At 44.6% G+C, this 288358-nt stretch overlaps 4 protein-coding genes across 4 annotated transcripts in view; 2 read left to right on the forward strand and 2 right to left on the reverse strand.

Annotated features, from left to right (window-relative positions):
* Positions 1-361: 361 nt before the first annotated feature.
* Positions 362-180163, forward strand: LOC311108147 (laminin subunit alpha-2-like; the record flags this gene model as incomplete). Its single annotated transcript, XM_084150775.1, is given in 66 exon segments — positions 362-428; positions 36274-36438; positions 39845-39957; positions 47605-47619; positions 47624-47845; positions 48713-48773; positions 48776-48891; positions 49444-49533; positions 49677-49730; positions 49733-49795; positions 49799-49933; positions 50095-50194; positions 50294-50422; positions 50425-50453; positions 58852-58977; positions 71152-71253; positions 88720-88931; positions 90447-90480; positions 91157-91270; positions 97923-97978; positions 98675-98761; positions 102977-103188; positions 106515-106621; positions 106956-107219; positions 123610-123790; positions 124071-124207; positions 126445-126681; positions 136166-136309; positions 137875-138051; positions 138340-138525; positions 138776-138894; positions 139229-139346; positions 140012-140146; positions 145352-145476; positions 145555-145641; positions 145799-145992; positions 155772-155914; positions 158370-158468; positions 159677-159788; positions 161543-161705; positions 162607-162817; positions 162999-163115; positions 163480-163634; positions 163815-163953; positions 164694-164796; positions 164948-165064; positions 165499-165681; positions 166717-166871; positions 167656-167799; positions 168471-168604; positions 168789-168948; positions 169068-169192; positions 169635-169797; positions 169962-170106; positions 170294-170432; positions 172026-172146; positions 172805-172999; positions 174484-174635; positions 174794-174970; positions 175444-175729; positions 177269-177346; positions 178134-178292; positions 178521-178674; positions 178995-179134; positions 179404-179626; positions 180003-180163. Coding segments are annotated over 66 exon segments (9066 nt in total).
* Positions 180164-197400: 17237 nt separating this feature from the next.
* LOC311108606 (rho GTPase-activating protein 18-like) lies at positions 197401-227551 on the reverse strand. The gene is made up of 15 exons (XM_084151269.1): positions 227357-227551; positions 211412-211614; positions 208615-208838; positions 208200-208260; positions 205786-205952; positions 201982-202147; positions 201093-201184; positions 200813-200890; positions 200405-200564; positions 199961-200043; positions 199654-199860; positions 199400-199546; positions 198781-198908; positions 198399-198454; positions 197401-197623 (listed from the first exon to the last, which is right to left on the reverse strand). The coding sequence occupies exons 1-15, from the start codon at positions 227494-227496 to the stop codon at positions 197529-197531; spliced, it is 2007 nt and encodes a 668-aa protein (XP_084007395.1). The 5' UTR covers positions 227497-227551; the 3' UTR covers positions 197401-197528.
* A 3650-nt stretch (positions 227552-231201) lies between these two features.
* LOC311108533 (putative transmembrane protein 244) lies at positions 231202-233456 on the reverse strand (the record flags this gene model as incomplete). The annotated part of the gene is made up of 6 exons (XM_084151180.1): positions 231202-231299; positions 231498-231542; positions 232248-232373; positions 232512-232588; positions 232877-232962; positions 233352-233456. 6 exons carry the CDS (start codon positions 233454-233456, stop codon positions 231202-231204), a joined length of 537 nt encoding a protein of 178 aa, XP_084007306.1.
* A 4458-nt stretch (positions 233457-237914) lies between these two features.
* Positions 237915-288358, forward strand: part of LOC311108708 (lethal(3)malignant brain tumor-like protein 3) — a gene marked incomplete at its 5' end in the record, with an annotated part of 56244 nt that continues 5800 nt past the window's right edge. The window contains 20 exons of the mRNA XM_084151427.1: positions 237915-238022; positions 238312-238423; positions 240830-240995; positions 242118-242265; positions 242843-242927; positions 243196-243290; positions 243598-243702; positions 244024-244159; positions 244854-244945; positions 245923-246074; positions 251544-251620; positions 251914-251999; positions 252145-252255; positions 258509-258623; positions 259386-259488; positions 260899-261051; positions 261347-261448; positions 271034-271125; positions 279301-279461; positions 279565-279627. Of these exons, the coding sequence (XP_084007553.1) occupies positions 237915-238022; positions 238312-238423; positions 240830-240995; positions 242118-242265; positions 242843-242927; positions 243196-243290; positions 243598-243702; positions 244024-244159; positions 244854-244945; positions 245923-246074; positions 251544-251620; positions 251914-251999; positions 252145-252255; positions 258509-258623; positions 259386-259488; positions 260899-261051; positions 261347-261448; positions 271034-271125; positions 279301-279461; positions 279565-279627 (2262 nt within the window). The remainder of the gene's footprint in view (positions 238023-238311; positions 238424-240829; positions 240996-242117; positions 242266-242842; positions 242928-243195; positions 243291-243597; positions 243703-244023; positions 244160-244853; positions 244946-245922; positions 246075-251543; positions 251621-251913; positions 252000-252144; positions 252256-258508; positions 258624-259385; positions 259489-260898; positions 261052-261346; positions 261449-271033; positions 271126-279300; positions 279462-279564; positions 279628-288358) is intronic.

Below are 288358 nucleotides of genomic sequence, written 5' to 3' on the forward strand. Positions count from 1 at the left end.
ATAGAGGACCAAGAGCATTGGTGCCTAAACTTTTTGCACTGATCTTAGCATCCATGATAAACCTTGTAGCAATACAGAACAAAATGACTGGAAAGTTCCTTTTTGTTTTCAATACATACTTTAGTCTGTTTCTTGTTATTATAAGCCCATCATTATCCTCATAAAGTTTAGTAAAAGTATTCTATTTCCCATAATCCCATTCCAAATGATCCCTTCACTTCTGTTCTGTGACGCCCCCTCCCCATGCGCGCTGGGATCAGGCGAGTTTCTTGAACTGGCAAAAGTCACTCATTGACATTCCCTTCAATTTCAGGTGCTGAGTCTGTCGAACATAAAGCTACTCTGCACGCTGCATTTTAAAATGAAAGGTCTATCGTTTTTTCTACTCACAGCGTTGCTATGGCAATTCAGCCGAGCGCAACAATGGGGTGAGTGGATCATTTGCCAAGTAATCGCTTTACTCACAATCTAAAATATTTCTTTGTGACTTGTGAATTAGTTTTAGGCTGGTCCAAGACTTTTCTTCTCCGTCGTTAGTACACACATTTTCCTTGCCAAGATTGCCCGTTTATTTAAGAATTTATTCTAGTCTTTTCATAAAGCAGGCAAATGAAAATCGTTTTAATAAATTACCTGAATATAATGGATAATTAAGAGAATATAGTTATCTTTTCTTTTCCAATTAGTTTTCCCTGAACCATTTATTAGAATAACAGTGTAAAGAAGAATTCTAGAATCTCTCTAGAATCTTCATGTTTGGGCAGCTGTGAGCCCACAGAAATGGATGTCAAAATAGAAAGGGATTCTATCAGAGATATCAGTTGGTGTCATCTATGTTTAGAGATGGATTGTAAAGATCCGCTCTGAAGTTAGAGCTTTTCCCTAATTTCAAATGCTGATTTCTACTTACAAACCATTTTATTTTTTAGTCTGTCACTAAGGGTAATGTGAATGAAATGTGTTTAAATGTAATCATTCCCTGTCACTGTAGGTTTGTGCCTTGTGTCAGTGTATGAATGAGACTTGTCCCTCTTCTTTATCACATAGAGCTTTGTTCAATGGCTGTTTTCTAGGTCAGTGATAGGTAGGATCTGTGTTCTCTCCTGTCAAAGGCAAGGGACACGTGTCCATTAATAGGTGTCACTGTGTTTGTTAATGGAATCCAAAGCGGGGGGGACTCTAAAATTAGGCAGGTGTTAGGCAAAAATAGTGCTATCTCATCCTGTATTCTAAAGATAGGCACAGGAAGGAGAAGGGAGAAGACATTATATGGATGTGTGTCATCATCATGATAATCCCAGTTGTCAGGAGTATTTTATATACAGAGCTGAGCAGACTGAGGTCAGCGTGTCTCTCTTCCAATGCTGTGGTCATTCAAAGCATCACCAAATCAGCCCAACAGATGTTTAGTGGGTGCTACATGGCTGTCCAGATGATGATACTGGATGAATTTGGGATGGATGATGATATGCAAAAACAATAACATAAGCCCCTTCAACATGAGACAGAGAAGCTACTGTAACAGATATGTAAGGTTTCTCAGGCCTGTGTTACTCCTCTGTGAGACTGTAGCTTCTTAGAGCGGCAGGTAGCCTAGCGGTTAGAGCGTTGGGCCAATAACTGAAAGGTTGCTGGTTTGAATACCCAAGGTGACAACTCTGTTGATGTGCCTTCGAGCAAGGCACTTTACCCTCATTTGCTCTGGGGGTGCTGTATTACTATGGCTGACCCTGTAAAAACAACATATATCATTGCACCTATCTGGTGTATGTGACAATAAAACATATTTCCATGTAACATCCCTGTTTGCCAGGCCACCAGCAGTAGTATAATGTCACTGGGATTACTTTCCACTTTTTCTGTTTGTTTGTTTGTTTGTCTTCTTTCCCATTATGACAGAAAAATATCATGTTTACTGGTGAAAGAGAAATGTGTCTTTTTGTGGTCATTATGTACATGGTTCTGCAGAGCTGTGATTCCAAACTGTGTAGAATACTTTGAGTATAAAATCAATACTCAATTCTGCCACAATGACAATGAAAACTGGGGCCAACTCTAGTCTGGCTTAGTCTTAGTAAATACTGATGAAAGGATGCTAATAAAATTGCTGTGGGTGCTTTGGCATTCATTTGAAATTGCTGTGTCTATCAGAAACATGAATGGCTGTCCATTTGGTTTGAGGACAGAATGTTTGGAGTATAATAGCAAAATAAGAAATGCATAGAAAGAAGGGCCTTGTTCATGAAATGGCACTGTATATTTCTAGTCCTACAGCTATTGTTAAAGAGAAAATCATTGTGAGTGTAGATTGCCTGGTATTGAGACTATAAAACATGTTTATCATGTATTTACAATAGTCTGACTGTTTCAATGGCTGTTTTGTTTAACATATTTGCGTATGTGTATAGATCTTGATGTGTGCTGAAAATTCTGTGTCCCAGAGTTGCATCCAATAGATCTCTGTATGGTAATCAAGTCAGAGTATTTAACTTGCAGAAGGACACTACTAAACACATCACAGGGCCTGCAGCCAGGACTTGAACCTATAACATTTTGGCTATTGCTGCCTCACGCATGGGCCCCATATGAAGTCCTTCAGAGAGCTGAGGGATTTCTTCTCTGAACCTCATGGCATACTCCCCACTCAGCAGCTGCACTGAGACACTGCTCTCATGTGATGTTGGCCTGTCTGTCCTGACTAAGTGATGGAAGGCCGACCTCTCGCTGCACCCTTTGGTCTCTGCAGGAGGCCTACCAGCGCTCTCGCTCTCTTGCTCTATCACTCTATCACTCGTCTTCCTCCCTCCCTCTCACTCTCTCTTTCTCTCTCTTTCTCTCTCGCTCTCTCTCTGTTCTTCTTCTCCCTGTCACTCTGTCTCTCCATTTCTTTGTACCTCTACCTTTATCCCTTACTCTCTCTCTCTATTCCCCCCCCCCCCCAGACCCCATTAAATGAATTGTACCCTAAATTGAAAGTGCTGCAGAAATATGAGATTCAGTGAGGTGTTGGTAGAGCTAGGATGATAGAAAGAAAATGATCGATAACGACCGAACCGACCATTTATCAAGGACATTTTACTGATACCGATAATCACGATAAGTAGCCTTTACTGGAGGAATGTGAAGTTTGAAATGAATTAAGTCTGCTAATATGGGCTATTGCTAATTGGACAATTGATAGCTACAACATTCAAAGTAGTAGTTTCAAGGGTAATATTTAAAAAAAAGTAACTGGTGCACATTTATGTTATGAATTTATCATTCAATTAATTATTATCATGATGATTCAGTCAATTTATCATGATATGAATTTTGTTGTTGCCTTCAGTGTTCAGCTGCCCTCTCAGGGTCATGACCCCTGACCTCAATCCAGGGCCTATCCAGTGCATGCTGTGTGGCTTTACTTTGAGAAAACACCACAAAGCTCTGCACTGGCCTACACACAAAACCCCATTATGTCAAAGTGGAATTATGTTTTTAGAATTTTGTACAAATTAATTCAAAATTAAAAGCTGAAATGTATTGAGTCAATAAGTATTCAACCCCACTTAGGAGGCACGCACACCACCCACCGCTTCCAAGTATACTACTCGCTAATGTTCAGTCTCTGGTTAACAAGGTCGACGAGCTCTGGGCAAGGATTTCTTTCCAGAGAGACATCAAGGCCTGTAACATACTTTGTTTCACAGAAACATGGCTCTCTGGGGATATTCTGTCGAAATTGGTCCAGCCAGATGGGTTCTCAGTTCATTGCGCAGACAGTAATAAATCTCTCTCCGGGAAGCAGAAGGGTGGAGGTGTGTGTTTCATGATTAACGACTCATGGTGTAATTGTAGTAACATACAGGAACTCAAGTCCTTTTGTTCACCCGACCTAGAATACCTCACAATCAAATGCCGACTGTATTATCTCCCAAGATAATTTTCTTTGGTTATAGTCACGGCCGTGTATATCCCACCTCAAGCCGATACCACGACGGTACTCAAAGAACTTCACTGGACTTTATGCAAACTGGAAACCAAAAGCAAATTTGAGGACTAGGCTGCCAAAGTTCTATCAACATACTGACTGTTGTACTCGCGCTGCTAAAATCCTCAACGATTACTATTCGAACTTCCGGGATGGTTATAAGGCCCTCCCCCGCCCTCGTTTTGGCAAATCTGACCACGACTCCATTTTGCTCCTCCCTTCCTATAGGCAAAAACTTAAACAGGAAGTACCCGTGTTAAGGACTATTCAACGCTGGTCTGACCAATGGGAATCCACGCTTCAAGATTGTTTTGATCACGCGGACTGGGATATGTTCCGGGTAGCTTGCGAAAATAATTTAGACGAATACACTGAAATGGTGACTGAGTTTATCAGGAAGTGAATAGGTGATGTTGTGCCCACTGTGACTATTAAAACCTACCCTAACCAGAAACCGTGGATAGATGGCAGCATTCGCGCAAAACTGGAAGCGCGAAACACCGCATTGAACCATGGCAAGGTGACTGGGAATATGGCAGAATACAAACAGTGTAGCTACTCACTCCGCAAGGCAATTAAACTGGCAAAACATCAGTATAGAGACAAAGTGGAGTCGCAATTCAACGGCTCAGACACGAGACGTATGTGGCAGGGTCTACAGACAATCACGGACTACAAAAGGAAAACCAGCCACGTCGCCCACACCAACATCTCGCTTCCAGACAAGCTAAACACCTTCTTCGCCCGCTTTGAGGATAACACAGTGCCACCGACGAGGCCCACTACCAAGGACTGTGTCCTCTCCTTCTCCGTGGCCGACGTGAGTAAGACATTTAAGCATGTTAACCCCCGCAAGGCTGCTGGCCCAGACAACATCCCTAGCAGCATCCTCAGAGCATGCGCAGACCAGCTGGCTGGTGTGTTTACGGACATATTCAATGTCTCCCTTTCCCAGTCTGCTGTCCCCACATGCTTCAAGATGGCCACCATTGTTCCTGTACCCAAGAAAGCAAAGGTAACTGAACTAAATGACTATCGCCCCGTAGCACTTACCTCTGTCATTATGAAGTGCTTTGAGAGACTAGTCAAGGATCATATCAGCTCTACCTTACCTGTCACCCTAGACCCACTTCAATTTGCTTACCACCCCAATAGATCCACAGATGATGCAATCGCCATAACACTGCACACTACCCTATCCCATCTGGACAATAGGAATACCTATGTAAGAATGCTGTTCATTGACTATAGCTCAGCATTCAACACCATAGTACACTCCAAGCTCATCATTAAGCTCGGGGCCCTGGGTCTGAACCCCGTCTTGTGCAACTGGGTCCTGGACTTCCTGATGGGCGTACACATCACTGACGAATTGAAATGGTACACCCACGCAGACAGTGTGGTTAAGAATGTGCAACAGAGCCTCTTCAACCTTAGGAGGCTGAAGAAATGTTGCTTGGCACCTAAAACCCTCACAAACTTTTACAGATGAACAATTGAGATCATTCTGTGGGACTGTATCACTGCCTTGTATGGCAACTGCAACGCCCGTAACCGCAGGGCTCTCCAGAGGGTGGTGCGGTCTGCCGAACGCATTACCGGGGGCAAACTACCTGCCCTCCAAGACACCTACAGCACCCGATGTCACAGGAAGGCCAAAAAGATCATCAAGGACATCAACCACCCGAGCCACTGCCTGTTCACCCCGCTATCATCCAGAAGGCGAGGTCAGTACAGGTGCATCAAAGCTGGGACCAAGAGAATGAAAAACAGCTTCTAGATCAAGGCCATCAGACTGTTAAATAGCCATCACTAGCACATTAGAAGCTGCTGCTGCCTATTGAAAATAATCCCCAGCTACAATAAATGCAGCCTCAGGATATGTGGTTTCCAGTTTGCATAAAGTCCAGTGAAGTTCTTTGAGGGCTGTCGTGGTATTGGTATGAGGGGGAATATACATGTCTGTGACTATAACCGAAGAGAATTCTCTTGGTAGGTAATACGGGTGGCATTTGATTGTGAGGTATTCTAGGTTGGGTGAACAAAAGGAGTTGAGTTTCTGTATGTTATCACAATCACACCATGAGTAGTTCATCATGAAACATACACCCACGCCTTTCTTCTTCCCGGAGAGTTCTTTATTCCTGTCTGCACAATGTACTGAGAACCCAGATACAGGCGTCCTTCCTAACTCAGTTTCTGGAGAGGAAGGAAACCGCTCAGGGATTTCACCATGGGGCCAATGGTGACTTTAAAACAGTTAGATGGCTGTGATTAGTATTTCATTTTCAATACATTTGCCAAACTTTCTAAAAACATGTTTTCACTTTGTCATTATGGGGTATTGTGTGTAGATGGGTGAGACATCTTTTTTAATCAATTTTGAATTCAGTTTGTAACACAACAAAATGTGGAATAAGTCAAGGGGTATGAATACTTTCCGGAGCCACTGTAAATAGGAAGACGGTTAATCAAAAGGGAAGTGTGAGACTGAGACGTTCCACTCGACATCCCTTTGAATCCTGCATCAGTAGATGCTACTCGTCATATGACTTATCCATTATCTAATGCTTCATTAATGACAGCATCCTAGTCTTCTATTGGACTATTGGATTTAATGGCTACATTTCTGGTGTCAGAAGCCACAGAAGGGAGATGGGGGTTTGTTATTGGCAAGGCTACCAATTGAGCCTGCAATTCCTAATTTCCTCCACATCATGTAGCCTAATGAAGTTGCAAATGTGTTTCCTTTCTAAATGTGCATGATAGACAACGTCAATTCTCACAGTTCTAGGAAGCTTGAACAGGAGATTCCTTGGATGTTTTCTCAGCTTCCAATTACTTGACCATTTGTATTGCACTAAATGGATTATCTTGTCACATTTGAAACTGTGGGCTGCTTGTTTAGAGAGCAACTTCACAAAGTATTGCCAGCAGTCATCCACTAACTCTTAACTCCGCTCTTCAGAAGGGGCTTTGATTTTAGGGCTGTCTGTACTCATTTTCCTCAAATTACTATGTTCAATGTGACTTTAGTAAAGCCTATATTCTCAAATCAGTACACAGTCATCTGTAGTAGTAGTCTAAACCATGTTATACAGCGCATTCGGAAAGTATTCAGACCACTTGACTTTTTCTACATTTTGTTATGCTACAGCCTTATTCTAAAATTGATTAAATTGTTTTTTCTCCTCCTCAATCTTCACACAATACCACATAATGACAAAGCAAAAACAGTTTTTTATTTCTTTTAGAAAATGTATTAAAAATAAAAAACGGAAATATAACATTTACATAAGTATTCAGACCCTTTAATCAGTACTTTGTTGAAGCACCTTAGGCAGTGATTACAGCCTTGAGTCTTCTTAGGTATGACCCTACAAGCTTGGCACAGCTGTATTTGGGGAGTTTCTCCCATTCTTCTCTGCAGAGACCTGAAAATGGCTGTGAAGCGGCTTCCCATCTAACCTGACAGAGCTTGAGAGGATCTGCATCCTCTCAAGCTCTGTCAGGTTAGATGGGAAGCCGCTTCACAGCCATTTTCAGGTCTCTCCAGAGATGTTCGATCGGGTTCAAGTCCGAGCTCTGGCTGGGCCACTCAAGGACATTCAGAGACTTGTCCCGAAATCACTCCTGCGTTGTCTTGGCTGTGTGCTTAGGGTCGTTGTCCTGTTGGAGGTCATGAGCGCTTTGGAGCAGGTTTTCATCAAGGATCTCTCTGTACTTTGCTTCGTTTATCTTTCCCTCGATTCTGACTAGTCTCCCAGTCCCTGCCGCTGAAAAACATCCCCACAGTATGATGATGCCACCACCATGCTTCACCGTAGGGATGGTGCCAGGTTTCCTACAGACGTGACGCTTGGCATTCAGGCCAAAGAGTTCAATCTTGGTTTCATCAGACCAGAGAGTCCATAAGGTGCCTTTTGGCAAACTCCAAGCGGGCTGTCATGTGCCTTTTACTGAGGAGTGGTTTCCGTCCGGCCACTCTACCATAAAGGCCTGATTGGTGGAGTGCTGCAGAGATGGTTGTCCTTCTGAAAGGTTCTCCCATCTCCACAGAGGAATTCTAGAGCTCTGTCAGAGTGACCATCGGTGTCTTGGTCACCTCCCTGACCAAGGCCCTTCTTCTCTGAATGCTCAGTTTGGCCAGGCGGCCAGCTCTAGGAAGGGTCTTGTTTTTTCCACATTTCTTCCATTTAAGAATGATGGAGGCCATTGTGTTTTTGGGGACCTTCAATGCTGCAGAAATGTTTTGGTAGCCTTCCACAGATCTGTGCCTCGACACAATCCTGTCTCGGAGCTCTACGGACAATTCCTTCGACCTCATGGCTTGGTTTTTGCTCTGACATGCACTGTCAACTGTGGGACCTTATAAACTCAGCAAAAGTTGATCAAAGATCATTTGTAAAATCCAAATAACTTCACAGATCTTCATTGTAAAGGGTTTAAACACTGTTTCCTATGCTTGTTCAATGAACCATAAACAATTAATGAACATGCACCTGTGGAACGGTCGTTAAGACGGTAGGCAATTAAGGTCACAGTTATGAAAACTTAGGACACTAAAGAGGCTTTTCTACTGACTCTGAAAAACACCAAAAGAAATATGCCCAGGGTCCCTGCTCATCTGCATGAACATGCCTTAGGCATGCTGCAAGGAGGCATGAGGACTGCAGATGTGGCCAGGGCAATAAATTGCAATGTCCATACTGTGAGATGCCTAAGACAGCGCTACAGGGAGACAGGACGGACAGCTGATTGTCCTCGCAGTGGCAGACCACGTGTAACAACACCTGCACAGGTTTGGTATATCTGAACATCACACCTGCGGGACAGGTACAGATGGCAACAACAACTGCCCGAGTTACACCAGGAACGCACAATCCCTCCATCAGTGCTCAGACTGTCCGCAATAGGCTGAGAGAGGCTGGACTGAGGGCTTGTAGGACTGTTGTAAGGCAGGTCCTCACCAGACATCACCGGCAACAACGTCGCCTATGGGCACAAACCCACTGTCGCTGGACCAGACATGACTGGCAAAAAGTACTCTTCACTGATGAGTCGCGGTTTTCTCTCACCAGGGGTGATGGTCGGATTCGCGTTTATCGTCGAAAGGAATGAGCGTTACACCGAGGCCTGTACTCTGGAGCAGGATCGATTTGGAGGTGGAGGGTCTGTCATGGTCTGGGGCGGTGTGTCACAGCATCATTGGACTTAGCTTGTTGTCATTGCAGGCAATCTCAACGCTGTGCGTTACAGGGAAGACATCCTCCTCCCTCATGTGGTACCCTTCCTTCAGGCTCATCCTGACATGACCCTCCAGCATGACAATGCCACCAGCCATACTGCTCGTTCTGTGTGTGATTTCCTGCAAGACAGGAATGTCAGTGTTCTGTCATGGCCAGCGAAGAGCCTGGATCTCAATCCCATTGAGCACGTCTGTGACATGTTGGATCGGAGGGTGAGGGCTAAGGCCATTCCCCCCAGAAATGTCTGGGAACTTGCAGGTGCCTTGGTGGAAGAGTGGGGTAACATCTCACAGCAAGAACTGGCAAATCTGGTGCAGTCCATGAGGAGGAGATGCACTGCAGTATTTAATGTAGCTTGTGGCCACACCAGATACTGACTGTTGCTTTAGATTTTGACCCCCCCTTTGTTCAGGGACACATTATTCCATTTATGTTAGTCACATGTCTGTGGAACTTGTTCAGTTTATGTCTCAGTTGTTGAATCTTGTTATGTTCATACAAATATTTACACATGTTAAGTTTGCTGAAAATAAACGCAGTTGACAGTGAGAGGACGTTTCTTTTTTTGCTGAGTTTATAGACAGGTGTGTGTCATTCCAAATCATGTCCAATCAGTTGAATTTACCACAGATGGACTCCAAACAAGTTGTAGAAACATTTCAAGGATGATCAATGGAATCAGGATGCACCTGAGCTCAATTTCGAGTCCCATATCAAAGGGTCGGAATACTTATGTAAATAAGGTATTTCTGTTTTCATTTTTAATAAATTTGGAAACAATTTTAAAAACCTGTTTTCGCTTTGTTAATATGGGTTATTGTGTGTAGAAAAAAAGTTAATTGAATCCATTTTTGAATAAGGCTGTAATGTAACAAAATGTGGAAAAATGGATCTGAATACTTTCCGAATGCACTGTAGTCTGTATTTCAATTCACATTTCTCAACATATCTTACTTTACATTTACATTTACATTTACGTCATTTAGCAGACGCTCTTATCCAGAGCGACTTACAAATTGGTGCATTCACCCTATAGCCGGGGGGGGGGGGGGGGGGGGGGGGGGGGGGGGGGAGGATTCAGCAGGGAGGAGAATGTGGCAAAGAGCTTCCTAGGGTTAGAGGCAGATGCTTGGAATTTAGAGTGGTAGAAAGTGGCCTTAGCAGCAGAAACAGATGAAGAAAATGTAGAGAGGAGGGAGTGAAAAGATGCCAGGTCGGCAGGGAGTTTAGTTTTCTTCCATTTCCGCTCCGCTGCCCGGAGCTCTGTTCTGTGAGCTCGCAATGAGTCATCAAGCCACGGAGCTGGAGGGGAGGACCGAGCCGGCCGGGAGGATAGGGGACACAGAGAGTCAAAGGATGCAGAAAGGGAGGAGAGGAGGGTTGAGGAGGCAGAATCAGGAGATTGGAGGGAGAAGGATTGAGCAGAGGGAAGAGATGATAGGATGGAAGAGGAGAGAGTAGTGGGAGAGAGAGAGCGAAGGTTGCAGCGGCGCATTACCATCTGTGTAGGGGCAGAGTGAGTAGTGTTGGAGGAGAGCGAGAGAGAAAAGGATACAAAGTAGTGGTCGGAGACATGGAGGGGAGTTGCAGTGAGATTAGTAGAAGAGCAGCATCTAGTAAAGATGAGGTCAAGCGTATTGCCTGCCTTGTGAGTAGGGGGGGACGGTGAGAGGGTGAGGTCAAAAGAGGAGAGGAGTGGAAAGAAGGAGGCAGAGAGAAATGAGTCAAATGTAGACGTAGGGAGGTTGAAATCCCCCAAAACTGTGAGGGGTGAGCCATCCTCAGGAAAGGAACTTATCAAGGCGTCAAGCTCATTGATGAACTCTCCAAGGGAACCTGGAGGGCGATAGATGACAAGGATATTAAGCTTAAATGGGCTAGTGACTGTGACAGCATGGAATTCAAATGAGGAGATAGACAGATGGGTTAGGGGAAAAATTGAGAATGTCCATTTGGGAGAGATGAGGATTCCTGTACCACCACCCCTCTGACCAGATGCTCTCGGGGTATGCGAGAACACATGGTCAGACGAGGAGAGAGCAGTAGGAGTAGCAGTGTTTTCAGTGGTAATCCATGTTTCCGACAGCGCCAGGAAGTCGAGGGACTGGAGGGTAGCATAGGCTGGGATGAAGTCAGCCTTGTTGGCAGCAGAACGGCAGTTCCAGAGGCTGCCTGAGACCTGGAACTCCAGGTGTGTGGTGCGTGCAGGGACTCCTCCTTAAAAGTAGATGATTACACTTTTAGAAAAAAAGTTGCTGTCTAGAACCTAAAAGTGTTATTCGGCTGTCCCCATAGGAGAACCCTTTGAAGAACCCTTTTTGGTTCCAGGTAGAACCCTTTTGGTTCCATGTAGAACCCTTTCCACAGAGAGTTCTACCTGTAACCAAAAAGGGTTATCCTATGGGGACAGTCAAAGAACCCTTTTGGAACCTTTTTTTCTAACAGTGTACACAATCCCTGCGATATCAGGTGTTATCCTTTGTATGTCTCAAGGTGCATTATGCAGACATATCTGTATCATGTTTTGGTCATTTTCTTCTTTCTTGTGTACTGGCATAGTGCACCATGTACCGTACTCTATGATGTCAGACCCATAGTTCCCATGCGTCAGCCTACCCCCATAGCTAGCCGTGTCTCAGGGGACATATTACACATCAGGCTTGACTTATATAGCTAATGTGTGCATTCCATCCCGTTGTCCCAACTGCAACCAACATGGGTTCTCCTTCACGCCTCCTTTCAATGTGCTCTGTGTAGACTTCTGGTCCTTAGAAAAATGACTCCAGCTGAAAGTGGACTGTGATAAATGTGAGAGCAGAATCCACAACATATGGTACAGACAATGTCATGAGGAAGTATACTGAAGTATCAAAGAGATCCTTGATTTAGCCACAGGTCTGTATGTAGTCTCTTCCTCTCCTCCTTCTTTCTGTATTTGGATTAGTTCCCACACTGGCCTGCCTGTGTTAACTCTGTGCAGAGGAGATTAAAGGCGTCCGCATGCTTTCCAACCAAAATAGTTCGGTAGACTTTTTCTAAGTATGCGAGCACACTCGTTAAGCGCCAGCCGAACTGAAGCATGCTGACGCCTTAAGTCCCACGTCAGCCCCCCAAACTAATGGCTATTTGGCTTCCCTGTGCCTGTCGTCTGAGAGGTGTGACTATGAGCAAGGGCGAACCCTCTCCTCCAGGGCATGCTTGAATCCCATTTCCATTTGTTTCCCATTATACGTATTGCTGAACAAGCAAATAAGGTGTTATTGAGACGTCTGTTGGAGGTGCTTAGCTATGATTCATTGGAAACAAATAGCACCTCGACAAGTGGAATGGGCTTTTAACATATTTATAACATGCATTGCACCGTGGGGCCCCATTCTCATGCTGCCTTAATTTGTAATAGGAGGAATGGCTTCGGCAGGAATCTTTCCCTAGCAGCCATTTCAATATAAAAATGTCTTCCTATATTTTTAATGAGTGCTGCCATTAGGTAACACATGGCACTGAATCATAGCCATTATTTTTTGGCTTCACATTCCTGTGATTTAGAGTTTTAAAATATCGCTGGTCGTGTTTCTTTTGGGAAAGCTATAAATATCACAGTTAAACAATTACCAGGATTAAATAAGCATTTGAGAAACAAGGAAACTTACACATTTACCAATGGGATGCCTTTTTGTGACAGCATATGAAGCCTTATTGCCCTCTCTGCTGCCAACTCAACTGTTGACTATTTATACTATTTAGCCTGACTGCCATGCATTTAAACTGGTTAAATGTTTAATCATTCTAGAGTTGTGATATTCTAACCTTAATAACATCCATTACTGCTGTAATTAATAGATTAGTTGCTATTTGATATTCTGGAGCCGTGAGTCGGAAATGTAACTGTGTTGATCTGAAAGCAGTCTTTGATTATAGGCTGTTCACTTAGAACACTGTCCTTTCATGCTTATTTACCACTTTAGTCTGGTCTTAACTTAATCTATGTATGCGTCCCAAATGACACCCTATTTCCTATATAGTGGCCATCTGTTGACCAGAGCCCTATGGGTGCCATTTGTGAAGCAGACTAGGCTTAACAAGACAATGAAATAGCACCACCCACATGATAGCAGGCAGTCTGTCTTTTACTACACGTTCATGCTTTAACAGATTCTGTGGGCTCTTTGTGCTCTAAAACTAATTTAAGAAATGACTTTGTCTTGTTCGAGGTCCCTTTACTGGAAACAGTACTACAGTGGCTTGCGAAAGTATTCACCCCCCTTGGCATCTTTCCTATTTTGTTGCCTTACAACCTGGAATTAAAATTGATTTTTGGGGGGTTTGTATCATTTGATTTACACAACATGCCTATCACTTTGAAGATGCAAAATACTTTTTTTTGTGAAACAAACAAGAAATAAGACAAAAACCTGAAAACTTGAGCGTGCATAACTATTCACCCCCCAAAGTCAATACTTTGTAGAGCCACCTTTTGCAGCAATTACAGCTGCAAGTCTCTTGGGGTATGTCTCTATAAGCTTGGCACATCTAGCCACTGGGATTTTTGCCCATTCTTCAAGGCAAAACTGCTCCAGCTCCTTCAAGTTGGATGGGTTCCGCTGGTGTACAGCAATCTTTAAGTCATATCACAGATTCTCAATTGGATTGAGGTCTGGGCTTTGACTAGGCCATTCCAAGACATTTAAATGTTTCCCCTTAAACCACTCAAGTGTTGCTTTAGCAGTATGCTTATGGTCATTCTCCTGCTGGAAGGTGAACCTCCGTCCCAGTCTCAAATCTCTGGGAGACTGAAACAGGTTTCCCTCAAGAATTTCCCTGTATTTAGCGCCATCCATCATTCCTTAAATTCTGACCAGTTTCCCAGTCCCTGCCGATGAAAAACATCCCCACAGCATGATGCACCACCACCATGCTTCACTGTGGGGATGGTGTTCTCGGGGTGATGAGAGGTGTTGGGTTTGCACCAGACATAGCGTTTTCCTTGATGGCCAAAAAGCTCAATTTTAGTCTCATCTGGCCAGAGTACCTTCTTCCATATGTTTGGGGAGTCTCCCACATACATTTTGGCGAACACCAAACGTGTTTGCTTATTTTTTCCTTTAAGCAATGGCTTTTTTCTGGCCACTCTTCCGTAAAGCCCAGCTCTGTGGAGTGTTCGGCTTAAATTGGTCCTATGGACAGATACTCCAATCTCCGCTGTGGAGCTTTGCAGCTCCTTCAGGGTTATCTTTGGTCTCTTCGTTGCCTCTCTGATTAATGCCCTCCTTGCCTGGTCCATGAGTTTTGGTGGGTGGCCCTCTCTTGGCAGGTTTGTTGTTGTGCCATATTCTTTCCATTATTTAATAATGGATTTATTTAATAATGGATCCTTGGGATTTTCAAAGTTTCTGATATTTTTTCATAACCCAACCCTGATCTGTACTTCTCCACAACTTTGTCCCTGACCTGTTTGGAGAGGTCCTTGGTCATCATGGTGCCGCTTACTTGGTGGTGCCCCTTGCTTAGTGGTGTTATAGACTCTGGGGCCTTTCAGAACAGGTGTATATATACTGAGATCATGTGACAGATCATGTGACACTTAGATTAGACACAGGTGGACATTTTTTAACTAATTATGTGACTTCTGAGGGTAATTGGTTGCATCAGATCTTATTTAGGGGCTTCATAGCAAAGAGGGTGAATACATATGCACGCTCCACTTTTCCGTTATTTTTTTTTTTTACTTTTTTGAAACAAGTAATTTTTTTCATTTCACTTCACCAATTTGGACTATTTTGTGTATGACCATTACATGAAATCCAAATAAAAATCCATTTAAATTACAGGTTGCAATGCAACAAAATAGGAAAAACGGCAAGGGGGATTAATACTTTTGCAAGGCACTGTATTTCAGGTTAATATGCTTCTACCTATCGACAGCATACTACACACACTCTTATTGTACACAGAAAATGCCACCGACTTGTCAATTTGACACTAATGTTTAATTATAAAAAATATCCAATTAACTAGTAATGGTATAATATGACTCAATTACAAACAGGGCCTAAAATTACGTTTTTGGTCCACCATGCACTGTGGCAGGTACAGTGCCTTCAAAAAATATGAATACCCCTTGACTTATTCCACATTTTGTTGTGTTACAGCCTGAATTCAAAATTGATTAAATATATTTTTTTCTCTCACCCATCTACACACAATACCGCATAATGAAACATTTGTTGTCAAAATTAATTTACATAAGTATTCACACCCCTAAGTCAATACATGTTACACCAGCTGTGTGTTTCTGGGTAAGTCTCTAGAGTTATTATTCTTTTAAAAATTCTTCAAGCTCTGTCAAGTTGGTTGTTGATCATTGCTAGACAGCCATTTTCAAGTCTTGCCATGGATTTTCAAGCCGATTTAAGTCAAAACTGTAACTAGGACACTCAGGAACATTCAATGCCATCTTGGTATGCAACTCCAGTGTAGATTTGGCCTCGTGTCTTAGGCTATTGTCCTACTGAAATGTTAATTAATCTCCCAGTGTCTGGTGGAAAGCAGACTGAGACAGCTTTTCCTCTAGGATTTTGCCTGTGCTTGGCTCCATTCTGTTTCTTTTTTATCCTGAAAAACACACTAGTCCTTAACGATTACAAGCATACCCATAACATGATGCATCAACCACTATGCTTGAAAATAAGGAGAGTGGCACTCAGCAATGTGTGTATTGGATTTGCCCAAAACGTAACACTTTGTATTCAGGACAAAAGTGAATTACTTTGCCACATTTCTTTGCAGTATTTACTTTAGTGCCTTTTTGCAAACAGGATGCTTGTTTTTGAATACTTTTGTTATGTACAGGCATACTTCTTTTCACTCTGTCAATTAGGTAAGTATTGTGGATTAACTACAATGTGGTTGATCCATCCTCAGTTTTGTCCTATCACAGCCATTATTAAACTCTGTAAATTTGGTAAAGTCACCATTGGCCTCATGGTGAAATCCCTGAGTGGTTTCCTTCCTCTCCGGCATCTGAGTTAGGAATGACGCCTGTATCTTTGTATTGACTGGGTGTATTAATACACCATTCAAAGTGTAATTAATAACTTCAGCATGCTCAAAGGGATATTCAATGTCTGTTTTTGTTTTTTTACCCATCTACCAATAGGTGCCCTTCTTTGCAAGCATTTGAAAAACCTCCCTGGTCTTTGTGGTTGAATCTGTTTGAAATTCACTGCTCGACTGAGGGACCTTACAGGTAATTGTATGTGTTAAACACTATTATTGCATACAGAGTGAGTCCATGCAACTTATTATGTGACTTGTTAGCACATTTTTACTCCTGAACGTATTTAGGCTTGCCATAACAAAGGGGTTGAATACTTTTTGACATTTCCGCTTTTCATTTTGTATTAGTTTGTAAAAATGTCAAAAAACATAATTCCACTTTGACATTATGGGGTAATGTGTGACACAACAGTTAATGAGATGCAACAATTGAAGTTGTTTCTGTGACGCATGCTCTCAATGCGATTTGATAGGAGTGACGCCAAAATCCAAGCTGGCTTCCCTTGACACTTTCTCATTGGTGCGCCAGGACCATTCACAGTTGAGCTCACTCAGTTTAGCTCAACGCTGATTGGCAAATGTTTTATACTTCATTTTTATTAAGGGAGGCCAAATGCTTGTTGGCTTCCCTTGCATTCATTGCTACGGGCGGCAACAATGTCATACTCGTTTGGACCAGATAGCATCAGATAGATGGCCTACATGTAGAGAGACGGAGGGGCGCTGTTTCGCTCGCTCGGATGCTTTCTCCAGTGAGATACATTCAGCCTCTTGCGAATTGAAGGAAAATTATGAAACACAGAGAGACGAAAGATACATTCTTTTATCTTTTTTCTTAGCCAATTTTTTGAGGAAGCTTGGCTTCCCTTGGCATCCTGTCACGCCCTGGCTCTGGGGACTCTTTTATGCTGAGCCAGGGTGTGTAGGTTCTATGTTATAGTTTTCTATGTTTTGTTCAAGATCATTTATATCTATGTTGGCCAGGGTGGTTCCCAATCAGAGACAGCTGTAGCTCGTTGTCTCTGATTGGGGACCATACTTAGGCAGCCTGTTTGCACTAGTTCATTGTGGGATCTTGTTCCGTAAGGTTTGTTTTGGATTAACCTAGGACTTCACGTATCGTTTGGTTTATTGTTTTGTTCGTGTGTGTACTAAATAAAAGATGTACGCATATCACGCTGCGCCTTGGTCCGCTTCCTCTAACGATCGTGACAGAAGATCCCACCAAAGGAGGACCAAGCAGCGTGTCCAGGAACAGACAGCCTGGACTTGGGAGGAGATCCTGGACGGGAAGGGATCCTGGACTTGGGAAGAGATCCAGGCCGGAATGGATCGCCGTCCTTGGGAGGAGACTGTGGAGGCGCGCTACAGAGAGGAGCAGCGGCAACGCAGTGGGTACCGGCCGAGGAGGAAGCCTGAGTGGCGCAGTGGTCTAAGGCACTGCATCGCAGTGCTAGCTGTGCCACTAGATATCCTGGTTCGAATCCAGGCTCTGTCGTAGCCGGCCGCGACCGGGAGACCCATGGGGCGGCGCACAATTGGCCCAGCGCCGTCCAGGGTAGGGGAGGGAATGGCCGGCAGAGCATGGCGTTTGCAACGCCAGGGTTGTGGGTTCGATTCCCATGGGGGGAAATAAAAAATATAATGTATGCACTCACTAACTGTAAGTCGCTCTGGATAAGAGCGTCTGCTAAATGACTAAAATGTAAATGTAAATGAAGCCCGAGAGACAGCCCCAATATTTTTTTTGGGGGGGCTAAAAGGGCAGGCTCCGTGTTATGCGGAGCCACGTACTGTGCCGCGAGTGTTCCGGCACAGTCCTGTACGTCCTGTGCTAGCACCACGCATGTGTCGTGCTAAGGTGGGCATGCAGCCAGGACGGAGTGTGCCGGCTTAACGCTCGTGGCCTCCAGTACCCCTCCTCGGTCCCGTATATCCTGCGCCAGTGCCACGTGCTGTAGCGCCAGTACGAGTGCACAGCCCTGTACGTCCTGTGCTGATGCCTCACACATATTGTGTGGAAGTAGGCATTCAGCCAGGACAGGTTGTGTCAGCTCTCCGCTCCAGACCTCCAGTCCGCCTCCACAGTCCGGCCCGGCCCGTTCCGGCTCCCCGCACCAAGCCTATGTTGCGTGTTCCCAGTCCAGCCCGGCCCGTTCCGGCTCCCCGCACCAAGCCTATGGTGCGTGTTCCCAGTCCAGCCCGGCCTGTTCCTGCTCCCCGCACCAAGCCAATGGTGCGTGTTCCCAGCCCGGTCCGGCCTGTTCCTGCTCCCCGCACCAAGCCTGTGGTGCACGTTGCCAGCCCGGTCCGGCCTGTTCCTGTCCCTCGCACCAAGCCTGTGGTGCGCGTCGCCAGCCCGGTCCGGCCTGTTCCTGTCCCTCGCACCAAGCCTGTGGTGCGCGTCGCCAGCCCGGTCCGGCCTTTTCCTGTCCCCCGCACCAAGCCTGTGGTGCGCGTCGCCAGCCCGGTCCGGCCTGTTCCTGTTCCCCGCACCAAGCCTGTGGTGCGCGTCGCCAGCCCGGTCCGGCCTGTTTCTGCTCCCCGCACCAAGCCAGTGGTGCGCGTCGTCAGCCCGGTCCGGCCCGTTCCTGCTCCCCGCACCAAGCCAGTGGTGCGCGTCGCCAGCCCGGTCCGGCCTGTTCCTGCTCCCCGCACCAAGCCAGTGGTGCGCGTCGTCAGCCCGGTCCGGCCCGTTCCTGCTCCCCGCACCAAGCCAGTAGTGCGCGTCGTCAGCCCGGTCCGGCCCGTTCCTGCTCCCCGCACCAAGCCAGTGGTGCGCGTCGTCAGCCCGGTCCGGCCCGTTCCTGCTCCCCGCACCAAGCCAGTGGTGCGCGTCGCCAGCCCGGTCCGGCCTGTTCCTGCTCCCCGCACCAAGCCAGTGGTGCGCGTCGTCAGCCCGTTCCTGCCCGTTCCTGCTCCCCGCACCAAGCCAGTGGTGTGCGTCGTCAGCCCGGTCCGGCCCGTTCCTGCTCCCCGCACCAAGCCAGTGGTGCACGTCGTCAGTCCGGCACGGCCCGTGCCTGTTCCACTCCGGAGCCAGAGCAATCCACTCCACCGGTGTCCTGTCCAGCTCCGGCCAGCGGGGCCAGACCATACCAGGGGCGCTACGGGGGGGTAGAAAGAGAGTGGTGGTCACGCCCGGAGCCGGATCCGCCTTTGGGGGGGGGGGGGGGGGGGGGTGGTACTGTCACGCCCTGGCTCTGGGGACTCTTTTATGTTGAGCCAGGGTGTGTAGGTTCTATGTTATAGTTTTCTATGTTTTGTTCTAGATCATTTATATCTATGTTGGCCAGGGTGGTTCCCAATCAGAGACAGCTGTAGCTCGTTGTCTCTGATTGGGGACCATACTTAGGCAGCCTGTTTGCACTAGTTCATTGTGGGATCTTGTTCCGTAAGTTCTATATCGTGGAGCTCCGCCCCATAGGGGAGCTCTGCTCCTAGTGGTTTACCCTCTGCCCTACGGCAGCAGCAGCCTGAGACAAAATTATGCACACACCTACAGCCAATAGGAGTACAGGTGTCACTATAAGAGGGGATGCCTCCCCTCAATCAGCCTCCCTTTTTCTTCAGCGACTGGATGACTAGACTGAAGAGCCAAGAAGAGACGAAGCACGAAGACTCAGGACGAAAACGCCGTTGATATTCCAGTCATCAACGTCGTCTAAATGAGCACACCGGGAGATTTTCCACCCCCAAAAGCTCTTTTCAGAGCTCAGTGCAGATGCACTTCCATGGCGGCCGGTGACCACCACGACCTATGTTTCATGTGTTTGGGATCCCAGCATGCCAAGGAAGGTGTCTGCAGTCCCCCGAATTGCGCCTCCTGCGCCCTCCTTTCTTTAAAGGAGAGGAAGCAGCGTTGGGCGTTTTTCAGGGAGGACATCCCCCTTGAGGATGTGCTGTCGATACTAGCCTCTGCTTCAGAGGCGTCGTCCAACGGCGCAGACTCGGGGGAAGATAGGGACTTTGAGGAAGGGTCTGGCATTCCAATGGAACAGTCGGACCCCGTCCCTTATACTTTCAAGCCCCCCTTTCATTTGGAGAGCGAGAGGGCTTGTAGTCCCTATAGCGAAGGGGATACGAGCTCTGAGAGATCAGAAGCTCTCTCTTTCGCTGCAGCCTCTCTGAGATCGGACTTTCCGGGTCTCATTGAGAGAGCTGCTCAACGGCTGGTAATAAGGCTGCCCCCTCTTCCCTCCGCACCGGAGGTTGATATGATGGAGGGCGGTCCTTATTCCAGGCCAAGGAAGGCGGCAGAGCCAGTGGCTCCTGCCATGCCTTCTTTGGCTAGGTACGTTGAGGGCTCGTGGGAGGCACCTTTAGCGGCGCGTTCGCCTGTAAAAGCGTATCTCCCATTCACGAGAGTGGAAGGAAGGTTTCAGGGTCAGGGAATCCCCAGGTTAGAGAGCGCCATGGCGGCGTATCTCGTACCGGGTTCGAGCCCTTGGCCCTCTTCCAAGAAGGCCATGTTGCCATCCCAGAAGGACCGACTCACAGCACAGCTGTTAGAGAAGTCTTTTGGGTTGCGAGCCCAAGCTGTAGCAGCAGCTAACAACATTGCCCTCTTGGCGGCCTCTCTGTCCCGTTTAACCACGGGTAAGACAGAGATGGCACCGGAGGAGGTGGAGGAGGCGTCCAGAATTTCTGGCGCCATACTCCACCTGACACAGGCGTCCGCAGTCTGCGCGGGGAGATCCATGGCCACTTCGGTGGTCGGGGAACGACACCTCTGGTTGTCATTGACATCCATGAAAGAGGCAGACAGGACGTCTCTCTTGAACGCCCCCCTCTCTGACGACGGCCTCTTTGGGGTCGCAGTCAAAGAGGCGACGGAGCGTTTCTCTAAGTTAGAGGAGGAGAAGAAGCAGTTGGCCAAGCACCTGCCGTTGGCAGGATGACTCGGCTCCCCTCCTCCCCAAAGGCCATCTACCTCCGCCCCTCTAAGTAGACCGGGGTCTACGACGAGGCGGCGTAATCGGCGTCATCCGGCGGCCACGAGCAGCAAGGGAACGGGCCCGGCCCTCCCAGCAGCTACGGTAGCCCCACTACAGCCGGCGAGGGAGGTGACGAGGACGCCGACCTGGCCCTCCAAGGGAGGCAAGAGGAGGCGTATGTGACGGGACGCGGGGGAGAGGATGGAGGACGCATCGATGGTGTCGAACGTGCCCACTGTTCCCCCCCACCCTTCGGTTGAAGGGATGGGTGTTGATGTTAATGCCTTCGTTGATGTGTTTAATAAAGAGTTGGCTCCACCTGACTTTGTCAAAAAAGAGCCTCTTTTCCATAATACGTCCGAGAGCGTTCAAATCTCACCCTCTCTTCCTTACCACTCTAAGAGCCGTTCAGCCCACCGAGGGTGCGTTGCTGAACAGGCACTAAGAGTAGGTATCCAGAAGACCTCAATCAGGTCGTCACATCACACTTCACGTATAAGAAGTGCTTTACATAGAAGGCAGCAGTCCCGGTCAGATTCTGACATGAGGACGCAGCCGCTATTTGGGGATGGCGCACTAGCACAGACTAAGGTCTCCACTAGTACGAGCCAGACCCATGCTGCGTTCACGGAGGGCCCGATTACCGCGGTCACCAAGGTGCCCAGAGTATCGGCGCCCCCAGGCATTGTAACACAGCAGCTATCTGGGGACGGCGCATTATCGCAGACCAAGGTCTCGGTTAATGCGATTCAGACCCATGCTACGTTCACGGAGGGCAGGATTACTAGCGTTATGGGTATAACCAAAGTATCAGCTCCCCTGACAGAACGAGCCAGTACTCACCACACTGAGCGTGAATCAACCCACCAGGGGTGCAGTGTTGAACACACACAGAAGGTGAAAGTCAAGAAGGTATCAAGGCGCCGCCTTGTTTTACCTCATAGAGACCTCATACTACAGACTTCTAGGAGTACTGTAGTGAAGGGCTCTGATAGCGAATTGCAGTCACCTAAGATGACGCAATCGCTTGCTGGGGATGGTGCCCTGCCGCAGGCTGTAGCCTCGGTCAGCGCAATTCAGACCCGCGATGCGTTTAAGGAGGGCAGGAATATGACGGTTACGGGTTTAACCGACGTCCCTACTCCTCTTTCTTTCTCAGAACGCATCGATAGTTCCTCTCCCTTTCACGGGAGGCCCACCTTTGGCTGTTCAACCACTTCAATGTTGGGGAACAGTGGCGGTAAGGGCCATAGAGGAATACAGGTCCTTCCTACTGGATGCACCACAGCTTCGCGCCCAGCCGCTTTCTCTGCATTGCTGGCAGTGGCGAAGAAGCTGCACCCTCTCACGCTGGCTAGAACAGACGTTGCAGAAGGGTTATGCTCTCCAATTCTACCGGACCCCACCCCCGTTCAGGGGAGTGGTGGAGACGGTGATGAAAACGCCAGACAAAGTGGCCGCTCTGATGACAGAGATTACGGAACTTTTGGCGAAGGAGGCGGTGACAGTAGTTCCCCGGGAGCAAAGGAACAAAGGGCTATATTCGCCTTATTTCCTAGTGCCCAAAAAGACGGGGGGAGTGAGGCCGATTTTGGATTTACGCATTCTCAACGAGAGCATAACCAAACGGCCCTTCCGAATGCTAACGACAAAACGTCTGCTGGAATGTGTCCAGAGAGGGGACTTTTGTACGAGCATAGACCTAAAGGACGCGTACTTTCATGTGCCGGTTCAGCCGCGTCACAGGAAGTTTCTGCGGTTCGCCTTTCAAGGGGTGGCGTACGAATACACGAGGATGCCATTTGGGTACGCCCTGGCACCTCGCACATTTTCCAAGTGTGTGGAGGCGGCATTGGAACCGTTGCGTCGTCAGGGAATACGGCTACTAGCCTACCTGGACGACCTACTGGTTCTCGCCCCGTCAGCAGAGCTGGCGATCACTCACACAACACAGACAGTGATGCATCTCACAAGTCTGGGGTTTGCTGTGAATTGGAAAAAGAGCGCGCCCTGGCCCACTCATCAGATTGTCTACCTGGGGATACAGCTAGACACTGTGAGGATGAGGGCCCGAATCTCGGACCCCCGAAGGGTAGCCTTGTTGCTAGCCCTAAGGAAGTGTCGTCCGAATCACACGGTGACAGCGCTGTCGATCATGTCACTTTTGGGTCTCATGTCGTCAGCCCACTCTGTGGTTCCGCTGGGACTCCTGCATATGCGCAGGATGCAGCGATGGTTCGCCCAACTAAGACTAGACCCATTGCGGCAACGTCATCGGTTGGTGGTGGTTCCCCTCTCGCTCAGTGCAGACCTAAACTATTGGAGAAACTCGCGCGTTCTCACGCACGGAGTCCCGATAGGAAAGGTGTCCTCTCACATCCCAGTATTCACGGATGCGTCCCTGACGGGATGGGGAGGGACATGTCAGACACAAGCGATAGGAGGTGTGTGGCCTCAATCAGGTCGTCACATCAACCTCCTGGAGTTGGAAACGGTTCGACTGGTTCTGACCCACTTCGCGTCTACCCTTCGGACCACAGTAGCCCACATAAATCGCCAGGGAGGAGTCAGGTCTCCTGCTCTCCATCGGGCGGCAGAGGAATTGTGGCTGTGGGCTCACGAGCACCTTCGCTCATTGAGAGCAGCACACATTCCGGGCTACTTGAACGTAGGAGCAGACCTCATGTCAAGAGGGGGTCCTCGAGACGACGAGTGGTGTCTGCATCCAGACATTGTTCTCCAGATTTGGGAACAATTCGGGAGAGCCGAGGTGGACCTATTCGCGTCACGCGTGAACGCGCAATGTCCTCTGTGGTTCTCTCTGAGGGAACAGGACGAACCGCCACTGGGAAGGGACGCCTTTGCGCACCAACCATGGCCGAGAGTTCTCCTGTATGCATTCCCTCCGCTGTCCTGCATTCTCCCACTGCTAGCCAGGGTGAGGTCAGGGGGGCTGTCAGTGATACTGATAGCGCCCGATCGCCCGGGGGCTCCGTGGTTTGCGGAGATGAGTCAGATGTTGATTGCGCCACCTTGGCCAATTCCACATCGACGGGACGCGTTGTCTCAGGCGGCTGGCACGATAGGGAAATTGCCCATAATCGGCCAACCACTGAAGGCCTGGCTGCTGAGAGGGACAGGCTAGAGCGCCGTGGGTTATCTGATGCAGTGATCAGGACCATACAGGGTTCACGTGCCAGTTCCACTTCTAAGATGTATGCCAGTAGATGGAACGTGTTTTCACGATGGTGTGTCACACAAGGTGTAGACCCCATGAGCTGTCAGGTGGAGAGTATTCTCTCTTTTCTACAGCTCATGTTTGATAAGCAAAAATCGCCTGCCACGATTAGAGTGTTTGCAGCAGCGATTTCAGCTTGTCATGAGGGTTTTGGCAGAGACAATGTCTTTAGCCACCCTCTAGTGAAACGCTTCCTATTAGGAACGCGGCGACTTAGGCCAACACCTAGAGTCACGCTTCCTCAGTGGGATTTGGCTTTGGTACTCGAAGCGCTATGTAAGTCGCCGTTCGAGCCATTGAATCAAATACCCCTCAAGATGCTGTCTATAAAGACAGCACTGTTGCTCGCTTTGACTACAGCTAAGCGGGTCAGTGATTTGTGTGCTCTTTCGACGAGACCTGACTGCTTGGCCATCAATGGTGACCTGAGCAGAGCAGTGTTACGTCCTAACCCGGCATTTGTGCCGAAGGTTATTAAGAGTTCATATAGGTCACAGACCGTGGAGCTGTGGGATTTTTCTCCTCCTCCTCATAGAGAGAGGAGTGAGGAAAAGCTCCATCGCCTGTGCCCGGTACGCGCTTTGGCGTGTTACGTCGAGCGCACAGCAGCGATTAGGTCATCGCCTCAGTTGTTTGTGTGTCACGGTGCGGCTGCACTAGGTAGACCACTTTCAAAACAGAGGTTGTCTCATTGGCTTTGTGAAGGCATTGAGACAGCTTATGAGGCAGCGGGGCGGCAATTGCCTCAGGGTATCAGAGCTCACTCCACTCGTGGAGTAGCGGCTTCTACTGTCCTTTTCAGAGGAACAGGAGTAGAGGATATCTGTAGAGCAGCATCCTGGTCGACGCCGTCTCCATTTATCCGTTTCTATCTCTTAGATATGTCTTCTAATTCTCTGGCTCGATCTGTACTCAGCGTGGCTGAAGGGAGATCTTGAGCAAGAAAGAGAGGAGAAGCAGGACTGTGGACACAGGTTTCCATCAGGTCCGCTTTGGTTAGGAAGACGTGTTTTTTGACAGATGTGTTTTCTAACTCTTTGGCTCGGTCTGTACTCAGCATAGCTGAAGGGAGATCTTGAGCTAGGAAGAGAGGGAAAAGCAGGACTATGGACAGGGTTTCCATCAGGTCCGCTTTGGATAGGAAAACATATTTTGTGGCATGAATCCTGACTGACAGGGTCAGTACAGTAGAGGCATGCGTTGATTAACAGAATGTGAGGTCATCTATCTGCTTGTTCAGTTAGTATGACTCATGTTTTTGTTCCTGCCCACTAATCTCTGGGATTCCATTGAGTGAGTGAGGCGGTCTACCGCGTTTATAATAATAATAATAATAATATGCCATTTAGCAGACGCTTTTATCCAAAGCGACTTACAGTCATGCGTGCATACATTTTTGTGTATGGGTGGTCCCGGGGATCGAACCCACTACCTTGGCGTTACAAGCGCTGTGCTCTACCAGCTGAGCTCTACACCAAGTGTAGAGTGACACTTGGTGTCATTCCATTAGTGGTCGGTAGTGTTTTCACAGGATATTGAGGCACATCTATCTGCTAGTACAGATTAGTATGGCTTCTATTCTGGTGATCTGCCCACTAGTCATTGGCATTGCCATTGGACTAGGTGGGGCGGGTCTTTAACCGATGACGCGGTATATTGTGACGCCCGTAGGGGTTTTTAGTTGCAGTACTGCGGGACTCGGTTGCAGCCATTGCTAGGCCTGACTTTCTCGTTTCGATGGGAAGTGTTAGGCTCGGCAGGGAGTACATTTTGGAGCGCTACGCTCCGCCTTAAACCACTAGGAGCAGAGCTCCCCTATGGGGCGGAGCTCCACGATATAGAACGATTAGTTACCGGAGTGTAACTCCAGTTCTATGAGTGGAGCGGAGCCCCATAGGACTTAAGGCCCTGCCGACCCTCTCTAGTCTCGCTGAAGAAAAATATCTCGGGAGGCTGATTGAGGGGAGGCATCCCCTCTTATAGGGACACCTGTACTCCTATTGGCTGTAGGTGTGTGCATAATTTTGTCTCAGGCTGCTGCTGCCGTAGGGCAGAGGGTAAACCACTAGGAGCAGAGCTCCCCTATGGGGCTCCGCTCCACTCATAGAACTGGAGTTACACTCCGGTAACTAATCGGTTTGTTTTGGATTAACCTAGGACTTCACGTATCGTTTGGTTTATTGTTTTGTTTGTGTGTGTACTAAATAAAAGATGTACGCATATCACGCTGCGCCTTGGTCCGCTTCCTCTAACGATCGTGACACATCCACTGCCAGCCACTCAGATATTTTATCAGCCAGAATTTTTACCCAGACATAATTACATTTACAAAAAAAGGATGACCATGTTTTGTAATGTTTCTAAAACAAGAAATGTATTAGTAAGAAGTAATGTGGTATATTGCTAAATTTAACCAAAATATCAGATTACATCAAATGTTCAGCTGCCACTTTAAGGGTGGGAGGTTACTGTTGTAACGGGGCCACTCAAGTATTGTCACGTGTGTGTGTGTGTGTGTGTGCCTGCGTGCATGTGTCTGTGTGTGTGAGAGATTTTGGATCTGACTACTAGCAGTAGAAGGCATCTCTTCAATATTAGTTGAAGCAGCAGCTCAAACACAAATTGAAATACAACCGAGTTTGTGAACAAAACAATGTAAATAGCTAAGAAACACGAGACTCTTGAGTAAATTGACCAACTTTTATGGTCACTGCCAGGCAGTGTTGCTGCGCGAGGTTGGATATAGGATTCGTATTAGCAGCTATGAAACAAAATGGCAGAAATACTTGGAAAACAGCTACTGCTGTATTTTCCTGCTATAAATCACAACTCACACATGTGCTCATACTTGACTTTTGACTATATATTTTTTTTAGCAAATGCGAATGTAATGCTATCACTGTAGAGCCCTGCAAATTGACCACCAGCCTATGTGGCCAGTGAAATATACAGTTTTACCCGCCAATAGCCTACCTATTTCTACCCGCATTTAGTGGGTAGTGGGTGTTTTAGTTTTATGGCCTGATTACAGGGAGTTTTTGATTGGCAGACCTGGATCATATCAGAGCATATTTATGTAACTCACTCGAATTGAGTTTAATTAAGATGATTGAGATTGTTCAATGGCCACATAGGCTGGTGGTCAATTTGCAGGGCTCTACAGTGATAGCATTACATTCGCATTTGCTAAAAAAAATATATAGTCAAAAGTCAAGTATGAGCACATGTGTGAGTTGTGATGACCAGTACCTTTCTCCACTGTGGGCTACTAAGGGGAAGGTAGAGAGTGATTCATCTCTGAGATCCACTGTTCAAGCTATCTGGCCATAATTAAAGGAAATAACATTCTCCAGGCTGTGGACTCTACAGTGTAATTGAAAAATACAGGAGAGAGAGAGAGAGAGAGAGAGAGAGAGAGAGAGAGAGAGAGAGAGAGAGAGAGAATCACTTTCTCCAGTTAGAGAACTCGCCTAATGCTGGTTTAATGTAAGAAATTGATTTACCTTTTTATCATTTGTGTCCCGTGAATAGATGTGTTGTTTGATTGATGACTGGAACAGAATGTTTCGAATGGAAAACTGACAAATGAATGTGGCCTTTGGTCCAGACATGAAATGACCCAGGCAGAAATAGGAAGGGTGTGGGAGGTGGGCCCAGGAGAACCAGCGAGGCCCCTGCCAGGCCAGAGACGAGCCCAGACTGGAGTAGAGTAACAGGAGCAGAAACTCTGGAAGGCACACCGCCAGATGTTCTCTAATGAAGCTGGAGATGATGAGCCTCTCCTCCATTGTGGTACTGCTGTTCTGTTCCTACTGCCTGTTGTACATCCTATGTCAGGGAACACAATTATCCCACACACAAATTTTTTCTCCTGTTCTTGTCCTTTCAGACAGTCTGAGTTACCTTCTCCTTCCATGGCATTATTATCTATGGCCTATCCAGGGGCGAGGAGCGAGGGCACATTCTTACACATTCTGTTTCCCGTTTAGACATCTGGACTTTCACTGGGTAAGAGCTGTAGGTGGGGCGGGGATCCTCTTCACTTAAGGGCACTTTGGCAGGTGTTCCATCCAGGGGCCCGAACCCTCCACCTCAACGCATCGGAGCACCAGGCTGGTCCATCGAGCTCCTGCAGGCCCATGCACTGCCATTTAACTTCAGTGTTCAATGCTTGAAACTAAATCGTATTTAGAGAGATGACATGTTTTATTCTAATATTTTCCTTAATTTTCTTGTTTAATGAGAAGAACTTGCCATAAAGGCAGTCTGGTCACTTTTATGAACTAAACATTTTATGGGAGAAACCAATCAATATTTGCAAAGAAACTGTCAAATGGAATGTGTGAATTGAGACTTGCAGCATCTCAACTTGCAGTTAAACCAGCACTTTATTGCAGTTTACAGCATATTGTTAATCTCCATCAGGAAAATGCACTAAAGTGCAGTGGGAAACGAGCTCTCCAGAACAGAGCAGCAGAGACTGCAGGTTGTGTGACCTAGGAATTTACTGCACAATTTCTAGCAGAAGGATATCTTTCTCGTTTAGCATGTAGGGCTACTGTATTGTAGAAATCTGTTTGGGAATGAAAAGGTGTGCCTATTTGTTATTGCTCATGTATTATAGTATATGCCATTAGCATTTGTATGTAAGTACAATCCCTCTCATTTGAAATGAATAAAAAAAACAAAAAACTAACATCCGTTGGAATGAATTCAGATGTTTGGGTCATATCTATGTGGTTGTTACATTGTAAATCAGCAAAGGGAGAATTATCCCCTTTTATAAACATGTAAGGAGCATTGGTATGTGTTTGATTTGGCCTTGGCTGGGCTGGTCATGAGGAAGTGCTTCAGTCCAGTCCAAATGAAACTGGGATGGTTACCATGTTAAATCACCTTGGGGATCCTACTGCCGGACACATCAGGCTGCTTCCCGGGAGATTTACCGGTGACTGGGCCGCACCACGCTAAATCACAGTGACCACTTACTGTGGAGGGGACAGGGATGGAGAGGAGAGGAGCAGCTAGGGCAAGGTACCAAGAGGAGGGATGGAGGGAGGGAGGGAGGAGGGTGACCTACCTGGTTAGTATTGTCAATACTAGAGGGTGAGGGAGAGAAGGCATTCAGAGGATTTTAGGATTGTGGTGTTACTGACGAGGACTGTGGGTAGTGTTGTCTCAGAGCTGTGGGGAAAATACACATCTGTCATCAGAGGACATTCCAGTGGGCCCCAGTCTTGAGGGGCAGTGGGGAGTAGGGGTCCTCTGTAGCTCAATTGGTAGAGCATGGCGCTTATAACGCCAGGGTAGTGGGTTCGATCCCCGGGACCACCCATACGTAAAAATGTATGCACACATGACTGTAAGTCGCTTTGGATAAAAGCGTCTGCTAAATGGCATATTATTTTATATTATAGGGGGGACTGGGAAAATATCTGCATTGTTTGGATTGTCACCGGCCCTTGCTAATGACTTTCCCCACAGGATCAGTTTCAGACAAGATGTCTGAGAGAAGATCTATTGTCACAGATAGTATTTTGTGTTCTGATACATAAGAGGGATTTGATGTAGCATGGGAGTCTGGAGAGAGTTCTCTCTCAGTCAGTGATGTAGCTCCTGATGGCAGTTGCAATAGAATCACAGTTGGTGGAACGTCACATCGGCACCGTTATGAGCTCATATCAAATCATTTTGTTGCACTAATTTATCAGTTGTTGCCTTGAAATCTCTGTTTTTATCCAGTTCAAGAGGATTTGATTAGTAAAAAATGCCTGTCACTGTGTATAAAATAAGACCTCAGGATCCTGATCTTTTGTTTCAGATCCATAGGAAGGGGAGAGCATTTGAGAGCTGAGCGTATGATCTAGCTCTGTCTGAAGGTCCATATTAAAATCTTTGAAATGGCATGAATTTCATCTATATATATTCAGCTGTGTGGTATGCACTTGGGTCTGACACATCCTGTAATGTGTTGGTATGGGTTGACCTCTGAGTACACTGGATTTATCTGAATAACCTGAATGTTTTTTTCTCATGGCAGCAGAGCAGTGCCAATTTAACAGAAATTACTTTGTGCTTCCATCAATGTCAAGTGAAATGACTTTTCATATTGACAAATGATGGCAGTGTTACAGGTTGACTGCACCCCTTTATTTGATATCAAATGAAATATAATGACAGTGTGTAATTTAAGAGAATTGTGTTTCAGATAGTGAAAGAGCGCATTAAAGGTAATGACCATGAGAACCCACTGAAACCACTCATGTGGAGCTTCCCAGTTGTACCCTCTCCAGTACTGTACATTGGGATCATACTGAGATGTGTGTGTATGTGTGTTCATGTTTGTGTGTGCGTGCACGTGTTTACAAGTGCTATGGATGTGTGTGTGTTGTCCATTTGTCTGCCCTGAGGGTCTTTTGCAGTCTCATGAATAGTCTTGACCTGCTTGGACTGCATGTTTTCTCCTAGATTAAGGTCTAAACTGGTTGCTTTCCTGTTTTATAAGTCTGAGGTTGGCTTGTGAACCTCATCAGGAAAACATTTGGTCTGGGTCTATGTTTATCATGAATATAAACACTCACACTTCCACACAACATTTGTTAGATTTGAAATAAGTAGTAATGATCAATTTATTGGCTGATGTGAACTTGAAAATGTTTAAAGACAAAAAAATGGCCTGCATAAAGACAGGAAAATTTAACTTTTTATACATTAGTTAGTTCTATTGGAGGATGAGGACATAGTGTGAAAAAATGCTCTAACCAGTCCACCTACACAACACCTGTAAAGGAATATAGCTAATGAGTGGTTACAGATGCAGGATCTAAAATTTAGCCAGTTTGCTACAGCAGGAAAATAATCCTGCAGCAACAGCAAATGTGAATTATTATGTAGATTATAATTAATTTACATTTTTGTAGGGGTTGATATTTTTTTTGTGAGGATAAATAAAGTCTGAAATTTAAAAGTGCAAATAACAAACTTCAAAAGCCTTTTTAAACCTGAAATACACTACGCGTTTTGCATTTCCGGCATTGCACCAAAGTTCTCCTGCAACAGGGTGATCAAATTAAGATCCTACATCTGTAAACACAACAACATTCTGCTCTGCTCATGATTACAATGACTAGAGAGAAAAACATATCTAAAAGTCAAAAAACTGTTCAGTAAAGACAGTTAATTTCTAAACAGTTCTGTAGTAGCCTGAAATTGTGAGCTCTTGAGAGCTCTGTCCTTTCCTATTTGTATTCGAAGAATACAAGAGTGGGTTTATTTATGGTTTGTTTGACTGGCCGGTGATTGATGTTTATGTTGTGTTATGATGCAACCTTGACTGATGAATCTTAGATCTGGTGACAGTGCATTGTTCAAGGCAGTGAATCAAACATTGATTGAAAGCACCATGAGTGGATTTTCTTCTTGAAATGCTGCAGGCATTTGAAAGGCCCTCAGATGTCACTCATGGTTCAGGCAGCTCACCTTTATTGATACCATGTTGGATTCATGTAGTCTTTTTTTTTTAAATAATGTATTTTATTCATTTTTAGAATCAAACAGCATTTCAGATCATAGAATGTCTTGTGAACTGACATTTTTTTGGCTATTACAGCTACTCTATGCTAAAATGTCGATAATTTAGATAGTTATGATGATCATGATTTTGATGATGATGATGATGATGATGAAGAAGAAGAATACAATGACGATGACGTATAAGCCTACTACTACAGGGAAAATTTGGCTGCATTTTATGTTTTAAATCAATGATGTGGATGTGTTCCAACTTGATGCTAAAGGTCAGTTTCTTATTGATTCATCCATTGGTATATTTTTACTGGCAATTTGTGGGAGTGAGATAGCTGTTAAAGATAGTTCTGTTTTTGTAGCATGCAGAATGTTCTCCTGCTGCTCAAATACATCAGACTAGTCTTCGTTCTGCCTTCATCCCATCCATGGTACATATCCATGCATTTTTTCATTTCAGTGTTTTCTACTCGTTGAAAGTCTAGGAACAATCAGGATCTGTGTTTTCAGTGTAATCCTAGAACACTTCAGGACATGTGGAAGTGGCTTCTACAGCATAACATCTTACTCTGTCAGGCTTGCTGTCTGTCTGACTGTCCGCCTCATATTTTCTCTTGACGTCTCTGTCTGAACCAAGCTTTTTAAGACGCTAATGAATGGCTGATGGCTAAAACGAAAAATATATATAATAATCTTGTCCAATTGCAAATTACAAGTAACATTATCCTGTTAAGGAAGTCATTCATTTGTTAGTGCATGTCCACAGATGTAGTTACTAGGGAAACGGCATGTTGTTTCATTAAAGCCTGGTAGTCAGTGGTGGGGGCTCTAACCCCCTCTCCTGCCTCTCAAGATTGCATTGCAGAGGTCTTAACTGTTCCATAATTGTCTGGTGGCGCTCAATCCCTCATCACCCCGTGTGGGACGTGAACACACTTCCAGCCCTTGAGAAGAAGAAAGGGATAAACAATAGCTAATGGAATATTTTGTATCAATAGTTGCAACAAAAAAATAAGGTTACTTACCGGTAGCCACTTTGCTTTGCATTACCGGTAATCGATATGTCAGAGTGGGCTTTGCTAGCCATCATGCTAGCCATTCATGCCCAAATTTGTATTTCATGTTATGGATGGCTATTTAAGAATATGTATACATCTTTAGGGCTGTGGTGGTGATGCTGTCCTGGTGTCAGGCCTGTATCGATCCCCTGCAGTACGCGTGCAGTGTGAGACTGATGCGTGTTGGCGAGTACACACACACACACACGTCTGAGACTAGCTGTTGCAGGGCTGGACAGGACAGGTGACCCATCTAGAGGAGTGATTGAGTGCCACGCCACTGGGCTTTGGCATTGAGCAGATATTATGTAGCGTTTAAAGGTGCACCCTGCCATGATGATGAATACAGGCAAGATTAAAAATAAATGTTGCTGTATCAGTCAATGCACTTTGTCTCGTTTTTTACCAGACACATTAAGCATCAGGATTAAAGTCTCTAATGTGAACACGGATCTCAACGACAACTTAACTGTCTGCTCGCATATGTCAGAGCAGGGCCTTCATCACTGTTCCATGAGTTTCAACTACTCACTATCTCGGAGAGCAGGAGTCCAGAAGTAACCTATAGGCCTAAGCCTATATGTTGTTGTGTACTGTGTATTTTAATTGTATACTCGATGAAATGACTGGATGACATAAACTATGTTCATGAGGCATTATAAGCAAGTAATGCTGCATATATCAACTGAGTATTCTAAATGTGAAGCAAATGTTTCATAACAAACTGGAATCTTTCAAATACACCGGGCTGTCAGAGTTCTGAACATGTAGGCCAGACAGACATTCATTTTGAATGCAGGGAAAGGAACCACACTGGGAAAACTGTTAGCTGATAGGAGAGAAAGATCCATCTATTTCTAAGAATCTGGGACACGACTGCAGACAACCCTGGCTGAGGAGTCAGCAGGAATTTGTTTTATCAACTTGAATGAACAATCAGCAGAAGCATAATATGAATGGGAGCGGCATCCACAGTAGTATTGATCGGAGGCTGGAGAGAGCACGGAGAGAAAGAATGAGCCCAGCCTTGTCATCCATACTTCACATACCAAACACAGGCCCACTGTCAGAAACCCACCCCTCCGTGTTCAATAAAATACTTGTATACAATAGCAGCAGCAGATCTCCTAGTAGTACACACAGCCTGTTTGGCTTAGAAATGTTGGAAATAAATAGAGAAGCAGTACAGATGTAGGATCTTAATTTGAGCCAGTTTGCTACAGCAGGAAAATAATCCTGCAGCAACAGGAAATGTGAATTATTATGTGGATTATAATTAATGGACATTTTTGTAGGGGTTGATCCATTTTTCGTTAGGACAAATCCAGTCTGAAATTTCAAAGTGGAAATTACAATCTTTAGAAGCCCTTTTAAAACTCAAATATACTACAAGTTATCAGGAAAATTCTCAGCAACAAAAGAGTGATCAAATTAAGATCCTACATCTGTATTTGGGACACAACTGTCTGAACATCTATGCCTCAAATACACCTTGTGTCAGTTAAAAAGGCCAGTGTGATACCAGTATGAGGTACTTAGCCTTACATTGACATTTTTGTAACGGTCATTTTGGGGTTTCTATTTTTTGAGGTTGTAAATACTACCTCATAATCTGACCTATAACAGTTAGACCAGTGTTATTAGACCTAGACCTTCATCGGCTGGTGAATGTCAGCATTACTCGTGCCACAGAGTTCCTCATTGGCATCCGTAAAACTTTATTTTCTGCAGATTGACTTGGTTTTCAGATGTTCTTCACAGTTCATTTGGCCTGGACATCTGGAGGAACAGCTGGGAGCCATTTTGGAGCAATGGGCCCAGTCTTTGATATAGACTCAGTCAGTGTTCGCTTTCCATACAGAGGCATAACAAAACAGGGGACAACATGCATATCTCTCTCTCTCTCTCTCTCTCTCTCTCTCTCTCTCTCTCTCTCTCTCTCTCTCTCTCTCTCTCTCTCTCTCTCTCTCTCTCTCTCTCTCTCTCTCTCGCTCTCTCTCGCTCTCTCTCAATTCAATTTCAATTTAAGGGCTTTATTGGCATGGGAAACATGTGTTAACATTGCCAAAGCAAGTGAAGTAGATAGTAAACAAAAGTGAAATAAACTATAAATATTAACAGTAAACATTACACTCAGAAGTTTCAAAAGAATAAAGACATTTCAAATGTCATATTATGTATATATACAGTGTTGTAACAATGTGCAAATAGTTAAAGTACAAATGGGAAAATAAATAAACATAAATATGGGTTGTATTTACAATGGTGTTTGTTCTTCACTGGTTGCCCTTTTCTTGTGGCAACAGGTCACAAATCTTGCAGCTGTGATGGCACGCTGTGGTTTTTCACCCAGTAGATAAGGGAGTTTATCAAAATTGGGTTTCTCTCTCTCTCTCTCTCTCTCTCTCTCTCTCTCTCTCTCTCTCAGAACCAAGTACGGCTCCCCCTTGGATATTTTTCATCTACGCTCCCATTGAAACTCCTCTGAACTAACGGCCTCGTACTGTATTTAATTTTAAAGCAGAAACCGTTGTGGTGTTTTATGTCCGATTCTTTTAATGGAGTGGCAGAGATGCATCAAACACCGGCCTTGATTGTGACATGATGTCTCAGATATTCCTACCATTGCCAGATTGGAAATCTCTACCGTTGGGGTCATATTTCTGCCAATGCTTGACATCAACAGTTCTGTATGTATGAAGGATGCTGTCTCTCCCTCCCTCTACAGTACCATGAGATAGGGGAGACTGTGGGTATAAAGCTGATGGACCGTGGCTCTACTCTGTAATCTCATACCTGCTGAGTCTCACTCTCCTCTCTGTGAACTCTGTGTCAGACCTGTCACACTGGCCTGCGTCCTTGCTGTCCGGGATCCTTGGGATGTCCAACTCTGACGTCTCTCCATTGAAGTTGAAATTTAAATGGTTAAGGTTAGGTAAGGGTTAGGGTAAGGGTTAAGGTTAGGGTTGTTCCAAGGATCCCAGATAGCACTAACCCACTGGCCTGGGACACAACCCTCTCTCTCTCTCTAGGACTCCATTCATATTACAACAACGGCAGTGAAGGAAGTCACAACATTTTTATAAAACTGGTCAGACAGCATGGTACTGTCTATATAACAGCTAGATGTACAATATGGCTCTGATAGTATTGAATTGTCAATGTTACAGATAGATATAGCTACTGTATGTATGGTGTAATATTATTTAGTAGATTATGTTTCACAATCCTCTTCCCTCAGGTCTGTTCCCAGCTGTACTGAACCTGGCCTCCATGGCAGAGATCAGCACCAACGCCACCTGTGGAGAGACAGGACCAAAGATGCACTGCAAACTGGTGGAGCACGTCCTCGGACAGCAAGTCAGGAACACCCAGTGCCGCATCTGCAACAGCGAGAGGCAATTTGGTAACTATCAATTTGGTAACTGTCACTATTATACTGTACCTACTGCATATTACAGTACAGCTCCACTTTGTACTGTATCAGCATTGATCATAATGTACAGTAGGATTAGGAGTGTGGAATACTGTACACCACCACGTTCAGCAAAGATTTAGAGAATCAATTTGCACATTGCCCTCATCAAAGCGCATCACTGCCATCATCATGTATCCATTCCAAAATCAATGGGCTGAGCCTATGAAATATAAGTGGCCTGAGATTGCTGAGGAGGGACTTTTGAAGAGCTCTGACTTGTGGTTCTGTAAGCACAGCCTGCGTTGGTGAGCATATCTCACTATCTAACAGAGGACACATCTTCCTGTATAAATCACAACAGTGTGCTGTGTGTACACAGAGAGGAGCCATGCTTCATCTTCTGACAGCCACTTTTGCCTTAGTAATTAAAACTCACAGCCTATCTGACAGAGAAATTATGGTGGGGGTAAACTGTGCAAAGATATCCTAAAATATAATGTATTTTTTCAGGAAACAAATAACGCCAATTTTCTCTACTACCTCAACCTGTCCTCAATACATCCATAATTACAGTGAGGGAAAAAAAGTATTTGATGCTGATTTTGTACGTTTGCCCACTGACAAAGACATGATCAGTCTATAATTTTAATGGTAGGTTTATTTGACCAGTGAGAGACAGATTAACAACAAAAAAATCCAGAAAAATGCATGTCAAAAATGTTATACATTTATTTGCATTTTAATGAGGGAAATAAGTATTTGACCCCTCTGCAAAACATGACTTAGTACTTGGTGGCAAAACCCTTGTTGGCAATAACAGAGGTCAGACGTTTCTTGTAGTTGGCCATCAGGTTTACACACATCTCAGGAGGGATTTTGTCCCACTCCTCTTTGCAGATCTTCTCCAACTAATTTAGGTTTCGAGGCTGATGTTTGGCAACTCGAACCTTCAACTCCCTCCACAGATTTCTATGGGATTAAGGTATGGAGACTGGCTAGGCCACTCCAGGACCTTAATGTGCTTCTTCTTGAGCCACTCCTTTGTTGCCTTGGCCGCGTGTTTTGGGTCATTGTCATGCTGTAATACCCATCCACAACCCATTTTCAATGCCCTGGCTGAGGGAAGGAGGTTCTCACCCAAGATTTGACGGTACATGGCCCCGTCCATCGTCCCTTTGATGCGGTGAAACACCCCCAAAGCATAATGTTTCCACCTCCATGTTTGACGGTGGGGATGGTGTTCTTGGGGTCATAGGCAGCATTCCTCCTCCTCCAAACACGGCGAGTTGAGTTGATGCCAAAGAGATCGATTATGGTCTCATCTGACCACAACACTTTCACCCAGTTCTCCTCTGAATCATTCAGATGTTCATTGGCAAACTTCAGACGGCCCTGTATATGTGCTTTCTTGAGCAGGGGGACCTTGCGGGCGCTGCAGGATTTCAGTCCTTCACGGCGTAGTGTGTTACCAATTGTTTTCTTGGTGACTATGGTCCCAGCTGCCTTGAGATCATTGACAAGATCCTACCGTGTAGTTCTGGGCTGATACCTCACCGTTCTCATGATCATTGCAACTCCACGAGGTGAGATCTTGCATGGAGCCACAGGCCGAGGGAGATTGACAGGTCTTTTGTGTTTCTTCCATTTGTGAACAATCGCACCAACTGTTGTCACCTTCTCACCAAGCTGCTTGGCGATGGTCTTGTAGCCCATTCCAGCCTTGTGTAGGTCTACAATCTTGTCCCTGACATCCTTGGAGAGCTCTTTGGTCTTGGCCATGGTGGAGAGTTTGGAATCTGATTGATTGATTGCTTCTGTGGACAGGTGTCTTTTATACAGGTAACAAGATGAGATTAGGAGCACTCCCTTTAAGAGTGTGCTCCTAATCTCAGCTCGTTACATGTATAAAAGACACCTGAGAGCCAGAAATCTTTCTGATTGAGAGGGGGTCAAATACTTATTTCCCTCATTAAAATGCAAATCAATTTATAACATTTTTGACATTCGTTTTTCTGGATTTTTTTGTTGTTATTCTGTCTCTCACTGTTCAAATAAACTTACCGTTAAAATTATAGACTGATCATTTCTTTGTCAGTGGGAAAACGTACAAAATCAGCAGGGGATCAAATACTTTTTTCCCTCACTGTACCTTACTGGTTTGGAGCAGCAGATGGTAGAACTGGGCTGTGTCCTAAATAGCACCCTATTCCCTTTATAGTGCACTACTTTTGAACAGGAACCATAGGGCATAAGGTGCCATTTGGGACGCATTTCAGACCAGCAAAGCAGCGTGGGCTAGAGTCCAGGAAGTGGCGCAGTTGTCCCGAGTGGCGCAGTGATCTAAGGCACTGCATCGCAGTGCTTGAGGCGTCACTACAGATACCCTGGTTCAATTCCAGGCTGTATCACAACCGGCCGTGATTGGGAGACCCATAGGGCAGTGCACAATTGGCCCAGCGTCGTCCGGGTTTGGCTGTTGTAGGCTGTCATTGTAAATAAGAATTTGTTCTTAACTGACTTGCCTAGTTAAATAAAGGTAAAATAAAATAAAAGGGAGCAGGCAGCAGGCAGCACAGATATCAGAGAGACTGATGGGCCAGACAGACAGACCTTGTTCAGTAATTACACAAGTCTCTCGGAGAGGTCATTACTCTTCACTCCCGGTCATTTGAATCAAAGCAGGAGGGTACTGTAAATGCTTTTAGACAATAATTACCGGCGAATAGGACTTCCTGTCTGGAAGAAAAGAGAAGAAATGGACTCGTCATCATTTATCTTGTCTCATCATTCCATAATGAGACTTTCATTTTTCTGGTCATTTCAGGTCTGACTAAAATGATATTTTTGTTAATTTACATCTAGCTTGTCATTGTGGGCACTCCTGATATAAAATACTATACATTCCCACCATATGAGTACGCCATTAGTTTCTTGTTTTCATCAAGAGGGAGAGACAATGTTTGAGTCCATATTTTACTCATCCACATCTTACAACTGCATGCCTGGTGAGTAAGTAGCCATGTAGGAATAGGCCTGAACATGACCATTTTATAAGCAGATTCATACTCCATATTCTGAATCAATTGGAAATGCTTTAAATGAATGATTTCTCTCATAAATGGTAGGAAAACTATTAAACTGCGTAATCAAGAGGGCAACTTTAATCCTTTAATGCTCCATAAGCAACGTTTCTTCATTAGAAGGCTCCTTACTGTTGCCATGGTTTCTAACTAGCACTGAAATGTCAGAAATAAGTAGCCTATGATTGAGAGTGTTCAACCATCTGGTTTCCAGCAGCTCTTAAGTGACAAGTCACACGCTAACTCATAGCTCCTATCTTCAAACACTATCTCCTGAAGTATAATGCCTTGTTTCATCTCATTGTTATTCCTAGAGCGCCACCCGATTGAATATGCCATCAATGGGACTAACAGATGGTGGCAGAGCCCCAGCATTAAGAACGGCATGGACTACCATTACGTCACTATCACTCTGGACTTACAGCAGGTAGGAGACGAGGATGACTCTAAACTAGCCTGGGCCCAGATCTGTTAGTGCTGTATAGCTAACTCCTCTGGTCGTTGTCTGGCATGACAATAACCATAGGAGTTGACGAGACGGCACAAACAGATCTGGGATCAGGCTAACTGTAAACCCCATTGAAACTGTAAAGCCACTTGTCAGTCAAGTTCCTGGACCCGGTCCACAGTGTAGCCTAATGCACTTGGCAGCCTTATGAGACACATACTCACACATTTGTTTAGTCTGGTTTGGATAGAGTGTTTGTGATGATGCTGGCTGTAGACTTTGAAATGCTATGAGATATTACGTGTAACTCATTATGTGAGATGCACAAGTGGCTGGGAAGAGGGTTGTTGTAGTTGAACTCTGTGTAACCCCCATGGCTGTGTGACTCTATCTGAAAAAACTGTTATGGATTTCAGTCTCTCTCAGGAGAGGAAGAGTACCACTGATTCACACAAACATTACTTTTGTTTCCATATTCCCTCTGTCAATTACTTGACATGAAAAATAAATAAAAAGTTTCATACAAATATTTGACACTGACGCTACAGCTATCACTTTCTAAAATGTATGATTTTTTCATACCAGCAGCCAGCCCACTTATTGCACTCTTGCTCAATATAATATCTCAGTTGTTGTGAAAATGTGCTTTGCACTACGAGTGCAGCCATCCTTAGAACAGTTTGAGATTAACCCTAGCGGAACCATAGCATGAAGGTAGTTGCATTTATGCCCACAATCACTATTTAAATTGGCCCACTTGAGAGGGTGTCTCAACTGCTGATTTCTTCCTTGTGTACCCTTCAAGCATGTGTTTTCCATAGGAGACTGTACTTCCTCATATCAGCGTGGTATACCTGATATCTCTGACTATCAGAGCATCTGTAATGACTACCATACTATTCACCATCAACAGGAAATTATTCAAAACTAGTTTGGTAAGGGGTACAGTTACTCATACTTCCTCCCAAGGCCTCTGATATGATCAGGGGTGAGTGTGAAGACGTGTCCCCGCTCCCAGCGTCTCCACGGCTGGTGATTCATGGGAGTTTGTCCTTGGCTGAGTTATTATGCTTAGGGTCAGAGTGTGGCTCTCAGCAGACCCAGGCGAAGGGTCCCTGTCTGTGTCTCTTTCCCTTCCAGGAAATAGAGATGCAAGCATGTCTCCTTCATTAATATCAGCCTGTCATATTACACAGGAGACCAGAGCAGGGTCACTCTGGAATTAATGACCATGTCACTTACACTGTTGAATTAAATATACAATGAAACAAAGTTGGGACCCTGGAATAAAAAAAAAAACAGAGATGGATGAAGGGAATCAAATTATGTTGGAAAATCTCCTCACTGACTCTAGCACAGCCCAGTGAGCCTATCATTGGATATTCAACCAGGAGTAAGCAAGCAACCAAAGACTGAATGCGTTACATAGTAACTAGAATATGAACAGTAGAGAAAAGAGAGTAGTAATTTATTTAATGCACATAATAAACATGTGTAAGTGACCCAAATACTGTATTTGAGTGGTAAGTATGCAGACCGAGAGAGTCTCACTGAGGGCATCAAGCATCCATAAATCATACCTGCCTATGTTTAATTAGCGATTGAAATCTGACACAAGAAGAGCCGAAGTAGCCATTTTGCCATGCTAATTTTGCCATGCTCATATCTGTCCGGCCTGTCACCGTGGTGATGGAATCACTTTAACTATACCCATTGTCCCTGGTTAAACTACCAAAAAAATTACCAAAAATAATTATTGTAATGTCCCATATGACATGAAGAGTAAACAATTGCAGAGATAATAGGCCTACTTCTTGGAAATAGCTTTTTCCCCCTCAGCAAAACCACCTGTTAAACAATGTTTTATACAATGGCATATTTAAGCAATAAGGCCCGAGAAGATGTGGTATATGGCCAATATACCACGGCTAAGAGCTGTTCTTATGCACAATGCAACACGGAGTACCTGGAGACAGCCCTTAGCCATGGTATATTGACCATATACTTTATCACAAACTCTTGACGCGCCTTATTGCTATTATAAACTGGTTACCAACATAATTAGACCAGTAAATAGTATTTTATTTGTTATACCCATGGTATACTGTCTGATATACCACGGCTTTTAGCCAATCAGCATTCAGGGCTCGAACCACCCAGTTTATAATGAGGTTCGACTATTGCTATTTCACCATGAATACGTATTGATCAGTAGTTGCATGCAGTATAAATTGAATGAGGATAATTTAATTGATATCCACTGATGCCAACAGTAAACACCCAACATCCAATTTGTCTTTAGCCTTTATGGTCCTTTTTACAACAACATTTGTCACAGTGCTTTACAGTAACCTGGCCTAGATCCCAAAAGGCCAAGCAAGCAGAAGCACAGTGGCAAGGAACAACTCCCTATTAAGTTCTGTCACTCCCTCCCTTATGGTTGGGCTAGCTTTGTACATGGCCCTGTATGCAAAGTGTTTTCGCCATCAGTGTCCTGTAAAATGGAATCCTATTTGTGCTCCATTCAGGCACATTTCCCCGGCGGCCAGTCACTGTGCTTGCTGTCATCTCCTGCAGTAAATGAGCCTGTGCTGTTGGCGCTGTCGGTGATGTGTGTTAACGTATCGTTATCGCCTGTGACATCAGCGCTTTCATTTCCCCCTCGTTATCAAGGAGCCCCTGCTGGAGTGGAAATCTGAATAATGACTGACACTGTTGGAGGGGGGCTGTGAGTGTGTGTAGTGTGTAGTGTGTGTGTGTCTTGGCGTCTGGGCCACTTTTCGACGAGACTGGGAATTGTAGTCATTATGCCCTATATTTTTGCCCAGTTTGACTGACGTTGTCCAATCAGTTATTAGTTCATGTTCCAAAGGCTTTAGCGCAGACACTCCGGTGGAGATCTGATCAGGAGCATAAATACTATGGAAAATGTAGGCATTTTGGTATGTTTTTGTGTCTGATAATATGAAAAAAATACAAATAAAAAATACAAATCCACATAGACAGCCTTTGATCATGCTACATGTCTAAGTCAGAGAAAAAACTTGTTATTCATATACAGGACGTTAGCACAGAGATCATGTTTGAATTATATTATATAAGACAGCTAATGACTAATCACATACTGTACATGACAGATACTTAAGCTTGGTATGCTATTCGTAGACACGGAGGTGTTTTGTCAGTGAGTGGCGCTGGACTTAGTTTGATTATTCTCAGCACCTAAGGGAACACAAAACAAACCCACACCATGGAACTTTGGCACCTCAGCCTCCAGTTGAGAACGCCAGTGATGCGACCTGGCTTTATCTATAGCTGGAGCTAGCCTACGTCTTTGTGGATTTAAATAACAATGGACCTATAGATATTGCCTCAAGAATTCTCTGGCGTCATAGGCCTTATTTCAAAGTAATTAAAGAGAGGGTTTGACAGACATTCTTTATTACTTCCTGTGATACGTGGAAAATAGATAACTGAGTGTAGGTAGGCTAACATCGTTCTATTCTTTAACTCGGCAGAGCAATTTAAATGGTTGACGTTTGCAGGTTATATATCACTGACTTGACCTTTCTATTTTGCTGTTTTACTTCAACTTTACTTTACACACTACTGGTATTCCCTTGTCATGTACAGTTGAAGTCGGAAGTTTACATACACTTAGGTTGGAGTCATTAAAACTCGTTTTTTAACCACTCCACAAATTTCATGTTAACAAACTATAGTTTTGGCAAGTCGGTTAGGACATATACTTTGTGCATGACACAAGTCATTTTCCAACAATTGTTTACAGACAGATTATTTCACTTATAATTCACTGTATCACAATTCAAGTGGGTCAGAAGTTTACATACACTAAGTTGACTGTGCCTTTAAACAGCTTGGAAAATTCCAGAAAATGATGTCATGGCTTTAGAAGCTTCTGATAGGCTAATTGACATCATTTGAGTCAATTGGAGGTTTACCTGTGGATGTATTTCAAGGCCTACCTTCAAACTCAGTGCCTCTTTGCTTGACATCATGGGGAAATCAAAAGAAATCAGCCAAGACCTCAGAAAAACATTTGTAGACCTCAACAAGTCTGGTTCATCCTTGGGAGCAATTTCAAAATTCCTGAAGGTACCACATTCATCTGTACAAATAATAGTACGGAAGTATAAACACCATGGGACCACGCAGCCGTCATACCGCTCAGGAAGGAGATGCGTTCTGTCTCCTATAGATTAACGTACTTTGGTGCGAAAAGTGCAAATCAATCCCAGAACAACAGCAAAGGACCTTGTGAAGATGCTGGAGGAAACAGGTACAAAAGTATCTATATCCACAGTAAAACAAGTCCTATATCGACATAACCTGAAAGGCCGCTCGGCAAGGAAGAAGCCACTGCTCCAAAACCGCCATAAAAAAGCCAGACTACGGTTTGCAACTGCACATGGGGACAAAGATCGTACTTTTTGGAGAAATGTCCTCTGGTCTGATTAAACAAAAATAGAACTGTTTGGCCATAGTGACTATCATTATGTTTGGAGGAAAAAGGTGAGTCTTGCAAGCCGAAGAACACCATCCCAACCGTGAAGCACGGGGGTGGCAGCATCATGCTGTGGGGTGCTTTGCTGCAGGAGGGACTGGTGCACTTCACCAAATAGATGGCATCATGAGGAAGGAAAATTGTGTGGATATATTGAAGCAACATCTCAAGACATCAGTCAGGAAGTTAAAGCTTGGTCGCAAATGGGTCTTCCAAATGGACAATGACCCCAAGCATACTTCCAATGTTGTGGCAAAATGGCTTAAGGACAACAAAGTCAAGGTATTGGAGTGGCCATCACAAAGCCCTGACCTCAATCCTATAGAACATTTGTGGGCAGAACTGAAAAAGCGTGTTCGAGCAAGGAGGCCTACAAACCTGACTCAGTTACACCAGCTCTGTCAGGAGGAAAGGGCCAAAATTCACACAATTTATAGTGGGAAGCTTGTGGAAGGCTACACGAAACGTTTGACCCAAGTTAAACAATTTAAAGGCAATGCTACCAAATACTAATTGAGTGTGTGTAAACTTCTGACCCACTGGGAATGTGATGAAAGTAATAAAAGCTTAAATAAATCATTCTCTCTACTATTATTCTGACATTTCACATTCTTAAAATAAAGTGGTGATCCTAACTGACCTAAAACAGGGAATATTTACTAGGATTAAATGTCAGGAATTGTATTTGGCTAAGGTGTATGTAAACTTACAACTTCAACTGTATGCTCTACATTCAGATTCCTTATAGCGACTGCAGATTTTTAGGAACAGCAAACCTCCTCTGACTTAACTTTTGATCAAAACAAAGAATATGTGCAAACAAACAAATGTCTCCCAAATCGGGCGATTTTTGTTTGTTGTTGCAGTGTTTAAAATTACCCACAACTATTTCAAAGGCTGTCAATGTGACTAGTGCTTAGGTCTTAGCCAGTAGGGGCAAAATATTACAGCAAAGCAGGCGTTGACTCTATTGTCACTGATGTCACCGGAATGGTAGCTCGAAACTAGCCCTGGCCTGGAGTCCAAACGGTCAGATCGCGACTCCAACACTTGTGTTCTGACCGTGGTTACCAGGTCACGCTCTGCCTTCATTTCTCCTTACCCCCATACTCCACTGCTCCAATTTAATCATCACATTAAGGAAAACATCCCCCCTACCTACCCCTTATGCTGTGTGAGGACACCATCAACCAGCCTTCCTGCTTTCCTGCTTCATCTGAATCAAGGAAAGAAAGAGGCTTTGTGAGATTTCCCCTGCTACCTGGGCAGAATCCTATTGGGTTTCAGTGCAGGGGATGAGTGCTGGGTTGAGTGGCGCTCTCTCTATTGTAAACACCGAAACGCTACACCGTTATCTACTGTAGATGAGAGGCAAACCGTGAGTCATTTTTTATGTTGATTGTGCCATGGTCGTTTATTCGTCTGAGTCGTTCTCCCAGGATGGGAGCCATTATTAACTTGAAGAAGTCAGCGACAAAAGAGTTGTGTGTTTTGTCAAATAAGGTGGAATGTCGCCTTGCCCCTGTGCTCCCCGTCTTTCATTTACTGCTTGATGAAATTCACGAGTCCTTCGAGGGTATAGTACTGTAGATAAGGTAACTTTATCTCTGTCCTGGTACATACAGAGACAGCTAAAGCTGATCTGCCCTTAGGTACTCCACCACTGAATAGCTTAAAAGACTGGATCATGGGAATAAAAGACTGGATCATGGAAATAATACGTATTCCCATGATCCAGTCTTTTATTCCCATGATCCAGTCTTTTAAGCTATTCAGTGGTGGAGTACCTGAGGGCAGATCAGCTTTAGCTGTCTCTGTATGTACCAGGACAGAGATAAAGTATTTACATAAGCTGTTCCATTGGAAACCTCAAAGAAGGAATCCATATTGTAGAGAATCCTGTACAGGAGTGGAGACTTCATAACGATAATCTTGACCATGCTCCCTGACAGGATTCTTTATTTTAGTGTCTCGTGTTTTCCTATCAAACATCACCGAGCTGACTTACACTTGTCTATGAACGTGTTAAAGTGTCGTATTGAACAAGCAGATGTGTTTTCTTAACCTGAATATGAAACTTAAAATCAAATCAAATTTTATTGGTCACATACACATATTCTTATATGAATCTCAGGGTCAATCAATTCACAGGACACAAAGGAAGGACTTTCAAAAGAAAATAATAAAGAAGAAAAATATATTTAAAATAATATATACAGTACCTGTCAAAGGTTTGGACACACCTACTTATTCAAGAGCTTTTCTTTATTTTTAATATTTTCTACATTGTAAAATAATAGTGAAGACATCAAAACTATGAAATAACACATATGGAATCATGTTGTAACCAAAAAAGTGTTAAACAAATCTAAACATATTTTATATTTGAGATTCTTCAAAGTAGCCACCCTTTGCCTTGATGACACCTTTCCTGTGGCGGTCCTCATGAGAGCCAGTTTCATCATAGCGCTTGATGGTTTTTGCGACTGCACTTGAAGAAACTTTCAAAGTTCTTGAAATGTTCCGTATTGACTGACCTTCGTGCCTTAAAGTAATGATGGACTGTTGTTTCTCTTTGCTTATTTGAGCTGTTCTTGTCATAATATGGACTTGGTCTTTTACCAAATAGGGCTATCTTCTGTATACCACCCCTACCTTGTCACAACACAACTGATTGGCTCAAATGCATTAAGAAGGAAAGAAATTCCACAAATTAACTTTTAAAAAGGCACACCTGTTAATTGAAATGCATTCCAGGTGATTACCTCATGAAGCTGGTTGAGAGAATGCCAAGAGTGTGCAAAGCTGTCATCAAGGCAAGGGATGGCTACTTCGAAGATTCTAAAATATAAAATATATTTTGATTTGTTTAACACTTTTTTGGTTACTAGATGATTCCATATGTGTTATTTCATTGTTTGGATGTCTTCACTATTATTCTAAAATGTAGAAAATAGTAAAAATAAAGAAAACCCTTGAATGAGTAGGTATGTCCAAACTTTTGACTGGTACTGTATATATATTTACAAAAATAAAATAAACAAATAAAATAAAAGTTATGTAAGCTTCTGAGTTATATCTGAATTCTACTTCCCTCCCAGGTGTTCCAGATAGCCTATGATCCTGAAGGCTGCCAACTCTCCCAGGCCAGGTAACTGGGCGCTGGAGCGTTCTCTGGACAGGGTGATCTTTACCCCCTGGCAGTACTACGCCATCACAGACACAGAATGCCTCACCAGCTTCAACATTCTGCCTCGCTCAGGACTGCCATCTTACACCCGCTACGACGAGGTCATCTGCACGTCTTTCTACTCCAAAATCCAACCCCTGGAGAATGGAGAGGTGAGGGGTCAGGGGTCAGTGTATAGTGTCACTGAAATGTCATAGTTGTCAGCTGTGGCGTAACAGCTACAGGGACTCATTTTTATAGTAGTTATGATTATGTTTGTTGAACACTTCAAATTGCAATCCAATTTCAAATCAAATGCACAACGTAAAAACTTGGATTCCATTTCACTGTAATATATTAGATTCACCCATGGCCCACATGAAATAAGAACACCAGCACATTCATTCACTTGCTTCAATGGACATGTATGGAAGCCATTTGCTGCTAACATTTGATTGCCAGCTACATTAGTATTTAAATGCTCTGGTGGTTTAGTTCAATTTCATCAGTCAGCTTTGAAGTCACTCACCAGCTTCTCATAATCAAATGGACATTTCTTGATTTCAGTTGTGATCAACACAGTTGCCTTAACATTAGACATCCTGTTTACAAGTTAGGCATACAGACTTGGCACATTTTATTTCCTGGTGTGCTAATTCAGTCAAGATATGCTCTCTATTTTCTGTTGCGTCATTCATATCCAGCATTTTCCATATTTGTTTTCATTGAGGATTTGGGGAAGGAAATCCTACCTCACACAAATAAGAATACACAAACATACACACACCCATTAACACACGCAAGTTTTTTCCTACCAGGTCCATTAATAATGTATTTTCTTCTTACCACAGCAGTGGAGTGCTGTGAATGTTGTTATGCGGCTGTTTTATGGATTTGCTGAGTAGAGATTGAATTCAGTCTTTGTTAAATATGTGTAGGAAAAGCTTGAATAGAGGTCACTAAAGATCTCCCTTTTCCTGTATAACTTACTAAGAATCCATTCAGTGCTTTGTCTCTCTCAATTTGCACCTGGGGCATAGATCCACACCTCTCTGATCAATGGAAGGCTGAGTGCCGATGACCCCTCCCCGACCTTACTGAACTCACCTCTGCATGCTACATCCGCCGACAGTTCCAGCGAATCAGAACCCTCAACGCCGACCTCATGACCCTGGCCTTAAATGACGCCCGCGATGTCGACCCAATCGTGACCAGGCGGGTAAGAATGAAGGAACGTGCTGTTGACCACGCACCACAATCACTTTCATATAGCATTATGTATTCCATCTGTGTGCCACTACTGTATTTCTTTCTACCCACCACCATCGGTGAAATGGCCACGGTGGCATGTTGATTACATTGCGCTCACCAGACAGATGGGTCTTAATTAAAAATGTCTATAATTAAGAAATCTGTTTCTTTCTGAGCAACATCCACCTCATCATGTGTTGACTTTGGCCTACACAATCAGTCACCCAGTGAGCTCCTGTGTGACACATAATTACCGGACAGATTGCAGGGCTTATTTTGAGCGAGGAATTTTTCATTTACAAAATACTGTTCAATTTAGTCATACCAAATGGACATCAATTATGAAATTGTGGATGAAATTATCTCTCACTCTTTCAGAAATAAACACTGAATACCAATGAGTCTTTGAATGAACTAGACTGTGCTGTAGCTTTGTAGAAGTAGCCAGTGTATGATAGAAAGATTAATGACAGTGATCTCCATTTTCCTCAACTTGTTTCTTTTTCATATGTATTTCCAGTATTACTACTCTATCAAAGACATTTCAGTTGGAGGGATGTGTATCTGCTATGGCCATGCTAAAGCCTGTCCCGTGAACAACCAGACCAAGGTATGTCAGTCAACCTACATTCTCTATGGCCACTTCTCTACATTGTAATCATACAGTGAGATAGATTTTCTATTTTCATAAAATGTATCAAACTCAACTCAAGAGACACCTGGTAAACAGTGCTAAACAATGTTTTCATACAGTTATTTTCCGTGAGGTACTGTAAAAATTCAATTTGTTTACTGAAGCGTTCCTTTGATTGTATTTGATGCCGTCTACAGAGTGTAACTGTCTTGGGAAATCTGAGGAGTGTTACTTCAACTAGACAGTTGGAGACAACAAACAGAGCCTGAACTCCAATGGGGAGTATGTTGGGGGAGGGGTGTGTGTGGGGTGCACCAGGAACACAGCCGGGGTCAACTGCCAGACCTGTGCTGACGGCTACTACAGACCCACTGGGGTATGTACTGTTGATCCCAGTTGACTAGGATCCAAGCAATGACTGAGACGCATATTAGTGAATACTCAATAGCAATCTCACTTTGTATCTATAGCTTTGTATTGTGACTAGGGTTAAGAGTTTTTCCTGGCCTGAGTCTCCTGCTCCCCTGTTCCCTCCAGGTGAGTCCAGAGGACTCAGACCCGTGTCAGCCCTGCTCCTGTGACCCACCAGGCTCTCTGTCCCCAGCGTGTGTCCCAGACCAGTCCCAGGCTGAAGGAGGTATGGTACTACTTAACCACCACAGTTCTCCTCTCTATGCTGATCTAGCTGCCATATGTTTACTGCTGAAGCCTGTATCTCCCCTGTCTCGTCCCACAGTCCTCACGGCTGGATCCTGCCAATGTACGCAGGGTTACAGGCGACAGCAGTGTGACAGGTGTGCCATTGGCTACAGCGGCTACCCCAACTGTGTCCGCTGTAACTGCAGTCTAGATGGAAGGCTAAACAAGGACCCTGCCAGCTGCCCTGTGTCTGCAAGGTAGGCCACTCTCTCCTCCTCCGCCCCCATCTCTCTGGCCTTTTCTCATTAGGGCAAAAGTCCGTCCTCCAATCTCTCTCCTCTGTCTTCACTTCTCTGTTACTCGGAAACCGATGAGTGGTCGAGGAAATGTCAGTTTGTTAGTAGGCGAAGGGAACGGTGTCCTCCCCTCCTCGATAGCCACCTTTCATCGAGGATAGTCATGCGTATCCTACCTGAGTCCCTCGCGGAAGAGTTTAGAAATCTGCCACACCCTCTTTGAATCAGCTTTTGTTTTGTCTGAGGAAAAAGCATGCACACGTTTAAAAGCAATATGCTACTTATAATTGTATCTATAAAATGTCTTGCACAACTAATTACATTTGTTTTTATCACTTTACACATTTATTTTGGGATCCACCCCTGTAAACATACTTTCCCTGATGACACGCGAGTGGAGAAGGAGAGTTTCATTTCATACAACTGCATTTTCATCCACGTTCCCTCTCCTCGATTACCTTTGAACTTTTTTTAAAGGAGACGAGAAAGGACGCAGGAGGTGAGGACGCTGAGGTATGGACGCAAGAGGTGAGGACGCAGGAGGTAAGCAAATCCAATTGAGAAAAGGCCTCTATCCTCCCTTCTTCCTATCTGCCCACACCACCAGAACCAATCCATTCAATGTCAGGGGTGGACACATCAGCGCGATGCTTTACGCCTTCGTAGGGCCAACAGCTCCGAGTCCCCTCAAATTCTTCTCACTAATTGCTCCAGTATAGAATTTGACTCATCATTTGTTGTTCAAATTAGCTGGCTACTTCCTCCACTGCTATTGTGCGCACTCATGTCTTACACATGTCATACCCTGGGCAAGCTCACTGTTTCACTAGCCAATTATACCATCTCACCGCAGGGATGTCAAGGAGCACCGGTGAACTTTGCTCTCTATTGGTCTAATTATTGAGCTGTGGGGAGGATGTGCAGTCAAACATTGCATTTCGTTGTGTCTCCAGCTGAGTCAGATGCTACTGAAACTTTTTTCCCACTTTTTCATCACTTTCTCCAGTTAGAGAACTCGCCTCAGGAGAATGCTGGTTTAATGTAACATTTACTGGAGCTAATCATTTCTCAAGTACCACATCTTGTTTCCCTTGGTAACATCTTGCAAAAAAGTATTATATTGCTTATTACCTTTTTTTCTAAGTCATACAATATACTGTAAACACACAAAAATGTTTTTTCCAATTCAGTTATTGGGAATCCTTACCTCAGAAATCATGTCATTTAGGGTGTGCCAGTCCCCATTTGACAGTCTGCAAAGTGCCCAAGCAGTAATATGACAGTATGACAAATACTGGCAACTTTGCAGTATTATAATTTTGGGGGGATTATTTCTTAGATTAGCTCAGAATGTTTCTTGTATTATTACCTACAGCCCAAAATAACTTTTGGACATTAGATTAGCGGTCACTCACCAGAAATTCTAGCTTTGTTTGAACTTCCCGAGGCAGCGCTATTCATCCCAGGGGCTGCACCAAAACGCCAACGCCGGAGAAGAAGTGGGGCCCTAGTCAGGCGTGCATACCATCCACCGCTTCCGAGCATATTTTCGCTCTAACGTTCAGTCCCTGGACAATAAAGTAGACGAGCTCAGGGTGAGGATTTCCTTCCAGAAAGACATCAGGGACTGTAACATACTCTGTTTTACGGAATCATGTCTCTCTCCGGATATATTGTCCCCATCCATTCAGCCAGTGGGGTTCTCTGTCCATCGCGCGGACAGGAAGAAAGAACTCTCAGGGAAAAAGAAAGGCGGAGGGGTTTGTTTCATGATTAACAATTCATGGTGTGATTGTGGTAATGTATATGAACTCAGGTCCTTTTGTTCTCCCGATCTGGAATACCTCAGCATCAAATGCCGACTGCATTACCCCCCAAGTGTATTTGCCCCCCCAAGCTGACACTGCAACGGCTCTCAAGGAACTACACTGGACTATGTGCAAACTGGAAACCACATATCCTGCGGCCGCATTTATTGTAGCTGGGGACTTTAATAAAGGAAATCTGAGGAAAACGATACCGACATTCTATCAACACATCTCCTGTGCTACACGTGCATCACAAACTCTTGATCGTTGCTACTCTCCCTTCCGGGACGGCTACAAGGCCTTCCCTAGGGCTGTTGTGGTGACCTTATTACCGCCACATCGGCAATCATGAGTCATGACCGCAGTAAAATTACACGTGACCATTGAGTCACGGTAATCTCCTCTTATGCACTCTGGACATGTGTTGGTAGCACCCAAGTCACTAACAACCATCAGGTCGCTAATGGCTTGGTACTCAGGGATCTATTGTCCCTCTAACCACTCTGACATCAATGCAAATGCATTAGAAAATCACATCAAACACTTATCATCAAAACAGTATCGTGCTTTTAAAACTCACCTCACTGTGATTGATCAATTTGAAGAAAGAAGTTCAACAACAGGTTGAAACTGAGTGGAAAACATGCTTGTTATGGATGTTGTTTCAAAGCCTAACACAACGAAATGGACAGTGCTTTCTAAGGTGATGATTAATTCAAAAACACCCATACGAATATTAGAGCTTATGCATACACAAAGGTCTATATATGAGCCCAAGCCCGAAACCCCCCCCTGAATTAAATAATGATTGTGCCGTTGTAAGATACATAGCCTACTGCATATTACGAACAGCAGAAAAACATTTAAAAAAAACTGATTTAAGATGTCTTTGGTACATAATTAGTCTAGCTTATACTCGATAATTAAACCACTAGTAATCGCCTTTGAGTGTGGACTGTATTATAATGCATACTGGATGGACTGGTTACCTTAAGCTACGCTCCAAACTTTCTATCCATGAGTCTGGGAGAGAATGTATAGGCCTAAGCGATGCTGCTAGTTCATTGATTGTGCAGGGTGGCTTACCGAGTTAGCCTACAATTATAGTGAATTTGTATTTGATTTTGAATATTTTCATAATTAATAGGCTGACACATTACTTTTAGCTACAGAATATCTCACCACTGTGTGTTTCCATCGGCTCCTCTCTCTCCTTCATTCCTTTCTCGAGCACACAGAGAAGGCTGTCAGCAGTTTAATGAAATATGTTTAGTTGTGAAAACGTTACTATCGATGTTCCCGAACAGATTTCACTTGGTTTCCCAAATTAAGCACTGGATAGCTGCAGGAACAGGGTTGGAGAGCCCATGGCATACAGAGTTTGGTCAGAATATCACCTGTCGCACAGCAAGAGGCTGCATGCTCCTCAAACTGTGGTTTATGCATTAAGCGAAATAACCGGAGTAGCCTTCCTGGCATGATAGAAAAATGAACCAGCGGAAAGCAGCCTCCATTTGTTATTCGAGTGCATACATATTACATGTCTTTTTTTCCCTGCCCCTGTTCCTGTCCATTTGATATTGGGCCATTCTAAATCACAACTAATTTTACATATTAGTGAAGACAAGATTAAATTGAGAATAGTCTGATGGGTGAAAATATGATCACTTGATGAGAGAACAGGGTGTACAACCTGATGCAAGAAACAATGTGCAAGCTTTCTCAAATCATCAATAGCCTATAATTGCATCATGCAGCCCAAATATGGGCTCCTGAGTGGCGCAGCAGTCTAAGGCACTGCATCTCAGTGCTAGAGGCATCACTACAGACCCTGGTTTGATTCCAGGCTGTATCACAATCTGGCCGTGATTGGGATAGGGCGGCGCGCAATTGGCCCAGCGTCGTCCGGGTTTGGCCGGGGTAGGCCGTCATTGTAAATAAGAATTTGTTCTTAACTGACTTGCCTAGTTAAATATAAACAAATAAATATGTTTTCATTTCTAAGACATTCTAAGATTTGTATCATTCACAACTAAAGTTGCCAAATAACTCAAAATCTAGCATACAGGACCTGTTTAAATGATCACTTTTACGCTCAACATAGCCACTTCATATGCGCACTCACTCCGGAATGGGGAAAAATATACTTTCTATTTTATTCAATTGTTCAATCGTAGTCTTCTTACTATAAAATCATATAATATAAAATAATGGCACAGGATTGAAATCAAATCAAATCTAAATGTATTTGTCACATACACAGAATACAACTGCTGTAGACTTTACTGTGAAATGCATGCTTAGGAGCCCTTCCCAACAATGCAGAGTTAAAAAATAAAATAGGAACAAGAGGAATAAAATAAAATACACTAGAATTGAGCTACAGTGCATTTAGAAAGTATTCAGACCCCTTCCCCTTTTCCACATTTTGTTACGTTACAGCCTTATTCAAAAATTTATTAAATACATTTTTCCCCTCATCAATCTACACACAATACCCCATAATGACAAAGCAAAAACAGGTTTCTAGACATTTTTGCTAATTTATTATAAATAAAAAACAGAAATACCTTATTTACATAAGTATTCAGACCCTTTGCTATGAGACTCAGAATTGAGCTCAGGTGCATCCTGTTTCCATTGATCATCCTTGAGATGTTTCTACAACTTGATTGGAGTCCACCTGTGGTAAATTCAATCGATTGGACAAGATTTGGAAAGGCACACACCTGTCTATATAAAGGTCCCACAGTTGACAGTGCAAGTCAGAACAAAAACCAAGCCATGAGGTCAAAGGAAATGTGAACATCCTTGAGATGTTTCTACAACTTGATTGGAGTCCACCTGTGGATTGTGTCGAGGCACAGATCTGGGGAAGGGTACCAAACAATTTCTGAAGCATTGAAGTTCCCCAAGAACACAATGGCCATCATTCTTAAATGGAAGAAGTTTGGAACCACCAAGACTCTTCCTAGAGCTGGCCGCCCAGCCAAACTGAGCAATCGGTGGAGAAGGGCCTTGGTCAGGGACTTGACCAAGAACCCGATGGTCACTCCGACAGAGCTCCAGAATTCCTCTGTGGAGATGGGAGAACCTTCCAGAAGGACAACCATCTCTGTAGCTCTCCACCAATCAGGCCTTTATGGTGGAGTGGCCAGACGGAGCCACTCCTCAGCAAAAGGCACATGACAGCCCGCTTGGAGTTTACCAAAAGGCACCTAAAGGATTGGGACCATGAGAAACAAGATTTTCTGGTCTGATGAAACCAAGATTGAACTCTTTGGCCTGAATGCCAAGAGTCACGTCTGGAGGAAACCTGGCACCATCCCTACAGTGAAGCATGGTGGGGCAGCATCATGCTGTGGGGATGTTTTTCATCGGCAGGTACTGGGAGACTAATCAGGATCGAGGGAAAGATGAACAGAGCAAAGTACAGAGAGATCCTTGATGAAAACCTGCTCCAGAGCACTCAGGACCTCAGACTGGGGTGAAGGTTCACCTTCCAACAGGACAACAACCCTAAGCACACAGCCAAGACAACGCAGGAGTGGCTTTGGGACAAGTCTCTGAATGTCCTTGAGTGGCCCAGCCAGAGCCCGGACTTGAACCTGATCTAACATTTCTGGAGAGACCTTGTTATAATGTATTGTCATAGTGTTGTGGGAACAAAGTTAGATAGGTAATTCTTGGTGCCACAGAGTCTGCATAAACTCGTCATAACAGACTTGAAAATAGCTGTACAGCGACGCTCCCCATCCAACCTGACAGAGCTTGAGAGGATATGCAGAGAAGAATGGGAGGAACTCCCCAAATACAGGTGTGCCAAGCTTGTAGCGTCATACCCAAGAAGACTCAAGGCTGTATTCGTTGCCAAAGATGCGCCAACGCGGGCCCCCTCCACTCACTAGGTCTGTGTGCTCTCGTTCTCTGTGGCTGACATGATTAAGTAATTTAAGTGTGTTAACCCTCGTTAGGCCGCCTGCCAAGACTCCATCCCAAGCCTCGTCTTCAGAAGATCTGCAGACCAGCTGGCTGGAGTGTTTACGGACATATTCAATCTCTCCATATCCCAGTCTGTTGTCCCCACTTGCATCAATATGTCCACCTTGTCCTTGTACCCAAGAAAGCAAAGGTAACTGAACTAAATGACTATTGCCCCGTAGCACTCACTTCTGTTATCATTAAGTGCTTTGAGAGGCTAGTTAAGGACCATATCACCTCCACCTTAACCGATAACCTAGACCCACTAGAATTCGCATACCACCGCAACAGATCCATTGATGACGCAATCACCATTGCGCTGCACACAGCCCTATCCCACCTGGACAAGAGAAATACCTATGTAAGAATGCTGTTTATCGACTACAGCGCAGCTTTCATCAACATAGTGCCCTCCAAACTCATCACTAAGCTCAGGGCCCTGGGTCTGAACCCCTCCCTGTGCAGCTGGGTACTGGACTTCCTGATGGGCCGACCCCAAGTGGTGAAGGACGGCAACAACACCTCCGCCACACTGATCCTCAACACAGGGGCCCCACAGGGGTGCCTGCTCAGCCCCCTCCTGTACTCCCTGTTCACCCATGACTATGTGGCCACGCACGTCTCCAACTCAATCATCAAGTGGAAGGCTTGATTACCAACAATGACGAGACGGCCTACAGGGAGGAGGTGAGAGCGTTGGCGGAGTGGTTCCAGGAAAATAATCTCTCGCTCAACGTCAATAAAACGAAGGAGCTGATCATGGACTATAGGAGACAGCAGAGAGAGCACGCCCCCATCCACATCGACAGGGCCGCAGTGGAGAGATCAAAAGTTGTTCCTTTCACACAGATAGTGTGGTGAAGAAGAAGCAACAGCGCCTTAGAAACTTCTACAGATGCACCATTGATAGCATCCTGTCGGGCAGTATCACTGCCTGGTACGGCCATTGCACTGTCCGCAACCGCAGGGTTCTCCAGTAGGTGGTGCAGTCAGCCCATCATCGGGGGCACACTGCCTGCCCTTCAGGACATCTACAGCACCCGGTGTCACAGGAAGGCCAAGAAGATAATCAAGGACCTCAGCCACCCAAGCTACAGCCTGTTCACCCCGCTACCATCTAGAAGGAGGAGACAGTAAACCTGGGACCGAGAGACTGATAAACAGCTTCTATCTCCCAGGCCATCAGAGTGTTAAACAGTCACCAAATGGAATAAAATATTTGGAAATGAAAGGAAATTATATTTCAAGAGCAAGTGGCATTCCAGGATTGCAATGCAATGCCATAAAGCAGATGTTCCCTAACCTTTTCACTCGGGGCCCCCCTTCCAGCATAGGGGAACATCCCGCGCCCCCCCCCCTGCGCACGTGTGCACGCACCACGTCTATTTCTATGAGCACAAGCATTGTTCATGACACATACTGTTCACACCCCTCTTGTTGGTGGAGAGAATTTTGCAGGTTTAAAGCTTATTTCCTGCAATTCTATACATTTTGCCATGTCTAATATGTATTCATGTGATATTCGAGTGACAAAAAAACAATAGCTATCTGGACATTTCTGACAAGTTATAAATAGCTCTCTAAGGTATGCAATAACTCACATGACAAGAGGAACTGATGATGCACTACCCAATTTCGAAATTGCACCTTGTGCACTCTACTATTACAACTTTCAAGAGTAAGTTTAAAGCCGGACTGCTGTCTCCTGTAGTCCAAGTTTAAAGCCGACCCCTCGCGGCCCCACAGTTTGGGAACCAGTGCGGCATAAAAGACTGACTATGATACATGAAGACACTATTTACAATACACAAACATGGGGAGAAAAAAATGCAGTCCAACAGGGGATTTGAATTGGCCCTGTAATGCGTAATGCTTTCATGTCCTCTTTCTTTTCCCCAGGCGAGATAAAGTATCTAGCCACTCAAAACTACAGAATCCTGGCTTTGGCTGTGTGGGCATACAAAATGAATGTCCATTGCGATTTGTTAGCAGAAGCTCAGGGATGATGGCATATAAAAGTGTTGATTTTGCCAAGTGTTTATCTGTCTGTGCATGCGGTGATTAATAATCTAAGATTCAACCAGAAAACAACAATCACCACCAGTAGAAAGAGGAGGAAGGGAAGCGCTACTAAGGTACACAACAGTAAATGTTGGTAGACAGAAGGTGCTCTTTGGTCAAGGGGGTGAATTGGTCATCAAAAAGAAAGGAGGTCCAAGGCACTCTTCATATAATTAATTAAAATGCCTTTAATAGTATGGCATGTTCAATAGAAACAAGATTTTTTTTTTTATCCGACGCGTTTCGGCTGCAATCACCACCAGTTGTTACAGATAATGTTTGATAGGAGACTTTCTCTCAATGTGTGGTGGTCAGACTTTATAGAATGTTAACGGCATCAGCTCAATGTTTTTCACATTAGTTATTATTTTAATTACTTTTGTCTACTATGTGATATTTGGAGAGAGGGAACGTCTGTCCCTGGGGGGTGTGTGGGCTGTCACAGTGTGTGAGTGCCTGTATAGCACATCGTCCTTGTGTGTGTGTGTGTGTGTGTGTACATCTTCCAGGAAAACGTGGAGGGGGAAAACTGTGACCACTGCAAGCTGGGTTTCTACCATCTCTGCGGCTGCGAGAAGTGCTACTGTTCCGGCGTGGCCAGCGACTGCTCCGACTCCCAGTGGATCTACATTAATGTAAAAGACTACGCCAGGCCTCACTCTCTCATTTCCCCCACTAACACAACTCATTAGTGCCTCTTGCCTGGTGTTGCGCTGCCTGCTGAGTTAAGCCTCTCTTGGCCTGCCTTATTAAAACTGGGTGCTGAGGGCTGGGCTGATGACAAGGTGGAGTGCAGATGGATGAACGAGGCAGAGCCACACACACACACACACATCCATAAATACAGGCTGATTTGTACCGCACAACACACTCTGACACGTTGACAGGATGAGGTTGGCGAGGGTCAGAGGTTAATGATCTGCAGGATAAACAGGGTGGGGTGTATGGGTGTAGACATAATGACGTAAATGTAGACAGGCGAGGGGGCGGCAGGTAGCCTAGCAGTTAGAGTGTTGGGACAGGAACCGAAAGGTTGCTGGTTTGAATCCCGAGCCAACAAGGTGAAAAAAAGATGTTGATGTTCCTTTGAGCAAAGGCATTTAACCCTAATTGCTCCTGTAAGTCGCTCTGGATAAGAACATCTGCTAAATGACTAAAATGTCAAAAGATGGGGGAGGGCATTAAACACAGGCCTGTCACTGGATTACAGGGCCTGATTTACTGTGTTGATACTGCATGTGACAGACAGCTAGGCATCTGTCTCTGCAATTAACCTGATCTTGAGTTCTCCCTTCAATCCACCATTTTCTTTAATCACTGTGTGTAGATGTGGGGTGGAGGTGGTGTGTATAAGGGGGAAGTTTAATCTGTTTGTGGAGAAGACCATTTTCAACCTGTAATGACACAAAGGAATCAGCCATCTTCATTATCAGTGGAACAGTTAATCAGGCTGGGCCCTTAATGAACCTGTACCTCTCCATCCTAATGAACATGTATCTCTCCATCCTAATGAACATGTACCTCTCCATCCTAATGAACATGTACCTCTCCATCCTAATGAACATGTACCTCTCCATCCTAATGAACATATACCTCTTTATCCTAATGAACCTGTACCTCTCCATCCTAATGACAGGCCTCTCAGGCCAACTGCTCTTTCAACCTGCCATACACACACTACACACACTACACACACACACACACACACACACACACACACACACACACACACACACACACACACACACACACACACACACACACAGGGAGATAATCGGTAGGACCACATCATTTACTTTCTAAACAATTACAAGGTTAATCTAGAAAACAAGGCAACAAAGGTACTTCATTCCACGGTTTAGGATATTCACTTGGCAGATCTAGAAAAAAAAATGAGAGGGAAGAGAAAAAACATGATCATAGCCTGGCAAGGGGAAACGTCTGATGTATAAATCGCAGGCTGCCAGACAGGAGTGTTCATGGTGATTTAAGGAAGAGGGAACATGAGGGGTGTCAAACCATGATGTATTTCCCTCTGCCCCGCACATGCAGAATATAAATCACAGAAAAATATCTCAACCAAAATCTGAATGTGGAATTTGTTTTTCTATATTTATCTCGACCCAGGAAGAGTTGTCTCTGTGTTCATTGGAGGGGAAAAATGGCCAATGAGTGTTTTGGGATTGTCATAGTTTTAAGAACAGTTGATGGCAATCTGTAGACAATACAGTCCTACTGCATTGTAAAACCAGAATTTGAAGGGACAATCCAGTAACCTTATGAGGGATACTATGATACACCTCATCCTCCATCATATGCTGCTGCCTTGAGGCCAGATCTCCCATGCAAAAGAGTCTATGTGTCTTAATGGGCTTTTTCTGGTTAAATAAAGGTTAAATAGAATAAGGGCTACATAACACTGTCATAACAAGGACATAACATACAGTGCATTCGGAAAGTATTCAGACCCCCCTAAAATGGATGAAATAAATAAAACATCCACATCAATCTACACACAATACCCCATAATAACAAATTGAAAACAGGTGTTTAGACATTTTTCCACATTTATATTTAAAGAAAATAACAGAAATACCTTATTAACATAAGTATTCAGACCCTTTGCTATGAGACTCAAAATTGAGCTCAGGTGCATCTTGTTTCCATTGATCATTCTTGAGATGTTTCTACAACTTGATTGGAGTCCACCTGTGGATTGTGTCGAGGCACATAACTGGGGAAGGGTACCAAACAATTTCTGAAGCATTGAAGTTCCCCAAGAACACAATGGCCATCATTCTTAAATGGAAGAAGTTTGGAACCACCAAGACTCTTCCTAGAGCTGGCCACCCAGCCAAACTGAGCAATCGGTGGAGAAGGGCCTTGGTCAGGGAGGTGACCAAGAACCCGATGGTCACTCTGACAGAGCTCCAGAGTTCCTCTGTGGAGATGGGAGAACCTTCCAGAAGGACAACCTTCTCTGCAGCACTCCACCAATCAGGCCTTTATGGTGGAGTGGCCAGACGGAAGCCACTCCTCAGTAAAAGGCACATGACAGCCCACTTGGAGTTTGCCAAACGGCACCTAAAGACTCAGACCATGAGAAACAAGATTATTTTGTCTGATGAAACTAAGATTGAGCTCTTTGGCCTGAATGCCAAGCGTCACGTCTGGAGGAAACCTGGCACCATCACTACGTTGAAGCATGGTGGTGGCAGCATCATGCTGTGGGGATGTTTTTCAGAGACTAGTCAGGATGAAGGGAAAGATGAACAGAGCAAAATACAGAGAGATCCTTGATGAAAACCTGCTCCAGTGTGCTCAGGACCTCAGACTGGGGTGAAGGTTCACCTTCCAACAGGACAACGACCCTAAGCACACAGCCAAGACAACGCAGGAGTGGCTTTGGGACAAGTCTCTGAATGTCCTTGAGTGGCCCAGCCAGAGCCCAGACTTGAACCCGATCTAACATCTCTGGAGAGACCTGAAAATAGCTGTGCAGTGACGCTCCCCATCCAACCTGACAGAGCTTGAGAGGAACTGCAGAGAAAAAAAGGAGAAACCCCCCAAATACAGGTGTGCCAAGCTTGTAGCGTCATACCCAAGAAGACTCGAGGTTTTAATAAATTTGCACACACAGAAAAACTACTGTTTTTGCTTTGTCATTGTGGATTATTGTGTGTAGATTGATGACGAAAAAAGTCAATTTAATAAATGTTTGAATAAGGCTGTAATGTAACAAAATGTATATTGTTTGTATATTAGTTTATTTTATTTTCTCCTCATAGGCTTTGCATGTCTTCCCGTCCCATTGTCTCTAACTCATTCAATTTCCCCACAGTGCATTCTGGGGGAAAACAATGCTTTGCTCCATGAACTCTGTAATAATGTATTTTTCTCTAACAAAAGTCTTTAGGCATCAGGGTTTACTCTGCTTTCTCTAATGTCAAAAAGGCTCATCATTATGAGCTTTATATAGGGGTCCACAGTAGCGAACTAATGTGTGTGTGTGTGTGTGTGGCAGTCGAGCAGGATTTCAGTAAAAGGATCAGACACTGAAGCAGAGAATTATCTCATGCTAGCGTGGCGCTCAAAGCCCAACACAATTACTCCTGTACATCCGTGGTGCCATGTTTCATCCCATGAATTATCACCATTGTGACATGCATTAAAAGTGACAGCCTTGTTTCTAATGAAAAATATAAATTGTTGCATTTCGCTCCAGTTCCTACCAGCGTCTATGACTGCTCATGAGTCCGTATGACATGTCAAAGGATGACTGACAGTTTTGGGATTTATGTTTGGTTTATATATGTGGAGGATGCTTGTTGCGATTTATTATGTCCTTCCCTCTCCCAATAGAGTTTGTGTCATTGTTGAGTTAGAGTTCTGGAGATTGAGGTAACACAGATCAGAGTACCACCACACAATGATTAGAATGAAATGTCCCCCTCAATTTTCCTTACAGCTACATCGCCTTCAGAAAGTCACACAATACCCCATAATGTCAAAGTGGAATTACAGTGAGGGAAAAAAGTATTTGATCCCCTGCTGATTTTGTAAGTTTGCCCACTGACAAAGAAATGACCAGTCTACAATTTTAATGGTTGTCACGCCCTGGCTCTGGGGACTATGTTATGTTGAGCCAGGGTGTGTAAGTCTATGTTTTGTATATCTATGTTGGCCTGAGTGACTCCCAATCAGAGGCAACGAGTGTCAGCTGGTTGTCTCTGATTGGGAGCCATATTTAACTATCGGTCTTTTCACTTTGTGTTGTGGTTTCTTGTTCCTTTTGGTTTGAGTGTATCGAAGGACTTCACGTTTCGTTTGTTGTTTTGATCGGGTGATCTGTTTAATAAATAATATGTACGCATTCAACGCTGCGCATTGGTCCTCCTCCTTAAGCGAACGTGACAGAAGAAACCACCAAGACAGGACCAAGCAGCATGAAGAGGAGAGAGGAAGGACCTGGGATCAGGGGAGTAGGAGTTTCGGCTGGGCCACGCTAAGTGAAGAGGAGAGAGGCTGGTCTATGAACCAATGGATCGAGAGTCTGGCGAGAGCTAGGGAGGCCTGGTCCACGGGGAGGAGAGAACCCCAGAAATTTTTTAGGGGTGGGCTCACGACGTGGACGACGGGGCAGCAGGAGGCCGCGAAGGAGCGGTCCAGCGGGTGTGAAGAGGAGGCCGCCAGGTTAAGGGGGGCACTGGTCACAGAGGAGAGGGAAAGTGTGGAGGCACGGCGAGAGGTACTGGGGTGTATTACCAGTCCGGTCCGGCCCGTTCCTGATCCCTGCATAGGGCCAGTGGCGTGTGTCCCCAGTACGGTTTGGCCTGTTCCTGCCTCTCGCACCGAGCCTGTGGTGCGCGTCGTCAGCCCTGTCCGGCCCGTTCCTGCTCTCCGTACCAAGTCGGTGGTGCGCGTCGCCAGCCCGGTCCGGCCCATCCAAGCTTCCCGCACCAAGCCAGTGGTGTGCGTCGTCAGTCCGGCACGGCCCGTTCCTGCTCTCCGCACCAAGTCTGTGGTGCGCGTCGCCAGCCCAGTCCGGCCCATCCAAGCTTCCCGCACCAAGCCAGTGGTGTGCGTCGTCAGTCCGGCACGGCCCGTGCCTGCTCTCCGCACCAAGTCTATGGTGCGTTTCGTCAGCCCTGTCCGGCCCGTTCCTGCTCTCCGCACCAAGTCTGTGGTGCGCGTCGCCAGCCCAGTCCGGCCCATCCAAGCTCCCCGCACCAGGTCAGTGGTGCGCGTCGTCAGCCCGGTCCGGCTCATTCCTGCTCCCCGCACCAAGTCAGGGGTGCGCTTCGTCAGCCCGGTCCGGCCCGTTCCTCCTCCACGCATCAAGCCAGGGGTGTGCGTCGTCAGTCCAGCACAACCCGTGCCTGGGTCATGTCCGGAGCCGGATCCGCCGCCGAGGCGGAGTGCCCACCCGGTCCCTCCCCTGTTGTGGTTGTTTGGCGCGGCCGGAGTCCGCGCCTTTGGGGGGGGGGGTACTGTCACGCCCTGGCTCTGGGGACTATGTTATGTTGAGCCAGGGTGTGTAAGTCTATGTTTTGTATATCTATGTTGGCCTGAGTGACTCCAAATCAGAGGCAATGAGTGTCAGCTGGTTGTCTCTGATTGGGAGCCATATTTAACTATCGGTCTTTTCACTTTGTGTTGTGGTTTCTTGTTCCTTTTGGTTTGAGTGTATCGAAGGACTTCACGTTTCGTTCGTTGTTTTGATCGGGTGATCTGTTTAATAAATAATATGTACGCATTCAACGCTGCGCATTGGTCCTCCTCCTTAAGCGAACGTGACAATGGTAGGTTTATTTGAACAGTGAGAGACAGAATAACAACCAAAAAATCCAGAAAAACGCATGTAAAAATTTTTATAAAATGATTTGCATTTTAATGAGGGAAATAAGTATTTGACCCCCTCTCAATCAGAAAGATTTCTGGCTCCCAGGTGTCTTTTATACAGGTAACGATCTGAGATTAGGAGCACACTCTTAAAGGGAGTGCTCCTAATCTCAGTTTGTTACCTGTATAAAAGACACCTGTCCACAGAAGCAATCAATCAATCAGATTCCAAACTCTCCACCATGGCCAAGACCAAAGAGCTCTCCAATGATGTCAACGGCAAGATTGTAGACCTACACAAGGCTGGAATGGGCTACAAGACCATCGCCAAGCAGCTTGGTGAGAAGGTGACAACAGTTGGTGCGATTATTCGCAAATAGAAGAAATACAAAAGACTGTCAATCTCCCTCGGCCTGGGGCTCCATGCAAGATCTCACCTCGTGGAGTTGCAATGATCATGAGAACGGTGAGGAATCAGCCCAGAACTACACGGGAGGATCTTGTCAATGATCTCAAGGCAGTTTGGACCATAGTCACCCAAAAAACAATTGGTAACACACTACGCCGTGAAGGACTGAAATCCTGCAGCGCCCGCAAGGTCCCCCTGCTCAAGAAAGCACATATACAGGGCCATCTGAAGTTTGCCAATGAATATCTGAACGATTCAGAGGAGAACTGGGTGAAAGTGTTGCGGTCAGATGAGACCAAAATCGAGCTCTTTGGCATCAACTCAACTCGCCGTGTTTGGAGGAGGAATGCTGCCTATGACCCCAAGAACACCATCCCCACCATCAAACATGGAGGTGGAAACATTATGCTTTGGGGGTGTTTTTCTGCTAAGGGGACAAGACAACTTCACCGCATCAAAGGGACGATGGACGGGGCCATGTACCGTCATATCTTGGGTGAGAACCTCCTTCCCTCGGCCAAGGCAACAAAGGAGTGGCTCAAGAAGAAGCACATTAAGGACCTGGAGTGGCCTAGCCAGTCTCCAGACCTTAATCCCATAGAAAAGCTGTGGAGGGAGCTGAAGGTTCGAGTTGCCAAACGTCAGCCTCGAAACCTTAATGACTTGGAGAAGATCTGCAAAGAGGAGTGGGACAAAATCCCTCCTGAGATGTGTGCAAACCTGGTGGCCAACTACATGAAACGTCTGACCTCTGTGATTGCCAACAAGGGTTTTGCCACCAAGTACTAAGTCATGTTTTGCAGAGCGGTCAAATACTTATTTCCCTCATTACAATGCTAATCAATTTATAACATTTTTGACCTGCGTTTTTCTGGATTTTTTTGTTGTTATTCTGTCTCTCACTGTTCAAATAAACCTACCATTAAAATTATAGACTGATCATGTCTTTGTCAGTGGGCAAACATACAAAATCAGCAGGGGATCAAATACTTTTTTCCCTCACTGTATGTTTTTCGAATTTGTTTATAAATTAATTAAAAATGAAAAGCTGAAATGTCTTGTCAATAAGTATTCAACCCCTTTGTTATAACAAGCCTGAATACGTTCAGGAGTAAAATGTGCTTAACATGTCACATAATAAGTTGCATGGACTCTCTCTGTATGCAATAATAGTGCTTAACATGATTTCTGAACGACTACCTCATCTCTGTACCCCACACATACAATTATCTGAATATCCCTTTGAGCATGGTGAAGTTATTACTTGGATTTTGTATCAATAGACCCAGTCATTACAAAGATACAGGCGTCCTACCTAACTCAGTTGCCAAAGAGGAAGGAAACTGCTCAGGGATTTCACCATGAGGCCAATGGTGACTTTAAAACAGTTACAGCGTTTAATGGCTGTGAAAGGAGAAAACGGATGGATCAACAACATTGTAGTTACTCCACAATACTAACCTAAATTAGACAGTGAAAAGATGGAAGCCTGTACAGAATAAAAATATTCCAAAACATGCAACCTGTTTGCAATAAGGCACTAAAGTAAAACTGTAAAAAATGTGGCAAAGAAATTAACTTTATGTCCTGAATACATTTACATTACATTTTAGTCATTTAGCAGACACTCTTATCCAGAGCGACATACAGTTAGTGAGTGCATACATTTTCATACAAAGCGTTATGTTTGGGGAAAATCCAACACAACACATCACTGAGTACCACTCTTCATATTTTCAAGCATGGAGGTGGCTGCATCATGTTATGGGTATGCTTGTCATCGGCAAGGTCTAGGGAGTTTTTTAGGATAAAAGAAACGGAACAGAGCTAAGCACAGGCAAAATCCTAGAGGAAAACCTGGTTCAGTCTGCTGACACTGGGAGACAAATTCACCTTTCAGCAGGACAATAACCTAAAACACATGACCAAATATACACTGGAGTTGCTTACCAAGATGACATTGAATGTTCCTGAGTGGCTTAGTTACTGTTTTGACTTAAGTCAGCTTAAAAATCCATGGCAAGACTTGAAAATGGCTGTCTAGCAAAGATCAACAACCAACTTGACAGAGCTTTAAGAATATTCTACAATCCAGGTGTGCAAAGCTCTTAAAGACTTACCCAGAAACACTCACAGCTGTAATCACTGCCAAAGGTGATTCTAACATGTTTTGACCCAGGGGTTTGAATACTTCTGTAAATTAGATAATTCTGTATTTCTGTATACTTTGTCATTATGAGGTATAGTGTGTAGATGGGTAAGAAAAACATCTATGTATTCCATTTTGAATTCAGGCCATAACACAACAAAATGTGGAATAAATCAAAGGGTATGGATACTTTTCTGAAAGAAAGTTGCATCTTAATTGTTGCCTAATTCTTTAAGTACTTCCTGACCACGCCCACTCTACTTCTCAATTTAACAGGGGACATGGTGACAGATTTACAGGAGACAGTAAAACCCATAAACCTGCATACAAATCTCGGATGAACTTTTCTCTTCAGAAATCTCCACGTGTTGATTGACTATTGCCCCAGTGCCGAGGGCTGCCTCCTTGCCTTCCCTGGCCAAGCAAAGTGAAAGAAATAGCACCAATTACTGCAGCTGCCTCTTCACTGAGTTGTGTCCTATCACGGGTAATAGACTATTATGATGATAAATGAACCCATCTCCGCAGCGCTTGCCTGAGTACACACTTCAGCGCTTTCTCCCAGTGAGGAACGGCGCCATTACCACTCGTCTTCAGATTGACAAGGCCGACAGAGCAGCCAGCGCAGAGAGAATGAGCGCCCAGGAGAATATGCATGGGTGGGTGCCAGTGATTGTTTTACCCACATGAATGTATTTATTTACTGTTTGTGTGGTTTCCTTGGTGGGCCGGGCCCCCTGTACGAGGTAGTCTTTTCTGGGGACCTATAGACTAGAGACTGAGAGAGCGCCACCTATAGGATGCTATCAGAGCTCTGAGTAGACACTGTGCTCCTCTGTCCCACTTGACAGTAGAGAGGAGGATATTCAGCCACTCCCAGCCTGTCCCAGACTGCAGCTCCAGACTGCATGCTGTGGTTAACACACTGTGATCATGTCTCTATTCCCTCTATTCCCTTCCCACTGCAGGGGCAGAGGCTGCAGGGCACACACAGCCCCATTCCCAGGCTATGCCACTTAAATGCCCAATGAACTGCAACAAGGAGGCCTCCAACGTTTCCTCCTCATTCAGCGAATACTGGAGTAGATCTTATTTTGTTGATACAAATATTGCAGTTGTAGTTTTGATAGAGCTCTATTATAAACATATTGGTTGCTTAGAAACAACTTAGTCCTGTATGGCTCAGTTGGTAGAGCATGGCGCTTGCAACGCCAGGGTTGTAGGTTTGATTCCCATGGAGGACCAGTACAAAAATGTATGCATTCACTACTGTAAGTTGCTCTGGATAAGAGCGTCTGCTAAATGACAAAAATGTAAATGTCAGATGCTGTGTGTTTGCTTATACAGTTCTTGCCAATTATTTGAATGATACTCCAACCGTTTTAGTACATTTCCTAGTTCTTCTGATTTATCCCAAATACTTCCCAAAAACATGGCGGAAATGTTTCCATAAAGCACTGCAACACAAACACATGGTTACAGATGGACAAACAAGCAGGGAAATTCTTACAGCTTTTGAGGCAGCAATAGCCTTTGTCCCAAATGTGTTAACTTTGGACCGTCTCATTCGGGCCAATTAAAGTGTTTCCCAGATGTGAGTGTTTCCAAGCCCTAGTTTTGGACCTGCACCATCACCTACTATGCACAAACAAAACAGGACTCCATATTGGAGGCAGTCAGAGGCTCTGAGCAGAGCCCCCTCTTTGTAGCTGTCCTGTGGGTGGCCGGTGGGAAAACACACATTGATGCTTCCTGGATATTAAAGTCAACAGAGCCAGGGCCCAGGGCTCGTAATGGTGGAGCAGATGTGAGGCACTCTGGGTTCCCGGTGTTGTTTTAAGAACCCAGTGGATGGTTTGATTGTCTGTTGTTTATTTTCTGAAATATGGGCCCTGATCACCCCCTCCTCGCTCTCTCTGCCACTCTCTCTCTCTCTCTCTGTCTCGCTGGGCATATTTGGTGTGGGATGGTTAGCCGCTCTGGCTTTCTGTCTCTGTTCTAACACGGCCTCCCCTGTGATCTATAAATGTGGATCCTAACTCCAGAGTCCTCTCTTCACAGGCCTCTCTTTATTTGTCCTGTAGCTCAATTTGTCCTCATGTAGCAAATTTCAAGTTTTTATGATTGTTCAGAATCAGCCATGGTGCTCCAGTAGGATTGTGAGATATATGATTGTATCCTGGACAAAGAGATCATAGATAGTTTATTGATGTGAGTGTCCTGATATGAGTGTTTTTGATGCTACTAACAAGAGGATTAGATCTTTCTCCTTAGTGGTGTATCTGACACTTGTTGTTGCTCCTAAACAAAATGTTAGATTTTCCCTGCTCCTCCCACCCACAATGCACTTTACCTTCATAGACCAGCCCCTTTTGTTTAACAGAGGTTGAGGTGTTCTCAGTGTGAATTGGATTTCTGTTAATTAAGAGGTTATCATGACATTATATTAGGACCTGCAGTCTGTAAATGACTCACTTTAGCCCTTGTTTATCTCGCTTCCTGTGTACAAACAAATACTGCTGTATTTCAACGCTTCTCCGCATTAATTTAGCCAGTGAACCGTAATTGGTTACAACGGGAACATTTTTATTAATCTATGTTGGTTGTCTGCATAGCTGTGCGTGAGTCATATCGCAATAATAAATGGATAGACATCAACGATGCCAAAACAAATGGTTTGACAACACACATTAAAAGAGATCTGGTTCTGGTGTATGTGGCTCACTGCTGTGGCTGGTCTTCTAACCAGGGTAATGATGGCGCTGGTAAGGCCCTGAGTTTTCCCTGACCACATGATCTGACCTGGACAAACTGTTACGGACAGAGTTACAGCCTAGGTAGGTCACATGATCTGACCTGGGCAAACTGTTACAGACTAGGGAGGTCACATGATCTGACCTGGACAAACTGTTACATACTAGACAGGTCACATGATCTGACTTGGACAAACTGTTAGACTAGGCAGGTCACATGATCTGACCTGGACAAACTGTTACAGACCAGGCAGGTCACATGGTCAGTGAAAACTCAGGGCCCCTCTGATAAGTGATGAGTGAGAAGTGATTTGCCCTCCAGGTCCAGTCAAACGTTCTCCATGGTCAGATAACAGGGCCTTTTCATTCAACACAGCAGCACCCCCAGAGCTCCCTGTTATAGCCTCAGCAGGGGGCCAGGAGATAGAGCAGCTCAATAGCACCAAGATGAGAGGGCCCCTTTCTAGCAGGAAAAACACAACACACGTCTGCTTTGTTTGGGGAGCTGGATGAGGGCAGAGGAATCATAGAGAGAGAAAAAAAGACAGATCGACAAATCCAAAGGAGGCGGTGGAGGATAGGCTGTCCTAGATCTGAGAATGTGTGCTCAACTGTACCAGACAGACATTTTGGGAATACAGTCATCATTCGAACAATCACACAGTCCTAGTTGTGGAAAACTAGACATCCTAATCTTCAAGAGCCCAGTGCCTGTAAAACTGTGTCCATCTTTAAGGATCTTTGTTTAAAACCTGTTTGTAATGCATCTGGCTAGTACAGCCTTTTCAGTATTACTCCCAGGCATGGAAGTGTGCCACTATAAAACCTGTCCCTTAACGCTCATTACACACCGCTCGTAATGTCACCAAAGAGGTGTGGAGATTTGTTGGTGGTGTTGGGTCATTTCATACTCCACTGGGATTTAAAGGGGACTCTTGATCATTTTCAACTTTATATCCCGGCTTACTAATACAATAACTCCTATAACCCTCACTATACGTGTAGGTCTAATCTCAGTCCTTGTCTTTACATGCTATTACATTGTAAAAGTGCCTTTGATGGTGGTAACCGTTTTTATTCTATGCAGTGCAAGTTAGCATATTGTAATGTATCATTTGGCAGGTTATTTAAATTGTTGACTTGTGTTTGTTTACAGCTCTCCGCCTATGGAGGAAGTCTGGTCTATACAGTTTCATATGATGAAGGGGAAAAAGACCAGGATATCAGGGTTAACTCTGCTCCTAATGTCATCACAGGGGTAAGTGTATATAGCCTCATTAGCATGGACATACAACTACACTGAACAAAAATATAAACGCAACATGCAACAATTTCAAAGATTTTACTGACTTACAGTTCATATAAGGAAATCAGTCAATTGAAATAAATTCATTAGGCCCTAATCTATGGAAATCTACGGAAATATATGCATCTGTTGGTCACAGATACCTTCAAAAAAAGGTAGGGGAGTGGATCAGAAAACCAGTCAGTATCTGGTGTGACAACCATTTGTCTCAAGCAGCACAACACATCTCCTTCGCATAGAGTTGATCAGGCTGTTTATTGTGGTCTGTGGAATGTTGCCCCACTCCTCTTCAATGGCTGTGCGAAGTGGCTGGATATTTGCAGGAACTGGAACACGCGGTCGTACATGTCGATCCAGAGCATCTCAAACATGCTCAATGGGTGACATGTCTGGTGTGTATGCAAAGGATCCAAATAGGTCAGATCAGGTTTGCAATGAATAACTTCAACCAGACCCCCTCTCACCAACAGAGAGGGGGAGGAGGGAACTGTGGGGTTTTGACACTTCACGCCCTGTTGTAAGTCAAAGGTGAGGAGATCCAGGGTCTCCCTCTCCAAATTTACAAAGGAATGTGCTTTGTTCCAGAGACCTTTTCCCGCTGAAACTTTAACACGTTCAAAAGCGAATACTGGAACAATATTCCTAACAGAGAACGTGGGGAATGGTCAGAGGCGATCTAAAGAAAACTAATGTCGTTTGGTTGGTTATTTTGTGCTGTCATTAAAAATGTTATAAAGGAAATACTGTAACTTATTAAGTATACCCACTGCATGTACGAAGTTTCCATCCGATGCGTTGTGCATGAAATATGAAAAATGTATTTTTGTTAAAATAGGGATGTGATTTTAGCAGATAATGGTTTTACATAAAACTTTGCACAGTAAGTAGCCACGCTCCGAGTGAGGTCAGAGAGTGTGTCAGCCTGACGGAACCGGCCCTTTCGACCAAAGTACATAAAAGGATTGGTAAAGACATTAACATTTAGACCAGAAAGACGCCTAGCTACAGCTGCGCGTTTAAAGTGGTTTGAACTCTGAATTGCAAAACGAGGTGGAGAAGAAAACTCCCCTCCCGGATAATCACTGGTACAGCTGATTAGCTGTCCTAAGTACAATATCTTGGAAAGTGAAGTTAAGTGGGACCATTCTACTACTCTATTCAAGCTATGCTATTATGCTATCCTACTATGCTATTGTCATCACCCCACTGGGGAACCATCAAAACATAAACCAGAACGAGTGGAAGGAAAATCCATTCTGTAGTTCTGTTCAGGACTACATGACAAGTCACAGGACATCGGACAACTACAGAGGAGAACAACAGTATAAGACTTGTTGTAGCTCTTTCGGACAATTAGAGCCTTACGAGCGAGCCGCAAGAAGGACAAACTCTCTTTCCAGGGTGGCCCAGTTCCAAGAGCTACACGGCGGTACCTCACGTAAATACATTCATGATTTCTTACTCCAAGCGGGCGGCGGTTTGTGTGCAAAGTATAGGAGAACTATAAGTGAGAGTAGTTTCTAAATGTACCAACGTTAAGTGTCTGTCACGACTTCCTCCGAAGCTGCCTCCTCTCCTGGTTCGGGCAGGCTTCGGCGTTCGTCGTCACCGGCCTCCTAGCCACTGCCGCTCCTCATCTCATCATTCCATTTGTTTTGTCTTGTTTATTACACACACCTGGTTCATATCCCCTCATCAGTACCTGTATAAGTGTTCCCTCTTCCCCCTTGTCTTTGTGTGTGATTGTTATTGTGTGGAGAGTGAAGCTCGGTTGAGCTCCTTGTATGTTGTATTGCCGGGTTCTTTCCCTGTGTGCATTGTTAGTTCCAGTGCGCCTGTTTTGCGCAATGGACTGTTTTGACGCATTACTGAGTAACTCTGTATTCCGGAATAAATCCTGTTATTCTGTGATTTACCCTCCTGCGCCTGACTCCTTCAAATCACCCATCACAGAATCACACATGGAGTCAGCAGGAGAGGAGCACATGCCTGGAGTCGTGGCACGGGTCTGGGAGCATCCGATGATGCTAGCCAGCTTGGGAGAAGCAATGGATCGGGTTCTCCAGGTCGTCCAATGCCTGGAGAGGAGAGGACCCGGTCTGTCGGGACCAGCTGGGTGACCGGATCCAGCCACCCACACCCCAGCACCCAGAGGGAGCCATATATCCCGACCACGGGATTTCGACGGGACAGCTGCTCTCTGCCAGGGTTTCCTCCTCCAAATGGAGCTTTACTATTCAAGCATCAGCCCGGCCCCATCGAAGCGGTAGAAGGTGTCCGCCCTCGTCTCCTGCCTCTCGGGGAAAGCCCTGGAATGGGCCAACGCGGTCTGGAATGAAGGTGGAGCTGCGTTGGACAACTACAGTGAGTTTGCTCGCCTCTGTCGGGCTGTCTTCGATCACCCGCCCGAGGGTAGAGAGGCGGGTGAGCGGCTGGTCCACCTGAGGCAGGGGACGAGGACCGCGCAGGACTTCGCCCTGGAGTTTCGAACTCTAGCAGCTGGGTCCGGGTGGAACGAGCGGGCCCTCATCGTTCTTTTGGGTCTGGAGGCGGCAGGCAGGGCACTCGTTCAGAGCCCTCTGCTTCGCACTGTACCCTACCCATCCACTTTCCTTATTACATTGTAGTTCCCCAGTGTAAGGCGCTGGTCAATTTAGGCGCAGCTGGGAACTTTATGGACAGGTCATTTTCACATAGTCTAGGCATTACATTGGTTCCCCAATCCATTCCACTCACCATCAGAGCACTTGACAGTCGACCATTAGGGTCAGGGTTCTTAGGGAGGTTACAGCACCAGTCACTATGGTTACACACATGACTCATCGAGAGAAAGTCACTTTTTTATTATTATTGAGTGTCCTGATTTCCCTGTTGTGTTAGGTCTTCCCTGGTTAGCGCTCCACAACCCCACCTTTTCATGGCCGCAGAGGGTTCTCATGGGGTGGTCGCGAGAGTGTCAGGGTAGGTGTTTAGGTTTTTCCGTTGGTGCAACCATGGTGGAAAGTCCAGACAGTACCTCCACCGTGTGCATTCCCCCCGAATACCTTGATTTGGCGCACGCGATTTCCAAATCGCAGGCGATTAAATGACCAACTCATCGGGCGGGGGATTGCGCGATAAACCTCCGGGTAGATGCTGTGCCTCCCAGGAGTCATGTGTATCCCCTGTAACAGGCTGAAACAGAGGCTATTTTTATTTTGTATTTAACCTTTATTTAACCAGGTAAGCCAGTTGAGAACAAGTTCTCATTTGCAACTGCGACCTGGCCAAGATAAAGCAAAGCAGTGCGGTAAAAAAAACAACAACACAGAGTTACATATGGAATAAACAAAACGTACAGTCAATAACACAATATAAAATCTATATACAGTGTGTGCAAATGTAGTAAGTTATGGAGGTAAGGCAATAAATAGGCCATAGTGCAAAATAATTACAATTATAATTTAGTATTAACACTGGAGTGATAGATGTGCAGAAGATGATGTGCAAATAGAGATACTGGGGTGCAAATGAGCAAAATAAATAACAATGTAAATAACAATATGGGGATGAGGTAGTTGGGTGGGCTAATTACAGATGGGCTGTGTACAGGTGCAGTGATCGGTTATCTGCTCTGACAACTGATGCTTAAAGTTAGTGAGGGAGATAAGTGTCTCCAGCTTCAGAGATTTATGCAGTTCGTTCCAGTCATTTGCAGCAGAGAACTGGAAGGAATGGCGACCAAAGGAGGTGTTGGCTTTGGGGATGACCAGTGAGATATTCCTGCTGGAACGCATACTACGGGTGTGTGTTGCTATGGTGACCAATGAGCTAAGATAAGGCGGGGATTTGCCTAGAAGTGATTTATAGATAGGCTTTGTTGCGCAATAGGAAGCCGATTCTCGATTTAACTTTGGATTGGAGATGCTTAATGTGAGTCTGGAAGGAGAGTTTACAGTCTAACCAGACACCTAGGTATTTGTAGGTGTCCACATATTCTAAGTCAGACCCGCCGAGAGTAGTGATTCTAGTCGGGCAGGCGGGTGTAAGCAGCGTTCGATTGAAGAGCATGCATTTAGTTTTACTAGCGTTTAAGAGCAGTTGGAGGCCCCGGAAGGAGTGTTGTATGGCATTAAAGCTCGTTTGGAGGTTTGTTAACACAGTGTCCAATGAAGGGCCAGATGTATACAAAATAGAGACATAAGTCTCAGAGTCCCTGCGCCTGGGGTTTATAGGTCCCTCCACTTCTCCCGCCTCCTCGAGTTTCTTTTTTGTGAATAAGAAAGACGGAGGTCTGCGCCCTTGCTTTGATTACCGATCACTGAACAAGGGGACGATACGATTTAGTTATACTCTACCCCTCATTCCATCTGTGATCGAGTCAATGTATGGGGCGTGCTTCTTCACAAAATTAGATCTCCGGAGTGTGTACAACCTGGTGCGTGTCCGAGAGGGGGACGAGTGGAAGACAGCATTCAGCACAACCACGGGGCATTACGAATACCTGGTGGTGCCTTATGGTTTGATGAATGCTCCATCCGTCTTCCATTCCTTTGTGAACGAGGTGTTTCGGGACATGCTTGGTCACGGTGTAGTGGTCTACATCAATGACATTCTGGTGTATTCCGCTACGCGCGCCGAGCATGTGTCCCTGGTTCGCAAAGTGCTGGCCCGACTGTTGGAACATTACCTCTATGCCAAGGCAGAAAAGTGTCTGTTTTTCCAACAGTCCGTCTCCTTCCTCGGAAACCACATTACCACCTCAGGTGTGGAGATGGAGGGAGATTGCATTTCAGCCGTGCGTAATTGGCCGACTCCAACCACGGTAAAGGAGGTGCAGCACATTATTAGCTTTGCCAACTACTATCGGAGGTTTATCTGTGGCTTTGGCTGTCAGGTCTCCTCCCGTTGCTCCCCTCCGGCGCTCTGATTCGCCAGTCTACTGAGCCACCAGTCTGAGCGCACCACCTCGGCAACACCGGAATGGAAACCCAACGCACCCTAATCACCTCCAGCGCACCTGCACCTCATCATCTCATCACCACCTCTATTTAGCCCTGGACTGTTCTGTAATATGTTGTGTGTGATTGTTTAGCTTCGTGTCGTGTACTCTATCTTTGTTATTTCTCTTTGTCATTGTTTAAGTAAACCTTGACCTTGTTAATTCCTGCGTCTGCGTCCTGCCTCTTCGTATACTCAGTACTCGTCACAGAATCACACACCAAATGAAAATGGATGCAGCAGGAGTTTCCCAGTGCCTCGACCAGCACCAGCAGCAGCTTGCCCAGTTGAACGCCGCCATGCAGGAAGTGCTCCAAACTCTGCATAATCTGCCCAGTGCTCTGGTTCCACGTCAGGGAGCGGCGAGTGCCCCCAATCCACCTATTCCCGGGCTATCACCTACTTCTGTGGGAACCCTCGCCCTACCGGAGTGCTATGACGGTAAAACTATTAAATATAGCGGCTTCCTGCTACAGATTTCACTTTATCTGGCGCGTCAGCCTGGGGCATATCCATCTGACCAAGCCAGGATAGTGCTGGTGATTTCTCTACTTAAAGGAAAGGTGCTGGATTGGGCCATGGCAGTCTGGGAAGGAGAGGAGGCAGTGGCACTACCCTACCCCACCTTCCTCTCTCGGTTCAGGGCGGTGTTTGATCATTCCACGGAGGGAAAGGACGGGGGTGAGCGTCTCCTCCATCTACAACAGAGAGAGGGGCCCGCGTCTGAGTACGCTCTGAGCTTTCGCACGGTGGCAGCGTCATCCGGCTGGAATGAGCGTGCTCTGCGCACGGCCTTCAGGAAAGGCTTACGGGAGGACATCAAGACGGAACTCGCATGTCGGGACGACAAGATGGACCTTGATACTCTCATCACCACGTCCATCCGTCTTGACGACATGTTGAGAGAGAGACGGCGTTCCCAACACCTCCCAGAGCCTCGACGCTCACCCCATCTGAGCTATGGAAGCAGCCCTGCTTCCGAGTCCTCACCAATGGAGGTAGGCAGCACCCCCTACACCACCACGGACCACAGATCTCCTGGCGGCTCCCTATCTTGGCGGTATGACTCCCGTCGCCGCTCCGTGAGTGTTATGTCAGCTCCTATCACAAAACCATTGTTTTTAGTCCCCATAACGGTGTCTGGTTATTCCTTCTCTTCCATTTCTACTGCTATGATAGATTCCGGATCAGCGGGGAACATTGTAGATAGGGAGCTGGTCTCTGAATGGTGGTTGCCCACCGTGCCACTGCCATCTCCGCTACACGTCAACACATTGGACAATAAACCCCTTGGATCAGGCACTATTCCGCACGTCACTCTCCCCATCACCATCACCATTCCCGCACCACGAGGAGCTGTCATTCCACATCATCACGTCACCCCTTCCCCGGATCGTCTTGGGATTGCCCTGGCTCAGACTACACAACCCCACCATCAATTGGAGCACCAAGAGGATCACAGCCTGGTCTGCCTCATGCCGGAAGACCTGCCTGCCGGTGGTTTGTTGTTCCACGTCAGTGGAGAGTCCGGAGTCCGCCCTCCAGCCCAACATTCCACGTGAGTATGCAGATCTCTCCGATGTCTTCTCTTCAGTAAAGGCTACGTGTCTCCCTCCTCACAGGCCCTGGGACTGCGCCATTGACCTGCTGGAGGGACAACACCCCCCGAAGAGTCGCATTTACCCCCTTTCCATGCCGGAGACTGAGGCCATGGAGAAGTATGTGGTGGAGACCCTGAAACAGGGGTTCATCAGACGCTCTACCTCTCCTGCCTCCGCCAGCTTCTACTTCATGGCCAAAAAGGACGGAGGACTGAGACCATGCATTGACTACAGGGGGCTGAACGCAGTCACCACCAAGTACTGGTACCCCCTCCGTCTGGTTCCGTCGGCCATCGAGCAGCTACGAAGGGCCCGGTACTTTACCAAGTTGGACCTGAGGAGTGCCTACAACCTGATCCGAATCTGGGAAGGAGATGAGTGGAAGACGGCATTCAGCACTACCTCAGGCCACTATGAATACTGCGTCATGCCCTACGGCCTCGCCAACGCTCCTTCTGTGTTCCAGTCCTTCGTCAATGATGTGTTCCGGGACATGCTGAGTAGACAGGTGGTGGTGTACATCGACGATATCCTGATCTACTCGGCTACGTTCGAGGAGCACGTCAGGGACGTCCGAGCTGTCCTACTCCGCCTCCGGGAACACAGCCTGTTGGTGAAGGGGAAAAATGCGAATTCCACCAACAGGCCATCTCCTTCCTGGAATACCGGATCAGTCCTCAGGGGGTGTTCATGGAAAGAGTGAAGACGGACGCCGTCAGGTGATGGCCAGTTCCCACCACCATCAAGGGCCTACAGAGCTTCCTGGGCTTCGCTAATTTCTACCGGCGTTTCATCAGGTCCTTCAGCTCCACAGACGCCCCACTCAGCTCTCTCCTTGAGGGTGGGCCTCAGAAGCTGGCCTGGAACCCTGAGGCTGACGCTGCCTTCAAGAGGCTGAAGGAGAGGTTCACCACAGCGCCCATCCTAAAACAACCAGATCCATCTCGTCCTTTCATCCTGGAGGTGGACGCATCGGAGGAGGGCGTGGGTGCGGTCCTCTCCCATCGGCACGGTAAGGCAGAGAAAACGTATCCCTGTGCCTTTTTCTCTAAAAAGCTTACCCCTGCAGAGAGGAACTATGGAGTTGGAGACAGGGAGCTGTTGGCGTTGGTCCTTGCTCTGGAGGAATGGAGACACTGGCTGGAGGGCGCAGTCCATCCATTCCGGATTCTTACTGACCACAGGAATTTGGAGCACATATGGGCAGTGAAACGGATGAACTCTCGTCAAGCCAGGTGGGCCCATTTTTCTCACTCGCTTCCAAATTATTCTGTCCTACCGACCAGGATCCCAGAATGTGAAGGCCGACGCACTCTCCAGGATGCACCATACCGGAGAAAGGAAGGATCTGGGGGGTCCTATCCTGCCCTCGTCTCTCATCATTGCACCTGTCGTTTGGAATGTGAACGAAGACATCTGCCTGGCGGCTCAGGAGGACCCAGCGCCTGCCAACGCCCCTCCGGGGCGCATGTATGTACCCACCAGTGTCCGTGACCGCCTGCTGATCTGGATGCACACTACCCTTACGGCAGGGAACTCTGGTATTACGCGCACCCTGCATTCTCTAGCCCCAAAATACTGGTGGCACACCTTGGCTTCTGATGTCTCCCGCTATGTCAACTCCTGTTCCGTATGTGCCCAAACGAAGACACCTCGGAACACCCCGGCAGGCAAACTAGTGCCTCTCACAGTGCCTCAGCGACCTTGGTCACACCTGTCCATAGACTTTGTCACCGATCTTCCACGTTCTGACGGCTTCACCACAGTCATGGTGGTCGTAGATCGGTTCTCCAAATCATGCCGTTTTTTGCCACTAACTGGTCTTCCTTCTGCTCTCTAGGTCGCTGAGGTCCTGTTCCAACAGGTCTTCCGGAATTATGGACTTCCGGAGGACATCGTCTCGGACCATGGCCCCCAATTCACCTCCCGAGTGTGGAAGGCTTTCCTGGAGAAGATCGGGGCCATGGCCAGCCTCACTTCCAGGTATAGGCCTCAGTCAAATGGGCAGGTGGAGCGCATGAACCAGGAGCTGGGGAGGTTTCTTCATTTCCACTGTCAGGACCGGAAAGGTGAGTGGGCAAGGTTTCTTTCCTGGCAGAAAATGCCCAGAATTCACTCCTCCACGGGGCTCACTCCCTTTCAGTGCGTCCTGGGGTACCAGCCGGCCCTGGACCCTTGGACACCCTGCCAGACCGATGCGCCCGCTGTCGACGAGAGGGTCCACAGGGCCGGACAGGTCTGGGACGCAGCCCATGTCCATCTCTAGAGGGCCATTCGTCGGCAGAAGGACCAAGCCGACCGCCACCCAGTGAGGCCCCTGTATTCCAGCCTGGGGATCGCGTCTGGCTGTCCACCAAAAACCTCCCTCTCCATCTGCCCTGCAAGAAACTGAGCTCCTGTTTTGTGGGGCCGTTTAAGGTCCTCCGGCGGATAAATGAGGTATCATACCAGCTGCTCCTTCCCCCTCACTACCGTGTCTCATCCACTTTTCATGTGTCTCTCCTCAGGCCGGTGGTTCCTGGTCCTCTGGCGGATGCCGTCCCCCGGGGTACGCCTCCTCCGCCCCTGGACATTGACGGGAGTCCGGCGTATGCAGTGAGGGATCTGCTGGACTCCAGGTTCCGTGGGGGACGGATACATTACCTGATGGACTGGGAGGGGTGTGGTCCTGAGGAGAGGAGCTGGGTTCCGGCTGGGGACGTTCTGGACCCCAACCTAATTCGGGAGCTGGAGCCGCGCCTCCGGAGGGGGGGGGGTACTGTCACGTCTCCTCCCGTTGTTCCCCTCCGGCACTCTGATTCTCCGGTCTACTGAGCCACCGGTCTGAGCGCACCACCTCGGCAACACCGGAATGGAAACCCAATGCACCCTAATCACCTCCAGCGCACCTGCACCTCATCATCTCATCACCACCCCTATTTAGCCCTGGACTGTTCTCTAATATGTTGTGTGTGATTGTTTAGCTTCGTGTCGTGTTGTTATTTCTCTTTGTAATTGTTTAAGTAAACCTTGACCTTGTTAATTCCTGTGTCTGCGTCCTGCCTCTTCGTATACTCAGTACTCGTCACATTGGCAAGGTCGCAGCGCCCATCACATCTCTGTTGAAGGGTGGGCCGGCCCGGCTCCGCTGGTCTGCTGAGGCTGACAGGGCCTTCAGTAACCTGAGGGGTCTGTTCACCTCAGCCCCGGTACTGGCCCACCCCAATCCATCACTACCATTCGTACTGGAGGTGGATGCGTCCGAGGTAGGGATAGGCGCGGTCCTATCTCAACGCTCGGGCATGTCACCCAAGCTCCGCCCCTGTGCCTTCTTCTCCAAGAATCTCAGCCCGGCAGAGCAGAACTACGACATTGGTGATCGGGAGCTGTTGGCTGTTGTCCGAGCCCTGACCATGTGGAGGCACTAGCTCGAAGGGGCGAAACACCCTTTCCTCATCTGGACGGACCACCGTAACCTGGAGTACATCCGGGCAGCGAGGAGGCTGAATCCTCGCCAGGCCAGGTGGGCCCTATTCTTCACCCGGTTTGATTTTACACTATCATACATCCCGGGTGCAAAGAACGTAAAGGCAGACGCACTGTCACGGCTGTACGACACAGGAGAGGCCCAGAGACAACACCCCCATACTCCCGGCCTCCTTTATTGTGGCGCCGGTAGTATGGGCGATGAACGCGGATATGGAGCAGGCATTACGCACAGAGCCATCTCCACCTCAGTGTCCAGCTGGGCTGCAGTACATGCCTGCTCTTCTCTGTGACCGTCTGATCTATTGGGCACACATGTCCCCCTCCTCTGGTCACCCAGGTATTGCTCGTACAGTGCGCTGCCTGACCGGAAAGTACTGGTGGCCTACCTTGGCTAAGGACGTGAGGGTGTATGTCTCCTCCTGCTCGGTGTGCGCCATGAGTAAGGCACCTAGGCACCTCCCAGCGGGTAAGTTACAGCCTTTACAAGTTCCACAACGGCAATGGTCCCACTTGAGTATTGATTTCCTTCCTAATCTTCCCCTCTCTCAAGGTAACACCACCATCCTGGTCGTTGTGGACCGCTTTTCCAAAGCCTGCATCCTCCTTTCTCTGCCCGGTCTCCCCACGGCCCTGCAGACTGTGTAGGCCCTGTTTACACACTTCTTCCGGCACTACGGGGTACCAGAGGACATAGTGTCTGACCGGGGTCCCCAGTTCACATCCAAGGTCTGGAAGTCATTCATGGAATGTCTGGGGGTCTCGGTCAGCCTGACCTCTGGTTTTCACCCCGAGTCTAATGGGCAGGTGGAACGTGTGAATCAGGAAGTGGGTAGGTTCCTGCGGTCCTACTGCCAGGACCGGCCGGGGGAGTGGTCAGTGCTCTTGCCATGGGCTGAATATGCCCAGAACTCTCTCCGTCACTCCTCCGCTACCTAATGTCATTCCAATGTGTTTTAGGTTATCAACCGGTTCTGGCACCATGGCATCAGAGCCAGACCGAGGCTCCTGCGGTGGATGACTGGTTTCGGTGGCGCGGAGGAGACATGGAATGCTGCTCACGTCCACCTCCAACACGCCGTGTGTCGTCAGAAGGCCAATGCTGACTGCCTCCGCAGTGAGGCCCCGGTCTTTGTACCAGGTGATCAGGTCTGGCTCTCGACCAGGAATCTGCCCCTCCGCCTGCCCTGCCGGAAGCTGAGCCCGCAGTTTGTGGGGCCATTCAAAGTCCTGAGGAGAATAAACGAGGTTACCTATAGGTTATTACTCCCGCCGGATTATCGTATTAACCCCTCGTTCTATGTGTCTCTCCTCAGGCAGGTGGTGGCTGGTCCGCTCCAGGAGTCTGAGGTGTGGGAGGTCGCTCCGCCTCCTCTGGACATCGAGGGGGCCCCGGCGTACTCCGTCCGTTCCATCCTGGATTCGAGGCGTCGGGTGGGAGGCCTTCAGTACCTCGTGGAGTGGGAGGGGTACGGTCCGGAGGAATGGTGCTGGGTCCCGTTGAGGGATATCCTCGATCCCTCCTCCCTGTTGCGGGATTTCCACCGTTGCCATCCGGCTCGCCCTGCTCCGCGTCCTCCTGGCCGTCCCCGAGGCCGGTTTAGGCGCGCTGCTGGAGCTGCACGTCAAGGGGGGGAGGGGGGGGGGGGGGGGGGGGGGGGGGGTACTTTCACGACTTCCTCCGAAGCTGCCTCCTCTCCTGGTTCGGGCAGGCTTCGGCATTCATCGTCACCGGCCTTCTAGCCACTGCCGCTCCTCATCTCATCATTCCATTTGTTTTGTCTTGTTTATTACACACATCTGGTTCATATCCCCTCATCAGTACCTATTTAAGTGTTCCCTCTGCCCCCTTGTCTTTGTGTGTGATTGTTTATTGTGTGGAGAGTGAAGCTCGGTTGAGCTCCTTGTATTTTATATTGCCGGGTTCTTTTCCCTGTGTGCCTTGTTTGTTCCAGTGTGCCTGTTTTGCGCAATGGACTGTTTTGACGCATTGCTGCTTAACTCTGTATTCCGGAATAAATCCTGTTATTCTGTGATTTACCCTCCTGCACCTGACTCCTTCAAATCACCCATCACAGTGTCTCTGTCCCTGTCTCTCTACCTCTCCATGTTTTTTGTAACAAGCAGTGATGTTGTCAGTCCGCTAGGGACTTGTTTTTAATGTATTAAGTGTGTATGTTATCCTGCATTTCCATTTAGTTAGCTAGTAAATAAATAAATAATTAAACCAATTTGTGTAGTACTGAATCATAAGGAAGGCTCGGGTTTTTGCAGATGCAAGGAGGTTACAATGTTCAGAATAAGTACATGATACAAGGTTATGATTAACAAGTTGACTGTTTATCGATGTGATAGGTATAGACCTTCTAGAGTTTAATTCGGGAGATGGTAACTCTTTAAACAACCGCTCTCGTGGTGCCCCAAATCCTAATGAGTAAATTTTTACATGATTAATTTAATTTGAGAAATAACAGTCTTCAGATTAATGTTAAAAGTCACGTCACGACAAGGCCATGGAAGAACTGGGACATTTTCAGCTTCCAGGACAGATCCATGGGGCCGTGCATTATCATGCTGAAACATGAGGTGATGGCAGTGGATGAATGGCACAACAATGGGCCTCAGGATCTCGTCACGGTATCTCTGTGCATTCAAATTGCCATCGATAAAATGCAATTGTGTTAATTGTCAGTAGCTTATGCCTGCCCATACCATAACCCCACCGCCACCATGGGGCACTCTGTTCACAACTTTGACATCAGCAAACCGCTCACCCATACGACACCATACACGCTGTCTGCCATCTGCCCGGTACAGTTGAAACCGGGATTCACGTAGAAGAACTTCCCTGAGATGGTTTCTGACAGTTTGTGCAGAAATTCTTGGTTGTGCAAACCCACAGTTTCATCAGCTGTCCGGGTGGCTGGTCTCAGACGATCCCACAGGTGAAGATGCCGGATGTGGAGGTCCTGGGCTGGCATGGTTACACGTGGTCTGCGGTTGTGAGGCCGGTTGGACGTACTGCCATATTCTCTAAAACGACGTTGGAGGCTGCTTATGGTAGAGAAATTATCATTACATTCTCTGGCAACATCACTGGTGGACATTCCTGCAGTCAGCTTGCCAATTGCTTGAGACATCTGGGGCATTGTGTTGTGTGACAAAACTGTTCATTTAGAGTGGCCTTTTATTTTTTTTATTGTCCCCAGCACAAGGTTCACCTGTGTAATGATCATGCTGTTTAATCAGCTTCTTGATATGCCACTCCTGTCAGGTGGATGCATTGTCTTGGCAAAGGAGATATGCTTTTTTAACAGGGATGTAAACAAATTTGTGCACAACATTTGAGAGAAATAAGCTTTTTGTGCGTATGGAACATTTCTGAGATATTTTATTTCAGCACATGAAACATGGGACCAACACTTTACATGTTGCGTTTATATTTTTGTTCAGTGTACTTTAGGTTAGGTGCCAACAAGAACTCATTCATAGAGCAAGTGCTAACATAGAGAATGTTGGTCAAAGTCATGTTCAACCTGATTGGCCCAGACTGATCATGTGACATGTCCCTCTGCAGTTCTAAAGATCCTTTTATCTTTTGTTGAATTTCACGCCAGACATGTCTGAATGATATGTCTGTTTTCATTTAAAAAAAGGTTTGGTGCAAAACTATGTGTTGTGTGTGTGTGCGCGCGCGCGCGTGTGCATGCGTGTTGGTGTGTGTGTGCACATCTCTGTGTCTGTGTGTGCTCCTAGGTATTAGACAGCATCTGGCTGTCATTAGCTGATCGTCCAAAAATGAGCTCAGCTTAGTAGTGCTGCAGTCTTTTGTGTCCCATATGCAGTTTTCTTACAAATTCCTGCTGGTCCCCATGGCAGTGCTCTATCTTTCTCACACAGGGTAACTTCAATGAAGAGGTTACTCAGAGAAGAAGGCTAGTGTGGAATAATGCGAGACAAAATTCATGTTTGGATATCTACAGAGTTGTCTACCGAAATCGATACAAGCTTGCGAATAAGACAAGAATGAGTTCTTCGAAGTGAGGATCCTTCATCAAATTAAGCATGGAGGTTGTTTCTCAGAGTAGACTTTAATGCTTTTTACAAGTGCTCTGTTGACAAAGCTGTATCATCCAACATGACAGCAATGGCTGAAATGTATATATTTTTATATTATAACCATATAACAAACACTGTTCATTAACATGAACATAGAGTAGTCCCCAGAGAAGTTTGTATCTATTCAGTTGGTCTAACTCTATACTAAACCATGCCTCTGCATTAGTTTGTGCAGCACTCAGAAGATACACTACATTACCAAAGTACATCTCGTTCCAAAATCATGGGCATTAATAGGGGGTTGTTCCACCCTTTGCTGCTATAACAGCCTCCACTCTTCTGGGAAGGCTTTCCACTAGATATTGGAACGTTGCTGCTGGGACTTGCTTCCATTCAGCCACGAGCATTAGTGAGGTCGGGCACTGATGTTGGGCGATTAGGCTTGGCTTGCAGTCGGCGTTCCAATTCATCCCAAAGGTGTTCGATGGGGTTGAGGTCAGGGCTCTGTGCAGGCCAGTCAAGTTCTTCTACACCGATCTCAAGAAACCATTTCTATATGGACCTCGCTTTGTGCATGGGTGCATTGTCATGCTGAAACAGGAAAGGGCCTTCCCTAAACTGTTTCCACAAAGTTGGAAGCACAGAATCGTCTAGATTGTCATTGTATGCTGTAGCGTTAAGATTTCCTTTCACTGGAACTAAGGGACCATTATTCCTCCTCCCCCAAACTTTACAGTTGGCACTATGCATTGGGGCAGGTAGCATCCGCCAAACCCAGATTTGTTCGTCGGACTGCCAGATGGTGAAGCGTGATTCATCACTACAGAGAATGTGTTTCCACTGCTCCAGAGTCCAATGGCGGCGAGCTTTACACCACTCCAGCCAACGCTTGGCATTGCACATGGTGATCTTAGGCTTGTGTGCGGCTGTTCGGCCATGGAAACCCATTAAATGAAGCTCCCGACGAACAGTTATTGTGCAGTTTGGAACTCGGTAGTGAGTGTTACAGACGATTTTTACGCACTACGCGCGTCAGCGCTCGGCGGTCCCGTTCTGTGTGCTTGTATGGCCTACCACTTCACGGCTAAGTCGTTGTTGCTCCTAGACGTTTCCACTTCACAATAACAGCACTAACAGTTGACCGGGGCAGCTCTAGCAGGCCAGAAATTTGATGAACTGACTTGTTGGAAAGGTAGCATCCTATGACGGTGTCACGTTGAAAGTCACTGAGCTCTTCAGTAAGGCCATTCTACTGCCAATGTTTGTCTATGGAGATTGCATGGCTGTGCGCTCAATTTTATACACCTGTCAGCAACGGGTGTGGCTGAAATAGCAGAATCCACTAATTTGAAGGGTTGTCCACATACTTTTGGGTATATATAGTATATCTCACAGCAAAGGCTCTCTGAGGCCTATCCGATTGTCACGTAAAAATGATTTGTTTCGTTTGATTAATATAGGTATGGGGTCCCAATCGCACGCTGCTCTGAATAAAGGCCTGCTTCATTATCTACTCCTCAGTCGTGAAACGGTCAATAAAAGGCCCCGCTTTGAAGTCAGCTGTTCTATTGTTCTATTGTCGCTCACACAACTTTGCCGAAGCGGTGTGCGAATCAATTAAAGGATTTATTATAGAGTTGTTTAATCATTCCTAACATGGAGTAGATGACCGGCGGTGACCTTGGGAGTGATGCGCAACACACACTTTTTCTCTATCGTCCGTTCTCGCCGTCGTCTTGGGCTATTACGCTAGCAAGGTGTCCTTTTATTAACTCTCTATCGTGGACCAGCGGTTCATCTGTCATCATTTTCATCTTCAGTCAGCCGAGTGCCATGAGAGGATTCATTTGCTGTCTTTTATTTGTGTGTGTGTGATCCATGAGGAATGTGTTGAGGTTTTCTCCCTCAACACTGTGCTCTGAATGAAGGGATTCATACACACGCACACACACATGCATGCCCAGACACACACACATTCATGGACACACACACACAGTCACTGACACACACACACACACACACACACACACACACACACAGTCACGGACACAGTCACGCAAATGCGATGTGACATTGATATGTATGTCCTCTTGGCCTCTTTACAAAAGCTGGAGAACTCAGATCATGATTACATCCTTTGAGTTTATCCTGAATAATGAGTTTATCCAGTGGATCTCTCAACCAGCAAGAGAGCCTGCTCTCTAGTTCAATCAATGATCAAATGCTCTTCTAACAACACAATTTCAACCCTTTTCAATCCAAAATATGCTGTTTTTACTGATTGTTGGATGATATCCGTGGAGGTTGGTCAGAGAGATCCCTCTTCAGCTTCAGTGTGTATTTGTTATACTGGTGTTCGTACATGACTGTTTGAATTATGAGTTTGAGGGAGCCAGCCACATTAGTGTCAGATGACAGCCACCTAAGCTCAGTCACTGGGTTTTATTCATATATTGCAGAGAGGAGAGCACTTGTCCTATGTGAGATGGGGGAGGAGCCGAGATGTATGACAGGTCTTTATTGATAGTTAAACCCTGCTTTGCATGTAGACTCCATTAATTCAGTGCAAATAAAGTTGCCGGCACCCATAAATTGTAATTTCCCAACAGCCACTGGAACAGTAAATAAGCAAGCGGGATGAATAACATCTGATAATCCTCTCTGATGATTCCCACCAGCGACCTTACCCTTAAAGTTTACCTGGCAATGCTTCCATCTCACTCACTCACTCACTCACTCACTCACTCACTCACTCACTCACTCACTCACTCACTCACTCACTCACTCACTCACACACACACTCTCACACGCTTTCACACAGATTTCTCTATTTCCTTCCAGCTCACACCTACACATAAATTACTATGCATACATTGATAATAACTCACACACTTATTGAGTCGATGGACAATCTGGACAAAGACAAGTTTCACATTAGGAAATGTCACTCTTTATACAATTGAGCTATTCATGGTTTCTCAGAATAGAGTATTATTCATATGTGGCGCCCTGCTCCGTTTATGGCCAATATTGACAGCCAGAGCCAAGACTTTGCATTCTGTCATGTGGCGAATAAATACATGCACCAACATGGATGCTGTCTTTCAAACGAGGGGGGAAAAAGAGAGAAGACTCTGACATGTATTATTTATTTTGTACCTATAACTCTGGGTCTTTTTGTATCGGTCTGCTCTTTTATGTTTATAAAAATAATTGCATACTCGTCTTTTCTACCAGGTACCTATACACCATTCTTGTGTGTGTTCAATAAAAAATATTTGAGCAAGAAGACTGACATTTTCATCTCTTGCAGGGCAGCGGGATAAAAATGATTGACAGTCGGTTCGGTCTGCCAGTGTACCCTTTCACGGAGAGCACAAAGAGAACTCTGCTGTACCCTGAGCACTTTGAGAATCAGGAGACAGGCCTGCCTGTCAGCATGAAGGACTTCATGATGGCTCTAATTAATGTGACCAGCCTCCTCATCAAAGCCTCACACAGCAATGAGCGGGTCGCCATCTACAGGTAACCACACACACTGCAACCTCCTCTGTCCTGATCCACACTGATCTGACCCTACATCTGCTCTTTCGCAAAATCAGCTGGGGGTTTTCTGTGGTTGATGTTATCCTCAGGGCAGTAAAAAAGAAAAAATAGTATTCATTCATTGTAAAGTGTGTGTGGTTTGTAGGTTTGTGTGTGTGTGTGTGTGTGTGCATGCTTACGCGAGTGTGTGCGTAGGTGACTTGTGTAAAGAGAAGCTGACGTACAGGTACAAATACAAAAAAGTTTTTGCTATTGCAGCAATCTGTACTCTTGGTTAAAAACTGTATTTTCTATTTAAAAAAGCGTTGGGTATTGATTTCTGCATGTGGCATTTTGTGCTGACTCAAGCAAGTGTGTGTGTGTGGGGGGGGGGGGGAGGAATGAAATAGAATGTACGGTTATCATCAGGTCTTTATAGGCGAAGGAGAGGGAGGGAGCGCTAGATGTGACCTCAATGAATAACAGCGGTGGCATTCTGTGAAGTGTGCAGGGCTCCCGGCTCAGTACTAATCCTTTCTCCCTCAGCAAAACCATTAAACGCCCAGAGAACTGAGAAAAATGCTGCCTGAGGTTTCATATCCCCAAATCCAACAGCATAACCTTTCTAGAAAGGGAAAAGCGGAGGTAAATCCTCATAGTATGTGTATTGGTGATTGTTTTACACTCTCTTCACCCAATGCCCAGGGGTCTAATATCTATCTATTTATACAGTATAGTATGTGTTGGTTTTTAGGTCCTTCATGCTTTTCTCTTGTGCTTTGTCTCTGTCCTTATCCTTTGAGGAAAACATCCTCGCTGTTCTATGCTTACCATTGTGCTCTTCCTGTATGTAGGCATTGCTTTAACTAAACAAGTCTTCCTGTATGTAGGCATTGCTTTAACTAAACAAGTCTTCCTGTATGTAGGCATTGCTTTAACTAAACAAGTCTTCCTGTATGTAGGCATTGCTTTAACTAAACAAGTCTTCCTGTATGTCGTAGCCGGCCGCAACCGGGAGACCCATGGGGCGGCGCACAATTGGCCCAGGGTCGTCCAGGGTAGGGGAGGGAATGGCCGGCAGGGATGTAGCTCAGTTGGTAGAGCATGGCGTTTGCAATGCCAGGGTTGTGGGTTCGATTCCCACGGGGGGCCAGTATAAAAATAAATAAAAAATAAATAAAATGTATGCACTCACTAACTGTAAGTCGCTCTGGGTAAGAGCGTCTGCTAAATGACTAAAATGTAATGTAAATGTATTTAGGCATTGCTTTAACTAAACAAGTCATTTGTTATTTACTGTGAGTGTTGTTTTTGCCTTTTTCCTACATTGGCCCTTCCTTCCTTCCTTCCTTCCTTCCTTCCTTCCTTCCTTCCTTCCTTCCTTCCTTCCTTCCTTCCTTCCTTCCTCTCTGCAGAGGTATGACAGGGTAGCAACAAAGTCAGTATAGAGGGAAAGTGCAGAGCAAGACAGGGCATGTTTGTTATTGTTGTCATTCTCTGTCTTGTTGTTTTTAGCCTTATGAGAGCATTTTTGGAGCGAGGCCTGACAGTGTGTTGTGTCCGATCTGTGTCCACGAGAGCATTGAACAACACAGTATCTACGGAGAGTTGACAAAATGACTGATAAAGCTTGTGTTTCTAAAGAAACACATTTATTTTCAATGCTATTGTGAAGCTTGTGTTTCTAAAGAAATTTCTCTACTCTTCATTCTCCTACTTGAAATTCAAACTCATGTTTTGCTTTTGGATTAGTGTGTGTACCTACTCAGATAAAAACAGTCATTGTTTTACCTCAAGTTGCTTACCCCAATTAATGCTATTAATAAAAAAATGTACTGAAGATGTATTATTTCAAATTCAAATTTTGTCTTACTATTCCTGATGCATTTCTAAACTGACAGAATGATGTTACAATTTTCTTTCCAACTGCAGAAATCAAAGCACTTAGTTCAGCAACATTGATGCATTAATTACGTTGTTGTAAGACTAATTACAAACCGTAAACAACTTATGAGGCGAGACAATTAAACTCCAAATTTCACTGACTAAAAATCTTCATTCATTTATTTTGTTTTTCCCCTGTAGCAGTCGAGAGACAGTTAATTTGTTTTTACATCGTTAGCTTTTTATTGATCTACAAATCGGTGTCTTTAAACTGTCAAGATTCTGTACTCTTATTTTCATTGTCTAATAATGATATGCCTTGGTGACTGTTTGTGTTGCAGATTTGTTCATCTGGGCATTGCAGGGTTAATAGCACCATGTTCAAAGGAGTATGTGAACCCTGTGACTGCCACGGCCATGCCACACAATATGATGACATCACTGGACAATGCTTGGTAAGTTGGAGATGGGAGGGGTTGTATTGGAAAAGGAAATGAGGAAAGATGTTGAGAGTTCACATGAACACATTTCTCATTAAAGCGTTCCAAATCTGACCTTCTACACTGTATTTTCACATTTCAATTGGCTAGAATAATTATAACGCACACGTTTTTTTCTGATATTACATTGACTTTCTAACAGGAGATAATAAAAATAGTTCCTTGTGAGCTTGAAACTTTGCCAGATGACCGCGACAATAAGTTGGATTGACATGTTTGATAGTTCATATAGGACTATTCCTGACATCACCACTTGGCAACGTATAATGATTATGTTATTTGCTTTCGTGTAATGCTCCAGGTGTTAATCCCACCCTTGGTAAATATACTATGATCACTGTTAAATTCTAATAGCAGAGATTTTTGTGAGGATTAAGCCCCACCTGAAAAGACTTGCTGGTTGTACCCTAACCAGGATCAACTTTGCTATCGTATTGACTTTCTACTCCCTCTTTTCATCCTCAGCCTGTGTTGTGATCAGGGTTTTAGAGGTAGAGACAGATCTCAGCCTGTGTTGTGATCAGGGTTTTAGAGGTAGAGACAGATCTCAGCCTGTGTTGTGATCAGGGTTTTAGAGGTAGAGACAGATCTCAGCCTGTGTTGTGATCAGGGTTTTAGAGGTAGAGACAGATCTCAGCTTGTGTTGTGATCAGGGTTTTAGAGGTAGAGACAGATCTCAGCCTGTGTTGTGATCAGGGTTTTAGAGGTAGAGACAGATCTCAGCCTGTGTTGTGATCAGGGTTTTAGAGGTAGAGACAGATCTCAGCCTGTGTTGTGATCAGGGTTTTAGAGGTAGAGACAGATCTCAGCCTGTGTTGTGATAAGGCTTTAGAGTTAGAGACAGATCTCAGCCTGTAGCCTGTGGAGTTTTGTCATGACTCTGTGTTCAGATAGACTTGAGCTGTGTGGAGGGCTGTGTCCCCGGGGCCGGAGGCCAGCCTCAGCTGTCTGTCTGTCCACATCCTGACAGCTAGCTAGCGCTCTCTGACCTCTGTACACCCTCACCTCTCTCATCTTCCCCTGGCAGACACACTGCCTGGCCGCTACCTTCAGACATCAGACAACACTGCTAGAACAGTGATGGGATGTTTTATTATATATGGGCTGTGAGCAGTTGGAAGGGAGATGTTGATGGGATGTTTATTTATTTGCATTTATTTATTTCAACCTTTATTTAAGCAGGGAAATCCCATTGAGACCAAAATCTGTTTTTCACAAAAATGCAGCAAATACAAAATAAATAAATAATGAGGAAGCAGTGATACAAATTACACAAATACAAGCAGGAGCATGAGAAATACAACAGTACAAAAATACTAATGATAAAAAAAACACATTCGCCTGAGAAGATTCACCAATACCCTAAAATACCCGAAAGGCACTAGTGCGTCCAAGCGTAGGATATTCAGAAATATACTACAAGTATGCGGCGCATAAAAACTAAAGGCTGTTTTACCTACATCGGTAGGGACAAAAGGAATTTCAAGAGTTGGCCATTCCTGTGACAGCGTAAGGTATTTTGGTGTGGTGTCTACGATAGGCTACTCCCCTGAGACCTAGCGCTGTCTCCTCCAAGGCAGGTTAGTGCCTGTGAATGATGCCATGATGTTGAGTTAAACCCTGGTTGAGTGTGCCCTCCTCCTGCTAGGTAGAGTGCCTTCCTCCTGCTAGGTAGAGAGTGCCCTCCTCCTGCTAGGTAGAGTGTGCCCTCCTCCTGCTAGGTAGAGAGTGCCCTCCTCCTGCTAGGTAGAGTGTGCCCTCCTCCTGCTAGGTAGAGTGTGCCCTCCTCCTGCTAGGTAGAGTGTGCCCTCCTCCTGCTAGGTAGAGTGTGCCCTCCTCCTGCTAGGTAGAGTGTGTCCTCCTCCTGCTAGGTAGAGTGTGCCCTCCTCCTGCTAGGTAGACTGTGCCCTCCTCCTGCTAGGTAGAGTGTGCCCTCCTCCTGCTAGGTAGAGTGTGCCCTCCTCCTGCTAGGTAGAGTGTGCCCTCCTCCTGCTAGGTAGAGTGTGCCCTCCTCCTGCTAGGTAGAGTGTGCCCTCCTCCTGCTAGGCAGAGTGTGCCCTCCTCCTGCTAGGGAGAGTGTGCCCTCCTCCTGCTAGGTAGAGTGTGCCCTCCTCCTGCTAGGTAGAGTGTGCCCTCCTCCTGCTAGGTAGAGTGTGCCCTCCTCCTGCTAGGTAGAGTGTCAGGATTTATCCCACAAGGGAATGGACGTTTTAACGGAGATAGGAAATTATTTGAAAAGCAAATAGAGGCCAAGCCAGTGGCACAGAGCCAGTCTGAGATTTATAGGTAGACCCAATACACAAACTCACACATATACACACTAAAACACACACACACATGGGCGAAACCCGTAATCAAGAATTCTTCTCTATGCTTGTGATTATGCTGAGTAGACATCTGCAATTGACTCAAGAGCGTTTAGTCTTTATTGGGGATGACGAGGCGTGGAGCTAAAAAACAGCTGTTATTTTATTAGCTGTGCATTACCGGAGTTTGGGTTAATGCCAATCTATGGGGAAATGCATTACGTTTAATTTGGCATCAGACTCACAAAGTCTCTCCCAATTATTTACCGGACCATCCCTGTCAGACAGACGCTATGGAGAGGAGAGGAGACAGCCTATCACGCCCTGACCTATAGAACTCTAGTATGTTGAGTCAGGGTGTGGAAATCTATGTTAGATATTCTATGTTTACGTTCTAGTTTTCTATTTCTATGTCTGACCGGGTATGATTCCCAATCAGAGGCAGCTGTCGCTCGTTGTCTCTGATTGGGGATCATACTTACAGTGAAGGAAAAAAGTGTTTGATCCCCTGCTGATTTTGTACGTTTGTCCACTGACAAAGACATGATCAGTCTATAATTTTAGTGGTAGGTTTATTTGAACAGTGAGAGACAGAATAACAACAAAAAAATCCAGAAAAATGCATGTAAAAAATGTTATAAATGTATTTGCATTTTAATGAGGGAAATAAGTATTTGACCCCTCTGCCCCTTCCGGAGGAGTCCTCACTGGAGGAGGATTGGGCGCGGAGAGTAAAGGACTGGTACAGTCGTAGACCTCCAGCACCGGTTCCCAGTCCGATAAGGTCCGTGCCTGCTTCTCGCACCAAGCCAGTGGTGCATGCTCCCAGTCCGGTAAGGTCCGTGCCTGCTCCTCAGACCAAACCTGTGGTGCGTGTTTCCAGTCCGGTACGGCCCGTACCTGCTCCCCGCACCAAACCAGTGGTGCGTGTCGCTAGCCCGGTACGCCCCGTACCTGCTCCCCGCACCAAGCCAGTGGTGCGTGTTCCCAGTCCGGTACGGCCCGTACCTGCTTCTCGCACCAAGCCAGTGGTGCGTGCTCCCAGACCGGTAAGGTCCGTTCCTGCTCCTCGCACCAGACCTGTGGTGTGTGTCTCCAGTCCAGCCCGTTCCTGCTCCTCGCACCAGACCTGTGGTGTGTGTATCCAGTCCAGTACGGCCCGTACCTGCACCCCGCACCAGACCAGTGGTGCGTGTATCCAGTCCGGCACAGCCCGTGCCTGCTCCTCGCACCAGACCAGTGGTGCGAGGAGTCCAGCTCCGGTCAGCGGCTCCACTCCGGAGCCAGAGCAGTCCGCTCCACCGGTGCCCAGTCCAGCTCCGGTCAGCGGTTCCACTCTGGAGCCAGAGCAGTCCGCTCCACCGGTGCCAAGTCCAGCTCCGGTCAGCGGCTCCACTTCAGACCCAGAAGTCAGCCCCTCTCCAGGGTCGGGGCCTCCCACACCAGGGTCCAGACAGGGCTTGGTGCATCGCGGGAGGATTGCCGATCCAGGCCCAGACGTCAGCCCCTCTCCAGGTTCTGGGTCTTCCACACCAGGGTCCAGACAGGGCTTGGTGCATCGTGGGAGGAAGGAGAGGGGAAGCATCGCGCCAAGGTCCAGACCAGACCAGGGGCGCAACGGGGAGGCAGAGAGGGAGAGGTCGTCACGCCCGGAGCCGGAGCCACCACCGAAGCGGGAAGCCCACCCGGACCCTCCCCTGTCATGTCAGGTTTGTGCGGCCGGAGTCCGCACCTTTGGGGGGGGGGGGGGGGTACTGTCACGCCCTGACCTATAGAACTCTAGTTTGTTGAGTCAGGGTGTGGAAATCTATGTTAGATATTCTATGTTTACGTTCTAGTTTTCTATTTCTATGTCTGACCGGGTATGATTCCCAATCAGAGGCAGCTGTCGCTCGTTGTCTCTGATTGGGGATCATACTTAGGTAGCCCATTGCCTACTGTGTATTGTGGGATCTTGTTCCTGTTAGGCTGGTATGTGTATAGCCCTTTGGACTTCACGTTACGTTGTTTCTTGTTTTGTTGAATGTTTATTTAGTTAATAAACATGTACGCTTTTCACGCTGCACCTTGGTCCGACCCGTCTCTCAATGTTCGTGACACAGCCAAAACGTTGGGTTTCTTTGTAGATTTTACTCTACATTTTGTAATGTGTTCATCCACGCTGACTCGTGGTTCGCTGCATTGCCAATCAAGTACAGCTGCTACTCAAAGTAATTATGACAATACACCAGATTTGTACTTGGAAAAGCTAGTTTACAGTGGATGTATTTATGTATTGGTATTGTTCTAGAATTAAAGGGCCAATCCACAGTTGAAACAATAACAAAGCGGGTACCCCACCACTGTTTTGGTAAAAAGCTGAGTGATGGGGTTGGAGAAATGTAACCACTCTCCAATTCCTACCCAGATCTATGGAAACAAGGACTGACCATCCATGATATCACAATTATTTTTTTGAGGCTATATAGTGTTTGTCACACATTTATGTTGTTTACAAACATTGGATAAAACAAGTTTATATTTCGGGTTCTGATGGGGTACAACAGTTGAACTAAGCTCATGAAGAATATAAATACCTCAAGAACCAATGGGTATATACAGTGCATTTGGAAAGTATTCAGACCCCTTGACTTTTTCCAAATTTTGTTATGCTAAAGCCTTATTCAAAAAAAAAAAGTATCATAAATCAGCACACGATACCCCATAATGACAAAGCAAAAACAGGTTTTTAGAAATGTTTGCACATTTACAAAAAAATTTAAATATTACATTTGCGTAAGTATTCAGACCCTTTACTCAGTACTTTGAAGCACCTTTGGCAGCAATTACAGCCTTGAGTCTTCTTGGGTATGACGCTACAAGCCTGGCACACCTGTATTTGGGGAGTTTCTCCCATTCTTCTCTGCAGATCCTCTCAAGCACTGTCAGGTTGGATGGGGAGCGTCGCTGCACAGCTATTTTCAGGTCTCTCCAGAATGTTCGATCGGTTGAAGTCCGGGCTCTGGCTGGGCCACTCAAGGACATTCAGAGACTTGTCCCGAATCCACTCCTGCGTTGTCTTGGCTGTGTGCTTATGGTCATTGTCCTGTTGGAAGGTCAACCTTCGCCCCAGTCTGAGGTCCTGGGTGCTCTGGAACAGGTTTTCATCAAGGATCTCTCTGTACTTTGCTCCGTTAATCTTTCCCTCAATCCTGACTAGTCTCCCAATCCCTCCCACTGAAAAACATCCCCACAGCATGATGCTGCCACCACCATGCTTCACCATAGGAATGATGCCAGGTTTCCACCAGACGTGACGCTTGGCATTCAGGCCAAGGAGTTCAATCTTGGTTTCATCAGACCAGAGAATCTTGTTTCTCATGGTCTGAGAGTCTTTAGGTGCCTTTTGGCAAACTCCAAGCGGGCTGTCATGTGCCTTTTACTGAGGAATGGCTTCTGTCTTGCCACTCTACCATAAAGGCCTGATTGGTGGAGTGCTGCAGAGATGGATATACTTCTGGAAAGGTCTCCCATCTCCACAGAGGAAATCAGTGACAATCAGGTTCTTGGTCACCTCCCTGACCCAAGGCCCTTCTCCCCCGATTGCTCAGTTTGGCCGGGAGGCCAGCTCTAGGAAGAGTCTTGGTGGTTCCAAACTTCTTCCATTTAAGAATGATGGAGGCCACTGTGTTCTTGGGAACCTTCAATGCTGGCAGAAAAAAATTGTACCCTTCCCCAGATCTGTGCCTCGACACAATCCTGTCTCGGAGCTCTACAGACAATTCCTTCGACCTCATGGCTTGGTTTTTGCTCTGACATGCACTGTCAACTATGGGACTTTATATAGTAAGGTATGTGCCTTTCCAAATCATGTCCAATTAATTGAATTTACCCCAGGTGGACTCCAATCAAGTTGTGGAAACATCTCAAAGATGATCAATGGAAATAGGATGCACCTGATCTCAATTTCGAGTCTCATAGCAAAGGGTCTGAATACTTATGTAAATAAGGTATTTCTGTTTTTTATTTTTAATACATTTGCAAACATTTCCAAAAACCTGTTTTTGCTTTGTCATTATGGGGTATTGTGTGTAGATATATGAGGGAAAAAATATATTTAATCAATTTCAGAATAAGGCCTTAACGTAACAAAATGTGGAAAAAGTAAAGGGTTCTAAATACTTTCCGAATGCACTGTATCATTAATTTAAAAGTCCCAAAATGAATGTAGCAACTGCGGATTGCCCCTTTTAAATAATGTTTTCATTCAATTGCTGTATGTTAACTCTATGAACCTAAATTAACCTACTGTATATTCCCAGGGCTGTACTGACCACACCACTGGATTCCACTGCCCCCTCAACATCCCATCCAACAAGTATGTCATCACTTGTCATATGGAATAAGTTAATACGGCACTTAATCAGAACCCTCATCGAGCCACACTGACCTCTATCTATAATCCATTATCGTCTTATAATAGCTTCTATTTTCTCATCACTACTCTAATCCTTAGTCACTTTAATGTTTTATTTGGGGATCCACCACTGTGGCTGGTGGTGCTGTCGCCTAGCTCTGTTCTGTTACCACAATGTTGAGGTCGCTGATTTTCGAACGGGGCCAGAAACAATCGCTGTAGTCATGCACTGGTGATGGATGGTAATCCCCTGGTGGTCAAAGTGGGGCGGCACGCCCCGGGTCCAGGACTGGAGCAGCTCAGCATTCCTCTACACTAGGCCATAGCGGTAGAACTAGCAGCTGAAGAAAGCTTCTTCCTCCCCGACATTCTCAAAGGGCAGTGCTACCCCACCGTTCCTGGTCCTGAAATAGACCGGCCAGTCATTCAATCAGACCTCGGTGAGGAACCTGGAACCTGACCCAACAGCCAGCCAGCCCAGCCAGGTTAACTTGTCTCTCTATCTTTGGGATCAGGAGGGGGACAGGAGCAGGACTCTCCCTCTTTTTCAACTCAGTGATGTTGTTGTGTTTGTGGGGATGGAAGCATGGGGTTGTTGATACGAGCCTCTTTTATTTTTCTTCTAATTCCTGTTTCTATTGCTGAAAAACATTGTAGTTTTAGCCCCACCTGCTATGTGGACCCGCGAGGGGAGCTAATATGTGACCAATGCCAGCCGGGGTACACGGGAGCGCGCTGTGACAGGTGAGTGGCCTAGGCCTCTGTACCCACAGACAAAGGGAAGAGGAGTTAACCCTTGTAGACACAGTTATAACACAGCCTCAATCCAGTTGACTTGTCCTTTTGTTACCTCTGTGCTGCTGTTTGGTATTGGTAGATAACCTGCTTCTCCAATGGGTTGTAACCGTTTCTCGCTTACAATTTAAATGGGAATGTCTAAGCATCTTTTTGTATGTTTGTATATAGGCTATGTAAAGGTAACTGCCAAAATAAAGGAAACACTCAAGTAAATGAGGGATACAAAGTATATTTAAAGCATGTGCTTCCACACAGGTTTGGTTCCTCAGTTAATTAAGTTCCTGAGTCAATTAACATCCCATCATGCTTAGGGTCATGTACTGTATAAAAATGCTGGGCAAGCCATTATTTTGGCTACCATTGCTATGCCCCTGTAGGATGACAAAGCCCCCATCCACAGGGCACGAGTGGTCACTGAATGGTTTGATGAGCATGAAAACGATGTAAACCATATGTCATGGCCGTCTCAGTCACCACATCTCAACCCAATTGATCACTTATGGGAGATTCTGGAACGGTGCCTGAGGCCACGTTTTCCAATACCATCTACAAAACACCAAATGATGGAATTTATTTATCGTAGAAGAATGGTGTCGCATCCCTCCAATAGAGTTCCAGACACTTGTAGAATATATGCCAAGGTGCATTAAAGCTGTTCTGGCTCGTGGTGGCCCAATGTCTTATTAAGACGCTTTATGTTAGTGTTTCCTTCATTTTGGCAGTTACCTGTTTGTAGGCCTATTTGATGCTCTGCAAAATCAAAACCAAACAGGAAGCCGTGTCAATAGGTTATAGATAGACCTAAATTATTCTTGTATTTAATGTAATTATAAATGGATCACATCTGAGTTGATTATGCTCATGACTATCGGCAGTTTTAGATTATGTATTGGTCTCACACTGGTGGCTAGTGGATTTTATAGTTATTCATTACACATGCATGTCAATAGCAGACCCATATGCCACTGTGGTCTTTTCTGGTTTGTCTGTTGATTTCAGTTGCCATATGGTACTGTGTGGCTATGAAAGCCACTCATAAAAGCGTGGAGACTACAGAGTGGTTCAGTTGATGTTTCAGAGCACTGGAATCTTTCCCAGAGGCGTCAGTAGACAAAGGACCAGCCTCTCTGGAGCAGCGGGAAGATTGATCACTTTGCAGTCGCTGCCCACATATCTGTTCTGAGGTCCCTTAATTTCATTTGCATCATAAATACATCAATTTTTCTGTCTCTCTTTCTCTCTTTATCTCTCATTTCCTCTCTCTCCCTCTGTCTCATGCTCTGTGGGGACAGAGGGATGGATGGTTGGTACAGTATTTCTAATTGCTGTGTGGTGGGCGTGGGTTTGCTGCTGTAGAGTTAGAAAACTGCCAAGGGGATGGGGGTGAGGCGGCACCCCTCTCTATGACCCATGCTCTCTGACAGATGGAGACAGGCTGCTGCGGGCATGCGTGCCATCCCTGTGCTGCGCTGCCTGGCAGATGACCGCACTGCTCTGCTCTTGATCTATAAAGTGAGAGAGTCTAGGTGGGGCAAGGAGGGATTTGGGTTCTGCGGGCCATACGTGGGGACACAAGCCCATTTAGGCTACAGACAGACAGGATGGGGCCTCATCTATCATGGCTGCCTAAAACAGGGGGCCTGGGGCCCGGCTTCTCTCCCAGAAGCTCTCTGAGAGAGACGGTGAAGTGAAGGACGTTACAGAGGCTGGACCTACAGTACCTTTCTCTAGTATAGTGAGAGTGAACTGAACCCTGGAAGTGGAGCACTGTCTGCCTGAAAACAAGGGACGCTCTGCTGCAGGACCAAGGAGGGTTAGTTGGTAATAATAGCTTTCACCTCAACGCTGTCAAACTACTGCAATCCCTGAAAACAAATTGGCAGTCGGAGCTAAAAGAGCCGTGTGAAGAGGTCTCTCCCTCCCTGGGAAGCCATACTGCAGGGGCCAGCAGTACATTCTCCCAGTCAAGTGCAGAGTTGCCAGTAATAAGGTTATTGATTTGGGAGGAAAAGTCTATCCAGAGAGCAGGGAAAGAGGTTTCACTTCAAATTTTTGGGAAGCTGATCTTAGTGGGCAGGAGAACACAGGAAAGCTGTCGATGAGAATACACAACAGTATCTTGGCAGTCGGAAAGATATATAGACACTGCTTTCGATACATAGACACAGACCTCCAAACCTGTGCCTCTTCACTGTCTGAGTCTCTGAGTTCTCTGAGACGTAGTAGAGTTTATGTATAGTTTGTCTGCGGGTGGGCATGGACACCTAATCCACCAGGGTCTGTCAGATAGAGCGGTGTGTGTTGCCAGGTTGGGGTGAGAATGTTTCCTGTTTTAAAGGCGGCTGCTTAGGGCCAAGAGGAAGAGCTGAGGAGGTATTTATAGATGGGGAAGGCAGACACCTGGCGGGAGACATCAGTGTTTAAGCCGGACCCTTCTTGTTTGTCGGAGAGAGCAGGGCTGCCAGGCTGCCAGGGAGAGTTAATGTGTGTCAGACGGTGCCATGTGGTTAAGAATAGCCCCCTCACCCTCGATCCTACACTCTTATTTCCATAGCTTTCGATAAACAAGAAGGCTCCATAACTCACTGCTCAGAAACTAAACAGGCCATTCCTCAATCCAAAGTACCTATCAAGCCATAACATATGGCTGTGGTGTAGCGTCCCAGCCATCGTGGTCCATGTTTGCCTGACGTTATAAGCATGCAGGGATGTATGATCACTCCCGAGTGGCGCAGTGGTCTAAGGCACTGCATCGCAGTGCTAGCTGTGCCACTAGAGATCCTGGTTTGAATCCAGGCTCTGTCACAGCTGGCCGCGACCGGGAGACCCATGGGCGGTGCACAATTGGTCCAGCGTTGTCCAAGGTAGGGGAGGGTTTGGCCGGCAAGGATGTGGGTTTGTTTCCCACGGGGGGCCACTATGAATTTTTTTAAATAAAAAATACATGTATGCATCCACTAACTGTAAGTTGCTCTGGATAAGAGCGTCTGCTAAATGACTAAAATGTAAAAATATGTGTAGTGTACATTTTGCATACATAGAATCTCGGCACCCAGACTAGCATGCATGAAATATGTTGATCAGGACTCACTCTGTATGAGGACAGGTTTCCTTTTAAGTGTATGCTTCCCCATACAGAGAACAGAGTTATCCCAGCTTTGACCTAGGTATCTTCATATTCAACAGGTAGTGCTGTATAGTTTACAGCAGTCCATTGCCCAGTTAGCAGGACACTAAAAGTGCCTGATATCCCATTTAATCCGGAACCATGTTTGGCCATGATATCTGCATTAGTGCTGTCTACTCCCCAAGATACCCGCTTGATGGTTCAAATGAAATTACAGACAAGTACTCACCGTTCCACGCTAATGGCTCCTTCTCACGTAAGAGAGTCAGAAGCAATAAGATATTCAGTCTTCGGCGACTAAAGGAATCCGCTGTGCATGATACGGAATGATTACTTTTCCAATTTGGTATCATGCAGATAGAATGGTGGTTTGGAGATAAGAGTTGGAGAAACCATTTAACAAGAAGGCACTAGATGGAATGTATATCTTTATCAGTGCAGAACACGACTCGCTTCTGAGGAGTTATATGGCGGGAAAAGCAGGACAGTGCAGATAAGAGTTGGTAGGGGGAATATTGATATTGTCTGTGGCTTCACATGTTTGCTTTTTCAGATTGTTTCTCTGTGTTTTGGCTGCCAATGAAACTGCCTACTGTTTCATCATTTTAGACATCTAAGTGAAACACTGAGCGGCAGACATATAAAGCTGTGCATGCTTGGTGTGGTTGTTTTTCCATCCAGTTTCACTGAGATGTTTAGCCTTCTACAGACTTGAAAAGGAGCAGAGGCATGGTGGTCATATGTTGATTTCCGTCATTATACTGTAGCTCTACTCATGGGAAACACATTCTCCCCATAGCTGAGCAGTGATCATTCAGTCCACTGCTGTACAGTACAGTCACTCCTTCATGATGAGGCTATACTATAACTACGGTCTGCGGTTATTCCATTTCAGGACACAAGGTCGGGAAAAAATTACTTACCTAGAACTAGGGCCCAGAGTTTCTCCTGGTCATGTCATACAGTATGGTAAGGAAACACTCAGGGCCCTAGCCACCAGTCTTGATTTTCCACTCCCTCTCTGGTCACTGTAGATGCACCAATGGCTACTTTGGTCAGCCGGGGGTTAAGGGGGGCTTGTGCCAACCCTGCCAGTGTAACGGTAACCTGGACCTGGCCTCACCACGGAGCTGCGACCCCATCACCGGCTCCTGTCTGAGGTGTAGGGACGGCTACGGGGGAACCACCTGCGACACCTGCACCGAGGGGTTCTACGGGGACGCCATCGAGGCCAAAAACTGCCAACGTGAGTATATGCAGTACATGAGTATCAGAACCTGCAGTACGTTAAGCCCCCATCCCTGTCTGACTGTCTGAGTCTCCTTTGAAGAGTGGGGTGTTGCTTTAATGGTATGCGAACGCTGCCTGTATGCCAGATGTAGCAGTGTATTTGAGAATGTTTGGCTTTGAGAAGATAAATTATGATGGAGCGAGAGAGAGAGAAGACTGAGATGTGCAGGTGGTGACAGTCTGTGTAAATCCACATAAACAACATGTGTTGACTCACAAACTTCAATGCCTGGCCCATAATAGTTTATCATTCATCTGCCTCTCCGTTCTCAGCAGTGTAGTCTGCTCTGTAGATGATTTCTGAAGATAACTAATTAGTCTCCGTTTACCAAAACAACCCATTTGACGATAATGCCAAGTTAAGGTCCCGTGTAGCTCAGTTGGTAGAGCATGGCGCTTGCAACGCCAGGGTTGTGGGTTTGATTCCCACGGGGGGCCAGTATGAAAAATGTATGCACTCACTAACTGTAAATCGCTCTGGATAAGAGCGTCTGCTACAGTGGGGAAAAAAAGTATTTAGTCAGCCACCAATTGTGCAAGTTCTCCCACTTAAAAAGATGAGAGAGGCCTGTAATTTTCATCATAGGTACACGTCAACTATGACAGACAAAAATTCCAGAAAATCACATTGTAGGATTTTTTATGAATTTATTTGCAAATATGTATTTGGTCAATAACAAAAGTTTCTCAATACTTTGTTATATACCCTTTGTTGGCAATGACACAGGTCAAACGTTTTCTGTAAGTCTTCACAAGGTTTTCACACACTGTTGCTGGTATTTTGGCCCATTCCTCCATGCAGATCTCCTCTAGAGCAGTGATGTTTTGGGGCTGTCGCTGGGCAACACGGACTTTCAACTCCCTCCAAAGATTTTCTATGGGGTTGAGATCTGGAGACTGGCTAGGCCACTCCAGGACCTTGAAATGCTTCTTACGAAGCCACTCCTTCGTTGCCCGGGCGGTGTGTTTGGGATCATTGTCATGCTGAAAGACCCAGCCACGTTTCATCTTCAATGCCCTTGCTGATGGAAGGAGGTTTTCACTCAAAATCTCACGATACATGGCCCCATTCATTCTTTCCTTTACACGGATCAGTCGTCCTGGTCCCTTTGCAGAAAAACAGCCCCAAAGCATGATGTTTCCACCCCCATGCTTCACAGTAGGTATGGTGTTCTTTGGATGCAACTCAGCATTCTTTGTCCTCCAAACACGACGAATTGAGTTTTTACCAAAAAGTTCTATTTTGGTTTCATCTGACCATATGACATTCTCCCAATCCTCTTCTGGATCATCCAAATGCACTCTAGCAAACTTCAGACGGGCCTGGACATGTACTGGCTTAAGCAGGGGGACACGTCTGGCACTGCAGGATTTGAGTCCCTGGCGGCGTAGTGTGTTACTGATGGTAGGCTTTGTTACTTTGGTCCCAGCTCTCTGCAGGTCATTCACTAGGTCCCCCGTGTGGTTCTGTGATTTTTGCTCACCGTTCTTGTGATCATTTTGACCCCACGGCGTGAGATCTTGCGTGGAGCCCCAGATCGAGGGAGATTATCAGTGGTCTTGTATGTCTTCCATTTCCTAATAATTGCTCCCACAGTTGATTTCTTCAAACCAAGCTGCTTACCTATTGCAGATTCAGTCTTCCCAGCCTGGTGCAGGTCTACAATTTTGTTTCTGGTGTCCTTTGACAGCTCTTTGGTCTTGGCCATAGTGGAGTTTGGAGTGTGACTGTTTGAGGTTGTGGACAGGTGTCTTTTATACTGATAACAAGTTCAAACAGGTGCCATTAATACAGGTAACGAGTGGAGGATAGAGGAGCCTCTTAAAGAAGAAGTTACAGGTCTGTGAGAGCCAGAAATCTTGCTTGTTTGTAGGTGACCAAATACTTATTTTCCACCATAATTTGCAAAGAAATTCATAAAAAATCCTACAATGTGATTTTCTGGAACTTTTTTTCTAAATATGTCTGTCATAGTTGACGTGTACCTATGATGAAAATTACAGGCCTCTCTCATCTTTTTAAGTGGGAGAACTTGCACAATTGGTGGCTGACTAAATACTTTTTTCCCCCACTGTAAATGACTAAAATGTAAAAAAAATGTAAATAAAAAATACATTACAGCTGATAGCCAAATGGATTATTGATTTATAACTCTTGATATATATACATGCAATACAATAAGATGATTCATATATAGAAAATATAGAGTTATTGATAGTACATGAAAACTAGAGACTAGGTAGAGCCCAATAGCTGAACATGCAATTAGGCCTAATGCCTGAAGGAATTCTACAAGAGAATGGAATGGCTGCCATCATCTGCATGGTTAAAAGCTCTGCAGCAAGACACACTACTTCCATTTGAATAAAATCTATTGAGGTTGGTGACAATAAGTCCATTTTCTCTGAAATAGTCTGGCAGTCCTAACTGATTAAAGTGGGGGTGGTGGGGCATGGGGGCGGAGATGGAGTAATCAACATTAGGAATGCAGAAACAGGGCCGCTGTTGATGGAAATTGCCCACACTATAATGGTGGCAGGGAAACTGCTCGTAGTGTTTCATTAAAAACAAGTTGATGATCATTGTCACAGATTGCTGTGACATAATGTGGCTGACGCACAGTGTGATCTTGATGCTGATTTCAGTGTGTGATGAAACCATCAACCTGACCTGTTCTCTCTCGCTCTCTCTGACAGCCAAAATTAAAAACATTACCCATCCTAAATCCCATCTGGACTCCATGCTGTCAGAATGAGGAGAAGGGAATCGTACAACTCATACTAATTCCAACCTGTTAAACATTGAATAAATGCAGGCATTTTTAAACCTTTCGTGGGCTAGGGCGACTGAGTGCAGTACAAAGACTGGAAAGAAAGCAGATGTCCCCTCCAACCAGTCCTATAGGAAACCATCTGTGATGTCCCCGCCAACCAGTCCTATAGGAAACCATCTGTGCCTGTGTTTTCTCTGCAGATCACTAGGACTTTTTAAAGTAAATAATGAGCCAGTTATACAATGCAAATGTGTTCTTGTGTCTAGCAATCTGCAAGCTGTTGGATTTGCGTGCTCTGTATGTTGATGATAGTAGACAGTAGAACAACACAGGAATAGGACTGAAGAGGACATGGTTGTACTGTACTGCACATACCCTTCTCTGAGAGGGCCTGGCTGGGGCTGAACTTAGACTGATCCTTTTTCATTTTAGATCTGATAATATTCAACCCATCTCCTCCATTCCGCCCCTCCTCCATTCCTCCCCTCCCCCTCTCATCTGTGTGCAGCGTGCCAGTGTCACAACAATGGCTCCGTGTCGGATGTGTGCCACAAGCAGAATGGGCAGTGCCAATGCAAGCAGCATGTGGTGGGACGGCAGTGTGACGAGTGCATGGTAGGTCACCAGAGTATCAGCTGTCATGTTTATTCAGTCACATTCTATCATTGGAATACCCATAAAAAGGTGGACAATCTATGGTGGACAATTAATTATCTAAAAAGGTGGACAATCAATCATTTCAAATCAGTTACTGCGCCAGATACTGTTGATTAGTAATGTTGTCTGATGTTTAACCCATTTTTCACTTTCCAGTGTTTGGTTTCACAGACATATTGTCATCTAAATATCTCCCAAAGTTTCAGGATGACTACTACATTTATACTACTCAGTATCTCAGACATTCACAGATAACTAACTTCCTGCCCTTCACTGCTCCTGGTGAATGAAGCCCAACTGTTGGTGGGACGCGGAAGAACAGGTGTGTAAGCCGTGCTCCTGCAGCCGTGCAGGGGCCATGTCCCAGCGCTGTGACCTGGAGGGACGTTGTATCTGTAAGCCCGGCTTCGTGGGCCACCGCTGTGACCTGAGCAGTCAGGGTTACGAGCGCCGGGAGACGCGCAGGCCAGTAGAGAGGGTCCCACTGCAGCAGATCCAACGCTGGGGCTTGTCCCACTCTGGGCGCTGTCCCCGGGGAGCCTACCGCCCCTCAGCGGTAAAGACAGTAATGATCCGCAGCACGGAGTGTTTTAGTGTGTCCCAAGCCTGTGTAACAGATGTCCAGCGAAGACAAGAAGACTGGTCTCGGCACCAGTGTAACAGATATGATCGTACTTTGTAACTCTTTTGCGTTGTGTTTTTAAAGAAAGGAATGCCCAACCAGCAGTCCCAGTTGATTGGTGTTTATTCTGATGATAGACACAAGGAAGCACATTAGATGTGCAGGACAACAGTATGTTGATGGCTGTAGATTCGTGATGCATGGAAATAACTGTGAATTAGCTAATGTGGGGGCTAATGTGACCATTACATCTCAAGCATGCTAGCTAATTCACTCTTACAGCAATAACATACAAAGCACATCCCAGGATGCCCCCAATATCTAATAGAGACCGTACACATATATAGTGCTGTGAAAAAGTATTTGCCCCCTTTCTGATTTTCTCTATTTTTGCATGTTTTTGATACTGAATGTTATCAGATCTTCAACCAAAACCTAATATTAGATAAAAGGAACCTGCATTTACAAATAACAATGTATTTATTTAATTAACAAAGTTATGCAACACCTAATTCCCCTGTGTGAAAAGTAATTGCCCCCTTACACTCAATAACTGGTTGTGCCACCTTTACACCTTTAGCTGCAATGACTGCAATAAAATGCTTGCGTAGTTGTTGATCAGTCTCTCAAGTTGTTGTGGAGGAATTTTGGCACACTCTTGCATGCAGAACTGCTTTAACTCAGTGACATTTGTGGGTTTTCAAGCATGAACTGCTCTTTCAAGTCTTGCCACAACATCTCAATTGGGATTAGGATTAGGTCTGGACTTTGACTAGGCCATTCTAAAACTTCAAATGTGTTGCTTTTTAACCATTTTCATGTGGACTTGATTGTGTGTTTTGGATCATTGTCTTGCTGCATGACCCAGCTGCGCTTCAGCTTCAGCTCACAGATGGATGGCCTGACATTCTCCTGTAGAATTCTCTGATACAAAGCAGAATTCATGGTTCCTTCCATTAAGGTAAGTTGTCCAGGTCCCGAGGCAGCAAAGCATCCCCAAACCATCACACTACCACCACCATGCTTGACCGTTGGTTTAAGGTTCTTACTGTTGAATGCAGTGTTTAGTTTTCGACAGGCATAATGGGACCCATGTCGGCCTTGCACAGGAAGTCCAGGACCCAATTGCATAGGGAGGAGTTCAGACCCAGGGCCGTGAGCTTTGTGGTGAGCTTAGAGGGCACTATGGTACTGAAGGCTGAGCTGTAGTCTGAACAGCATCCTCACATATGCATTCCTTTTGTCCAGATGGGTGAGGGCAGTGTGCATTGCAATGGCAATTGTGTCATCAGTGGATCTGTCAGGGCGGTAGGCGAATTGGAGAGGGTCGAGTGTGTCGGGGAGGGAGAGGTGATGTGATCTTTGACAAGCCTCTCAAAGCACTTCATGATGACGGAGGTGAGTGCTACGGCTCGGTAGTCATTCAGTTCAGTTACTTTCCCTTTCTTGGGCCCTGGGATGATGATACTGGACATCTTGAAGCAGCTGGGGATAGTGCTAGCAGATATCCATAGACTTAGACTCTGCTTTCTGCCCCGATTTTGCCTAGCCTGATTTTACAAAGAGCTGTGTCTCAAGTCAAGGACGTAGAGAGGCCGGTGTTAGCAAGACTAGGTTTTACCTGCACCTGTTACTGAATAGCCATATGTGATAGACTGTACATAATAACAGATATTTGAAATGAGCTAGTCCTATATACATAAATGAGCTAGCTGTAAGGCTACTGTATGAATGTATATTAACTATTATGTACAGTATGTACAGGTAACTGCCAAAATAAAGGAAACACCAACATAAAGTGTCTTAATAGGACGTTGGGCCACTGCGAGCCGCCAGAACAGCTTCAATGCACCTTGGAATAGATTCTACAAGTGTCTGGAACTCTATTGGAGGGATGCAACACCATTCTTCAACAAGAAATTCCATCTTTTGGTGTTTTGTTGATGGAAAATGCTGTCTCAGGCGCCACTCCAGAAGCTACATTTTACATTTACATAATTTAGCAGACTTACAGGAGCAGTTAGGGTTAAGTACTTTGCTCAAGGTCACATCGACAGATTTTTCACCTAGTTGGCTTGGGGATTCGAACCAGCAACCTTTTGGTTACTGGCCCAAAGCTCTTAAGGGGATACTTTCGGATTTTGGCAATGAGGCCCTTTAACTTCTTCCCCAGTGTCAGATTCATTTGTGGATACCATTTTATGTCTCTGTGTACAGCATGAAGGAAGTTAGAGGTAGTTTTGTGAGCCAATGCTAACTAGCATTAGCACAATGACTGGAAGTCTATGGGTAACGCTAGTTAGCAATTGCGCTAGTTAGCAACTTCCTTCAAACTGCACGCAGAGACATAAAAATGGTATCCACAAGTTCATCCGACTCTGGGGAAGTATATAAAGGGCTTCATTACCCAAGCCCTGAAGCATAATTTGTTGTTTTATTGATGGTGGTGGAAAAACCTGTTTCAGGTGCCGCTCCAGAATCTCCTATAAGAGATCAATTGGGTTGAGATCTGGTGACTGAGACGGCCATGGCATGTGGGTTACATAATTTTCATGCTAATCAAAACACTGCGTTAGCACTCGTGCCCTGTGGATGGGGACATTGTCATCCTATGGGGCATAGCCATGTTAGCCAAAACAATGGCCTGCCCAGCATTTTTATACATGACTCTAAGCATGATGGGATGTTAATTGCTTAATTAACTCAGGAACCACACCTGTGTGAAAGCAGCTGCTTTCAATATACAGATGAAGTCGGAAGTTTACATACACCTTAGCCAAATACATTTAAACTCAGTTTTTCACAATTCCTGACATTTAATCCTAGTAAAAGTTCCCTGTCTTAGGTCAGTTAGGATCACCACTTTATTTTAAGAATGTGAAATGTCAGATTAATAGTAGAGAGAATGATTTATAACAGTTTTTATTTCTTTCATCACATTCCCAGTGGGTCAGAAGTTTACACACACTCAATTAGTGTTTGGTAGCATTGCCTTTAAATTGTTTAACTTGGGTCAAACGTTTTGGGCAGCCTTCCACAAGCTTCCCACAATAAGTTGGGTGAATTTTAGCCCATTCCTCCTGACAGAGCTGGTGTAACTGAGTCAGGTTTGTAGGCCTCCTTGCTCACACACGCTTTTACTGTTCTGCCCACAAATATTCTATAGGATTGAGGTCAGGGCTTTGTGATGGCCACTCCAATACCTTGACTTTGTTGTCCTTAAGCCATTTTGCCACAACTTTGGAAGTATGCTTGGGGTCATTGTCCATTTGGAAGACCCATTTGCGACCAAGCTTTAACTTCCTGACTGATGTCTTGAGATGTTGCTTCAATATATCCACATAATTTTCCTTCCTCATGATGCCATCTATTTTGTGAAGTGCAACAAAGTACCCCCACAGCATGATGCTGCCACCCCCGTGCTTCACAGTTGGGATGGCGTTCTTCGGCTTGCAAGACCCCCCTTTTTCCTCCAAACATAAAGATGGTCATTATGGCCAAACAGTTATATTTTTGTTCTATCAGACCAGAGGACATTTCTCCAAAAAGTCTGGCTTTTTTATGGCGGTTTTGGAGCAGTGGTTTCTTCCTTGCTGAGCGGCCTTTCAGGTTATGTCAATATAGGACTCGTTTTACTGTGGATATAGATACTTTTGTACCTGTTTCCTCCAGCATCTTCACAAGGTCCTTTGCTGTTGTTCTGGGATTGATTTGCACTTTTCGCACCAAAGTACGTCTCCTTCCTGAGCGGTATGATGGCTGCGTGGTCCCATGGTGTTTAAACTTGCGTACAATTTTTTGTACAGATGAACGTGGTACCTTCAGGCATTTGGAAATTGCTCCCAAGGATGAACCAGACTTGTGGAGGTCTACAATAATTTTTCTGAGGTCTTGGCTGATTTCTTTTGATTTTCCCATGATGTCAAGCAAAGACGCACTGAGTTTGAAGGAAGGCCTTGAAATACATCCACAGGTACACCTCCAATTGACAGAAATTATGTAAATTAGCCTATCAGAAGCTTCTAAAGCCATGACATAATTTTCTGGAATTTTCCAGACTGTTTAAATGCACAGTCAACTTAGTGTATGTAAACTTCTGACCCACTGGAATTGTGATACGGTGAATTATAAGTGAAATAATGTCTGTAAACAATTGTTGGAAAAATTACTTGTGTCATGCACATAGTAGATGTCCTAACCGACTTGCCAAAACTATAGTTTGTTAACAAGAAATTTGTGGAGTGGTTGAAAATCGAGTTTTAATGACTCCAACCTAAGTGTATGTAAACTTCCGACTTCAACTGTAAGTGAGATTTGTCACACCACGTCAAAAAGTCCTCGAAGACTGGCCCGTACTCATCTTAGTCACCCTGGAGACTGACCAGTGCTGTGCCATCTGCAAACTTTAGCAGGTGTTTACCAGGGTAGGAGCTTTTGCAGTCATTAGTGTACAAGATGTACAACAGCGGAGAAAGTACACAGGCTTGAGTAGATCCCACGATAGTGGTGCGCTTGTCCGACATCCACTGTCCCATCTTGACCTGCTGTGTCCTATTGCTAAGGAAATCAAGGATCCACAGCACCAGGCCTTCATCTAATGAGAAATTGTATATCAGTCTCTGAGCCAAGGTGGAGGCCTGGATTGTATTAATAAAACCTGAGGAGAAATCAACAAATAAGACCTTAGCATTGCATTTGGCTCTTCATATAAAAACAATTGTTTAATTGCCCTCTAATCAAGGCTTGCCCTTTACGCTGTGATAATTAATAATCCAGCCTACGTTACGGCCTTCATCTTAATTGAACTCTTTCTTTAAAAGTTCAGTTATTTCACCATGGTCTGTGGTCGCTGTTATGAAGTACAGTACCAGTCAAAAGTTTGGACACTCATTCAAGGGTTTTTCTTTATTTTTACTATTTTCTACATTGTAGAATAATAGTGAAGATATTAAACATATGACATAACACATATGGAATCATGTAGTAACCAAAAAAGTGTTAAACAAATCAAAAGATATTTCAGATTTGAGATTATTCAAATAGCCACCCTTTGCCTTTTAATGTCCTGTGTAGCTCAGTTGGTAGAGCATTGCGCTTGCAACGCCAGGGTTGTGGGTTTGATTCCCACGGGGGGGCAGAATGAAAATGTATGCACTCACTAACTGTAAGTCTCTCTGGATAAGAGTGTCTGCTAAATGACAAATAAAATAAATAAATAATGAAAATAAAAAACCACCTGTAACCATGACCACTCTGGTGCTGAATCACTTTTAGATTCTGATTCTTCTGAATCACTTTCTGCCACATACAAATGACATGGTTCAACTGTCTGGTTCCTGAATCTGTTGTCCATATGTGTTGCATATAAATGACATGGTTCAACTGTCTGGTTCCTGAATCTGTGGTCCATATGTACCTACATAGCACAACTTTCCTACAAGGTGAAAATGTGTTTTAAAACAGCTCTGTAAATTGAAGTACTGTTGAATGCTCATGATATATTGTCACGACTGTCTGTGAGATGCGGTAAACGAAGTCAGACGCAGGACACAGAACTCTCGGATACGTACTTTTAATACGAAAAGGATCCAAAAGGACACAGAAAATAACTCCACGCAGGGAGGAAATAACCCGCTCACAAAATAGACAACCGTGAAGGGGAAAACAATCACACACAAAGTACAGATGAGAGACAGGGGTAATTATAAGGGAAACAATTAACATAATGACGAACAGGTGTAAACAATACAGACAAAACTAAACAGACACCGATAACATCGAACGGCAGTAGCTAGTACTCCGGGGACGACGAACGCCGAAGCCTGCCCGAGCAAGGAGGAGGAGCAGCCTCGGCAGAATCCGTGACATATATATATATATATATATATATATATATAACAGATTTGCACACCCTTGGCATTCTCTCAACCAGCTTCACCTGGAATGCTTTTCCAACAGTCTTGAAGGAGTTCCCACATATGCTGAGCACTTGTTGGCTGCTTTTCCTTCACTCTGCCGTCTGACTCATCACAAACCATCTCAATTGGGTTGAGGTCGGGGGATTGTGGAGGTCAGGTCATCTGATCCTCAACACGGGGGCCCCTCAGGGGTGCGTGCTCAGTCCCCTCCTGTACTCCCTGTTCACTCATGACTGCATGGCCAGGCACGACTCCAACACCATCATTAAGTTTGCAGATGACACAACAGTGGTAGGCCTGATCACCGACAACGACGAGACAGCCTATAGGGAGGAGGTCAGAGACCTGGCCGTGTGGTGCCAGGACAACAAACTCTCCCACAACGTGATCAAGACAAAGGAGATAATTGTGGACTACAGGAAAAAGAATAGGACTGATCATGCCCCCATTCTCATTGATGGGGCTGTAGTGAAGCAGGTTGAGAGCTTTAAGTTCCTTGGTGTCCACATCACCAACAAACTAACATGGTCCAGCACACCAAGACAGGTGTGAAGACGGCACAACAAAACCTACTAAGGAGACTGAAAATATTTGGCATGGGTCCTCAGATCCTCAAAAGGTTCTACAGCTGCACCATCGAGAGCATCCTGACTGGTTGCATCAATGCCTAGTATGGCAACTGCTCGGCCTCCGACCGCAAGGCACTAAAGAGGGTAGTGCGCACGGCCCAGTACATCACTGGGGCTAACCTTCCTGCCATCCAGGACCTCTATACCAGGCAGTGTCAGAGGAAGGCCTTAAAAATTGTCAAAGACTCCAGCCAGCCTAGTCATAGACTGTTCTCTCTGCTAGGTCTAGGTCCAAGAGGCTTCTAAACAGCTTCTACCCCCAAGCCATAACACTCCTGAACATCTAATCAAATGGCTACCCAGACTATTTGCATTGCCCCCCCCCCCTCTTTTTTACGCTGCTGCTACTCTCTGTTTATTATCTATGCATAGTCACTTTAATAACTCTACCTACATGTACATATTACCTCAATTACCTCGACAAACCGGCCCCCGCACATTGACTCGGTACCGTTACCCCCTGTGTATAGCCTCGCTATTGTTATTTTTACGGCTGCTCTTATATTTCATATTATTTTATATTGTATTTTTTGGTTGTTGATTTTTTTTGTGGTATTTTTCTTAAAACTGCAATGTTGGTTAAGGGCTTGTAAGTAAGCATTTCACTGTAAGGTCTACACCTGTTGTATTCGACTCATGTGACAAATAACATTTGATTTGATTTGATGCGCACTCCATCCCTCTCCTTCTTGGTAAAATAGCCCTTACACAGCCTGGAGGTGTGTTGGGTCATTGTCCTGTTGAAAAACGAATGATAGTCCCACTAAGCCCAAACCAGATGTGATGGCATATCGCTGCAGAATGCTGTGGTATCAAATCAAATCAAATCAAATCAAATTGTATTGGTCACATGCGCCGAATACAACAGGTGCAGACATCACAGTGAAATGCTTACTTACAGCCCTTAACCAACAGTGCATTTATTTTTAACAAAAAAGTAAAAATAAAACAACAACAAAAAAAGTGTTGAGAAAAAAAAGAGCAGAAGTAAAATAAAATAACAGTAGGGAGGCTATATATACAGGGGGGTACCGTTGCAGAGTCAATGTGCGGGGGCACCGGCTAGTTGAGGTAATATGTACATGTGGGTAGAGTTAAAGTGACTATGCATAAATAATTAACAGAGTAGCAGCAGCGTAAAAAAGGATGGGGTGGGGGGGCAGTGCAAATAGTCCGGGTAGCCATGATTAGCTGTTCAGGAGTCTTATGGCTTGGGGGTAGAAGCTGTTGAGAAGTCTTTTGGACCTAGACTTTGCACTCCGGTACCGCTTGCCGTGTGGTAGCAGAGAGAACAGTCTATGACTAGAGTGGCTGGAGTCTTTTACAATTTTGAGGGCCTTCCTCTGACACCGCCTGGTATAGAGGTCCTGGATGGCAGGAAGCTTGGCCCCAGTGATGTACTGGGCCGTATGCACTACCCTCTGTAGTGCCTTGCGTTCGGAGGCCAAGCAGTTGCCATACCAGGCGGTGATGCAACCAGTCAGGATGCTCTCGATGGTGCAGCTGTAGAATTTTTTGAGGATCTGAGGACCCATGCCAAATCTTTTCAGTCTCCTGAGGGGGAATAGGCTTTGTCGTGCCCTCTTCACGACTGTCTTGGTGTGTTTGGACCATGATAGTTCGTTGGTGATGTGGACACCAAGGAACTTGAAGCTCTCAACCTGTTCCACTACAGCCCCGTCGATGAGAATGGGGGCATGCTCAGTCCTCTTTTTTTTCCTGTAGTCCACAATCATCTCCTTTGTCTTGGTCACGTTGAGGGAGAGGTTGTTGTCCTGGCACCACACGGCCAGGTCTCTGACCTCCTCCCTATAGGCTGTCTCATCGTTGTCTGTGATCAGGCCTACCACTGTTGTATCGTCGGCAAACTTAATGATGGTGTTGGAGTCGTGCCTGGCCATGCAGTCATGGGTGAACAGAGAGTACAGGAGGGAACTGAGCACGCACCCCTGAGGGGCCCCCGTGTTGAGGATCAGTGTGGCAGATGTGTTGTTACCTACCCTTACCACCTGGGGGCGGCCCGTCAGGAAGTCCAGGATCCAGTTGCAGAGGGAGGTGTTTAGTCCCAGGATCCTTAGCTTAGTGATGAGCTTAGAGGGCACTATGGTGTTGAATGCTGAGCTGTAGTCAATGAATAGCATGCTCACGTAGGTGTTCCTCTTGTCCAGGTGGGAAAGGGCAGTGTGGAGTGCAATAGCGATTGCATCATCTGTGGATCTGTTGGGGCGGTATGCAAATTGGAGTGGGTCTAGGGTTTCTGGGATAATGCTGTTGATGTGAGCCATGACCAGCCTTTCAAAGCACTTCATGGCTACAGACGTCAGTGCTACGGGTCGGTAGTCATTTAAGAAGGTTATCTTAGAGTCCTTGGGCACAGGGACTATGGTGGCCTGCTTGAAACATGTTGGTATTACAGACTCAGTCAGGGACATGTTGAAAATGTCAGTGAAGACACTTGCCAGTTGGTCAGCACATGCTCGGAGTACACGTCCTGGTAATCCGTCTGGCCCTGCGCCTTGTGAATGTTGACCTGCTTAAAAGTCTTACTCACATCGGCTACGGAGAGCGTGATCACATAGTCATCCGGTAGCCATGCTGGTTAAGTGTCAGTGTTTTATTCTAAATAAAACACTGACAGTGTCAACAGCAAAGCACCCCCACACCATAACACCTCCTCCTCCATGCTTTACGGTGGGAACTACACATGCAGAGATCATCAGTTCACCCACACCGCATCTCACAAAGACCCGGTGGTTGGAACCAAAAATCTCCAATTTGGACTCCAGACCAAAGGACAAATTTCCACCGGTCTAAAGTCCAATGCTTGTGTTTCTTGGCCCAAACAGGTCTCTTCTTATTATTGGTGTCCTTTAGTAGTGGTTTCTTTGCAGCAATTCGACCATGAAGGCCTGATTCACACAGTCCCCTCTGAACAGTTGATGTTGAGATGTGTCTGGGACTTGAACTCTGTGAAGCATTTATTTGGGCTGCAATTTCTGAGGCTGGTAACTCTAATGAACTTATCCTCTGCAGCAGAGGTAACTCTGGGTCTTCCATTCCTGTGGCAGTCTTCATGAGAGCCAGTTTCATCATAGCGCTTGATGTCTTTTGCGACTGCACTTGAATAAACTTTTAAAGTTCTTGAAATGTTCCGTATTGACTGACCTTCATGTCTTAAAGTAATGATGGACTGTCGTTTGTCTTTGCTTATTTGAGCTCTTCTTGTCATAATATGGACTTGGTCTTTTATCTTCTGTATACCACCCCTACCTTGTCACAACACAACCAATTGGCTCAAACTGTCACGGATTCTGCCGAGGCTGCTCCTCCTCCTTGCTCGGGCAGGCTTCGGCGTTCATCGTCCCCGGAGTACTAGCTGCTGCCGATCTGTGTTTCGGTGTTTGTCTTGTTCAGTCTTGAGTGTTTACACCTGTTCGCTATTATGTTTGATTGTAGTCCCTATATTTACCCCTGTCTCTCGTTTGGTCAATTGTGTGTTATTGTTTTGTTTCCCGTAAGGTCGGCATTGCTGTGTCGTATGCGTGTCATTGTTTCCTCCCTGTTAGGAGGTTTTGTTTTGTATGTTCTTTTACTGGTTAGTAAAGTACGTCTGCCAGTAGCTCTGTGTCCTGCGCTTGACTTCGCTCACCGCATACACGTCGCCTTTGACAGAATAACACACCACACATGGAGTCAGCAGGATCGGCGGTGCCAACGGGATCACTGGAGGAGCGCGTTATCCAACAAGCGGCCATGATCCAGGATCTTGGCACCGCCATGCAAGGGGTGATGGACACCTTGAGGCGATGGGAAAGAGGAGGTTTGCCCACACCTCCTCCAACGATACCACCACCATCAGCCATACCCATCGTTTCACCTCCGGAGTCCAGTGGGATTCGGCTCTCGCTCCCGAGGGCTTATGATGGCACCGCGGCCGGGTGTCAGGGTTTCCTGCTCCAAGTGGAACTCTACCTGGCAACCATCCACCCGGCGCCCTCGGGATACGAGAGCGTTTCCGCCCTCATCTCCTGTCTGTCCGGCAAGGCACTGGAGTGTGCCAACGCCGAGTGGAGGGGAATAGACGCCGCTACAGTCAGCTATGCAGAGTTCTCCCGCCGCTTCAGGGCGGTTTTCGATCATCCCCCAGAGGGGAAAGCGGCGGGTGAGCGTCTGTTCCACCTCAGACAGGGGAAGAGGAGCGCGCAGGAGTTCGCACTGGACTTCCGGACTCTGGCTGCCAATGCGGGATGGAATGAGAGGGCCCTCATCGACCACTACAGGTGCAGCCTAAGGGAGGACGTTCGCCGAGAGTTGGCCTGCAGGGACACCAACCTAAGTTTCGATCAGCTGGTGGACATGTCGATTCGTCTAGATACCCTGTTGCCTACCCGCGGACGTCCGGAGTTGGGGCCGTCCATTCAATCCCCCAGCACCTCCGAGCCGAGCCCTATGGAGCTCGGGGGTGCTGGTGCTAGAGAGAAGAGGAGAGAGGCCATCCCCTGCACCAACTGTGGCCGCAGAGGACACACTGCGGTTCGGTGCTGGGGAGGGTCTCCTAGGGATTGAGGCAGTAGGCCACGCACTGATGAGTCATTCCAGGTGAGTAAGCTAGCATAAGGCGCTAGTCGATTCAGGCGCAGCTGGGAATTTTATTGATCGCTGTTTCTCGTATAAGTTAGGGATTCCTCTTATACCAGTTGATGTGCCCTTCCCCATCCATGCCCTAGACTGCCGCCCTTTGGGGTCGGGATTGATTATGGAGGTCACAGCGCCACTTAAGATGAAGACGCAGGGGGGTCATGAGGAGATTATACAGTTGTATTTGATTGACTCTCCTGCGTTTCCCGTGGTGTTGGGGCTTCCCTGGTTAATATCTCATGACCCCAACATTTTGTGGCAACAGAGGGCTCTCAAGGGATGGTCTGATCAGTGTGTCGGGCGGTGTATAGGTGTTTCCATAGGGGCAACGACGGTGGGAAGTCTGAACCAAATGCCCGCAATGCACATTCTTCCTGAGTATGCAGATTTGGCACTCGCCTTCTGTAAGAAGAAGGCGACTCAATTACCACCTCATAGACAGGGGGATTGTGCGATAGACCTCCAGGTAGGCGCTGCACTTCCTCGTAGTCATGTGTATCCTCTGTCTCAGGAGGAGACGGCAGCTATGGAGACATGCGTCACCGAATCTCTGAGACAGGGATACATACGGCCATCCACTTCCCCTGCGTCCTCAAGTTTCTTTTTTGTGAAGAAGAAGGATGGGGGTTTACACCCGTGTATTGATTACCGTGGTCTCAATCAGATTACCATTAAATACAGCTATCCTCTCCCTCTGATTGCGAGCATGACGGAGTCATTACATGGGGCGCGATTCTTCACAAAATTGGATCTCAGGAGCGCTTACAACCTGGTGCGCATTAGGGAAGGAGATGAATGGAAAACAGCATTCAGTACCACCTCGGGTCACTATGAGTATCTCGTCATGCCATACGGTTTAATGAATGCTCCTTCAGTCTTCCAATCATTTGTGGACAAGATTTTCCGGGATTTGCATGGACAGGGTGTAGTGGTGTATATTGATGACATTCTAATATACTCCGCTACACGAGCCGAGCATGTGTCCCTGGTGCGTCGGGTGCTGGGTAGACTGTTGGAGCATGACCTGTATGTGAAGGCGGAGAAATGCCTGTTTTTCCAGGAGTCCATCTCCTTCCTGGGACATCGGTTGTCCGCGTCAGGGGTGGAGATGGAGATTGACCGCGTTTCAGCCGTGCGTAATTGGCAGACTCCCACCACGGTTAAGGAGGTGCAGCGGTTTTTGGGTGTTGCCAATTACTACCGGAGGTTTATCTGGGGTTTTGGACAGGTAGCAGCTCCCATCACCTCTCTGCTAAAGGGGGGCCCGGTGCGTTTGCAGTGGTCGGCTGAGGCGGACAGGGCGTTTAGACATCTGAAGGACCTGTTCACCTCGGTTCCGGTGCTGGCACATCCGGACCCCTCTTTGGCGTTCCAAGTTGAGGTGGATGCGTCCGAGGCGGGGATCGATGCTGTACTGTCTCAACGCTCGGGCACGCCTCCAAAACTCAGCCCCTGTGCTTTTTATTCCAAGAAGCTCAGTCCGGCGGACCGCAATTATGACGTGGGGGACAGGGAGCTGCTAGCGGTAGTTCAAGCCCTGAAGGTGTGGAGGCATTGGCTTGAGGGGGCTAAACACCCTTTCCTCATTCTGACTGACCATCGTAACCTGGAGTACATCTGGGCAGCGAGGAGACTGAACCCTCGTCAGGCTAGGTGGGCTATGTTTCTTGCCCGGTTTGTATTTAAGCTCACGTATATACCAGGGTCACAGAACGCTAAGGCAGACGCCCTGTCCCGGCGATATGACACAGAGGAGAGGTCCATTGAGCCCACTCCCATACTTCCGGAGTCTTGTCTAGTGGCACCGGTGGTGTGGGAGATCGATGCGGAAATCGAGCGGGCGTTACGTACCGACCCTACTCCCCCAGAGTGTCCAGAGGGGCGGAGGTACGTGCCGCTCGAGGTCCGTGATCGACTGATATATTGGGCTCACACGTCACCCTCCTCTGGTCATCCGGGTATTGGTCGAACGGTGCACTGCCTTAGCGGGAAGTACTGGTGGCCCACCTTGGCTAAGGACGTGAGGGTTTACGTTTCTTCCTGCTCGGTGTGCGCTCAGTGTAAGGCGCCTAGACACCTGCCCAGAGGGAAGTTACAACCTCTACCCGTTCCACAACGGCCGTGGTCTCACCTATCGGTGGATTTTGTCACGGACCTTCCCCCCTCCCAGGGGAATACCACGATCTTGGTCGTTGTGGATCGGTTTTCTAAGGCCTGCCGTCTCATTCCGATGCCAGGTCTCCCTACAGCCCTACAAACGGCCGACGCCCTGTTTACTCACATCTTCCGGCACTACGGGGTGCCTGAGGATATAGTGTCTGATCGGGGTCCCCAGTTCACCTCTAGAGTCTGGAGGGCGTTTATGGAACGTTTAGGGGTCTCGATTAGCCTTACCTCGGGTTTTCACCCTGAGAGTAATGGGCAGGTGGAGAGAGTAAACCAGGATGTGGGTAGGTTTCTGAGGTCCTATTGCCAGGACCGGCAGGAGGAGTGGTCGGGTTATATCCTCTGGGCAGAGATAGCCCAAAACTCACTTCGCCACTCCTCCACTAATCTTACGCCTTTTCAGTGTGTGTTGGGTTATCAGCCGGTCCTGGCACCCTGGCATCAGAGCCAGATCGAGGCTCCTGCGGTGGATGAGTGGTTTCGGCGCTCTGAGGAAACATGGAACGCTGCGCATGTCCATCTGCAGCGGGCTATCAGAAGGCAAAAGGCGAGCGCCGATCGCCACCGCAGTGAGGGTCCGGTTTATGCACCGGGAGATCGGGTCTGGCTCTCGACCCGAAACCTGCCCCTTCGCCTGCCCTGCCGTAAGCTGGGTCGGCAGTTTGTGGGGCCATTTAAAGTCCTGAGGAGATTGAACGATGTTGTTATAGGTTACAACTGCCCATAAATTACCGCATTAACCACTCGTTCCATGTGTCTCTCCTCAGGCCGGTGGTAGCTGGTCCACTCCAGGAGAATGATATACGAGAGGCTCCTCTGCCCCACTAGACATCGAAGGGGCTCCGGCGTACTCAGTCCATTCTATCATGGATTCGAGGCGTCGGATGGGGGGTCTGCAGTATCTCGTGGAGTGGGAGGGGTACGGTCCGGAGGAACGGTGCTGGGTCCCTAGGAGGGACATCCTAGATCCCTCCCTGTTGAGGGATTTCCACCGGAGTCATTCGACTCGCCCTGCTCCGCGTCCTCCTGGCCGTCCCCGAGGCCGTGGTCGGCGCACGGCTGGAGCCGCGCGTCAAGGGGAGGGTACTGTCACGGATTCTGCCGAGGCTGCTCCTCCTCCTTGCCCGGGCAGGCTTCGGCGTTCGTCGTCCCCGGAGTACTAGCTGCTGCCGATCGATGTTTCGGTGTTTGTCTTGTTCAGTCTTGAGTGTTTACACCTGTTCGCTATTATGTTTGATTGTAGTCTCTATATTTACCCCTGTCTCTCGTTTGGTAAATTGTGTGTTATTGTTTTGTTTCCCGTAAGGTCGGCATTGCTGTGTCGTATGCGTGTCATTGTTTCCTCCCTGTTAGGAGGTTTTGTTTTGTATGTTATTTTACTGGTTAGTAAAGTACGTCTGCCAGTAGCTCTGTGTCCTGCGCTTGACTTCGCTTACCGCATACACGTCGCCTTTGACACAAACGCATTAAGAAGGAAATAAATTCCACAAATTATCTTTTAAGAAGGCACACCTCATGAAGCTGGTTGAGAGAATGCCAAGAGTGTGCAAAGCTGTCATCAAGGCAAAGGGTGGCTATTTGAAGAATCTCAAATATAAAATATATTTTGATTTGTTTAACACTTTTTTGGTTACTACATGATTCCATATGTGTTATTTCATAGTTTTGATGTCTTCACTATTATTCTACAATGTAAATAATAGTAAAAATACAGAAAATCCCTTGAATGAGTAGGTGTGTCCAAACTTTTGACTGGTATTGCAGGTCTATATCTCTCAGATATTCATCCAGCGTGTTATTCCATGGAGTTAAGACTATAATGTGATTAAGAGATTGAATAAATATGCTTTTATCTTAACCTGTGGGCATTTGGATGGTAATATGTATACTATGTAATATATCTATGGCTGGTAACAAGCCATCCATGCCTTTTGAGCATCACTTTCCGGCTTTAGCCATGTGGAGAAAGGGCTTTCAAACAGATGCCATTAAAGTCAATGACAGATCACTTTGAACTTCTTTGATCTAGAGGTGGTGTAAAAAGCTACAATGGATGCGGCTCTGTTTTAAATAATCCCTGCATGTTGAGTGACATTGGTGAGATTGTGTGCAACGCTAACACACCTTGCTGGAACCACACTACACACAACCACGCTACACACACAGTAGGGCTATTATTTAGCTGCGCTGACAAGAGTAAGCAGACACTTCTCACACACAGACACACATATCGGTCATCCCAACACAATGCCTGGTTGCTGCTCAGGGGCTAACCGCTCTCTGTCAATCAGTCAGCCGTCCATGTCCGTTCCCGTCTCTGAGACGACTTGTATCCACATGGGCGGTGGACACATCCCGCCAGGACTCCCAGCACCCCCAGAGAGAGCTCCCATGTGACTCCCCCCGAAGGGGCCCAGGGATGTGTGCTACCTACCACTGTCCCCACTCCTTCCTGTTGAAGAGAGAATTATGAGCTGTTGGCTCCTCATTAGCTGTACAAGGCTGCATAGCTAAAAATGCCCATTTACTTATTCACCACATGTTGCTGCATTGATGGTGAGACATGGACATTTCCTCTGCCCATTGCACGGCAAAATGGGTTTATATTAGATTATGTTTTGTACTTTTATATTTTAATTACATTTGTTTTGCAGTGTTTGCGGTGTGTCACTGTGCGCTGTACTTGTTTGCTGTGGTAATAACACCCTACAGATGAAGGATCATTGCAGGAAATTTAAAACTTGTAGTGTATTTGAGGTTTGAAAAGGCTTCTGAATTTTGTAATTTTCACTTTGAAATGATTTTCCCTTATGAAAAATGTATCAACCCCTACAAAAATGTCCATTAATTATAATCCACATAATTCACATTTCCTGTTTCTGTGGGACAAATTAAGATCCTACATCTGTATGTTTGTCTATGACAGCTCTATGGAGTCCCTGAATGACCTCTGTATCTCTGTGCTGTCCCCAGCCCCAGACCTATGGCATTCAGTCCTGTGGAGGCTGTGTCCCCTGCCACTGTAACTCCTTTGGGTCCAAGTCCTTTGACTGTGACGAGTCGGGCCAGTGCCGGTGCCAGCCTGGTGTCACTGGGCCCAAGTGTGACCGATGCGCTCCAGGACACTTCAACTTCCAGGAGGGTGGCTGCACACGTAAGAAATGACTGCCATCTAACTGATTGATGTCTGTGAATAACTTTCTTCTCAGAATTGTCTCATAGAGTAAAGACAGTACAGCCAATACAATACAGTAATACATCTTCTTTGGGTTTGATTACTGCTTTCCTTGATGGTAAATGCTGGATGAGTTCAGACCAAAAAGGGTATTCTCTTGTACAGTTTAAATGGAACATTTTGTACAACGTTTTTTTCAGTAGTGCTGCTGAGCCTTTTCTGTTTTGAGCGGAGTCTGTTTTTCCTGCCCCCTTCCCAGCATGCCAGTGCGCCCATGTGGGAAATAATTGCGATGGCAACACGGGACAGTGCATCTGCCCTCCAAACACTGTGGGGGAGAGCTGTAACAAATGTGCCCCCAACCACTGGGGTCATGACATCATGGCAGGCTGCAAGGTACACCTTAATAATTATAATAATTGGTCATTTAGCAGACGCTCTTATCCAGAGCGACTTACAGGAGCAATTAGGGTTAAGTGCCTTGCTCAAGGGCACATCGACAGATTTTTCACCTAGTCGGCTCGGGGATTAGAACCAGCGACCTTTCGGTTACTGGCACAACGCTCTTAACCACTAAGCAGGGCTGTTGCGGTGACCATATTCCTGCCCCATTGGCAGTCATGAGTCATGACCGCAGTAAAATTCTACGTGACCGTGAGTCATGGTAATCTCCTTTTATGCACTCTGGACATGCTTTGGTAGTACCAAACTTGCTAACGAACATCAGGTCCTAATGACCTGGTACTCAGGGCTCTATTGTCCCTCTAACCACTGACATCAATGCAAATCCCATCAAACATATATCTTCAAAACAGTAGGCCTATAGTACTTTTAAAACTCACCTCACTGTGATGATCAATTTCAAGAAAGAAGTTTAACAGCGGGTTGAAACTGTGTAAAACATGGTTGTTGTGGATTTTGTTTCAAAGCCTAACAACGAAATGGACAGCGCTTTCATTCAAATCAACCCATTCGCATATTAGAGCTTATGCATATGCATAGGCTTATGAGCCTATCATAAAAATGATGATTGTGCCTACACAATACACAGCCTACCGCATATTAGGCATGGCAGAAAAACACAAAACAAAACTGATTTAAGAGGTCTTTGGTACATAATTGGTCTAGCCTATACTCCAAAATTTAACAAATTTGAGTAATCGCCTTTGAGTGTGGACTGCATTATTATGCATACTGGATGGACTGGTTACCTTATGCTATGCTCCAAAATGTCTATCCCTGAGTCTTGGAGAAAACATATAGCCCTTGGCGATGCTGTTGGTTCATTGATTGTGCAGGGCGGCTTAAACTCAGCCTACAATTAGTGAATTTGTATTTGATTTTGAATAGCCTAGTAATATATATATATATTTTTTTTTATAATTAATTGGGTGACCTGTTACCTTTAGCTATACAGAATATCTCATCACCATGTGTTTCCATCTCCTCCTCTCGCTCCTTTATTCCTTTCTGGAGCGCACAGAGAGGGGCTGTCATCAGTTAATGAAAACATGTTACTATTGATGTTCCCGAACAGATTTCACTTGTTTTCCCAAACTAAGCACTGGGTAGCTGCAGGAACAAGGTTGGAGAGCCGATGACATACAGAGTTTGGGTGGAATATCACCTTAAAAGAAGCGAGAGCCTGCTTCTCAAACAGTGGTTGATGCATGAAGTGAAATAAGTGTTCTTATATTTATTTCTCAGCTTCTAATATTAAGCACATGCTCCGCTATAAAACCGAAATAGCCTACAAAACCGACCGGTGGGAAAGCGTGGGGCCTCCATTTGCTATTCGAGTGCATACAGATGACATTTATTTTTTCCCCTGCCCCTACCCATTTGATTAATGGGCCATTATAAATCTAAACTAATTTTACATATTAGTAAAGACTAGATTAAATTGAGAATAGTCTGATGAGTGAAAATATGATCACTTGAAGAGAGAACAGCTATGCAGCCGGAGGCAAGGAACAGAGCGCAAGCTTTCTTTGCTATTTTCTCAAATCATCAATAGCCTATAGTCGCATCATGCAGCCCATATATGTTTTGATTTCTAAGACATTCGAAGGTTTGTATCATTCACAGCTAAAGCTGCCAAATAACTTTATATCTAGCATATAGGACCTGTTTCAAATGATCACTTTTACTCTCAACATAGCCAGTTCATATGAGCACTCTCCGTAATGGGAAAACTATCCTTTTCTTCTTACTATAAAATCCTATAAAATAAAATAATGGCACAGGACTTATAAGCATATCTTGTCAGCCAACTCATATTCTGTTCTTCTGAAATGTATTAGAAATGTAGATGTTCCAAAGGCTTGCATCAGCGGCTTGTATGCGTGGAGGCCTGGAGATGCTAAACGTGTTTATGTTAATTAACGGTAAATTACCGTGAGACCGGCAGCCTTTTGCATGACAATAACCGGCTGACAAAACGTCATGACCGCCACAGCCCTAAACTTACCTCACCTTATCTCACCTGCCCGCCTCCACGCTGGTTTTGTCTGGCTTTGTGGAAAGTTTGTGGAATGTTTAACATATGAAGCTGATGGATTAACCCTTTGTGACTGGGTATTGATTCATCTAATGGTATTTTGATTATGAATACCTCACACTCTCCTCCACAGGCCTGTGGCTGTAACCAGGTGGGTTCAATGACCCAGCAGTGTAACCCCAACACAGGCTGCTGCATGTGCCGGGAACAGTTTCACGGAGAGAAGTGCAGCGAGTGTAGGCTGGGCTACCGGAACTTCCCACAATGCATTTCCTGCAACTGCAACGTGGCTGGTTCGGACAGCCAGACCTGTGATGCACACCAGGATGTGTGCACATGTGCAGACAGCACTGGACAATGCAGCTGCAAGGTAACCCACAACCATCAGTTGATTGTAGTCTACTCTATTATATATCTCTCTATCGCCCTATCTATCTAGCTCTCTATCTATCTATCACTTAGAATATTAATCACAGGATGCTGTGCCAGGTGATTGCATCAGAGTTCTCAAAATAACAGCAAGAACCTACAATGAAATTCTCCCAAAAGAAACCAAAGCCAGCTCTCCTGGCATCTCCCTGATGTATATCCAGCACTGAAATAATATTATCAGTTTTTGAAGTTGGAGTTATATAACATCACTAGGCCTGTATTTTTAAGCCTCTAACTGCAATTACCTGTTAATGTCCCATTAGCGTGACTACGGCAGATTGCTCCATACAGCCTGTATCTCAACAGCAGCACTCTAGCTCTCTGCACCTACCTAGTACCTTTCCTATCTGGGCTCAGCACGGGGCCTGTCGCCAGCTTTTGGCAGGCAGCGTAGCGTCTGTGTGTGGGAGGGAGCGTGAGATGGAAATAGACCTGACGTGGGGGGGAAGACATTCAGATCAGCTAGCGCCAGGCAGGCAGGCGTTGCCACCCCCAGCTCCCTGCCTCAGGGTGACAGTGCAGTGACAGGCTGTCACACAGTGCCAGCGATGGGAGGTGATGACCCTCATTAACAGAGGGAGAGACAGACAGAGAGAGAGACAGAGAGAGAGATTAAAAAGATACTTTCAAATCTGAAGTAAAAGTGACATTTGAAGAGAATGTGTGTTGTTGGGTCTCTTGTTGTGCTGTTTAGTGTGTGTGTGTCACTTCTCTCAGTGTGTACTCCTGAGTGGCGCAGTGGTCTAAGGCACTGCATCGCAGTGCTAATTGTGCCACTAGAGATCCTGGTTCGAATCCAGGCTCTGTCGCAGCCGGCCGCGACCGGGAGACTCATGGGCGGCGCACAATTGGCCCAGCGTCATCCAGGGTAGGGGAGGGAATGGCCGGCAGGGATGTAGCTCAGTTGATGGAGCATGGCGTTTGCAATGCCAGGGTTGTGGGTTCGATTCCCACGGGGGGCCAGTATAAAAAAATATATATATATTCACTAACTGTAAGTCGCTCTGGATAAGAGCGTCTGCTAAATGACTAAAATGTAAATGTAATGTCTTTCCTTGCTGACTGTTTATTTTAGACTACTGGGATGGAGGGATAGAGGGAAGAGGTTGATGGGGTCTGGGGACGTTAGTGAAGGTCACTGTGATGGACGGATAGACGGACAACTGTGGCCGGAGGGGTGTCATGGCTCTGTGTGTTACATGAAGCCATAGCAATAGAATTGCTGGCATCTTTAGCACAGGGGCATAGGCACGGTTGGGCCTGGGTGGGCGCAGGCCCACCCACTGGGGAGCCAGGCCCACCCAATCAGATTTAGGCCAAAAAAGATAATATATATATATATATACAGTACCAGTCAAAAGTTTGGACACACCTACCCATTCAAGGATTTTTCTTTATTTTTACTATTTTCTACATTGTAGAATAATAGTGAAGACATCAAAACTATGAAATAACACATATGGAATCATGTAGTAACCCAAAAAGTGTTAAACAAATCAAAATTGCCACCCTCTGCCTTGATGACAGCTTTACACACTCTTGGCATTCTCTCAACCAGCTTAATGAGGTAGTCACCTGGAATGCATTTCAACTAACAGGTGTGCCTTGTTAAAAGTTAATGTGTGGAATGTCTTTCCTTCTTAATGCGTTTGAGCCAATCAGTTGTGTTGTGACAAGGTAGGGTTGGTATACAGAAGATAGCTCTATTTGGTAAAAGACTAAGTCCATATTATGGCAAGAACAGCTCAAATAAGCAAGAGAAACAACAGTACATCATTACATTCTAAATAAATCACTGACAGTATCACCAGCAAAGCACCCCTACACCATTACACCTCCTCCTCCATACTTCACGGTGGGGACCACACATGCGGAGATCATCCGTTCACCTACTCTGCGTCTCACAAAGACACGGCGGTAGAAACCAAAAATCTCAAATTTGGACTCATCAGACCAAAGGACAGATTTCCACCGGTCTAATGTCCATTGCTCGTGTTTCTTGGCCCAAGCAAATCTATTCTTCTTATTGGTGTCCTTTAGTAGTGGTTTCTTTGCAGCAATTCGACCATGAAGGCCTGATTCACGCAGTCTCCTCTGAACAGTTGATGTTGAGATGTGTCAGTTACTTGAACTCTGTGAAGCATTTATTTGGGCTGCAATCGGAGGTGCAGTTAACTCTAATGAACTTATCCTCTGCAGCAGAGGTAACTCTGGGTCTTCCTTTCCTGTGGCGGTCCTCATGAGAGCCAGTTTCATCATAGCGCTTTGTCACGGTTTCGGCCGAAGCTGCTCCTCCTCCTTGTTCGGGCAGGTTTCGGCGGTCGTCGTCCCCGGAGTACTAGCTGCCACCGATCTATGTTTCATGTTCGTTTGGTTTTGTCTGGATGTTGTACACCTGTGTCTAGTTAGTCCTCGTTAGTGTCCTATTTAGTTCTCGTTGTGTGTGTATGGTGTTGTGTGTGATTGCTCCTCTGTTTGGTGTTCGGAGCTACGTATTCTTCCCTTCGTGTTTGGAGAGGTTTTCGCACATGTTAGTGCGCCGTTTGTTTGACGCCTGTGTGCGCCGTTATTTCGCCTCCGGGCTTATTGTTCTCGTGTACTACGTGAATAACTCATTAAAGTCTTTTGGACTTAGCTTCTGCGTCCTGCGCTTGATTCCTGCACCACACCCACCTTCAGCACCCCATGACAGAATCACACACCACTTGAATGGAATCAGCAGGAGCAACCGTCACGCCTGAGTCGCTGGAGGAGCATGTCCGCGGCCAGGATGACCAGATACGACAACTGGGGACCGCTCTTCAGGACGTCATCAACACCCTGCACCGATGGGAGTCCAGAGGGGTACCCACACCTCCACCTACCCTACCAACCCCATCGGCCGGTCCACCAGTCCCAGGTCCGGAACCCAGTGGGATTCGGCTCTCGCTCCCGAGGGCGTATGACGGAACAGCTGCCGGGTGTCAGGGGTTCCTCCTGCAGGTGGAGCTCTACCTGGCCACTGTACACCCGGTGCCCTCGGGACACGAGAGCGTTTCCGCCCTCATCTCCTGTCTCACGTGCAAGGCGTTGGAATGGGCCAACGCCGAGTGGAGGAGGATGGACGCCACCACCATCTCCTACGCAGGGTGGAATGAACGGGCCCTCATCGACCATTTTCGATGTAGCCTACGGGAGGACGTTCAACGTGAGTTGGCCTGCAGTGACACCAATTTCACCTTCGACCAGTTGGTCGATATGTCCATCCGTCTGGACACCCTGCTGGCCACCCGTGGACGTCCCGAGTGGGGTCCGTCCATTCCACCCTCCGGCACCTCCAAGCCGAGCCCTATGGAGCTCGGGGGTGCTGGCGCTAGAGGAAGGAGGAGGAGGAGCCCGAGGGGGCCTGTCCCCTGCACCAAGTGCGGTCGTGGAGGGCACACTGCGGCCAGGTGCTGGGGAGGGTTCCCCGAGGGAGGAGACAACAGGCCACGCACTGGGGAGGCTTCCCAGGTGAGTAGACGCCCCACTTACCCAGAGCTCTCTGTTGCGCACTTTTGTATACCTGTTTGTTTTCCACAGGTTGCACCTCATTCCCAGCATAAGGCGCTAGTAGATTCAGGCGCAGCTGGGAATTTTGTTGATCGGAAGTTTTGCTTAGATTTAGGGATCCCTCTCCTACCTGTTGACAAGCCTTTTCCAGTTCATGCTTTAGATAGCCGCCCGTTGGGGTCGGGGTTGATTAGGGAAGTCACAGCGCCACTTAGGATGTGTGCGCAGGGGGGTCATGAGGAGACTATACAGTTGTATCTGATCGACTCTCCTGCGTACCCGGTGGTGCTGGGAATTCCCTGGTTAAGCACCCATAACCCTGCTATTTCGTGGCAACAGAGGGCTCTCGATGGGTGGTCTGCTCAGTGTGAGGGGCGATGTCTGGGTGTTTCCGTAGGGGCGACTTCAGTGGAAAGTCCAAACCAAGTGCCCGCACTGCACATTCCGCCTGAATATGGATATTTAGCTCTCGTGTTTAGTAAAGCTAGGGCGACGCAGTTGCCTCCTCATAGACAGGGGGATTGTGCGATTGATCTCCAGGCAGGAGCAGAGCTCCCACGGAGCCACATGTATCCTTTGTCTCAAGAGGAGAGAAAAGCTATGGAAACTTACATAGACGAATCTTTGAGACAAGGATACATACGGCCCTCCACTTCTCCCGCCTCCTCGAGCTTCTTTTTTGTGAAGAAAAAAGATGGAGGGTTGCGCCCGTGCATCGATTACCGTGGTCTCAATCAGATTACTGTGAAATACAGTTATCCACTCCCTCTGATTTCAACCATGACGGAGTCATTGCATGGAGCGCGGTTTTTCACAAAACTGGATCTCAGGAGCGCATATAACTTGGTGCGCATTAGTGAGGGCGACGAATGGAAAACAGCGTTTAGTACCACGTCAGGTCATTTCGAGTATCTCGTCATGCCATATGGGTTGATGAATGCTCCATCAGTCTTCCAATCCTTCGTAGATGACATTTTCCGGGATATGCAGGGGCAAGGGGTGGTCGAGTCCATTGATGACATTCTAGTGTACTCGTCTACCCGAGCCGAGCATATAGCCCTGGTGCGTCGTGTATTGAGGAGGCTGTTGGAGCACGACCTATATGTCAAGGCAGAGAGATGTCTGTTTTTCCAGGAGTCGGTCTCCTTTTTGGGTTATCGGTTGTCCGCGTCAGGGGTGAGAATGGAGGTGGATCGTGTGTCAGCTGTGCGTAATTGGCAAACCCCAACCACTGTCAAAGAGGTGCAGCAGTTCTTGGGCTTTGCGAATTACTACCGGAGGTTTATCCTGGGTTTTGGACAGGTGGCAGCTCCCATCACGTCCCTTCTGAAAGGGGGTCCGGTGCGCCTGCAGTGGTCAGCTGATGCGGACAGGGCCTTTAAGAGACTGAAGGACCTGTTTACGTCGGCTCCGGTGCTGGCGCATCCGGACCCCGCATTACCCTTTCAGGTAGAGGTGGACGCGTCTGAAGCCGGTATAGGGGCCCTGCTCTCTCAACGGTCCGGCACGCCACCTAAACTCCACCCCTGTGCTTTTTACTCAAAAAAGCTCAGCCCGGCGGAGCGAAATTATGACGTCGGGGACAGGGAGCTGTTAGCTGTAGTTCAGGCCCTTAAGGTGTGGAGGCATTGGCTTGAGGGGGCTCAACACCCTTTCCTCATTTTGACTGACCATCGGAACCTGGAGTACATCCGGGCAGCGAGGAGACTGAACCCTCTCCAGGCTCGATGGAGTATGTTTCTCGCCAGGTTCGTATTTAAAATCACGTACATCCCTGGGTCCCAGAATGGTAAGGCAGATGCGCTGTCCCGGCGGTATGACACGGAGGAGAGGTCCGTTGAGCCTACTCCCATACTACCGGAGTCTTGTCTTGTGGCACCGGTGGTGTGGGAGGTCGATGCCGAAATCGAGCGAGCGTTGCGTACCGACCCCAGCCCTCCACAGTGTCCTGAGGGTCGGAAGTACGTTCCGCTCGAGATTCGGGATCGACTCATTTACTGGGCTCACACGTCACCCTCCTCTGGACATCCGGGTATTGGCCGGACAGTGCATTGTCTTAGCACTAAATACTGGTGGCCCACGTTAGCCAGGGATGTGAGGGTTTATGTCTCCTCCTGCTCGGTGTGCGCCCAGTGTAAGGCGCCCAGACACCTGCCCAGGGGTAAGTTACAACCCCTGCCCGTTCCACAACGACCATGGTCCCACCTCTCGGTGGATTTTGTGACAGACCTTCCCCTCTCTCAGGGGAATACTACCATCCTGGTCGTTGTGGACCGGTTCTCTAAGGCCTGTCGTCTTCTCCCTATGTCGGGTCTTCCTACTGCCCTACAAACCGCAGAGGCCCTATTTACCCACGTCTTCCGGCATTACGGGGTACCCGAGGATATAGTGTCTGATCGAGGCCCCCAGTTTACCTCCCGAGTATGGAGAGCGTTCATGGAACGTTTGGAGGTCTCAGTGAGCCTTACCTCAGGGTACCACCCGGAGAGTAACGGGCAGGTAGAACGAGTCAACCAGGATGTGGGTAGGTTTCTGAGGTTGTATTGCCAGGACCGGCCTGAGGAGTGGGCTCGGTACATTCACTGGGCCGAGATGGCCCAGAACTCTCTCCGCCACTCCTCTACCAACCTAACCCCCTTCCAATGTGTGTTAGGTTACCAGCCGGTTCTGGCACCTTGGCAGCAGAGCCATATCGAGGCCCCTGCGGTGGATGATTGGATGAGGCGCTCGGAGGAGACGTGGAACGGTGCACACGTCCACCTGCAGCGGGCCATCCGTCGTCACAAGGCGAGCGCCGATCTCCACCGCAGTGAGGGGCCGGTGTACGCACCCGGAGATCGAGTCTGGCTCTCTACCAGAAACCTACCCCTCCGCCTGCCCTGCCGGAAGCTGGGTCGGCGGTTTGTGGGGCCTTTTAAAGTCCTGAGAAGATTGAACGAGGTGTGTTATAGGTTACATCTGCCTGTTGAATATAAGAATATTAACCCCTCGTTCCATGTGTCTCTTCTCAGGCCGGTGGTAGCTGGTCCACTCCAGGAAGGTGAGATAGGAGAGACTCCTTCGCCCCCATTGGACATCGAGGGGGCTCCGGCGTACACCGTTCGGTCCATCTTGGACTCAAGACGCCGGATGGGGGGTCTCCAGTATCTCGTGGAGTGGGAGGGGTACGGCCCGGAGGAGCGGTGCTGGGTGCCGCGGAGGGACATCCTAGACCCATCTCTCCTGTCAGAGTTCCACCGGGACCATCCCGCGCGCCCTGCTCCGCGCCCTCCTGGTCGTCCCCGAGGCCGGGGTCGGCGCACGGCTGGAGCCGCGCGTCAAGGGGGGGGTACTGTCACGGTTTCGGCCGAGGCTGCTCCTCCTCCTTGTTCGGGCAGGTTTCGGCGGTCGTCGTCCCCGGAGTACTAGCTGCCACCGATCTATGTTTCATGTTCGTTTGGTTTTGTCTGGATGTTGTACACCTGTGTCTAGTTAGTCCTCGTTAGTGTCCTATTTAGTTCTCGTTGTGTGTGTATGGTGTTGTGTGTGATTGCTCCTCTGTTTGGTGTTCGGAGCTACGTATTCTTCCCTCCGTGTTTGGAGAGGTTTTTTTTTTTAGTGCGCCGTTTGTTTGACGCCTGTGTGCGCCGTTATTTCGCCTCCGGGCTTATTGTTCTCGTGTACTACGTGAATAACTCACTAAAGTCTTTTGGACTTAGCTTCTGCGTCCTGCGCTTGATTCCTGCACCACACCCACCTTCAGCACCCCATGACACGCTTGATGGTTTCTGCGACTGCGCTTGAAGAAACTTTAAAAGTTCTTGGAATTTTCCGTATTGACTGACCATCATGTCTTAAAGTAATGATGTACTGTTGTTTCTCTTTGCTTATTTGAGCTGGGGGGGTGCAACTCATGTTTTGTACACATGTTAATGTTTTGTACACTCAGTGATGATGATAATGATAATAATAATAATAATAATAATAATACATTTTATTTGGCAGATGCCTTTCAGTACACTTAAGGACATCATACATACAATCTAGTGCTGTTCTTAAAATCTATTTCATTTAGGCCTATGTAATGAATTTGAATTATGCTTGATTATTAACCCCCCCCCCCAAAAAAAAAAACACACACAAAAACAGCTTATCAATATCAAAATAATGGGCTGGTTCTGGCACATGTCACTTTGCACTGATACCATGTGCAATAAACAGTAGCTATCGCTGTGTAGGCTAGGCTACACTATGTAGGCTACTCATCGTTAGCTAGCTAGCTAAGACTCACTAGCCTACTTGGCTAGCGAAAACAAATACAATGGCCAAACAAAGCTCAATGTTCAATTATTTGAATATACTATTTTCTTTGTGTATAGAAGAGGATGTTGGAAAATGTGCTAAGTTATAGGCAAATGCATGAAACAATATTTATTTCCAGTCAATGTAAATAGCCTATCATTTTTAGGAATGTAATTTAATTGGAAATATAACTTTGCCCTATATGCTATTGATCATTTAATTGATATCACAATACATTGTAGACAGACTTGATCTCCCGCGCCCAGCAGAGAATTGCACTCGGCTTGCATTTTGACTCAAAGTGATCTCGACTAAGAAAAGGTTGGTGACCACTGTTATAGTCTATATCGGCTATGGCTGTCTATTGTGATCATTAATGTTTAATCAGGGCATTATGGTCTAGTCTCATAGTCTATTAATTATATTATTATTATTATTGTAGGTTTATGTGAGTCGCATGTTAAAGAGTCATGGATTTACGTAGGCCTACAAGACTATTTGGTCTGTAATGCGAAATCACATGTTAGATGGTTTGTTGTGTGCGATCGATTACAGTAGGGTATAGGGTAGGCTATGCTTTTATGATGATTTAAATCAAATCAAATTGTATTTATTATATGCGCCGAATACCACAAGTGTAGACCTTACTGTGAAATGCTTACTTACAAGCCCTTAACCAACAATGCAGTTTTAAGAAAATAGAGTTAAAAAAATATTTACTAAATAAACTAAAGTAAAAAATTAAATAAAATAACACAATAAAATGACAGTAATGAGGCTGTATACAGGGGGTACCGGTACTGAGTCAATGTGCGTGGGTACAGGTTAGTCGAGGAAATCTGTACATGTAGGTAGGGGTAAAGTCACTATGCATAGATAATAAACAGTGAGTAGCAGCAGTGTAAAAACAAACATTTAACGATGATTTGAGTGCCCTGCCATCAACGGATTTCTACACAACTGCCTTAGCATCCTCTTTACAGACTGGTGTGTAAACAAAACGTTCATGGCACAAACAATGTCTGTTATGAATGTGGCTTCTCAGTTCTCCCTAATTCATGGCACAACCAATGTCTGTTATGAATGTGGCTTCTCAGTTATCCCTGCTTTGGGAGTATATTAACTAGGGGAAAGCATCAGATAAGATCGAAGGGAAACGTTCCATATAAAATAGTGTTTTTTGTGTGATACACCCTTATCAGGGCTATCACTGTGTATGTCTGCTGTGTGTGGGGGTATGCCCTTTATCATTCCTCCTCAGTGACATGTCTGCCCCTTTGAAATGCACCTACTGTACCTATTCACATGGCTGCCTTGGGATTCTTCTGACTATCATCTTCTTTGATCAATACAGAGCAGAGTAAGGTGAAGAGAACAAGAGATTACTGTCATGGTTATTTATAGCTTGGCTCTATCTCAAATCAGATATATCGCTAGGCCTGTAATATATTTGCAAAACTATTCAGATGTGTTTTGTATTCAGGTCGTATGTATACTCTACTGAAAACTGCAATAATACTGTACCTGCTATGAATTTTACAATATTGACCAGCCATTTTGGACTGCAAATAGCAGTGTTATTGCTGAGTGTCTGTGTGTTGTGTCCCTAGGCGAATATACAGGGTCTAAAGTGTGACCAGTGTAAGTTGGGGACGTTTGGCCTGAGCACCAGGAACCCACTGGGCTGCAGTCAGTGTTACTGCTTCGGTATGTCCAGCACCTGCACTGAGGCACAGGGCCTCATCCGCATGTGGGTAAGTCAAGTCATGAAGAAATGTGACAGAAATACGCACACATGTACAGTGTGGGCACATGCATCACCTATCACATGCAAGTCCACCCACTCACAGGAACAGACTGAGGTACGGTATTCGTACACAAACATACAGTTACTGTGTGTGCACTCAAATACATCACGCAACATGCACGCACACACAGACAAACACTAATATGAATAATGTTCTATGCTATCTTGAAATATGTGTCCTGTGTGGCTCAGTTGGTAGAGCATGGCATTTGCAACGCTAGGGTTGTGGGTTTGATTCCCACGGGGGGCCTGTTTGATAAAAACATGTTTTATTGTTTATTATGCACTCACTACTGTAAGTCGTTCTGGATAAGAGCGTCTGCTAAATGACTAAAATGTAATGATATTGTAATGACAACATTTGTTTTCAAGCAACAGTTAACCAACATTAATTAGTTGGATATAAACTTATGTGCACCCAAAGTACTGAAAAAGCATAGAGGGAAATGCCACAACACAGCTATATGATTTCATGGGCAACGGAGAAGATATTTATAACATGTGAGTGGTTCTCCTCCATTGCTTCATTCCCGACCAGGTATTTATTCCCCATCTTATTTTGCTGTAATTTAAGGGACGCATAGAGAACCAGGGGGACCAGGCACAAACAGGAGGCTAGCCTGGTACAAGGGGGGTATAGGGGGCTTGAAAGCAGGCAGTCTGGGAGCTGCAGCTTCCATGTTTGTTTTAATAAGGATTTCCTCCCAGAGCGCCACAGACCTAATAACCCTCCGCCCGCTGTATCCATGGAGACTGTGGCTGAGGACATTGGCAGAGGGACCCTTCTTTCATATAAATGGAAACGACAAACAAATGAAATAAAGGTTGCCGTCCCAAAGTTAATCTAAGTTTGTTTGCTATAAGACGAAGAGGAAAAAGGGGGCCAGTTGAGAATCCTCTCCCTCATTTATTGGAAGGCAGGAGATTTTCTCTAAGTCAGTGAGTCGTGAGATTGCATGGTGAGGTGAGGGGCACAGCCCGGCCCCCCTGAAGCCTTTAGTGAGCCCTACGCTGGATATTTAGATGGGAGTGGAGAGGAGTGTCTAAAAAAAAACTGTTTTGCTCCCAGAAAATGTTTTACCCTTCTGTGTGTGTACTTTACTGTAATTATACTTGGGATATTGCTTTTCAACAGTAAAAGTTCACAAATCGCTGGAGGACGTCTTTAAAACAGGGGCCTCAGAGGCATAGCCTACTGTACAGGAGTGGCTTCTTAAAGATATTCATGTTCTATTTGCCCAATGAAACACGTCTCTGGCCTGGCCTCAGGATGTGAAATGCATTTTAATCTACAACTATATGAGAGGCTGAGTCCTGGTGTGGAATTGGTGAATAGAGTTGTCCAATGTCACAAAGGCTGCTTTTCTTTTGAAATATCCTTGCATAATCCACTTGCAACATAAGCACTTCAAACTCTTGGAAAATACCTTCTCAAATACAACCCATTATCTGTGTATTTTGTGTGACATTTATAAGTGATGCTGTTTGTTTGTTGTCTCTGTACTGCTGCAGTTGTCCCTGAAGCCAGAGCAGACCAAGCTGCCCGTAGTGGACGAAGCCAACCAGCAGGAGACCACACATGGAGTGACCTTCCAGCACCCAGAGATCATCGTTAACGCTGACCTGGTCACCCAGAAGCTGACCGAACCCTACTACTGGAGACTGCCTGAGCAGTTCCAGGCGTCCATGGTGAGGGCACCCTCATCTCAAAGTTATTTAACAAGTTGATAAGAAGTGTACAATCGACCGCTGACATATACTGTATAATTGCTTGAGACTGCTTTACGTATAACCTGTGTGTGCATTAAACCCAAACAAGCAGGTATCTGGGGTGAAAATGTATGTATTTGAATTGAGAACTGGTGAACATTGCTGCTTTAAAACACTATTCAACTTGGACTTATCAGGAGTTGACTATATTCTGTTCAGAGATGGGTATTGTACTAACAAGTTACTAGGATGGTTTCTCCTCTTTAGATCACAGCCTACGGCGGCAAGCTGAAGTACACCATCTACTTTGAGGGGCATGACGAGACATGCCGCACCTCCTACGAACCACAGGTCATCATAAATGGAGGGGCCAACAGAAACAAGGTGATGGTCCACCACATGCAGGGACTGCAGATTGGACAACTCACCCGCCATGAGATCGACATGACAGAGGTAAGGACATGGGCTTACATGGTGGATCTCGTTGTCATTACTGTTTCCTAACCTCTGAAAATGCAGTTATTATCCATATGACACTGAAACTCGCTTGTGTTGTTAAAACACATTATGGGCCTTTGTGATGGATGCCATGCCAATGCATCTCTTGTCTTTTTCCCAATAGCTCTTCAAAGCTAGATTCTAACCTCTAAAGATGCAGAAATTATAATTTGAAGTGATGTTATGAACATGTTTTGTTTTTCAGCACGAGTGGAAGTACGAAGACAAGAAGGCCATGACACGCAAGGACTTCATGGACCTGCTGTTTTATGTTGACTACGTCCTCATTAAGGGTTCCCATGGGAACATGATGAGACACAGCAGGTGAGCTCTCCTCTCTGTCTCTGTCTGAACACACAATGGGCTAAACTGAGATATCCGCTGTTAGAGAGCTAATGCATTGACTGTTTACTCTGCACTCTTCATTTCAGTATCACTGTCAGCTTAATCATGTCATGTTAACATGGATCACCCTCTGCATTTAACAGTGACCTGTTCAATCCATTTAATGAACGAGGGGCAATAGCATAATAGCATATTTCAAGCATAGAGAAGAGAACGCAGAATGTCCATGGAAAAGTGTTTTATTGTTGCCATTGGCTCACATGGCTGTCGCTCTCTCTCCCTTTCTCTCTCCCTCTCTCTCCACTAAATCCAGGATCTCTGAGATTTCAATGGAGGTGGCAGAGGAGGGAAGGCCGTCCGTGGAGAGTGAGCGGGCTCACCAGATAGAGAAGTGTAACTGCCCGCTGGGCTACTCCGGCCTGTCCTGCGAGGTAGGCTAGCTAGCCACACCACCAGCTGTGTCTCTGTGTCTTCCATCAGACCGTCAGCCATGGCGACAGCGTAATCCATCAGAGAGGGCTGTGTGTGTGTGTCTCCCATCAGACCATCAGCCATGGCGACAGGTGTGTGCGTGCCTGTGTGTCAGTCACAGTCCAATCAGAGCCACAGCCGTGGAGTCAGGCTGAAACACCTGTTAGAAACAGTTCACATCCTTCTCATCAAAACTGCTAGCTCACTCCCTCTTTCTCACACATCCACCCAGACACCTCGAATGCTCCCCCACTCTTTAGTGCGTCTCTACTCCACTCCTAATTAACTCTTGTTGTGTTACTACGACAACCTCCATCCAGACCTGAGTGTTACTGATGTGTCTCCTACTGGATTCCTCATAAAGGTGGCTGTAAGAAAACCAGACAGATGGCAATTATTTGAAGCTGCCACATAGTTAATAAAGTATTTTTAAACAGGCGTTTAATGTGTTTGCCGGGAACAGATGGCGCCTCAAATTGACCCGATTAATTCTCAGTGAGTATGTCTCGTTGGAGCTCCATAGGAGCCCGGGACTCCCATGAGCGTCTCGGGGAGGGCTGGGGTGGGGTGGGGGGATGTAACAGCCTAACCGGTAACCGTCTGTCTGTATTTCGCCCATCGGCAGGAATGTGGGGCCGGGTTTTACCGCCTGTCTGCCCGCAGCGGTGGCGCGGCCTCCAGAGTGGGCATCGGAAGCTGTGTGCAGTGCCAGTGCAACGGGCACAGTGAGGCCTGTGACCCGGAGACATCCATCTGCCAGGTAAGCTCTTTACAACGTCCCTGTGACCTGATGAGGACGGTGCCATTGGCAATGGTTGGCAGACTGCCCTGTGACTGCACCCTTACCTGCCCGCTCTACTCTACTCTCTCTCTACCATAGATGGCTAATTAGCCCTTTACTTTATAGCACCGTTTCACAGTTTACATCAGCCCAGACCTTTATCTAGCAAATAAAAAAATGCTCTGCCTTTCATCTCTATGTTCTCTGCTCACCTGGGAGTCTGAAAAGTTACGCTGTCTTTAAGTGTTGAGGATCAGCACATTTGTTCAGAAGCCAGTTGATAGGCTACATGGTCCAGTGGCACCAGGAAGTAGAAGTGTCTGGAATAGATTTGACTGGTAAAAACTCAAATCAAATCCAATCCAATCTAATGTTATTTGTCACATACACTTGTTTAGCAGATGTTATTGCGGGTGTAGCGAAATGCTTGTGCTTCTAGCTCCGACAGTGCAGTAATATCTAACAAGTAATATCTAACAATTTCACAACATATACCCTATACACACAAATCTAGTAATATAATCATATACAGTCATGGCCAAAATTGTTGGCACCCCTGAAATTTTTCCAGAAAATGAAGTATTTCTCACAGAAAAGTATTGAAATTACACATGTTTTGCTATGCACATGTTTATTTCCTTTGTGTGTATTGGAATAACACAAAAAAAACAGGAAAAAAGCAAATTTGACATAATTTCACACAAAACTCAAAAAATGGGCCGGACAAAATGATTGGCACCCTTAACTTAATATTTAGTTGCACACCCTTTGGAAAAAATAACTGAAATCAGTCGCTTCCTATAACCATCAATAAGCTTCTTACACCTCTCACCCGGAATTTTGGACCACTCTTCTTTTGCAAACTGCTCCAGGTCTCTCATATTGGATGGGTGCCTTTTCCCAACAGCAATTTTAAGATCTCTCCACAGGTGTTCAATGGGATTAAGATCTGGACTCATTGCTGGCCACTTCAGAACTCTCCAGCGCTTTGTTGCCATCCATTTCTGGGTGCTTTTTGAAGTAATTATTATAATTATTAAGTATGTTTGGGGTCATTGTCCTGCTGGAAGACCCATGATCTCGGACGCAAACCCAGCTTTCTGACACTGGGCCCTACATTGCGACCCAAAATCCTTTGGTAATCCTCAGATTTCATGATGCCTTGCACACAGTCAAGGCACCCAGTGCCAGAGGCAGCAAAACAACCCCAAAACATCTTTGAACCTCCACCATATTTGACTGTAGGTACTGTGTTCTTTTCTTTGAAGGCTTCATTACATTTTCGGTAAACAGTAGAACGATGTGCTTTACCAAAAAGCTCTATCTTGGTCTCATCTGTCCATAAGACGTTCTCCCAGAAGGAATTTGGCTTACTCATGTACATTTTGGCAAACTGTAGTCTTGCTTTTTTATGTCTCTGTGTCAGCAGTGGGGTCCTCCTGGGTCTCCTGCCATAGCGTTTCATTTCATTCAAATTTCGACGTATAGTTCGCGCTGACACTGATGCACCCTGAGCCTGCAGGACAGCTTGAATTTCTTTGGAACTTGTTTGGGGCTGCTTATCCACCATCCGGACTATCCTGCGTTGCAACCTTTCATCAATTTTTCTCTTCCGTCCACGTCCAGGGAGATTAGCTACAGTGCCATGGGTTGCAAACTTCTTGATCATGTTGCGCACTGTGGACAAAGGAACATCTAGATCTCTGGAGATGGACTTGTAACCTTGAGATTGTTGATATTTTTCCACAATTTTGGTTCTCAAGTCCTCAGACAGTTCTCTTTTCCTCTTTCTGTTCTCCATGCTTAGTGTGGCACACACAGAAACACAATGCAAAGACTGAGTCAACTTCTCTCCTTTTTATCTGCTTTCAGGTGTGATTTTTAGATTGCCCACACCTGTTACTTGCCCCAGGTGAGTTTAAAGGAGCATCACATGCTTGGAACAAACTTATTTATCCACAATTTTGAAAGGGTGCCAATAACTTTGTCCGGCCCATTTTTTTAGTTTTGTGTGAAATTATGTCAAATTTGCTTTTTTCCTGTTTTTTTTTGTGTTATTCCAATACACACAAAGGAAATAAACATGTGCATAGCAAAACATGTGTAATTTCAATACTTTTCTGTGAGAAATACTTCATTTTCTGGAAAAATTTCAGGGGTGCCAACAATTTTGGCCATGACTGTATACATATATGGACAAGCAATAACAGAGCGGCATGGACTAAAATACAGCAGAATATTATAGAATAGAATACAGTATATACAGTGGGGAAAAAAAGTATTTAGTCAGCCACCAATTGTGCAAGTTCTCCCACTTAAAAAGATGAGAGAGGCCTGTAATTTTCATCATAGGTACACGTCAACTATGACAGACAAATTGAGATTTTTTTTTCTCCAGAAAATCACATTGTAGGATTTTTTATGAATTTATTTTCAAATTATGGAGGAAAATAAGTATTTGGTCAATAACAAAATGTGGCCAGTGATTTCAATAGGCAGCAGCAGCCTCTAATGTGCTAGTGATGGCTATTTAACAGTTTGATGGCCTTGAGATAGAAGCTGTTTTTCATTCTCTCGGTCCAAGCTTTTGATGCACCTGTACTGACCTCGCCTTCTGGATGATAGCGGGGTGAACAGGCAGTGGCTCGGGTGGTTGATGTCCTTGATTATCTTTTTGGCCTTCCTGTGACATCGGGTGCTGTAGGTGTCTTGGAGGGCGGGTAGTTTGCCCCCAGTAATGCGTTCGGCAGACCGCACCACCCTCTGGAGAGCCTTGCGGTTTCGGGTGGTGCAGTTGCCGTACCAGGCGGTGATACAGCCCGATAGGATGCTCTCAATTGTGCATCTGTAAAAGTTTGTGAGGGTTTTATGTGCCAAGCCAAATTTATTCAGCCTCCATACTAACAAGGATGTAACGGTAGAGAGCAGTCCATGTCGTTTAATACAGAACATAATGAGCCCTTCAGATATAAAACTCAGACCTCTATGGTCCTTTGGTCAAGATAATAACCAACAGAGCTCTTATTCTCTGCTTCCCAAATTATCCCCTAGAGCACATACATTTGAAGTCGGAAGTTTACATACACTTAGGTTGGAGTCATTAAAACTCGTTTTTCAACCACTCCACAAATTTCATGTTAACAAACTATAGTTTTGGCAAGTCGGTTAGGACATCTACTTTGTCCTAACTGACTGTAAACAATTGTTTACAGACAGATGATTTCACTTATAATTCACTGTATCACAATTCCAGTGGGTCAGAAGTTGACTTTGCCTTTAAACAGCTTGGAAAATTCCAGAAAATGATGTCATGGCTTTAGAAGCTTCTGATAGGCTGATTGACATCATTTGAGTCAATTGGAGGTGTACCTGTGGATGTATTTCAAGGCCTACCTTCAAACTCAGTGCCTCTTTGCTTGACATCATGGGAAAATCTAAAGAAATCAGCCAAGACCTCAGAAAAAAAACTGTAGACCTCCAGTCTGGTTCATCCTTGGGAGCAATTTCCAAATGCCTGAAGGTACCACGTTCATCTGTACAAACAATAGTACACAAGTATAAACACCATGGGACCACGCAGCCGTCATACCGCTCAGGAACGAGACGCGATCTGTCTCCTAGAGATTAATGTACTTTGGTGCGAAAAGTGCAAATCAATCCCAGAACAACAGCAAAGGACCTTGTGAAGATGCTGGAGGAAACAGGTACAAAAGTATCTATATCCACAGTAAAACGAGTCCTATATCGACACAACCTGAAAGGCCGCTCAGCAAGGAAGAAGCCACTGCTCCAAAACCATCATAAAAAAGCCAGACTATGGTTTGTAACTGCACATGGGGACAAAGATCGTACTTTTTGGAGAAATGTCCTCTGGTCTGATGAAACAAAAATAGAACTGTTTGGCCATAATGACCATCGTTATGTTTGGAGGAAAATGGGGGATGGCTTGCAAGCCGAAGAACACCATCCCAACCGTGAAGCACGGGGGTGGCAGCATCATGCTGTTGGGGTGCTTTGCTGCAGGAGGGACTGGTGCACTTCACAAAATAGATGGCATCATGAGGAAGGAAAATTATGTGGATGAATTGAAGCAACATCTCAAGACATCAGTCAGGAAGTTAAAGCTTGGTCGCAAATGGGTGTTCCTGATGGACAATGACCCCAAGCATACTTCCAAAGTTGTGGCAAAATGGCTTAAGGACAACAAAGTCAAGGTATTGGAGTGGCCATCACAAAGCCATGACCTCAATTATATAGAACATTTGTGGGCAGAACTGAAAAAGCGTGTGCGAGCAAGGAGGCCTACAAACCTGACTCAGTTACACCAGCTCTGTCAGGAGGAATGGGCCAAAATTCACCCAACTTATTGTAGGAAGCTTGTGGAAGGCTACCCGAAACGTTTGACCCAAGTTAAACAATTTAAGGGCAATGCAATCCAAATACTAATTGAGTGTATGTAAACTTCTGACCCACTGGGAATGTGATGAAAGAAATAAAAGCTGAAATAAATCCTTCTCTCTGCTATTACTCTGACATTTCACATTCTTAAAATAATGTGGTGATCCTAACTGATCTAAGACAGGGAATTTTTACTAGGATTAAATGTCAGGAATTGTGAAAAACTGAGTTTAAATGTATTTGGCTAAGGTGTATGTAAACTTCCGACTTCAACTGTAGAAGCCTGCCCTGCCTCATGTTTTAGGCTGGAACTGGAACTCTACGTTGTCATAGCAATCCCAGCTTTCATTTACATTTGTGCTAATAACAACACATTTGCATTTTATGGAGCAAGCAAATTGAAAATGTTAAATGGGATTGTACAGCGTAATTTGGGTAATTGAGGTTCACAGGAAGTTAATGAAAGTCTTTTGAATACCCCGGCTCAGTAGGCCGCAACTTCTGCTGACTGATTAGTGTTGCTGCTCTGAATTGGCAGTTTGGCACTTTTTCTCAGAGCAGAGCGGTGGAGAGAGGAGAGGAAAGGAAAACAGCCCTGGGCTGACAGGGATGGCCCCAAGCTCAGGCTCTGGAAGGGCCCTCACTTCAAAACAACAGCTAACACACATCCACCCTCCACCCGACAACCACTGGGTTTAGTTTAGTTTGATTCTGAAGGTGTATTTGAACTGAATGGTTATGAATGTGGATATGACATTAGTGATGGGACGGGTGTCTTCTCTACAGAACTGCCAGCACAACACAGAGGGGGACAGGTGTGAACGCTGTGCCCCAGGATACTATGGTGTAGTGAGGGGCAGACCCGGCGACTGCAAGTCCTGTGCCTGCCCCCTCACCAACCATGAGAACAAGTAAGTCACAGAGACAGGTGAATGGCTCTACTACTGTACAATAAAAGCTGTTCTCATATGTAACTCTCTTTCTCTTAGGTTCAGCCCTTCCTGTGTGATAGAGGGATTAAATAACTACCACTGTACTGCCTGCCCTGAGGGCTATGAGGGAAAGTACTGTGAGAGGTAACAACTCTCTACTCAACATATAAAACCCACAAGGGTCTTTGTGAATCGAACTGTAACTGAACTCACCTCATCAGTGACTTTGCTATCCCACATTGCTAACAGAACATCACTTCCAGTTAGTTATCTACTCTAAACATGGTTTTCGCTCCTCTAGATGTGCCACAGGTTATCACGCCGACCCCCGTGCCCCCGGCGGGAAGTGTGAGGAGTGTAAGTGTGACCCGTACGGGGCGTGGCCCCAACCGTGTGACCCCCGCTCGGGCCAGTGCCGCTGCCACCCCGGGGCCACTGGTCACACTTGCAGCCAGTGCATGGAGAGGCATGTGTGTGGACCCTCTGGGATCGTGTGTACGTACACTAATATAACTTACTAACGCACTGTTTTCAATACACACACAAAACTACTTGTACAGAAAATCAGCAAGGTTTCTGAGTAGAGCTTTCTTTGTTGTTTTTTATGTTTGTTCAATATTGTAGACTAAGCCTATTTTAGATTTTAGACCTCGATCACCTTTTTTGTGAGTCTTAAGTGGTAGAAATTTGCTTTGGGGACAGTTGTAAAACTGCCTAGCTACTTGAGGAATAACATAATTGCCCTTTCCTTGCTCTTGACATGTTCATTAGAGGGAATTTAGGCTAATTGAATTCAAACAACTTTGTAGTGATTTCATGGTTACTATTGGAGACAAGGTACTATAGGCTGTATTATATATTCATAAGCCTACATATCCCACTTGACTGCTAGCTAGCTAGCTAGCTCGGTGTTTACATGTTAGCGCCATACCCCACTTGCCTAGCTACCTAGCGTGTTACACACCTGTTTTTATTGATGTCCAGTGTTCGCCTTCTTTTCTTTACATCATAGTCAAGCCACCTTTCGGGAATCGGGTACTCCTCTATAGATTTCTTGTCCACGAAGTGCAAGAGGCAAATACACACTGAACAAAAATATAAACGCAACATGTAAAGTGTTGGTTCTATGTTTCATGAGTTGAAATAAAAGCTCCCAGAAATGTTCTATACTCACAAAAAGCTTATTTCTCTCAAATGTTGTGCACAAATGTGTTTACATCTCTGTTAGTGAGCAATTGTCTCCTTTGCCAAGATAATCCATCCACCTGACAGGTGTGGCATATCAAGAAGCTGATTAAATACCATGATCATTACACAGGTGCACCTTGTGCTGGGGACAATAAACGGCCAATAAAATGTGCAGTTTTGTCACACAACATAATGCCACAGATGTCTCAAGTTTTGAGGGAGCGTGCAATTGGCATGCTGACTGCAGGAATGTCCACCAGAGCTGTTGCTAGAGAATTTGGCAGTACGTCCAACCAGCCTCACAACCGCAGACCACGTATATGGCGTTGTGTGGGCGTACACAATTGCATTTTATCGATGGCAATTTGAATGCACAGAGATACCTTGACGAGATCCTGAGGCCCATTGTGAGGTAAATTTTTTTAAAGGTATCTGTGACCAACAGATGCATATTTGTATTCCCAGTCATGTGAAATCCATAGATTAGGGCCTAATGAATTTATTCAGTAAAATCTTTGAAAGAGTAGTAAATGCCAGCATGTTGCTCATAGAACTGTTTAGGGGGGCCTCCTGTGATGTCACTCCGAATAATGCAATAAAGGCAGAAGGTGCTATAGGTCTCTCCAGTATCTTGATATCCATAAATCTGTCAATTAATGGCATGTCCAAAACATGTGCATTAAAGTAGCAGGAGCCTGCTTACGTCGGTCACAAGTGGGATCTATTTATGGTCTAATCTTGTAAAATTCTGCCTTTGACCATTGCAGCTGATTAACTATTTTAAATTGAATTACAACATATAGATAAAGAATGTATTCTTTGAAGCATACGCTGCCAAGTTTCGTATGAAAGTTGTTCATCTAAATCCTCTTCCCATTGGTTCTTAAGAGAGTTTAGGGAATCCAGATTGTGCAAGTTTAATAACGTATAGATCAAGCTTATGCCCCCTTTGATATAAGGGTTCACTTTTAAAAAATAGAATCTAGAAGGGAGGTAGGTGGGCGTGATGGGAAGTGACTAGAGTATTAAGATACCTACAATTGCGTAGTTTTGTATCTAAAAAAAATGGGATCTAGGAATATTGAACTTTTGTACTAACTGATCAAAAGATGCAAAATCCATATCAATGTACAAGTCGTTCAGTGAGGAGATCCCTTTTCCAGATAAGATATGAAACTGCCGGTCTAATAATGCTGGGGAGAATGTATAGTTCTTTAATAATGGGACAGAGGTTGAAAATTCACTGAGACCAAATGATCGCCTGAACTGTTTCCAGATTTTTTTAGAATGTTTAACAATAGGAATTTTAGTGTATTTGGAAACAGGCTCAGCTAATGCAAGTTTTGAGCAGAGTAAGGCAGTTAAGGAGGTGGGGCCACAGGATGACATGTCCAAGGTCAACCAATTCGGGCCTGTAACATCAGGGATTTCTGTCATCCAATATAAAATGATTCTTATATTAGCTGCCCAGTAATAATATTGAAAGTTCGGAAGTGCTAGACCACCCTGGGAGCGAGAGCTCTGCAATACGTTCTTACGTATTACAAGGGTTTTTCTTGTTCCAGATAAAAGCAGAGATCAGTTTATCTATGCAGATAAAAAAAGATTTTGTCAGAAAGATAGGAATACATTGAAATAAGTATAAAAATGTAGGTAACACATTCATTTTAACAGTGTTCATTCTTCTGCCCAAAGAAAGAGAAAGTAAATCCCAGCGTTCAAGATCCTGTTTCAGGCGGAGTATCAAGGGAGGGAAATTGGCTTTATAGAGATCTTTGAAATTGTGTGTGACCCAAATTCCCAAATATTTTTATTTCTGTGTAGTTACTCTGAAGGGCACATGACTAAAATAATTTTGCATGGCAGTAGGATTAATAGGCATCAGTTCACTTTTTTGTAGATTAACCTTATACCCGGATATTTTACCAAATGTCTTTAGTAGAACCTGAATCTCTGGAAGACCAGTTAAAGGGTCAGACATATGTAATAGCATGTCATCTGCATAGAGTAAGACTTTATGCTTAAGCCCCCTCTTCAAATACCTTTGATAGTGGTGTTATTACGTATTGCTATGGCATAAGGCTCGATTGCGATGGAAAACAGGTGAGGGGATAGGGGACAACCCTGTCTTGTCCCATGTTGAAGTTGGAAATAGGATGAAAGGTTATTATTTGTGCACACTGCAGCCATAGGGGAGGAGTAAAGGACTTTGATCCAGGACGAAAAATTAGGACCGAATGCAAATTGTTTGAGTGTATAAAATAGATAATCCCACTCCACCCGATCAAACGCCTTCTCAGCGTCAAGTGATAACAATATCTCTGGAGTGTCAGATGAAGAGGGATTATGAAGTATATTATAAAGATTTTTTATGAAACCAGTTTTATCTGTATAAGATAATGGACGGGAGGACTGACTCAAAACGGCAGGCAATCATCTTAGAAAGTATCTTTAATTAACAATTCAGTAAAGAAATTGGCCTATATGAACCACACTCAAGTATTTTTTTCTTTTTCAGAATAAGTGAAATAGATGCTTGTCTCATTGTTGAGGGTGAAGGGATTGAGGAGAGTGATTCCTCAAATACGGAAGCAAGAGAGGAGAGAGCTGATCTGAGATTTTTTTAAAGAATTCGCTCGGAAATCCGCCGGGTCCAGGGGATTTACCACACTGCATAGATTTAATTGCCAACGCAATCTCTTCTACAGAGAACTGTTATTCTAATTCAGCAGCTATCTCAGGTTCAACTGTAAGAATATCTATGTTCTCAAAGAAGGTGTCGAGTAAGGTAGCATGACCAGCGGATTCCGAAGTGTATAATTGTGAGTAAAAGTTATGAAAGCATGAATTGACCTCTAAATGATCAATACATTTGTTACCCAGCTCGTCAGTTATCTCAGGTATGGTTTGATTTGCGGTTCTCTGACGAAGCTGGTGTGCTAGCATTTTCCCTGATTTCTCTCCATGTTCATAATTTTTGTATCGAGATTTACTAATTTGATTTTCAGCTTGTCGAGTTGAAAGGAGATCAAACTCAGTCTGAAGTGTCAAATAATTTGGCCCCTTAGATAAGCCTTCATTGATTCCCATACTGTTGTAGGAGACATTCCAGGGGTTTGATTAAGCTCGAGAAATAGCTCAATTTGAGATTATATAAAAGCAACAAAGGTTTCTTCTGATAGCAGTAGTGAGTTAAGCTGCCAAGAGCAATAATTAGGCTGTGTATTTAGTATAAGTAGTTTCATAGTAAGAGGAGAATGATCCGAAATGACTATAGCTTGGTAATCACACTCCATGATAAGTTGCAGAAATCTATTGTCTTGGAAAAAGTAGTCTATACGTGAGAAGGTCTTATGAACTGGCAAGAAAAAATAATACTCCCTAGCTGTGGGATTACGGAAACACCACACATCAGATATGCCATATGCCTTAAGAAATAGCTGAATTGCGGACACTGTCTTTGATGAAGATGATATCTTAGGAGAGCTACAATCCAGATTGGGCGACAGTACACAATTCATATCACCACCTAGTATTAGGTGGTGTGTGTCCATATTTGGTAATCGAGAAAATACATTTGTGAAGAATTAACTGTTATCCCAATTTGGTGCATAAATGTTAGCTAAGATACAGTCTTCCTACTCAATAATGAAACGGCCTGCTGAGTCTGCCTCTACACTTGACATTGCGAACGGTATGTTTTTACTAATTAAAATGGCTGCTCCTCTAGTTTTAGAATGAAAATTGGAATTATATGATTGACCGATCCACCCTCTTTATAAACGAGAGTGGTCGAAAGTGCGGAGATGTGTCTCCAGAAGAAAGGCGATCTCTACTTTAAGGTGATTTAAATGAGAAATAACCCTTTCACTGGGTGATTTAAAGATTTAACATTCCAGCTAGTAAAAGTGACCGAGAAACCACCTGCCCCTCTCATGATATTAGGCCTAGCCATGTAAAGTCAGGTGGGAAAAGGATAGATGCCAGCTTACAATAATAACTGATCCATTAAACATTTTTCAAAAAATAGCAAGTAAAAAAACAAAAAGTTGAAGAAGAATAAAAAACATAAACGAACAATACTCTGAAGTCTGGTATGAAAAAGAAAACCCACCCTGGTCACCTAATAGAACAAAGTAACCGCTAATCCCCACGCAGCGATATCCACACATAATGTGCTGTAGTGGGGAACACTAAACCTAATGAGTAGAGAGCCCTGCTGAAAGATATCCACACATAATGTGCTGTAGTGGGGAACACTAAACCTAATGAGTAGAGAGCCCTGCTGAAAGATATCCACACATAATGTGCTGTAGTGGGGAACACTAAACCTAATGAGTAGAGAGCCCTGCTGAAAGATATCCACACATAATGTGCTGTAGTGGGGAACACTAAACCTAATGAGTAGAGAGCCCTGCTGAAAGATATCCACACATAATGTGCTGTAGTGGGGAACACTAAACCTATCGAGTAGAGAGCCCTGCTGAAAGATATCCACACATAATGTGCTGTAGTGGGGAACACTAAACCTAATGAGTAGAGAGCCCTGCTGAAAGATATCCACACATAATGTGCTGTAGTGGGGAACACTAAACCTAATGAGTAGAGAGCCCTGCTGAAAGATATCCACACATAATGTGCTGTAGTGGGGAACACTAAACCTATCGAGTAGAGAGCCCTGCTGAAAGATATCCACACATAATGTGCTGTAGTGGGGAACACTAAACCTAATGAGTAGAGAGCCCTGCTGAAAGATATCCACACATAATGTGCTGTAGTGGGGAACACTAAACCTATCGAGTAGAGAGCCCTGCTGAAAGATATCCACACATAATGTGCTGTAGTGGGGAACACTAAACCTAATGAGTAGAGAGCCCTGCTGAAAGATATCCACACATAATGTGCTGTAGAGGGGAACACTAAACCTAATGAGTAGAGAGCCCTGCTGAAAGATATCCACACATAATGTGCTGTAGTGGGGAACACTAAACCTAAAGAGTAGAGAGCCCTGCTGAAAGATATCCACACATAATGTGCTGTAGTGGGGAACACTAAACCTATCGAGTAGAGAGCCCTGCTGAAAGATATCCACACATAATGTGCTGTAGTGGGGAACACTAAACCTAATGAGTAGAGAGCCCTGCTGAAAGATATCCACACATAATGTGCTGTAGTGGGGAACACTAAACCTAATGAGTAGAGAGCCCTGCTGAAAGATATCCACACATAATGTGCTGTAGTGGGGAACACTAAACCTAATGAGTAGAGAGCCCTGCTGAAAGATATCCACACATAATGTGCTGTAGTGGGGAACACTAAACCTAATGAGTAGAGAGCCCTGCTGAAAGATATCCACACATAATGTGCTGTAGTGGGGAACACTAAACCTAATGAGTAGAGAGCCCTGCTGAAAGATATCCACACATAATGTGCTGTAGTGGGGAACACTAAACCTAATGAGTAGAGACCCCTGCTGAAAGATATCCACACATAATGTGCTGTAGTGGGGAACACTAAACCTAATGAGTAGAGAGCCCTGCTGAAAGATATCCACACATAATGTGCTGTAGTGGGGAACACTAAACCTAATGAGTAGAGAGCCCTGCTGAAAGATATCCACACATAATGTGCTGTAGTGGGGAACACTAAACCTAATGAGTAGAGAGCCCTGCTGAAAGATATCCACACATAATGTGCTGTAGTGGGGAACACTAAACCTAATGAGTAGAGAGCCCTGCTGAAAGATATCCACACATAATGTGCTGTAGTGGGGAACACTAAACCTAATGAGTAGAGAGCCCTGCTGAAAGATATCCACACATAATGTGCTGTAGTGGGGAACACTAAACCTAATGAGTAGAGAGCCCTGCTGAAAGATATCCACACATAATGTGCTGTAGTGGGGAACACTAAACCTAATGAGTAGAGAGCCCTGCTGAAAGATATCCACACATAATGTGCTGTAGTGGGGAACACTAAACCTAATGAGTAGAGAGCCCTGCTGAAAGATATCCACACATAATGTGCTGTAGTGGGGAACACTAAACCTAATGAGTAGAGAGCCCTGCTGAAATAGTGATGGATTTAAAACAAGTTGCGCATAATCAATAAATAAGAAATACTTATTTACAACCCAAAACTAGGCTGTTTTAAAATAAAGTATAAAACATTTTATAAATCACATCTTACAGCAATACCACTAGCAGTAAAGTCTTTAAAGAAATGACATAGCCTAATAATAGAACTGTGCTTTATCTACCCTGGATACAGGTACCATCGAGAAATAGAAATGAGCAGCTTCATGGTAGTAAAATTAAACCTAAAACAAAAGGAGAATTGACTCACCAGAACGGAGGCACTAACGTTACCTAATAATAACAACATCAACCGATGGTACCAGCAACGTTCACTAATGTCACCTAATAATAACAATATCAACTGATGCCACTGGCAATGCTATACAGTATCTACAAAAGAGAGACTGAGTCTGCAGTGGTAGACACAGTCTTCATTACCCTAATCGCCAAAAAGGTGAACATTCAGCCATTTGCTTTTTCAGACCTCGGTAGAATGTTCGCCTTTACGAAGGCCATCACCTTATGGGGGTCTTGGAACTCCTTCTCGGTGCCGTTGTATGTTATACAGAGCCGGGCAGGAAAAGCCACACCATAGCGAACGTCGATCCGTCCACGGAGCAGACTCTTGACAACGTTGAAAGTGGCACGGTCATGAGCAACGCTGGGGGCATAGTCTGGGAAGATAGAGATGGGTGCTCCATTGCATCGAAGTGGGCCAAATTCTCTGGCATGCCGAAGAACATCAACACAATCCTGATAGTAACGTTAGTGTAGTTTAGCCACAATGACGCAAGGTTTTCCGGCAGGCTTTTTTGTTTGAGAGCCCCAACGTGAGTGGTCTACAAGGACATCTTTATCCATTTTGAGGGCTTCCTTCAATAACTTTGAGACCGATGAAGTAGAACTTGAGCCCGGGTCCTCAGCCACCCCCATGATCCTGATATTGAATCTTTGCATACGACCTTGTAAATGTATGCATTGTTCCTTAAGGCTAGCCACATCAGTTTCGAGATTCTAAACTGTGGTTTGCAGCGTAGTCGTGTCGTCCGAGCATGTTGACAAGCCTTATTCCATGTCGGAGACTGTTTTCTTAACTGTATCCAGTTCAGTACGAACCATTACAGTATGTTTTGCGAGTTCATTCTTGACTGCTTGTAACTCCGACTTAATAAAATGTAAGTCCTCTGAGCGCCTCCTTGAGTTCCGACTTGAATTAAATGTCCGCTCTGAGGGCAGCAAGAATCTCGGCCTTCAATTCTCTGTGTTCATTTTTTCGCAGAGGGGAGGAGCCGCTGCTCCCACTTGTTGAAGAACTCGAGCTCCTCATCTTTTGCCCAGTGTTTTCTCTTTTGTCAGTGACTCCACTGAACTTAAACTTTTGCTGGTTATGCACCATTTAAGCATTAAAACAAAAAAAGTTGAACAAAGTAAAGCACGTCATTCAAAGGCTGTGTTTCCTAGTTCTGTTTGGGTCAAAGCGCAAAGAAAGTATTAAATAAATGCAATTTCAGGATGACATCACCTACTCCATTGCTTGCTCACTAGCGCCCCCCATACGAAATATACTTTTAACCAACTCCTCCTTTCATCTGTGGAAAGCCCTTGCAATTACCCTGATCATTTGCCACTGGAGAAGGCCAAAACATGGCAGACAAAACATTATAGCCCAAGTGCATGCGAAGAAGCTCCAATCCACAAAGTAAACAAAGATGGCGGCCACTCTATATAAAAAATATAAAAATAAGTAATGAACATTGTCAAAGCTTCATTTCTAAGAAAGAAGTAGCAGTGTTGTTTCATGAAACATGGTTTGCTATTTAATTACTGTAATTTGTTTGAGATTACATTTTCTCAAAATTCAGATAATGGATAGTATGCTTAGGTAAAGTTCTGTAGCCTACTATGGCAAGCTGTTTTAATATCTGAAATTATGTCTAACTGTTCCCAGTGGTGGCTTGCCTAGAAGGTTACTTGAAGCAATGGTGGTTGCCAGATGTATGCCAGATGATTCAAGTGAAATTGATTGGCTGCACGTTGTCCTGCCTTTGAGGATGGTAACAGGAATTGGACTTGTATGTGATGTTGTGCATGTATTTCATGCAACGTGTGCATTTGAGTGTTTTATCACAAACTCTCACACTCGCAATATGTGTGCCCTCTTACTGTGTGGATTGTCAGACCTTCCTCTGTAACAGCGGGTCCATAAAAAAATTAATTTCTTCAGGAGAAACTGGAAGGACATGACAAGTCTACACATGGTTTGTTGTGTGTGTGTGTGTGTGTGTGTGTGTGTGTGTGTACTGTGCCTGCAAGTGTGTGTTTTGCTTTCCTATTGCTTGTGGCATGTCGAACACTCATAACGGGCTGCCAAAAGCCGTTTTACACTCTATGTTAAATTTCACGCTCGAGATCCCTTCACCCAGTGCCGCTCCTGTTTAATCTCAAACCAGCAAAGAAACTCCAGGATTCGCCAAAGCCTAAAGAGTAGAGGACCAAGAACGGCTATCTTGAAGTGTTTTCAAAGAGCGATTGTGTCTTTTGAGGGCGCTCTGGTGTGTGGGGGGGAATGGTATGAAACTAAACTAAACGAGGTGAAGGAGGAGGAAGCTGGGGCTCAACCCGTTCCCCCATGTCCCTCACATTGAAAAGCACTTCTCTCAGGCTGTGCCCCCTCCTCGGGTGGCAACACAGTCGCCCTTGTAAATACAGTAATGCCCCCCTGGTAGAGATGTTGCCAGGCAACAAGCTACCATTAGCACCCCCATGCCCCTTGGGGGTGTGGTGTCCTCCCCCCAGGAGGGTGACATCCCAATGAGAGACTGTCCCACTGTCACACACACACACAGGCCCAGAGCTCAGAGTCACCCTGACCACACACATTAGCTGGGATTACCATTCACTTCACTGGATGAGACTGAACACTCTCTAATGGTTTTAATTGGTGTCATTAGAGAGCCCTCATCATTAGAGGTTTCTAACTGCCATGTTGTGTGTGTGTGTGTGTTACAGCCTGCGATGACGACTGTGCTGGGCTCCTCATCAGTGATATGGCCAGATTACATCGTATCATCACTAGTATCAACCTCACCACCCCTCTACCACTGCCACACAAAGTCCTCTACCGGTTTGAGAACATGACAGAGGAACTCAAGGTGAATAGAAGGCACCCAAACACTTCCCTTAGTGTTCTCTCCAAAGAGAGTACTACATTATTTCTGTATTAGACAAATCTATGATTATTAGATTCTAAAGATGTTTAAAGATCTCTGTAAGACGATATTTTAAAAATTGCCTTGGATTTTGCTAAGATGAACAGAATCAGTCGTGATTAAGTTGCCCATCTGGAAAAGGTGCTGTGTAAATATCTCTCAGCTGTTAGTGTCTCTGGGGGAAACGTAGAGCCCGTCACAAACCGCGGCTTCAAACACTCCTCAAATCCCCTCCAGACGATACCATAACTCCACTCCGTTTAGCCACCTCTCCCTCTCACACAAGAACAAAGACACAATCACCACAATCTGTAGCAGTGATATGTTACACACACAGCAGCATTCAAAAGTATTGATAACAAGTGGTTTGATAAATCCTAGGAAAGCAGAGGAGATGGAGCTGGAGAAATAAGGCACAACAAAGATGCAGATTATTACTAAAGGGCATCATGAGGGGGGCCAATGAAGACATCACTTTATTGCTCCCCTCATGTGGAAAGCCAGATCATTGGCTCAGGCTGGGATTTTAGAGTCCACTGAGCTAGATGCCCTTTTGCAGCCGCTGGTGCTCTGCTGCTTGTAGGTCTGTGAGGAGATATATGGCAGGGGCCCTACTGGCATAACACTGATGAATTGGGCTGGGGTGCAGAGTTAAATACAGGGAATCGAGGCTCTGCTCACACACACAGAGTAGACACACACCTCGCCCCCCAGACCTGTGGTGATTTAAATGGTAGATGACCTTTCGGCACAGTGCCCCACTCTGACTCTCTCCCCTCTGCATGTGTACAGTGGGGAAAAAAGTATTTAGTCAGCCACCAATTGTGCATGTTCTCCCACTTAAAAAGATGAGAGAGGCCTGTAATTTTCATCATAGGTACACGTCAACTATGACAGACAAAATGAGATTTTTTTTCCCAGAAAATCACATTGTAGGATTTTTAATGAATTTATTTGCAAATTATGGTGGAAAATAAGTATTTGGTCAATAACAAAAGTTTCTCAATACTTTGTTATATACCCTTTGTTGGCAATGAGTAAGTCTTCACAAGGTTTTCACACACTGTTGCTGGTATTTTGGCCCATTCCTCCATGCAGATCTCCTCTAGAGCAGTGATGTTTTGGGGCTGTCGCTGGGCAACACAGACTTTCAACTCCCTCCAAAGATTTTCTATGGTGTTGAGATCTGGAGACTGGCTAGGCCACTCCAGGACCTTGAAATGCTTCTTACGAAGCCACTCCTTCGTTGCCCGGGCGGTGTGTTTGGGATCATTGTCATGCTGAAAGACCCAGCCACGTTTCATCTTCAATGCCCTTGCTGATGGAAGGAGGTTTTCACTCAAAATCTCACGATACATGGCCCCATTCATTCTTTCCTTTACACGGATCAGTCGTCCTGGTCCCTTTGCAGAAAAACAGCCCCGAAGCATGATGTTTCCACCCCCATGCTTCACAGTAGGTATGGTGTTCTTTGGATGCAACTCAGCATTCTTTGTCCTCCAAACACGACGAGTTGAGTTTTTACCAAAAAGTTCTATTTTGGTTTCATCTGACCATATGACATTCTCCCAATCCTCTTCTGGATCATCCAAATGCACTCTAGCAAACTTCAGACGGGCCTGGACATGTACTGGCTTAAGCAGGGGGACACGTCTGGCACTGCAGGATTTGAGTCCCTGGCGGCGTAGTGTGTTACTGATGGTAGGCTTTGTTACTTTGGTCCCAGCTCTCTGCAGGTCATTCACTAGGTCCCCCCGTGTGGTTCTGGGATTTTTGCTCACCGTTCTTGTGATCATTTTGACCCCACGGGGTGAGATCTTGCGTGGAGCCCCAGATCGAGGGAGATTATCAGTGGTCTTGTATGTCTTCCATTTCCTAATAATTGTTCCCACAGTTGATTTCTTCAAACCAAGCTGCTTACCTATTGCAGATTCAGTCTTCCCAGCCTGGTGCAGGTCTACAATTTTGTTTCTGGTGTCCTTTGACAGCTCTTTGGTCTTGGCCATAGTGGAGTTTGGAGTGTGACTGTTTGAGGTTGTGGACAGGTGTCTTTTATACTGATAACAAGTTCAAACAGGTGCCATTAATACAGGCAACGAGTGGAGGACAGAGGAGCCTCTTAAAGAAGAAGTTACAGGTCTGTGAGAGCCAGAAATGTTGCTTGTTTGTAGGTGACCAAATACTTATTTTCCACCATAATTTGCAAATAAATTCATTAAAAATCCTACAATGTGATTTTCTGGAATTTTTTTCTTCTCAATTTGTCTGTCACAGTTGACGTGTACCTATGATGAAAATTACTGGCCTCTCTCATCTTTTTAAGTGGGAGAACTTGCACAATTGGTGGCTGACTAAATACTTTTTTTCCCCACTGTATGTGTTTGTGTCTCCCCCACAGCACATCTTCTCGCCACAGAATTCGCTGGAGAGGCACCTGCAGCTGGCCGACAGTAACCTGCGCAGCCTGGTGACAGAGATGGACGATCTGCTGAGTCGGGTAGGTAGGACACTCCTCATGCCCCAGGCCAGGCTAGGCCAGGCTGCTACTGTCCACTACTGAGGCACAGGGACTGGCACTACTGTCCCTGTTGACACCACATGGCTGTCCTGGCTCCCCCATCTTCATTTGATCACTATTTTTTTGCTGAGAATTTTCCTGCACTGCAAGAAATGCAAACTTGTAGTGTATTCGAGGTTTAAAAAAGCTTTTAAAGTTAGTAATTTACACTTTAAAATGTCAGATTTGATTTGCCCTAATGAAAAATTATAATCCACATAATAATTCACATTTCCTGTTACTGCAGGATTATGTTCCTACTGTAACAAACTGGCTCAAATTATGATCCTACATCTGTAGAAACAGATGAAAGCTTTTGTTTGTAACTTTGCGATATCGGTTCTAGCAAGGTTGTCTTTTGTGTCTGTGAACATAGAATGTTCTGTTGCAGAAAGATCCTTGGATAGACCTCTGTTACCAAAACACAACCCACAGTCTATAAGACATCTGTACTTCTCGTTTCTCTGACAGGAAAACACATTCTGACATTGACATTTTCTTGTCCACATAACTCAACTGGCATTCCATAGACATGAAGACCACTCCGTTATGTTGTTTAATGTAGTCCTAGTCTGTTACGTAAACACAGCTAGTCCATTCTGTGATTCACTCATTCTATAGTCCTGACCTTGTTGTTTTGTTCCTTGTTGCAAAATAAAGATTTATATTTTATTTTTAGGCCTTGGTTATTGTAAGGAATCCATATATTTTCAGAGACATTGGTTCTTTGTGTAAGTCCTGGGTTGTCTCTTTTGATTCAAACACACAGTCAGGAACAGTACTTAGCGATTGACCTTGTTGTGCTCAGCTGCTTAAACTCTCTCAATCATAATGTTTTCATCGATAGAGCATTTCTGAATGGTCTAAATCAACTCTGACTGATGGTTATGAAATGGATTTGTTTGACCAGTCACTCTGAGGCTGTCCCTTAGAAGATTGGGGGCCACAGGATTCTGGATTGGAAACGTGCAGTTAACCCACTGGGCACAGACGTCAATTTAACGTCTATTCCACATTGGTTCAATGACATGGAAACAACCAGCGTGTGCCCAGTGGGAAGGGTGCATCTTGAATGAACACTCTGAACATTGGTCCATCCTGGATTGGTTTGTCGGTCTAGCTGATTGAGTGTGTGTGTTCTCTCCCAGGTGACCAAAGTATCGGCAGACGGCGAGCAAACAGACGACGATGCTGAGAGAATCCACGAAAGAGCCAAAGAACTGGAACTATTCGTCAAGAACACCCTACTGGCTGCAGAAGGTACAGTACATTTGTCTACATTCGTATAAGATTCTCCCATAAACTATTACATCTAAATGACATTCCTGCTATAATGCTGCAGAGCATTGATTCAGTGTCGTAAAGGCCAGAGGTTCAGGATGTTGTGGAAATCAGTGTCTGGGCTCAGTGCTGTGTCCTCTGCTCGGTGATTAGACGCAACTGTTTTGTAACATTTTCTACCGGATTGAAATTGGAAGATGATTCAGTTAATAAAGGGCCTGGTTGGTGTAGAGCGCTGGAGCAGTGTAGCCATGTAAAGGCCTAATTAATAGGGATGGAGGATGGGGTCTGGAGAAGGCGGTATAATCAGTGGGCTGGCACGTTGTGGCTCTTCACCATGGGCGACATGATTAGTGTCAGCAGGGAACCTTTCTCCCCCAGCCTCGCCTTGCCTCACCAGCATGGACCAGCCCTGCTAAATGCTACAGCAGGTGGGATTTGCACTGCCAGAACCATATGGCACAGACACGTGCATGCATAGATACACAGACACACATACACACACTTTCAAAGGAATGCACACACACACACACACACAAACTTTCTCTAACCCATTTGAGGATTGGATTGGATTGGTTCAAATGGGCTATTTACTGAGAGCAATGACACACTTCAGTGATGCCATCCTTATTTACATAAAAATTGTATTTTCTGACAGATTTCCAAAAAAGAACTCACTCAAAGTAGGATGCACAGAGCATGTCTCTCTTAACTTCCTCACAGAGATTCATGATCACATAGAGCAGCTTGTAAAAGCATTCAGGAGGAGATTGGACAATTTTTTCATGCTGATGTATTCGGAAAGGAGACATTTCGGATTATGCAATCCACCAAACATTTAAGTGTTTAATTGCCTTTGAAACATGGTATGTAATTATTCCGCGCCGGAGTCCTTTAATAGGTATATATTTTGTCTTTGTAATCACATTAAGTGTTTACGTTTGAACTGTTCAGGAATGTAGGGAATACATCCGATTAAGCCTCATTTTCAATTTGATGATTTATATTCAAATTAGAACCCAATTGGAGCAACTTATCTCTCGGTTTCTTTTGAACTGATTTGGTTTAGATTTCAAAGACCACATTCATTTGATTACAGTACATTGGTCTGTCAAGCAGAATTTGAATGTCTTTGAATCAACTTAAAAGAAGCCTCTAAAAAAGTGCTTTTGTTGTGATGCACTTTGTTCTGCCTTGCCTTTGAGCAACTCATCTAATCTGGGCGCTAGCTTCGGTAGCTCGTCCCTCTGTACTCTACGAACACACACACAAAGGCTTGGCTATATGCAAATAACATGCACACGAAGATGAGTTCTTTGCTGATGGTGGCGTCTAGTGTAGTGTAGTAGTACGCACTTCCTGTACTAACTGGCCCTTGGGCGGTTTAGAGGCCAGTGTGGATTCGGCATGTTTTTTTGACGTTAGCAGCCTAGCTAACAGACGCACAGCCCTCTCACCCCCCCCCCCCCCCCCCCCCTCGCTCTCTTTCGCTCTCTCTCTCTCTAATGGTCATCATGGCAGTAGCAGGATAAAACCCTGTGTTTTGATGAGAGGAGACATGTAACAAACACTGTTTGATTTATAACACATTCTGTTCTCAGCCTTTCAGCTAGAGGTGACAGTATAGGACAGAGTGTCAGGAGATGGAGAATACTGCTTTATGGCAGTGTGTGTGCGTGTTCATGCTTTCGTGTAAAAATTACAATGACTTCCCCATGTCCTCTATCCTCAAGCTCTGAAAGTCAAGGCTAAAGAGCTGAATGAGACTCCGGGCATCAGGAACGGAGCTCCAGAGAAGAGCCTGAACGAGATGCACCAGGAGATTGAGACCATGCTAGCCAAGCTCCGTAAACGCCAGCTGGGAGGCAAGAAACACATCTCAGAGGATGAGCTGGGGTAAGGCCTGACTGGTCAACCCCAGATACCAACCTTTAGTCAACATCAGATCACAAACTATTATGTCAGTCTATTATGGTTCACACAGGGATGGGACAGTGTATCCAAGCATAGCAGCACACCACAGGAGGTTGGTGGCACCTTAATTGGGGAGAACGGGCTAGTGGTATTGGCTTGAGCAGAATTAGTGTAATGGTATCGAACATGGTTTCCCTGTGTTTGATGCCATTCCATTCGCTCCGTTCCAGCCATTATTATGAGCCGTCCTCCCCTCAGCAGCCTCCACTGCAGCACACAGGTCACACCACATGACTCATATTTTTAGGAATGCCTGGGTCACTATAATCGCAGCTAAATGAATGCTTTCATATAGTAAACAAAGAGGTGATCCATTTAAAAACATGTTGGTATACTGTAGGAATTTTCATTTGCATATTTATTGTTTCACTGTTTTTTAAAATATTCTACAAGTAATTTTGTGGCCAAGCAAATCTCAGCTGAATGAAGGAAGTTTACTTTTCTTTTGTGAAATCTTAATGAACTAATTAAAAGTTGCCTGAGGTGGGTGAGAGGAATAATATTCCTTCTAATCAAACCAGTTTACTCATGTTTCCTTCTGACTGAGGCCTGGATGAGTCATGCAAAAAGAAAGAGGGACATCTAGTGGCTGGTCTGATCCACAGATGGAGGAGAAGAAGAAAGAAATTAGAGAGAAAGAACATATTCTCTCCTCCTCACACCATACAGTACTCTGATCTTCCCCTCTGCCTTTCTCTTTCCCCATCGCTCTCTTTCTTTATCTCTCTCTTTTTCTCCACCTCCTTCTCTTTCCCTCTCTTCTTCCCTCTCTCTCCCTCTCTCCCCTCCTTCTCCTTCCACCCCCCTCTCTCTCGCTCTCCAGACTGGCAGAGGCCCTGTACCAGAAGGTGAAGCGTCTCTTTGGGGACCCACACAAGGCCACGGAGGACCTGAAGGCCGAGGTGACAGAGAAGATGGGTGACCACCGGGCCAAGCTGGACGACGCCCAGGCCCTGTTGAAGGACGCCCAGGGGAAGAGCAGGGAGGCTGGGGCCCTGTCCGGACAGAACCAGCGCAACCTCACTGCCCTGGAGGTCAGCAGCCTGTACACACAAACACACACACACTCACACACACACAAAACCATACACCTCCCATTTCGCCCTTTTGATAATGGGTAGCGGTGTCTATTCACAGTTACAGTATATACACAGTTCTGTGTTGTAGTTTCTGTAAAGTTAGTTGGGCTGATTGTGTTGTCTGGTCTGCTTGCAGAGAAAGAGGGATGCTTTGAGCTCAGTGAAGAAAGCAACTGAAGAGGTGCTGGAAGACGGAGAGCGCATTCTGGCTGAAGCCAACGGGCTCTCAGACAACATCAATAAGGAGATTGAGGTAGGCTCTGTCTCTAAACACCACACACACAAACACACACACACACATACACACATCTTAAACTCCAGTCAGGCCTGTCAAGCCCCCATCATTGGGAGAGGAAGACAAACACCTTTACTCTGTTGGAATGCTTTTGTGATGTCAGACAGATGTTGCCTGGAGCACTATTGGACTTGACCTTTTCCTGCCTAGGCTTTTATTTCTACATATGTCCCACCTGCATCAAGCCAGGGGTTCAGCTTCATCTCTCTCCCTCTTTCTCTCTCTTTCTGTTTGTTTTTTTGTCTGTCTGTGTTGCTCTCCTGCTCTATCTGGCTTTCTGTCTGTCTCTCTCTCTTACTCTCTCTCTCTCTCTTCTGTGTAGGAGATGGAGCGTGAGCTGGGTCCTCTCCATGAGCACCTGGACTACAGGGTGAGCCGTCTGACCAAGAGCCTGAGTGACAACACCCTGACTGACCTGCTGCAGGATGCTAAGAACCATGCTGCCCAGCTCAACAAGTCCTCGGGCATCCTGGACAGGTACGGGACAGACAGACAGACAGACAGACAAACAGACACACATACATCAGACTGGTAGTAGTTTTGTTTGCTCTACCTCTGCTATAATGATATGGTGGATTGAATGTAATTGTTGTTATTGAATGTTTTGTTCATGTATTGGCTGGTGTCCTAACCAAGTCTCTTGCTGCTTCCTCACAGCATCCTGGCGGAAGCCAAGAATCTGTCCTTTAACGCCACGGCAGCGTTCAACGCATACAGAAACATCAAGGACTTCATCGAGGAGGCTGACAAAGAGGCAAAGCAGGCCAGGGCACACGGGACAGAGGCCCTTCAGCTGGTGAGAGTACGCACACACACACACCTACACACACATCACCCCTTTACCCTGTGTGTGTGTGTGCGTGCATGCGTGTAAGGACTCAAAGAGGACCTCTCTCTCTAATGTGCTGAGCAGCAGAGATTTGGCATTCAAAAGTTTTTGCATTTCCTTATTCGTTTCCATTTGTCACGCTGGAGAGATCAAAGTCTCAGCGCTGTCGTCCTTATTATCATGACTCTCCCTCCTGCAGCAGGAGCCAGCGGAGGTGAAGAGAAACCTATTCCCCCTCTCTTTCTTCTTCTGTTCTTCTCTCTAAAGGAGAGAGGGAGAGGCTCAGAAGGCTGAGTGGGAACATTGGTCTCCTCTGTGGAAAATCTCCTCAGCCCGTGTGTCCTCTGTTCAAAAACACAGCTTTTTTCTCTCCACACATTATTAATACAATGTTGAAAAAGACTACGGTCGTTTTCAAAACTGTGTTGGTATTTTTGTATTAATTTATGTACTTTAATATATTCAGTTATGATGAATACTCTGAGAAACAGAGCTGTATTTACCTGGGGTTCTCTCTATGAGGAAAATGTGTTCTAAGACTTATATTAATCAGCATTTGTACTGTTCGTACATTGTGCAGTTCCTAGGAGTACCTAGTACCACTGTATGTTTGTATGTACATAGTTGTTCTACTACGTTGTTCCGTCACTGTAGAATGCATTGTTCTGATATTCAAACTTAAATTATTGGTGCACACACACATGCAGGCCTCAGGACCCAAAGGCTCTTTGAAGGATAACGCCAAGAACTCTGTTCAGAAGAGCGTTCAACTGTGGAACGAAGCCAAGAAATTAGGGAGCGATGTGAACGGTAAACCCAGTCTCCCCCCCCCCCCCCATACAACACCCACCAACTGTGATGATAAACGGCAGAAATATTTCAAAGAGCTGTGTTTTCTGAGGAGTGTTGGCATGGATATGTGTTTGCGAACCAAGCGGAGGGTGCGGTCTTTGTGTTTCAGAGAACGGTGAGAGTGTGGGCAGTCTCCAGGCCCTGGTGAAAGCTGGTGGCTTGAAGAACAAGGGCTTGCTGAAGGATCTCGACAATACATTAGGGAAGCTGAATGCAATCCCCAATGGTAAGCACACAAACAACACTATAAAATGACTTTTGTTTAAAAGGAACAACAAGTGAAACACTTCTCATTGATGTGTGTCGCTGCTGGAGCAATTTATCAGGCTGAGCCCAGGATGTGGGAACAGAATGGATGGATTGTAGTGTAGTGGTGTAGCTATGAGGTTAGAGGACATCCTCTTGTAGATCCAACATGACAGACGTCAATGCAGCACAGTCCAGGTTAAATATGGGAAGGTATCAGTCACTGAGGAAACTGACAGACAGGGTGCAGTAGAAACATCTGACAGGTGAGCAGCAGAGTTCACATAAAGGTTTCTGTCAGTCATGTATGACTGACTACCTCCAATAGTCCGTACCATGTTGGATTACCATTCTCTTTTCAATTTACAGGAAGACTTTGATTATTGCATACTGTATACCAACTGTGTTGTCCAGATACAGCAGCCAAGCTCCAGGTTACCAAGTCCAAGGCAGGAGATGCCAACGACACAGCCAACGACGTGCTGGCCCGACTGAGAGACATGAACCTGAACCTGATGGGCCTGCAGAGGAACAACAGCAAGCTGGAGGACGACGTCAACAAGGTCAACAACATAATCAAGGACCCTGAGAAAAACAGTAAGAGATCTTCTGGGTGTTGTAGTTCTTAAGGGTAGTCAAGCCTTAGCTACAGTATCTACTGTATATGAAATGATTGTCTGTGCCATGTCATGAGCTGATTGACTCAAAATGCACTCTTTTTTTGGGTTCAAACTTTTGTTACTCTGGCACATTTGTCTCACACAATGACATTGTATAATTCTGTATCTCACATATTTTTTATTTTCTGTCCCATTTTTCTTTTGAACCCCAACAGCTATAAGTATATATACCTTTTATATTACCTGATCTCTATTCTGGCAACGTTCAAAGCCTCCTGAGCAACAAAGCTCCTGCATGATGACAGAGAGATGATGACACATCAGTGCTGCATGGGCTGTACGCTATACCATAGCTGCAGGAAGAATAATAGCAATAAAAATCCTCCTTTCTTTCATTCTGTCTTCCTCAGCATCCAATCTCTTTGTTTCACACCAATAGGATTAAAACGTGTATTCTAGAGCTTCACTAAGCCTGTTATCCTAATGTATGTATGCCTTAGAAAGATTACCATTGGCTAATTATGAATACATAGCAAGCCATTTACTATGTCATCTCCTTTGTTCTCATAACAGCTTTCAGCTCTTTACCTTTAATGCTTCTAAATAAGTGATTAAGATGCCGCCATCTCTCCGCTGATCTCTGACTAATAGAAAGCAGTGGCTGTGAACGTTCTACAGTAGTTAATAAGGAAGACTGATGTTTTTAGACTGATGTCTCTCCCCTGTGTGTGTGTGTGTTTGTGTGTGTGTGTGTGTGTGTGTGTGTGTGTGTGTGTGTGTGTGTGTGTGTGTGTGTGTGTGTGTGTGTGTGTGTGCGTGTGCGTGTGCGTGTGCGTGTCTGTGTGTCTGTGTGTCTGTGTGCGTCCATGCGCGCGTGTGTTTCTTCGTGCCTGTGTGTGTGTCTCTGTCTGCCTGTGTGGGTGTGTGCTTGCCTGTGTGTGTGTCTGCTTATGCATGAGTGGTGTGTGTGTGTGTGTGTGTGTGTGTGTATGTGCCTGTGTGTGTCTATCAGTCCATGTAGTGGGGGCCAAGGTGAAGGACCTGGAAGACGAGGCAGACAGACTGCTGGAGAAACTGAAGCCCATCCAGGAGCTACAGGACAACCTGAAGAAAAATATCTCCCAGATGAAAGAGTTGATCAACCAGGCGCGCAAGCAGGCCAACTCTGTGAGTCACACTCCTCCTCTCCATCCCTCTCTCTCGTTCTCAACTCCCCCTGTTTTCACAGCTTTAATCAGTGGCTTCTAAGATGGCCATTCTGCTAATTGTGCCATCATCACAGACATCACGATTCACAACTCGTTCTAGGAGAGTTCAGTCTCACACAGTTGGTTCTTTCTAAAGTGATGAACATTTAGTCACCTCCCTCTGAATCCCTCCACCCTGCTTTACCCTGTGGTGCACATGCATTGGCACAGTTTGAGTGAAGGCTCGGTTTAAAAAAGAAAATAAAAATTCAATCTCAAGGCTTTTTAAAAATCTTTTAAAAAATAAAATTATACAAAAGACTAAAATAACATTGCTGCTCTTGCCTCTAAAGGACCTTGTACTTCACTTCTGTTACAACACAATTGTGTTTTCCTGAGTGTTCCTTGGGCTTTTTCATTGCTCTTAGCTTGTGAGCATCGTAGAGCAAAACACTTGGGCTTTCCTGAGAGTCTAACCTTTTCAGAATGGGGTCATAATAGTTTGTAGCTCAAATCATTCAGACTTTACAGCATACAGTACAATCATTGCTTTACAGACATTTTTGAAAAATATATAATAATTTAAAACCAGTATCCTCCCTTGTTTTACAAACACTGCTGTAGCTCAGCTTCTGTCCACCTCACAGACTAATGGCGGGCATCCACAGATTCAGTGGAAATAGACACATCCAATGGAAGATCCTTGAGCGTTCCTTGGGCTTTTTAAGTGCTCTCTGTCTGGTGATCTCTGTCTTTCTCCACAGATTAAAGTGTCTGTGTCCTCCGAGGGAGACTGTATCCGCGCATATGGACCAAAAATCAAGAAGGGTCGCAACAACGCCATCATTGTGAATGTGAAAACCACCTCCCCTGATAACCTACTGTTCTACCTGGGCAGTACCAAATACGTGAGTTGGAGGACATAGCACCACACTGGGATGTTAGTCACCCGTGTGTGTGTGTGTGTGTGTGTGTGTGTGTGTGTGGATACAATCCGCCAGTAAATCACTGAACCATAATAAGGGAAACCTCAGGGCAACAAATAATGTGTGTGAAACGTAACATATTAGGGCCATTTATCAGTGTTTAGATTAGGCTCATCTCTATTCTGGGATGTGTAATGTGTTGTTGGCCAATTAATTTGAAATCATTCCACCAGTGGTTACTTCTCAACATGCTAGATAAATACCAATTATCTTAAAGTCGGAGAGAAAATAATAAAAGGTTATTTGTTTCCCTGTGTGATCCCCAGGAGAGAGTGGGTGATATTGCCTCTATGTACAGCAACAGCAACCACAGCAATTAGCCGCCAGTTCAAACCGGACTATTTAATCTGGCTTCATCACTGATTTCCCTGGGGAAATCACACTCCTGTTGTTCATCTCTTGATTTGCCTGTGACTCTTCCTCAGTATCTTATTCTAATGTGTCCTGCTCTGTTCTTCTACACTGTGTTACATACACTACACTGCAGCAACCAAGACCCATAGAGAGAGAAAGAATAGTAATGGACCTGTAATGTTATCAGATAGGAGATTGCAGCGCAGCATCTTCTTGGCTCATCATCTGTCTGCCTCTAGATTGACTTCCTGGCAATTGAGATGCGTAAGGGAAAGGTCAACTTCCTGTGGGACGTGGGCTCCGGAGTGGGTAAGGTGGAGTACCCTGACATGACTATAAATGACGGCAACTGGCATCGCATTGAGGCCTCACGGTAGAATACCATTGTTATTCATATTCTATACAATATATTTTTCAGAGCAAAGATTATACAGAGATATAGAGATTTGTCTATCAGTTGATTAATTCATTAATATTTTAACATTGATTGTGCCAGGTAGGCTTCTTATTCAAAAGTTAATTAACTTATCATCTGATCATTTCTGTTTTGGTCCCAGGAATGGCATCAATGGCACCATTTCTGTTCATGCACTGGAGGGTCCCAGAGCTGGCATCATGCCCACCTCTAAGAGTGGCACCTCCCCTGAGGGCTATACTATCCTGGATGTGGACCAGAATGCCTACCTGTTTGTCGGTGGCATATTGGGCAGTGTGAAGGTAGCTGATATCACTTTGTCAGACAGTAATTTATCCCAGAGCCATTTTGTCATTTGTACCTGTTTCTATTTTGGTAGATGCATTGGTATTCACTATGTGTTTCGTTGTTTGTCCTGTAGAAAGCGGAGGCGGTCAAAACCACTACTTTCTCCGGGTGTATGGGAGAGACATACCTGGACAACAAACGTATTGGCCTGTGGAACTACAGAGAGAGAGAAGGAGACTGCAAAGTATGTGTGGTTAGGTAGGTCTGGTCTGCATGATCATATCACATTGAATACTTGGTATGAATGTCTCTTATAGTGTATGGACTTGACTAACTTTTAAAAAGAAGATCTCATATACTTTCATAAACCTTTTACTCTGAAGTTCACTATACAATCTTTGATGTACTAAAAGTTCACTTCCTCGACTAACCTGTACCCCCGCACATTGACTCGGTACCGGTACCCCCTGTATATAGCCTCGTTATTGTCATTTTATTGTGTTACTTTTTATTTTATTTTTTACTTTAGTTTATTTAGTAAATATTTTCTTAACTCTATTTCTTGAACTGCATTGTTGGTTAAGGGCTTGTAAGTAAGCATTTCACGGTAAAGTCTACACCTGTTGTATTCAGCTCATGTGACAAATAAAGTTTGATTTGATTTTGCTTCTTGCTGAGTGTTTGGGTGTGTGTGCTCCAGCCCCCAGCCGTCAGACACAGTGGGGACAGTACAGTTTGATGGGGAGGGCTACGCTGCAGTGAGCCGGCCCACCAGATGGAACCCCAACGTCTCCACCGTCATGTTCAAGTTCCGCTCCTTCTCCACCGACTCCCTGCTCATGTACTTTGCCACCAAGGATATGGTAACCTCACTCATACACATACCTGTATCTTAACGAGGACTGGCAAATTGTTGAACTATTAAATATGCGTTAGATATAAAGCATTTATCAATATTACTCAATATACTCTCGCTCTCTCTCTCTCTCACTTTCTCTCCCCCTCTCTCTCCCGCTCTCTGAGACAGAAGGACTTTATGAGTGCTGAGTTGAGTGATGGTCATGTGAAGGTTCGTTTTGACCTGGGCTCAGGCACCGGCTCGGTCTCCAGCATCAAGAGACACAACGACGGCAGGTGGAAGTCTTTCACTGTGGCCCGCATGAAGAAACAAGGTGACACTCACACTCATCATAATACATACAGTAAAACATTTCACTCATCTTGATGTTTCTAGAGCCTGTGTAGTTTAAAGAACATTTCCCTCAAGTTTATGTTTCTAGAGCATTTGTAGCTTCATCAGAGCATATTGTTGAACAGGCAAGTAATACCTTTACCCTTGTTGGTTTCCTCCCACCTCAGCTACGGTGGCCATCGTGGACATAGACTCCAATGAAGAGGAGAAGCTGGTGGTGTCATCTCAAGGCTCTGCCACTGGGCTCAACCTCAAGGAGGATGAGAGGATCTACTTTGGTGGTTTGCCAACCATTGGAAACTACAGGTATGTACTGTATTCTGTAGGAGGTCAATCACCTCCACAGTAGGGCCTAATACTACTATTTCAGTTTTTATGCACACACACACACTACACTCTGGGTCTGCATACTGAACACTACCTTTGATCATCAATCTCACTTCGGTTAACATGTGTAAAGGTCTGTAAGGAATCCCTGTATGGTCATTCTGAACTTTTCTTCAACTAAACTACACCTCGGATAGCTTTTCACGTCTGCTCCGTTCTTTGCTCAGACACTCAGTACTGTACAGTTACTCTTTGTTCCTGTTCTTCTCATATTGTCACGTTTGGCCATGAAAGTTGAGGGTTGACAAGGCATATAGGTAGCCAGACAGACAGACAAAGACTTGAGTTTCCATTAGAACACCTCTATCTGCTGCCGGACCTTGAGTCAGTGTCACGTTGTCGCTGGCCTCTGTGGTGTTAACTCTTATAGAACTGTCACATAAACAGTAACAATAGGTTATGTAGATCTGACCTTCACAGTCTCCGGCAGTATGAGAGGTATATTCTATAGGCCTTATAGAAGTGGTAACCCTTTCAACACACACGGAGAACTGAATATACTTTTTAAACTTCTTATTGTGACATATTCTGTCTATGTTATTTTTTTTAAACCTTTATTTAACTAGGCAAGTCAGTTAAGAACAAATTCTTATTTACAATGACGGCCTACACCGGCCAAACCCGGACGACGCTGGGCCAATTGTGTGCCGCCCTATGGGACTCCCAATCACAGCCGGTTGTGATACAGCCTGGAATCGAACCAGGGGGTCTGTAGTGACGCCTCAAGCACTGAGATGCAGTGCCTTAGACCGCTGCGCCACTCGAAAGCCCATGTGTGTCATACTTGTCCTAATATGCATATACTTATATATTTTGCTCCTACAGTATTAAAGCAAGGTCAAATATGTACTGTTAAAGTTTACTGTATCACCTTTTGCATGTACTTGGCATAGCCCATTACTCTCTAAAGCCTCTCTGGTAACTTGGCTTTACCATGCAAGTTACCATGCATTTAGTTCAGAAAAGTATGCTTAAATTGTAGATGCTTTAATACAACATAAGCTGGTTATCAGAATTGAGCCAGTAAACACCCCTCCATTTCTCAATGAAGGTTTTAGATATTTGTCCAAATGAACTCTAGCACCATATTCTGAGGACCAATAGGCTACAGCTTCCAGTCCTTTTCAGTCAGTAGCTACTGCTGTATTGTCACCCCACCACTTCTCTTACATGCTGTGGAATTAGCTGGCAAATTGCTGCACATTTTCAAATGAACATTTAACAATGAGGCTCTATTTGAAGCTTTGTATATGCTGCGCAGCAGCTGGTGTCTGATTGTTCAGATAAAGGTTCATAGCTTTTGAATAAACCCCAAATTAAAGGTATACAAAATAAATGTTCTTAAAACAGCTTCAAAACAGAAACCTGACTTTATTAATTTAGAATGAATGGAGTCTCAATGTGGTCTTTACCTCACATTGTCATTGGCTCCTGAAACTAGGACAGCGCTTGCACAATGAACAGAATGGAAGTCCGAATGGCAATTGAGACAACTCTCTCTTCTCTTTACAGGTCAGAGGTTACCAAGAAGAGGTATGCTGGCTGTATGAGAGACATTGAGGTTTCCAGAACCCCCTATAACCTGCTGAGCAGATCCGACTACACCGGTCTGACCAAAGGCTGCTCTGTAGAGGTCAGTTTATCCTCCACAGGTTTGATTAGCGCTCTTCCTCCTTCATCCTCATCTACTTTTCACCACTCCCTTTAATTATTCATAGATACAGGCCTGCTCATGAAATATGGCCAAACATTTTGCCTATAATCCCTTGAAAAAACATAAGGAAATCAAAACGAGTGAGGCATATAAATAACAGAGAAATCGCTGCTTATGAAATAGTTATTTTAGTTATGGGAAAAACATTTTAATATTTATACACACATTCACACCACAGACACAGAATGTAAAAAGAGTGTAGCAAAGAATTGAGTGGGAGAAGTCATTTTTAATTTAGCAACGGCTGGTTTGTACGTCTCAGTTGTGTTTGTAAGATGTTTGCAAGATTTCACACTCACTTCAGTACGCCTACTTCCATTTGCTGTGGACCCTGTGTCAATGCCTGATGATGCATCTGAAAATGCCTACAGTGGTACTCTAATTAACAAGGTTTATTATTATGTTCGATATAACTCTGAAATTGATATGGACATTATAAACAAAACAACACAGTGTGTTGTACTATATTGTACTATTATACAGTATTCAGATTATAAAAATAACTGCCAATTACTGATGACTCTCAATTGATTGTGCTGTGAATGAACATCATGACTGGTTTCTCTCTCGCCAACAGAACCTCCATACAGTGAGCTTCTCCAAGCCAGGTCACATGGAACTGAAGTCCATGTCCTTTGACGCTAAGACAGAGATCAGCCTGTCCTTCGCAACCAAGAGTGACAAGGGCATCATCCTGTTTGGCAGTGGGGGAACCAATGGGGCCAGCTCCCAGTTCCAACTCCCCAAGAGGAGACGCAGGCAGTCTGGGGAGGTAAGAGGAGGAGGATGAAACACACACGTATACACACACACACACACACACACACACACACACACGCATACACATACATACATACATACACACACACACACACAGCTATCAAAGCATTCTAACCCAGAACCTAGTCCTCTATAATGTCACCTCCTTGTTCTTTATAAGTCATTGGATCCTATTACCCAGTAGAACTGGAATGGCTGTTGGAGGTGTTTCTATGTTCCTGTAATTGAATAAGGAGTGCTGTGCTGTCTGGCTGAGTTGCTTTGAAAAACGAACAGCACATTGATAATCAACTCCTGCTATGTACGAGGCTCCTTATTAAATGAACTATAAAAGAGATGGATTGCCTGTGAGCTTTAATGATTATACTTTCACCTGACAGCAAACAAAAATCGATCATCTTTCACAGAGTGCTAAAGGCTGGGAGATTTGAGATGACAGTTTTGATTAAAATATGACTTTCTACGTCTCTGTTAGGGCACCCTTCATCTCTCTCTCATCTCTCCATCTCTTCATCTGCAGACCACCACATCAATTAGTGCCTGTGGCTGCAGGAAATGATAGTGGGTTTAACCTCTAACATTCTCCCTGCAAGTGTCGTTAGTAATAAATAGATTATACAACAGCCCTCTGATGGATCACGTCCAATTTAGCGATAACCCTTGGTAAAGGTCCAGACCGTCACCTTTAAAAATCATTAGACCTAGTAAATTAAGTGGATGTCATTTCGAATGAGTACAAGTTGGCCTCGTCTGTCTCTGTGTCCTCGTCATTCATTCTATCAATTTGCGCAGGGGACAGGAGGAACGCGTGCTGAATCAGACCAGAGGTACTGTAGCAGTAGCACTCCTTAACTTCCCCTCACTCTGCCTCACTCTCCCCAGGCAAACTCCCTCTGTGCATGCTAGTCTGCAATTCCAACGCCGTGGAGGGATGTGCTCACCATCTCGCTGGACTGATTACAGAGGATTTAATCATAACAAGGGGCACTTAAATCTATCTACTTATCGTCTAGTATGTTTCAGAGAGGGCTGCGCTTTCTTTGAAGCTCTGTCCAAACAGAATCCAATCAAGGCGTGTAGAGAAACTGAGGACTTACATAAATCTTACAGGCCCTCAGGGTTGAAAAGCATATCAGTATGCAATTATGTAAAGTTGACTTCCTTTCTCAAAGTATCTGAGGTTTCATCATTATTGAACAGAATTGTCTTAATGTTTCTGGCCAATGGCATAATGTTCTTATTGTCTTTGAACATTCAAGGCTCCATATTGTATGAAGCCTGTTCTGACTTGCTCCAGATTGTGTCTACTAAACAAAGGCTTTATGCACTGTGTGTTTATGTGCAATATTGATTTTCTGTATAACCCTGTGTCCCTGAGTCTGTCCTGAGGTGGTGTTGGTCATTTAGATTGGGTGGTGTTGTGCCTCCATGGTTCTCCCCCCTCACGCCCCCTTTCTTCTCCCCTGCCCCCTGCAGCCCTTCCTGGCTGTGTTGCTGAACAAGGGGGCCCTGGAGGTGCTGGTGTTTACAGGCAGCCACAGCCCACGCAAGATGGTCTGCAAGCCTGACCACGGCATCCTGCACGATGGGAGAGAACACACCCTGCGCATTGAGCGACTGGGCGTCAGGTAAGGATCACACACACACACATTGCTATACACTGAACAGCCTCACATAGCACAATAACTTGTGTCTTAATGAACTAGTTTCAAGCCATTCATTTTTAGCTGTCTCTACAAAGAGCTGGCTCAAAGTGTATCACTGTCCTGTGTGTGTCTCTGTCCAGGTCATTTGCAGTCCAGGTGGATGAGGAGCTGAAGAGGGAGCTGACCCTTCCCAACAACCAGCCAATGGGCATCAAGAGACTGTTCATCGGGGGTATCCACGCTGACGTAGAGCTCAGCTCCCAGAGACCCAACGTCCCTTTCGAAGGCTGCATCTGGAACCTCATGATCAATACCATGTACGTCGCTCACGTCTCCTATTATCTCCATATAACTATTCATTATCCTGATCGTAGATATTGGATCATTATTAGTAGATATTATTAATGGAAGGCTATGTGGGACGTGTTGTACATGTGAAGTAGTTGTGAGCTGTTTCATGGTGCGTTGGTTTCTCCAAGAAAACAGGTTGTAAATGCAGTCATTTGACTCCTTGACCTGTTTTGACAGTTTTTCTCTATGGATGATAATAAATTCCTATCATTAGGCTCAGTGCTCTCTCGCTCTTCCCAGTGGACTAAACACAGTTCACCCATATTTAGTTGGCTTTAATGGGGCTGTCCTCTGTGATAACCATGTTCATAATTCAACTGATTACACATCATCACCCATTAACACACTTTATTTCTCTCCCTCTCTCTGTGTGTTCGTGTGTGTGTATTTCTGTGCGCACGTCCATGCGTGTGTTTGTATGCCCGTTTATACCCTACAGCCTCACAGACTTCTCCCAGTCTGTGGCCTTTGAGAATGCAGAGATCGGCCATTGTTCCAACCTGGCCCCTCCCCCTCCCCCTCTGCCCCTCCCAGAGGAGGAGCCTGATGAGGAAGAGGAGAAGGCCAAGGGAGAAGACGTGTCCCAGCCGGTCCAACCTAAGGCTCCACCACCCACCCCGACACCCAGACAGACCCCTCCACCTCCCACTGTCGGTCCCCATCCGGTCCAACCTAAAGCTCCACCACCCACCCCGACACCCAGACAGACCCCTCCACCTCCCACTGTAGGTCCCCCTCCGGTCCAACCTAAAGCTCCACCACCCACCCCGACACCCAGACAGACCCCTCCACCTCCCTCTGTAGGTCCCCCTCCGGTCCAACCTAAGGCTCCACCACCCACCCCGACACCCAGACCCCTCCACCTCCCACTGTAGGTCCCCCTCCGGTCCAACCTAAGGCTCCACCACCCACCCCGACACCCAGACCCCTCCACCTCCCACTGTAGGTCCCTCTCCGGTCCAACCTAAAGCTCCACCACCCACCCCGACACCCAGACAGACCCCTCCACCTCCCACTGTAGGTCCCCCTCCGGTCCAACCTAAGGCTCCACCACCCACCCCGACACCCAGACAGACCCCTCCACCTCCCACTGTAGGTCCCCCTCCGGTCCAACCTAAGGCTCCACCACCCACCCCGACAGACCCCTCCACCTCCCACTGTAGGTCCCCCTCCGGTCCAACCTAAGGCTCCACCACCCACCCCGACACCCAGACCCCTCCACCTCCCACTGTAGGTCCCTCTCCGGTCCAACCTAAAGCTCCACCACCCACCCCGACACCCAGACAGACCCCTCCACCTCCCACTGTAGGTCCCCCTCCTATGGGTATAATTTTACATTTACATTTTAGTCATTTAGCAGACGCTCTTATCCAGAGCGACTTACAGTTAGTGATAGCATATTATTAATTTATTTCACACTGGCCCCACAATGAACCCACAACCCTGGCGTTGCAAGCGCCATGCTCTACCAACTGAGTAAAATATAATAAAGTCACATTAAAGGACTAAGTTCCCACCCTATGATGGAGTGATATATTATCCCCATAAAGAGCTGACATCCATCCCCAGCACAGCTCAGCCAGACAGACCAGTTGGCCCCGAGTCTAAATACACCATCAGAGAGGTTGATGTGGCTGGAATAAAGAATGGGCTGTTTTCCAATCCATTAGGTCTGCTTTATAGGTAAAGCTGCAGTGTTGACAGGGCTCTTTCTCATAGCTCCACTGCTCCATATATCCTCTTTGGCTGACAGCTGAGGTACTGTAGCAGCTCTCTCTCTCTCTGTCTCTCCTCTCTCTGTGTGTCTCTCTGTCCTCCTCTCTCCTCTCTCTGTCCTCCCCTCTCTCTCTGTCCTCCCCTCTCTCTCTCTCTCTCTCTCATCCATCCTTCCAAACTCATTCATTCTCTGCTAACCAAGGTGCCTTGCATTGGCCAACACCACCTGTATTTTCCTCATATATTCTCTTGATATATCTCCATGGTATGTATCATCGTAGGCAAATTAATAGATTGCTACAGTATTGCCACTGGTAGTACCTCTCTTTTCTTGTAGAAATTATGTGTATTTCGGTAATCATACTGTAATCTTTTTTTTAGCACTGTTCCTCTAGCTACCTGCTGTGCTGACTTTTCGCCATTCGTGACATCAGTGCCCCAGCCTGATTGTTGGGCCGCATGTGTCATGAATGCTGTAGCAAATCCGATTGGCTGTGTGTAACCCAGCTTAACCCTTTCACTCCCCCCTTGCCCTGCTGCTGCTTTAGGACGCGCCCTCTGTCGTACCTCCAGAGCTCAGCCCCGCCACAGAGGAACCCGACCACACCGCTGTCACAGTCCCACCGGTACCACTCCACTTTACTCACTCACTTGTCCCTGCGTGTCCACATTCTTACCCTCCTGAGCCTTCTTAGCATGTGTGTCTGCGGAACCTTCATCTTAATGGATTTCAGCCATAGACCTTCAACACCAAGCCCCCTGTGTGAAGATTTGTTGCTCATGTGAAATATACATGCACAAACTTTCCATGTCCATATTCGTAGTATTGCCAGAAGACATTTGACTTTCAATAGGGATTTTCTTAGAAGATCATTTATTTCTAAGTAAATCAATATGGTTGTAGTAGTTCTGATTTATAAACAGGCTATATAGGATATATGCTGTACCATTTGCAGTGTGAAATAAGTGTATGCAGTGTAAAATAAATGCCCTTTTAAGCAATTGGAGCCTTTGTGGCTTAACAAGAATATAGAAAAAAAGATATAATGCAAGGTCAGAGGAATAGGGATGTCTTCATGTTCTGAACAGAACCAAAGAATGATTCAGATGTTGGCCTTGCAAGGTGGCCTTGCAAAAACAAATGTAAATTTTCCGATTGTCTCAATAGCAAATCCATGTCTTTTTCAATAGCACCATCTACTGGCACATGTTAGAATAGCACTTCAGATAGAAACAGAAAGCAGGTAAACTATATTCATATTAAAATGAATGTTTGCATTGTGTTTTTAATGCACTCTTTGAATGAGATCATGTTAGCTAATATTATAATTTCAATATAATATTATAATATTATAATTCCCCCCCCCCCCTGTCCTTGTTTACCCCTGAATCTTTCCCCTTCTGCTGTCTCAGATCCAGGTGATGAGAGAGAAACAGAGAGGTGTACTGGTGATAGACAACCGCTACTCCAAGCACACCACCAGCCCCAAGAAGGCTGACATCCTGGATGTGGTTGGTATGCTGTACATAGGTGGCCTACCTGTCAACTACACCACCAAGAGGATCGGACCAGTACGTTCATACACGCTTCCTCACATTTGGTTTGATGGTGCATTTCATTTGTAGGAAGTAAAACACAAAGCCTTATACACTGTATTACTGTAATTGTATGTATTTACATTTGGGTTGATATTAGAAGTAATTATTTACTATTTATGGGATAGATTCAACAGTAAATTAAACTACTCTGTGTAAAGTCATATGTAATAGCATAGTTAAAGGTGTGTTGTGTTCTTCTAGGTCTTGTATAGTATCAATGGCTGCATCAGGAAATGTAAGATGCTGGGTAATGTGTTGGACATGGACACGCCCACCTCCAGCCACCACGTGGGCAGCTGTTTCATCAGCACTGAGAAGGGAACCTACTTCGATGGCACTGGATATGTTAAAGCAGGTACATTCTGACACTCAAAACTTAGAACTATAAGAAAAACTCCAGGCCGTAGTAACATAACTATAAGGTCCTGGGGTTTTCCTGGTCAGGCCACATGGTCAGGAAAAACTCCTGACCCCATTATGCAATACATCCCATCAATGACATAATATAATAACTCCTCGTACACCAAAGTTTCACAGATCTCGTTTTTATGAAAGTATAATGACTCCCTGTCAAAATAAAGGTTAAATAAAAATAGAGAACTTATTATTCAATCTCATGAGAGTTGTTGTATCAGTTCTTACTGTTCCCTGTATCTCCTCTCCTTTGTGGTCCAGTGGGTTCCTACAGGGTGGGTCTGGACGTGTCTCTGGAGCTGGAGTTCCGTACGTCCCAGAGCAACGGGGTTCTGCTAGCGGTCAGCAGCCAGGTGGACACCAAGATGGAGGGCCTGGGCATCGAACTGCACGGCAGAAAGGTACACACAAGCATGCAATACAATGCAATACAATACAATGCAATACAATACAGCTTTGTTGTCCCACATACATTTAATTCTAACCAGACTCTACACTCTCTTCTGTAAGCCTAACAACAACCATGAGTGTGCAATGCTATTGTACTGTATAAATTCAATAATGGGGTTCAAGAGAATCATGGTTGTTCATAAATAACAGTCATGTTTTGTGACAAACTGCCTATTGGACAAGTTAGGTGTATTCTGAGTATGTCTTCTCCCCTCCCTAGCTGCTGTTCCACGTGGACAACGGGGTGGGCCGGATCACAGCCGAGTACCAGCCTGAAGCAGAGGCAGGCCTCTGTGACAGTCAGTGGCACTCAGTCACTGCCCACAAGCTCCGCCATAGGCTGGAGATCATTGTAGACGGCAGGAAGGAGGAAGCAGAGAGCCCCAACGCCAGGTCCAACACCGCTGACACCAACGACCCCATCTACGTTGGTGGATACCCAGGTACATGATACGACAGCACTCACCAAGCATATCACACCTGGGACATGTTCAGTAGAGGCACCGTTGTGGAACATTGAACATTCACTTAGAACTGTATCATGTAGAACAGACATACCTCTGGAATCAGGTTACATACCAACTCCTGAACATGACCCTGGATACTGTGTGGGACATTCAAGTTGTGTGCCAAACCATGCTTCACTACAATGTTGAAGATGTTTGTGATTTACTTCCTATCTAAACCTCAGGAGATAATCAAAGTTATAACCTCCAGCAGTCATCGGCTTCCTAATTTATGAAACAGAATCATGAATTTGCTTAATGGGGCAGAGGATTACAGTCATAAATCAACCGCTGTCTTTTATGTCTTTTCCAGAGGGGCTCAAGCAGTTTGGCCTGACTACCAGCACTTCATTCAAGGGCTGCATGCGCAACCTGAAGATAACCAAGGCATCCAAAGTGTTGGAGGTTCAATTCAACAAGGGCCTGGAGTTCAAGGGGGTTCAACCCCTCACCTGCCCAGCCAATGCAGCCTAAACACAGACTACCAAAACCTGTCACTGCTAGAGGCACAGCAGCAGCACCAAAACACATGGAAACAAAACCGCTGGATCAGCGGGCCAACCAGCTTTATACACAGGGTTTGGATAGCTTTTTAGAGTGTGAAGTATACAATACAATACAAGTGAGTGGAACCTTTAGGAAGACATAGTATAAAATCATGGTTCATTTAACCTCTCAAGGATCACACCCTTCTTTTCAATTTCCCGCCTAAAATGACATATCCAAATCTAACTGCCTGTAGCTCAGGACCTGAAGTAAGGATATGCATATTCTTGATACTAGTTGAAAGGAAACACTTTGAAGTTTGTGGAAATGTGAAATTAATGCAGGAGAACATTACATAATAGATCTGGTAAAAGATAAAAACAAACAAAAAAACATGTTTTCTATTTGTATTTTTGTTGCATAATCTTTGACATGAAAGATAAAAACCATAGATTCAGATAGGAAGCTGGAGATAATTTAGATGTTGTCCACAAGAGGTCAACAGTGTATGTACAAAGTTTCAGACTGATACATTCAAGAACGAACGAGCTACATAACATTGAGTATGAAGTCACCCAGGTGTCCCTCAAGAGTTTACCCAAATGTACCCAAGTGGCCTCCAAGTGGCCAAATTGGTAAATTGATACATTTTCAAGTACATAACTATAGAGAACATACTCAAATGCTATGGTAATAAAAAGTACAAGCTTACACTCCCAGGAATGACATACATGATGGATCATTAGCTTCCCTACATAAGACACTAACCTTCACACATCTAGATGGCCGGACGGGGTGAGTGTGAAGCCAGAGACAGCAGCAGGGGTCCAACTGAATGAACCAGTTTCTACTGGAGGACTTGAATGTGGTCTCTTTGGTGTTGGCTCCCAGAGGTAATCTGAGTCAGAGTCTCTAGCACTATAGAAGATGTAAAACAATTCTGTAAGAACTCAAGTTTACTGTTACTTATTTTATTGAACGTTTATATTAGCAGGGGTGAGCCCTGCATCAATACCTTTGCGGATGAGCCCTGCATCAATACATCAAATAAACAACACATATCTATAAACATTTATTATATAGAGTTTGGGGAACACAATCACTATGATAAATATGTTTACCAATAGTAAATCGGGCAGACCTACAATGTATTTATACAGACCTAAAATGTATTAGCATAGCCATTGTGTATTTTATGTTGACTGAGTCTGTAAAAAATCTGTAAGAACTCAAGTTTACTATTACTTATTTTATTGAACCTTTATTTTAGCAGGGGGTGAGCCTGCATCAATTATTTTAGCAAGGGGGTGAGCCCTAGCCAATGTGTATTTTATGTTGACTATCACATGCTGTGCCTGTGGTTTTCGAGTGCCCTATTTACTATTGGTAAACTATATAATATATAGTTTCATTATAGTGATTATATATATAGCAATCAAATAAAAATATCTCAAATGAATAATATGCAACCATTTAAACAACTGCATGAGAAGAAAGAAAGTATTTTACTTACCAGTCTAAAGTTACGTCTTTCCCATCCAAAAGAAATCAGCGTGAGTCTACAGTGTAATCACTAACTGAGTCCTCATCAATTTCTATGCCACTTTCCCGATCGATTTCAATCGGTATACTTGGTCTTCGATTTAGCTTTTCCTGTTTTATTAGCCATGTTCTACGTTCTAAAATAGCAACAAACTTGGTAGAACTAATCAAGCATGCGTGCTTAATCCCTCTTTGTTCTCTCGATTTTATCTGCCCAATGTATGTTGTTGCGCGCGAGCTCAGCACAATGGGTTTTACTCACACAAAGGACCATCACATACTCCTGTAAAGCCCAGCTCATTGGCTATCTAGCTAGCTATGTTTCAAAATGACAGGTGGACATTGGACTAAGATACAGTCAATCAAGTGAACACCGCCCGTCTCATTGGTGCGTAATCATGTCAATCCTTGGTGGGCTAATATACCTTTTGTTTAGCCAATGCGTCATACAGAATCATGAAACAAGTTCGGTCACCTTCTAGAGTATCTTGACTGGGTGAAACAAGGCGTAGCGTTTGTATTATGTTGAAATGTTTTGTTACAATTTCAACTAGTCGGAATTCAGGCGAAACGCTGTATAAAACATGGACCGTGTTAGGATATAAAAATGGATTTTATCAAACAAAACAATGCTACGTTTTCTCTCTGGGACCCTCAGGATGACAAATCAGAGCAAGATTACTGAATGTAAGTACATTATTTATCTTCAGAGATGAATGTATCAAACCAGTTGCCTTGATAAAAGTGTTTTGTTGTTGTGCACTATCTTCAAACAATAGCATGGTCTTTTTTCGCTGGAATATTTACTGTAAATTGGACACTGCAGTTAGATTAACAATAATTTAAGCTTTCTGCCCATATAAGACATGTGTATGTCTTATAATGTGCTTTTGTTTACAACATCATAATTACATGTGATTTAGCATACCGTATGCATGTTGTGGTTGGAATTTGTACTGTGTAACAACAAACAGAATTTTGAAATACATGCTTTGAAGGCAATCAAATAATTACAATGTCAAACCGTGACCTTTAACTTACACTCGGGATCTTGAGGATTGCCATCTGCTTCATATCCAATAGATTCATCTTGCAACATTTCCTCCAACAAGGAAGTGCCTTAGTTTGCTGCTCTTCCTAACCTTCTGAAACACAGAAACACTCTTACTGTCAAACTGGTACACACACTTTATTTATGTCTATTCTACAGTAGGCTATGTCTAATATCTATGCAGTAAACAGTGAACTGGACTGATATGGGAAGAAAATAAAATGCTAAGCAACAGATTTGTTTGTAATTTTATTGGGAAGTGCATTTTAATCTTGTAATAATACCATTATGTATGAATGCTTAATTCAGCTCTACAAATGTCTTCAGTGCTATAACAACTACCTTTTCTAATTAATTTAATTCTTATGAGCTGTATTGGGAAACATGCCCCCAGGGAGCCCGAGAGGGGGGGGGGGGAGCCAGGCCCAGAGTTACCCCACAGAGCCCAGGTAGCGAACCTGATGAGATGCAGGAGGAGCCAGGCCCAGAGTTACCCCACAGAGCCCAGAGCCTCCAAGCGTTGCAACAAGTCCCTCCTGAAAGATCATCTGAGAAGGTTTGCATCAAGTGGCCGCAAGCCTGCAAGACAAGTGTGGCAACAGTTTGATGAGGATACAGACAAGGTGCTGGAAGCAACAGCAAAGGGAGACTCAGACAGGAGGCTACAAACTATGACAACAATCTTAGACAGCCTAGCAGCGGAAAGGTTTGGCGCAGTGAAGCAGAGGCCTGCGAGAACACCGTACACCAGGGTTCTTCAATTCCGGTCCTGGAGGGCCTTAACACCTCTGTTTCTCATCCTCTCCTTCTAATCAGGGGCTAATTCAGACCTGGGACACCAGGTGAGTGTAATTAACTACCAGGTAGAAATAAAAAACAGAAGTGTTTCGGCCCTCCAGGACCGGAATTGAAGAACCCTGCCGTACACCATGAACTAGAGACTACTAGGACATAAGCGCAGTGGGAACCTGGTTTGTTTCAAAGAGGAGATTGACCAGCACATCCAGAGCACATATAGTGACCCCAACAAGGAGCAGGAGTTGTGGCAGTGTAACATCTTGATACACCCACCAGCACCGGTCACAGAGTTCGACAACAGGGAGCTACTCCTGAAAGAAGTATGTTGTGAAGAGAGCAAGGTCTAGCTCAGCTCCTGAACCAAGCGGAATCCCATACAAGGTCTACAAGTACTGCCCTCTGTTACTCAAGCGTCTCTGGAAGATCCTTAAGGTCATCTGGAGGAGAGGTAAAGTTGCACAGCAGTGGAGATTATCCGAAGGAGTTTGGATCCCGAAGGAAGAAGATTCAGAGAGAATCGACCAATTCAGGATAATCTCCTTGCTACGTGTCGAAGGGAAGATTATCATCAGCATTGTAGCCAGGCGGCTGGCAGACTTCCTCTCTAAGAATGGCTACATCAATACATCGGTCCAAAAGGGAAGCATCCCAAAAGTACCTGGGTGTCTGGAGCACACAGGTGTGGTGACCCAGCTCATCAGAGAAGCGAGAGAGAACAAGGGTGACTTGGCAGTGCTCTGGCTTGACCTTGCCAACGCCTACGGATCGATCAAATCAAATTTGATTTGTCAAATGTGCTGAACACAACAGGTGTAGACCTTACCGTGAAATGCTTACTTACAAGCCCTTAACCAACAATAGAGTTCAAGAAATAGAGTTAAGAAAATATTTACTAAATAAAATACAAATAAAAATGTAAGTAACACAATAAAATAACAATACCGAGGCTATACACAGGGGGTACCGGCACCGAGTCAATGTACAGGTTAGTCGAGGTAATTTGTACATGTAGGTAGGGGTAAAGTGACTATGCATAGATAATGAACAGCGAGTAGCAGCAGTGGAAAATCAAAGGGGGGGGGGGGTGTCAATGTAAATAGTCCGGGTGGCCATTTGATTAGCTGTTCAGCAGTCTTATGGCTTGGTGGTAGAAGCTGTTAAGGAGCATTTTGGACCTAGACTTGGCGCTCCGGTACCGCTTGCCGTGCGGTAGCCGAGAGAACAGTCTATGACTTGGGAGACTAGAGTATTTGACATTTTTTTTGGGCCTTCCTCTGACACCGCCTAGTATATACAGTTGAAGTCGGAAGTTTACATACACTTAGGTTGGAGTCATTAAAACTAGTTTTTTCAACCACTCCACAAATGTCTTGTTAACAAACTACCGTTTTGGCAAGTCGGTTAGGACATCTACATTGTGCATGACACGAGTAATTTTTCCAACAATTGTTTACAGACATATTATTTCACTTATAATTCACTGTATCAGAGGAAGGCCCTCAAAATTGTCAAAGACTCCAGCCACCTTAGTCATAGACTGTTCTCTCTGCTACCGCACGGCAAGCGGTACCGGAGTGCCAAGTCTAGGTCCAAAAGACTTCTCAACAGCTTTTACCCCCAAGCCATAAGACTCCTGAACAGATAATCATGGCTACCTGGACTATTTGCACTGCCCCCCCACCCCATCTTTTTACGCTGCTGCTACTCTGTAAACTATTTATGCATAGTCACGTTAACTCTACCCACATGTACATATTACTTCAACTAGCCGGTGCCCCCGCACATTGACTCTGCACCGGTACCCCCCTGTATATATATAAAGCCTCCCTACCGTTATTTTATTTTACTTCTGCTCTTTTTTTCTCAACACTTTTTTGTTGTTGTTTTATTTTACTTTTTTATTAGAAATAAATGCACTGTTGGTTAAGGGCTTTAAGTAAGCATTTCACTGTAATGTCTGCACCTGTTGTATTCGGCGCATGTGGCCAATAAAATATTATTTTATTGGCCAAAATTTATTTATTTATTTTTATTTGATCACAATTCCAGTGGGTCAGAAGTTTACATACACTAAGTTGATTGTGCCTTTAAACAGCTTGGAAAATTCCATAAAATGATGTCATGGCTTTAGAAGCTTCTGATAGGCTAATTGACATTAAACTCAGTGCCTCTTTGCTTGACATCATGGGAAAATCAAAAGAAATCAGCCAAGACCTCAGAAAAGAAATTGTAGACCTCCACAAGCCTGGTTCATCCTTGGGAGCAATTTCCAAACGTCTGAAGGTACAACGTTCATCTGTACAAACAATAGTACGCAAGTATAAACACCATGGGACCACGCAGCCGTCATACCGCTCAGGAAGGAGACGTGTTCTGTCTCCTAGAGATGAACGTACTTTGGTGCGAAAAGTGCAAATCAATCCCAGAACAACACCAAAGGACCTTGTGAAGATGCTGGAGGAAACAGGTACAAAAAGTATTTATATCCACAGTAAAACAAGTCCTATATTGACATAACCTGAAAGGCCGCTTAGCAAGGAAGAAGCCACTGCTCCAAAACCGCCATAAAAAAGCCAGACTACGGTTTGCAACTGCACATGGGGAACAAAGATCATACTTTTTGTAGAAATGTCCTCTGGTCTGATGAAACAGAAATAGAACTTTGGCCATAATGACCATTGTTATGTTTGGAGGAAAAAGGGGGTTGCTTGCAAGCCAAAGAACACCATCCCAACTGTGAAGCACGGGGGTGGCAGCATCATGCTGTGGGGGTGCTTTGCTGCAAGAGGGACTGGTGCACTTCACAAAATAGATGGTATCATGAGGAAGGAACATTTTGTGGATATATTGAAGCAACATATCTCAAGACATCAGTCAGGAAGTTAAAGTTTGGTCGCAAATGGGTCTTCCAGGTGGACAATGACCCCAAGCATACTTTCAAAGTTGTGGCAAAATGGCTTAAGGACAACAAAGTCAAGGTATTGGAGTGGCCATCACAAAGCCCTGACCTCAATCCTATAAACAATTTGTAGGTAGAACTGAAAAAGCGTGTGCGAGCAAAGAGGTCTACAAACCTGACTCAGTTAAAATTTATCCAATTTATTGTGGGAAGCTTGTGGAAGGCTACCTGAAACGTTTGACCCAAGTTAAACAATTTAAAGGCAATGCTACCAAATACTAATTGAGTGTATGTAAACTTCTGACCCACTGGTAATATGATGAAATAAATAAAAGCTGAAATAAATCATTCTGACATTTCACATTCTTAAAGTGGTGATCCTAACTGACCTAAGACAGGGAATTTTTACTTGGATTAAATGTCAGGAATTGTGAAAAACTGAGTTTAAATGTATTTGGCTAAGGTGTATGTAAACTTCCGACTTCAACTGTAGGTCCTGGATGGCAGGAAGCTTGGCCACAGTGATGTACTGGGCCGTATGCACTACCCTCTGTAGCGCCTTACGATCGGATGCCGAGCAGTTGCTATACCAGGCAGCTGTAGAACTTTTTGAGGATCTGGGGACCCATGCCAAATCTTTTCAGTCTCCTGAGGGGGAAAAGGTGTTGTCGTGCCCTCTTCACAACTGTCTTGGTGTGTTTGGACCATGATAGTTTGTTGGTGATGTGGACACCAAGGAACTTGAAATTCTCTACCCACTCCACGACAGCCCCGTCGATGTGAATGGGGGCATGTTCGCCCTCCTTTTCCTGTAGTCCACGATCCTCTCCTTTGTCTTGCTCACGTTGAGGTTGTTGTCCTGTCACCACACTGCCAGGTCTCTGACCTCCTCCCTATAGGCTGTCTCATCGTTGTCGGTGATCAGGCCTACCACTGTTGGGTCGTCAGCAAACTTAATGATAGTGTTGGAGTTGTGCACGCAGTCGGGTGAACAGCGAGTACAGTAGGGGACTAAGTATGCACCCCTGAGGGGCCCCCGTGTTGAGGATCAGCGTGGCAGATGTGTTGTTGCCTACCCTTACCACCTGGGGGCGGCCCATCAGGATGTCCAGGATCCAGTTGCAGAGGGAGGTGTTTAGTCCCAGGGTCCTTAGCTTAGTGATGATCTTTGCGGGCAGTATGGTGTTGAACGCTGATCTGTAGTCAATGAACAGCATTCTCACATAGGTGTTCCTTTTGTCCAGGTGGGAAAGAGCAGTGTGAAGTGAGATTGCGTCATCTGTGGATCTGTTGGGGCGGTATGCGAATTGTAGTGGGTCTAGGGTTTCTGGGATGATGTTGTTGTTGTGAGCCATGACCAGCCTTTCAAAGCACTTCATGGCTACAGACAACGGGGCGGTAGTCATTTAGGCAGGTTACCATCGCTTTCTTGGGCTCAGGGAATATGGTGGTCTGCTTGAAACATGTAGTTATTACAGACTCGGTCAAGGAGAGGTTGAAAATATCAGTGAAGACACTTGCCAGTTGATCCACGCATGCTCTGAGTACACGTCCTGGTAATCCTTCTGAATGTTAACCTGTTTAAAGGTCTTACTCACATCGGCTACGGGGAGCGTGATCACACAGTAGTCCGGAACAGCTGGTGCTCTCATGCATGCTTCAATGTTGCTTGCCTCAAAGCGAGCATAAAAGGCATTTGTGTTCATCTGGTAGGCTCGTGTCACTGGGCAGCTCGCGGCTGGGTTTCCCTTTGTAGTCTGTAATAGTTTGCAAGCCCTGCCACAATCGACAAGCGTCAGAGCCGGTGTAGTAGGATTCAATCTTAGTCCTGTTTTGACGCTTTGCCTGTTTGATGGTTCGTCAGAGGGCATAGCTGGATTTCTATTAAGCGTCCGGATTAGTGTCCTGCTCCTTGAAAGCGGCAGCTCTAGCCTGTAGCTCGGTGCAAATGTTGCCTGTAATCCATAGCTTCTGGTTGGGATATGTACGTATGGTCACTGTGGGGACGACAACGTCGTCGATGCACTTATTGATGAAGCCGGTGACTGAGGTGGTATTTACCTCACAAGCTGGTGCAGACTACAATGACAAAACACCATGTCCCAGACCTCATCCTGGACTAATGTGACAGGTTCAGCATGAGAGTCTCATCAGGGTCAGTAACATCAGAGTGGTAGAGACTGGAGGTGGGAATCATCACAGGCTGCACCATCTTCGTGATCCTGTTTGCCTTGGCGGTGAACATGATCGTGAAGTCTACTGAAGCTGATTGTTGGGGCCCCCAAACCAAATCTGGTGTGCGACAACCACCAATCAGAGCCTTTATAGACGACCTGAGAGTCACCACAGAGTCAGTGCCAGGAAGCAGGTGAATTCTGCAGGGGTTGGAGAAGCTGATTGGATGGGCGAGAATGAGCTTCAAGCCATGGTTTTGAAGAAGGGCAAGGTCGTAGACAGATTCTGCTTCATCATCGCAGGAACACCAATCCCCACAGTCTCGGAAAAGCCAGTGAAGAGCCTTGGCAAGGTGTTTAACACCAGCCTGAAGGACACAGCATCAATCCAGGCCACCTGTCAGGAGCTGGAGAGCTGACTGAGAGCGGTTGACCGGTCAGGACTGCCCGGCAAGTTCAAGGCGTGGATGTATCAGCATGGCATCCTCCCAAGGATACTCTGGCCTTTGCTCATCTACGAAGTCCACATCTCCACTGTCGAGAACTTGGAGAGGAAGGTCAGCAGCCATCTCCGAAGGTGGCTGGGGTTGCCCCTGAAGTCCCTGGAAGAGGAGTTCAAGGTCACTTGGGCGAGGGAAGTGATGCAATACAGGGAGTCAAGCGACCCAAAAGTGGCCCAAGTGGGGATAGTGGTCAAGACCGGGAGGAAATCGAGAGCAGAGGAGGCCGTGCTGCAGGCTGAGTCTTGGCTGCGCCACAGTGGCCTGGTGCGAGCTGTGACCCGGGGAAAAGCTGGTCTGGGAACCTTCTTAACCCCCCCACCCCCCGTACGACACTGCCAAGGGGAAGGAGAGATGCAGGCTGGTTCAGGAGGTGGTGAGAGCAGCTGTGGAAGAGGAGAGGTCCAGCAGAGCAGTGGGAATGAGACAGCAAGGAGCCTGGACGAGGTGGGTGCAGGCGGTGGACAGGAATGTCTCATGGACTGACCTCTGGCAGGCGGAACCACACCGGATTAAGTTCCTGATCCAGGCAGTGTGTGATGTCCTACCCATCCCATCAAACCTGTTCTGCTGGCGCAAAGTGGAAACTCCTGCATGCCCACTATTCTCCAAGAGTGGGACACTGGCGCACATCCTAAGCTGCTGTCCTAAAGCTCTGGGAGGGGGCTGTTATCGCTGGCGCCATGACCAGGTTCTCAACACCATCGCAAAAGCAATCTGCACAGGAATCGGCAAGTGTAAGCGAGCTCGGCCCAACTGTCAGAAGATCACTTTAGTTCGAGCTGGAGAGCAGCCAGGCTCAAAATCCAAACCAAAATCCAAAGTACGAGGGACTGGTCATTGACTGTTGGAAGCAGGGTTTGGAAGACTAGGTGCATGCCTATTGAGGTAGGCTGCAGGGGTTTTGCTGGGCAATCCCACTACAGAGTTTATAGCACACTCGGCATCAATGGAGCGAAGAGGAGGAAAGCCATCAGCAATCAAGAGAGGAGAAGAGGAGATCCATGGGGAGCAGCGTAATGCCACCTGGACACAAGTCGGGGTCTGATCAACCTCGGCTGGGTCGCCTGGGTGAGGGTGTCTGATATTGTAAGACCTGAAACACCCTATGACCCCAGGTTACATCACTGATGATGTGTCCGGGAGCATCAAGAGATGTATTAATTCAATCAGACTTTCCGATTTTTACAAGCTGTTTCACAATCATTAACTATTTTGAGGCGCACCACTAAAACAGAGAAGAGACAAATTGGGAAAATTATTCAGCCTCACAGTCTATTAAATCAAATCAAATGTTATTTGTCACATGCGCCGAATACAACAGGTGTAGACCTTACAGTGAAATGCTTACTTACAAGCCCTTAACCAACAGTGCAATTCTAAGAAAAATAAGTGTTAAGTAAACAATAGATAAGTAAACAATAAAAGCAGTAAAATAACAGTAAAAATAACATAAGCGAGGCTATATACAGGGGGTACCGGTACAGAGTCAATGTGCGGGGGCACCGGTTAGTCGAGGCAATTGAAGTAATATGTACATGTGGGTAGAGTTAAAGTGACTATGCATTGATAATAAACAGAGTAGCAGCAGCGTGAAAGAGGGGTGGGGGGTGACGACAATGCAAATAGTCTGGGTAGCCATTTGATTAGCTGTTCAGGAGTCTTATGGCTTGGGGGTAGAAGCTGTTAAGATGCCTTTTGGACCTAGACTTGGCACTCCGGTACCGCTTGCCGTGCGGTAGCAGAGAGAACAGTCTATGATTAGGGTGGCTGGAGTCTTTGACCATTTTTAGGGCCTTCCTCTGATACCGCCTGGTATAGAGGTCCTGGATGGTAGGAAGCTTGGCTCCAGTGATGTACTGGGCCGTAGGTGGGGTTCTGTTTAAAAGGTACATGGAGGACAGAGGCAGTCAGGAGGATACAGCCAGCTCAAGAGGTATGCTTAGATATGCAGAAAAATAAACATTTTTGACATAGAATTTTGAATTATTATTATGGCTCTAGATTGCAGGAAAAATGTGTTTCAGGTGTTTGATTTCAAAATTCTCCAATATACTTTGTGTCCCCTCAGATTTTTGTGCATCATCCCCCAGGCAGAGTTCCCATTTGTTTTCATGTTCAACATAATCTCAAATGATTCTCAAATTGCCCTGTAAATTGTAGCCTACTATATGTAACCTTGCTTACAGTATATCCTTGACATTTCTGTTTTCTTTGGCTCTCGAACAGAAATCTCTTATTTTTAAAACATAAAATCAAATTGTATTCGTATACCGTGAAACGCTTACTTACAAGCCCTCAACCAACAATGCAGTTCAAGAAATAGTTAAGAAAATATTAACTAAATAAACTAAAGTAAAAAAGAATAATTTAAAAAAACACACAATAGAATAACAATAACGAAGCTATATACAGGGGGTACCGGTACCGAGTCAATGTGCAGGGGTACAGGTTAGTCGAGGAACACATTACAAATATTCTGGATGACACAGTGGAAAAGAAACAACAGTCAAGGTAAGCACACACTTTCTTTTGACTTTCAAAATATGACCATGTGGTTTCATGTCTGTCTGTGTGTCCCCTAGTGAAGTCTGGTCAGCTCCAGCCACCTCAGTTTGTCCAAGTCCCCTTCCACCTATACAGCCAAGCCCTCCATGCCACAGTACAGGCTCATCAAAGGAAACATGTACTACTCATGTAGGCGCAAGCAAAACAGAACACAGTATTCTCCTTTGGGAAAAATATGTTCCTTTTGATTTTCTAGTATTGTTGTTTTTCATGTATTTTATTGTGCATAAACGAGCACATTACACACCAAATAGGAGCAATTACACATTTATTTACAAAAAGTTTAGTGGTCATTTCAGAAGCAGTAGAACATACAGTATACAATATCAGATGGGACATCTTTCAAGTCATATTCACAGTATCAAGAACAACATAAGGGCAGGTATTGCATAAAAATCACAGTTTAACAGTTCATACAGTACATATCTGAAATAATGTTATTCATGTTTTCTAAATTGAAATGTTTGTATATATACATTGCATTATTTAAAACTATTCCCTCTATTGAAAGTACCTTTTGAGAACTACACATTTTAATGTTATTAGGAAGTGACCTGGAATGCTAGATTAGGACCACAGCTTGAGAACCGGTTCTACCAAACACGTTTAAATAATGTCCTTAATGTCATCTCTTTGATTTTCGCTGGCCGTCTCTTACACTGGTCATATTCTGTCAATATATGATCAACATGAAACAGACAGAAGTCACAGTGGAGAGGGATTGTAGAGGGACCCCGCAGATAAATTATTAAAGCAAACTTGGGATAAGTGTACCCTCTCTGAGAACTAAGGAGCGTTATATACCCGCCAACCCCTTCAGCTCAGCCTAGTTCATGATTTGGCAATTAATCTAAAGAATACTTTTTTTGAAATACTGTGAATTATCACAAAATTAGGAATGAGTCATGGAATATAACCATTACAAATATCTACAGCACAACACAATTGTAGCTAGCAGGGTTGGGGTCAATTCCATTTCAATTTCAGTCAATTCAGAAAGTAAAGCAAATTCAAATTCATCCCAATTGAAAAGCATAGAAAATAATTGGAATTTCAGTGTACTTCCTGAATTGACTGAAATTGAAATAGAATTGACCCAACCCTGGTAGTTTGTGGAGGTACGCATGCTACATTTGAATTATCTTACAATGGAGAATAAACTGCAGAGTAAAGCAAATCCTATTAGTGTTTCAATTATGTCTTACATGTCTATCATTTAATGTAAAAACATTGTCGTTGTCATTTTTAGAGCAATCCATTACAATCTACTGTTTTCTCAACTGTTGTTTTCTTGGTGTGGGGCATTTACTGTATTGATCATTACCACCACAGATTATTGTTCAGTGGCTCTCCTCAGTCGCAACTGTCCAACTCCTCAAGCGTTGACAGTTGGACTTCCAGTAGCATACATGTCAATCAGGGGAGTGCTTTACCCCATACAGTAAGTACCCAGTACACATGTGGACCTAACACACCACATGGCATTCATTTCAGAGGAAGAGCCCTCATCTACTTAAACTGTATTCTAAACTACAGCACCACAAAGGACAACAACATTAACACTACCTGTTCCCCTGGGTCCAATGGTCAGCCTTAACGTTACCCCCGTCCGTTCTCCTTTAAAGGCCCAGTGCACTCAAAAACATGATTTTCCTGTGTTGTATATTCACTCAGTGGCCAGTTTAGGTACACCGTTCACAAAAATGAGGGTTTCCGGGATGATGTTGTTGATGTGAGCCAGGACCAGCCTTTCAAAGCACTTCATGGCTACTGATGTGAGTGCAACGGGGCAGTAGTCATTTAGGCAGGTTACCTTCGCTTTCTAAGGGCACAGGGACTATGGTGGTCTGCTTGAAACATGTAGTTATTACAGACTCGGTCAGGGAGAGGTTGAAAATATCAGTGAAGACACTAGCCAGTTGGTCCGCGCATGCTCTGAGTACACATCCTGGTAATCCTTCTGGCCCTGTGGCCTTGTGAATGTTAACCTGTTTAAAGGTCTTACTCACATCGGCTACGGAGAGCGTGAACACACAGTCGTCCAGAACAGCTGGTGCTCTCATGCATGCTTCAGTGTTGCTTGCCTCGAAGCGAGCATAAAAAGCATTTGTGTTCGTCTGGTAGGCTCGTGTCACTGGGCAGCTCGCGGCTGGGTTTCCCTTTGTAGTCTGTAATAGTTTGCAAGCCCTGCCGCAATCGACGAGCGTCAGAGCCGGTGTAGTAGGATTCAATCTTTGTTCTGTATTGACGCTTTGCCTGTTTGATGGTTCGTCAGTGGGCATAGCGGGATTTCTATAAAGCATCCGGATTAGTGTCCTGCTCCTTGAAAGCGGCAGCTCTAGCCTTTAGCTCGGTGCAGATCTTGCTTGTAATCCATGGCTTCTGGTTGGGATATGTACGTACGGTCACTGTGGGGACGACGTCGTCAATGCACTTATTGATGAAGCCGGTGACTGAGGTGGTATATCCCTCACAAGATGGTGCAGACAACAATGACAAAACACCATGTCCCAGACAAAGTGGCAGACCTAAATCTGGAATAATGTGACAGGTTCAGCATGAGAGTGTCATCAGGGTCAGTAACATAAGAGTGTGTTATGATGAGTTTCTGGTATTGAGAAGTTCAGGATGTAAGAGAGAGCAGTCAACACTCAGCTGGAAGTTTGATTTACATTTATTTAAGTACTGGATCATATACAGTGGGGAAAAAAAGTATTTAGTCAGCCACCAATTGTGCAAGTTCTCCCACTTAAAAAGATGAGAGAGGCCTGTAATTTTCATCATAGGTACACGTCAACTATGACAGACAAAATTAGATTTTTTTTCTCCAGAAAATCACATTGTAGGATTTTTTATGAATTTATTTGCAAATTATGGTGGAAAATAAGTATTTGGTCAATAACAAAAGTTTCTCAATACTTTGTTATATACCCTTTGTTGGCAATGACACAGGTCAAACGTTTTCTGTAAGTCGTCACAGGGTTTTCACACACTGTTGCTGGTATTTTGGCCCATTCCTCCATGCAGATCTCCTCTAGAGCAGTGATGTTTTGGGGCTGTCGCTGGGCAACACAGACTTTCAACTCCCTCCAAAGATTTTCTATGGGGTTGAGATCTGGAGACTGGCTAGGCCACTCCAGGACCTTGAAATGCTTCTTACGAAGCCACTCCTTCGTTGCCCGGGCGGTGTGTTTGGGATCATTGTCATGCTGAAAGACCCAGCCATGTTTCATCTTCAATGCCCTTGCTGATGGAAGGAGGTTTTCACTCAAAATCTCACGATACATGGCCCCATTCATTCTTTCCTTTACACGGATCAGTCGTCCTGGTCCCTTTGCAGAAAAACAGCCCCAAAGCATGATGTTTCCACCCCCATGCTTCACAGTAGGTATGGTGTTCTTTGGATGCAACTCAGCATTCTTTGTCCTCCAAACACGACGAGTTTAGTTTTTACCAAAAAGTTATATTTTGGTTTCATCTGACCATATGACATTCTCCCAATCCTCTTCTGGATCATCCAAATGCACTCTAGCAAACTTCAGACGGGCCTGGACATGTACTGGCTTAAGCAGGGGGACACGTCTGGCACTGCAGGATTTGAGTCCCTGGCGGCGTAGTGTGTTACTGATGGTAGGCTTTGTTACTTTGGTCCCAGCTCTCTGCAGGTCATTCACTAGGCCCCCCCGTGTGGTTCTGGGATTTTTGCTCACCGTTCTTGTGATCATTTTGACCCCACGGGGTGAGATCTTGCGTGGAGCCCCAGATCGAGGGAGATTATCAGTGGTCTTGTATGTCTTCCATTTCCTAATAATTGCTCCCACAGTTGATTTCTTCAAACCAAGCTGCTTACCTATTGCAGATTCAGTCTTCCCAGCCTGGTGCAGGTCTACAATTTTGTTTCTGGTGTCCTTTGACAGCTCTTTGGTCTTGGCCATAGTGGAGTTTGGAGTGTGACTATTTGAGGTTGTGGACAGGTGTCTTTTATACTGATAACAAGTTCAAACAGGTGCCATTAATACAGGTAACGAGTGGAGGACAGAGGAGCCTCTTAAAGAAGAAGTTGCTTGTTTGTAGGTGACCAAATACTTATTTTCCACTATAATTTGCAAATAAATTCATTAAAAATCCTACAATGTGATTTTCTGGAGAAAAAAATTCTCGATTTGTCTGTCATAGTTGACGTGTACCTATGATGAAAATTACAGGCCTCTCTCATCTTTTTAAGTGGGAGAACTTGCACAATTGGTGGCTGACTAAATACTTTTTCCCCCCACTATAACTAGACGAACGTTCTTATCATATGACTGACTTCCTTACCAAATCTTTCAGCTTATATAATGCCCTTCCAATCTACTTTTATCATACACAGTTGCTAACCATTACTGATTGTCACTCCTCCACCACCATATCATGTGCCTCCTTGGTGTCGTGTGGCACCCTAGCCAGGCCATTCCATCACGTACCCATCCTAAGATTAGCACCAGTGGCCCCCAATCTATCTTGGCACACTGACCTTCTATTACTCACTTGTGATACCCCTAACACATGGTGTGTCCTTGTCCTTTGTCACTCATGCAGCTTAGGAGTTTACACACATTAATTAATCTTGTATCACAAATCATCATAACAGAGTGGCACAGACTGGAGGTGGGAATCACAGGCTGCACCAGTATTCCAGAAATGGCTGGCCTCCTGGGCTTTTCACACACGACAGTGTCTAGGGTTTACCGAGAATGGTGCGGCAAACAAAAAACATCCAGTCAGCTGCAGTCCTGAGGGTGAAAACAGCTCGTTGATGAGAGAGGTCGAAGGAGAATGGCAAGAATCGTGCAAGCAGGCGGGCCACAAACAGACAAATAACGGCGCAGTACAACAGTGGTGTGCAGAACTGCATCTTGGAAAGCACAACTAGTCGGTCCTTGTCACGGATGACCTATTGCTGCAGACGACCACAGCGGGTTCCACTCCTATCAGCTAAAAACATGAAGCGGCTCCAATGGGTACGCGATCACCAACACTGGACAATTGAGTGGAAAAACATTGCCTGCTCTGATGAATCCCGGTTCCTGTTGCATCATGGTGATGGCAGAGTCAAGATTTGGCATAAGCATCATGAGTCCATGGCCCCATCCTGCCTGGTGTCAATGGTACAGGATGGTGGCAGTGGTGTAAAGGTGTAGGGAATGTTTTCCTGGCACATGTTAGGTCCCGTGATAAAGAAAATGAGCAACATTTGAACGCCACACCTTGTAGAAACCATGCCCGAAGAATTCAGGCTGTTCTGGAGGCAAAGGGGTCCGACCCTGTACTAGATCGGTGCACCTAATAAACTGGACACTGAATGTATATTTCCACACTATGAGGTTGGAATAATTCTGTGAAATCATAAAAATTATGATTATGCCCATTTAGTGTAAGAGCTGTTTGAAAAGACCGCCTGAAAAGACCGTCTGAAATGTTTTGGTGGGATGGAGTCTTGGCCTGCCTGGCGACATCACCAGGCGGTATAAGTTAATAAACCAATAACAAAGACAGTTTCAAACCTCTCTGCCAATAACAGCTAATTTTCAGGTTACATATCTCTCCCATTACGCTCGTGCAATCAGGCCCCTCACTCAGACCTGACAGTCCTATCAAAATTCATGCTTGAGAAATTGCCCTTTGCTAAGAAGCTATTTTTGTTTCTTTTTGACCATTTTTAATGGAAACCAATCACAGTAAGGTACTTTAATTGTTACCCAGAAATGATTTGATATTGAGATAAAAACGGCTGCATTGGACCTTTACGACATGGCTGGCAGGGTGTGAGCAGTCAGATATCCTATCTCTGGATGACCCACTTGATGACCCACTCTGCACTGGGATTCAGCTCCAACAGGTCTTTCATATAGGTCTCCTCATCCAGACAGCGCTCCTCTGTTCAGGAACAACACACAGCAAAGAACTAATCAGGTACTGTGACATATTGGGAAGGTGATGCTCTGCTGGGATTTGAACCATGTCCTTAAAACAAATGAAATACTTTGAATTTACAGCAGAATATGGTCTGAATCAAGTATACTGTAGGATGTTGACATTTCTCCATTTTTGACAGATAATACTATGTAATAGAAACATTGTTCTTGAAAAAAAAATAATTATGCCACAGAATACACTGAGTGTACAAAACATTAGGGACGACTTCCTAATATTGAGTTGCACCCCCTTTTGCACTCAGAACAGCCTCAACTCGTCGGGGCATGGACTCTACAAGGTGTTAATCGTTCCACAGGGATGCTGGCCCATGTTGACTCCAATGCTTCCCACAGTTCTGTCAAATTGGCTGGATGTCCTTTGGATGGTGGACCATTCTTGATACACAAGGGAAACTGTTGAGCGTGAAAAATCCAGCAGCGTTGCAGTTCTTGACACAAACCTGTGTGCCTGGCACCTACTACCATACCCCATTCAAAGGCACTTAAATATTTTGTCTTGCCCATTCACCCTCTGAATGGCACACATACCCAATCCATGTCTCAATTGTCTCAAGGCTTAAACATCCTTCTTTACCCTGTCTCCTCCCCATTCATCTACACTGATTGAAGTGGATTTAACAAGTGACATCAATAAGGGATCCTAGCTTTCACCTGGTCAGTCTGTACACTCAGCGTATATGAGATGGTTTGTGTGTTGAATGACTTTGCACACTTACTGATATTGCCTCCTATTTCATATAGGCACAGATCTTCTCTCTTCACAGACACAGAGCTAGAACACACAGACAACATAGTGAGGGATAAACAAAAACCCATGTTACAAATATAGAGTGACATTCCAATTTGAGTGACATTTGAGTTTTATGTAACAGATGTGGGGAAATCTGAGCCATGCCATGCAGTGTCACTCAGCTGAGTTGGAGCAGAAATCACAATTTCCATAGGATGCTCAGTTATACCACACACATTGTGTAAATGTCTCTGTACTGTAATTTAACTGCACTCAGAATGCAAGCCTTTAGTGTATAACGGGGGTGACAGTAGTTCCCCAGGGAGGATGGGGGACAGAAGAGGGAGAGGGAGGGGTGTTGGTCTCACCTCTTCTGGCTGAGGAAGCGGCTGAGGACATCAGACGCCTGCAGCTCTTCAGTCAACTGGACAGCCATGGAGACCTTAGAGAACTGAGGGGCCTGGACCCTGATGAAGCCCTGAGAACTACTGTCCGCCTAGGGATAGACAACAGACATGTCTCATCTAACCATCATAATAGTGTACACACTATAGTGTCGCTACTGTATTCCATACTACACCAATAAAAATTGTACAGAAGCTATATTATTATACAACATATCAAGCATTTCTCGAAAACTGCACTTCAATAACAATATTCTTTGGAGGTATTCAAAATCTATGTTATATTATTCAATTTCGTCATAAATCCATATTACCCATTATGCAGTTCCTTCATTATGAAGTAATTTTTTCAAACGTTAAAAACATAGTTGCAGTTCTACATATATCCACTAGGTGTCAGGGGGAGCCATTCCCTTTTCCCTCAGTTGAACCAGGAAGCCCAGAAGGCATTTGAGTTGGGTCATTCACATATTCTCCTCTTGATTCACTCAGGAGCATGGGTGTTTCCTCAGCCATAACTGCTTTTCAGTTACCATACACAGGTGCTAGACAGACGTCCTCCTTTGTCTGCTGCTGCTCTCACCTCTGAGGGGGGTTTCTCCTGTTTTTCAGGTTTCTCTCGGTCATAGGCAATCTTCTTTAAGAGTTTCCTCATGGCATGGTCTTTGCTAATTTTCTTCTGGTTCGCCGTGTTTTGTTTCCTGACTTGGTTCATTATGAATTTAGGAATCTGAAGTAGAAAAACTATAATAACATTACAAATATGGTACCAAAGTGCAATTTCAACTACAGTAGGCCTATAAAGTATCTATGTGAAAAAGATAGATTAGAGTGTACCGTCCAGAGCAGGTTTTGGTATCGGATGAGCAGTCTGACGATGATGGCGGTCTCTGTGGCCATGGAGAATTCCTGCTGCTTACTGATCTTGTTGCGGAAGCCTTTAAACATGAAGATGTTTGGAGCCATCACCATGGCAATGTTGTTCAAGGTCATCTTGTTCTGCTCTTTGTGGTCTATGATCCTCTGAAAGAACTCCATCAGCGCCTGAAACCACCATAAGATACATTACAATGTGTCCAACAGAAAACATGAGACTATACTGTATTGGCTAGAGAACTAACACAGAGAAAGCAGTTATATCTACCTTCAGGGAATCACGGCTGGACTCTGGAAGTAGCAGAACCAGCAAGTTGAGAGCCTGCAGCTGTTGCTTCTTAGTGGGTAGTTCTGTAAGGCAAGCAAAAGAATCACAACCACAATGGATTGTTTACTAACCCATAAGTCAACATGAGACAAATCAAGAATAGAATCAAGCTACATTTCTGAATGAGTATACCACAGGAGGTTGGTGGCAGCTTAATTGGGGAGAACGGGCTCGTGCTAATGACTGGAACGGAATCAGTGGAATGGCATCAAATACATTCAACATGCAGGTGTTTGATGCCATTCTATTTGCGCCGTTCCGGCCATTATTATGACCCTCAGCAGCCTCCTTTGGAGTTTACATACAGTGCACCATTGTGAGAGAAAGTGTGTAGCATGAGGAAAGTCTGATGCATAATGTCGTGCAGTATATAATGGGACTGACTGAGCACTGCCATGAAAGCACTGAGGTACTTCACAGTGAGCAGCGGGTGGGGAAGCTCCCTGATGAAGAGCTTGAGCAGGCTGGCTGCATCGTGCTGCTTCAGACTCTCCCAGGAGAACAGGCCCTCATAGAACTTCCCCTCCAGCTCCACATGCACCGCCTGCAAGCAGGACACATATGTTAATATACACACATACACACATTGTAGGCTTCATCACATAGGCCTACAGTATAACACTCATCATACATTCCACATATTATGTCACCACACTAGCCCTTCCATTAGCTAAATGTTAATTTCCCTATAGCTACATTATGTTGTTGTTACAGCATGCAAATCCTTGCCCAGACACTGTATAGGCATCGGATAAACCATGAGTACATCTATCAAAAATGATGAACAATGACCTTGACTCTTGTGGCTGCTCCGGGTATCCGTAGAAGCCCCTCTGTGTCCAGACCCTCCTCCTCTATGTGAGAGATTAGCTGGAAACAATAGAACACTCTTATAAGCTTTAACCATCAAATCAACAGCAGATATGAGAATACCATTCACCACTACAGCAAACTGCAGAGATTTCTACTGCAGACCACAAATTTAGACATACTGTATGATTAAAGTGAACCGGGATCAGATTAAAGTGAACCAGGATCCCTGACTGTGTTAATGAGAGGTTGTGCTGCTCACCCTCTGCAGTATGATTGGCACCTTGGTCCCTGCCTGTCTCCTCTGGTCCTGCTCCAATAGGGTGGCCAGAGGAACTCCAAACAGGCCAGACTCTAGAACACAAACAACATCATTTCATCAGAGCTTCCTGAGACTAAGGGGGCTTTCACACCAAATTGGTTTGGAGCGTTTTTTCCAAAGTCTGGTGCGTTTTCGCCCTTATTTCGGTTCGTTTGGACTGGTGTGAACACTATCTGCACTCGGGAGCGCACTAAACAATGCACCAATGCTCAAAAAGGGTGGTCTCGGTCCGATTCAATTTGTACCATGGTGCAGGTGAGAACACAGTCCGGACCACAGAGAAAGAACCAGAGGTATTATTGGTTGCTTGACTGCGAGCATTTGATGAAATAACTTAATATATCTGAAACATTATGTGAGTAGCAGCGCATTTATGAGCACATCTGATGCAGATTAGGGGAGACGGGGGCTATACAGGGGATATAGGCTATTCACGTTGCAGTTAGAATGGCTATTGTGCTGTTTCCTCCCACATGTTGTTGGAATACCAAAGCAAAAGTACTAGGCCTGTGAAGTTTGGGACATACAAGATATGCCTCTTGATAATCATAGATGGATTTAACGTGAGCATTTTTCTCCAATAAAAAAATTACCTGCATGAACACATGGTTTTGTTTAGGCATTTTAGGTTGTTTTACATTTGGCAACGTGAAACCAACAGGACCAAATGAAAAAAATACAATGTAACAAATAAATCGAACTCTGATTCGAACTATAGCTCAAAACTATGTGTTCAAACGCCCTAAGTCAATGGGATAGTTATAAGGGCACTTAGATATACTGTTATATAGTAGTGTTCCATGCTAACAGATGTAGCATACTGGCTCACCTTTGACCTTGGGTTTGACTGCTTTGTGGGCCTTGAGGTCGATGCCTGCCGTGTCAAACAGAGCGGTCATCTCTATCAGTACCAGACGGTGCACCTTCTTCATATCCTGAGGGGACAGGTCCCCCATCTTGGTCAGCCCTGTCTTGTCTCTGCTTAGCTTGAAGTTCTGTCACACAGAGAAGAGAGAAGCAGAGGTTAACATAGGCAAGTTAGCAAACCCGACATTTTGAGTATCTGTGGTTATACCTTAATGTCACCACCAGGTGTCCCTAGAGCGAGAGAGAGATTCAAATGCACAAGTAGGCTAGAACAGTTTGGACTGTGAAACGTATTAGACAAAAAGGTTTTGATTGATAATCTGTGCAAACGGCAGCATTCAATGTCATATAACACTTACACTAGTACACAAGCAGTAGTCCTACATATTACAGTGTAAATGATGTATAGGCCTATATAAAAAACATTTTTGTCAATCATTTCTGATGTAGATATAAGAAAGCTCAGGATTTTCATTTTTTTGTTGTTGACATATTTCTCTGGGCAAAAAAAACTATTTCCATACTTCCATTCATTTTTTTAAACCAATACCGGGTTACGTTCAGACGATTCCTGTGACACATGTGAGGGTAGTAGAACAAACGGAGAACAGCATCATGTTCCTGAGAGTTCATTCGTTTGTAGCCCAAACAGTTCAGACGGTACAGACAGAAGTTGGCACATCGGCGGTACCGACTTCAGATGAGTCCTGTGGGGCTTGTGGGATTCATAGAGCAAAACGGAGAACAGCATCGTGTTCGTGAGAGTCTCGTCTTTCCATACAGTGGTCATACTAGTTCGGACGCTACAGACATTTTCGTAAGAGGACCTATTTTCGGGATGTCTCCTGGTCTGACAAACAGTGCTGTAGCTCTGCCACTTTCTACCGCAGATGCGGAAGGGTTTACTTTTTCCACATTTTGTTGTGCTACAGCCTGAATTTAAAATGGATTAAATAGAGATTTTTTTTATCACTGGCCTACAGACAATATCCCATAATGTCAAAGTGGAATTATGATTTTAGAAATGTTTACAAATTAATAAAAAATTAAAATAAATGTCTTGATTCAATACACATGCATCCCTTTTGTTATGGCAAGCCTAAATAAGTTCAGGAGTAAAATTTCACTTAACAAGTCACATAATAAGTTAAATATACTTACTCTGTGTGCAATAATAGTGTTTAATATGGTTTTTTAATGACTACCTCATCTCTGTCCCCCACACATACAATTATCTATAAGGTCCCGCAGTCGAGCAGTGAATTTCAAACACAGATCCAACCACAAAGACCAGGGAGGTTTTCCAATGCCTCGCAAAGAAGGGCACCTATTGGTAGATAAAGAAAACAGACATTGAATATTCCTTTGAGCATGGTGAAGTTATTAATTACACTTTGGCTGGTGTATCAATCCAAGTGTTATGTTTGGGGAAAATCCAATAAAACACATTAATGGGGTACCACTCTCCATATCTTCAAGCATAGTAGTGACTGCATCCTGTTATGGGTATGCTTGTAATCATTAAGGACTGGGGAGTTTCAGGATAAAAAAAGAAACGGAATGGAGCTAAGCACAGGCAAAATCCTAGAGGAAAACCTGGTTCAGTCTGCTTTCCACCAGACACTGGGAGATGAATTCATCTTTCAGCAGGAAAATAACCTAAAACACAAGGCCAAATCTACACGAGTTGTTTACTAAGAATGTTCCTGAGTGGCCAAGTTTTTACTTAAATCTACTTAAAGATCTATGGCAAGACCTGAAAGTGGTTGTCTAGCAATGATCAACAACCAATTTGACAGAGCTGGAAGAGTTCTGAAAATAATAATGGGCAAATGTTGCACAATCCAGGTGAGGAAAGCTCTTAGAGACTTACCCAGAAAGACCCAGCTGTAATCACTGCCAAAGGTGTTTCTACAAAGTATTGACTCAGGGGTGTGAATACTTTTGTAAATAAGATATTTATGTATTTCATTTTCAATAAATGTCAAAAAATGTATACAAACTTGTTTTCATATTGTGATTATTGGGTGTTGTTTGTAGATGGTTGAGAAAAAATCTATTTAATCCATTTTGAATTCAGGCTGTAATACAACAAAATGTGAAATAAGTCAAGGGGTATGAATACTTTCTCATGGCACTGTAGGCAAATGCGGTGATTGAGACGCAGCCCATACAAAACAACGGATATCTCTAGCTTAAACAGACAGATTTCAATGGGAATTGTTTTATTATGTTAATTATCCTGAACAAAAACATAAACGCAACATGCAACAATTTCTAAGATTTTACTGAGTTACAGTTCATATGAGGAAATCAGTAAATTGAAATTAATGAATTAGGCCGTAATCTATGGATTTCACATGAGTCGGAATACAGATATGCATCTGTTGGTCACAGATACCTTCAAAAAAATGGGCCACATAATGGGCCTCAGGAACTCGTCACAGTATTTTTGTACATTCAAATTGCCACTCGATAAAATGTAATTGTGTTCATTGTCCGTAGCTTATGCATGCCCATACCATAACCCCAATGCAACCATGGGGCTCTCTGTTCACAACGTTGACATCAACAAACCGCTCGCCCACACGATGCCACACACATGGTCTGCGGTTGTGAGGCCGGTTGGACGTACTGCCAAATTCTCCAAAATGACATTGGAGGCGGCTTATGGTAGAGAAATTAACATTAAATTATCTGGCAACAGCTCTGGTGGACATTCCTGCAGTCAGCACGCCAATTGCACGCTCCCTGGAAACTTGAGACATCTTTGGCATTGTGTTGTGTGACAAAGTGGCCTTTTATTGTCCCCAGCACAAGGTGCACCTGTGTAATGATCATGCTGTTTAATCAGCTTCTTGATATGCCACACCTGTCAGGTGGATGGATTATCTTGGCAAAAGAGAAATGTTCACTAACACGGATGTAAACAAATGTGTGCAAAAAAAATGCAAGAAATACGCTTTTTGTGCATATGGAACATTTCTGGGATCTTTTATTTCAACTCATGAAACATGGGACCAACACTTTACATGTTGTGTTTATATTTTTGTTCAGTATAGATTGACACACGGGTGGCTAAGTAAACACAGTTCCTGCTGCTGACAAAAAACATAAATATTTGAAATCCTTTGTCCCCAACCAGGCTATGGGAGCCCGCAATGTTGACGAGTGACACTTCCCGTTTTGATATTGTCGTGGAAATTCACCACAATGTTGTGGAAATTTCCACCAGGGACACTCGAGGTCAATCTTAAATGAATCATCCTTTATTATCAGCGAGCTGGAGAGGTTCCAACCAACTCAATGCACCATAGTACACATGTCAATCAGGAGCTCTGCTGGGGCAGTCCCAGCAGTTGTCTTATATACGGCTATATGCAGACAAGTTATATTTGCATGATTTTGCATAATTAATTCATCATTAGCATTTTGTTTCATTCATGTGACCGACCAATACTGGTTCATAAGATGTGACAGACCAATACCTCACGAGGCTTCTTCTCTCTAAGCTGAGACCTTGAAACTGAGATATCTTTCGTTCTCAAAACAAAGGTCTGGGCCTACTGCCAAATTGCAGCTACTGATAGTGAGGATTCGTTCAGTCAGTCACTTGCATGAGCACAGAAAACGATTATTAGAAAAGCACATGAATAGAACACAGAAATTAGTTTTTAGACAAGCACAAACGTCCATCACAACATGTAAACTTTGCTCCAGCTGAGAGGCTCAGTCAATCTGTGTGGTGGTGTTAATGTTTACTCACAGGTAGCTTATCGTCTGTGTCTGTCAGAGCCTCACTGCTGGCCTTTGAGCCCTCCTTATAGCTGAGGGCCTGATCAGAGAAGGACAGCTCTAGGTTGATGTCTGTCTCAGGTTCAGACACACTCTGCTCAGCAGGGCCAGCCTCATTCCCCTGCCCCACCACCTGATCTGTACACACACACACACACACACATCAGTGTGAATCTGATCCATGGATATGCCAAACATTGTCAATAAGCAAGATTGAATTCACTATTGATAAGACTTAAAAAAAGAGAGTGAATAATTCTAATCAAATTCTAATCAAAATTAAACAACAACTTGTTTTAATATCGGCCATTACAGGCACCATAATTGCTCCCCGTGGGCATATACAGTTGAAGTCGGAAGTTTACATACACTTAGGTTTGAGTCATTAAAACTAGTTATTCAGCCACTCCACAAATGTATTGTTAACAAACTATAGTTTTGGCAAGTCGGTTAGGACATCTACTTTGTGCATGACACAAGTAATTTTTCCAACAATTGTTTACAGACAGATTATTTCACTTATTATTCACTGTATCACAATTCCAGTGGGTCAGAAGTTTACATATACTAAGTTGACTGTGCATTTAAACAGCTTGGAAAATTCCAGAAAATGATGTCATGGCTTTAGAAGCTTCTGATAGGCTAATTGACATAATTTGAGTCAATTGGAGGTGTACCTGTGGATGTATTTCAAGGCCTAACTTCAAACTCAGTGCCACTTTACTTGACATCATGGGAAAATCAAAAGAAATCAGCCAAGACCTCAGAAAAAAAATTGTAGACCTCCACAAGTCTGGTTCATCATTGGGAGCAATTTCCAAACGCCTGAAGGTACCACGTTCATCTGAGCGGCAGGTAGCGTAGTGGGTAAGAGCGTTGTGCCAGTAACCGAAAGGTCGCTGGTTCTAATCCCTGAGCTGACTAGGTGAAAAATCTGTCGATGTGCCCTTAAGCAAGGCACTTAACTCTAATTGCTCATGTAAGTCGCTCTGGATAAGAGCGTCTGCTAAATGACTAAATAGTGAAAAATGTGTACAAACAATAGTACGCAAGTATAAACACCATCGGACCACGCAGCCGTCATACCACTCAGGAAGGAGACGTGTTCTGTCTCCTAGAGATGAACGTACTTTGGTGCGAAAAGTGCAAATCAATCCCAGAACAACAGGAAAGGACCTTGTGAAGATGCTGGAGGAAACAGGTACAAAAGTATCTATATCCACAGTAAAACGAGTCCTATATCAACATAACCTGAAAGGCCGCTCAGCAAGGAAGAAGAAACTGCTCCAAAACCGCCATAAAAAAGCCAGACTACGGTTTGCAACTGCACATGGGGACAAAGACCATACTTTTTGGACAAATGTCCTCTGGTCTGATGAAACAAAAATAGAACTGTTTGCCCATAATGACCATCGTTATGTTTGGAGGAAAAGGGGGGGCTTGCAAGCTGAAGAACACCATCCCAACCGTGAAGCACGGGGGTGGCAGCATCATGCTGTGGGGGTGCTTTGCTGCAGGAGGGACTGGTGCACTTCACAAAATAGATGGCATCATGAGGAAGGAAAATTATGTGGATATATTGAAGCAACATCTCAAGAAAAACAGAGTTTAAATGTATTTTGCTAAGGTGTATGTAAACTTCCGACTTCAACTGTAATATTAAGGTAGACTATGGAGGCTTTTGCGCAGATTCAAATTAATAACGAGAGCTGGCTAAAATTATGATAAAAAGGGGAAGAAGGATTACTGTTATACTATTCCAGGTATTCCTATGTGTGAGGCACATTCTCAAAAGAATCTGCCATTGATATGGCATTATAGGACTGAATAGTTTGGAGGAGCACGACTTTGGCAATTGGACGAGGGGTGCTCTTTGAAAATGGGGATGGATAGCCTACTTGAACAAGCAAAATTATGTATGCAGGTATGTGAATTGTGAATCATGAAAAAGCATGAGGGCAAAAACCTCCAAAATATTTCAAGGCACTAAGCTAATGGGGCGGCAGGTAGCCTAGTTAGACCGTTGGGCCAGTAACAGAAAGGTCGCTGGTTCGAATACCTGGAGCCAACAAGGTGAGAAATCTGTCTGTGTCCTTGAGCAAGGCATTTAACCTTATTTGCTCCAGGGGCACCAAACTACTATGGCGGATACTGTAAAACAACACAGTTCACTGCACCTATCCGTTAGCGCTGCATGAAATGTTCACTTTTGCGATTGTTTTTAAGGATACACCTCAAATATTGCCACCCCTCCCACCTCAGCGCAAGCGAGCTGATGTTAGACAGGTAAATTGCCAAACCTAGCATAAGGGGTGGAAAATGCCAGTGCACCAGTTTTTCATGATGAAATTGACATTTGTGCCTCCTAGAACTTGTGGTACATACCATCTGTCATAATATTCCTTTTTCTGTTTTCACTTCTCTCTGGTGACTTTGCTTCATCATCCTGCAACATAATACAGAACAAAAACAGGCTCTCATCAGAATGTAATATAGCTTATTTTGCACAATTAATGAATCAAACAAGATGATCTAACAGCTGATTTTGTAGAAAGACAATATGTTTCTATTACCAATTGTGAACAGACTAAAGACAAGACTCTCATTAGGATAAGATATCCAGTTACCTATTACCTCACATTCTGGTGTTCATTAACAGACAATCTCCATGTGATTAGTAATGATGTTAACTGACTGTGGTAAACAAGTCAATGGGTTATTTCTGCAGTGAAGCATCTCAGGCATGACTGAGTTCTAAAACCAGGTTTGTGCGTGTTAACGGGACCTGTGGTAGGCTGACCTTCGACTCCGGTGTGCCCGGGAGTTTGAAGATGTCTCTGACGTCAGGTACGTGGTGCTGCTTGTTCCTCTTCCTGATGGTTTCAAAACGTTTCTCTACGGCGGCGGCCTGTGTGCGCGTTAGCGTGAACAACAGCCCCATCATGTCCTCGGGGTCCGACGCCGACTCGTCAAACAGAGTGGCCAGCCCTGCCTCCTTCAGCCATGCCTCCTCCTGTTCCCCCTCTACAGACAGACAGTAGTTGAGTTAGGTTGAGTCTTATGAGTTGATGATACACCAAAAGAGCTGTAGTATGTTAATGGGAAAGTGTGCAGGTCTAAACAATGAATAATAAAGAAACAAACAAGTAAGTCATAGATTATTACTGTGTAATTACTAATGTCAAAACGGCCAGATCATCTCCTTTCCAAGACCCCAACTTTCTTTTGGTTTTCCTATTGGAATAAGGTCACGCCAATCATCATAATTTTATTAGCCTCAGGCAGTCTGTAGTTTCCATTCTGATGACCAACCTGCTTATTCTCCTGCTTATTCTACCTCCTTAGAAGAAATTGCTTTTCTTTCTGATGTTTATTGTGTGTACAGCTAAATAACCACAATTAGTATCAGAGAGAGTGGTGTTGTATGTGTGTGTGGATCTTCATTAAACCTTGAACTGGAACTACTGCTTCCTCGTGTTCTGAACGGACACCCTGTGGTGGTTGCTACCGGCCTAAAATCCAGCACCTACGTTTTGTATCCCTTTTTATTGGTCCCTCGAATTCATAAACAACCCATATTTTTCAACTATTATAATTAGGCAATTTCTCTCTACCGAGGTGTGGGAATAGAAACAAACAAGGACATGAAACAGGGAAGGCTGTCTCACTCCTTAGCCCCTTAACCCAGGGGTTCCCAAACATTTTTGGCCCACAACCCCATTTTGATCAGAAAATTCTCGCAACCCATGTGAACCATGTGAAAGAAAATCTGTAATTAACAGCCAATGTTTACTTTTTTATTTGGGGCTATGGCAGTCAATTGAAAAGCATTCTAACAGTATTTCTGATTGTCTTCAACTCACCATCACATACTTTTAATGTGGGGCTATGACAGTCAATTGCAAATTAGTCTGACATAATGTCTCTTATCTCACGACCACTAATGAGATAGTTGTGCTTGATGCCTGTTGTGTCGGAGCTTGTCAAAGTCAGGGGGCGTGGTCGACAGTACGCACCTCATCTCTGCGGTCACATCCAACCTGGATCGACATTTGGTTTTAACGCAGACGAGAACACTGAATCCAGCTTCACACAGATATGAGCTGGCGAATGGTACCATGATTTTTAATGCTAAAAAGGGTTACAGCAGGGTATTCCCTTTGAGTCAGGAACCAAAACTCCTCCGTAGTGACCCGTGAATGTGTTGTCTGCAGCATTCGGTCACATGACAGCTCGATCAGCTGTTCGATTTCACTTAACGGCATGTCAACTGAGCCATTCAAACGGATTGGGAAGTAAGTCACAAAGTGCTTTTCCAAGCGTTGGAGGTGAGCAGTCATCACTCGTATGGGACACTTACTGATGCTGTTTTTTGTTAGAAACATGCACAGCCGAGGGAAGGGGGCATGATTCGCTTTTGAAAGGCTCTCTCCAATAAGAATTATTTCCTCTGAATCCACTGATTCGGTCACTCATCTGTAGAATGTTTTTGTATTTCCCCTGCATGCTTGCGTTCAGTTCGTTCAGTTTCCCAAATACTGTATGTCTGTTACATAGGCAAGGAGTAATTTTATTTTCATTACACAGAAAGCCGACAGTCTCTATTTTTTGTAAAAAAAAATTTTACATCCATTGTGAATGACAACAGGTCCTCTCTCAATGAAAAAATCCCCCGACATATATAGCGAACAAAAGTCAAGGCATGGGCATCTCGGCCCTCACAGCTAACGTCCATTTGGAGAGCATAAACTGGGGAGTTTTTGAGTCGTTCAGTCAGTTTCCTCTTGATTGCTAGCAATAGCATCAATTCTTATTTTACCAGTGTTATCTGACTAAGGTGTTGATGTGAGTTTCTCTGCCTTTGCCTCCCCACACATTGTTTTCACCGTATCAATTGCGTGAGGTAATATCAATGTCTCTGCAATAGTGTGTGGTTTCATAGCATAGCGGGCCAAGCCATTCACCATGGGAATGAATCAAGTGCAACGGTCAAGTGCGGCCTTTTCCCTTGATCTAAGGGAGCTCTCTGGTTGAATTTTATCATTTTAATTTCGATTTTTAAGGTTAACCACGTTACAATGATTTTGAGATAAAGAAGATATTATAATATATATATACACGTATTGTTGTTGTATTCTTTCAGGATTTTGTGAATTCTCCCGTGACCCAATTTTCATATCAGGTGACCCCCAGTTTGGGAACCGCTGCCTTAACCGGTCATACACCAACATTCTTGATATAGAAAAGAACAGAAGGAAGTTCCTACATTTAGTGTTCAGACAAAACAATGCATTTCGACTTTATAAACAAACTTCTGCAGTGCTTTTTATAGGCATTTCCTGATCCTGTAGGATCAAGCCAGGCTATTGTATTCACGTCAAGTGGTCTCGTGAGCTGGGCATAATGAACAAATATTTTGTATTTATTTCTCAGCTCGAGAACCCCCTGCTCAGCTCATCACTCTCATTCGGTCTTGTTTCAGCAGGTTGGTCTAAAATGTTACACTGAAGTAGCAGGACATATGGTCCTTCCACTAGAACAACCTCATCTCATCTCTACTTCAGTTGACACTCCTGCTATAGTGTAGAGCTCCATACCATCAGGCACCTTCAGCTGCACCTCCTCCTGTGGCTCTGCATCCTCCTTCACCTCTCTGCTAAGGCTGATGTTCTCCACCTCTGTCCAGTATTCCTCCATGAACAGCTCGTCCAGCGAGTCCTGGGAGTTAAAGTGGTGGTATTGGGGCTTTCCTGAGGCATTTTTGGGCTGGCTCTGGACACTGTAGTGGCCTGTCCTGCGACTGGGGAAGAAAGAGGGACAAAGTATGAGGACTAGCTCAGTGTGAATTTTATTAGGGTTCAAGTGAGTTCTAAATACTACAAGCCATACCATACAACAATGTGTTGAATTTCCAATCTGAACTCTAATGAGAAAACCAACTGGTTGTACGTTAAATATTTTTGAATTGCAACTCTATGAATGCTGTGTTGTTACATATGGTTGTATTTTCCACATAGAAGTTGGTTTAGCATGAACGTGAAGGGTTAACTAATTTCAGTCATTCAATGCAGAACTGCTTTCCTCTGACCGAGTCACACTAGAAGCACGTAGTTCTGTGAACCCCTGCTGTTAGCTGCTGTTAGCTGGCCCAGGACCAGACCCTTTATTAACTTACTACAGAATGCCAAGTCAGTAGTTTAAAGCTGAAATCCTTAATGGTGAAACAGCCACGTCCGTTTGCGATATTAAAACAACAAAGTTGCTGCAAACAAACACTGTTTTTTAAAAATAGCACAAGCAACAAAACAGCAGCATACTGTATGTAGTTTTGTTTGTTTATTTAGTTTTTTAAATAACAACAGCCGTGGGGCAGACAGTGGCGCTGTTTCGCACTACTGCGGATTCCATCTTTAAGGATACTGCATGATTGTTTGTGTGGGCTTGCTGAAGTCTTAGCTTGCTCCAGGACTCCAGATGCCGAGAGTGAGTAAACCATAAAAATAGAATGAACTTCATTCTATTTCTATGGAGTAAACTCAGAGGAAGAGGCAGTGTTTCCCCTATATTTATTTAGCGGTGGTGGGCCAAAAGATATGATTTTAAAAAATGCATATAGGGGAAATGTTTTCACTGTAAAATTAAACGACTAAAAACAGATAAAGTATGTAGAAAAGATAATGGAGCTATATATTTAAAAAATAAGATCATCTTTGAAAACTAACAATCATTAATACTAAAACCATTCCTCTTAACTCCCAGGCGTTTTCCAAATGACCACACGATGAACGCTGGTTTTGTTAGAATGATTGAGTCACTCATATAGCATAAGAACACCACATAAACCATGGCAAAATGTGTAGAATTGCAGGAAATTAGCTTTACTCTCAGCCCATGGTAAAATGTGTATAATTGTAGGCAACTAGTTTTAAAACTGAAAATGTTTTGGCTCTGCGGCCTAGAGGACGGTCTCTAAAATGTTTGGTCGGAGACCGCGCCATTGGCCACGCCCACTAGCACCCCCTCTCATGCTTACTTTGCCACAGCTGCTGAAAAAATCCTTGGGGAAACACTGAAGAGGCCTCCTGATGGGCATCAGAGAGCAGCTAACCTCCCCTCCCCTTATAATCTCTGGTGGTTGCAATTAAAGGGCCGTCTAGAGTGGCAAAAACATTTTTTATCAAAGCAATTGCTTTGCAGATTTCCCTTTACACATGTAAGAATAATCTCTACTAATCTCCAACACCAGGGAACAACAGGAAATGTAAAGAGAGTGCTGCTGTGTCAATGGAAAAACGATAAAACCAAAAACAGCGGCAATAACTCTATGATGATAACCCATGTTGATTCTGTGCACTTACTCATGTTTACATTGCTGGAGGTATTTTAAGATAGGTGGTCCCTCAGTCAATATTATATCTCACTCACAATAAACTCAGATGCTCACCTGATTCGATGGAAATAATCATAACACAGGCTGTTCATTGGCACTTGACTTGAACCCGCTAACCCTGCATTTTGAACATTAGAAACTCCAATTGGAGTTAACAGCTAACATAATACTGGTTTTGATTTGGTATAATAACCTGACCCACCACATTATGTAAAGAATTCCAAAAGACTTGATCAATTATTAATTAATGCCTCATCCACCTGTAGTCACACCAAGGCTCCTCCACCTGTTTAAGATGATTTAAAAGTTAAATAAAAGTTCACCTTTTGGAAACAAAGAATCAGGTTTTAGAATGACCTGTGGGATATTCCAGGACTGAGGGGCATAGTAACTGAAAGCAGTCTTCCCTAACTCAGAGGAGACCCGTGGAACCTCTAGTACCAACCTGTCTTGAGAGTCTTATAGTTACTAGATTTCCAATTTAGAAGTGAGGTAAGGTTGTATGGGAGTTTCTGGAGAAGTGCTTTATATGCGAATAATAGTCAGTGTTGGGACCTTCTGGTAGTCAGAGACTCCCAGCCAACTAAACTATATAAGAGACAATGATGCGTACGGAAATTATCTCTAGTGATAAAACGCAAGGCTGAGTGGTAGACTGAATCTGGAGGTTTTAACACAGAGGCTGCCACGTGCATGTAATGTAGATTGAGTCGCCATAGTCAATTACTGGGAGGAGTGGTTTGAACAATCTTCCTCCTATATTCAAAAGTGAGACAGAATTTATTTCTATACAGGAAACCAATCTTTACTCGCAACTTTTTAGTCAGTTTATCAATATGTGTTTTAAAGGACAGCTTATCATCAATCCAAATACCTAGATACTTATAATGGGGGACTAGCTCAATTTGGGCTCCTCTCAAGGTACAGATACAGAGGTCTTTAGGATACATTTTACGAGACCTGGAGAAAAACATAAACTTGTATCAACATTTAGCACTAATTTAAGATCGGTGAGCGATTCTTGAACTGAATCAAAGCCAAGCTGAAGGTTGTGAATGGCCTGCTGCACTGAGGGGGCACGGGAATCAATAACTGTATCATCCGTAGAGAACTGTAAGCCCCAGTTATTATTATTATTCAGGAAGAGACCAACATTATTAATGTAAATAGTGGACAGTAAAGGACCTAGTATTGAGCCTTGTAGGACTCCTTTGGTTATGTTCAAGGTCATAAACAGTCAAAATCATGTTTTTTATGAAATGTTATGATATTTGGATGAAACCAAATCAAAACATGATGACCAAAGTATGAAAAATGACTGTTGCGTCTACATTGATAAAGTTTGATCATAACGTTATTGGTCCCCTCCCCCATGTCAAACACTTAATTATTAAGGGGATAGTGTGACATCACCCTAACTCTCATTTTAATACACCAATGATACCATGATATTCTCTTGCCTAATTTAATTAAGCGTGTTTGCGGAGGGGCGTGGTTTATATAGCTAGATGGCTACTCTACTGGTGCCAACATTTGACTGTAGTGTGTCAGCAAATATAATTAAAAGTTTACCCTATTCATCTATGGCTAAGATACTTATATGTTTCCCATTTTCATCTGTGTATGGTGTTAGCTAGTTACTGGTTGGCTAGGTCTTCATGAGGTGGAAGAAACACACACCTGGTTAGGCGAGGTGCTGGCTAGCGGAGTAGAACACTTGAAAAAGAAAAGGAGAGCCGCACACTCTAGGAGCTCAGATGAAATAATTGAATATCAACGTTTCGACAGCCAAGCTGTCTTCATCAGGGTATAAAGCTAGGTCTTCAGCCAGCATGGAACAAAAGTGGGGGAAGGGTTGTTCAAAACTCTAACGCAGTTGTCAAGCCAACACATCCGTCAGTGCTGCTGTGAACCGCATCACAAGAGACATGCCAAATGGGAGATGTATAAAAACCCAGAATTGATGCAATTTCAATGTTTGTGTTGCTTTGTGTATTACCAAATTTGTTTGAAAGGATTTTACTGCAACACTGCATCCAAGTTTTTGACATAGGCGTTTCAAAGAGTAGTCAGTCAAGTCGAGCTAATGAATATAAGAGTGACGCAGCGGTCTAAAGGCACTGCATCTCAGTGCTTGAGGCGTCACTACAGACCCCCTGGTTCGATTCCAGGCTGTATCACAACCGGCCGTGATTGGTAGTCCCATAGGGCGGTGCACAATTGGCTCAGCGTCGTCCGGGTTTGGCCGGTGTAGGCCGTCATTTGTAAATAATAATTTGTTCTTAACTGACTTGCCTAGTTAAATAAAGAGTAAATAAAAATAATAAGCTCCCCGGCCACTCAGCCAGTCTTTTCAGACTTCCTGGTAGTTAGCCATGAGAGAGAAATTATTATTTTTGCATTTCTATCCCCAGAAAATCTTATGGGAGATATTTTAGTCACTCAAAATGCTATTTTACATGGTAATCAGAATGACTGTTCAGAACCTTTAAGAGAACGCCATCAGCAGTTTACTGTACATTGACTTCTGTCGTGCAGGAGTGCATGATCAACTGTATTGAATGCTTTCGACAGTGCTGTTTCCTGTCTAGTGTGTTAACTATGTAATTTATGAATAACTATGACATTGATGTCCTGGCCTAAAGCCTGACTGGTGAGCATTCAGAATACATTTTCTATCTAAAAAGGACTGCAGCTGAGAATGTATCATGAGTTCTAATATTTCCGCTTGACATGAACGTTTTGAAATTTGGCGATAATTATTAAGATCACAGTGCCCAGCACCTTTGTGGAGTGAGAAAACAAGGGCCGCCTTCCACACCTTAGGAATAATATTCAAGAGAATGGATAGATAAAAAATTTGTCAAAGGCTCCACAATCAGAGATGCAGCAAGCCGTAGAAGACACGGGTCAAGCATGTCTGCCCCAGAGGATTTTTTTACATCAATAACTAAGAGAGCATCCAGAACTACCCTAGTCGTGACCTGACGAATAGAGAACAGTGGGTTACCATTTACAGTAGCAGGCAAGTCTGTGATTAAACAGGGGTGCATCAGAGATGAGCTTGTATCATGAACAGTCTTTTCAGAGTTGTCCTTGTTGCTGCCATTTCCCCTTTCAAACAAATGGCCTGCTGCAATAAAATGTTGGTTAAACACGTCAGTTATTTCAGTTTTGTCTGTTATAGTATTGGAGTTAAATAGAACCTCATTGGGCAGAAAGGTGTGGCTGCTTCTTTTTAGCAATTGAATAGCCTTCCTAAACCTTCCTAAACTAAAATTGCCACGAGAATCAAGAATGGAATTAATGAAATAGTTTGATTTAGCCCTTTTTATGGAAGCCGTACATTTGTTTCTAAGTTGTCTGAAGGTGAGCCAGTTAGCAGAGCTACCAGTGTGTTTGGTTTCAGACCAAGCTTTCTTTCATAGCTGAATTAACTCAGCAAGTTCAGGCGTTGACCATGGGTTGGCTCTATCTTTAATTCTTAATCTCTTCATAGGAGCATGTTTATCAGATACAGAGATAAACATACTAGAGAATTGTTAAAGGGCAAGTTCCACGTCCGGAGTGTAATTAACACTAAGTAAGCCTGAATGGTAAAGGTCATGTAAGAACCCTTGCTCATGGAAGTGTTTAAAGTTTATTTTAGTGACAAGGCGTGGTTTAGTTCTAGGCAACTTTGTGTTTCTGACATAGACTAGACTATGGGACAGAGATCACTGAGGTCCATAGCAAAATACCACTAGTTGACTATTTATGAGGGTTATTTGTAAGTATGAGATCAATCAGAGTTGATTTAGCAGGATTTTTTATATTCAAATGAGTGGGCTCTGAAATCAGTTGGACTAAGTTCAGATCAATACATGCTGATTTAAGACAATCAGACGAGGGAGTAAGCCAATCGAGATTCAGATCCCCCAATATCACTATTTCAGAGGCTATGTATGGGGCTAGTAGCTCAGCGACAGTTTTGATTGCTCCCGCTGTGGCAGAGGGAGGGCCATGGATCCCTGCAACATAGAAATTAACATTCTGGCAAATAACAACATTTATAACTACATGTACATAGTAGCTCAAATTTGCTTCGGAAGCGAGACATTGAGAGATTGGGTTGCCTTAATGTTGTTTTTCCCCTAATTGCTACACTGCCACCCTTCTTTGGCCTATCACATCTGTAAACATTATAATGTGCAATGGATCAACAGAGCTTTTAACCATGTTTCAGAGCACACTAAAATGTTGCGATTTGTATCCCGGACCCAAATGTCCAACATGTCCATCTTGGAGATAATACTTTGCACATTCATGTGCATTAGCCCAAGCCCGAGCCTTGTTTTAAAGTCTGCCGGAGAGTGCACAGTCTAAGGAGGGGGAAGACTGGTGGAGCAAACAGTACTAATCAGGGAAAGTAGCTCAACACGATTTAGATTACTGATTTTTTGCACCCCTTGAATTGAGAGAATTTCTAGCTGATCATGCAAGGGACTGAGTAGTAATAACGGGAATTACCTGGGGGCTTGGGCTGTCAGCGACTGTGCTATGTTCAATGAGAGCCGTTGTGCTCCATGGCCGTTTGGGTGTATTCTGTCTTCATTGAAACAATCCACTCACTTCCAAAACCGGTCGAAATTGTCAATGAAAGCCACTTTCACTGTGGCACAGTATGTTTTCAGCCAGTTGTGCATTTGGAGGAGTCTGCTGAAGTGGTTAAACCCACGGCCTATTGAGGGTAGCAGACCTGAGATAAGTAGCCGCCTGCCTAAATACTTTGCAGATCCTATCAGGTCCACATGTATTGCCAGAGAGTTAGCCTCAGGTAGCTGCTTCTGGATTGTGGGAAGCATCACTAGAATGTTATGGATCTTCACTCCAGGAAAGCACAGGGTTCTGGTATTCTCTATTGAGCCCCACAGTGGAGGTGTCCTAATACCCATAAAACCTAGTGGTCAAACAGGGAAATGGTTCCAATCGTTTTTCCACCATTCATTTTTCCCATTGGGGATTTTAGAAACACTTACAATAAGGGCTGTGATTCGTGTAGGCTTACCCTGGCATGACGTTTTGATAACCATGTAAATCTCTCTCGGACAAGTTGACTTTTTTCAACATATTCGGCTCTATTTACTCTCAGATTCGAAAATGCTAATTGAATTTAAATTTGAATTGTCCATTTAAAAAATGAAGCCAATTTGTTAATTACTACATTTAGCTAACATTAGAGAGTTAATCCAGAGATTCTTACCTTTGCCTTGATTCAGCAGTCTCGTCCAGATCATCATGGCATTTGTAGTTCTTTATGATAGCCACATTAGCAACTAATTAGCATTTGTTAGATTAATTTGTATTTTAAGAATAATGACTAAAGGATTTCACCCCAAATACAGTATAAATGTGTAAACTGTGTTAGAATTATAATGTAGTGTCAACCCACTAACAGAGGGGGGCGGGACTAAACATTCCAGGGTGAAGGAGAAAGGTGGAAACTGTTTAAGAAAGCCTCCTAAAGGTGGGCGGAGCAAAGTGCCTTTGTGTGTCAAGGGGTATAAAACAGGAGTGTATGGGTTTTGGCGCCAGAGCTCTCCATGAATAAAAATACAGATCATTCTTGCTGGTTGTGGACCTTGAATCATTTATGATTAAAACCAGAGCCTTACAACCTCTGGTAATGATTCAAGCTTAGGTTGAATTAGAGATAGAAATTCTCGTAACAGCATTTCATTTTTTTTTTTGGGGGGGGGGGGTGGGGGGGGTAAATACAGGTAAATATATTGATAAAAGTCACCTTGTCCTAGAGAGATTTACACGGTTATCAAAACGTCATGCCAGAGTAAGCCTATACGAAACACAGCCCTTATTGTACGTTTTTCACAAAATAAACAATGGGAAAAATGAATGGTGGAAAAACTATTGGAACCATTTCCCTGTTTGACCGCTAGGTTTTATGGGTATTTATGGTATTTATGGGTGTGAGTCATACTGTGGTAATCTATAGAAACATGTCTTAACAGCTACCCACAGGTGGCTGCACGTTACGGCGAGTGGCGCTGTTGTCATGAGGGGCGCTGCCCCTTAGAGGAGGGCTGTCGCATGGGGCGACAAGGGCCTCCGTTGTCTGTTGGGGTCTGTCTGGCTGCCAGCTGGAGGTGATTCAGATGGTTGTATATGGGTGGGACTGGTGTTATTGCATGGGTGTTTGAAGGTACAAACGCTACCTTCACTAACAGCTGTGTACATACCGCCACAAGCAAACATCAAGGCGGCACTCAGCGAACTGTATAAGAACATTAGCCAGCAAGAATCCTCTCACCCGGAAGCAGTCTTTTTTGTTGCGGGAGATTTTAACCAAGCAAGTTTAAAGCAAATTCTTCCAAAGCATCACCAACATGTATCCTGCCCCACGAGAGGGATAAACTTGCTCGACCATGTGTACACAAACATCTGTGACGTGTACAAAGCCATCCCCTGCCCCCACTTTGGCCAATCAGATCATGTACAGTGGGGGAAAAAAGTATTTAGTCAGCCACCAATTGTGCAAGTTCTCCCACTTAAAAAGATGAGAGAGGCCTGTAATTTTCATCATAGGTACACGTCAACTATGACAGACAAAATGAGGGAAAAAAATCCAGAAAATCACATTGTAGGATTTTTAATGAATGTATTTGCAAATTATGGTGGAAAATAGGTATTTGGTCAACAACAAAAGTTTCTCAATACTTTGTTATATACACTTTGTTGGCAATGACACAGGTCAAACGTTTTCTGTAAGTCTTCACAAGGTTTTCACACACTGTTGCTGGTATTTTGGCCCATTCCTCCATGCAGATCTCCTCTAGAGCAGTGATGTTTTGGGGCTGTCGCTGGGCAACACGGACTTTCAACTCCCTCCAAAGATTTTCTATGGGGTTGAGATCTGGAGACTGGCTAGGCCACTCCAGGACCTTGAAATGCTTCTTACGAAGCCACTCCTTCGTTGCCCGGGCAGTGTGTTTGGGATCATTGTCATGCTGAAAGACCCAGCCACGTTTCATCTTCAATGCCCTTGCTGATGGAAGAAGGTTTTCACTCAAAATCTCACGATACATGGCCCCATTCATTCTTTCCTTTACACGGATCAGTCGTCCTGGTCCCTTTGCAGAAAAACAGCCCCAAAGCATGATGTGTCCACCCCCTATGCTTCACAGTAGGCATGGTGTTCTTTGGATGCAACTCAGCATTCTTTGTCCTCCAAACACGACGAGTTGAGTTTGTACCAAAAAGTTATATTTCGGTTTCATCTGACCATATGACATTCTCCCAATCCTCTTCTGGATCATCCAAATGCACTCTAGCAAACTTCAGACGGGCCTGGACATGTACTGGCTTAAGCAGGGGGACACGTCTGGCACTGCAGGATTTGAGTCCCTGGCGGCGTAGTGTGTTCCTGATGGTAGGCTTTGTTACTTTGGTCCCAGCTCTCTGCAGGTCATTCACTAGGTCCCCCCGTGTGGTTCTGGGATTTTTGCTCACCGTTCTTGTGATCATTTTGACCCCACGGGGTGAGATCTTGCGTGGAGCCCCAGATCGAGGGTGATTATCAGTGGTCTTGTATGTCTTCCATTTCCTAATAATTGCTCCCACAGTTGATTTCTTCATCCCAAGCTGCTTACCTATTGCAGATTCAGTCTTCCCAGCCTGGTGCAGGTCTACAATTGTGTTTCTGGTGTCCTTTGACAGCTCTTTGGTCTTGGCCATAGTGGAGTTTGGAGTGTGACTGTTTGAGGTTGTGGACAGGTGTCTTTTATACTGATAACAAGTTCAAACAGGTGCCATTAATACAGGTAACGAGTGGAGGACAGAGGAGCCTCTTAAAGAAGAAGTTACAGGTCTGTGAGAGCCAGAAATCTTGCTTGTTTGTAGGTGACCAAATACTTATTTTCCACCATAATTTGCAAATAAATTCCTTAAAAATCCTACAATGTGATTTTCTGGATTTCTTTTTCTCAATTTGTCTGTCATAGTTGACGTGTACCTATGATGAAAATTACAGGCCTCTCTCATCTTTTTAAGTGAGAGTACTTGCACAATTGGTGGCTGACTAAATACTTTTTTTCCCCATTGTATCTCTGTTCCTACTCCCTGCCTACAAGCAGCAACTCAATGGGGAGCCACCAACACAGAGAATAGTGAGGTGCTGAACAGAGAGCAGACTCAATGCTGCAGGACTGTTTTGAGAATAATTATAGGAATATGTTCAAAGATTCATCCACCCAGGACTCTACAATATACAGTACACTGTCAGTCACAGGCTTCATAAGGAAATGTGTTGATAACAATTAGGACATACTGTACCCCAACCAAAGACCTTGGATAAACAGAGAAATCCGTACATTCCTGAGAGCCCGTACTATGGCATTTAATGTCAGCAGAACGAACCCTAAATACTTGGTGGCGTGCGACACGTACAAGGCAAGCAGGTACAAGCTCGGCTAAAAACTATTATGGATGCAAAAAGACAATACAAACTCAAACTTGAATCGATGTTCGACAACTCAGACTCACAACGCATGTGGCGAGGACTACATGCTATTACGGACTACAAAGGCAAATCCAGCTGTGTGCTGCCCACCAAAGCATCCCTCCCAGACGAGCTTAACACATTTTATGCTCGCTTCCAGGCAGATAATACCGAGCCATCCAGAAAGGCTCTCACTGCTCCGGACGACCAGGTGCTTTCGCCCTTTGAGGCGGACGTGAGGAAAACTCTCAAAAGAGTGAATACTCACAAAGCCACCGGCCCAGGTGGCATCCCTGGCCACATCCTCAGAGTGTGCGGTGACCAGCTGGTGGGTGTCTGCTCTGACATCTTCAACCTGTCCCCAGGCTGTAGTCCCCAATTGGTTAAAGAAGACCACCATCGTCCCAGTACCCAAGAAAACCAAGGTGACATGCCCAAATGACTAATCGCCCATCCAGTGGTGTAAAGTACTTAAGTAAAAATACTTTCAAGTACTACTTAAGTAGTTTTTTGGGGTATCTGTACTTTGCTTTACTATTTATATTTTGGACTACTTTTACTTTACTACACATTCCTAAAGAAAATAATGTACATTTTACTCCATACATTTTCCCTGACACCCAAAAGTACTTGTTACATTTTGAATGCTTAGCAGGACAGGAAAATGGTCCAATTCACGCACTTGTCAAGAGACCATCCCTGGTCTACCCTACTGCCTCTGATCTGGCGGACTCACGAAACAGAAATGCTTTGTTTGTAAATTATGTCTGAGTGTTGGAGTGTGCCCCTGGCTATCCGTAAGTTAAAAAAAAGAAAAGTGTGCCGTCTGGTTTGCTTAATATATGCAATTTGCAATGATTTATACTTTTACTTTTGATACTTAAGTATTTTTAAAACCAAATACTTTTAGACTTCTACTCAAGTAGTATTTTACTGGGTGGCTTTTACTTTTACTTGAGTCATTTTCTTTTAAAGGTATCTTTACTTTTACTCAAGAATGACAATTGGGTACTTTTTCCACCACTGGCCCCATCGTACTCACCCCTGTCATCATGAAGTGCTTGGAGAGGCTGGTCATGACCCACATCAAAGCGGTTTGTTCACCTGCACCCGCCCGCAATTGCAAATAACTAATCTGCAACTGGCCAACTATATGTGATGAAGTGAAAATCTGAGGCCCGAACCTGACCCTAACCCGCTAATCTAGAAAATGCACTGTAGGCTACAGTCAGAGACAGCTGAAAGATTTTTTTGATAGAAGGTGTGTGATTCTTTTTGCCTGATTTAGATATGTTTCTGCTTATAATTTGACGTTTTGGTAGGCTATTTGTTAGTCAACCTTTCTATAATTAGATATATGCAGCTTCTATTCTGTCATTATATGTTGCCCCAGAAGACTAAATAAACCCTTGTTCACCAGAATAATGTCATAAATCGATAGAATGAATTCTTCAATCTAGTTGACATCTGTAAAGTTCTCTCTGTCATCTCTGCTTCTTTCGTGCCGCAAAGATGTTTAGGGACCGAGGAGAAAATGCAATAACACCAAATCTTTCCCAAACATTACTTCTCTGCCCCTCCCTTCTCTTTATTTTCAACTTTCCATTTCGCAGCTTTTCTCTTATTGAATTAAACTCCGACATTGTCGCTTAGATCGACGTGACCATTTTCTGCCCACTGCCAAAAGCATTTGGCGATTGGCGTGCAGGCTATTTGGCACGCATACAGTTAGGCCCTAAGGCTTACGCACTATGCCAGATAGCCTAAAATAATGAAAGAAAAACCTCAATGTAGCCTATAGATATAAAATTGAATTATACATTTATGTATTTTTTAACGTATTGTTTTCTCTTTATTCAACCCGCGCATCACTACTGGACGACACTACCCTCTGCAACTGGATCCTGGACTTCCTGACGGGCAGACCACAGGCTGTGAGGCTCCATACTGACTCTTAACACATGGGTCCCCCCAGGGATGTGTCCTCAGCCCTCTGCTGTACTCCCTGTTCACCCATTACTGCATGGCTTTGCACGACACCAACTCAATGAAGTTTGCTGATGACATCACGGTTGTAGGCCTGATAACCAACAATGACGAGTCAGCCTATAGGGAGGAGGTAAGTGAACTGGCATTGTGGTGCCAGGACAACAACCTCCCCCTCAACGTCAGCAAAATAACTTCAGGAAGCAGAGGAGGGAACACACGCCGATCCACATCAATGGGACTGCAGTAGAGAGCAGTTTTCAGTTCCTCGTTGTCATCACTGAGGACTTGACATGCACCAACTACATCACCACTCTTGTCAAGAGGGCGCAACAGTGTCTCTACTTCCTAAGGCGGCTGAAGAAATTAGGCATGCCAACCCGGGTCCTCTCAAAATACTACCGCTGCACCATTGAGAGCGTCCTGCCCGGTTTCATCATGGAATGGTACGGGAATTGCTCCGTCCACGACCGCAAGGCCCTCCAGCGGGTGGTGAAGACTGCCCAGTACATCACTGGGGCCGTGTTGCCACCCATCCAGAGCATCTACTTGAAACTGTGCCTGAGGAAGTCCCACAGAATCATCAAGGACCCCACACACCCCAGCCATGAGCTGTTCACTCCCTTGCCGTGGGGCAGACACTTACCGTTGGGTAGACACTGACTGAGGTCTGATACCAACTGGTTCAGACACCGTTTCTATCAACAAGCCATTAGACTGCTGAACACTTGAACTGGACTGACCCCCTGCACTGACTCTCCACACCTTAGCACACATAGACACTCACGTCACAATTGCTGCTACCAGAATCTTATTTACTATTGCTAATACAGCACAATTTAAAAGGTCCAATGCAGCTGTTTTTTATCTCAATATCAAATCATTTATGGGTAACAATTAAGTACCTTACTGTGATTTTTTTATTATAATAATAATAATAATAATAATAATAATAATAATAATAAAAAATAAAAAAAAGAATAATATATATAGCAAAGAGACATTTATCAAGCAATAACTTTGCTAGGACTGTCTGGGAGTGGTGTAAGTGGGGAGAGGAAACTGAAAACTAGCTGTTATAGGCAGAGAGGTTTGAAACTCTTTTTTATTGGTGATGTCACCAGGCAGGCTAAAACTCAATCCCAGCAAAACAGGCAGAAATGTCAGCCGGTCTTTTCAAACAGCTCTTACACTAAAAGCGCATTGTCATCATTTTTATAATCTCACAGTATTATTCCAACCTCTTAGTGTGGAAATATATATAAAACCCAGGAAATCACATTTCTGATACATGTGTAAATATTGTTCCATAAATTGCGCTTTCCTGTATTATTCTTATGCTAAAATTGTTATTCTATTCTACTGAGCCATTTACTTTAAGTTCATATTCTTATCTTTTATTATTTCTTATTGTTGTTGCATTGTCAAGAAGGAACCTGCAAGTATGCATTTCATTGGATGGTGTATACCATGTGCGTCCTGTACATATGACTAATAAAAAACGTGAACTTGAACCGCAGCTCCAGCCTATAACAGTAACTCTGCTTTTACAGATGGCCATTTGAATGGGGAGGGAAAAATAGTCCCCACAAGGATAGTAAAACAAGGAAAATTATCCCTTGTGGGGACATTTCCCACGTCCCCACGAGGACAGAGGCTATTTTAAGCTTTGGGGTTAGGTTTAGGGTTAGAATTATGGTTAGGTTTGGGGGTTAGGTTTAGGTGTGTGTCCTCACCCTGTAGTCTATGCGTGGAGTTTATTGTTATTTATACATTTGCAGAACAAACAATGTTTGTGTAACAAAAAATGATATATACTGAACAAAAATATAAACGCAACATGTAAAGTGTTGGTCCGATGTTTCATGAGCTGAAAGAAGGATTACTTTATACTATTCCAGGTATTCCTTAAAGAGGTAGGGTTTCAAGTGTCTCCAGAAGGTGGTCAGTGATTCCGCTGTCCTGGCGTCGTGGGGGAGCTTGTTCCACCATTGGGGTGCCAGAGCAGCGAATAGCTTTGACTGGGCTGAGCGGGAACTGTGCTTCCGTAGAGGTAGGGGAGCTAGCAGGCCAGAGGTGGATCAACGTAGTGCCCTCGTTTGGGTGTAGGGTCTGATCAGAGCCTGAAGGTAAGGAGGTGCCGTTCCCCTCACAGCTCTGTAGGCAAGCACCATGGTCTTGTAGTAGATGCAAGCCTCAACTGGAAGCCAGTGGAGTGTGCGGAGGAGCTGGGTGACATGAGAGAACTTGGGAAGGTTGAACACCAGACGGGCTGCAGCGTTCTGGATAAGTTGTAGGGGTTTAATGGCACAGGCAGGGAGCCCAGCCAACAGTGAGTTTCAGTAATCCAGACGGGTGATGACAAGTGCCTAGATTAGGACCTGTGCCACTTTCTGTGTAAGGTAGGGTCGTACTCTGCGAATGTTGTAGAGCATGAACCTGCAGGATCAGGTCACCGCTTTGATGTTAGCGGAGAACGACAGGGTGTTGTCCAGGGTCACGCCAAGGTTCTTTGCACTCTGGGAGGAGGACACAATGGAGTTGTCAACCGTGATGGCGAGATCATGGAGCGGGCAGTCCTTCCCCGGGAGGAAGAGCAGCTCCGTCTTGCCGAGGTTCAGCTTGAGGTGGTGATCCGACATCCACACTGATATGTCTGCCAGATAATTCATCCACCTGACAGATGTGGCATAACAAGAAGCTGATTAAACAGCATGATCATTACACAGGTGAACGTTGTGCTGGGGACAATAAAAGGCCACTCTAAAATGTGCAGTTTTGTCACACAACACAATGCCACTGAGGGAGCTTGGAATTGGCATGCTGACTGCAGAAATGTCCACCAGAGCTGTTGCCAGAGAATGTAATGTTCATTTCTCTACCATAAACTGCCTCCAACATCGTTTTAGAGAATTTGGCAGTACGTCCAACTGACCTCACAACCGCAGACCACGTGTAACCACGCCAGCCCAGGACCTCCACATCTGGCTTCTTCACCTGCGGGATCATCTGAGACCAGCCACCCGGAGTATTTATGTCTGTAATAAAGCCCTTTAGTGAGGAAAAACTCATTCTGATTGGCTGGGCCTGGCTCCCCAGTGGGTGGGCCTTGCTCCCAAGTGGGTGGGCCTATGCCCTTCAGTCCCACCCATGGCTGTGCCCCTACCCAGTAATGTGAAATCCATAGATTAGGGCCTAATTTATTTATTTCAATTGACTGATTTCCCTATATGAACTGTAACTCAGTACAATTGTTGAAATTGTTGCGTTTATATTTTTGTTCAGTATATATTCTGTAAGGGCTTGCGCTCAAGTTTTCTGTAGCCTAATAAAAAGAGCCTAGTTTAGCCTACAACTGGTATTTATAGTGCTTGCCTTGTCGTACGCACGGGTGTATTGTCACTGCTTGTTTAGTCTATGAACTCATTCGATTTCAAATATCCATCATAGGAAACAATGTATCAACACATGGAAAAGTCAGCGGTGGCTTGAAGGCTACTGAGTGTTCTGTTAGAGGTTAGATTACAAACGGGGCAACTGGTAGCCATATCTGTCTAAAAAGAGAAGATGCTAGGCAACTGGAAGACCTTTGTACCTCTCGTCACTATTGAGGCGGCAATGTTAGAATGTTACATACAGTACGCTATGTTCAATAACAGACTATCCGCTCACCTCAACGATGAAGACTCGATCTCTTCGGCACTATCGACACGCGAGGCGGGCGGTAAAACTTCACTATTGCTAAAATACCCGGTCAATATGACTCTCTTGGCGTCCTGCTGGCGACTCATGTTGCGCGACTCATGCTGCATTATTGTTGAAGTTCGCAAGTAACTTAATGTACACAGCTCTAGGAGTAGTAGAGCTGTGTGTGCGAGTGGGGCTGTCTCTCAATGATCTCACTCACTGCCTCCCCTAACATGTATAATCAACAGCTGCCTGAAAGCACCGCCCAGAATGCCGTTGAGCCGTGTAATTTGGGCTGAGTCACTCCTAGAAGACAATGAAAGATCACTTTTTTTCTTGTCCCAGCCATCTATCTTATCTACTTACTTATATGGTCCCCCAGCCATTGGCCCCAGCACTACTAATATCCTATCTCAAGGCACTGACCTGAAAACAGCACAATCATGTTTTACTGCTCTAATATTCCAAGTTACGATATGTTATAGCTCATCCTTGGCCTATATTGATATTAATCATGATGCATGACGCATTATAATGCAATATAATGAAGTATTCCCTTTCATTCCACCTGTACTTTGTGAATTATAATTCACCATTCTGATCCCGATATTGATCTGAGGTCCTCTGTGACTATTGCCTAGTGTTATGGATTCATGGCATTTAAGCCTGCATTAACTTGCTCTTATAGCTGTGTAGTAAAACTGTGATAACTGCAGTACAACAGTTATTCAATTTGTGTATTTTGTGTGATTTATGTAAATGTCCATATCCCCAATTAGAATATGTTGAGGAACTATGTGGAGCTCTTGTGCATGCCAGAAGAAAAAAACATTATGTTACACTTACAAACTGTTACATTCTGTTCCAATCAATTAGTAAATTGGCAGGCTGAATGGGAAGACCTTTCTCCTGGTGTGAAAAGTTATCAGACCAGCTCCAACACGCCTCATAGGTTTGACTTCTGACCAGCATTGGCCATTACAATAAAGGCCTCCCATACTACAGTAAGTTAGTGGACTACCCCTATACTGCCATCTGGTGCTCAGTTACAACATGTTCTGTGTCTGTTGGGTGCAGCAGAGGAAATCCCTTTGTTTTTGAATCACTGGTAATGATGCTCAAAAAGGATCTGGGTTCATTGCTGCGATAACGCCTATCAGTGGGCGTGAATAGAACAACAAGTGGGCAGTATTAATCACAATTGAATACTTAATAGCCACTAAGCTGCATTAAACTTAAATAATATCACAGTAGGTTAAATGAAGTGTTACTGTTGGTATTGAATTTTACATGGTAATTCCCTCTGTGTATACCTCTGGTACCAGTCATCATGTATGGACTGTTTGGCTAGGACTGGTCAGGCAGTTGACCTTTCGAATTATGAATTATGCCATGTATTTAGTGCTTATCATGGCATCATAGTCATAGTCAGATTAGAAAATGGATCTGCTGGTAAATCTACTGCTAAATCTACTGCTGTCACAGAGGTCTGTCCATTATAATGCGTTACTCTGCTTTCTTGACATCTAAGTCAACCAGACAGGTCCTACAGGCCTGAGTTTTGTCGCGTCTGGACTACTGCCCAGTTATGTGGTCAGGTGTGGCAATGAAGGACATAGGCAAATTGCAGTTGTTCCAGGACAGAGCAGCACGCATTGCACTCAGATGTACACAGAGGGCAAATGTCAATAACATGCATGTCAATCTCTCCTGGCATATGTAGTGCTATGTACTGTGTATTATGTTTTATTATGTATTTAATTTGTTATTTTTTTATTCCTGTTTGGACCCCAGGAAGAGTAGCCGCTGCCTCAGCAGCAGCTAACTGGGGATCCTAATAAATACTACTAATACTACTACTACTCTGATCAAGTGTTTGAAATACAAGTAGGCCTATAACAAAACCTTGTGTCAATTCACTAAACAGAAACATTTATATTCTTGGCATGTTACTTAACACTTTAACCCATATATGTATTTGATATTCGATGAATAAAGCCCTATCTTAATCCTTCTGGAAAGGTGTGGACACTATGATCTGAGCAAAGCTCTTACCAAGGTAAAATCTACACCATCAGGTACAAGAATGGAGTGAAACTGAATCTGCACATGACAGATGTGGTGTTGCTTGGCTTCTTACACAAGGTTAGGAATGTCAACATGATATTTGTCATATTCTGTGGTGACAAGGTTTCGGCTATTTATTTTGTCGGAACAATAGCCTTCATATGATTTTATCATCCATGGTATACTATTTTGTTATTCCTGAAAGGTTTATTATTATTTTTTTCTGCCAGCTTTGTCCTCTGCGGCTCTGCCAACTTTAAATATCCCTCTTGGATAAAGGACTATCACCAAGCTGCCCTATCTCAACACACAGAACCTCATCAGAAAAAGAAAAAATAAGGGTAGTAAATGTTTTCAGTGATCTTGTAACACAGTCAACACACATAATTCACTCATGTCCAAGTTACATCAACAAAATCCCACATCCCATAATAGATACAGTATGAGACATGTTCAGTAAAACAAGCTCTAAAAACCTGGGGTGGGGAGGAGGGGAGGACCTCTCTGACTCCGTGGCTCACCTCGCCATGTGCTGCAGAGTGGTGTTGACACACACACAGTCACACACACAGTCACACACACACACACACACACACACGTACACACTCACACAGAGCACACATGCTGTACGCAATCAGCCCCTGAAGAGCTCCCCTTGCGTCCCCTCCCATACACCCTTCTGCATCTTTGCCTAATCTTATCAAATGGTTAAGGCCCTTCTTAGTTAGTGCTCTCTTTCCTACTACAAATCCACTACAAAGAGCATGCTGCTATAGTTGTTGTCAAAGTGAATGGAAGGGGGTGGTGATAGAATCAAACTGTAGGTCTGAAAGTTGGTGCGGCAGGTAGCCTGGGGGTTAAGAGCGTTGGGCCAGTAATCAAAGGGATGCTGGTTCAAATCCCCAAGCTGACTAGGTGAAAGGTCTGTGCCCTTGAGCAAGGCATTTAACCCTAATTTCTCCTCTAAATCTCTCTGAATAAGAGTGTTTGCTAAATCACTAATATTTAGCAGATCAACCATATTATGGGTAGATATATTTCCTGTTGTAGCTTTTCAATCCTTTTAGTTGACCTTTTAGTTGACTTCCAGTCTTTGACTTACTTCACTGTCTGGGGTGTGTCTGTGTAAATGTGGGGTCACTGGGATTACAACTGTGACTAGGGACTGACTGCTCGCTACTGCCTCAGTAATTCTAAGCATTTTTAATCCAAAGGGCTTTAACAGACAACAGATGCTCAGGCTTAATAACAATCACCACTATGCGATCCCTAAAGTTCCTCAGTGTTTTAATTAGGTAATGTGTTATAAGACACTAATACCACTTTGTTTTAACCCTAATTGCTCCTGTAAGTCGCTCTGGATAAGAGTGACTGCTAAATTACTAAAATGTCAATGTAATAACTCTTTGTTACAGTAATAACACAGTAATAACACTTTGTTACAGTAATAACACAGTAATAACACTTTGTTACAGTAATAACACAGTAATAACACTTGTGTTTATTTCACCTCTAAAAAGAGCAAGTGATTCCTTATTATTTCCAATGGCATGGAGGAGGATATGAACAAGATACACAAAAACAAGAACATTGTTGGCAAGAAGTGTTTAATATTCTCAACAATTCCTTCCAAACAACCTAGAATTGCAAAATATGATATGTGGATTTACAGAGTACCAAAGTTGTGTAGTACAAAAAAACAGAGTATAAAAACATATTATTGACCCTACATCATTTTATAGAAGAAAAGCTCAATGTTTTTGTTAGAAATTTTGGAGCTCATCCGGATACACAAAATTATTCCTGAAAAGCTTGTATGCTAGAAGTTGGCCTCCGAAAATCATCATCACCAATCCAGAACCTATGACACACAGAATGGATAAGATGAGTGAACAAGTGGATTTAAAGGATAGACCTATTTGAATGCATCAGGTATTGAATCACTTGCTAAATAAATGTAGAACGACTAATTCATGCAATGATCAAAATACGCTGTACATAACAACAAATAATATTTTTATTGGCTCCAAATTGTCTGAAATCAAGTATGATTCCTTACCAAGAGCAATCCAATAATGTTCTGTTGATGGGAAATCAGACATAACTGGATGAAAGAAACAGACAGGATAGTAATTGAATATGACACATATTCAACCATAACAAATAAACTAATACATAAAATCAAGCTTTCTGTCAGCTTGTGAAACTGTATGATCATGATGTTCTTCTGACAAGCCTGTTTATACTAAAGCAGCCTTACAACCTTGCATAACATAACCTACTGTAGATTGAAATCCCATCAATTCAATGATAGGATTAACATTGACATCGTTTGTTCTTCTAATCCAATTCATTAGCAGATACTGAAACTGATACTAAAACATCCACTGAAAAGTGTGTCTCAGATGGGAAGTAGACTCATATGGAGTCATTGATGTGTTTGCTATTATCAAACCTGGCTTTATTGTAGAGCACTGGCAGCACCAGACAGCCAGACGCCATCACACTATAGGGCTGCTTGCTATACAGTAGCGACATTAATTGATGTTAACCAATAGAAAGAGGGACCCTTGAAGCATGGCGCTTGACACAGATGTAAATACAAAGTGGACAGCTGCATATACACCAGGCAGTGATTAGACCATATGTACATAATTGTATTAATCTGTCGATTTACCTAAAGAGTAAATATGCCAAATACAAATCATTGATGGTTTGAGTGATGTCAGGTTTGTTCAGAAAAGCGTACATTTATGAAACCTTGGACAATGAGATTCTTGTCCCCTTGCCTCACTCTCTTGCTGCTTACCTGCTACCGTCAGACCGATGTGTATTAGTGTGACTGTAATGGCGTAGTCCCACACCCACTCCTCGACAATCCACGCAAATATCAGGCCTCCCAAAAGATAGGTCACCTCCATAGAGATCACTGTCACTATGCAGGAAATACAAACTACACACCTCAGCTAACATGCTTACCAACATGAACACACAGAATTAGAGGTAGTATATCTAAAAAAGGGTGAGGTTGCTAACTACTGAATAACAAGAATAAAGTATTGGATCAACTCACCTAGGTATTTTGGACTTTGCCATGATGGTTGTGTTGTGTAGTCAAAGGGTGCTAAAAGGCTGTCAACCTCATGTACCCTGCAGAGATTATGAATAATGAGAAACTTGGGTCAGAAATGGTTCATTTGCCATTAACTGTAGTTACAGTGTGAGGTAGCACTGGAGACATATTGTGATGCTTTCTGACAGAAACCAAAATGAGGGTTCCATGCAGACACTGTGCATTCTTTAGTGGGTCGTTTCTGTGTTCACGAGACAGGAAGTACACGTCAATCATGTACCACAACATATGACAATGAAACTATATGAAAGACAGGATATACTTCATTTGAATATTGTGGAAAATATATATTATTTTAGACTCACCTCAGAATACCAATGCAGAGACTGACCACTATGTAGTAAACAGCATAGAAGGATATCATGCACATCAGCAAGTTCTGGAGAACAATCTGTAATACATGTTAACATCACATAAGACTCCATCACACAAGACCCTTAAAATGTAAGTCACTCATTCTTAATAAAACCTAAAATATGATCCACAATAATATGGATTCCTTCGACCATTGCTGTTTCCACAAAACTACATAAAAGTTTTTTTGGCCATTTTCAGACTGAATACTTGCATAAACTGAATTCAGATAGGTTCAGTCATTTCAATGGAAGGTATTAGAATTCTATACCAAATGCTCTAAATTGAATAGTGAGCAACTACAGCAGCACATGACCTATGTACACAGTGCCACATTAAGTAGACACTGGTAAACATGTACACCTACTGTCGTTCTCTACTACTAAATTTCCTGTTGTATCCAAAACTGAAGTCCAAGGTCTTTACCCATGTTTCACTGACGTTGGTCTTGATCTTGACTGGTGTTGGTCCATAGCGCTTCAGAGTAGACCCACAATACCCACAACACCTGCAACAGTAGTCCAACAACATGAATGGCCGCCTTTTCTTTTATCAGTGGAGACACTAGAAGGTAGCCTACAGTAGAGCAAACACACCAGGGGATGAGGGCTGGTCTTAATGGTTAATGGGATTACACACATGCAAAAAGCTTCCTGTCTCAATCCAGGCTGGATAAAGCCCGCCCCCAAGGCCCGGACCACTTCTACAGCATCACCCACACACAGTGGCTAGAAATACACCTGAGTGGGGTGACAACCAACCTGTCTTCACATCCCTGTGATGTCACTGCATACATATTCACTGAGCCGTATTGTTTTTTAAGCTATTAATGTGGTGTTGGCCTGTTGGGGTGTATATACTGTAACAGCTGCTGGAGAACCAGGAGGCCAGCCAGACATGACTCTGAGTAAATTAAATGTAAATAGGTCACACACTTCTTTAGAACTGTGGAATTCTCTGCTTCCCTGGACAGTTGATCTACAGTATACTGCACAGCAAATTGGCCAGTGTTACCTAGTAGATTTTTCAGTCTAACTTTTCTAATGTTGATTCAGGAGTTAAGTTAACTCTGTAAGTGTTAATTTAACACTCATTGGTGTAAAAGAACCCGAGTGTTGGCATTAATAACCAGAGTTGAACCAAAATCATGCCCATCATTATCATATTTCCCAGCATGCTCTATTGCAGGTTGGTTTTTAGAATAGTTTGATTCAATATCTATGCTTTTTCATGTACATTGATTTATTTATTAATCTTATGCTACTCAAGTATAAACAACATTTTCCTAAACTAATCCAATCTGTTACTTGGACTTATTACACCGGTTACTGAAATGGTTGTTCCAGTTCAGATGCTTTAGGTAGTTTCATATTTTAGTCTCCCCAATCCAGGCAGTCATTCTGAATACAGGTTGCAGGTGAATACAAATTCCAAATGTTAGATATCCCCACTCTGGCTGGATTCCAATAGGAATTACAGATCACTTTGCAAGCCAGCATGAGTTTGAGGTCACTGTATTAGGTTAAAACTAGGCCCTCAAAATAAGGCGTTATGAAATACATATTGTATTGTCTTAAACAATTACATTTTAATGATAACATATTCGCTTAGGATCTCACTTGGTGAAGTCCACAGGACTGAAAATGAATGAATGCAACAACCATGTCACTGTCACTAACAAATACAGTCATGGGTTGTATCTCTACAATTCACTCAAAAGGCAAGGCACACTGGGAAATATGCAAATAAGACTTTACACTAAGCAAAGTGTTAATTTAACACTGTAAAGTGTGGACCGTATAGACACTGGAACCGTGTTAAATTTAACACTCTACAGTGTTGATTTAACACTGGAGACTTTGCTGTGTGTGTGTGCTACTACATATGTTCTCTGTGAAACTGGACATATTCTTGAATGTTTAGAGTTGAGACATTGAACAGGCTCCTGCTACACGGTTGTTAAAATCATGACAGAACTTTGAGGAAAAGCAAACAAGTCCTAAGCACTTAAATCATTATCCCAGTCATAAATCCAGTCTTCAGTATGTCTTTTGACAATCACCCTCCATGCCCTGATTGAGCTTCTTTACTTTTTAGTGAATTAGTGACACTAATCACTAATGTTCTATACAGTGAGTGGATTGTACCGTGACGCCAATCATGCATTAGAGAAGAGACAGATCACCAACAAAAAGAATGTCTTCAGCTAAATGCTCAGTCTTATGCAAGAAAGTGCTCCCAATCAAATCTTTGCCCGCATGCCATTCCACTATGCACATTCATTGAATTGAAATTGATCTCCATAAGTATCAAATGAAATGTACAGTATGGTGATCTGCAACAGCAGTAACACCCCATGCAGTATGCGTTAGCCAGACATGCTCTCACAGAGCAGCCCATAATAATCTGATGACAAAGCATGAAAGATTTTACAGAAAAAAAGTAGTCATACTCATGATCATAACCATTTGTTTTATAACTGCAGGCATTGGTAACAATAAGCTGATTGACTACAAATCTGCACATATAGTTACTGTACATTTGTGTCTGTCTCTAGACAGCCATTACTGATGAAAGTCATACTTTATGTATTCTACTCTAACGTAATATATTATATTCTATTCTGTACTATTACTTTTACTGGAACAACTCTAGATAAGCTAACTAGAAGTCCAATAAAGGTATTTGAGTTGTGGAATTAAACAGTAGGCCATGGCTACAGCCTATTACTGTTTTACATTTTGATGTCATTAAATCAAGTTGAGCCAATGTGTTTATAGTAATGGAACTATAACATGGCATAAATAAACGTTGTACATCAATCTGATTTTATTTGCATAGTTTCTTGCACAGGACTCACATGGACAGCTTCATTGTATTATATCAACTGCAACGCAAACAAGCTTGCTGCGTAAACCTAAGCACAAAATTGAAAAAATGGGTTGATGGCGCACTACGTACTAGGATACAACACAATGTCGGTATTGAAACGTTTTCGGACGTTCTTTGTGCTATTTCGCAAGTCACCCGGTTTCACTGTCGACAAGCAAACTAGGTTTTATTTTTAGTAACATGGTATTCGTGCTCTTGTATTCCAATCATCGCCTATTTCAGTCTCCAAATATCCACAACGCATCAATAATCATTTGCTGATGGTTTTATTTCGATGGCAAGGTTATGCGACAAATAATGGCTTAATCTATAAATATTTTGTTACTCAACCAGCTAAAACTTTCGATATTGCCATCATGTGTTCTACAGTCTAGCTGGAGCACCCACTGCAAGCACTCGCTCAGAGCCACGCTCATGCGCATTGACGGCTGCCTGGGCAATTTGTCAGTACTCGTGGGAGAATTTTGGGTAAGAAACAGACAAATTAAAACAAATGTACTTTAGGATAAAACAGTTAATGCAGAAAATTATGTCTTATAGTAATTAGTGATCAATTGTGTAGTCTAATACTTTCATTAGAGGTTAATTGAGACGGAATTTGACCAAAACTTAGCAATAAAGTACAAAACGACTGGACGTGTCATCAATAATATCAGCCAGGAAGAGGTTCAATGTAGAGCGTTAATCTATTGCGTTCTAAAATTGTAACAAAAGTTGCGTCGAAAATTACTGCAATCGATAGAAAATATGTTGCGCTACATTTCTTGTCTCTTGGAGACGTATATAATAATGGTATAGTGTACTCTTTCAAGAATAATGCGCTTCTGTGTAATTCCAGTTTATGGATGTGGAAAGGAGGAACCGTGCGCTTGACAAGCGAGCTGGACTAAAATATTTATATCACCATTTCCTTACAAAAAGCTGTCAAGGCAGTTAAATATATTTTTTGTTGTAGTGCAACGAGTCTGCAGGCCTGCCGGTGAGAATTATATAGAGTATATTCCAGCTCCGCCATTTTGGGGAACTGCCTTTAAAACACATTTAATATTATCAGAGCAAAGAAAAGTGTTTAGATCTGATACAATGCATGTTGGGCGTCTTGCTACGGGACATCACTACGTACCTGTAACACTCCTAGTTGGAATATAAAGGAAATGCGAACTGGTTGCGCCCAACCGAATAATTTAATCCCACTCTTAATAAAAACTATTTGACTCAAAGAGCTCGAAATAAATATGAATACCGCTCATAACCGACAATGAGCATCTGATGATAAAATCTAACACACATGGAGAATAATATGTGCACAGTCAACACGCGGAATTTTCCTTTGTAATAATATTTTTTTATCCTTCAAAAAAGTATTCCCGCATACGATGCAATTTTGACATTTAGCAGAGAGGAGTAATCCTTCAAATAGTTTGGGTTGTAAATGAAATTATATGTTCTCGTCAATTTGAAGTTACTTTCATATTGCAATTTCATAAATGAATGTCAACGATTTGCTGTTGACATAGGCTACTGTAACTGCCTGAATGCCTATAGTTTATAGGCGCATACATAAAACATAAATTATAGCCTAAACCCTACCCCAATATCAGGAATTATATTTGAAAGACAGCAATATTGACGCATCATATTGCATAAACTACCAATAATTCTTATTTTCTGTTAAATACATTAGACATTTTCGTCTCCATGTTTTGTTCAGTGATTTCATTGTTGAATAGGGACTGAAAGTTTCAAACGCAGTCGTCTAAAGCTTGTCAGCAATGACCTCTAGTGGTTGATGCACGTCATCGAGTTAAAATCACATGGCTTCCGCTGTTACATTTCGACAGTAGTGAAACATTGTTGCGAAGCAGCTCTGTGAAATGTTATTGAAACATTGTTGCCAAGTGGCTCTGTGAAACGTTACTTTGTCTCTCTTCTTTTCATTTGAGTTGGAATTTAGTTAGCTAATGTTTTAAAAAACCTTTTTAAAGTCAATTTATGTCGATTTAGTAGGCCTATGACATATTTATTCTGCAGTGCATTATTTATTTTCTGGCTTGGCTTCATCGATCATTGTCTATTTCAGATATCCCCATTTTTAACATGGATGAGTCTACAGACACCACAAATGCAGTAGCCCCTGATTTTGATGTGTATGGTGCCATGGACTGGAATGATGGTGTTGGAACCTTACCTGGGAGTGAGCTAAAGGTACAGATCACCACAATTTCCAAAAAGATTCAATGTTGTCATATATATATATATACATCTTTTTTTACATGTGTTATACCTAGCAGAAAAAGGAAACATTATAATGAAATTGAATGAGCCATTTTTGTAATGACAAATGCAATGTTATATATAATTGTATACATCATAAATTGTAAAAATCGTAATTAGTTTTAGTTTTTCCTGACCAGGTCTCATGGCCCTAATCACAGTATTCATCTAAATATAATATGCCATTACTCCTCACGTGTGTGTGTGTTATGTTCATCAGTTTAAGGTGAATGAGTTTGGAGTCTTGGAGGTCCTATCAGAGGAGGGTGATGATGAGAGGGTAAAGAAGGCTCAAGCCACCACTACATGGATAGTGCCCACTGCTCAGGAGGGTAAGATGGCATGGTTCAGTGTATACAACTTTGATATGCTCCCAACAGGGATATATTTGTGAGATGTAAGCCTACACATGTACAATGTTTGTATCCCCATTGGGATCTTACATAATATGCACCTGTCTCTCTAGCACCTGACCTGCTGGGATGTGCATATATTTTCTCTTTCATGTTTCTCTTTCAAGTAGGCATGTTTAACTGACAGTTTTCACTACCTTATCATATACCATGCATGCAGTCTTCAAGAAACTACTGGACATCAGTAGTGGTGGCTTTGTTTTTATGACTAGTCACAACACCAGATAATTACATCAGGTAACTGTGCTGTCTGAAATATGTTTTCATCTTTTAGTTTAGGATACCTCTGATATACAGTGAGGGGAAAAAAGTATTTGATCCCCTGCTGATTTTGTACGTTTGCCCACTGACAAAGACATGATCAGTCTATAATTGTAATGGTAGGTTTATTTGAACAGTGAGAGACAAAATAACAACAACAACAAAAACAAAACAAAAATAAATCCAGAAAAACGCATGTCAAAAATGTTATAAATTGATTTGCATTTTAATGAGGGAAATAAGTATTTGACCCCTCCGCAAAACATGACTTAGTACTTGGTGGCAAAACCCTTGTTGGCAATCATCAGACGTTTCTTGTAGTTGGCCACCAGGTGTGCACACATCTCAGGAGGGATTTTGTTCCACTCCTCTTTGCAGATCTTCTCCAAGTCATTAAGATTTCGAGGCTGACGTTTGGCAACTCGAACCTTCAGCTCCCTCCACAGATTTTCTATGGGATTAAGGTCTGGAGACTGGCTAGGCCACTCCAGGACCTTAATGTGCTTCTTCTTGAGCCACTCCTTTGTTGCCTTGGCTGTGTGTTTTGGGTCAGTGTCATGCTGGAATACCCATCCACGACCCATTTTCAATGCCCTGGCTGAGGGAAGGAGGTTCTCACGCAAGATTTGACGGTACATGGCCCCGTCCATCGGTGGGGATGGTGTTCTTGGGGTCATAGGCAGCATTCCTCCTCCTCCAAACACGGCGAGTTGAGTTGATGCCAAAGAGCTCGATTTTGGTCTCATCTGACCACAACACTTTCACCCAGTTCTCCTCTGAATCATTCAGATGTTCATTGGCAAACTTCAGACAGCCCTGGTTATGTGCTTTCTTGAGCAGGGGGACCTTGCGGGCGCTACAGGATTTCAGTCCTTCACGGCGTAGTGTGTTACCAATTGTTTTTATTGGTGACTATGGTCCTAGCTGCCTTGAGATCATTGACAAGATCCTCCCGTGTAGTTCTGGGCTGATTCCTCACCGTTCTCATGATCATTGCAACTCCACGAGGTGAGATCTTGCATGGAGCCCCTGGCCGAGGGAGATTGACAGTTATTTTGTGTTTCTTCCATTTGCGAATAATCGCACCAACTGTTGTCACCTTCTCACCAAGCTGCTTGGCGATGGTCTTGTAGCCCATTCCAGCCTTGTGTAGGTCAACAATGTTGTTCCTGACATCCTTGGAGAGCTCTTTGGTCTTGGCCATGGTGGAGTGTTTGGAATCTGATTGATTGATTGCTTCTGTGGACAGGTGTCTTTTATACAGGTAACAAGCTGAGATTAGGAGCACTCCCTTTAAGAGTGTGCTCCTAATCTCAGCTCGTTACCTGTGTAAAAGACACCTGGGAGCCAGAAATCTTCCTGATTGAGAGGGGGTCAAATACTTATTTCCCTCATTAAAATGCAAATCAATTTATAACATTTTTGACATGCATTTTTCTGGATTTTGTTGTTGTTATTCTGTCTCTCACTGTTCAAATAAACCTACCATTAAAATTATAGACTGATCATTTCTTTGTCAGTGGGCAAATGTACAGAATCAGGTATGAGAATCAGTCAAATTGAGCTCAAAGCTAAGAAAGTGATGAATCATTATCTTTAAAAGTGGTCAGCTGTCAGCTATCTATTTGAACATTTCTGATTAGGCCTTCAATGTATGTCTTAGTTTAGCTCGTGGCTATATTGTTGTTAAAAAATATCAAACAGAGTATGCATGGGATCCTTTGACATTATTCCATTACTCTGTTCTTATTGACCCTGAGCTTAGAAACTTTTCATTAGCCACACAGGAGATGGGTGAGGATGACTTTGCGACTCTCTCTCTCTCTCTCTCTCTCTCTCTCTCTCTCTCTCTCTCTCTCTCTCTCTTTCTCTCTCTCTCTCCTTCCCTTTCTCTCTCTCTCTTTCTCTCTCTCTCTCCTTCCCTTTCTCTCTCTCTCTCCTTCCCTTTCTCTCTCTCTCTCTCTCCTTCCCTTTCTCCCTCTCTCTCCTTCCCTTTCTCTCTCTCTCTCCTTCCCTTTCTCTCTCTCTCTCCTTCCCTTTCTCTCTCTCTCACTCCCTCCCCAGCCCTCTCAGACAGCGTGTCTGTGGCAGTGAAAGAGGAGAGGCAGGAGGGGCAGTGGGTCCAGAGAGGCCGTGTGTGTGTGCGCTGCCAGAGGACGGGCTCCCCTGTGGACTTCCTGTCTGACTGCCTTCACTGCAGCGAGCGCTGTCTGCAGCAGGACCAGCAGGAGTGAGTGGGCTGGGGAGGACTAGAGATTGATTAGGGTGCAGAGGGTCTGGTCTGGTCCTAACTTCAGTTTCTGCCTGATGCAGTGGGAAAATATGATGCTACTTTCTGGTAGTTGAACTGGTGTTTATTGTGCTTATGAGGTTATTCCTTTTGTAATAACTTTCCCTTATGTACAGTGCACTGAAATAATAGAAGTGACAGACTCACATAGTCAATGTTGATATCATACACTGATGTCAAATGATCATGTTCAAACTATTTTGAAACACAAATATATATAAAAACATTTTTTACTGGTATCGTATTTTCTATTTCTCAATGTGCTTATATGAACAACTATAAACATCCTTCATATGCTTAAGAAAATCAATGAGTCTCCCTCCTATAATTTCTTTGGGCCAGCCATCCTATGCAGATTGGAAGTCAGGAATAATTGATCAGTTAGTTAATGTAAAGACTGGCGGTGATGCTAATGCATGCTCTGAGCTGGAGAGAGTGAGAGCCAGTGCTGCATTGCCGTGGGCCCCATGTATCCATTGTCTTATAGGAGGAGAAGCTGCCAACAGAACGTTACATCTTAAAGTGGTATTCCCTCTGTGGATTTACTACTGCCATGGCAACAGAGAAGGGAAAAAACTGCCTATACATCCTATAATAAACAATTAATTACACTTAATTAGAAACATTTTGAGTTAGATTACAATAAAAAACAAAAGTTTGATTTAGACCATTAATAGCTGATGATGATGATACGATTATACATAGGCAGCCGGTCCCATGAATAAGTCAATGTAGGCGCAATGCGTTATGAATATGAAATACATGTGGTCCCCCTGTACATTTACGACTTGAAAATGCATGTATTAACTCAGTCTACCAGTAGTAACACAATCTGTCTCATTCAATTATTTTCTGCCCTGCATCTCATTAGTTCATTTTTATAACAAGAATATGCAGTGAATGAACACTGTTTTGTGCTGGTCATACTTTAGATATTTTGCAGAAACATTTGCCAGTTCAGATATTTCTGAAACTATAGTTTCTAAGAATTATAATACTTTTTGCATAACCTTTTACTACTAGTTTCTAAATCGCTGGTACTCTATATTCTTTCCACTGCAGTGAGCTGAAGCTGAAGAAAGAGGTGTCTAAGAGCAATGGGGAGGTGGTGGGGGTCAGCCGTAAGAGGCCTCTTCAGCAGGACAAGGAGAGCCTAGCAGACAAGATGGATACCACAGAGGTCCTGCCTGAGGACCATGATGAGGACTATGTCAGTATTACTTTATACTCCAAGGAAGATAATGTTGTTATCTGGAATTCTTATCTATGCTTTCCCCCCCACACACTTTTACAGACATTGTGTACCTACTAAATCACTCCCAACATTTAAAGAAATGTACTGATATTTCTTGATATTTCATCACATTTTGTAGATATTGCTTATGTGATTTAAAGACGTTATAGACAAATAGTTCCAGAGCTCTGTCTGTACATTTTTTGCATCACTCCAGATTGCAAAAGATTGTGAGGGATGATACATTAGCCTTGCATGCCTTTTACTGCTGAGGTGTCATAACTCATACTAAATTAATGACTCACAAAATGCTGTGACCTGATTGGTGCTGAAAACTCTCTGATAGTCTCTGATTTATCATTAATGTTTCAAAATGGAAACATGTAAATTAATACACAAATTCAGAATGATTTCCATACTACCTCATAAACACTGTCCTGATTGCCTGCACCAAAATATCACATTGCTCTAGTCTATACTGTATTTGTGAGTATTCTTAGTTTTATTAGAATGTTCCTGAATTTTCTAGTGTTCTATTGTGTAAATCAAACAGGAGGAGAAAGACAGCAGGAAGACGACGCGTGGAGCTCCGCGAGGCAGGAGGAAACGGAGGGGGGATGCAGCCCTGCTGAGACACAGTAAGTAGAAACAGGCAGTGGAAGGGACACCTGTGAGGGGTGTTTGTGTCCCAAATGGCACCCTATTCCCTATGTAGTGCGCTATGGGGCCTTATCAAAGGTAGTGCACTATATAGGGAATAGGGTGCCATTTGGGACTGTCTCTTAGGACAGAATCTTCTCACTATTTCCCAATCACTAAATTGATATAATCACTGACATTGCACACACACAAACTGTATGTAATGTAATTTATTGCTTGTTACAATCCAATCATTATTTATGGCAGCTGTTCCATATGGAGGGAAGAAGAAGTCTTGGTGTTGGGCCTCCTATCTGGAACAGGACAAAGCCATTGCTGCCCCCACTAAACTGTTCAAAGAGGTGAGCTATCATACCCCTCAGGCCTGTCTAGAATTGGTTATTAACTGAGGTCTAACCTATTATCATTCTCTGTTTCCTTCGAGTCATTCTAATCTTTCTTCTATTTCTCCTTTACAGCTTGTCATTCAGGGTTAAGATGCAATTTCACATCAAGGCCTACATTGTGTCCTGCATGTTTAGAGTTCATTTATTCAACTCATTAACCATATTATTCTTTGCCTACAGCAACACTGTTAAGTTCATTATTTATTCTCCATAAGTCTGGGAATATGTATTTTAAAGGAATTATGTCACGTTTTCCTTTCAGCACCAGGCCTTCCCCCAGAGTAAGAATGGATTCCGGTTGGGTATGAGGCTGGAGGGTGTGGACCCAGAGCACCCCTCCATGTACTGTGTGCTCACAGTAGCTGAGGTAACCTCTCACCTCGACTCATCATCGCTGCCCTCTCAGAGGAGTCTAAACTCATGTCATTGATATCTTCAGCTTTGGGAAGATCTGAAGCAACGTCTGCATTGTCATTGTTCTTGTTCCAGTGCATAGCAATAGTTGTGATCACTAACATGTACTGTATGTGTTGCTATGCAATGGCATTTAGTAAATGACAGTATTTATAAGACCATAAATGCTTGTTTGGTTTGAATTATGTCCACTTCTCTCTACTTAATCTCTGTGTAGCAAACACAGGATGAACATGTTAGGAATGAAGATGCTTAATGCTTCTTCCATGTTTAGGTTTCAGGACACCGAATACGGCTTCACTTTGACAAGAACTCGGACTGCTATGACTTCTGGGTGAATTCCAACTCTGCAGACATCCACCCTGTGGGATGGTGTGAGAAAACGGGACACAAGCTTCACCCCCCCAAAGGTAAGAGACATGCTACCTTCGACAGATACCACCTGGAAAATTTATTGCTTGACATTTTGGATGGGATATTTTCAAACTGTTACTGTAGCACTCCCTCATCTTCTGCTCATTTGTATTTCCTTACTGCTGTATTTGTTTTATTGCGCACCATTTTTCTTTCCTACAGATGTAGGATCTTAATTTGAGCCAGTTTGCTTCAACAGGAAATTTGAATTATTATGTTGATAATTATCATTAATGGCCATTTTTGTAGGGGTTGATACATTTTTCATAAGGGAAAATCAAGTCTGACATTTCAAAGTATAAATTACAAACTTCAGAAGCCTTTTCTTTTTTTTTACCTCAAATACACTACACGTTTTAAATGTCCTGCATTGCAGGAAAGTTCTCCTGCAACAGGGTGATCAAATTAAGATCCTACATCTGTATGTGAGACTAGTCATGTAGGGATGGTTACAGTGGGCATACTTGGGCATGAATTTGACAAGCAGGTGTGTAAGCAGGTTACCCATGGCAACAGGAAAACTGAAAAACAGTACTCAACTATTTTGAAAACACAAAGAACACAAAGATTTTATTTATACGACATACTTGAAATTGAACCAGCGATATTTAATAAGGAGTAAAATAATTCCCCCCCAGTTCTTTATGGAAACGTGAATATAATCCTTGTCATTTCTCTATGGATGGACAGGTATGAAGGATGAGGAGTTCAGCTGGTCGTCGTACATCAAACAGAGCAAAGCCCAGGCAGCTCCCAAGGCCCTGTTTGAGAATCAGAACACGGTAAGAGAAGCCTACAGACCTAGATTAGACCGGGGGCACACTCCGATGCATGAACACAAATGAAATCGACATACATCATTGTCCATTTTTGACCGTCAAAAGTACAACTCAAGTCAACTATTTCTGGACGAGTTGCATCAATTTTTTGTCAGTCATCTCCGTTGTCATTCATCCGGCAACAGATGACTCCCATTTAAAAAGCATTGGCTCCATCCGAAATTCTCAGACACAAAATCCCAATGTGTCCACTTTCATATTGCGTTAATAGTAGTGTTTTACCACCACTAGGTGGAACTGTTTAGTTTAGTTAGACTACACATCCTTCACTGAAGTACAGTACTTGACATCAGCCCATACAACATAGATATGATGCAGATGCATGAGCAGTTTAAAGGGTTTAAAGTACAGTTACAGGATCTTAATTTGAGCCAGTTTGCTACAGCAGGAAAATAATCCTGCAGCAACAGGAAATGTGAATTATTATGTGGATTATAATTAATGGACTTTTTTTAAATACATTTTTCATAAGGGGAAATCAAGTCTGACATTTCTAAGTGGAAAATTCCAAACTTCAGAAGCCTTTTAAACCTCAAGTACACTACAAGTTTAAAATGTCCTGCATTGCAGGAAAGTTCACCTGCAACAGGGTGATCAAATTAAGATCCTATATCTGTAGTGTTATGGATGAACCAAATGTGAGCTTTTGTCTCTGAGTAACTGTCCTATTTTTATTTTCCAGACTGTCACCACTTTCATATTGCTTTGATACTAGTGTTTTACCACCACTAGGTGGAACTGTTCAGTTTAGTTAGATTTTCCACCCAGGTTTACACATCCTTCATTGAAGTACAGTACTTGACATCAGCACATTCAACATAGATATTACGCAGATGCATGAGCAGTTTAAAGGGTTTAAAGTAGGGTTATGGATGAAGTAACTTTTGTCTCTGATTAACTGTCCTATTTATATTTTCCAGACTGTCACCCCTTTAGGATTTAGAATTGGGATGAAGCTGGAGGCCATTGACAAGAAAAACCCCTCCTTCATCTGTGTTGCCACAGTAACAGACATGGTGGACAGTCGATTCCTGGTGCACTTTGATAACTGGGATGAGAGCTACGACTTCTGGTAATGTCTAACTTTGTGATTACATTTCCTTCAGTACTCAAAATCAAATCACTGTATCATCATCAGCAGTGATTTGTGTTAACTGATGCCAGATCATAGTCATATTTGGAATTTGTGTTGGTGTTGCAGAATTGGGCACTATATGGTGGTAGATTATTACAACAGAAGGTTTGTGTCTGGGAGGAAAAAAACATTGCCTCTTACAAAAGTGTTTGTTATTCATATTTTACACAAGCAAACAAGCTACATCACTTTAATCTGCATAATTGCTTTTAGATTTGGAAGACAAAAATGTCTGTACCATGAATTATTATTTTGACACTCGCACGCACATCACTTTTCTCACAATTATTTAGTCTTAAGTTTTTCCCATTTAATTTGTTTCTTATTGCATTTCTTTGGCTCTGTCTGTTGAGACATTGAGAGTTGTGAGAGTTCTCTTTTCTCACAATTCTTTAGGCCTCCGTTTCCCCCATCAATTTTCATCACTCCAACCCTTGTTGATTGTCACCATTGTTTGGCTTTTTCTGACTGAGAATTGCGTGTGTGGTTACAGTCGTTACTGTGGTTTCATGCCCACTCTGACCTCTCCCAGCTGTGGATTTAGACTGCCAGCCAGGAGGAAGTCCTGATCTGCACGATACAAGAGCTTGTATTGGCTGAATTATGGATGATCACCAATAAATGTCAAGGAGGAGAGGAGAGGGAAAGAGTAGAGCCCGGAGCGGTTAAAATAGGAGCAGACTCACAGAGGGAGATGACTCTCTCACACGTGGTGTCATTACGTATCACATCAGCCAGTCACAGCCAGTCTCAGCCAGTCACAGCCAGTCACAGGCCTCTCCAACATCACAGCTCGGGGCCAGAGAGCAGCTAAACCACTCCACTCTGCTCTGTTCCACCCTGGCCTGGCCAGAGAGTAGGACACTAGGACTCTGTCATCCCTTAAAGGAGTAGTTCACTATTTTACAATTTGATGTTAGATGGTTCCTCACCCTGAAAATAGTCTATGGGCCAGGAGAGACTGTAATCCATGGTTCAGTTCTCTTTAAACAGCCACTACACACTTCAGATAACTTTAGCCACCACAAGCAATCAATGGAATTGATAGGGGCATGAGAGCGTGTTAATTTTTGTGTGGCCAAATCACCTTTAAGTAACATCAAACAAAATATGGAGTTGATTTGAAATGATTTCAGATGGTTTGGACATAATTTTTTAAAACATGCTCACATGCCCCCATCAAATCCAATCTTCTTATATACATTTTGTTTTTTTGCCTGTGCTGAAGACATCTACAGTGGGGGAAAAAAGTATTTAGTCAGCCACCAATTGTGCAAGTTCTCCCACTTAAAAAGATGAGAGAGGCCTGTAATTTTCATCATAGGTACACGTCAACTATGACAGACAAATTGAGGAAAAAAAATCCAGAAAATCACATTGTAGGATTTTTTATGAATTTATTTGCAAATTATGGTGGAAAATAAGTATTTGGTCACCTACAAACAAGCAATATTTCTGGCTCTCACAGACCTGTAACTTCTTCTTTAAGAGGCTCCTCTGTCCTCCACTCGTTACCTGTATTAATGGCACCTGTTTGAACTTGTTATCAGTATAAAAGACACCTGTCCACAACCTCAAACAGTCACACTCCAAACTCCACTATGGCCAAGACCAAAGATCTGTCAAAGGACACCAGAAACAAAATTGTAGACCTGCACCAGGCTGGGAAGACTGAATCTGCAATAGGTAAGCAGCTTGGTTTGAAGAAATCAACTGTGGGAGCAATTATTAGGAAATGGAAGACATACAAGACCACTGATAATCTCCCTCGATCTGGGTCTCTACGCAAGATCTCACCCCGTGGGGTCAAAATGATCACAAGAACGGTGAGCAAAAATCCCAGAACCACACGGGGGGACCTAGTGAATGACCTGCAGAGAGCTGGGACCAAAGTAACAAAGCCTACCATCAGTAACACACTACGCCGCCAGGGACTCAAATCCTGCAGTGCCAGACGTGTCCCCCTGCTTAAGCCAGTACATGTCCAGGCCCGCCTGAAGTTTGCTAGAGTGTATTTGGATGATCCAGAAGAGGATTGGGAGAATGTCATATGGTCAGATGAAACCAAAATATAACTTTTTGGTAAAAACTCAACTCGTCGTGTTTGGAGGACAAAGAATGCTGAGTTGCATCCAAAGAACACAATACCTACTGTGAAGCATGGGGGTGGAAACATCATGCTTTGGGGGGGTTTTTCTGCAAAGGGACCAGGACGACTGATCCGTGTAAAGGAAAGAATGAATGGGGCCATGTATCGTGAGATTTTGAGTGAAAACCTCCTTCCATCAGCAAGGGCATTGAAGATGAAACGTGGCTGGGTCTTTCATCATGACAATGATCCCAAACACACCGCCCGGGCAACGAAGGAGTGGCTTCGTAAGAAGCATTTCAAGGTCCTGGAGTGGCCTAGCCAGTCTCCAGATCTCAACCCCATAGAAAATCTTTGGAGGGAGTTGAAAGTCCGTGTTGCCCAGCGACAGCCCCAAAACATCACTGCTCTAGAGGAGATATGCATGGAGGAATGGGCCAAAATACCAGCAACAGTGTGTGAAAACCTTGTGAAGACTTACAGAAAACGTTTGACCTGTGTCATTGCCAACAAAGGGTATATAACAAAGTATTGAGAAACTTTTGTTATTGACCAAATACTTATTTTCCACCATAATTTGCAAATAAATTCATAGAAAATCCTACAATGTGATTTTCTGGATTTTTTTTTCTCATTTTGTCTGTCATAGTTGACATGTACCTATGATGAAAATTACAGGCCTCTCTCATCTTTTTAAGTGGGAGAACTTGCACAATTGGTGGCTGACTAAATACTTTTTTTCCCCACTGTATATATCGGTCTGCTAATACAGGATTAGTAAAGGCCCAGTGCACTACTTTTGTGAATAAAGTTTAACAAAATGTATTTTTATTTGAATGTTTACCAGCATTTGTAACTTGAGTCTGATAATTACCTGTACTAAACACTTAATCTGATCAATTATAAAGTAATATAAAGATGCTTGATATATGACGAGTAAAAATAACATGACTATATACAGGGAGTACCAGTATTGAGTCGATGTGCAGGTGTACGAGGTAATTGAGGTAGCTATGTACATATACTGTAGGTAGGGTTAAAGTGACTAGGCAACAGGATAGATATTAGACAGTAGCAGCAGCTGGTAGCCATTTTATTAGCTATTTAGTAGTCTTGTTTAGCAGTCTTATGGCTTGGGGGTAGAAGCTGTTCAGGGTCCTGTTGGTTCCAGACTTGGTGCACTGGTACCGCTTGTCATGCAGTAGCAGAGAGAACAGTCTGTGGCTTGGGTGGCTGGAGCCTTTGATGATTTTTTTAGCCTTCCTCTGACACCGCCTGGTATAGAGGTCCTAGATGGCAGGGAACTCTGCCCCAGTGATGTACTGGGCCGTACTCACCACCCTCTGTAGCACCTAGTAGCTGTTTAAAGAAAACGGAACCCTGGATTACAGTTTCTCTTGGCCCATAGACTACTTTCCGGGTGAGGAACCATCTAATATCAAGTTGTAAAATAGTGAACTACTCCTTTTAAAGGCCCAGTGCAGTCGAAAACATGATTTTCCTGTGTTTTATATATACATTGAGTGTACAAAACGTTAAGGACACCTTCCTAATATTGAGTTGCACCCTCCCCCTTTTGCCCTCAGAAGAGCCTCAATTCGTGGGCCATGTTGACTCCAATGCTTCCCACAGTTGTGTCAAGTTGGCTGGATGTCCTTTGGGTGGTGGACCATTCTTGATACACACGGGAAACTGTTGAGTGTGAAAAACCCAGCAGCGTTGCAGTTCTTGATACAAACCGGTACGCCTGGCACCGACTACCATACCTCGTTCAAGGGCTCTTAAATCTTTGGTCTTGCCTATTCATCCTCTGAATGTCACACATACACAATCCATGTCTCAAATGTCTCAAGGCTTAAAAATCTTTCTTTAACTTTGTCTACACTGATTGAAGTGGATTTAGCAAGTGACATCAATAAGGGATCATAGCTTTCACCTGGATTCACCTGGTAAGTCTATGTCATGGAAAGAGCAAGTGTTCCTAATGTTTTGTACATTCAGTGTATTTCCACACTATGAGGTTGGAATAATACTGGGAAAATGATGATAATGCCATTTTAGTGTAAGAGCTGTTGCAAAGACCGCCTGAAATTTCTGCCTGTTTTGGTGAGAGGGAGTTTTGGCCAATAACAGCTACTTTTCAGTTTTCCCCTCCCCACTCAGACCACATTCAGACAGTCCTAGCAAAATTCTTGCTTGAGAAATTGCTCTTGTTAAGAAGCTATTTTAGTTTATTTTTTACCATTTTAATTGAAAACAGTCGCAGTAAGGTACTTAATTGTTACCCAGAAATGATTTGATATTGAGATAAAAACGTCTGCATTGCACCTTTAAACAAGCTTACTGTAACAACACTGACCACTGAGGTGGAAACAATGACAACCCTCAAATGAGATTATCCACACTGGCACACCACAATAGGGATTGGTTTTACAGTATGTTGAGTACATGCTGAAATAATAAACAGTTTTACTCTCCAAAGATATTTCAGTAACAGCCTATTGGACAAGTAAGGAGAGTTGCAATATACTGACCAGACAAGCAAGCCCCTTGCAATTTATCCAGCATTGCCGATGCAATGACGGCATCATAACAGTATTAATACCTGTAGTTGTACCTAAACAATGCTACTCATCAGGTCAATGATGTGCCCTCCATCATTCAGTGATAGATGAATGTTGTCCTACTGATGTTTGTCGTGCAGAGAGGTATTTGTGGGAAGCTGTGAGAGAAGCGTCCTTTTCTCGCCCTGACTGTCCCGACACATCAAAGTGTATGTTGCATAACATGCCATCATGGCTAAATGTACGGGTAATCACTCAGAAATAAGGTGGCTGATGCCACAGCCCCCTGCAGCTCTCTGATTCAGAGTTTATTTTATATATTTTTTATTTTACCTTTATTTAACTAGGCAAGTCAGTTAAGAACAAATTCTTATTTACAATGACGGCCTACACCGGCCAAACCCGGACGACGCTGGGCCAATTGTGCGCCGCCCTATGGGACTCCCAATCACGGCCGGTTGTGATACAGCCTGGAATCGAACCAGGGGGTCTGTAGTGACACCTCAAGCACTCAAGCATTGAGCACTGAGATGCAGTGCCTTAGACCGCTGCGCCACTCGGGAGCCCACTCGGGTTGGGTTGAATGTGGAAGACACATTTCGGTTGAGTGCATTCAGTTGTGCAACTGACTAGATATTCCCTTTCCCTCTTAACGGCTAGGCAACCTGCCACCAAGGGAATATGAAATGGGGAAATGTTACATTGGTGAGCAGATGGCATTTTTACTACTGTCCTTCTCCTGCTCTTCTGTAGGTGTGATGCAACCAGTCCCTACATCCACCCAGTGGGCTGGTGTCAAGACAACAACAGGATTCTCACGACCCCTCCAGGTGACATACTAACTCCTGTCAATCATTATTGTCACTATTTGTCCTGTAGATACCAGGATATAGTGTGTAATGATGATTGACCATACAGTTATTAGAGTAAAACAACACATGGAAAGTTTCCAAACAGATGATCTGATCTATAAATTATGTTATTCCACTGTGGAGTAGACAGATGGTTTCGAGTGACAGAAAGCACAAGGGACTTTACCCGCCCACACACACACTACATAATAAAGCATATAGTAAAAACATGCTCAATCTGGATCAATCTTTTTCATTGCTCTTCCCTCTAGTTTACCCCAGTGTCAAGGATTTCTCCTGGGGAAAGTATCTGGAGGAGACCAACTCATCACCGGCCCCTGCCAGGGCTTTCAAAGGGGTGAGGCTGTCTCTCTGTCCTCGGCCCGTAAGACGATGTGGCAGCCCCACATCCACATCTCAACACCATTTACTAGAGTAGCCTAGCTGGCTGTCTGCCTGCTGCAGAATGACATGCTGCCTCACACCCCCCTCTCCCTCTACAGAAACCCCCCCACAGCTTCCTGCCACTCATGAAGCTGGAGACGGTGGACAAGAGGAACCCCATGCTTGTCAGAGTGGCCACCGTGGTAGACACTGACGACCACAGGATCAAAGTGAGAACATATCTATCACTCTCTGTCTACTTTAAACCTCTCCTCGGGGACCCCCAGCCGTTCCATGTCTTTTATCTATTCCAGAGCTAGCACACCTGATTCGACTTGTTAACTAATCATCAAGCCAATGAGTAGGTGAATCAGGAGAGCTAGTTCAGGGCTAAAACAAAATATTGAAACGTCTGGGGGTCCTCGAGGAGAGGTTTGAGAAACTGATCTATCTGACCCCTGTCACTGTGTCTATCATTATCTATCTGTGTCTATCTGACCCATGTGTCTACCGGTATCTACAGTATCTGCACTCCACACTGGATTCATTCAACATGGCAGTGTCACTCAGCTGTAGCAACACTTCTATCTGTGTCAATAACTACGAATGCGCCCTTCCTCCTATCACTAGTTTGTAGCTCAGACCTGGAGATGAGTTTTACCAGGTGTTGTGTGTGGTTCAGTTCAGCTGTACAGTAGGATTAGCCATTACATCACTTATCTGTACTGTGAACTACAGTATGTAACTTTTTTAATCTGAAAGAGTATAATCCTAGATTACAGAATTATATGCCTAATCCGAGCCCTGTATAGCGCCTACAGTGGGGGAAAAAAGTATTTAGTCAGCCACCAATTGTGCAAGTTCTCCCACTTAAAAAGATGAGAGAGGCCTGTAATTTTCATCATAGGTACACGTCAACTATGACAGACAAATTGAGCATTTTTTTTCCAGAAAATCACATTGTAGGATTTTTAATGAATTTATTTGCAAATTATGGTGGAAAATAAGTATTTAGTCACCTACAAACAAGCAAGATTTCTGGCTCTCACAGACCTGTAACTTCTTCTTTAAGAGGCTCCTCTGTCCTCCACTCGTTACCTGTATTAATGGCACCTGTTTGAACTTGTTATCAGTATAAAAGACACCTGTCCACAACCTCAAACAGTCACACTCCAAACTCCACTATGGCCAAGACCAAAGAGCTGTCAAAGGACACCAGAAACAAAATTGTAGACCTGCACCAGGCTGGGAAGACTGAATCTGCAATAGGTAAGCAGCTTGGTTTGAAGAAATCAACTGTGGGAGCAATTATTAGGAAATGGAAGACATACAAGACCACTGATAATCTCCCTCGATCTGGGGCTCCACGCAAGATCTCACCCCGTGGGGTCAAAATGATCACAAGAACGGTGAGCAAAAATCCCAGAACCACACGGGGGGACCTAGTGAATGACCTGCAGAGAGCTGGGACCAAAGTAACAAAGCCTACCATCAGTAACACACTACGCCGCCAAGGACTCAAATCCTGCAGTGCCAGACGTGTCCCCCTGCTTAAGCCAGTACATGTCCAGGCCCGTCTGAAGTTTGCTAGAGTGCATTTGGATGATTCAGAAGAGGATTGGGAGAATGTCATATGGTCAGATGAAACCAAAATATAACTTTTTGTTAAAAACTCAACTCGTCGTGTTTGGAGGACAAAGAATGCTGAGTTGCATCCAAAGAACACCATACCTACTGTGAAGCATGGGGGTGGAAACATCATGCTTTGGGGCTGTTTTTCTGCAAAGGGACCAGAACGACTGATCCGTGTAAAGGAAAGAATGAATGGGGCCATGTATCGTGAGATTTTGAGTGAAAACCTCCTTCCATCAGCAAGGGCATTGAAGATGAAACGTGGCTGGGTCTTTCAGCATGACAATGATCCCAAACACACCGCCCGGGCAACGAAGGAGTGGCTTCGTAAGAAGCATTTCAAGGTCCTGGAGTGGCCTAGCCAGTCTCCAGATCTCAACCCCATAGAAAATCTTTGGAGGGAGTTGAAAGTCTGTGTTGCCCAGCGACAGCCCCAAAACATCACTGCTCTAGAGGAGATCTGCATGGAGGAATGGGCCAAAATACCAGCAACAGTGTGTGAAAACCTTGTGAAGACTTACAGAAAACGTTTGACCAGTGTCATTGCCAACAAAGGGTATATAACAAAGTAATGAGAAACTTTTGTTATTGACCAAATACTTATTTTCCACCATAATTTGCAAATAAATTCATTAAAAATCCTACAATGTGATTTTCAGGATTTTTTTTCTCATTTTGTCTGTCATAGTTGACGTGTACCTATGATGAAAATTACAGGCCTCTCTCATATTTTTAAGTGGGAGAACTTGCACAATTGGTGGCTGACTAAATACTTTTTTTCCCCACTGTATATTTCCACATTTCTGACTGATGTAATAAAACTCCACATAGAAACTTGGAGGGAAATGTAGTCTTTATGAAAGTGTCCTGTATATGACAAATAAGGGAAAGGCACTAATGTACTGCACAGGGAATTAATATACAAATTATTCAAGACCTCAGCATTGTCACATCCCATTGTCCCAGTACATCAAATTAACATCTGCCTGACTTTCTCCCTGAGATCATTTTGAGGAGAACTATAAGCTTCATGTTCCATGAACTATGAAGTGAACAGTAGGTCAGTGTCAGTGGCCAGCCGGCTGCCTGGGGGGAGTCATGAGGGGATTGCATTATGCTGGGACGTTAATGCAGGACAGGTATCTATCCCCAGAGGGCAGTAGTGTCTCCCCCTCTTCTGTCATCCCTCTCCTCCTCTTCTATAACCTGCTGTTATCATGTGTCCTGCTGCTCCTGCTGATGGGCCATAGAGCAGTCTTACTTTCTCCTGCTGTCTGGCCCTACAGTATGTCAATGTCTTTCCCTCAGCCTTACTTATGTCGATACTGTTCAGTCATCTCAGTCTAAACCCTTCTGTCCATGGAGCAAAAATAGCCCTTCATAGCATATCTCCACTCTATACAGTCCCTCAAGTCCTAACCTCTACCTGTCCACCTACTGGAAGATTACCCTGATTCATTTTCTGATTAATTCTCAGTTTACATATTTATTCGTGGCTCTACCGACTTCCAGGAGAATCCTTTTTCAAATCATGCGAGACAAAAATATTTCATTTTATTTGGAATGGCAAACCAGATAAAGTTAAACAGACATATTTATATAACGAACATGAGTTTGGAGGTTTAAAACAATTAAATATTAAGGCATTAAACCTCTCTCTTAAAGCCTCCATTATTCAAAAATGATATCTAAATCCAAAATGGTTACCTGGCCGTGTGGTGCCAGGATAACAACCTCTCCCTCAACGTGACCAAGACAAAGGAGATGATTGTGGACTACAGGAAAAGGAGACTGAAAAGATTCGGCATGGGTCCTCAGATCCTCAAGAAATTCTACAGCTGCACCATCGAGAGCATTCTGACTGGTTGCATCACCGCCTGGTATGGCAACTGCTTCCTGCCATCCAGGACCTCTATACCAGGCGGTGTCAGAGGAAGGCCCTCAAAATTGTCAAAGACTCCAGCCACCCTAGTCATAGACTGTTCTCTCTGCTACCGCACGGCAAGCGGTACCGGAGTGCCAAGTCTAGGTCCAAAAGACTTCTCAACAGCTTCTACCCCCAAGCCATAAGACTCCTGAACAGCTAATCATGGCTACCCAGACTATTTGCACTGCCCCCCCACCCCATCTTTTTACGCTGCTGCTACTCTGTTAATTATTTATGCATAGTCACTTTAACTCTACCCACATTTACATATTACTTCAACTACCTCAACTAGCCGGTGCCCCCGCACATTGACTCTGCACCGGTACCCCCCTGTATATATAGCCTCCCTACTGTTATTTTATTTTACTTCTGCTCTTTTTTTCTCAACACTTTTTTGTTGTTGTTTTATTTTACTTTTTTATTAAAAATAAATGCACTGTTGGTTAAGGGCTGTAAATACCTGTTGTATTCGGCGCATGTGGCCAATAAAATTTGATTTGATTTGATAAGAGAGGCCCATCCTATGTTTAAGAGTGGGCTCTTTGGCTTTTTGCAGATTAAACCCATACATTTTTGGTGGATTGACAATGGATCCCTGTTAATGGCTTCATTTAAAAGGGAGGATACTTAAAGAGTTAGCTTTTGCCATCAGAACAGCCTCAATTTGTTGGGCCATGGACACTACAAGGTGTCGAAAGCGTTCCACAGGGATGCTGGCCCATGTTGACTCTAATGCAAGTTGGCTGGATGTCCTTTGGGTGGTGGACCATTCTTAATACACACAGGAAACTGTTGAGCGTGAAAAACCCAGCAGTGTTGCAGTTCTTGACACAAACCAGTGCGCCTGGCACCTACTACCATAAGCCATTCAAAGACACTTCAGTCTTTTGTCTTGCCCATTCACCCTCTGAATGGCACACATACACAATCCATGTCTCAATTGTCTCAAGGCTTAAAAATCCTTATTTAACCTGTCTCCTCCCCTTCATCTATGCTGAATGAAGTGGATTTAACAAGTGACATCAATAAGAGGTCATAGCTTTCCCCTGGATTCACCTGGTCAGTCTATGTCATGTAAAGACCAGGTGTTCATAATGTTTTGTATACTCAGTGTATAAAATAACAATTGACACATCAATCCGTTCATTTCAATTTAAGCTATTATATAAAATCCTTGCTACAAAAAGAATGCTCAATATATGGGGCATTGAACAGTCAGCATTGTGCAGACTGCCTTGAGGAAACAGAATCAATAGAACATATTTTCTGGTACTGTCCATTGGTGGCTCGCTTTTGTAGTCAGGTCCAGGAATGGTTGTTATGTCATAATATCAAGGTTCAGATGGGCCTGCGAACTGTATTGTTAGGGGATCTGAAAAAAACACGATCAGTCAATGTGAAATATCATTACACTCTTCTGTAAAGTATTTATTTTTAGGGCAATATCAGTAGAAATGTTACAAATAGGGAGGTTCAGGACTCTCGTAAGACATCACAGTAAAATGGAGGGATGTGTTGCAAAAGGAAATAACAAAATGACATTATACTGGGAAAGATGGGTTCATCTGTGGACATCGGAGGGTTGGAGTTAAGATCAGAATGAATGGTGGAAAATTAGGAATATATGTATAATTATTTAACTACATGTACCATACATGTGAATGAAAATAGCTGTAAGTAGCAGTAGAAGTATTGTTGTCAGTTAGTTTACTCCAATCAGCAGAGGTGTGGTAGGGTTGGGGAAAATATATAAATAAGGGGAATTAGAAATGATGCAAACAATTAAATTGATAGAACCCAAAACCTATCAACAACATTAAAGCTGATCTACGTCCCCCCACACACAAAAAAAACTAAACAAAACAAATATATGAAATAAATCCAAACCCCTAAACTGTACTCTACTTTCACTCCTCCAATTATATACAAGCCTTTAGATGTGAACTGGACCTCTGTCCTAACCTTTATCTTCCATCCCCCACCACCACCATTCCAAGGCAGTGTTCTCTAAAGCTCCTTCCATCCCACCACTCCATTCCAAGGCAGTGTTCTCTAAAGCTCCTTCCATCCCACCACCACCATTCCAAGGCAGTGTTCTCTAAAGCTCCTTCCATCCCACCACTCCATTCCAAGGCAGTGTTCTCTAAAGCTCCTTCCATCCCACCACTCCATTCCAAGGCAGTGTTCTCTAAAGCTCCTTCCATCCCACCACCACCATTCCAAGGCAGTGTTCTCTAAAGCTCCTTCCATCCCACCACTCCATTCCAAGGCAGTGTTCTCTAAAGCTCCTTCCATCCCACCACCACCATTCCAAGGCAGTGTTCTCTAAAGCTCCTTCCATCCTCACCACCACCACCACCAACACTCTCACCACTCACACACAAACCAACACTACATGCATTTCATTCTCTCATTGTCCCTTCAACCATCACATGCATTATCTTACTGCTTCCCCGTCTCCAGTTCCTCTGTAAACCATCACTTGCTTCATATTTCATGTTGTGTCTTCAACTGTAACATAATAATAGGTGTGTTCAGCCAGGGAGGGAAGCAGGCTGTAGACTAGGAAGGTCTGCCTTCCCACAACTCCCTGGTGTGCTCCTGTCTCTTGTTTGCCCCACACTGTGAAGCACACTCTCATTGTCAGGAGTGTGAATCAGAACTGAGGGAGAGATAGTGATCAAGTAGGCTGTGTGTCTTCCTCACACAGACAGCAGGGCAAGCCAGCTGTAAGAGGCAGTGCCAGGGGCTTCAGTCTGAGACAATGCTTGTCAGGTAGACTGTCGCAATTAGCAGTTAAGCGTCTTACCTCCAAGACATGTTCTTATCATGTCTACCATGGTTTTGACAATCTCTTTTCCCCACATTTCTAAATTTAGCTATTTTACTGTTATTATTTGTCCTTGGTTTGTGTGTTCCTCTAGATCCATTTTGATGGCTGGGCGGATGATTATGACTACTGGGTGGACACAGACAGTCCGGACATCCACCCTGCGGGCTGGTGTGCTAAGACTGGCCACCCCCTCCAGCCCCCGATCAGTGAGTGGCTTTATGACTCATCCTAATCTATTAATGTCCAGCTCCCTCCCTCAGTTCCAGACATACGGTTCCTAGCAGACACACTTAGAGGCAGACCTCCATTGATGCTGCTATTTCTCATCCCATTCCATCATAAATGGCATAATATGCTTTCCCTGATCTGCCGTCATTATATTTAAGGGGTAGTTGAAGCCTTGTTTGTGAAAAGAATTGCTCAAAATTACTCAAGATGTTTGATGGCTCCTGTGTCCTATGCTCTCTCTGTGGTCAATATCCTGTGTTTTACCAAGAGGATGCTGGGAGGGGAACAATGAACTTCCCTCTGCCTCCTCTTCCCCTTCCTGATCATTTCTCCCTGTGTAATGGTGTCCATGGAAACGTGGAGTGGAGAAGTCAATGCTGCCGTCAGGTTTCAGAGTACAGAGCTGGGTTCTCAGAGAGAGAGCTACTGCTCCACATGGCAGCTCACTTGTGTCATGGGGACAGATCCAGGGAAAGATCTGCTTTCTCTCTACCCGTATGGCTCTCATTAGTACCAACTCCTTGTGAGGTTGACACCTACTCCTTGTGACTCTGAGGCTATCCTAATATGGACACTTTGACTGAGGCTATCCTAATATGGACACTGTACTTACATTAGCATTACATGAATCCAATAGATTTTGTAACATTATTCTAGGATGGTTTGCCTGAAGTCATGTAGTGAATAATGTCTCACTAGGTAGATCAAAATGGAATATCTCCCCCTCTCCTCATCCCCAGGTCCACAGGAGCTGTTTGAGTCGTCAGGGCAGGGCGGATGTCCCACCCCAGGGTGTAAAGGTGTGGGCCACATCAAAGGAGCCCGCTACTCTGGACACCACAGGTACTCTCTCTCACAGTACAGCACTCAATCTGGCTGGCCAGTATTAAAATGACCATCCACTGGAAACTCACACATAACACCAACAGGCTTCATATCACTACAGGCCGGTGAATGGTCACTTGTTGCCGGTCAAACTGGGGCTTATTGCTCATTGATCCACCGGTTACATTAATTAGCGGATACTGTAGCATAGAGATCTGTGATGCAAAAGACACCCAATATATGCCTACAGCAGCTGTGTTAGGTCTGGATGTCAACAGTATCGGTATTGTACATGATACACACGTACCTGTATGCCCTGAGGTGAAGCTGTATAGAGGCTGTAAAATTGGCTGTGTGGAGCTAGAAGCACAGCCGTGTAAGCGCATTAGTGTCACTCCCTACCATCAGTATTCATCACCATTCTTTCCCTTTTCTCCTAAGAAACCACATCTCCACTCTCCATACACCCACAATGATGCATTAGCATCAGCTGGCATAATAACTTTGACGTTGCTGTCTTATATGATATAGTTACCTGAGGTCATAGATACTGCTGTAGAGTCACTTTTTAATGGGGACACTGTACCATGGTTCAGTATCTGTAATGTAAGCTGATTAACCTTGGAGTCTGAGTACATAATGTAGTTTATTAAAATGTATTTATGGAATGAAGGGTGCTTTATCAGTGTTTGTTGGCAAACCTGGTATATTAAACAGGTAGCGCCACAGCTAGCTATGGGCAGAAATAATGGGAAAGAGGGAGGAATGAGAGAGGGATTAGAGGAGAATGAGAGAAACGATTCAATCTCTCTTCTCTCTCCTCTCGTCAGTCAAAGTGGTCGCAGTTACTCAACCATCCATACCCCCATTTATATGCAAATATGTTGTTTATATATTTCCATTTTAGTGGAGTTAAAGTCTGTTTCCCCCTAAGGTAATGAAAAGTAGTACATTACACAGGTTGGGGGGTGATAATGCAGTGTAAGGAAGTTGTCACAGTCTGCACACTGCCAGTGTACGCAGCAAATTCAATGTTTCCAAATTGAGATTCATCACCCTGGAATTAATTACGTCAACCCCAGAATCTCAGAATTATTTGGTTTACTGCAGTGACTACTGAGAAGTACTAGGAACTGTGTAAACTCATGTGTTTTACGACAACAACAACGTTTGCCTGATTAGACAGGAAAGAGAGTCTGTGACACGCTCTCAGTGTGAGACAGCTTCCTTATTCTCATGATTTTGAATTGCTTTTATTGATTCTGTCCCCAAGAACATTGATGTGTGAAATCATATCTTGTCTGACGGTGACATATGTTATTAATACCTTATTAAGTTATAATTAAGTCCTATTGTGAAGTTGTTATTACACAAAGTCCTTTTTCTTAAATCAGTCATTTGTAATAATGTCCATGTTCTGATTTGCAGTGCGGTGGGATGCCCATACTCTGATATCAACATCAACAAGGACTCAGTGCTGCCAGACCGTCTGAGTGGTGAGATGCCAGGGTCAGGAGGACTGGGCCGACCCCGACGGGCAGAACCCAACCCAGAGAACCACTCACCAGCTCTCAGTGCAGAGTAAGGACCAATCAGCTCTTAACTAATCAACATTCTCAGACATTCCCAGACAGACTGAGACAGATGACATTTGGCTGAAACTATGATTGTGTAGCTTAATATTTTGCAATATAACTTACTTTCAAAATTCCTTCAAGCATTTTAGCGGCTTAACACCCATAAAAGTGTGAACAGCCCTCATCTATTTCTGTCTGAAGTGACTCACATTCTTAACAGTTCCCTGCCAGCCATGGCGCTCTTAATATGTTCTTTCTGCACAAGTTAAAAGCAATTTCTCTCTCTGACAATTTCTTAGCAAGCACTTAAGCGCCAACACAAATCACCTGGAAAAGCCTGGCAGGGGAGAGAAGGCTGGCAGCGGCATGGTGAAACCCGCCGGCACAGAGCCCAAGAGGAGGTGAGTGGCCCTTACAATGCATGTGAGTAGCCCTACTCTCCGGAATGGCTGCCAGACCCAGCATTAAATCTGATGGTGTGACTGTACTGTGTTATTACTGCCTGCCTGCCTGCTGGCCCAGTGTTGGACTCTGATAGGACTGTGAGGACCTGATGTGCTAGTCACGTAACAGTTTGTGAATAGCTTGTGAATTTCTGATCTTTGTGTGAAATCTGCTGCCTTCGTCTGACTTTGGCATTAGGTATTGACTTTTTGGTAACCTTGCTCTGACCCTTCACGGACAGTTTATTAAGTCCCCCATCTGCCGGAAACGTTCCACAGGGATGCTGGGCCATGCTGACACGATGGCATCACACAGTTGCTGCAGATTGGATGGCGGTACATTCATGCTGAGAACACCCCGTTCCATTTCATCCCAAAGATGCTCTATTGGGTTGAGGTCTGGGGACTGCACAGGCCACTCAAGTAAACTGAACTTGCTGCCATGTTCCAGGGGATGTTTTTCCGCTCCTCAATTGTCCAGTGTTGGTGATCGTGTGCCCACTGGAGACGCTTCTTTTTGTTTTTAGCTGATAGGAGTGGAACCCGTTGTGGTCGTCTGCTGCAATAGCCCATCTGTGACAAGGACCGATGAGTTGTGCGTTCCGAGATGCCGTTCTGCACACCACTGTTGTACTGCGCTGTTATTTGTCTGTTTGTGGCCCGCTTGTTAACTTGCACGATTCTTGCCATTCTCCTTCAACCTCTCTCATCAACGAGATGTTTTTGCCCACAGGACTGCCACTGACTGGATGTTTTTTGTTTGTCACACCATTCTCGGTTATCCTTAGTAGGGCTGACCCCATTTAGTCGACTGCTCGATTGTTTGGTCGATAGGCTGTTGGTCGACTGAGATTTCTTTAGTTGCGCAGTCGCAAATATATATATTTTTTATGGTGTACAAGACACCCGTCTGATTGGCGCCTGTCTCAGTGGACTAATCCATTGCGGAAGCTACAGGGATGGCACAGTCCATCACTCAAAGACATGTGCTACTGAAATTGTATATGGTTATATTATGTAAAAATAATGGTGCAACACTAATAAATACAGTGCATTCGGAAAGTATTCAGACCCCTTTACTTTTTCCACATTTTGTTACGTTACAAATTATTCTAAAATTGATTAAATTGTTTTTTCCCTCATCAATCTACACACAATTCCCCATAATGACAAAGCAAAAACTGGTTTTTGGAAATGTTTGATTATTATTATTATTTTTTTAAACTGAAATATAACATTTGCATAAGTATTCAGACCCTTTACTCAGTACTTTGTTGAAGCACCTTTGGCAGCGATTACAGCCTCAAGTCTTCTTGGGTATGACGCTACAAGCTTGGCACACCTGTATTTGGGGAGTTTCTCCCATTCCTCTCAAGCTCTGTCAGGTTGGACGGGGAGTGTTGCTGCACAGCTATTTTCAGGTCTCTCCAGAGATGTTCGTTCGGGTTCATGTCCGGGCTCTGGCTGGGCCACTCAAGGACATTCAGAGACTTGTCCCGAAGCCACTCCTGCGTTGTCTTGGCTGTGTGCTTAGAGTCGTTGTCCTGTTGGAAGGTGAACCTTTGCCCCAGTCTCAGGTCCTGAGTGCTCTGGAGCAGGTTTTCATCAAGGATCTCTCTGTACTTTGCTCCGTTCATCTTTGCCTCGATCCTGACTAGTCTCCCAGTCCCTGCCGCTGAAAAACATCCCCACAGCATGATGCTGCCACCACCATGCTTCACCGTAGGGATGGTGCCAGGTTTCCTCCAGACGTGACGCTTGTCATTCAGGCCAAAGAGTTCAATCTAGGTTTCATCAGACCAGAGAATCTTGTTTCTCATGGTCTGAGAGTCTTTAGGTGCCTTTTGGCAAACTCTAAGTGGGCTGTCATGTGCCTATTACTGAGGAGTGGCTTCCGTCTGGCCACTCTACCAAAAAGTCCTGATTGGTGGAGAGCTGCAGAGATGGTTGTCCTTCTGGAAGGTTCTCCCATCTCCACAGAGGAACTCCAGAGCTCTGTCAGAGTGACCACCATTGCTCAGTTTGGTCGGGTGGCCAGCTCTAGGAAGAGTCTTGGCGGTTCCAAACTTCTTCCATTTAAGAATGATGGAGGCCACTGTATTCTTGGGGACCTTCAATGTTGCAGAAATGTTTTCGTACCCTTTCCCAGATCTGTGCCTCGACACAATCCTGTCTCGGAGTGCTACAGACAATTCCTTCAACCTCATGGCTTGGTTTTTGCTCTGACAGGCACTGTCAACTATGGGACCTTATATAGACAGGTGTGTGCCTTTCCAAATAATGTCCAATCAATTGAATTTACCACAGGTGGACTCCAATCAAGTTGTAGAAACATCTCAAGGATGATAAATGGAAACAGGATGCACCTGAGCTCAATGTTGAGTCTCATAGCAAATATACTTATGAATACTTATGTAAATAAGGTGTTTCTGTTTGTTATTTTTTATACATTTGCAAACATTTCAAAAAACCTGTTTTTGCTTTGTCATTATGGGGTATTGTGTGTAGATTGCTGAGAAAAAAATAATATTTAATCCATTTTAGAATAAGGCTGTAACATAACTTTCCGAAGGCACTGTATAATAATATTTTATAACAAATGCGCTTTATTCCGCGTTGGATAGCGGTCACTGTCCGCGGTTCTGAAACATAATCTTCAGTTTGTCATTGAATTGGCGCCCTTCCCTATATGTTGCTATGTGCATAATAGCGAAGTTAACCAGCATATTGGTGTTGAGAACACCAAGCCTCACGCAACCGCTGGATAAAGCTATTTCACAAATTCAGCGTTTTTTAGTCTTTGCTCTGCTGTAATAAAGGCTTTTTTTCCCGTTAAAACAGACTGGTATTACTTATAATTCATTTAGTGTTGTTTACACTGTTCCGAACAGGCAGAAAAATAACATTGTAATCTAACAACAACTGTTTGTCACACATAATATGCACGCAGCTCTCGCTCCTATACCCTCCTTTTTTTATCTTTCTTTTTATTGTTATTATTACAATTATTATTATGATCATCATTATAATAATAAGTAAGGTCATTATCATTCATATAGTAGTAGCCTTGCATAACCACCATCAAGCTGTAGGCCTAAGAGCACTTCCTGTTTAGTCTAAATACCGTAACCTTCTTAGGCCTATATTTCAATGTATAGGCCACTGCAGGGGCTCCCAAACTTTTTTGGCCCACAACCCCATTTTGATATCTGAAAATTCTTGCAACCCCAACCATGTGAATTTTTTAAAATAATTAACAGCCAATATTTACTTTTTTATTTGAGGATATGCCAGTCAACATTCTAACAGTATTTCTGATTGTCTTTTCAACTCACCATCACATACTTTTAATGTGGGGTTATGACAGCAAATTGCAAATTAGTCTGACATAATGTATCTTATCTCACCACCACTAATGAGATGGGTGTGCTTGTGATGAGGTGTGAATGACGGAGTCAGGCGCAGGAGGTAAAACACCGAAATCCAGAGTTTATTCAGTTTACATGAATAAAGCGCAGCAAGCGTCCAAAACGAAACTAGCACAAGGGAAAATCCACCTTGGGTACATACAAGGAAAGAGTAGCTCAACCGAGCTACTCACTCTCACAATGAACAATCACTCACAAAGGACAAGGGGGCAGAGGGAACACTTATACACAGACTAATGAGGGAATGAGTACCAGGTGTGTGTGTTTGACAAGACAAGACAAGTGGAGTGATGATAAATGGAGCGATAGTGGCTAGTAAGCCGGTGACGACGAACGCCGAAATCTGCCCGAGCAAGGAGGAGGGGCAGCCTCGCCTGAATTCGTGACAGTGCTTGAGCTTCTCAAAGTTAGGGGGCGTGGTCGACAGTGAACACCTCATCTCTGCTGTCACATCCAACCTGGATCGATATTTGGTTTTAATGCAGACGAGAGCACTAAATCCAGCTTCACACAGATATGAGCTGGCAAAGGGTACTGTGAGTTTTATGGTGCTTTCAAGACAACTGGGAAAAATACTAGGTGAAATCATGATGTCAGTGATCTTCAGGTCGGAAAGTCAGGGCTCTAGAAAGAGGCCCTAGTTCCCGAGTTGGAATTCCGAGTTGGATGACCATTCCCAGTTGTTTTGAACGCGCTGAAGTTGGAAGTTGAAGATTTCCAAGTTCCCAGTTGTTTTGAACGCGGCATTAATGCTCAGAGGGAGACAGCAGGGTATTCCCTTTGAGTCAGGAACCAAAACTCCTCCGTAGTGACCCGTGAATGCATTCGGTCACATGATTCATCTGTTTTTCATCAATATAGCTACGCATCACACTGAACATCCCCTGTGCCGTTTCATGCTCGGGAATCGTGAGACAGAACAATATGTCCTCAAGAATAGCATCCTCCGACATGTGTAGCGAACAAAAGTCAATGCATGGGCATCTCGGCCCTCACAGCTAACATCCATTTGGAGAGCAAATGCTGGGGAGTTTTTGAGTCGTTCAGTCAGAGTTTCATCTTGATTGCTAAATTCTTTGTTTAACAGTGTTATCTGACAAAGGTATTGATGTGAGTTTGTGTGCCTCTGTCTCCCCAGACATTGTTTTCACCATATCAATTGCGGCCGGTAATATCAAATTCTCTGCAATAGTGTGTGGTTTCATAGCGTAGCGGGCCTAGGCATTCACCATGGGAATGATATATATAAATATATATATAAATGTTTTTGTCATTTAGCAGACGCTCTTATCCAGTTAGTGAGTGCATACATTTTTCATACTGGCCCCCCGTGGGAATCGAACCCACAACCCTGGCGTTGCATGCGCCATGCTCTACCAACTGAGCTGATTCAAGTGCAACGGTCAAGTGAGGATCAACGGGCATTCTGGTTGAATTTGATCTTTTAGGTTTGAGTAATTTTCATTTGGATTTTTAAGGTTAACGACATTACAATGATTTTGAGATACAAAGACGATATTATAATACATTGTATTTTTTGTATATTCATTTTTTTATCCCGCGGCCCCATTTTAAATCAGGCGAACCCACATTGTGTCGCAACCCTTAGTTTGGGAACCGCTGGGCTAATGGATCAATCAATCAATCATTCGTTCATGTCATCACATAGCATACGAGTCATTCATGCTTTGAAATGCAATCAAGCATTTTATTTTTAAAATAAGGGAGCTGAATAATTAGCCTAAACAATAAATAAACCGCAATTCCCAAATGCATGCAACTGTTTTTAGTCTTTGCTGTAACATAGGCTTTATACATTTATTTATTTTTTGTTAGAGCAGACACTCTGGTACACTATTTAGTGTTGTTTACACTGTTCTAAATGGTCAGAAAAATATATAATATTGTAATCTAACAGCACCTGTTTGGCACACATAATACTGACACAGCGCGCTTGCATGATCTCCAGTATTTTCCACAACTAAGTCAAATGTCTTCCATACATCTGACTTCCCCATTCCCTCCTGAGCAACCAGTAAACATTCCCCCATTCCTTTTTCACGTCCTCTGCATCAATTTTGCTGTCACATGTGTTACGGTGTTCAGAGTTTGTTATAACCAATTTATTGATGTGATTATGATAGTCTATTCAGTAGGTCAGGCCCTATTGGTCATGTGCATGCGATGCATACATGTTTCACATAAAGAGAGCAAGGGATGAGCGAATAGGGAATGTTTTTCCTAAACAAATGAGAGATTTCGGGAACATAACTTTTCAGTCAGAGAAACAAATAAGAAACTAAATGGCAGTAAAAAAAAATATACACCGCGTGGCCATCAGGCTCCCTCAAGTAATTTGTGTGTCTTCATTATTTCATCAAACAGTGCGCTTAAAGTATCAGACAAGTTCAGTGCTTATACTAGCGCGCACCACTAACTAGCTAGCCATTTCACACCAGTTACACAAATACATGTTTTAAAATTACGACCAATCGAACAGATAACTTTTTTTTTTTTTTCGGGGACAGCCCTAGACACTGTTGTGCTTGAAAAGCCCTTTCTGAGAAACTGGACGATCATACCACGCTCAAAGTCGTTTAGGTCTCTCGTTTTGCCCATTATAATGTTCAATCGAACAGTAACTGAATGCCTCGATGCCTGTCTGCCTGCTTTATATAACAAGCTACAGCCACGTGACTCACTGTTTGTAGGAGCGATCCATTTTCATGAACGGGGTGGTATACCTAATAAACTGGCTGATGAGTGTATACATCCTCCTTCAAGTGACCGATACGCAATTAAGGTTATTTCTTTAAGTGCTTTTTTCTGGACTTGAGTTCAATGCTCATGGGCTAAGTTCAGCAACCATTTAATTCCACACAGAGAGCCACACAGAGAGCCGCAGAGTCACGGTAGTATAATTAAAGATTGCTCTAATTACCAAGCCTCTCTACATCAGCTTCCCCAACCTTTGTCAAACTGTCATCTGACTAATGCCTGCCCTACAGTTGTGTCACGATCGTCATCTACAGAGGAGGACCAAGGCGCAGCGTTGAATGCGAACATTTTATTAAATGAATGAACACACGAACAAAAACAACAAAACGAAAACGTGACGTCCCTGGTTACAACACGAACCAACACGGAACAAGAAACCACAAAATAATGAATGCCTAACGGCTACCTAAGTATGACTCCCAATCAGAGACAACGAGCTACAGCCGTCTCTGATTGGGAGCCACCCTGGCCAACATAGATATACAACAACCAGAACATAAACAAATGAAACTCACACCCTGGCTCAACATACTAGAGTCCCCAGAGCCAGGGCGTGACAAGTTGTCCTACTTTCATTGTGTTTATGTAAGGCCTAGTAGTAGAAATGACTCCTCAACATACACTACCAAATCCATAATGCACTGTTTTCATCAGGTTTAAAGTAATGTATAATTGAAGACATAATGCTGTGTTTCTCTTGTAAAAACACTTTAATGTCATTACCAGCAGGTATTTACACTAATATGCATTCAATCCCATTTCACTATAAATGTACAGTATTTCTACTCCACAAGCATGGCCCCAGATATGTTGACATTTCAGAGAACTGATGGAATATGTGGTCAGCTTGATTTGTATAGGCTAACATGAAACTCACCAAAAACTTCACTTTATTCTTAAAATATTGAGTAATTGTCACGTTCGTCAGGGAGAGAAGTAGACCAATGCGCAGCGTGTTGAACGAACATGTTTAGACTTTATTTAATTAAAGCACGAACAAAACAATAAACGACTCGTAACGTCCAACGGTAACAAAGACCGACACGGAACAAAAACCCACAAACACAAAGGGAAAACAGACAGTTTAAATATGGCTCCCAATCAGAGACAACCAGCCAACAGCTGACACTCGTTGCCTCTGATTGGGAGTCACTCAGGCAAAACATAGAAATAGACGAACTAGAACCCCCAACATAGAAACACACCACATAGAACAAACACACCCTGGCTCAACAACTAGAGTCCCATAGCCAGGGTGTGACAGTACCCCCCCCTAAAGGCGCGGACTGCGACCGCGCCTCAAAAAGAGCAAAACAGGGGAGGGCTGGGTGGGCATACCTCCTCGGCGGCGGTTCTGGCTCCGGGCTTGCCCACCACCCTCCAACAAACCCCCCAAAGTACCCCTGGTCCGGTCTGGCCCTGCTGACCAGAGCTGAACTGAACACTGGTGGAGCGGATTGCTCTAGCTCCGGCGTGACGCAGCACCTGACCGGTGCCGGACCCGCCACCGGTGGAACAGGCACGGGCCGTGCCGGACTGACGACGCACACCACTGGCTTGGTGTGGGGAGCAGTAGCGGGCCGAGCCGGGCTGACGAAACGCACCACTGACTTGGTGCGGGGAGCAGGAGCGGGCCGAACCGGGCTGACGAAGCGCACCACTGACTTGGTGCGGGGAGCAGGAACGGGCCGTGCCGGGCTGACGACGCGCACCACTGACTTGGTGCGGGGAGCAGGAACGGGCCGTGCCGGGCTGACGACGCGCACCACTGACTTGGTGCGGGGAGCAGGCTCGGCCCGGCCCATTCCTGCTCCCCGCACCAAGTCAGTGGTGCGTTTCGTCAGCCCTGTCCGGCCCGTTCCTGCTCTCCGCACCAAGTCTGTGGTGCGCGTCGCCAGCCCAGTCCGGCCCATTCCTGCTCCCCGCACCAAGTCTGTGGTGCGTTTCGTCAGCCCTGTCCGGCCCGTTCCTGCTCTCCGCACCAAGTCTGTGGTGCGCGTCGCCAGCCCAGTCCGGCCCATTCCTGCTCCCCGCACCAAGTCAGTGGTGCGTTTCGTCAGCCCTGTCCGGCCCGTTCCTGCTCCCCGCACCAAGTCAGTGGTGCGCGTCGTCAGCCCGGCACGGCCCGTTCCTGCTCCCCGCACCAAGTCAGTGGTGCGCTTCGTCAGCCCGGTCCGGCCCGCTCCTGCTCCCCGCACCAAGTCAGTGGTGCGTTTCGTCAGCCCGGCTCGGCCCGCTCCTGCTCCCCACACCAAGCCAGTGGTGTGCGTCGTCAGTCCGGCACGGCCCGTGCCTGTTCCACCGGTGGCGGGTCCGGCACCGGTCAGGTGCTGCGTCACGCCGGAGCTAGAGCAATCCGCTCCACCAGTGTTCAGTTCAGCTCTGGTCAGCAGGGCCAGACCGGACCAGGGGTACTTTGGGGGGGTTAGAGAAGGAGTGGGGGTCATGTCCGGAGCCGGATCCGCCGCCGAGGCGGAGTGCCCACCCGGTCCCTCCCCTGTTGTATTTGGTTGGCACGGTCGGAGTCCGCGCCTTTAGGGGGGGGTACTGTCACGCCCTGGCTCTGGGGACTCTAGTATGTTGAGCCAGGGTGTGAGTTTTCATTTGTTTATGTTCTAGTTGTTGTAATTCTATGTTGGCCAGGGTGGCTCCCAATCAGAGACGGCTGTAGCTCGTTGTCTCTGATTGGGAGTCATACTTAGGTAGCCGTTAGGCATTCATTATTTGTGGTTTCTTGTTCCGTGTTGGTTGGTGTATGTAACCAGGGACGTCACGGTTTCGTTTTGTTGTTTTGATCGTGTGATCATTTATTAAATAAAGAATATGTTTGCCTTCAACGCTGCGCCTTGGTCCTCCTCCTTAGACGATCGTGACAGTAATGTTATTTGTATAGAGAAATTGGTTGTCCAGGGACTGGCACTAAGTTTTATCTCTGTGTTGTATTCAGGAGTTGGAACCTGCTTTCAGTCCAATGCACAAAACAATTTCTGAAGACATGGAAAAGAGAGGGAACCGAAGGCGTTCACTAAGTTTAATTTAGAGAGAAACTCCAGTCATTACGCTGTTATTTATGAATTATCAAGACTCATCAGAGCAGTATGTTGATTGAGTATGACGGAACAATTCTTGGGATTTGGGAGTGATTACAAGCTACATTACATTTTGACCCCAGGAGTAGTGAATGCTAGTATTAGAACATCTTGGAATGTACTGTGATAATGAATTAAGTAGTGACTCAGTATGTCATGAAAAATGTTGTTCCAAATTGTTTGATCCCAGTTCCTGCAGTACTGCCCTGTTTGTCTGTCACTATTGACCCCCTTCTCCTCTCTTCCAGGGTTGGGCGGCCTTGCAAGCAGAGGAAGATAGAGGAGCTAGTGGAGGCGGAGGACATGAAGAGTGAGGTGCCATGCATAATAGAAACCAAAGGTACTTTATCAAATCAAATCAAATTGTATTTGTCACATGCGCCGAATACAGTGAAATGCTTACTTACAAGCCCTTAACCAACAATGCAGTTTTAAGAAAGAAAAATCACACAAAAAAATACAATATGAAATAATACGAAATAAAAGTAAAAAATAATTAAAGAGCAGCAGTAAAAATAGTCAATGTGCGGGGGCACCGGTTAGTCAAGGTAATTGAGGTAATATGTATATGTAGGTAGAGTTATTAAAGTGACTATGCATAGAGAGAGTAGCAGCAGCGTATTAGATGTTCAGGAGTCTTATGGCTTGGGGGTAGAAGCTGTTTAGAAGCCTCTTGGACCTAGACTTGGCGCTCCGGTACCGCTTGCCGTGTGGTAGCAGAGAGAACAGTCTATAACTAGGGTGGCTGGAGTCTTTGACAATTTTTAGGGCCTTCCTCTGACACCGCCTGGTATAGAGGTCCTGGATGGCAGGAAGCTTGGCCCCAGTGATGTACTGGGCCATACGCACTACCCTCTGTAGTGCCTTGCGGTCGGAGGCCGAGCAGTTGCCATACCAGGCAGTGATGCAACCAGTCAGGATGCTCTCGATGGTGCAGCTGTAGAACCTTTTGAGCATCTGAGGACCCATGCCAAATCTTTTCAGTCTCCTTAGTGGGAATAGGTTTTGTCGTGCCCTCTTCACGACTGTCTTGGTGTCCTTGGACCATGTTAGTTTGTTGGTGATGTGGACACCAAGGAACTTGAAGCTCTCAACCTGCTCCACTACAGCCCTGTCGATGAGAATGGGGGCGTGCTCGGTCCTCTTCTTTTTCCTGTAGTCCACAATCATCTCCTTTGTCTTGATCACGTTTAGGGAGAGGTTGTTGTCCTGGCACCACACGGACAGGTCTCTGACCTCCTTCCAATAGGCTGTCTCGGGCCTACCACTGTTGTGTTATCTGCAAACTTAATGATGGTGTTGGAGTCGTGCCTGGCCATGCAGTCATGAGTGAACAGGGAGTACAGGAGGGGACCCCCGTTTTGAGGATCAGCGTGGCGGATGTGTTGTTACCTACCCATACCACCTGGGGGCGGCCCGTCAGGAAGTCCAAGATCCAGTTGCAGAGGGAGGTGTTTAGTCCCAGGGTCCTTAGCTTAGTGATGAGCTTTGAGGGCACTATGGTGTTGAACGCTGAGCTGTAGTCAATGAATAGCATTCTCACATAGGTGTTCCTTTTGTCCAGGTGTGAAAGGGCAGTGTGCAGTGCAATAGAGATTGCATCATCTGTGGGGGTGGTATGCAAATTGGAGTGGGTCTAGGGTTTCTGGGATTATTTTATTTTATTTTATTTATTTTACCTTTATTTAACTAGGCAAGTCAGTTAAGAACAAATTCTTATTTACAATGACGGCCTACACCGGCCAAACCCGGACGACGCTGGGCCAATTGTGCGCCGCCCTATGGGACTCTCAATCACGGCCGGTTGTGATACAGCCTGGAATCGAACCAGGGGGTCTGTAGTGACGCCTCAAGCACTGAGATGCAGTGCCTTAGACAGCTGTGCCACTCGGGAGCTCATAATGGTGTTGATGTGAGCCATGACTAGCCTTTCAAAGCACTTCATGGCTACAGACGTAAGTGGTACGGGTCGGTAGTCATTTAGGCAGGTTACCTTAGTGTTCTTGGTCTATGGTGGTCTGATTGAAACATGTTGGTATTACAGACTCTGACAGGGAGAGTTTGAAAATGTAAGTGAAGACACTTGCCAGTTGGTCAGCGCATGCTCGGAGTACACGTCCTGGTAATCTGTCTGGCCCTGCGTCCTTGTGAATGTTGACCTGTTTAAAGGTCTTACTCACATCGGCTACGGAGAGCGTGATTACACAGTCGTCCGTAACAGCTGATGCTCTCATGCATGTTTCAGTGTTACTTGCCTCGAAGCGAGCATAGAAGTAATTTAGCTCGTCTGGTAGGCTCGTGTCACTGGGCAGCTCGCGGCTGTGCTTCCCTTTGTAGTCTGTAATAGTTTGCAAGCCCTGCCATATCCGACGAGCGTCAGAGCCGGTGTAGTACGATTCGATCTTAGTCCTGTATTGACGCTTTGCCTGTTTGATGGTTCGTCGGAGGGCATAGCGAGATTTCTTATAAGCTTCCGGGTTAGAGTCCCGCTCCTTGAAAGCGGCAGCTCTACCCTTTAGCTCAGTGCGGATGTTGCCTGTAATCCATGGCTTCTGGTTGGGGTATGTACGTACAGTCACTGTGGCCACTAGGAGCGCCGCCTCTGGATGAGCGTTTTCCTGTTTGCTTATGGCCGTATACAGTTCATTGAGTGCGGTCTTAGTGCCAGCATCGGTTTGTGGTAATAAATAGACAGCTACGAAGAATATACAGTAGATGAAAACTCTTTTGGTAGATAGTGTGGTCTACAGCTTATCATGAGATGCAAAATCTCTAGACCTCCTTAGATATCGTGCACCAGCTGTTGTTTACAAATATACATAGACCGCCACCCCTGGCCTTACCAGAGGCTGCTGTTCTATCCTGCCGATACAGTGTATAACCAGCCAGCTGTATGTTATTCATGTCTTCGTTCAGCCACGACTCGGTGAAACATAAGATATTATAGTTTCTAATGTCCCGTTGGTAGGATATACGTGCCTGTAGTTTGTCCACTTTATTATCAAGCGATTGTATGTTGGCCAATAGTATCGATGGCAAAGGCAGATTAGCCACTCGTCGCCGGCTCCTTACCAGGCACCCCGATCTCCTTCCGCGATATCTCCTTTTCTTTCTACTGCGAATGACGGGGATGAGGGCCCTGTCGGGTGTCTGGAGCAAATCCCTCTCGTCCGACTCATTAAAGAAAAATTATTTATCCAGTTCAAGGTGAGTAATCGCTGTTCTGATGTCCAGAAGCTCTTTTCGGTCATAAGAGACGGTAGCAGCAACATTATGTGCAAAATAAGTTACAAACAATGCGAAAACAACACACAAAATAGCATGGTTGGTTAAGAGTCCATAAAATGGCTGCCATCCCCTCCGACGTTCACCAAGGAGAACTCAACAAGCATGCAGATGCAATAAGTGACAACACATTATCTAACTGGGGATAGCTAGCTAACATGTTGCGCTAGACAGATAACTTTCATTCTGAAATAACTTAATATTTCTGAGTTAGTCAGATATTAGTTTAGAAAGACTTGAATTTGGAATGAGAGCTAACTAGCTAGCAAGCTAGCTAAAGCTAGCTAGCTGCTTATCAAACATTTACATTTACATTTTAGTCATTTAGCAGACGCTCTTATCCAGAGCGACTTACAGGAGCAATTAGGGTTAGTGCCTTGCTCAAGGGCACATCGACTGATTTTTCACCTAGTCGGCTCGGAGATTAGAACCAGCGACCTTTCGGTTACTGGCACAACGCTCTTACCCACTAAGCTACCAGCCACCCCTAGAGGTAGATAACTGGTTATTGAAACTATTTCTCAATGTTTCAAAAATGTACTGTAGCTGGCTAATTAATTTGATCATGCTTTGTGATGCACCCAGTTTTATGCTGTTTTAGTCCACAAAACATGTCGCCCTGTCACCTACAGTAGAACCTGATGAACAACATGGGGGGAATTGGCCAGCCACTGTCGTGCTTTTTTGTCCGACCAGATCCGCGATGAGAAGGTTCTAGCTAGTGTATCCCACTCCGATGACTGTTATGACTATTTATTTAATTACAATTCGCTTTTTGCTTTAGCGCCATCTGTACCTGATAGAGCATATCTAATCTCAAGCCGTCTGGCGCGAGAGACTCATTGCGAGGGAGACTAAAGCAGACCCAGAAGTTCTGACTGAGTCCACATTTGAGTGCCCCAGGACGGTCCATTTACTTTGTGCTGTTATAATTTATGCTATGAAGTCCTGTGATTTCATTGGGGCAGTTCCCCCTCATAGCAAATAGCTGGCAAAACAATCCAAGCGATGTTCACACGGCATATGCGCCCGCAGAGCTGCTGCTGCTGGCAGAGTCACTGAGGGGTAGTGCTGAGCGATTAACCGACATTTAGTTTTTTTCCGGTTTTAAACAACTAATTGACCGACGTCGGTTAAATTTCTTGAATTCCATTTAGTTCAGAGGTTTTTGTGAGCCCAATGCGGCGTTTCTCTAGAGAAATCAAATAATTCACAACAGAAATCAAGTCAATAATTATATGGAATGCTGGTCTGAAGGGAGTTGTAGTTTTCATTAAGCAAATGTGACTTGTTTCAGGAAACTAGGCGTATGTCGCGGGTCACTACTTCACAGGAGAGCCATTTTAACGTTTTTTTGGCAGAAATGCCTTCTGGAACATGTGAACTTTCATGTGCCTTAATAACTGTAGTATCTGAAAGTCTATGATTTTGCTGACGTTTGCAAATGGTGTGATAGATGAACTTTACTCTGCTTTGCTGAAACATCTGGAAAGTATTACTACATAGGCTTCTTGGAATAGAGGACATTTGGAGATATGGGGAGGCCAGGGATTGGTCTATCAAAAACCACCCATCTTATGTTACATAGGATATAAATACCATGTTTTGAACAAAGGACGGAGAGAATAACATATTAGAGATTGGGCCGGACTGGAGACACGCACCACTGGCCTGGTGCGGGGAGCAGATACGGGGCGTACCAGGCTGGCGACACGCACCTCTGGTTTGGTGCGAGGAGCAGGGACGGGCCGTACTGGACTGGGAACACGCACCACTGGCTTGGTGCGGGGAGCAGGTACGGGGCGTACCGGGCTGGCGACACGCACCACTGGTTTGGTGCGAGGAGCAGGTACGGGGCGTACTGGACTGGGAACACGCACCACTGGCTTGGTGCGGGGAGCAGGTACAGGGCATACCGGGCTGGCCGGGCTGGCGACACGCACCACTGGTTTGGTGCGAGGAGCAGGTACGGGGTGTACTGGACTGGGAACATGCACCACTGGCTTGGAGCGAGACACAGGCACGAGGTGTACCGGACTGGGAACTGTCGTTAGAGATCTCCGACTGTACCAGTCTTTTACTCTCCGCGCCCAGTCCTCCTCCAGTGAGGACTCCTCTTTGAGCCCCCACGAGTGCAGTGGTCGGGGCTCTTCTCTATCGATCCCCCGACCACCCCTTTAGCCCCCCAAAACATTTTTCTTGGGGCTGTCTCTCGGGCTTCCTCCTCGGCCGGCGCCTTCTGTGTTCCTCTCCTGCCTGGGCCTCCTCCTTCGCCCAGGGTCCTTTACCTGCCAATATCTCCTCCCAAGTAAAAAATGACTTCCCCACCTGTGTCCAGGGTGTCTGCTGCTCCTGGGCACGCTGCTTGGTCCGTTTTTGGTGTGATCTTCTGTCACGATCGTTGAGAGACGGATTAGACCAAGGCGCAGCGTGGAATGCATACATGTTTATTAAAACTATAAACACTGAACAAAACAACAAAAGGCAACGAAACGTGACGTCGGAAGGCTATACACAAACAAGCCAAACACACCGAAACACAAACAAGATCCCACAACCCAGGCAGGAAAACTGGCTGCCTAAGTATGATCCCCAATCAGAGACAACGAGCGACAGCTGCCTCTGATTGGGAACCACACCCGGCCAAACATAGAAATACAATACATAGAGTTTCACACCCTGACCAAACTACCTAGAGAATAACAGTCTCTCCAGGTCAGGGCGTGACAGTTGGTTAGCTACCTGCAGATTAATGCAGAGTGGTAATGTCATGAGTTGGGATTATGGTTCATTGTTTAGCTAGCTAGCTAGCTACATGTCTTAACAAAAGACTCCACTATGCATGTATCCATTTCAATAGAATGTCACTGCGACAACTGTTGAAAGACGTACTAGCTGGTAAATTCGCTCTAGCTATCTACTCCGATTTCAGAGCACGGGTAAAATAGTCTAGCTAGCTACATTTTCAGATATTACACGTTACTAATTTTGACAGAAAGTCGTTTTCATTTCAAGTTAAAGTGTACTGTTAGCTAGCTAGCTAACGTTAGCTGGCTGGCTCTCTAGCTAACGTTACGGGTATGATCTTATTATTCGTATATCAGAGCCATTTGCTTTGCTACTTATAGCCTAACGTTAGCTAGCTAACATTGAACCTGGTTGGTTAGCTACCTGCAGATTCATGCAGGATAGTAATGTCATGAGTTGGGATTATGGTTAATTGTTTACCTAGCTAGCCAGTAACCATTTCGGGTGCGTTTGTAAATTCAGTCTGAGTATGCCAGAGCATAGAATAACTGATGAATTTACGAACGCTCAACACCCTTTGAATATGGCCGGTGTCGGCAAAAAAGCATAATTAAATTGTTGCCAGCAGCACGGTTAGAGTCACCAACGTTAGCCAGTTAGCTTGGGGGCTTGACTGCCGTTGTGAGGTCAGAACGCTCGGATCAACCCTACTCATCGGCCAGAGCATCCAGTGTGCGCTCTGAACGTTCCGAGAGCGAAACGAGATGGGTGGGGCTAAAGCTTAAGGGGGTGTGAACAATGCTGAATGGGATAGACAAAGAAGAGCTCTCCAGTATGTACCAAAACATTCAAAGGCCATTTTCTCAAAAGTGAGATTACAAGTTGATCAACTTTCAAAGCAGAATTACTTTCCCATTGTTCTTCAGATGCAGTGAATGATATACAATTTTGTAGCTCTGTGTGTCTGCTTTTATCCGATGTAAAAAACAAAATTTCAAATTTTGCTACATAAGACCGGTCACAAATATTCAACCTAGTTCAGCTCAGAAATGTGGTAATTAACTACAATCCCATAATCCATTGCGCCATTCTTTTCTGTCTCGTACGGAGATGGATCAGAGAGGTTTCACTCTCGCCAAAATCTGTCCAAAAAATGTGTTTCTATGGGTTTATTTTGGACCTAAGCTTGTCGCCTGCCTTCCCGCCTTTGGGACAACGACTCCCATTGATAGGGCGGAGACATGAGCATCTCGTCATTATATATAGATCTCTGGATGGATACACTGTTACGCCTGCTACGTTAGGTTAGATATCCACACAGACCGCATGAGAGAGGAATGTACTCAACACAACGACGAGAGGGACAGAGACAGTTCGTGAAAGTATGCCTTATCTACTTTGAAGAACTAGTGAAATTATTTCATGAGACAGCTCTGCAGTATACTGTAGGCTACAGTACTTGGGCAGGCTAGCTAAATAGGATGACTAAAGACAGTACAGTATGGGGAGCATATAGATAACGTTAGGTTTGACTGGCAGACTGCTACGGCCTGAGCAGAGATGATGACTTTAAGGAATGAAAAATGATAAAGTAATGAAATAAAAACTAAGTAATATACACAACTGAAATATTTTAGTATTTCATAGTAATTTCCTATTTTTCTATTTATGTCTAACCAATGTGCACCTGACAGAGACAATGCAATATTTTCTATATTTTGGCAATTGAATTCTCACTATTTTTGGCTTTGGAATTTCTATTAACAAGCTCTATTTCATAATGCATTAATCTATTTTTAAAAAATCACAACCGAAATCAAAAACTGTGATTATTTTTGAATAATTGAACTGAAACCTAACTGACCTCAAAAAGCACTAATCGCTCAGCACTACTGAGGGGCAGAGTAGTAAGTAACTGAACAGTTTGTTTTAAACAATATATTTTTTAAACAGGAAAATGTAAACATTTACTACACTTTTATGAGCATTTAAAACATAATCCATGAATTATATAATATATTTGTTTACAAAAATATATGTAAACTGTTTTTAAAATGTTATCACAAGTGGGGTGCCGTCCCTAACGCCCTAATGGGCGAGCCGCCACTGATAAGATCCCTTCCAATGTGTTCTCCAACTCATAAAACATTTGAGAAAAAGGCTGTGCCGTTATCCTCGCAAGGTATTGAAAGGTATTGAAAACGGGTGTCAATAATTTTGACCCCTACCTTTTGAGACTAAAGTGTTACTTATTATACATAATCTCTTTCACTGATCAATTGTATTAATATAAAATAAAATAATTTCCCAATTTTTTGGAGCATACAATACACCTTAGTATTTGTATAATTTATTTTTACAGGCATTTTTGCTTATCTTTATCAAGGGTGTACAGGTAGCCACAGCAACAGATCCCTTGCTGTTTAAAATGAAGTTAATTCATTCATGGTTTAGTATGTTTATTTTCTTCTCTTCCATACAGTAGAGCTGACACTACAGGAAGCCCTTCACCAGTCAGTGTTCATGCCATGCACCTCGCCATCCCCTAGCAGCACTCCTTTCTGCTGGGACCAGCACAGCAAGCTGCTACCCACCGTGGCTGGCATCACTTCAAGCAAAGTGGCTGTGTGGACAGTGGAGGAGGTACTGGATAACTTACATTGTCATTACAGTGTTCCTTTCAGTCTAGATAACTGTGCGGGTAATTTGGATAACTGTACTAACCATGATGTCCAATGTGTTACAGGTGATTGAGTTCATCCAAGGTCTTCCAGGCTGTAAGGAACACATGCACACATTCAGAGATGAGGTACAGTTTCAGTACAGTACATGGAGCTATTAACTCACTGACCACTGATACACACACACACACAGACTTCTGGGAAAAGGATTTCCCATTTACTGTCTGCTTGTGGGATTATAAAGATCCCATTTTGGTTTTATCGGATGCATTACCTCCACATTATCCCTCTGTGGTCTCCACATCTGTGTCTGCCTCAGAGTTTAACCTTTTACTGCAGTAGGCTAAATCAACGTCACACAGAGTGATTCTTGGTAGTCTTAAACAAATCTACTTTGAAACAAAAGTATACACCTCACACACATGGTCATGGGTTTAATTAAAGAAGACACCTGTACCATGTCAAATATAGAGTTGAAATATATTCAATTTGGAGTTTGCATCCCAATATTATACTTTATATTCGGAAGAGTATTAGGGCCAAGTGAAGAGAAAACATTTAATAAACAGCGGCGGTGGTGGTACTTGGAATATTATTTTTGCATGCCAGTGCTTTAAAAAAGTGACAATGTTTCGAGAATAAAGTGGCAATATTTTGAAAATGAAGTCCAAATTAAATTTTGTGAACAAAGTGCCAATATTTCGAGAATAAAGACAACATGTTTAGAATAAAGTCTCAGTTATATTTCAAGATTAACGTAGGGGATTTGATTAAGTGCATGTCTCCCTGGCTCCCTGATGCTGTGCGCGCCACAATTGAAATGCCTTAGTTAGATGACCTGGTGAAACTATACTTTAGAATTGGATTTAGGAAGAAGGAAATCCTTTCTCTTTTAGCACATAATAACCATATTATTATAAGTATTAGGACCTGAAAATGGTTGTGCCACAGATTCTTTTCAGAAGGAGGAACCGTGATTACATACAGAGACGGCCGGGTTGTGTGTGTATGCAGATGTGTATGCAGGTGTGTGTGTGTGTGTGGGCGGTAAAAAGTAGGGGGAAAACAAACATATGGCCGTCAATCTAATGATCTAATACACTCAATCAAACAGGCGTCACTGCGCTCTCACGCTTATCAATCTAATGATCTAATACACTCAATCAAACAGGCGTCACTGCGCTCTCACGCTTATCAATCTAATGATCTAATACACTCAATCAAACAGGCGTCACTGCGCTCTCACGCTTATCAATCTAATGATATAATAGCACGCACACACACACCAAGTTTCCCCCTTTCAATTTCAGACTATAGGCATACACTCTTCTAACGACTATGGTGCGTTATGATCACAAACAAAAAACTTTCTTGGTTGAGTCAGTCTGATCTCCGAATTCGCAACAACATTCTGCTGCGTACCCTAGGCGAACACCTTGCACAAAATGTTTGCATAATGGCAACTATTAACGACCTTATCCATGGTGCTTTACTAACAGTAGTATTTCCCCCTTATGGCAACTATCCTTCTAACGACTATAGGCTAGTAGGCTACGTGAGCATACCCAATAAAACAAATTATCTTAGGATCCTGGAGACCGGGGGCTATGCATGTGTATGTCCCATGTCAAGCTGCTCTCCAAATTCGCTACAAAACCGCTATTTTGCAGCCCATTATAAAACTATAGCGGCCCACTAGATTAAGTACCCTAGGCTAATCGTATGTTACAGTGGTCAAGTGAAAGTCAATTATATGCCTATCCAACGGCTGCAGGAGGAACAATGAAGCAGGGGTTTTACACAAGTGTCTGTGGGAGTAGAGGCAAAACAAGGACCACTCCTGCATGCGCAAACCAGCTGAGGCACTGTTTGAATATATTAATGGACGCTGTGGTAACTTGACAAGGAATGCCCACACGCATTTCAATATTACTTTCCTTTACTTTCAACCTAAGAAATAAAAGGTGTACAGCCATGTCCAAAGGGTACAAATACAGCAAAACGATACAGCCCACTTAACATGTGGTAGAGTCGCATTGTACAGATCCTACTTTGGGTGATGACATCATCAAAGGGGAAAGGTCACGGTCAATGCCAATGCCAATAATAACCATGCACACATGAATAGTAATCATACTATACTGCCGGTAAGTACAATACATATTCAATGTAATTATTTATATAGTGTCCACACTATAACACTTCCCCCTTAATTTCATCCCCCCTGTGTCAAAAGCTGATGTGTATGCGGTGGTGAAGTCAGGCGCAGGACACAGAGGATAAGTAAAGACGACTTTACTAACAAACTAAATACGCACAAATAAACGTCTCCAACACTGGAGGGAAAAACACCATATGCGTAATAGACACGATGAGCAAAATACCGACACATACATCCAAGACACGCGGACAATAACATACAAAGGCAAAACATAAAACAGGTGAACTTATACGTGACATAATCAATACAAAATACGAAACAGGTGTACCAACTAGACATGACAAAACAAACATCGAAAACATCAAGCGGTAGTAGCTAGTACTCCGGGGACGACGAAGCCTGCCCGAGCAAGGAGGAGGAGCAGCCTCGGCGGCATCCGTGACACCCTGTAAGGAAAACATAAGGTTAACAAGTAAACCACATCAGTGTTTTATTTTATTTTCTTCACAACACTTTAGAACTTCTGCTAGTGTTACTGTAAATGTAAACAAACAAAAAATTACAGTCCTTATTTATTTTCGACTAGGTCTGCTGTTCCAAACAAACACTAACACCACGAGTCTCTCAGTCTCAACTACAGAGTTAGTCTTTCAGGAGGCTTGTGACTACGCTGTGATCTGCGCAGTACTCCTGGTGTGCCATGAGACACAGGTAAGGCGTGTCCCAGTGGAGCTGGGTCTGAGGGCACAGGAGCGTGTTGGGTGTTTGTGAGAGAAAGTCCATCACCCTCTGCTGGAACCACTGAATGCCCCTGTTTCTCAGATACCGTTTCCTGTGGGGTTTCAACTTGTATACTACCACCCGCAGCTGTTCCGTCTGAAAACATGGTATTTTCTTTGTCATAGTGCAGGCGGATGTGATCCTGTTGTCTGCGCATGACTCCACCATCAGTCAGTTTGACCACAAAGGAGATTGGACCACTCTGACTCAGAAAGATACCTGGCAACCAGCGTTGGCTGCTTGTGAATTTGCAGATGTAGACAGTGTCATTGGGTTTTAACTCTCCCTCGCGTGGTGGTCATGTCGCTCTTTTTGTTTTTCCTGCTTCCGTTCCACTCGTGCTTTGATGTCCGGACGCAGTAGATCCAGGTGAGCTTTTGGCTTTCTGCCCATCAACATCTCGGCTGGAGCCTGCCCTGTTTTTGACCCGGCTGAGCCTCATGGACCTCATCCATGACTTGTGCACGGCCAGGGGGCGGAACAACCACTCTGGACCCCCAGAGGATGCAGCCATCAGCTCAGTTTTGCATAAGGTCTCAGTCCATCATCCTCTATGACAGGAGGCCAACCCTACATAAGGAATCTTTTCACTTGGGCCAGGACTGGATCCCGGTCTGTCCACTGTTTGATCTGTTTGGCATTCAGAGGTGAGTTTGACAATCTCTCCATTAGGAAAATTGTCTCTGGAGGCACCACAGTTGTGGCGGGCCTCTCTGGTTGCGGGAGACGGCTGAGCCCGTCTGCGTTTGCATTGTTCTTCCCCGCTCTATACACTATAGTGTACTGGTAAGCTGACAGTGTGACGGCCCAGCGCTGTATCCTTGCTGAAGCCATGGGAGGAATGCATCTTGATTCACTGAAAAGGCTCATCAGTGGTTTGGGGTCAGTGCATATGGTGAAATGACGACCGTATAGGTACAGATGAAAGCGTTTCACAGCAAAGACTATGGCCAGACCTTCCTTGTCTAACTGTGAATAACCCTTCTCAGCACTCGTCAGCGTGCGTGATGCCAATCCAATGGGTTTCTCTGACCCATACTCCATCTGATGAGAGAATACTACCCCGACGCCATAGGGCGAGGCGTCACATGACAGGATGATCTCTTTGTCTTGGTCAAAATGAACCAGCAGTTGTGCTGATTGTAGTAGTGCTTTCACTTCCTTGAAAGCTTTCTCTTGTGCTGGCCCCCACTTCCATTTACAGTCTTTGGAGCAGCTAATAAAGTGTAGCCAACACTGTTGACAGCTCAGGGAGGAACTTACCATAGTAGTTCACCATGCCCAGGAATGACCTGAGCTTGGACACGTTCTTGAGGTTTGGAGCATCCTTGATTGCCCAGACTTTGTCCTCCACAGGACACAGACCCTGCGCTGTGATCTTGTGACCTAGGTATGTCACACTCTGTGCTTGGAATGTGCACTTGCTATGTTTCAGGCGCAGCCCTGCCTCTGAGAATCTCTTTAACACCTGATCCTGTAACCAGGATGTCGTCCAGGTACACTGCTACATGAGGGATCCCCTGCAGCAGATTGTCCATTGTCCTCTGTAAAATGGCTGGACTGGACGCCACTCCGAAAACCAAGCGGTTGTACCTGAACAAGCCTTTGTGCGTGTTGACTGTGACATACTCTTTTGAGTCCTCGTCCAGGAGGAGCTGTTGGTAGGCGTGACTCATGTCAAGCTTTGAGAATGTCTTGCCTCCTGCAAGCATCGGGAACAGGTCCTCCACCCGCGGCAGTGGGTAAGCGTCCAGCTTAGAGGCCCTGTTGATGGTGAGTTTGTAGTCCCCACATATACGCACCGTGCCATCACTTTTCAGAAAGGGAACAATTGTATTTGTATTTGTTATGGATCCCCATTAGCTCCAGCAAAATTAAGGCAGTTACAGTGAGGGAAAAAAGTATTTGATCCCCTGCTGATTTTGTATGTTTGCCCACTGACAAAGAAATGATCAGTCTATAATTTGAATGGTAGGTTTATTTGAACAGTGAGAGACAGAATAACAACAAACAAATCCAGAAAAACGCATGTCAGAAATGTTATAAATTGATTTGCATTTTAACGAGGGAAATAAGTATTTGACCCCTCTGCAAAACATGACTTAGTACTTGGTGGCAAAACCCTTGTTGGCAATCAGAGAGGTCAGACATTTCTTGTAGTTGGCCACCAGGTTTGCACACATCTCAGGAGGGATTTTGTCCCACTCCTCTTTGCAGATCTTCTCCAAGTCATTAAGGTTTCGAGGCTGACGTTTGGCAACTCGAACCTTCAGCTCCCATATATGTTCTATGGGATTAAGGTCTGGAGACTGGCTAGGCCACTCCAGGACCTTAATGTGCCTCTTCTTGAGCCACTCCTTTGTTGCCTTGGCCGTGTGTTTTGGGTCATTGTCATGCTGGAATACCCATCCATGACCCATTTTCAATGCCCTGGCTGAGGGAAGGAGGTTCTCACCCAAGATTTGACGGTACATGGCCCCGTCCATTGTCCCTTTGATGCGGTGAAGTTGTCCTGTCCCCTTAGCAGAAAAACACCCCCAAAGCATAATGTTTCCACCTCCATGTTCGATGGTGGGGATGGTGTTCTTGGGGTCATAGGCAGCATTCCTCCTCCTCCAAACACGGCGAGTTGAGTTGATGCCAAAGAGCTCCATTTTGGTCTCATCTGAACACAACACTTTACTCAGTTCTCCTCTGAATCATTCAGATGTTCATTGGTAAACTTCAGACAGGCCTGTATATGTGCTTTCCTGAGCAGGGGGACCTTGCGGGCGCTGCAGGATTTCACTCCTTCACGACATAGTGTGTTACCAATTGTTTTCTTGGTGACTATGATCCCAGCTGCCTTGAGATCATTGACAAGTGTAGTTCTGGGCTGATTCCTCACCGTTCTCATGATCATTGCATCTACACGAGGTGAGATCTTGCATGGAGCCCCAGGCCGAGGGAGATTGACAGTTATTTTGTGTTTCTTCCATTTGCGAATAATCGCACCAACTGTTGTCACCTTCTCACCAAGCTGCTTGGCGATGGCCTTGTAGCCCATTCCAGCCTTGTGCAGGTCTACAATCTTGTCCCTGACATCCTTGGAGAGCTCTTTGGTCTTGGCCATGGTGGAGAGTTTGGAATCTGATTGATTGCTTCTGTGGACAGGTGTCTTTTATACAGGTAACAAGCTGAGATTAGGAGCACTCCCTTTAAGAGTGTGCTCCTAATCTCAGCTCGTTACCTGTATAAAAGACACCTGGGAGCCAGAAATCTTTCTGATTGAGAGGGGGTCAAATACTTATTTCCCTCATTAAAATGCAAATCAATTTATAACATTTTTGACATGCATTTTTCTGGATTTCTTTGTTGTTATTCTGTCTCTCACTGTTCAAATAAACCTACCATTAAAATTATAGACTGATCATTTCTTTGTCAGTGGGCAAACGTACCAAATCAGCAGGGGATCAAATACTTTTTTCCCTCACTGTACATATGAGATGAGTAGTGCAAGATATGTAAACATTATTAAAGTGACTAGTGTTCCATTTCTTAAAGTGGCCAGTGATTTCAATAGGCAGCAGCAGCCTCTAATGTGCTAGTGATGGCTATTTAACAGCCTGATGGCCTTGAGATAGAAGCTGTTTTTCATTCTCTCGGTCCCGTCTTTGATGCACCTGTACTGAACTCACCTTCTGGGGTGAACAGGCAGTGGCTCGGGTGGTTGATGTCCTTGATGATCTTTTTGGCCTTCCTGTGACATCGGGTGTTGTATGTGCCTTGGAGGGTGGGTAGTTTTCCTCCGGTAATGCATTCGGCAGACCACACCACCCTCTGGAGAGCCCTGCGGTTGTGGGCGGTGCAGTTGCCGTACCAGGCGGTGATACAGCCCTCACCTCCTCCCTGTAGGCGGTCTCGTCATTGTTGGTAATCAAGTCTATTACTGTTGTGTCATCTGCAAACTTGATGATTGAGTTGGAGGCGTGCTTGGCCACACAGTCATGGGTGAACAGGGAGTACAGGAGGGGGCTGAACATGCACCCTTGTGGGGCCCCAGTGTTGAGGATCAGCGAAGTGGAGATGTTTTTTCCTACCTTCACCACCTGGGGGCGGCCCGTCCGGAAGTCCAAGACCCAGTTGCACAGGGCGGGATTCAGACCCAGGGCCTCGAGCTTAATGATGAGCTTTGAGGGTACTATGGTGTTGAATGCTGAGCTATAGTCAATGAACAGCATTCTTACATAGTTATTCCTATTGTCCAGATGGGATAGGGCAGTGTGCAGTGTGATGGCGATTGCATCGTCTGTGGATCTATTGGGGCGGTAAGCAAATTGAAGTGGGTCTAGGGTGAGAGGTAAGGTAGAGGTGATATGATCCTTGACTAGTATCTCAAAGCACTTCATGATGACAGAGTTGAGTGCTACAGGGCGATAGTCATTTAGTTCAGTTACCTTTGCTTTCTTGGGTACAGGAACAATGGTGGCCATCTTGAAGCATGTGGGAACAGCAGACTGGGAAAGGGTATGATTGAATATGTCCATAAACACACCAGCCAGCTGGTCTGCGCATGCTCTGAGGACAAGGCTTGCGGGGGTTAACATGCTTAAATGTCTTAATCACGTCAGCCATGGAGAAGGAGAGGCCACAGTCCTTGGTAGTGGGCCTCGTCAGTGGCACTGTGTTATCCTCAAAGTGGGCAAAGAAGGTGTTTAGCTTGTCTGGAAGTGATATATCGGTGTCGGCGACGTGGCTGATTTTCCTTTTGTAGTCCATGATTTCTGTAGACATCTTTTCACTCCCTCTCTACATTTTCTTCCTCTGTTTCTGCTGCTAAAGCCACTTTCTACCACTCTAAATTTCAAGCCTCTGCCTCTAACCCTAGGAAGCTCTTTGCCACCTTCTCCTCCCTGCTGAATCCTTGTCCTCCTCCCCCTCCCTCCTCCCTCTCTGTGGATGACTTCGTCAACCATTTATTAAGTCAAATGACACCGCTGGTCCTGCTCACACTGCCCTACCCTATGCTTTGACTTCTTTCTCCCCTCTCTCTCCAGATTAAATCTTGCGACTTGTGACGGCCGACCGCCCATCAACCTGCCCGCTTGAACCTATCCCCTCCTCTCTTCTCCAGACCATTTCCGGAGACCCTCTCCCTTACCTCACCTCACTCATCAACTCATCCTTGACCGCTGGCTATATCCCTTCCGTCTTCAAGAGAGTGAGAGTTGCACCCCTCCTCAAAAAACCTACACTCGATCCCTTCGATGTCAACAACTACAGACCAGTATCCCTTCTTTCTTTTCTCTCCAAAACTCTTGAGCGTGCCATCTCTAGCCAACTCTCGTGCTATCTCTCTCAGAATGACCTTCTTGATCCAAACTAGTCAGGTTTCAAGACTGGTCATTCAACTGAGAGCTCTTTTCTGTGTCACGGAGGCTCTCCGCACTGCTAAAGCTAACTCTCTCTCCTCTGCTCTTATCCTTTTAGACCTATCTGCTGCCTTTGATACTGTGAACCATCAGATCCTCCTCTCCACCCTCTCCGAGTTGGGCATCTCCGGCGATGCTCACTCTTGGATTGTGTCCTACCTGACAGGTCGCTCCTACCAGGTGGCGTGGCTAGAATCTGTCTCCACACCACGTGCTCTCACCACTGGTGTCCCCCAGGGCTCAGTTCTAGGCCCTCTCCTATTCTCTCTATACACCAAGTCACTTGGCTCTGTCATATCCTCACATGGTCTCTCCTATCATTGCTACGCAGACGACACACAATTAATGTTCTCCTTTCCCCCTTCTAATAACCAGGTGGCAAATCGCATCTCTGCATGTCTGGAAGACATATCAGTGTGGATGTCGGATCACCACCTCAAGCTGAACCTCGGCAAGACGGAGCTACTCTTCCTCCCGGGGAAGGACTGCCCGCTCCATGATCTCGCC

Source organism: Coregonus lavaretus, assembly GCF_964263955.1.
Source record: "Coregonus lavaretus genome assembly, chromosome: 33".
Classification (NCBI taxonomy): domain Eukaryota; kingdom Metazoa; phylum Chordata; class Actinopteri; order Salmoniformes; family Salmonidae; genus Coregonus; species Coregonus lavaretus.

What these genes read in the sequence shown, in the direction of transcription:
- LOC311108606 (XM_084151269.1), bottom strand. Translation starts at nt 227,496, where the DNA reads ATGCAGCATGAGTCGCGCAACATGAGTCGCCAGCAGGACGCCAAGAGA. An exon ending in GAGCAGCCACAAGAGTCAAG is followed by an intron (nt 200,565 to 200,812) that starts GTCATTGTTCAT and finishes TCCTGCTTGCAG; the next exon opens with GCGGTGCATGTGGAGCTGGA. An exon ending in TGAAATAGGAGGCAATATCA is followed by an intron (nt 197,624 to 198,398) that starts GTAAGTGTGCAA and finishes GTTCCTGAACAG; the next exon opens with AGGAGCGCTGTCTGGATGAG.